Genomic DNA, 238,678 nt, shown 5'->3' on the forward strand with positions numbered 1-238,678 from the left:
TGTGTAAGCCTAGATACTGTAAATTGGAAATGATCTAATGATCTATATAAATAGCAGGGTAGGCATAGGAAACCTAGTGTTAAGATATTCTCTTCTCTGGAGTTTCTGGAGGCATCGCGTGTTGAGTGGCGGCAGTCAACGCCGGGCTTTGTCTCGACGTAAGAGGGAAGAAATAAAATTTTAGTTGAGTAGTCATATGGACCAGAATTATATTTTTGGTTTTACCCTATTTTTTATAAGAAAGAACAAGAAGACCCTCTGTTTAAACCATATACCTACAGTAAAACACTGTCATGAGTAAACAATTGATTCCATTATATGATGCAAATGTGGTAAAAAATGTTTGCCGAAATCATTCTACAGGTAGAAGTTAGCATTTTGCTAATATATGGTGATATATAACGTTTATTTGCATATATTTCATTTGTGCTTATGAAAAGTATTTATTTTAAAGTAATATTCTTTCGTTTCTTACTATACGTTGTCGGTTTTACTCTCAAAGTTAACATTTGACTGTAAACTTTCAAAAGAAGAAATATTTTTAGTGAGTGTACTCAGAAAAGAAAATTATTAAGAAACGCATTAAAGTTTAAACCATAGCGGGGGCTCGAATTCATATCTCTGTCCAAGAAACCCGACCATTTTTTTAACTTCTCGCTGTATTGAACGCTATACGAAGTGTCTTAACCTTAGGTTCCCAGGGCGGGAACCTAAGATTAACTATTATATTAAGTTTTTCACATAAATAAATTATTCTGTAGCCGAAGCCGATTGAGATTGTGGGTTGAGGTCACGTAAAGCCGCCCACACTGACTTACAACATTAAAAATATACGCCTTAGAGAGTTAATTGAAGAATAAGAACTATAATCGTGAGTTGTGAGTTCAAAGCCCATGGGGACAAACCCACGTTTACATGCAGTATAGCGAATTCACCGAACTACATAATACGACATAATCTTGTTAAAAAAAACAAGAATAATTAAAGAGAGTTCTTAATGAGGAACAGAGTGTTTTAACACTAGGTTTACCATGTTCCCCCTACCTCCCCTGCTATGTGAGTAATACAAAATAAATAAATCAGCTTCACGCTGTATCCCCCACACAGCAGGGTAGGCAGAGGGAACTTAGTGTTAATACACTCCGTTCCCCATTTTCTGCCGAATTCTGGAGGCATTGCGTGTTGAGTGGCAGAACTCAGCGCCGCGCTTTCCCTCGACACCAGAGCGAAGAAATGGAAATATAAACGTAAATAAATATTTCACTTCCTCGAGTGGGAATCGAACCCACAACCGTTGCGTTACAGTCACACCCTTGTGCCGCTGCACCACGACGGCCTCGATGTAAGTAATATCTAAAAATATATCATTCTCTCGAAGGAGAATCGAACTTGCAACCATTACGTACTTATTAGGGCCAACCCCACGGGACAGGCCAAGTAAAATATATGTCATTACTTATTATTTGAATACAGCAGTACGAGTATGTAAATATTTGAATAATGTATAGCGCACGTCACGTAAATTGAGAATGAGTGGCGAGCACGCCCGTGCGTGACCATATTAAAAGTATCAAGATATTTATTCTTATTTAGCTACATTTGTACAAAGTGATTTTGATTAAGATTTTCAAATATATAGTCAGTTAGGTATAGTGTCCAGTTACGGCGCTGAGGCACTATGTGTGACTGTAAATGCGACTGGTTGTAGGTTCGATTCCCACTTGAACTATGAAATACATTATATAAATTTATATTTTCATTTCTTTGCCCCAGTGTTGAGGTAAAGGGCGGCATTGAGTTCCAACACTCAGCACACAGTGCCTCCAGAATTCGTTAGAAAGTGGGGAACGGAGTGACTTAACACTAGGTTGCCTTTGCCTACCCTACTGTGTGTGGGATACCCTTAAGTAGGAAGTATATACCTCTAAAGAGGACGAGGAGAAAAAGGAGGTCCGAATTTGTAATACTCGTAAAAAATATGTACAATTTTGAATTTCCCTAACTTTTATTAAAGTTATCATCTATACTAATATGATATTGTGGAAAATTTGTTTAATAGAACGTGCTATATATAGTATTAAGAACTAATGTTTCGAATTGAAAATTTCTTCTCGTATTGGGCAATCTATTTATAGGGACGGGAAGCTACTGACACATCACGTTAATTGTTTCAATGTAATTGAATCTATTAGCGGTCAAAGTTATTTTGGGCATACAACTTCTATTCTATTTGAACACACCGCAGGCGAAACCGCACGTAAAAGCTAATATAATGTATAATGAATAAATGAGTTATTGACTAGGGAACTTTTTAGTTTCGAACTGATCTTTTTGTGAAAAGGTTTTTTATAAGTTTTTCAGTTAATTATCTTGTTAGTAATAATTCTGGGGTGGGTACCAGACCATTCTGGGACACGGTCCACCTGGCCTCCCTTACGCATGTGCTTAAAATGTATCTCTACATCAACACCATGACGGCTCAGCTATGAAGGTTCTGACTGTGTACCTAAAAGGATTCTATTTATAAAAATTGGTAAAATGTTAAAAGAACATTTATGTTTTAAATATATAAATTTATCCAATGTAAAATTCTTTAATGATTTCTTTATATAATTTCCAACCGCCATTCCATGGACGTAAGAAAGAAATAAGTAGATATAATCCATGAACCACCAATTCCAATTTTCTTTCCTATCTTGCACTATTACGGAAGTAACATGAAGGTAAAAAAAATAGCTGTATCGTTTTTAATTAAACAATTAAGACGACAGTAGACTAGACGCCAGAGGCGAATTTTCATTAAATCTGAATATATTAACACTTCGTTAGCACATTTACTTACTTATGTGTTCAGAGGCCGTTATTAATTAGATAGTAGATTACAGCTTGTTTTTTGTCAAAACGAACTTGCGTCATTGGGTGCATCGAGGCTTATGGTTTTTTTTTGTTATAAATATATTGAAAAAGGCTTATGGAAAAATAGTTGATGATTTAAAAGTGAACTCCGTAAACTGCAAAATTAAAATAAAGATGTATTATATTATGTATAAAATAGTTTTTTGGTAGTACGATAACTATGGCAATAGGTTCCAATTCTGATTTTTTTTATACGTGTCTTCTAATTTAATGTAAATAAAAAAACAATAATATACGTGTGCAAACATATTTTGGTTCACGTAAAATAAAAGCTATTTGCCAAAAAATACGAAATAATATTCTTTCGGGGAAAACGTCCTCTATCATTACACTAAAACACTATGATATTGATACTCATGAGACAGTGATACTGGACAATTTATATAAACACCATCTATACTAAATATTAGACTGCAACGTGGCTGTTAGTTTCAAGCAGCGCCATCTCACGGAGGGTGGTGATATTGTAGTCTTTTTTTAAGTTAAAAGATGGCGCTCCTCTACTTATATTAGTTTCATGATAGATGTAGTAGTTTTCTATATAACAATTGTTATTTTATGTAAAAAAAAAATATAATTTTAATGTCATCAGAGTATATTTAGTATTAAGACATTTATTTATATGTATAAAGATTTTTTGAATAATAAACATCATCTTTATAATTTAACGTTTATTACCACATTGTCAGTAGGTACACTATGTAAATAAGAACAGTAAATAGCAGGTATTTCTACAGGTATTATTAAAAAGCAGCGTTACTCTTTTTCCATGTAACAAGGTAGGCAGTGGAGAGAGAGAGATTCCTAGTTTCTGCTCGATTGTGAATTGGGTTTCACCGCTCAACTCATTTTCGCTGGAACACAACGCCGTTGTTTGCCAGAGGAGGGAATTAAAAGAATTAAATTGATAATTTTTTCAGAAACCAGAATTCAAAAGTTTTAATTTAACTATTTATTGTATTGAAGTACATTCTATAGAAACTTTAATATGTAAGTAGGTAATACGATGCCTTCACTCGGACAGGATTTTATTATATTTTTGCCAAGCTTTATGTTCTGATCTTATTACAGTACAACATCGGTTGATACTTTGTGGTTTTTACTATTACATTGTTTATAGAGTGCACTAAAGATAACTATGTTTCTTGTATGACTTTCAATAAAGGCATTAAATTTGATATGTCTTCAACTTATTATTTTGGAAATAATAACTTGTAATTGCAGAAACAAACTAACTGTCCCTAGAATACGATACATATACCTAGATGCAATTACTTTATTAGAAAAAAACCCTGTCTATATTTCAAACGCATTACTTTAGAGTTAATCAAAATTTTCAATTGCAAAAATAAAAAAATAAATAAAACTTCTAGTTTTGATATCTATTAATTAGGTTAAAAAAAATGTGCGTTATTCTTATCATTTCAATTATAGCTACTATATACTTGAAGGAACTCTACATCTCCATACATTTTACTAATAGAGCTTTCTAATAAGTTTTATTTTATTAAACCATTGCACACTAAGTGGTAGAACATCGCGTGGCATTTGGGTTAACCGAATAGAGTAAATATTTACCCTATAAATATTCCCATAAGCGGATTTGAATCTACAACTTTAGCGTTTATATACGAACCAAATGCGCTTTGGAAGTTAATTATATAGTAAATTAAATATATTGTCTAAAGTTTTTTGTTTTAAGCACAACGGCTGTTTTGAAACGAGACGGTTGTTGGTTCAATTCTTACTCGGGGGAAAATATTATTATTATTTTCCGCCCTAGTATTAAGACAAAGGTAGTAAAATTTGATATTTTGATACTAACTTCATTTATTTAGATACATTATAATTTTTCGATATATACCGCACGTAGCAGCCAGTCAGAAGGAACCTAGAAACCCAGTGTTAAGAGACACTCCGTTCCCATTAAGCTACTTCCGTTAGAGGTAGAGTTATTCAATGTTGCGCTTTCGCCTCTTACCAGAGCGAAAAAATGAAAAAAAATATATTTCATTTCCTCAAATGGGAATCGAACCTACAACTGTTATGATATACTACTTATACTTAGGTCTAGATATTTAAAAGCATATAACAATGTGTAGATAAAACTAAACAAGTTACCGCGATTGCTGCAGCCGTGTAGGAAGTGCACTCGGTGGCTTCATTGTTTTTACACTCTCGCGAGCTACCCTCGGCCATGTGAACTTGATTATGATAATTTCTATGCAGCTATTGCGTTTTTATCTAAATAATTGCATGTAAATTGCACATATATATATATTATATACGTTGCAATTTTATAGTTTTTATGTGTTTTTTTTTATTTTTGTAATATAAAATATTTCAAATTACTGACAAGCTATTGTAATATAATGTTCTACTGTTTTATGCTTTCAAGTTTCTAACTTCTAATGTACCTATAGCTACATACATACATAGCTTCACGCATTATCCCTAGCGGGGTAATCAGAGAGCACGGAGCGCCAAAGGCTACGGTCTCTACATACCTCTTTCACCTCGTCCACTGTCATCAACCACTTCATACATGCCCTCCGGGGGGTGCTCATGCTTTTTACGTGACCTTCCTCCAGTTTCTTTAATACTGTGTTTTCGAAGGTAAACTGAGGTTTCCCCCTACCTCTTTTACCGCTCACTTTTCCATCATAGATCTTTTTTGCCATTCGTTCGACGTGCCCAATCCAGTTGAGCGCGTTCTTCTTCATTCTCACTGTGACATCCTCGCTAGTACCTGCCATTCTTTGTATCTCTTCATTGCGGATTTGATAAGCTAAGCTGATTCCGTATATCTTTCGAAGAGATATTATAGCTATTTATCGATTTATATTTATTTTCTTTACACCCACCATACTATTAACAAGATATATAATAAAACTGACAGTAATTCAGTCAAAAGGCCATTATTTGACCACGTCCTGCATCAATGACAATAAACTCCGTTTAATGTCAACACATGACTGACTCTATGCATTAAATTACTATAGTAGCATAGTATGTTATCATAGTATAAATGTAGATATGGTTTAACTATGGAAATTTTTATATGCAATTAAACCTTTAAATGCATTTTCTTATGTTTATTTAAATTATCCGGGTTATAGCTATTGGTCTTGTATTAAGAAGCTTATAATTTTTTTAACTGCCTTTAGAATTGTCATACAAATTTCATTCTGGATCAAAATAAGCAAGAAGGGCTGTACGGAGATTGGTTAAATTCACTCTACCTACTAATATTGTAAATGTATTTACAGATAAAAAAGACAAACAAATAAAATGTCGCCTTTATAACCGCAAATATTGGTTATAGATTCACTTCACTTTTTGAGAATGTTTACTTTTAAGGAAATAATTCACTTTACATTTCTTTCACGTTGAAAGTTTGTAGTATTTTTTTAAACAAGATGTAGGGGTCTACTATACTTAGTAGTTAATATTAAGTTTGGTCCAATAAGGAAGTAGGTACGATTGTCCGGATATAAATTTGTGAAAAAAGATCGCCTGTAATAGAAAGAAATATAAGAATAGAACTTTTTTTTAGTTTCACGCTGTATTCCGTAGGGACGTAGTGTTATGACACTTAAATTAAGTAGCGACGCGAGTTTTGCCCAGATACCTGAGCGAAAATATGGAAACATCATATATCTCATTACGTCGAGTATTTAATAATCGAACCTACAACCTGTTGCATTTTGTGCTCCTGCACCATGACTGGTCTCTCTCGACTGGTCTTTATATAATTTACTTTGGATATATCAACAAAAATTATCTTAACCAAATTGCTATCCATGCATATCCTACTCATTTATACATAGTTGAGAAAAAAAAACACAAAAAACCGTATCGCGCAAAATGTACAAAACTCATTAAAAGGAAACCAAAAAAAAAAAACAAAAAAAAAATACGTTAAAGCGCGTTAAAACGAACAATTCGATTTTTGAAACAAAGAACATCAAAAGAACCGCGACACCAAAACGTGAAAAGCACTCCATTGGCTGAAAACGGTCCGCGCTCACGTGCTATTGGTCAAAGATAATGTTTGTGGACTATCACTTTGCGGGGAGATAAACCAAAACTTAACCGCAAATGTTGACAGAAACGAACCCACTACCGTTCGGGGCAAAAACAGCCCTTTCACCACCAAAATACGTCATATATCCCCTTATTCGTGATAAATATCGTCGGCCAAAACAAAGCGAGATGGAGAATCAATTGAATTTTTAATAGGTGCGAGAGAGGCAAAGGGTTGCGTTTTATAAGTAAATGTTATGTTAATTTTTGCATATATTAAGCCTACGTTGTCTTTTTGATGAATATTCATTTTCTTAATAAAAGTGTCTGGTAATAAGATAGTATTTTTAAAACTTTTAAAGTTTTGTGTCAGTCGATCAATTTGGAAGCTTTTTTATTTTATTTTAATTTAAGTGGCCAGATTCAAATAAATTACTAAATAATTGAGAAAATATTAAATAAGAACCTCAAATACGACAGACGAATTTAATGAAAACTGAAACTACCCAACATAAATCTATATAACGCTATCGAGGCACTTTAAAATCGTCAAATGAAACACGTCATTACCAAAACCAACTCCTTATTTTGCGAAATAATTTTATTACAATAGATAATTTAAAACTGTCCAACTTGCCCCACCACTGGGGGATAAAAGCGATGGGCGGCGCCACAATTAGGACCGACAAAAACATATACGTCTCTTTCCTGCAAATGAGCAGTCGTAAGTACAGTAAGCGGGTTACAATGGGAGTTGACGAGAGCTGCTCTCTCTTTCTCGTCAGACTCTACCGCCATAGAGCTATCTCTACAGCCCTTCGCCGCTATAAATGTATAGCAGTACAGTCAGTTCCACGTGAGATTGTATTTTGTAATCAGTGAAGTGGCGCCTTTATTCTGAAGCGCACAATGTTCGCGCGTTTGACAATTTGACATTTCGTTTGGCGGGAACGGTTTTATGTTATCAGATAGGCAAAGGTCTGAATCTGTACTGCCAAGTGAAAATATATTATTATAAAGTTTCAGTGATGTTTACAAGTTGAAGATAGTTGTGGTTATTGCAACGCAATAACTTGGATTCTTATTTCTTTTAAGGCAACATAAGGTGAGATATTGATGTAAATTAAAATTTAAGTTAGATTATGATGTTACATATATTGTTAACTTCCCATAAAAACTAGTGGTCTCTGGAACAAAAAGTTATTATCAGATTATAATTATTAAATAAAAAAATATTTAAGTAGGTAAACGAACCGATTGTCAGCTAAATACTCCTTATGTATAATAAATACAATATATTGATCATTTTCAATGTGAAGAATATCTTATTCGAATACTTACACTAAGTGTAGTTCTTTTAAATTTGGTTGATTCTAAAGTAGATTTAGACGTAAATTTTGTTGTTTTCCTTCTTCTCGGTCCTTCTCTTTTACTTACATTGGTTGTGTGAATCGAAGGTTTTTGTGTAGAAATTGTATTATTTATTTCTAGTAAACTTTCGGGCCTTTCTGAAATTTCTAATAATTTCGTAGATTTTTCGTTTTCTTTTACGTTTTTCTCATTTTCTGTACTTAAAGGTAAACTTAATTTTGTAGGTACTATTGTAGTTACACTGAAATGTTTTTTACTTGCTACTTCTACTGATGGTTGAAAAGAATTTTGTGTTAAATTTATACTCTCTGGTATAGTCGTATTAGTGGATATAATTTCTTTGGTTGCCAATTCAATATTGTCAATATTAACTTTAGCTATTGGTGCTGTTTTTGTACTAAGATTATTATTAAGAAAATTATTTGTATTATCTATTAGAGTTGTAAGAGTTGTTGTAGAAGTGCTTTTTGGTAATACATTATTTTTTGTAATATTTGTATTGGATATTGTTTCTCTTTGGTATAGCCCTCTCTTGGTTAGGACGTTTCTGAACTCTTCTATACTTAGAAATGCATTCGGAATCTTCGACTCTACCGGATTATTTATATAAATGAGTGGACTACCTTTTCTGAGATTTTCTTTAACTATAAGATTATGTTTTTTAAAGCCATTAACTTCCTTCAACTTCTTAACATGCACTTCGTATTCCTTGTTATCTTTCAAGAAACGCCGTGAGGAAATGTTGCTAGTATCTGTTAAGGAAAAATAATTTTCTTAGAATTCAATTAGGTATAATTTAAGTGTTTAATTAATTGGGATAGGCATCATTTTCCTGAACTAAATAAAATATTTCCTTAAATTATTCAATTTATTATTTAATCATTGTATAAAATTTAAAATAGATATTATAAAAAATTATAACAAACCATCATTGGCTGCTTCTTTATACTTCAAGTACAATTCATCTAAAATGTCGTCTGTGACACTTGCGTCAACTTCTATAAATTCAAATGAGATTAAATAAATAAAAAATAGAACTAGTAATTGAATTTTAATTGTGAAGTGCATGTTTAGTTTTCCTCCACATTGTAGTTAATGTGCAACAAACAGTAATGCCACTTTGCACTTGAATGCATCTGTGAATTTAATCAATTCACTGTACACTTTGCTTACATTACATATTATACTAAAGTTCTTCAATATTTCTAATCAATTTTTTTTAGGGATAATTTATTACTTAGTAAATTGTTTCAGCTAGTTTTTCTTTTTCTTTTTATTTAGTAATATGTTTGCCTATTAATAGTTTATCTAATAAAAAAACCTTTTTTTGACGCTGTTACAAAAAATTTAATCATACCGTAGTGTATTAAACCTGTAGTATTAAAATTGAAAATAAAATATATATAGGATAGATGCAGTAATTTTTTGATATTTTAATTTATATATCTTATCTGTACTGTCGTACCGATTCCGATTCGTATAAGAGTTCCGAATGAAAATCTCATTCGAGTAATTCAAATGGGACAATTTCACCAAGACAGTTAGATATATTGACTGAAGAAGATAATTAATATATTTATAACAAAACTAGCGACCCTCTTGCGGCTTCGCCCGCTTTTACTACTGGATTATTCATATAATGTATGTTTGCAAAGCACTTAACATAATGTGAAAATTAATTAAACCCTAATGCAACCCGCATTTTCGTAGTTTCAATAAGGATTTTCCAATTGTTTTACACAGCAAGGATTTTTTAGTAGGTACCGTAATTTTAAATCTGTGCTACTAATCTTTTCAAGTACTTATTAAAATATATTTAAATTATTATATTTAGATAGTTAAATGACCATTTTTAAACGGAAGAAATTATAAACAAAAACCTACCTACTAATAACTACTACAAAAAATATGAAACCAAATATATCGCGCTGAAATAATACATACAACTCCAATTATCCAATACGTGCAAACGCATCTAAATCTTCGTTGCTATAAAGGCAGGCGGGTTTTTTTTTTCGAGCTTGTGGTTTATGCTGAAGAGGGCACTTAAATTATTTAATAAATAAATCAGCTTCACGCTGTATCCTGCACGAAACACGGAGTAGAAAAAAAAGTATTCCTTCTTGGAATAATCTCTTATGATAGTATTAACAATCAAAACGTCAACCACATAAATAGTAACCACATTCCGTAGAAATTCAAGTGACCTCCTTTTCGTCAACCTTGCACTTCTCCATTGCCGCAGCCGTCGTAACGCAATTGAAACATTTATAAGATTGCAAAAAAGAACCTTCACGCAGAGAGACCTAGTGTTAAAACATTCCGGTTCACACTTACCGCCCAATTTTCACAACATTGTGTGTTGAATGTCGGAACTTAACGCCGCGCATTGTCTTGCTACCACACCGACGACATGAAAATAGAATTACACAACAAAACTTACATTTTTAAATGCTTATTATTATATTTAACGCTTATTTATAGTCCTTCATTTGAGAAACTTACAGAGCAAAACAAATAAATAAAAATCATTGAACCCTAATAATAGGATAACTTGTTGATAAGCTTCATTGGTCACTAGGAACTCGCTCCCTAACTTTCACTACCAAATGTCTAATATGTCTAATAACCATGTCTAATAAACAGTTGCAAGTATTCTTCTAAAATATAAATCCATTTATTACAAAGTAAAACAGTAAAAATATGTGCCTGTATATAAAATATATAAAAAAAATATTTATAGTTATGAAAAAACATGCCTGTTTCTTTAGATTTGTACAGCCTATGTATAATTGATTTTAAAGAATAGCACACCTGTGACACAAGCGTGTGGCATAAGCGGGCGACGGTTGTGGCTTCGATTCCCGCTCGGGGAAATAAGTTATTTAATATTTTAATGTTCTCTTTTTGGTAAGAAGGTAAAGCGTGGCGTTGAGCTCCGGCAATCAATACTCACAGATAAAAATGGCAATGCTTTGAGATTTTGACGGAAAGTGAGGAGAGATCTTAGCAGTAGGTCTCCTCTGCCTTCCCTGCTGTATGCTTGAAGCTGAAAAAAAAATACCACCTTATCGAAATTATCGATCGTCTTGTTCGGCGTTATCGACAATTTTCTTTAACAGATAAAAATTAAAATTATAAAAATTATATAATTTTGGGCAACCACTAGTTTTCTATAAATTTGGTAACCGATTTCTTTTTCAAAAAAGAGGAGGTTCTATATTTGTTTGCAATTATTTTTATGTGTAGGATAAGTCGATTTCTCCGTCCTTTGATTTAAAGATAACAGATTTTAAATAATAAGTAGGTATGAGTTACTTATTATTTTTCAATTTTCTTTATTATAAAGTAATTAAAATTTAATTTATATAATTAAGTTCTTATTAAAGTTTGTGCGTTTAAGTATAGTGTTGAAATCGGTTTTAATTTTTTTAAATTAATTATAATGTTTGTTTTTATTAACAAAAAAACATCTATTTATTGTAAATTACGGTAAGAGAGGTAGCTTCCCTACCTCTCTTGCCTCTCTTACCTCGGTTGACCTTCGAAAACACAATATTAAAAATACTGGACGAAAAGAACATGAGGACCCCCCGGAGGGCATGCATAAAGACGTTGGTGAGAGTGGACGAGGCGAAAGAGGCATGTAGAGACCGTAGCGTTTGGCGCTCCGTTCTCTCTGACTACCCCGCTACGTATAAAGCGTGAAGTTAAAATCTTGTGCAGTGTAAAATGATTTATATTATTTATATTTAAGTAAAATAAAAAATAGGTCTATTAAGGCATAGTAGGATATCATCTGACTATAATCGTTATGGTTCTGGGTTCTCTTTACACTCGGGCGAATGATTGTATTTATTCTATTTCCAATACCCCGCTCTAGTAAATTAAACGCGGCGTTGAGTTTACTCACTTAACACGCTGTGATCTGAGAGTGTTTCAACACTGTATTCCCTCTCGCTACGCTGTCATGTAGAAAAAAAAAGCTACGTTGGATTTTTTTTTACTAATTAAACTGAACTAGTTAAATGTAGAATGAAGAGAGCTAATATCGTATTAAAAGCGTAAGTTATAATAATAAATATGTATTTTTTTATAATTCCAAATATATTATTTTTAATAATATTAAAGTTGCTATTCGCTACATTTTTATATACACACCTATAGCTTTTCTTTCAAATATAAGAATAGAAAATAGAATTTAAAAATTTACTATACTTATCAGATTCAAACACTATACAAATAATTAAAGTGGATAGAAACACATAAATCTTATTTTTTTTTGTATTCATCTATGATCCCCCCAAAATATGCAAAAATAATTTTGAAATTGTAAGTATTTAGCATGAACAGGTTTTTACAATTATATTACTAAGAAAAAACTAATAATGATTACAAAATATTTACCAATAGGTCTTAAGTTTTTTAGCTGAGTTTTTTAGCTGAGCTGCCGCATATAGCAGAATAGACAGTGTGATGCTAAATACTCAGTTTATTATATTCCGCTCAATTTTTGAGACTATGTGTGTTGATAAGCGTAACTCAACGCAGCGCTTTTTCTTGTTACCAGTTAAGAAATAACAATATTTTATTCCCCAAGTCAATCAAAACTAAAACCGCCGCGCTAGCAACGCGACGGTCTTAAATTGATAACTGCAGAATTCGTATCAGGAAAGTCCAAAAAAACTAGTCCTTAATGTGACAACTTAATTTCTTTTAAAAAATATTCATTGTGCCATAAATAGGAAATATTATTTCGATATATACACAAAAATTTCGATAATTGTGAGTTCAATTTTCATTCAATAAGAAATTTACTAAAGATATTCTTTTAAATAATTGATGAAAAATAGAAACGTTCTATCAATAGATTCTTTGGGATACAACGTGAAGTAAATTTAGTTTTTTTTATGTTTAAACCAGGTCATCACAATAGAAGAATACGGGGTATACACGATGCTGCCGGCGCAGCAGCTCGCGCCCATCAGCCCCTGGCCGCCCGACGGCATGCTGGACCGGATGGACGACCTCGCGCACAAAGGTAAAGGTAATGGTGACCACCATTTAACTATACACTAGCGGCCCACGCGGCTTCACTAATATATATTATTTAGTTAAATGTAGAGCAACTACCGGAACTAAGCAAACTATAAGAAATTAAATCTTCAAGTCTTCTGTTGTGTAAAGAAGTATATTTATTACTACTAGTAATCAAACCTCTTTGCCTGCACCGAATGTAACTGGCTGGTTTTAATACCATTAAATGTGACATTCTGAAGATGCAATAAATAAAAAATAGCGAGAAAATATCTAAATAAAAACAAGTCAACATCACAAAAAAATAAAAGAAAAAAAAGCAGAAAAGGGCACGGCACCAATGTTTGTAGTATGTTTTAATTGATTATAAAAATATATATTGTTATGCTATTACTAAATTATAGAAAATCTTAATTGGTGTTAATGTTTGTCTATGCTATACCTATTCTAAATTCGTTTACTAGATTATACGTAAAAAAGGAATAAACAAACTTCGCTAATTTAATTCTTCGCTATTTAATATGTAAATATTTTTTCACCTTTACGGAGTACCCTGCATATAGCAGAGTAGGCAGATGGAATCTAGTGCTAACACACTCCGTTCCCCACTTTTTGTCGAATTATTCGAGGCATTGCCTATTCAGTGGGGGAACTCAACACTGCGCTTTTTGCCTTGGTACCAGAGCGAATAAAATGAAAATATTAATGAATAATCATTACTAAACAAAAAGTAATAAATAAAAAAATAATATTCAAATTTTAATTTACCATATTTCCTATATATCGTACTTATGTAAACTTGTGCTATTCAACAAGCTTTCACCACAAGCTACTTGTGTACAAAACCCCTATCGATATCAAAAGTCGCTTCACCCGCTATAACAACTTATGCAGAGGGAACCTAGTGTCAAAACACTCCGTTCCCTCTCAACCCAGTGACAAGACAGTACCAGTACCAGTACCATACCAACAAGTACATGTAAACGTGATTAATTGGAGTAAGCAGGCCTGTGGTGAACAGGGCACAGCGGTGTTAACCAGCTCGGCGGCGTGTTTGTAGGGGGCCGCCCGCTGCCCGACTCGACCAGGCAGAAGATAGTGGAGCTGGCGCACTCGGGGGCGCGGCCCTGCGACATCAGCCGCATACTGCAGGTGTCCAACGGCTGCGTGTCCAAGATACTTGGCAGGTCGGTATACAGAACAATATTTGTAAAAAGCTTGTATGATAATCAACTTAGAATACCTACATGATTGGGATAAATATTTATGCGTGTTGTAAAAATGGGTACCTACTTTGCTTCTCAAGGTAGTTAACTAAAGGTGCAAAGTTACTAGCTGATCATTACAATGAATAGATAAGATAATTAAAATAGATAGAAAATGTTAATTATTGTAATAAATAATAGAAGTTACTTTAAAGATATTTTTTATGTAATATTATAATGAGGTCATTCTTTGACGCTTAACTCATTAGAGTTAACATAGCCTTAAAAAAATCTACACGCATGTACAAATTTTACATATCTTTTTTAAATAAAAGACATACATTAGATATCCATTGTATATTACTTCTCTACTATGAAAAAAAACTCGAAAAGAACTTACTTTTAATAGAGATATAAAACATACGACAATATTAATAAGAAAGTCTAAAGAAAATTAACTTATCATATAAAGTACTTATGAAAATATAATGTGACTTAGATACTAGGTATTCCATATTCTTTCTTATGCCGCCAACACATTGTCAGACGCGCCAATAATGTCGGAGTTATGCTAAAATTATTCTGTGAAAGAAAATCGAGGTCTTATTTTGTGATAAATATATATTTTTGTCCGCCCAAAGAATAATACTTAATATATATCCACAAACTTAGATATTATTTAGAAGTAGAATATATGTTGTTTAAGATTTTTTTAGTTTAAGTTTTTTAGTAATGTTGCCATATGAAAAAAATCTTTAAAAGTCAATAAGAAACACCTTATGAAATATAATATTAGCATACTTTTAAAAAATCAAAATATGATTCATCACTCAAAAGCGTCGTAGATGAAGCTACAACCGCAATTGTCATAATACGTAACCAACAAACGGCGTTAGGTTACACGAAACCATCCCAAAAATGTCGTTGAAACCAATACCGCATCTAACTGGCTGTAACCACAGAAATGTACTTGCAACCACACCTAGACAACACTACCAAATTAAAAAGATATACCGTCCCAATAGAAGTAGCCAAGTTGATAGACACTTCGTAACTTAGTACCAAGGTAAAACGAAGGTTGCTATGTAATTCGAGTATCTATTTAACGTGCGTTCAATGTTAATATTATTTTGTGGTTGATTTACTCGTTAGAAATATTATTATAACATTTTAGGACTTAAAAGAGAACTTTCTAGACTATAAACTTTCTAGAATATAGAATATTCTAGAATATTACATAAAACTTGCTTTAATATGAAGTTGAGTATAATAAAATAAGACATGTGAAGTTAAGCGATTAGTGTTAGATAAAATTACTAAGTTATTAGGTAAAAGTAGTGTAGAATGGCCGTCAGCTGGTCAGCAAGGCGAATAAAAGTACAAGCCGGGTATCGAACCCGATACCCATGGAATTTGACACCGCAGTTCCCCAGCCCGATGGTGTCAGTACACGGTGACAGTTTGTCGTGCAGTTTTATGGTTCAACGTTTTATTTGTATACTAATTAAATGGCTTTCTAGTATAAATTATTTTTTAATTAATTATCTTTTTTAATTACTAAATTATTGTAAACAACTCAAGATTTTTTTTTAATATCTAATTTAATTTAATGAACACTACTGTATTATAGAAGACGTATATGCTCGTATTATGTAGGTACTTTTCTTTTACCTTCACATTGCACCTCGCACATAGCAGGGTAGGCAGAGAAAACTTAGGAACCTAGTGTGAAGACACTCCATTCCATTTAAGACACTTCCGTTCTCCATTTTCCGTCGAATTGTGGAGGCATTGCATGTTGAGTAGCAGAACTCAACGATACTCTTTACCAGACAGTAAAATATTATATATTTCGTTCCCTCGAATGGAAATCGAACTCACGACCTGTCATGTTTACAGTCACACGCTTCTGCCCCTGTTTCACGACTGGTCTCTACATAAGATATTTACTTATTTTATATATTTTTTTAATTTTAAACAATTCAATTCAATATCATCCAGGTACTACGAAACAGGGTCCATAAGACCTCGGGCGATAGGTGGTTCAAAGCCGCGGGTGGCCACAGCGGAAGTGGTCAGCAAGATAGCGCAGTACAAACGCGAGTGTCCTTCGATATTCGCGTGGGAGATACGGGACCGCCTGCTCAGCGAGGGAGTTTGTACTTCTGATAATATACCCAGTGTGAGTATTATTTGATTTTTTTTTTTAGTTAATAGAGAAAACCGTTGTTGCCCAGTGGTTTGTTTTATTGTAAGCGCAATAGTTGCGAATACGTTTTCAGATTGGAGAAATTATTACATTTAAGTTATTTTCATTTTACCAGTGTATTGATTTTGGTGTAAAATATAATAAGAAAAGAATATCTCGTCATTAGGTTTTCTCTGCTATATGTTGTGTGAAGATAAAAAAAATTAAAAGTGTAAAATTACTTTGTTTTCCTTTTGTAATAAGTTAGTTGAAGTGAAATAGCGATGTTCAGCACCGCAGTTAATACTTTGTACAACCAGGATGGGAAAATACTTTAATTTGATTGATTATAAGCCAAATACTTGAAGATACCCAATGAAAACAACTAGTCAATAAATCCCAGCTATCCTAAAACATAGAATATCAGAATCCACAAAAAATCTCCAAAAAAAAAACATGTCATTCAAAAAATTTTAACTACCCACCTTTATCTCGACATTTACCATAAAATTTCATACTTACCGATCTCCTTCCTATAAATACGATCCGAATATTTAACGTCTACGGCAACGGCAACGCCTTTCTCGAGTACTAAAAACGAAAGGCATCAAAAAACACAATGGTATAAGGGTAGCTATAGTTCGATTATATACAGAACGCCTTATCTACCCCGCACTATACAACCCCTCGTCGCCCCCACAGGCAAAACAATATGACGTTATAGCTTTTTCTTCGTCTTTCCATTTTTTTTTTTTTGAACGGGGACTCTCCCTTCTGGGACGTCTTTAGCCGATACGATACTGTTTTTGAATATGTTTGAAATATGAATTTTGTATGGCTGTGTGTTTATTTGAAGCTTTTATTTGATGGAAAAAGGTGTTCTTATCATTTTTGTTAAATAAGTTGTGGATATAAAATGGACTTGCAGTTCAATTTTATATAATTTTAAAGATGATTATACTTTTCCATCTTTATTCTACTCGTTTGTTATTGATTGAATGCTCAATAATAAGCATTCTTTATTACAGAACTGTGCTTGACAAAACTTTGAAAAAAATCACCATTTTATTATATTAAAAAAGTTACTACCCACTCAGTTATAATGTAAATTTAAACTCTTAAAAGTATATGATATTCAAAGTCATGTTTCATCTTCGCTCACCCGTTAAAAGTACATTTGCTCCAAAGATTGTCTTTGCCTCTAATATTTTTATACCTCGTAGTATGAGGACCATAATCTTCATAGCTCAACTCTTTACGTAAAGCGTGACGGAGCGAAAAAACTCCCAAAAAAAAAACGCCCCGAATACGAAAATAACATTGTGATAACGTTCTATTTTACGATGGAAAAATTCTTAAACATCCTTTACGACAAAAATTCGGGTGATTAGCATAAATTAATTAACGAATCCGCGCCATCACCCTGTTGCTGACGACTCAGAAAAAGAAGCGACTTATATCAAACCTTTAAGATCGGGAAAAGTGTAGGTATTATGGCGATAGAGACAGAAATACACGTTTAAATGAGTGCGAAAGAGTTGGCTATCTCTTTTTTCAACGTCTGAGAGGGAGAAATTTTGACGCGGCATGAATAAAGAAAATATGAAGGCTTTGTTGCCGTAAAAATTCCAGTACAGGGGATAAAGTCTTTAAGTTATCAAGGGGACCGTTAAGGGGGACTTTATCTAGACAGGTGGAGGAAACAAAAGATGTAGGTATCTTACCCCATCGTTTTTACACGTCTTCTATAATTTTATAGTTTATTTTTGCAAGACTATCGTACTTAAATTAACTTTTGTAATAATTTGGAATTCATATAGACTTTTTAATTATTCAAAAAATACTTTTAAAATAATATCAACAATTATAATTATAGTAATTTATGGTCATATCGACGAATTTTCCAAGTTTAATACCTATCTTATGAAAGTCACTTTCGTTTTCACATAAATCTATTCTTCACACAAAACGTCAAACATACTTACCTGTACGTATATAAAACAAGTAATGGGGTGTTTACATACACTTGAGGGTTGCTTCGAGGTTGAATATATTAATGTTAGTATCGATCCCTTCTATGAGGGTTTACGTCAAATTTGCTTTAGTTAAATGAATATTGATATCTGTTTAGAATTCTTAATAATGCTCTACGATATAATAATATGAGATTTTTGTTTTTGATTGAATCCATATATAACTTATGATTTCAATGTTTTTCATACAAAATTTATGTTATTATGTTTTTTATGTTTCGCAATAGGATGTGAAGTTTCTTGAATTTTATTAGGGTTTCGTACCTCTTAAGGAAAAAAGAACCGTCCGTCAAGCTCAACTCGCGCTTTTGCAGTTTTTTTTTAATATTGCTGTTCAAATATTTGACGATTTTCATTGGTTTAAAAAATGGATAGAAGGGCAGAATTCTATCTGTCTATTGGTTTTTTACAAAATATTATGACATTTATATCCATTTTTTAAGTAACTTACACATGTACATAGTTAGAACAGGATACAGGATATATTTATGTTTAATTCTAGTATATGTACTGATATTTTAAATAATACTAACACGTCGCGTCGTTGCGTTTTACAACCAAAAAAAATACTTAAATTTAAAGTATCTTTGCCTCGCCAAATGTAAAACATGTGAAAATATAGAAAAAAATTAAAAATACAGTCGTCCAAGTGTATGTTCAACAAGCTATCGTAATAGCAGCAGAAGCTAATCCGTCACTTGTATTTCTTCCATTAAATTAAGTGCCCAATAAAATCATCGATGACCGGTCAGTTCCACTGAACAATCATTTTAAATCAGTTAGACATCATTATGCTTATAGAAAAATAGTGATTACAACATGCAATTAAGACACTCCGTTCTCCGTTCAATAGAAATCGTCACATTGCGGAGCTTAACGCAGCGTTTCTTCTTTACGAAATTTTCATATATATTAACATATGTATAACCATAAAAAAATATTATTCTACTGTTAGAAACAAGGATTTTTTCCCATCCCTTCTAGCTCTAGGTGATACTTGCGTGTGACATCCCAACAAACAAACATGACGAGACAACTGTAGCAATACATATTTATTTGTTCATGTCATTACGCACTCAACTCCACTATAAGCTTTAAATCCAACGATTGTGGTATTAATTTCCCTCCGACACTTCTTAGTTTTAACTAACTTTGCCGAAAAAATACTATTGACGCAAATTATACCTTAATATACGGTAATAAATCATATTTTCTATAAATCATTTTTGATCGCAGCAAAGATAAAAATGTTAATGGAAATTCTATCTTATCACTACCAAATAGAGTTAATTTTAGATCTAGTTTTAATTTCATAGGGTTAGGTCCATGCATGGGACGTAAGGCGGACGCGTGCTGGCCACGTGCCACTTTCGATAATCTCCTTTTCTAAGGCCTTTGTTACAATTTGTAGCGATATAGGCCTGCGAGATCTCAGATACGCTCTAATGATATTTTAAATCAGCTCGGACTGTGTTCATTGGACCGATGATTGCCAATAATACTCGTATAGGGATTACAGTTATGGGGTTCATATTTTTCATGTGATATGGTAGGTAACGGCTTCGTGTTTTACTTGTAGCTAATATAAATAACTAATATGTTGTTAAATTGCCAATTTTTTGGTGACTTTTAAAATATTTTTTGTATCTATCAACCGTTTGTTTATTATATTTTTGTGAAAAATGAATAGATAGTGCATAGAGATGAATCACTTTTTCCCATTTGTTTTTAGCGTAGCGTGCATTCTTGGTTTAGGCCTTTTTAGTTTAAGTACTCCTAAATACAAATAAAATTTGTTTATTATTTCAACAATTGTATGACATTTTTTATTATATTTAGTAAATACTGCTAAAATAAAAAAATATCTATGAAATTGAAACGGCAAATTTTTTTTTCCTTTTAATTAATCTATAAATTTTAGATTAAATATTTTAAAAAAATATTTAATCTATATCCGTTAATAATCTGTAAAAGTGAATTTGAAAACAGAACACAAATCATTTGTACCAAATCGTCACTATCATAAACTATGACTCTACAACTAACAACCTTTAGAAAAAGTGACGCTAAAGTGACAGGGAGATATCGCGATATAATAAAATAAAGTTGTCATCCCCATGCCCGGAGCGTGCTAAACGCATTAATTTGGCCTGCATTTAGTGGCTCGGAAGTGATTTGCAACGGGAACACGGGAACATGAAGAGGGAACCTAAAGAATGCCATGTGATAACCCTAGTTTTATCTAAACATAATTAAATTTATACTTTATTATGTTGTGTATTAGTTATAGTTTTGTTTAAAACTATTTGAAGTAATATTCAGCCAAATTAAATAGAAGTTTATTATGGGATCAAGTTATCAGATTTTTTTTTTTCGCTCTATGGCATGGACGGTAAAAGCTTATGTCGTCTTGTTTAAATTGTACTGTAAATATTGTTAATTTGGATTTATTTGATATTAAAATGTTTGATAAAATCTCTTGGATAAAATAATCAGAGTTTTAATTTGGGTTCTTTGTCGAAATAAAGTAAAAAAAAATTACAAGTTCTTCACAAAAACTTGATAATAGTAGGTAGACACACTCATTTCTTAATAATCTTATAAAGAACTAGCTGTCCGCCCGCTGACCAGACCCGCATGCGTGTTCTTCGGCCGGAAGATATTTTTTTTGTGATAAAAAAGTAACCTACAATCACCAAAATTCTATAAACACTATCGTTTTACTAACTCGCCTACTTAAGCTTGTCGTTATATTGCAGCCAAATTATACAAATATATTTAGATAGATGCTATGCTATGTATTGTTTTAATAAATATTACTGTACCATGTCATTTAATTCCGTTCAGTAGTTTTTGCATTAAAGTGGAACAAACATCCACAAACTTTTACATTTATGATATTAGAAGGACAGAAAATATACTCTTTTTTACAATTACCAATCGATATTTTCGATATTAAAATTATTAAAAACGAAAATTCTCCATATCAAGTTGGTAATTCTTACCTGATTGCCGTAAGCCTAGATGGGGTCGGGTCTGGGTAACCGGCGATCTGCGGTTTCACCTTAACAAATAATCTGTGACCACTTGCGGACAACCCCATGTACGCCATTCATTAAGTACGATTCACTTTTAAATCCACTTTATATTTTAAATGTAGAGTATTGAAAATATTCATGTATTGTCCAACGTATTTGCATTATACTTTCTGTATTAATTTACAAAAAATCTTTTTTATTGTAATTATATGTATTATGTTTTCTATATTATTTAATAAGAAAACTAAATTTACTTAAATTGAACTTGGAAAAGTGTATTATAATATCAATACATAACGGAGATATAATGTTTTGTCATAGATTCGTTTGTATAGAAATTAATCAATTAATTAATTAAGGTAATAATATTTCTTTAGCTACGATATTATAACTATGTTGAAAAACACAAGCAAGCGGCGTTGAATTCCGCCACTCAACACACAATGACTCCAGCGGGATTCTAGGTTCACACATTTAAAAATTAAAAAGGAACACGAGAGAAATAAAATGCAAAATACTATTTTTTTTATTATAACTAGTAATTATTAAAAATATAATTTTAATCCGAGAAGAATGAGTTAATTACAAGGTATACTCGTACAACACATAGGGAGCGACACGTGGGCCGCTCCGCCTACTTAAGTTATTGCCTATAGATAGACTGTAGTAAAATCATAGGGTAGTATTACAATATTTTAATATTTCTTAAATAGATGTACAATATGATGGTTTTTTTTAAAGAAATTAGTTGAATTAACCAATATAGGGAAGATTTTATTTGAAATATGATGAGATTTTCAAATAAATAAACCATAAATTCCACCAAAACCTTATAATAAAATACATTTAAAGGTACGTACAATTATATGTTTAAATATCATTAGTCTGGTATTTTGCTAAGTAAAAAAAATAATTTATTATTTATAATTTATAATTACTTTCCTTTTCCTACAAGTACAACTTATTTGTATGATGAAATTTGTGTGAGATTCCTTACAATACAGCCATTTTCTTACTCTACATTACTCATTAAGTAAAGACATTTGTTTACTTAGCTTTAAAACTGTTTATGGTTATATCATTGTATGTAGAATAAAATAAAATACGCATTAAAAACAATAATATCTTTATTCAGGAATTCTTCTTCTTCCTCCTGGCATTAATCCCGGCTATTGCCAGGGTCTGCCTTTCTACTCAGCCTACTCCACTTTGCACGGTCTTTTACGTCTTTATTCAGGAATATAAAAATAAAAAAAATATTTTAAACATATTGAAGTTTTTCGGACACTTTGGTTTGCACTATATACTCTTCGATTAATTATATAACATTATTAATAGTACCTGTTTTACTGAGCCATTGATAATAGCGTAAATGTATCACAAAAATAAGCTTTCTATACACACACACACATACCAACATACACACAAGAAAAAAAGTATCTTTATTTTAGAAGTCATGAAAAATGAAAAAGGATTTTTTTTTAAATAAAAAAAGATAATATAGGTCTTTTCATTATAAATATAAGAGTGAAAATACAATTGAGATAGGATGATCGAGCGAGGGGGGTGAAGCGATGCGAAATAAGTATGGCAGTGGCACGTGCGACACGGAACATGCAATTTTTTTGTATCCTACCCCCTTATTATTATTGACTTTAACATGTTTTTAACGTTTTCTCAAGTGTTTTATTGGGATTTTGAAGCGTTTTTGCATTCAATATTGTAGATGCGTGATGAGAATATTTTATTTCTTATTTGTGATAGTGTTACTTATTTTAATAATTATTGTATAATATTTTTACTAGAAAAATATATAGACAGTATATTATTTTTATCGAGAAAGTTATGGCTCAGTAGTAGAGCATCTGACTGTAAATACGGAGGTTGTGGGTGGGATTCTCACTAGAGAGAAGGATTTATTTTTTTTATTTACTCGCTCTGGTGATAAGACAATAAATTAAAAAAATCGTAATTATAATCATTCCTCCCGGTGGAAATCGAACCCATAATCACAGCTTACTCACAACACGAATACCAGTACGATATATGTATGTATTATTAAATACTATTGATATCTTAGTTATATGGATTTTTATATTACTCTCTGTTTGCGAACGGATTACGTTTATTAGTTGAATCCCGCCGCTCTGCCCACTACACTTAAATAATGCGGCTCGTTGATGTACAGTCAGCAACAAACATAGTATTTTTAAATTTGACGATTTTTTAATTTTTTGTATAGACAGAGAAACCTTAGTACCTAATTCCTTTTTGTCTTTATTTTATGTAAATTTTTAGACACATTGAACAAGAAAGAAGGAAATAGAACATATTTAATGAATAAAACATACCTTTCAAACAAAAATTAACAAAACAATTTAAAAACGTTTATAATTGTGTGCTCATTGTTCATTTTCCTCATCAAAAAAATATTTTAGAATTTTAATAACATATCAAAAACTAGTACTAATAAAGTTTATTATCATAGCTAAATATAGAAATTATATGGACATTTTATACTTAAGCATATTTAAATAAAAGATCGATATATTTTGTCAACGGTACAGTAACAAGTGTTTCGTAATACAGCATCAACAGACACTTGATAAGATAAAATACGCGATCACAATCTACACAACATATTGGGGCACACGAAATTAAACGGATTTATTTAAGGGTTGTTTCATGTTTCTAATAACGTGCACGAATCGAATTATATTAAAGTAATTACTTTTGAGGAAACTTTTAATATAAACGTTTAACATTTTAACTTACTTTTTTATTTTTATTATTTCAGTATTATATTAGATAATTATTTTCAATGTTTATCGAGTTTTTTTTTATGTCTATAACACTATTTCTATTAGTAATAGAAGGAGAGAATAAATTGATAGGTTGTGCTTTCAAAATTCAAAATTATTTTTAATTATACTGTAACTTCACCAAAAATAAATAATCAAGTAAAGTACACTAGTTTTCATGTATAGTCATATTAAAATTTAATTAAAAATATAAAACAACAATAAAAAAAAACTATTTTCTTTTATTAACTTTAACTTATCAGTAACAAGTTGTAACAAGTACAAGAGTATATATCTCAAAACGTTCTCAAACCGCTCCTCATCCACCTATCTAAATAATTTAACGTTACGACAAGACAAATTAAATTCCCTTAAAGACGCTAATGTTGTTTATCAAAGAAAGCCTAAACGCCTGATTATGACTGGAGTTTGATCGTTTGATGTGCAGCCAGCCGCGAGGGCCCTGAGAATGCCTCGGGGGTCCCAGGACTGTCTTCAACTGCTTTAAACAAATGTATAACGTGGTATGCTTATGATCTGTATAGCCGTTACTGTAACCAAATAGAACCTTTTAAATAAATAATATAAATGATATTTTACAATTATGTATAAATATTTAAATCTAAATCTTTACGCTGTATCCCACACACAATAGAGGCAAAGGGAACCTAGTGTTTAAACAGTCTGTTCCCTATTTTCCAGTGATCTCTGGAGGCAATGCAAAAAAAAAAAACAATCGAATTAATAACCTCCTTTTCTTACAGAAGTCGGTTAAAAATATTTAAATGAAAATTAAAACTTAATAGCTTTTTACTAAAAACTTACTTTACATAACCTATTATCCTATACACGGGTACAGTCAGACGCATGTAACACAGCACGTCTATTCCAATCAAGTAAGATTTACAATCAACTAGAATCTCAAATAAGCGTTTACACGATTATCGATCTTAGTTTATATTTGTTTTTTTTAAATAAAATCCTATTTAGCGCTAGCTGATAGGGTGCGTCCCTCGGCGCGGCGCGACGTTCAAATCAGCATATGCTGCGAGTTTTACGCGCGTCTCGTTTTAATCTCGCACATTACTAAATATGGCAATATTTTTATGGAGAAATTAATATGTATGTTGATATGTAAAATTATGCTATAGGTTGTATTTTGTTTATTTTTTTACGAAATTAGTTTTGTGAAATCGCTCTGATCAGTTTTTTTTTGTTTTCTTACATAATGCTTACCGATTACCCGAAAACAATAAGAAGTAATAAATTATTTTATCTATTGCTATATTATATTATCGATTACTATATAATCATCTGAAGATTTTACATAAATCATAAAAAATATTTAATATTATCTTAATTGACACCGTAGCGCAGCGCACAGTGTTTGATTATAAACACGTTTGTGTGACAGTTGTGGGTTTTCCGCTCAAGGATTGGGCGTAGAGAAAGCGTAGAGAATGGAGTGCCTAAACACTAGGATCTACATGTGCGGCATACTGCGTTAAAAAAAATAAAATATAACAAACGCTACGTCACAAGTACGTGTACGTCCGTGTGGACGTATTCGGTTCACAACAACAATTTCCATAGAGAACGCAATCAAAAACCAAACGAGCCAAATTAATTCCGAAAACTGTTAAGCCTTTTGTAGTTATGTATCAAAGCGATATTGGCTGTGTGTGACTAATACTAGCTCAGAGCTACGCCATTCATTAGCCAATTTGGTATTAGCGTTCCATGGATTCCATTCAATGGGCATTACGTTTGTTTAACTCCAATAACAGATTAAATCGATACACGTACGGTCATTTAGATATGATAAACGGTTTATCTAATACTGTAAACTGTAATAGTTAATTGTGATGAATAATTATTTGTAATTTAATTTTGGAAATACCGAAATAAACAATTTTTCCTTAATTACTATTACTTTTATATTAAAGAATTGGAGAAGTAGTTATTTTATAAATTATCGAAAATCTGTGAAAGGAAACGGTTGAGATCTAAATAAACGAAAAATGCTACGCCGTAGCTGAGTGCTACGAGCTGCTGTAGACAAATTAAAAATATATGTATACAAATACATTTGTTTATAACAAAATTTTATAGTTAAATTACTTTAAATGTTTACAGAAAAAATTAAATTAACATTTTATCTAACTAAATAACGGCCTTTCTACATAATTTACAAGTTCGCGTGACGGGGCCTCAACAATTTTGTTAAATTGAAGTCATTTTACAATAATTTCACAGATGACACTGCACCCCAGGGGTATCGAACTTATCGACAATGGCTTTCTATTCTTTCCAAATCAAAGTTCACAGCTTCACACTCATCAGCGCGGGGGTACCCTCGTTTGAACATGAGTTATGACGTATTACCGCAGTACCCCAAACCGAGTGCCCCCTGTCCAAATGACATGTCAGTGTATTGTCACCTTGTAAATTTACGTGTAAGTAGGGTCATCAATTCTACTGTATAATTCTTTTTTTTCATACAAAATTATATTATAGCAAATACTTGGAAGAACTGAAAAGAAATTATATAAAAATACGTAAAAAATAATTATAAATGCTTTATTTGAAAATCGCTAAGACTATTAAAAATAATAATAAATTAAAAATTTGTTGCAAATCTTGTAATTTTTTGAATAACTTATATTAACAACAACCCTATATAATACAAGGGATGACCAATGTTGCCATCTACCGCTCGTAGGACGATGTTGCCGTTCTACGAGTATCTATATTTATTATAATTTTATGCGGCTGCGATGCACCACCATTGTGCTTAATCGATGTCCTCGCGGGGTTTTTGTTGTTCAAGAGGGGTATTAAATGTAATAACACTATACTATAACTGCTGAATATTTATGAGGATTTTTTCGCGAGATTTAATTCGGTGATTATGGAGTGTCAGTTGTCCGTAATTATAGGAGATTATAGATAAGTGTTATGTGGTTTTCTAGTGTCATTTTGAAGTATTAATTATAGAATATTCCTAATATTTTTGTGTACATTTTACTTGTATATAATATTATAGCAATTATTATAAATAGATATTTACGTCTATAATATTGTACTTGCTACTTCAAACCAGCACGCTCACAACATTTTCAAATAAATCACTTAATATATAAATGCAATACAAATCGAACTACCAATAATTCACAGATTACAAATAAAAAAAATACCTGTTTTACTCCTTACTCGTATTTCCTCTCGATTTTCCGCTCGACGCGCGAAGTTTTGTCAGAATAATAAAATCCTGAACAAAATACACGGACGGGCTGGCGGAAAATTGATTATTGATTTGTTTTATATTATTTTATGACACGGATAAGGACAGGGATAAGGGTCTTTGGGAGGATGCGTGACGAAATAATTGTTCCGGATACCGATGTCGTCGAGCGTGGTTAACTTGGTTTGATGGTCATTAGTATTGATGGCTGACATTAACGGAGATGTAGGCAGAATTGACTTTACAATCAATTCTTGTCGCTTAATTCGTATTTTATTTTTTATATAGGTATATATAGGTGTGCCCGCGTACAGAAAATATGCGAGAATTCCTTGAATTTTTTGCGGGCTCAGAAAAAAAATAGATTTTATAGTTCACGGAAAAGAAGTGACGTCCACTAGTTGCGGACATACGATGAATCAATGTAATGTAAAATTATTTTACAATTGAACAATAGTTAAAAGATAAAAGTAATGCATAAATGAAATTTTACATTCAAAATTTCACTTACAGTGTAGAGTCAAATATAATTATTGTTTAATACTTGTTTTTCGTTTTTATTTTTTTTATATTTCAGGAATGACATGATATAATTTTATTGTAATATAAAATATCTATGATTAATGAAATATTATTGCTTACTATTACTTTGCAAAATTATAAAATACTGATCTTGGTATTCTGTCTATCAATTTATCAATAAATTATGCTAGCAAACATTTATAAACTTATATAAAATTAAAATTCTCAGAATTCAGAATAAAAAAATAGAATAGAAAACAGAATCTCAGAATTAAAAAAATATATAACTTCAGCGTAATAATAATAGCTCGAACAAGCTCACATTTATTTACGTAAACGTTTTATTATTTTCAAAAATTCCATAATGAAGTGTACTTTGAAGGGTCAACACAATTAAATACCTTCGTCTTTGAGAACCATCCGAATGGCAAAAGTCGATTGTGCTTATTTCGCGAACCGGCATCTATAAATGATTTTATTTTAATGACAATAATAACACTACTATTAATAATAATACTTTATATAATAGTACACTACGCTGTGGGGATGAACGCTCGAATGATTCGCAATGATATAATATTTTGGACCCGTTTTGTATTCGTTAAAATATTCGTTACTTTTGTTTAAGAAAAAAAATGTCGTTTTCACGCAGCGCGTGCTTTACTTGCTTGTGCTTGAAACTTTTGTTATAGCTTTACTACAACAGTAAAAGTTATTAAGAATTAATTAAACGTTATTCTTTTCTCCACATTCCGCCTTCACGAAGATGCCTACTTAGTATTCATTATTATGATTTAATCTGTTTAACATAAGACATTTGTCATACTAAAATATTTTGTTATTTTTACAATTAATCGTATTTTTTTAAATCTTTAATTATGTTATAAAACTATGAATTACAAAATAACTTATAAAATGATTCTCCAATTTCAATTTTCAATTTTCTCGTCATTTTCTTTAAGTCTGCATTAAATGGCAATTTGAAATTGATTCCTCTTCAGTCTTCAGAAGTTATATGAAATATATTCTTGACAGTTAAGCATCACAGATAAAAGCTGAAATTAATTACTCCTTAATATCCTTCTTATTCTATTTCCTCCAAGATAACGTAAATACCTAAGCATATAGAGAAAAAAAATTAACATAAATAATAATTTTTATAATAAATTTCAAGCACACGGCGTCTTAAATATTGAAATAAATTATAATATATAACGTGCACCTACCGTCAAACGGTACAGTAAAAAGTATGAAAGGTGCCCCTAAATACCGGGTGAGGTGGAGCGCGAAAATTATCTTATATTTGCTCAGACGCCGTGAACGTGGGGCGCGAATACTTTTCAATAAGCTTAGAGATTTTTTTTTCTACCCATCTTGTAAAGAACGTTTTGTAACGTAAATAGAGGGAACCTTATTGGTCGAATCGATTTTTTTTCTAGTTAAGCAGTAATTAACGTTTTAATTTATTTGTAGTGTTTCGAAGGAATTCTATTGAATATAGAATTCCTTCGAATGTCTACCATTGCTCGTAGATTAAAACTATTTCTTTTTTATTTTTCTTAATATTTTAAGTTGCGTTACCATTTAATTAATTTATCACTTTAATATTTTTTTACAAGTAGTATTTATTATGCATATCAGTATCCAGTAGTATATATTATGCACATCAAGGAAAAGGTATAAAGATTGGTGAAAATTTATTTCAAATTGTTTCTTAAAAACAAAGTCTTTACTATATAGACAAGTATTTTGTTATAATTACATAGCCATTGTGATTCACATCTCGTGGTATGATAGATTTGGAACTGACGACGTTATAGGTTCAATTACGCAAAATCTGAATAGGCGTAAAGAGGAAAGGTAGAAAAATATCACAAGTTAAGAAAGGTAGTAATATTATAAGAGGCCATTGTGGCTTATTGGCACGAGCACACAAGACTGTAGGCGCGACTGTTGCGGGTTTGATTCCTATAAGGAGATATTTAGTAAAGCTAATGGAGTTGAATTTTGTAACTCGACACACTATGTGTCAAAAATTCAACGGAAAATGAGGAAAAAACGGAGTGTCATAACTCTTAACAGTAAATTCCCTCTACCTACTCTACTATATGCTAAAAAATATTATAGAAAATATATTTGCAATTTTAAATAAATTCTATATTTATAATATGCCCTCAAACAGTTGACGCATTTTTTTCTCATACGCTGCAGAAAACCCCTACAAAAAATCTCCGGCTATATATAAAATCTATTAAATCACTAACGTTTCTGTACTATATACAATGCTGACTTACTTCATACAGTATTATGATACGAGTAAAATAAAAATGCAGTGCATTACCGCCATCGCTGACAGCAGGGGCACCAACAATGGACTACCTGCTGCGTATTGTGCGCCAAGTCGGCACTTTGCGAGTCAATATTTTGGGTGACTTTTACTCTCTTCAGATGTTTTCAACCTTTGCATCGTAAGCGAACAACTGCTCACCTCTCCTCGCTCTTTGCATTTCATTGATTACGCTTTTGTTTTGTTTTTTTTTTATTTAGAACTTTCAATTCAATCGCGAAATTGAAGCGCCGTATGTTTTTCGTTGTTAGTTTTTTTTTTTTTTAATTTAGCTGGAAACAAAGAGTATATTGAATGGCGCTTATGATCACTTTTTGTTAGAATGATTAAAATAAATAAATGAAATGTTTATGATTTTTTCATATACGTCAATTAAATTAATTAAGTAATATAAAACATATTACAAACTATGTATTAGGACAAAAAATATGTGTGTGACGTACAAAAATTATGAAATTAAATCTTAATTAACTTGTGTTTATAATTTTAAAAAATCTTTTGTTTTACTCTATAAAATAAGTATATCATAAATATTTAATTTCTTAAGAACAATTTTAGGGGCGACACATTCAATTGTAATATAAAACACATCATGCATTAATAAAATTATTTATTCCTTATAAAATCAAATTTCATTTATTACACCATAAATTATTTCCCATAGACAAAATAAAACTACAATACAGAAAAAAAATCTTAATAAATGGAATAATAGCCACCGCACACCGCCCCATGTCACTACGCCTCCCAAAAAAAAAGAAATAACTTTCCCGCCCAATCTTAAGACAGCGCGAGTCAACACTTAATTCGTGTTATTCCCACGATATGAAATTTAAATTTAATTGTTCAATACAATTAAATAAATGGGTCAATACAAGCTTATAAAAGTATTGTTATATCGAGAGTTATAGGCAGTTTGTCAATAGTGGGGCCGCGGGGTGCGTTATTGTAATATATCGACGTCTAAGGTGTTTGGGGCAATACAATAGTATTCAGAGTTGCTTGAGTGAAATGATATTCAACCGTTTATTAGGTGCTTTCTCATGGATGTTGTATGGATTCCTCTCCTAACATTAATTAAATTTCGCCTCTTTAATGTGCTAATCTGGTAAGCGTTTTATATTAAATTAAGGATTAACTTTTGACTAATATAGATACTAATAATTGCTGGTAATTAATAATTGTTTGATTGATAATTTATATTTTTGTTTTTTTTAATTTCATAGCTTATATATACGTTAGAATATGAATATTAGTAACACAGCTCTTATCGTTGCGAAAATTCGTATTGCCATTGACCAAAGAGTTCATTCAGAAGTTCATTCTTATCGCTTTTATAATAATCCAATTAAATATTACATATTTGACTAAAGTGTCTGATAAAATTATACGGCTTACGTTATAATGACCCCAAGACGAAAATTTCAATTATATATTATCTAACTTAAAGATTTCTATTTTTTGTAATTGAAAGAGGCTTTTATAACTTATTGTTAACCTACAGATTATAAAAACTAGCTTCTGATTTTAAATGTCGAATTAAACTTAAGCCGCAGTAAAGCAGCATTCTGTTCGAGTGCAACCACGTAAGAAACGATTGTTAAAACGAAACCACGTTTACATATAAATAAATTAAAGGGTTATTTAGTAATTGGTGAATTAAGCGAGTACAATCAGGGAAACGAGTCAATGGGCGTATAAATCGAATTAGGACCGTTTACAGTTCTGTGTGGACTTTTTTCAACACACACGTTTTTTACACATGGTCACACTGCACGGCTGGCTTGCTGTGCTGGCTGCTTGTGTGGTGAAAGCCTTGTTTACAAAACAATTATTCATTATTTTGCATTGCCAATATGATTTTGTTTTTACATATTTTAATGTAGTTTGTATTGTTTCGATTATTTACTTGATTAAGCCAGTAATGGTGGGGTCGATTTTATTTGGGTATTGTTTACGTACATAACTTAGGTTTTCTGTGAATATTAGATAATTATTTTAATTTAATATTTTTTTAATGAAAATTTAATTATAATAAATTTTTATGTGTAACGATACAGTTACAAATCGTTAAAGCTATTGTAGAAAATATCGATATTAATTAACATTTTTATTCCGATTTTATTTATCATTTGAGTTGTCCAATTAGTCAAGTGTCATTGTAGATTAACAAGAGTTAAAGATAATAATTGCAAAACATTTAATTATCGCGAACCATTGACTGTTAACTCTAGTGTCGCACAGTAGCTTGTTAAAAATTTCCATTTCATTTTGTTTTCAAACTGGCAACATCGCAACCCTTCCAGGGTATCATTTTTCTAGCTGAATAAAACTTAGATCGAAGAGTTTTAATTAGCTCGTTATAATTTTCTCATTGAACAATTTTATCGTTTATTAGTTTGCTGGACGCTTTCTGATTTATTTATATTACAATTTTGATGAAAGTTTTTTATATAATATTTCATACATTTAAAAAAAAATCCTACTATCACCTTAGATATTTTATTTTTTTTTTAAATTAACTTTTACTTAAATGATAATGCTTATAACCAAACAGCCACAAAAAAAAATCGTCTCATTTAAAAATGGAAATACAAATTGTATATCCAAATTGTTTAAGCGTTAAGATATAACCGACACGATAACAGTACATTTAAACTAAGACCAAACCTAACTAGCATAATAATTAAAAAAGAAACACAACAATACTGTCATCGTCTTAGAATATCATAGAAAAAATGATAAATAACGTCCGAGCGTGCCGCGCTTTCGCGGTCCATCGGGCTTCACGACATCTGCCAGTCAGCGCGTAGCTGGGACCACACCGGCGGGTGTCGGGTTCCCGTCTATCGTCTTACTTCGCCTTCCTGCCCGTATCTAAGTTACGCGCAACGTCCGTTTGACAGTTGGTTGGTAGACATTTTTTGGTTTTCGTCGGCGCTGGGTGGCCCTATCGGTTAACACTCAATCCTAAATTCTTGTAATTAATATATTGGATTACAGTTTGATTTATAGTCCGATTACATTTTTTTTGTAATTATAATAAAAATGTACCTATATGAAATAAGTGACAGTTAAGAGGTAGGTACTTTTAATACACTGTGTTTCTGTTTTTTTTTTATTATATTACTGCGTTATAATAGGTAAATAAATATGTATAATTTTTTCCCGTTCACCATAGATAATAAAAATATTATGTTCTTACTTTTATGCATTCATTTTTATAAAAAAAAATTAAATATATATTTTTTAATATTGAATAGTATGAATCATTGAGACGCAGATGGAAATTGAAAAGCCTACATATTTAACTATATGATAGATAATAATAAAATAATATTATAACTAAATCAAATATCATAACCTAAGACTACAACATGTTAAGCATATTTTTTTCAATAAATAAATATATTTCCAAACAAAAATGTTTATAAATTATAAGCTTTGATACATTCAAAGATTGATGATCTTTAAAGCGTAGTTATCAATCCGTTGCACGCCTCTCTGGTCGCATATCGTCACCGACTTCGAGCACTCTTTATCGAACATCGATATTGCATACCATTTTTATTTTTAAATATAATAAACCTGCACTCGATAAAAATCGTGTGAAATTTTCTGAACGTATTTCAAATAAAATTTTAGAGGATGATAAGCGAAATAATTTAATGATAACATTATATTTATAGTAAGAAACTAGATGTTACTATTGTATAATTGATATTAATTTATATAAACTTTAATAAATATCACCAAATACAAACTATACAAACTATTATAGAAAAATCAATTTACTCAACTCAATTCAATTATAACTCAATTTGTGTAACAATGACGTATATGCGCGTTTTGAAGTATTGGTAGAGACTATAATAAAAATTTGTAAATGGTTGGTACAGTTAATGTACACTTTTAAAAAAAGTAAAGTTTTTTTAGCTTAACGCTATATCCCGAACATTGCAAGGCAGGCAGAGAGGCCCTGGGAACCTAGAGTTAAGTAACTCAGTTCTCATTAACATCCGTTCCCTCCAGTTGAATGGATGGTTTTTTTCTGTTGACCTTAGGAAATAATCAGTATTATAAAATCATGTTTTACCAAATGACTTGATAATTACAAATCATTTATGCGAATAAATATTAATACAATATTATTTACAATGTTGTTTCTATAACTTAAATTAAATACAGAAACTTTGCTATAAAACGCCAATACATATCATATTCAAATTTCCTCAACAGGTATCATCAATAAACCGAGTGCTCCGTAATTTGGCAGCACAAAAGGAGAAGTCCAGCAATCAGCAAACTGACTGTACAACTCCTGTTTACGAGAGGCTAAGGTTACTTGGTACTCCTAGTTCAGCACCCACATGGCCGCGGACGCCCTGGCCTTCACAGATAGATACGAGGACGCCTCCATACCAGCTACACAGCTTAAGTCCTGGACCGCAAGCGATAGGGTGTAATGGCACGGAGTTACCGGTGTTAAAAAAAGGTAAGTGAATTGTAAATTACTACAAGGATTTTATGTATTTTTTTAGCTTAACCCTATTCCTAAAATAGCAGGATAAGCAGAGGGGACGTATTATTAATAGACTCTTTTTCTACTTTCCGCCGAATTTTCGAGACATAGCGTGATGAATGGTGGAATTTGATGGTGCGCTGTTTTGTTACTAGAGCGAGGAAATGAAAATATGCAATAAAAAAATCTTTATCGCTTTTATAGCTTTTTTTAGTTTATAACTCTAATTTTGCCTGCCGTGCAATTACACATTAATATATTATATTATAAGTAAGTATTAAAAATTAAAATAAAAATCATTTCGAATCGGCCTGACCTCTGAGTACCATAAACGAGTAACAACGCTGCATTGAAATTATATTAAAACTTTTGCCCTCGTTGTCTTCAACAGCTATGAAATAAATATAGAAATATTTCCTTGTTCTGTTTTAAACGTGATAATATTGTATCTCAATTATAATTAATGTTCTGCATTAAGCTAGTACAAATGTATTTATCTTATGTAGGTACTATTGTATTTATAATAAGACTTTAATATACATATATGGACCTCATTTTTCTGGAGGTCATCTTTGAGTTTTGAATACCATACTTTATAAGTATTTATTTATTTCATTCAAGATATTGTCGCTATAATCAATTTAAACAGTTATATTACAACACCGTCTTTTTATATAAAAAACGTGACATTTTAAAAGCAGACCTCCACATTTTTATGTACACGTACAGAACAGAACGCATCGCAAAAAAACTTTATGGAAACTCATAACCACTGACCGCAGACGCGAATAATTAAAAAAAAACCGACAAAAAGGGCAGAGCAACCAACGCAACGGTCACACAGCCACAGTGTGGAAACAACTTTTTTCCCGGCCGGCATTTTGATAGTCGATTTGCGGCACCCCCGGGGAGCCTGGTTGGAGGAAGGGGGGGTGGCCTCCGGTACCGTCACAAACATTACTCTGTTCATCCGCTTGGAAGATTTAATTTTCATTTTTATCTCAAACATCCCCTTTGTAGTGGTCTGTAGTCTGTATCCAATTAGGTGGCTTTGAACATTTTTCTGGGACTCCCCGAACGCTTGGAGTTATGGAATTTTTAATTTCGATACTCATTTTTAACGTTACTTCTTAAGTTTACAAGTTGCCAGATTGGGTTATAAGGTTTTGTAACAAGAACGCACGCTACTATAAATAATATACATATAACATACAGTTCCGTTACTAAACTTGGATGCTTTTGGAACGGAGTGTCCTGACACTAGAATTCACGTCTGCCTGCCCTGTTATACGAGTATATCGCACTCCCTGATAAATATATTCATAACTACACCTACACAATTTATTTAATCAGAACATGGAAACGTTCATATTATAAATACATGTTAGCAGTTAAAGTTAAAAATAGCTGCCTACAAAGTACACAAATAAATAATAATACAGTATTTTAAAAGTTCAAATATTATTATGTTACTTCAAAAATACACTTAAGTTTTTAAATTTATTCCTGAAATAGAAATTTGGGAACCTAGTGCGAATACACTCCTGAATCCATTAAGACGCCTCCATTCCGCACGCCGCTGCTCAATCCTTGAGGAATTGTGTGACTATGCGAGATTATTTTCTAGGAATTTGCAATTTTTTTAACATTGACCCAGGTTTGCACTCCATTACCAAATTACATTCAAAAGAAAGTTCTCTGTACATTATATATAAAAAAATCAAAAATCAAATAACAATTTATAATAACAAATAAGTATAACATAAATATACATAGAAATATATTACATTCGTATCAAACATAAACTATCAATAGTAATATAAGAACAACCACACAACCTGTCACGAAGCGAACCGTGAAAGTAACCGGCAAAGTGGTAACGCGATATCGCTCGTCGACGACTTGCACCTAACCTACTCATGTTATTTCTACTAGAAATTTATTAATTCTTATATAATCTATATATGTATAAAATATATAATCTATATATGTATAAAAAGTAAATATAATCATTCTATGAGTGCATCGTCGTACAGTAGTTGCATCCTATGCAGTCTGGCTGTAAACACAGTTGGGTGTCGCTTTGATTCCCATTCAGGCGTATGATTATGTTTAATTATTTATTTCACATTTAGATTTTACAGGCACAAGGGTGTGACTGTAACGCGACGGTTGTGAGTTCGATCCCCACTCGAGGAAGTGAAATATTTATTTACGTTTATATTTACATTTCTTCGCTCTGGTATCGAGGCAAAGCGTGACGTTGAGTTCTGCCACTCAACACGCAATGCCTCCAGAATTCGGCAGAAAGTGGGAAGAGTGTCTTAACACTAGGTTTCCTCTGCCTATCCTGCTGTGTGCGGGATACAGCGTGAAGCTGGTTTATTTATTTTATTTATGAGAGAGAAAAATATGTATATCATTTAATTATTTTAAAAATAAAGAAAACACTTTTAATAAAAAAAAATTAACATATATTTTTTCCTTGGTATGACACAAATATCCAATAAAAAGTCGAATCCCTGACCTTCTTACCCATAAGTGTTAATGAGAAGAGTAACCTACATTTTATATGGTTATTTTTATTATATATTTATAGATATTTTTTAGCTAAGTTTTTTATTCGTCTCGTATAACCCACAGATACAAATAAAAAGTTTGTGAGGCGATCCATTATTTGATCTTCTGTGAAGTTTTATTTTTAAATAAAAATTATAATAGATACCTTTATTTAAATTAAGTTTATAATATATTTAATCCAAAATTTAGTTATTTACGCGAAAATTTTAGCTGTTGAGAAGATAACCAATTTATATATTATTTGAAAATATAGAAAAATAACATATTAATAAAGTATTCTATTATAGTCTAAAACCTGAAAGTAACATTCACTAACTACCCTCAAGTTTACTACTGAATACGAGATGCATATTTAATGATCACCCCACACCACAACCGGTTGGAACTTCTTGCTGGTAACTTTCACTCTCATTCTTGACAGACCAATGACATGGGTTACCTTGAAAGCAAGAGGATTTTTGAGTGTACGTTTTGAGTCAAAATATACTTACTTTAATTTTACTAAGTATGTTAGTTACTCTCTGAGTTAATTTTCTATAGCAAGTATTCTTATTTAAAGCTAGTAAAAATATTTTTAAATGGCACAGGGGCATAAGCGTGTAAGCGCGACTGGTTGTGGATTCGATTCCCACTTGGAAAATGGATTAAGTATTATTTATAACGCGAAACTGAAAAAAAAATGTATAGAAAATTAAATAAAATGTATAGCTATTCGTTTAAATGCGTAGGAGGTCAAATCAATACAATTAACAGATTCGCCAAACAAAAAGACAAGGTCAAAGAACGGCACTTCAGTATAAATCCATTAAGGCACTAAATAAAACGTACTGTATAAAAGGGAAGCTGCGTTGAGATAAATGCTGAGTAACAGAGACAAGCGTATCCAAAGCGTGAAACGAGAGAACGGGATGGAAAATTGTCTGGTTCCTTAAGATAAGGCGAAGAAAAATGTCACTAGATATTTATTCGGGTAGATAAATGGTTATTATGGGGTTCCGTAGTAGTAAATTAGTGAGATATATTGTTTGTTGAATATGTATCGCGGTTGACCGCTGGGGGCGTGCTAAATGGACCAGCTGGTGCTGGTGGCAATAGAGCTAAATTTCAAGTTGCAGGTGTCAGAAATTGATATACTGCTTAAAGTGGTAACCACGATCTTAGTTACTACTGTAATTTCTTAATAGAGTGCATAGAACTGTATATTGTTTGAAATATATAAATATTATTACTTATTAGGTGCATTCTTCATGAAATAAGAATAGAAGAAGAGTAAAAATTGTCAAAATAGATAAGACACTTTGGAATATCTAATTTCTTAGTAATAAAAATTCAAGCTTAAAAAGCTGAAAACTAGAGTTAAAACTCAAAATATTTTGAACTATAGCAAAATATAATAACACACTTAACTAATATATTTCCTTTATATCCTAAAATATAGAAAAGATAAAGTAAAGCTTAAATGAATCTCCACCGAATACGAGTACATATCTCACGTATAAAATATTATTCAACTTTAGATACGAGGACTCGTAGCCGTAGCAAGGAAAAACAAATGCCATCGAATTTCCATATCGACACGTTGGCAGCGACAAACTGACAGCCGTATATTTTATTTATATATGTCTACTGCGTAACTCATGTCCAACACCCAGTTGCATATAAAGTGTCGCATAATATACAGATAATATATGGTTTTTCTTATATCTCTTTGAGAATAAGTAAAAGTTGCCAAAAATCGGTAGGTATTCACTGTAAGGCAAAATTATATTATTCATTCATTATAGAAGCCAGTCATGGCGCAAGGCAGAAACGTGTGACTGTAAACGCGACAGGTTTTGGGTTCGATTGCTATTCGAGGAAATATTTTATATTTTCATTTTTCGCTCTGGTGTCGAATATTTCCGCTACTCAACCCGCAACACCTCCACAATTCGACTAAAAGTGGGAACAGAAGTATCTTAATTAGAAAGGAGTGCCTTAACTAGATTCCAAGTTTCCCTCTACCTTCCTTATGAGATATACAGTGTGAAGGTAAGAAAACACAGAAATTTGAACTCACAACCATTACGCATAATGAAAAATCTACAATTAAGCATTTCACCATAAATACCTCAATTAACATAAATACACAAACACATAATAAATAGACACAACACATTTACAAACAAAATGCAGATACATAACGCTATGTGAACATAAGGCTGAATCCCACATACTACATACGTCGGCGAGCTCAAAGTGCGGCAAGCGGCTCTAACCCTTTGATCTGCTGCTCGTACTCATCTATACCTATATAGACATATAGAGCCCTTCTATTTCGGTATACCATCTTAGCTATATTTGTTTCAAGGTATGTTATAAAAGGTAGGTAGGTAGGTAGGTAGGTAGGCAAGGTATGTTTCAAATATGAATGGTTTTTATAAGATTAAAGTCTATGTTGCTGGTTAAAGCTTAGTAAGCTGTTCAGGGTCGGCTATTTGAGAGATTTGTAAAGCGGGTTCATATTTGGTATATTTATAGTGAAAGGTTTTTTTTTTAATTTTAGGTGGGATTTTTGTGTTCTGGTGGATTCTGTTTTTTATTTCGTAGTTAATTGATTAAGATTTTATTTTTTATAACAGTTCTTATAAGGGCCAAATATATGATAATTAATTTATGTTTTAAAATTTGGTATTTCAAATTGTTGTCTGAAATATTTGTTCTGATTAATTAAGATTTGGATTGAGGAGCGGAGTGTCTTATCACTAGGCTCCCTCTGCCATTCTTGTTATATGCAGGATAATAAAGCTATTATTTAATTAATAATACTTCATTTTTAAAAAAATCATAAAGAAAACATTCTAATCTACTAAACAAAAATATAATATAACACTTCCTCTTGGAAAATGAATAAAATTTTCAATTAACATACAATATAATACGGTAAAACACAAACCGAAGTAACAAAAGGCCGGATAGGTAGATCTGTTACGGTATGGGAGCCCCATACAAATCTGTACACGCAAAATAGCAATTAAATCCGCCTTCATTACCCACTCGTACAAGCACCACCCTTTCAGGAATGTACATTCAACGAATTACTGTGCGTGATTTAATATGATTCGATTGAAATATTTAATAGGTATATATATATATATAATTAGTTATTTAAAAACAACAAACTGAAGTTATTTACGAAATCGAAAATCGCGATGAGATACTTCTTAATATAAAAATAAAGAGATTCCCTTTTAACATAGGTACGTACTTTTTTAGATTCCAGAATAATATTTTCACTATAATCATAAAAGTCGTATGGAGGATGTAGGGAAATGTTTATTATGTCTATTCCTGTATGCTGTTCAGTTAAAGAAGCAAGCTGAAAACCATTTTTAACCAAACAATTTAAATATGAAAATTGCACTGTATTTACGTTTTGTTAAAAGTCTCTAAGAACATTGGAGAAATTAATTAATCGAAGAAAAAAATAAAATATTTTTTTTACTTAAATCTAGTCTTTAATTAAAATTCTACTTTTTGCACGATTAAATTGTTTTAGTCCAATCATAAAAAGAAAATAAACATACCCACTTTCATGTAACTTAAAAATAAATAACTATATATAAAAATACTATACTAGTAAATCATAGTAAGTTATAAATATTAAATATGTGTTGATATAATGTATATATCAATCAGAGTTAGGCACAAGTGTAACGAGATTGAAACATTATAAAAAAGGTCATAGGGAGTTACGAGACATCGTCTATAGAATGGCGGAACTGAACGCCGCCCTTTAAATGAAATAATAAAAAAATATTAAAATATATATATATATATTTATCTATATATATTTTTAAGCTATTTGTAATTTAATAGGTAAATACTACATATTCAGTATTCACATTAGAAACAAGATAAACCCTGGACAATTACAAAAGCACTCATTCGAATGGTCAAACTAAAGCGCACAGTGGTTCCGCGAACGACACAAAGCGTTTGAAGGCCAATAACGCATGAAACAGGATTAAAACATGAAAATGTTCGTTAAAGGGCTGCTCCAACCCTCCCTCCGCTTACGTGTAATTATAGCTGTTAATTTGCGAGTTAGCGTCTATGGAAATACTTAAAAGAGATATTTATATACGTTTAGTACGTACTTATAATGGATATACTCGTATGTAATTATATAAAATATGTAAGGGCTATGGATATGTATGTTTAAAAGTTATATACTTAAATTGGGTAGAAGAAACCATGTTATTTTGAATTTTGTAAGTTTACTTTGGCTTCTTTAAACTTCTTTGAACAAATGATTAAAAAAAACTTAAATACACAACAGTAAACGAAATAAATATAGATAGATACTACTGCTGTTCCAAAGTGAGAGTTAATATAGATACTAAAATACTTAAAATTTATAAAAAATGCAATAAATTATGCATTTTGATAATACTTATCAACATAACTAAAATTCCTTTAATTGAATTTTACCATCTTGAGACAAGGTTTATTTTATATCTACAACTAATAGAAGCTACTTAAATGAAATTAGTTTCTTGCGACGTGATTTTTACAGCTGCATTACAGACGCTAGAGAGAGTGAATTAATTTAATGAATTAAAAAGAAAACTTTGAATTCAATTCAATAACCTTTAAGTAATATTATTACTTTAACTAAAATATTTATAGAGAAAGTCTTGTAATAATTACTATATTTTTAATATAGGTACCTACCTAAGTTCTGAAGGTCTAGAAAATAACGTATATCAAAATGCTAGTGCTTTTTGCTTTGCTATTAATTTAATTATTTTTATTTACATATAATTATATTAAAAATACAATATTTATTTGTGTACAGATAATAATTACAATATTTTAAAAATATATATACTTAAGTATACTTATTTTATTTAATTTCATTAAAAAATAAAAAAAATATTAATATTCATTATTACATGAACACTTCTCTAATTTAGGATTATTAGGATAGCACAAAGGGCCAATAAGCCATGAAATAGGATTACAACATGAAAATGTTTCGTATAGGGCGATTTGGAACCCCTTGTCTCGTTTACATGTAATTAAAGCTATGAATTCAGTAACCGTATGTACAAGTATATGAAATTTTTTTCACTCTGGTAAAATTAACTTGGGTCACATGAACACAAGGTTATCTCTGCCTATTTTTACTGCTATGCGGGAAAAGTTGGAAGAAAAACAGAATTGATGTTTTAAATTTTCTTAGATAAAGAAATAACCATTTTTCTTCATTATCCCCGTGACATTCCCGCTAGTGCACGTCGTTCTGTGTATCTCTTTTATCTCTTTATTGCATATTCGGTCAACTAAAGTGACTCCGTATATCCTACGAAGAGATCGCATCTCCATATCCAACTTTTTACATTCTTCTTCTGTAATACCCAAGTTTTGCTGCCGTATATAACAAAATCGGTACCAGAACTGCTCTTCTTTATAAAACATTCGACTTTAGACATTTTAATAAAACACCTAGCCTACATCAATTAATAAATAGCCCAATTCAATTAATTAAGCTTTTACTTCACATCATCGAGCTTTCAATTTACCATCAAATAAAGAAACCATACTACCCTCCACAAAAATAACACTAAAATTACAAATATACGATAATATCCATACATAAGTCCGACTCCAATATAAATGAATATTCCATCATCAATATGATAGAGCAAGGTTGCAAGGTAAAATAATGCGGTAAAAAGCGAGCGTGGGCGGGGCCGCGTTAGTGACGCCCCACTGCGCGCCGCGCGTAAACAACTCCTATAATTATACTACACCGAGACTGTACCGTGTACTACTAGGTACGTGGTATATGTGCTTACCGTACTTACCTATACTGCGGATATGTCTTATCTGTACGTGTAGTGCCTAAGAAACGAAGAATGGTAAAGCAATACTTTTGCTGTGGTTAGTGAAATTGAGATAATTTTTGAGTATATTTAATTCTAATTTAATAAATAAATCTATACCAAATATTACTTTATTTAGTTCTTATGTGCTTAACACATTTTATATCTATTATTTTTTTTAAATAAAAACAATATGACTGCTGAAGGTCGTGTTTTCGACCTCTATAGATGCAACAGATATTTCTATTATTCATCTAGATAAGTAGATATATTTCATTATTAATATCAACCTATTATCGTATTGGGCATCGCAAAACAAATTGTTTAAAGTTATTTTTAAGCCTTTTTAATGAATATGTTTAAAAAATCAGCTCTTAAGATTAAGTCCCTATTAAGTAGAGACATTATACTGTTAAGCTCAACTCTTTCTAGATTCACCCATACATCCATTAGAAATCAAATAGTCAAAGAGAACTTTTTTAAAGCTATACCCTCATAACTTTCCACCAATTAATAAATAAATCGTTTCAAATTTGAAGCCACTACCACCGTTCACTGCCAAGCAAAAGCTCTGTGTCTATTATGTCTATTTACTTAACAATATAAAATAAAGAATAGTTTATATAAAAATATATATATAATTCATTCAGAAATATTCGTATAATATGAAATAAATTCGCAATGCTCGTCGCGTCCTATCGGTTACAAAACACCTGCGCGCTCGAGCGCTCTTTTCCCGCCGTTTGCACAAAATGGCCGACGCGTGACTTCAATGCTAATGCTGGATTCATACTTATTGCCTGATAAATGATAACTGTTAACCCATTCAATTGTTTTTTTTTTAATTGTAATATTATTTCCATACAAATTAATTTATTAATATTAATTGACGCAATCGTTGATCTTGGTGAATAGATGGTTGTGTGTAAGAGTCCCAAATAAAGGAATGTGATTACATATATTCTAGTGTAGACTACGATATCTCCCATCGATTATGCAATATATGTCTCTTAGTATATGGAAAATTAAGAAAATGATTGTTAATAGTGCCTTTTCAAAAAAAAGCATGAAAGTAGAAGAAAATAGAAATAGGTAATTGTCATTTGTAGTATTTTCAAGTTTAGTGAATTCTGCCTTTACAATGTTGATATCTTTTGAAAAGAAAATTCTTATCAGAAATAATTTTATTGCACTAGCCAAATAAAAATGGTTCTATACAGTAAATCAGAAGGATGATAAAACTAAATATTTACGTGCATATTCTTATATGAAAAACTATAATAGGTATAACTATATAAATACTTAAATAAATAAGTAGCTACAAATTTCGATAGATACACCCCCAAACTTATCCCAGATATTGACGTTTCATAAATACAGATAGATAGATATAATAGAACAAAACACACCTTCCCGAATGCGCGGGGGAATAGCTGAACATCAGTATGACATTTTTGCGATAAGGTTCCACCGTTTTGTTTATTACTTACCCGATATCTTTGCTCACTGGTGGGAATTAATATGAAAAGCGGTACGTATTTTCGTTACTTATATGGTTCGATCTTGAATTTGATGATTTGGAGTTAAATTTAGTTTATGTTTTCAATGAATGATATATGCTTTACGATGAGTATTACCTGCATTTTGTGATATAGGTTATAATTATGTAATGATAAAATGAAAAATAATATCAATCTTTTTTAGTTTGGTTGGTTTCTATGGTATGTTGGGGGTTGAAACCGAATGTCACATTTTCCCCTCTCCTTTATTTAAAATGTAGAGTCTGTGCCATAATTAAACATCATCCTTTACTATTGAAATTGATATTTTATTTCATATCATATTTGTATGTTACAATTGACTCGAATTCAAAAATTATTTACGTTTTTACTTAAGATAATTGTGCATATATCTATAGTGAAAAGGTGATGTTTTCCTTAAATATATTATCATTTATTGGAGATAATTAGATATATTTAACCTGCATACCCACGTCGAAACATGTAAAGAGATATAAATATATTAAAAAAAAATATTTCACAACCATTAATGCGACATATCCACCCTGTCCCGACTAATTTTGAGTGCCGTCAAATAGACACATCTATTATCTGATACGGATCTACTTCATGAAACATTAATGTTTTCCCGCGACTGACAGATGGCCTTCTGATACACCGAATGACATTTCGCCACCGGTATATTAAACGCCAGAGGAATGACGCCTCTATACCCTGGACGTGACGGTGGAAATATAAATAAGTCATCTGTAAACAGGATTGTGTTTCGAGGTGTCATATTCGCGATGAGAAGTGGGTGGGCTTATAATTAAGAAATGTACCTATGTCATCCCGTTACACTGATAAAAAGTTAACATTGGACGTAGATACGGTCTTGAATTTATGTTGAATTAATCTTTATATATTATATTAAGTATTAATATTATTTATTTCTATCGATATCATCCACCTCTTAGGGTAAAATGAATTTATAGTGGATGTGGTTCACCGTGGCGTTAGGTTTTCCGTTTTCAATAATTTTAAATGAGCATAACGTTTAAATATATTCCTTTTTATCTGAAGAGATATGTAAGACATTAAGAAAAATAGTAATTTTTTTAAAATTTCTTTTTAATATTTAATTATAAATTCGAGGCATTGTGGCGCAGCGGCACAAGGGTGTGACTGTAACGCGACAGTTGTGAGTTCAATCCCCATTCGAGAAAGTGAAATATTTATTTACGTTTGTATTTCTATTTCTTCGCTCTGTTGTCGAGGCAAAGCGCGGCGTTGAGTTCTGCCATTCAACACGCAATGCCTCCAGAATTCGGCAAAAAGTGAGGAAAGGAGTGTCTTAACATTAGGTTTCCTCTGCCTCTACCTTGCTGTGTGTGTTTGATTCTAATAAATTGATTGATTCAAAAAACATTAAAGTCTTCAAAGTAAATAAATTTACCTATAAATAGAATCAAGCTATACCTACCTACTCTTAAAAATATGAAATGTCATAGTGCTTCAGTAAAGCAAACTCTCTAGCTCTCGCTATCGGAGCATTGTGAAAACACTCCAGCCAGCGCCGAGAGCGCTACCACTGGAACTCTATTACGAACTATATAAAAATACATTTTTTTACAAGATTTTATAGAGCCTATGTTTAAATAATATACTATTGATATTATTTAAACATAGGGTATTATTTAAAAAGTGCACTTAATTGATATTTTTTTTTTAAGTATACTGGCTTACTAGACAAAAATATTGAATATGTTTGTGTGTAATTTCTAAAAAAAACATAAAATAGATTAAAATATCGATTTTCAAGTGCTTTTTTCTTCTTTCCTTGCTTTTTTTTTGTTAAACGAAGAACCAAAAAGACAGTAAAGTTAAATTACAACCAAGACTTGGGACATTACAATATCATTGGACACACATTTTTGATAACGCTATCGTGGGGTTACGTGGTAGGCCCGCCTTATCGCGCTGTTCCGCATGGACGCCCACGTTACGGACCCCCTCTCCCCACCCGGCCCGGTGCGCGACAAGTCTTGACACTTGAATTTAATTTATTTGCTAGTTTAGTCTAGTTTGAATTTTGTTTGTTAAATCAATTTATGTGTATGTTATTATAATTAAGTATATTACCATGTAAATAAAAAATAAATCAGCTTCACGCTGTATTACGCACACAGCGGCACAGGCAGAGGGAACCTAGTGTTAAGACACTCCGTTCTCCATTTTCCGTTAAATTTTGGAGGCATTGCGTGTTGAGTGGCGGGACTCAGCGCCGCATTTTTCCTCGACACCAGAGCGAAGAAATGAAAATATAAATTTAAATAAATATTTCAATTCCTCGAGTGGGTATCGAACCCACGACGGTCGTGTTACAGTCACACCCTCATGTCACTGCGCTACGACGGCCTCATATCACCACGTTTTTTTGTAATAGTCATAGTCAAATAGAGCCTTAAGTTAGTACAAAACTTATTACTTACGTCATTATCATTTTAATTTTTTAAAAGTTTTTATAATGTTTATTAATAAACACTAATTATCATTTTTTAAGTTGTTGCAAATTATATATTTTATCAAACAGATCAAAATTATTTAGTACACTGCATGCAGGATCTAAGAATAATAGACCTTAGAGGATTTCCAAAGATTACTAGCTGTGAAAGCCTCCGTAAATATAATGCTCTTACTGAACGTGTATATTTAGGAAAAAAAAACTCATTAATTTATAAAACGCAGAGCAAATTGATTTACAAGAGATATATATGTTTTAAAATAGAGACCTGCAATTTAATTAAATAATCATTTTCAATATTTTTCTACATGTATTAGTTTTATGTTGTCCAATAAATGTTTTTACGTTTATAATTAAAGTTGGCTTATTCAGTTTAGTATCAAAATTACTTTAGCTTAGGATTTATAAATATTAAGTATATAAAATATTATAATTTAAAAGACCCATAATTAATTAAAATATTTTATCATAAAGTTACATTATTATATTTCCAATTACCAAGACCGCTCGCGCGCGCTGCACACCCCCCGAGACTGGCGGATTACGAAAGCGGACACGCCGCAGAATAACTCTTAAATAAAATTCACATTTTCCTCTATTTTTAGCTTTAAGGAGCGCAATTAAATTTATAAAATTAATTATTTTAATAAACGCCAGTCGTGACGCAGTGGTATTGTAGTCGTAGGATCGATTTCCACTAGAGGAAATTAATTATTTTTACTTTCGTTCTCTGACAAGACGAACCCGGCGTTAAGTTGCGCCAGTCAAATAAGTAGTTATATATTATAGTTATAGGTATAATTACTGTTACAGGTAGACCGACAAATTGAATACGACAGGTGTTTGCAGTTATATCTATTAATTATATCGCAACTATTTGTATTGAATATTAAATGGTTCTTTTAAAGTATTTATTTATGATGGTTTAAATCCACAACTATCGCGTTTATAATGGGATGCTTTCCCACTACACACCCCTTAAAATGTCTGATTATGAAATATTCATACAATAGTTTGACATTAATTAATATAAATCATAATTTAATAAAAATTACTAAGTTTTATCCCGTTGTATGTGTATTCCGCACACAGCAGGGTAGGCAGACGGAACCCCAATGTTCAGAAACACCATTCCCATTTTCAGCAGAATTCTGAACGCGTTGCGTGTTGAGTGGCGGAATTCAACGCCACGCTTTGCCTCAACACAAGAGCGAAGAAATGAAAATATTAAATTTCATTCCTCGAGTGGGCATCGAACCTACAACCTGTCACGTTTGTGCTCCTGTGACACAACCGATCTTAAGTTTATAATTAAAATTGTTACAACCGAAAAGCTTTAAGCTCAAATATTTCAAATGCATATAACGTCAATAGGTATGGCGTGAATAGAACAGACAGGCATTACGTAGAGCCGCCATTTCGCCGCATTTAACTACGTATTATGTAAAATAGGGGATAAATCACGAACACGGATAGGAGATTAAAATCGCAACTCGAATAAATCCACCGTTATCGAGGTTGTTTGGGGAATTAATTATTACTTGTTCAGTTCGCGGCCGCCAAGTTTTGGAGATTGTTTCGGAATTCTTAGAGACGAAGAAGATAAACCGCAGAAATTGGCTCGTGGTTCTGGTGGTTTAGTAAAATTATTCTTTATATATAGGTAGGTATCTGTCTATGTAGCAATGGTGCTGCGTTAATTTAATGTTACATAAGTTAAAGTTTGAATTATGTGACTTGTACGAATTTCAGCTTTGAACATTATTAGAGATAAATTAATTTTACGCGTGGAAATGTATGTTTTTTTAGATTTTTTGTATGAAGTATGTCGGAATATCTATAAGGATAATAAATTTATGGCTGTAAGACAGTAGCTACACGCTTTAGTTGTATGTCTATTCTCATTGTTAAATATGTAAATGATACAAACTTAGCGGAAAATAGAGAAGGCATACCAGGTTTTCCCGGCCTACCCATTCAGCAAAAAAATAGTATATTACGTTAATCCTTCAAATAAACATATAGAACTGTTAACATACAAGATGGAAATCTTGATATTCTTTACAGACTTCGGAAATATAACTTTTTTTAATATTTCTTTTTTCCCTTTAAATGTGTAATATTCCTTAAAAATAACATAATAATTGCAACAAAATGACTGACATGTACAGGTGAAGAACAACTAGAAGGTCTGGAAGGCCTGCATTCAGACGAGACAGGTTCTGGCGACAACTCGAACGCGGGCTCCAGCGGCGCGGACGAGGACGCGGCGCGGCTGCGTCTCAAGCGCAAGCTGCAGCGCAACCGCACCAGCTTTACCAACGAACAGATTGACAGTCTTGAAAGAGGTGATTATATAGATATTTCAGAATATAAGTTATGAATACTTGTTTTTATGTGGATATGATGTAGATACCTTTATTGTTTTTGACGTCACTTCTTTTATTCCACAAATGTTTAATAACCGTACATATTAAAAACTATATTTTTTAAATAAATAATAATTTAAATTGAGCTTATTATAGGTATTATAAAGTATCCAATATTTTAAAACACCAGTTTATAAGACCAATACGCAAAGAAAAGTAATTTTATGTGTCTTCTCTTACAGAATTCGAGCGAACCCACTACCCTGACGTGTTCGCAAGGGAGCGGCTCGCTGCGAAGATAGGGCTGCCCGAGGCTAGGATACAAGTAAGCTGACATATCTGTTGCTTTTTGAAATTTTTCTTTCAAATATTTCTTTCCGTATAAGTTTTTAAATTAATCAAATTATTCTATGATACAATTATATAATTAACAATAAATGGATAAATTAAAATTGGTGCGTTCTCTATGTTCCGCTGAATTTTTCGAGTCATCGCGTGTTGAGTGGCAAACTCAACTCCGACCAAGATCTTGTTACCAGAGTAAAAAATGAATATAATAAATAGTTAATTCTCTAGAATGGGAATTGAATCCACTACCGTCGCAATAACAGCCACACGCTGTGCCACTGTACCACGACGGCTTCTAAAACCTAAATATGTTGAACATCATAAAACAATAAAAAATGGTAGGGCTCTGTAGCCGAAACGCGCGAAACGCGCTGTTAACACGACCCGACATTAAGGTATGGTTCTCGAATCGGCGCGCGAAGTGGCGCCGGGAGGAGAAGATCCGCAGCCAGCGCCGCAGCCCCGACTGCTACGGGCACAACCAGCCTCACGCGCCCGCGCCCGCGCCTCACGCGCCTCACGCGCCTCATGCGGCCCACGCGGCCCACGCACCCCATGCGCCTCACGCGCCGCACGCGCAGCACGCCTACCAGCCACAGATCAATGTCGACTATAGGTGAGATTGATCGGTCTTTTTTCAGCTTCGCGATTTATCTCATATTTCGCTGTCGGTACGGTAGGCAGAGGGAACCTAGTAATTGTGAACCGTTCTCTCATCCCACATTTTCCGTTATCCAGAATCCTCTGGAGGCATTACGTGTTGAGTGGGGGAACTCAACAAAGTGAAAAACTGAAAATATTAACAAATATTTCATTTCCTCGAGTGAAGAACGAACCTTCAATCGGTGGCACTTACAATCATACACTTGTTCCCCTACGCCACGAGTAAAATTTATTTTTTACTGGGTACACCTAGATTAATAGATATATATACTTACTTACGAGAATATATTGTTCATCTGGATCAAATAAGAACTACAAAATAATAAACTATATTACTTGTTTAGCCCGCTGACCCCAATGGGCTACAGCGGCATGTCGGGCGCGGTAGGCGTGGGCGTGGGGAGCGCAGGGGAGGCGTGCGAGGGCGAGGAGTTGTGCAAGGGCGGCGGGTTCCTGGGCTATCCGCGCTACGAGCTTCCGGCCGCCTACCGCCCGCACTACGCGCACGGCTACCAGCACGATGCCGCCTCGCCGCCGCCCGGTACGTGCTGACACTGTTTGTCAATAGCTAATTTCTTTAGCGGTTTTTTTATAAAACTTATGTTGTCTACTTTCACTATCTCTACCTCTATCTCTTTACAATATATTAAAATTTCAATCTACTAACATAAGAAAAACTAAACACTAAGAAATACACTTCGTTTCACCCACTGTTCGTCCAGCTTTTAAGGTGTCACCTTACTAATAATGTTTGCCCCACAGAGCTGGGCGGGCTGCTGGGCGCGGGCGTGTCGGTGCCGCTGGCCGTGCCCGCGCAGGACCAGTACTGGCCGCGCCTCCAATGACCGACCTGCACACGCTACTAACTTACTGGATGCCAGCTGTCAACTCCCCATACACATATAGTTACACATGTACCTACCTACCTATTATAATATTCAGTTTTTTATATTTAAAAAACTTTTTTATTTTCATGTGTAGCTATAGCTTATTTCATTTAGTACAAAAGTCTTTCGTAATGCACGAAAGAAACCGTAATTACTTTATTACAGCTCTGATAGAATCAAGCGTGTTTGCTTTGTACGATTGTTTAAACTACATTGAATAATTAATACAAAAAAAAAAAACAATTTTATCTTATTTTTGTATAACAAACTAATTCATTTTTAAAATCTTCATATGACTATATAACGTCAACTTTATTAACAAAAAATAATAGAATATAATCTATGCTGTCGGTATCGATATTTGTAAAAAAAATAAATAATAAATAAACAAAATTCATTAATCCGTTAATATTACTCACCGTAACTGACGACAAACAGTAACACTGTACGATAAAATCTGTTTTATAAGAAATCCACAATAACTTACCTAATTTGAGTAAAATTGAGAATTTATTTTTATCAAATGAATCATAGCAAGGGTTACATGTTAAAACGGAATATCAATTAAATATACCTACAATAGAATAAGTTCATCTCCAATATAGCACAACGGATTCGCACAAACCCGATATAAATATTTTAAATACCATAAGTAAATATACAGTACGGTCAACAAGTCAATGCGCAAAAGTTCATAAATGCTGACTTCAGAGCGGCCACGACTTGTTGACCGTACTGTTCTGTAATATAAAGAATGGACATATCCGAAGCAGCAGCGAGCACAAAATAAGGCTCAAATGTAACGTTAGAATATTTCATTTAAATGGCACGCATAATATACATAGATAAGTGTTAAATTAACATTAAATGTATTTAAATGAATTAACTATTTATATTGTGAAATAACCATCATCCTTTATACCTTCTTTAATTATTTATAAATAATTCACATTTTGTATTCTGTACTTACTCTGTGTGTATTATCTGTGTACATTAAGTAAATATAGGAATAATGGCCAACTCTGCAAAATTGTAAATAAAATATATTAGTATCTACTTTTCATTACATTTTCTCTATAATAAATAATACCGACGGAATTTAGTACAAAAATGCAATTATCAGATTTTTTTTTTAGTTTTTCAGTGTGGCCGAAGAATTTTAAAACAATGACATGGATTGAATTTAATGAAATAATTAAATATTATCGTATATACATTTAAGTGTTAAAATTATTTTATAACCTATTCGTTTAGTGTTAGATAAGTTAGTTATAAGACGATGTGTATATTTGATGTAAATGTTTACAAAAATGTAAAGCGCCAATGCTTAGTAGCCATTTTAGAAGACCTTTTTGTCTCAAAAAAATGTTTAATGGAGTCCACTCATTTTACCTGAATGCGGTGGTTCTACTTAAAACAATATTAATAATAATGATTTTCAAGTTCCGTTTATCTTTGACGTACAGTTAATATTTGGCACAGTGCGGCCGACAAGTCATGGGCACCCTAAAGTTAGCTATAGACGACTGCGTAGATTTTTCTTACTTTAGAATATTTTCTTCCTTAGTGTAGGTACAATGCGCATAAATTCAGTAAGCTCAGCTTCAGTACGGCCACGACTTGTTGACCGTACTGTATATTTATATAAAAACAAAAAATAATCAAATTTATAGAACGAAATTATTACGTTTTTAAATATCACCACCATACTATCTTTTAGAACCTAAATAGACCGGAATGGAAGAAGTGGAGAGAGGTCTTTGCCCAACAATGGGATGGTGTAGGCTAGGGGAAAAAAATAGTATCTTTTAGCAATCGGCTTTTTTATGAAAAGGGCTCCTTAAACTGTGTGTAAATAAAGTTCTTAGGTGTTTTAATATTAATTGTGATTCCTTTACCGATAGTTTATAAAGGTTTGTAACATTCCATTTCTCTATATATACTTAATTGCAAGTCCACTACACTTAAGAACATATTAGTGAAGCTAAATTTCAATTATTTAGGGTATTCGTTTCGAATTTATTAATATTAGTTGTAAACTGTATAGGAATTATAAATTGTGAATAACTGTGTGATGTCGATGCGTTTTAATGATTGGATTGTAATTATAATATAAATACATTTTTGGATTAAAAACATTAAATTTATTTCTTTTTTGTTGTGTTCTTATGAAATTATTTTTCCTTCCGTTTAAACACCTACTTGTGAAAATATAGCGTGCGTAAATTAAAATTTTACCTATCACCTTCACGGTGTATTTCGCTTATAGCAGGTTAGGCAGAAAGAACTTAGGCCCGCGAGCGAAGCCACTCTCAAGCCTGAGATCTTGAGATGCCGTTTTCAGTCATAAATTATACCTATACCTATGAATGAAAACGGCACAACAAGATCGATCTCTGAATTAAGACCGATTTATAAATATGGGTTTCAGTGTCAAGACACTCTATCCTGCCCGAATTCGACACATTGCTTGTTGAATGGCAGAACTCATCGCTGGCGCCGCGCCCCAGAACAAGCAAATGAAAATAATTAATTCTACAGTTGGGATCGAATCACCGTTGATGGATGACTCTAAAAATCAATCAATATAATAAAACACAACTCTCTCTATTCAAAATTATTATAATTAAAGCTCTGAATATTTCTTTGCATTTATTATAATTATATTCACATTCAATAATCTCCAACAGAACTACGTCACAAAATGAAACGAAATCTTACTTCTAACTTACAATATTAAATTATTAATCATACCACACGGTACAAAGCCGAACTCAGAAACGTTAATTAATAATTAACTGAAATTAAATATATACAAATACGTCACAATGTGTAAAGATATAAAAAAATAGTTGAGCTCTGCCAACTAGCAATGAAATATAGAGTAAGTGAAAAGTTATCTCGTACGAGACTGATAAAGAAGTGAACAGTGTACGTAATTAAGTCTATTCAAATGTATTATACAGATTGTATTGATAACGTTACCAACATGCTACGTTGAGGAAATACTAAATAAAGTATTGCTATGCTTAAAAAATATAACAAAAAAATATTTTAATGATACATTATCAGATAAAAACAAACACTACAAATTTTAAGTCACTTGGGCTAATTATAAAATAAATGTAAGCATTTCCAAAATTATTAATAATCGTTATCTATTTGAATAAAAAATGACAAAACAAATTATTTTGTATCTATTTATACTCGAAAAAATAAAGTATGGAGTAGAAATTAACTACTTTAGTCGCCAATAATACAATTTTATTTAACTAGACACATTTTCCATATCTCTGTCTATCGTGCTGAATACAGCGTGAAGCTTAAAAAATATAATGTTTACTATATATATCATACCTATTGTCCTACTTCAACTCAAAACTATATCTACATATATATTGAATATACAAACCAAAAATCATCATATTATTGCTTTAGAAAACAAACCAATATTTAAGTATTATAAAAAAAATATTATAATTGAACGAAAAAAATATGCTTATCTAAGGAAATAACTCCTAAAAATAGTTGCTAAAACATAACTACTCACAAAAAACGTATTGCAAAGAGACTTGTGCATTCGAAGGCAGTACCTACACGACACAACGCTGATTATCAAAAGAATAATCTCCAAATAACTTTACGTATAAATTTATCATAAGAACGATTCTATCGTCTCTACTTTCGTTTGTACTTTGAATCAGCTAGCAATCTATTGTGATTAAAACTAGAAAAATACTAACCTTATAAAATCTTACAAACTATAAAACAGTATGAATCATAACTCTTCATTTAAAAAGGCATCTATGTCATTGAGCAGTTCTTTATCGTCTTTATTCTTCTTTTGGCAGCTGGCGACGACGTCGGGAACGTTTTTGACCAAGTCTAGATCTGAAGCAGATAACTCCTCTTGCTCCTCGCAAAGGTCTACTATATCTACAGGGTCACCCAACTTCGTCGTCTCTAAATCTATAACATCGTCATCTATTTTAGAAATGTCAGATTCTAATTCTATACTAACGAATTGCACTTCGTTGTCCGAGTCGTTATCATTTTTCTTGACATTTTCATCGTCTTTGCTCTCGCTTATCGATTTTGTGGCACTTCTGTTTCTAACAAGCCTGGGTTTGGGGATTTCGGCAATTTTGATTCTTTTGAATTCATAACAATTATCAACGAGCTCGTCTTCGTGGATATCGTATATGATATCACATTGCTCAGACAAAGTTCGCTTCCTCCTAACATCCTCCGCACGCTTTTGCTCCGTTTTAGTCTGATTAGTTTGCGCGGGCGCGTTCTTGTCCAACTTTTTGTACACTATGGAGTTGCTTCGAACCACTTTAATTATTTTGTTCCCGGAAGTGGTGAGCGTCTCGTGCGTGGACAATTTTCTTTTTCTATTCAAATTGAGAGTGATGGGTGTCGTTTGTATAATTGTTTCGGAAACTTTCTTCCTCGCCCTGATTTCATCCAGGGACAACACTTTGAAGTCTAGGGATTTCTTCGCTTCGGGTTTGCCAACGAGGTCGTCTCTGGTCTGAGGCGGCGGCAGGGGTGGCAGGGGGGTGTCGTAGGCGTAGAGCGCTGCAGCCTCTGCCTGGATACGCGCGAGCAGGGCCAACTCGTCGCACTCGCGGGGGGGCACCTTGGTGGGTGTGGAAGAGGGCGCGCTCTCGTTGTCCGACTCTGTAAGAACACACCGCTCGGGTCACTCCCTCGACTCGGTCCTGGAGGTCGGAGTCGATGATTTTCGTAATTAGTTTTGACGACCGCGGTCACTACCGGTGTGTTCTGAACAGAGTCGTATCTGAAAGCGTCCCGGGGTGGGTCAAAAATAATTACAAAAATCATATTATGAAACGTATTTATTTTGCTCGTTGATAAATAACACAATTCGTTTTAAAACAAAGCCCAAACTACAATCTTTTACCGATCGGTTCCTATGTGGGATTAGGAGTTAATTAGCTTAGTGAACCGTCTTGGACACACTCAGTTCTACTATTAAACAAAGTTTTGAAAATCTTAACTTATCTAATATTAACGTAACAACAACCCCGTATGCAAACAAGAGTCCCGCGGTACCAGCACGTCTTCTACATGAACAATAAACAATTTTTCATTGGAATTATTGTTAAATACGTGCTCATAATACGCAAGATCATCATATAATGTAATATATACGTTACGGCACTCTTTTATATTTATTGAACGTAACCAAATTAGAGATGGGCGATTACGAATTACACTAGAAACAAAAATATAATTGAAAATATTTATTTTCTTTTAACATTGATTCTAACCAAGCCAACACTAGGACTTAACATCTGAGCATATTTTAAAATAATAAAATTAACTCTTTTAGCATTGAACCAACGGCTACCAAAGTCAATAATCGCCCACATCTAAAAACAAAATATTAATATACACATATAAAAGTGTTCAAAACTACATTCTACGTCAATTCAGTACATAACATCAATCCAATCATCACTAAGGGCCTGGTCTTCGAGCCCTTCGTCTGTCAGAAACTCCTTCAACAAACACCCTAACACATAATACACTAAGTTTCAACTAAAACAACACTTGCGAATAAAAAAATAAATGGTGTATAATAATGCCTATATGAAATTATACTTCTTACGATTAAAGGAGTGAGATTAATAAACTGCAAGTAATTTCGAGCTCATTCTTTATGAAACGAATTATATTTAACTTTTTCATAACAAAATAACTAGCAATCTATGAATCTCACCCATCATTGAAAAAAAAAAAACAAAGACAATTATCCTCTAAAACAAAATTATAAACGCGTATCAATATAACAAATTACATCCCTCTCTAGAACTAAAGGATAAATATATTTTTTTAATTAAATGAAGAATTAACCTAGGATTAGAACCTGTAATATACACAAACAAATAACAGGTACGAGCGAAACCAATGTAAAAATAAAAGCAACCATGTTTTTTGTACTAACAATTTTCTCTATACTTCATATTGAGTTAATTTAATATCAGATTTATGTAACTAGTGATGTACGTTAGCGAAATGAGAATCAAGTCGAGTTTCGAGTATAATGGCTATCGATTTTAAACATATCATTATATATGTTTTTAAGTAATTTAAATTAAATTTACCATTCCAAAAGTTACCCATTTTTTTTATTGGGATATATTTTATGATTATTTAATGTGCAAGACATGATGTCATAATTCATGTTGTAAACTACATCATAAAAAAATGATAAAATATTACTATAACAAACATTTTGACTGAGTTTTAAGGTACTTATTATATATACAGACTTTAAAAACTACGCTTCAATTTACGAAAAAAATTAACTCCTCTTTCTAACCGCCACAAAAATCGCACATCACTAGCATTACAATTGAATTTTATTTCAGCTAACAACAATAATAGTAAAAAAAACATATCTTAATCTACATAATACCCCACCAATTGATAGTAATCGTTCAGTATAATATTCACTTCCGTACATATAATGACTAGGCGTACCGTGGACATTAAACAAATAGCCCCATACAATATACATACAGTTGTATTGCATTTGCGACAAAATTGAGCCAATTTAATTGCAATTAACAATTAAATATTAACAGGTGACCATTTCTTTCGTACGGAATTCACAATCAAAATAGTAAATTTGTTATGTTAAATTATTTATTTTTGATTGAATGAATTATTAATTAATTGGTATTTGTTGCACAACAATTAACAATAAATCATTATTATTTGTGACAGAGAAATGATCATTTGTTTAAAATTTAAATTGTTAATTGTAATTAATATTTACCCAACTCTGATTTGCATTTCATTAGGAACATTTGCCCTCAGTGCAAAATATATTTTAAAAAATGTCAGATATAACACTAGTCTGTATTGAGGTGCTATTTATTTATTTATTTTCATATGGTATATGGAAGCGTTATCAGACCATGAACCGCTAAGCTATCAGGTTTATTATTAATTCTCCTAAATTGTTAATACAATCTTAAGCATTAAATATATTTTTTTATACTGTACAGTTTGCAATGTGTCACATTATTTTTAACTGTTTCTATCCAACCCTATGCAATTAATATTCATTCTTTAACTGTACCATGCTTTAACCTGCATCTTGTCATAAAACATAAATCCAATTTTGCAAAGTTAATGTTTTTTCTTATTTATTTTAGTACAATAAAGAATATTATACAATATGAAACAGTAGTCAGAAATATCTAATATAATTAACTTGATCTACTGTTACATTATTATATAATTAACATATTGAAGCATATTGCACTAACTACTCTGTGATAATTTTCTACCACTTAATTTACAATTATTTTATTGTAAGACACGCTGCAAACTGCACAGATAAATCTAAACTTTTTTTTTTTATTTTATCGTATCTATCTAATCACGGTGCGAAATGTATATAGGAGGGTTTCCCTAAAAACCCCCACTAACAATCAATTTAAAGGCATAAAGCTTTTTTTTTTCTTTTTTTTCATCTTACAATAATGAGTTTATAATAATTGTGTATATATATTTTTATTTGTATTTTTATCCTACTTATATGTACTTCACTATCGAAGAAGGATTATATCAACATCTATTAAAAAGTTTACCGCCATACACATTACTCCACATAGTATAGTAATAGTAAATCTAATAATGAAAAACGAAAAAGCTTCAGACGACAATTAAATCTAATTAGCTAAGATATGAAAGTGACATTATAATTTATTGCACATATAAAAAAATATCAACTTTCCTCGCGACTTCATAAACAATTTACATCAGTCAATACTAACTAAATCCAGTGATTGAGCTGACTTCATGAAAATAACAAACAAAAACCAACAAACAAACTGGACATATAGAAAAGAAAAAATGTAAATCCTCTTACAAATACATAATAAAACTCCACTCTAGTCCTTTACTCAACATGTTTAAATAAAACTTACGCGAGTAAACAATAAATAATATTTCTAAGACATTGTGAGATGACTTGTGACTTAGATAAGCGCACAAGTGTACACAAAACTAACAACTACCGTATAATATAATGTTGTTTACATTTGAGTTAATGGCATTGGCACGCTACAATATAATTATAAATTCTGTTATTACAATATGTGGGAGAGTCCACTGGAGCTAAATTAGTGCCAATTTATAGTCTAAAGCAGTGTCAGTTAAAGTGAGCTCGAACTTTTAAATATATCTTAATACTAGCTCACTCTGTTTGAAAGAGTCCCCAACAATACATTTATATGCATATTAAATTATTTATTAAGTCTAGCATTTTATAATATTAAAAATGTTACGGTGTGTGCTGGCTATCTCAACTATTACCGAAATTTATATAATTTACCAGAAATTATAATGAATTTTTCATTTTACAATAGTAAGTGAAATGAGATGAGCCCACACATTATAAGAATCAAATTCTATTACTTGGCATAGCTACCATTTACAAAATTTATTTAGAAAAAATAAAAAAATACATATAAATGTTCATTTCCGCTGTTTTAACTAAATGAAATCAAACTATTTACGTTTATTTACCAATTCCTTACAATTCTCTTACAAAAATGACAATCTTCTATAATTAACCATTTTCTAAGTGTCAACTCTGCTATGTAAAATATTTTAATAGTAAAATCATACGTAAATATATATAGTTTTTTTTAGTTATATATAGTTTTTTCTTTTCTTTTATAATATATTTAACATTAAACCATTTATTTATAATAATATCACCAAAATTCATACAGCTTTTGTTTCTAACACATTTAAGCGCGGCGTTGAGTTCTGCCACTGCACAAGTTTCCAGAATTCGGCAGAAAGTGGGAAACGGAGTGTCTTAAAACTAGGTTTCCTCTGCCCACTCTGCTGTTTGCGGGATATAGCGTGAAGCTTTTGTATGAAAGTCTTAAGATTGGCAGTTAAGGTGTGATTACAACAGTGTACTTATTTTCGTGGTATAAGGCCATAATTTTATTGCTATTATTCACAACACATCAATTAAATACGCAATTCAAAATTACCTTAACCTTTTGGACATACTGTCAAAATATTCCTAATATCATATAAATAAATGATTTAATGAGGCAAATTTTAAAGTTGTTTTAGTGCCATTTCATTGTACCAGACAATATTAGACATATCATGCATTTCTTATTTAGCAAAAACAAAGTATGCTTTATTTTTTTTTGTTATAAGAAATATATGTTTATAATTTAGAGATTACCAAAATCATATTTTAAGACCACGAAAACGATAAAATATCATTGAAAAATAATCAATACATCAAACATACTAGCACTAAAACACCTTGGCTATCACCCACACGCCACAGCTTATAAACTTCAGTACAATTACAAATCAAATATAAATAAATATATTAATATTTAAAAAAGAATTTGATATTTTAGTGCTATAGTGTTACTCGATCCAAACGAAAATATCTAATATTTCACTTATATAAAATACATAAAATATCTCTTAGCAAATAACAAATGTTGCTTTTTTAATATTACATCAAACTTTAAAAAAGAATGAAATTTTAATCATCATAGATCTTTAAAAACAAGATAGCACTAAAACACGACACAAACACAGCCTAGCCAACACAACAGCATACCTTTCTCAAGTTGACATAACCTACCCTACATTGACCACCAGCAGACCACTGGTAGTAGGTACGGTACATACAAGTGCACATGGATTAAATATAAATAAATGGTTTAATATTTAAATTTTAAAAGATGCTTTAGTGCTATAATATTATATAATCCAGACAAAAACATCAAATATTTCAATTACATCTTAAGTTAGCAATATAAAAAATGTTGCTTCATTAATACTAAACCATAATTTTTATCACCATAGCACTAAAACACTCCATGACCTCAGCTTATCAACCTCAGTACAATCGCATACCTTCCTCAAAGTTGACAACCAGCAGACCGCTGGTAATAGGTATAGTTCATATAAGTGCTTGTGGATTAAATATAAACAAATGGTTTAATATTTAAAATTATAAAGATGCTTTAGTGCTATATTGTTATTTAATCCAAATAAGAAAATCAATATTATATTAGCAATATAACAAACATTGCTTCTTTTACATAACAACAAAACAGAAAAATATTAACCACCATAGCACTAAAACACCCAATGACCACAGCCTAACAGTTTCAGTACAATCGCATACCTTCCTCAAAGTTGACCACCAATGGATCAACTGGTAGCGGATATGGCTCATGTGGGTGCGCGTGTGGATGTGCGTGCGCGTGCGCGTGTGTATGCGCGTGCGGGTGTGTGTGCGTGACCACGCGGCGCGGCAGGAGGTCGTTGGTGGGTAGGACGCCAAGAATCGCCGAGTCGAGGACTACTGGAATTAAGATGTTGTAAATGTTTTACAAAAATGTACCTGTAAGCTTTTTCACATATAGTAGAATAATCAGAAAGAACCTAGTCAGTTCTGCACTTTCTGGTAGAATTCAACATGCTGCTTAAATGGCAAAACCAGAACAACATATTTAATGGCAGACACTATCCCACTGCATTAATAACATTAATTATTTTTTAGTATGGACTAAATAAGAAACACCAGAGTTCACAGAAGATTCAATGATTCAGACATTGAATAAATATCTATACATTGTATTTAAGCAAATTTGGAATGGTACTAAGCAAAGAAATGGAAATTTGGAACCTTTTATTCAAGTAGCCCTTTTTTAAGCTTTACATTGTGCTTATATCACAGGGTAGGCAGGAGGAACCTAGTGTTTTTTTTATTTGCTTTGTGTGTGCTGAGATGCTATCATGCTGCTGCAGCCTAATAGATTTTTACCATTATGTGTTCTTTCAGGCAAGGCACTCCATTCTCACTTTCTTCCTAATTCTCTAGACATTGAGTATTGAATGGCGGAACTGCATAACAAGAACAAATTTTTATTACTTTATGTCCTAAAATTAAATTATACAAACCTTGTTGTCGTTGCTGTTGCCATAGCAAAGGTACCGGTGCAGGAGCAGGTGCAGGCACTGCAGGCACTGGCACTGCTGGATTCATTGCTCCTACCTCCACTTCTGGTAAGGTGGCTTGAGCCTAGAATATTAAGTTTTCTATCAATATTATAAAAAAATATAATAACACTAATGAGCACAGCAGACATTATTCTGTCCGAAAGAGCCATCTCAATAAATATATATATATAAAATATAATAAATATAATAAGAAGCCATGTTTGTACAAACATGGCTTCTTATTATTTAGTTGATTTATAACAATAGTCAACATTTTAACCAAGTCCAATTATATTTCTTTACCATCCGAGAATTTATTAAAATATCCACACAAAAATTTGCTCACATTGGTCCAGCCATTTCAGAGACACCTCCATAGGAAACTTTTGCAGTGGTATTAAATTATTAAATTTGGCACAACATATAGGATTTCTAATATCACACATATTCCAATATCATCGATACCAATATTCTCTTAAAAATTAAATTAAAATGTCAACTAAATTATATTAAAATATAAAACGAAAATAAAATGTATATATAACTTACACTAACAATAGGTGCTGGCTGACTGGGAGCAATGCCATCAGTGCGTGCATCAGGATTCTTATGCATGAAAGGACAGTGCTTCTTGCGACAACCTCCTGGCTGATTCTCCCAGTAACATGGTATTTGCTTACGATTTTTCTACAATTGGACATAATATATATAATTTTTTTAATTTATTAAAAGTATCATTTATAATTTATTAAAATATTCAATAATTTACACATATTATTTATAAATTTATTTAACTAATGTTCTAAACTAGATTATAGTTAATTAAGAGTAAAGAATATTAGCAAATTGCTGTCATTAATGTTAATCTTTGATATGATATTAAAAATGAATCTTTATCAGCTATAGGGAATTTCCATATATTATAAACTTAAATGAAATTTAACATAACCTAATACTGTCATTACAATGCTTTATGATTATATTTCTATATTTATTATAACTATACAAATAATTTCTAAATTATCTGACAGGTTCTTAAGTTTGGAGTATAAAAGACAATCTATATAGCAATACATACCCTAAGTTCCATATGGCGCAATTTGCAACATTTGTCAAGGCATTTGCCCTGTTGCCAAGCAGTGCACATAGTTTCACATCCAAGGGCTGAGGGTTCATGACGAAATATACAATTATCCCCCTGGAGTACATATTTCATTTCTTAATATATTTTTTAACAAATAAAAATGTAAAGAAAGCTTTAAATGTAAACTAAGAATTGAAATATAATAATACCAAGAAATTAGATTTAAATAGATTTGTTATCGACGAGGGTTGTTACACAATAGTAAAGCCATTAAAACATAAACAAAAAATTAAATTATGTGCAGTCTATTTAATAGCATTTTTATTGCGACCACTGCGATGTTATCAGTATAAAACACACAAACGTACCTTAGTGCATGTGGAATAATAATAGAAATAGCAATCGTTAAATTTTCTCGGCGACTCCATCGTTTACTTCGCTGCCCGGGTTCTGCGAATTAATTAGTTATACACTTACAAGGCTTATCACGATATAATTGTAAAAAACATATTAGCGATAAGGCAACGTTTCTAGGTGATATTTTAATTAACTGCTAAACTAGTAAAAGGCACCCACAAAACGAATTTTCATTTTGACAGTCCATGAAGCATGTCGCGGTTTAAAAATTCTATTGTAATTTATTAATTGATGATAATTATATTTATTTTTACTCACCGTATAATAGATAAACTAAAAATTAATTAAAATAACAACAAATATCTACACAACACCGCTAACTATAAGAAAATAAATCAAATGTCACTGTTAGAAAGAAAATGTAGTAGATATGGCGGACATGTGGCGGAAGGCGAACTTTCATTTCATTTCACTCAAGAGTGTACGACATTGGTCGTTGTCTATGCCTCGATGACTATAGTCGATAGTGAAATTGTGAGATGAATATAATAGTAATTGAATAAAAACATTAGACAAGTAAAGATACCTTCACTTGAAATATAATTTAAACTCTAAATTAATTTATTTTATTTTAATTGTAGATTTTTTTGGCTTAAAATAAAATATATAAAAATAAACTTCACACTGTATTCCGAGCAGTGTAGCCAGAGAGACCAACCAAATATGTAATATTTTTTCTATGATCATCGTCATCATCATCATCAGCCTGTCCTCGTCCACTGCTGGATATAGGCCTCTCTAATGGTACGCCACTGAGCTCGATCTTCAGTTCTTCGCATCCAGCCGTTGCCAGTCACTGCGAATATCGTCACCGGTCACCCCATCTATTTGGAGGATGTACTACATCCACTGCCACAGAACACATTTACTCACTCTACTCACTCTAGAACGAACTCCACTGCACTCTAGAACGAAGTGGCAATGGGCTGGTCACATTTGCTGCAGAACCAATGACCGTTGGGGTAAGCGTTCTAGAGTGGAGACCACGCCTCGGCAAGGGTAATGTTTTCTATGATATATGTAAATTCAAATTCAAATTCAAAATATTCTTTATTCAAATAAACTTATAATAAGCACTTTTGAATCGTCGAATGAACATATGAACAAAAAGCTACCACCTGTTCGGAAGGCAGTTCTGCTGAGAAGAGCCGGCAAGAAACTCAACAGTTGCTCTTTTCAAAATCAATGGTACAATCTATTACATTAGTTGGCAGCTATCCTGCATTACATTCAAAAGACATTAATTCCATACATGTTTGTCCTCTAAGTATTCTTGAACAGTGTAATAAGCTTTACTTGTTAGAATTTATTTACTGATATTTTAAATTTTGGAAGTGGCAAATCTAGAATACACTGTGGAATTTTATTATATACACGTATGCTCAGACCCATAAAAGATTTATTAACTTTTTGGTGGCGAAAAACCTAAATAAAATATCTAAATAAAATAAATCTCCATTTTTCGGATTTTCTCCTTTGCAATTTTTCACATCTTGTCAAATTTCATAATTCCAAGTAAGTCCACGGGGAATGTTCTGTAGTTTTTGAGCAATTTTGTATCTATTGATTGCATTGACATTAGGGTTCCGTATTTTCTATTGAGATGTGGAACACTAAAATTGAATTACTATTCGTTAATCTTTTAATCGTAATGGATCGGTGTCTATACGTGGAAGATAAATAAGAAAAAATGTTATTGGAGGTCTTTATTAATGTAATAGAATCCAAAACAAAGATTTTTTTATTTTTTTCATTCTATCTCAGAAACAGCTTAACCGATATAAATGCAATTTTCACTATTGGATTCACTTAACATTTAGTGTTTGTTTTATTTCAATCGGTTCACATATAAAGAAATTATGTCAATTAAAGAATTGCATGTAACAATATTCCTACAAAATAATGTTTTATCGCATTCGCTAACATATGGATATTTTTTAAAATCATATTGTTATTATATCATGAAAGTTATTGAGATGGGAATGTAATAATTATGTTATAAAAGCGGGCGCAACCACGAGGGGTCTACTAAAAAAATACAGCTACGCTGTATTCCGCAAACGGCAGGGTAGACGGAGGGAACCTAGTGTCAAGTCACTCCATTCTCCACTTTTCCGTAAGTAGTGGAACTCAACGCCGCGCTTTGCCTTGACACCAGAGCCAAGAAATGGAAATATGAATTTAAGTAAATATCTCACTTCCTGAAGTGGGAATCGACCTTACAACCAATCACATTTACAGTCGCACTTTGTCACTTATATGGTAATAAAAATAGTAAGAAAATTTAAACATCATTACATTTATTCTTAAAAGAAAAAACAACTAATTGACAGTGTTGTATGAACTTTATTTATTAATATTACATCATGATTTAATACATTAATTTAAAATAAATAAATGCTCAAGTTAAAAGTCAAGTTTCATAAAAAGCAATACTAAAGAGAATATTCACAATTATTATGGTTACTTAACAATAAAGTTATCGAGACCGAAAAATTTATGTTATTTTAAATGTAAATACTTAACAAAAAATTAAATATAACAGATCAAGAATATAATATATATTTTCAAACTCTTTGTTTTAGTCAATAGTACATTTTAACATGTTAGTGTTTTGAAAATTAATGTCATTAACAATTTATAACAATGAATAGATAATTTCAACAGGAAGTTCTATACAGTAATTAAACACAAAACTTAAAAGTGGATACAACACTCCTATTAGGACAAATTTAATTTATTGGTTGAACCAAAAATCAGTCAAGTTTTTAATGGACTCATATACACACATAGTAAATAATATATTTTTACTTCTTTTAAAGCTGCCAACGACTTTAATATCAATTAGTATTGATGATTGTAGAGGTCCTCTGCCCCACCTAGGGAACACAGGACAATTATTCAAGTATTGATGACAATAATAATTTATCTATACATAAGTCCAATATTAAAAATAATGTAACTGGTCAAAAATTAAGAAAAAATTTAAAAAAATGTACATATTTTCGGGAATGTCCAGTATCGTCACTCGTTAGTAACGTGTTCATATGATGGTTATATAATGATATAAAATAATGGCCTCATCGCAGCTATAAAAGTTTTCTACAAACCTACTGGATGACTGAACCAAACAAATTATTATAATAAAACGCACTTGAGTATTACCTCCCGCTCGATCCAACAGTCTTAGAATTCAATAAAACAAACTGATGCAAATTAAATTAAAACATGCACTAAAATTTCTAACTTCGTCCAATTCCAACATTTTTCATGGGTAATAGACATACGCCCAATGTTAATAATGTATCTCCTATCTCCAGTTAACGACAATCTTGTATTGTCCGACATGTCTATCCAATCACTAACCTGCATGCCTACCTCCATCTCTGTCTATTTCAATCTATGGTTGCAATTTATGGATTAGGATTGATTATTAACATTGGGCGTAAATTACATATTCTAGTGCTTGTTTACAATTTCCATATTGGCGAATCATTTAGATAAAAATATAAAATTCAATATTATACTCGAAGATATTTTAAGTTATTAGTGTTCGCCTAAAACACAATGGAAGTAACATAACAAATTGCAAATCAATCATAGTTTTCAATTATAATGAAGACTACATTGACGAGAAGAATGAGAATCATTTACTACATGTCTATTTAAAATTTTTTACAGTTTTTCATTGATTAATTTATTATTTTTTTAAGAAATGTATTTACTAGGATACACAGCTTATTAAAATATGGTTTTTTTTTATATTATCACCTCTGGCTGAATATTTAGAGTATAGCTAGATTGAGAACGTTTCAACTGACAACATAAGTATAAAAAAATGGGTTTAACAATATCTACAACTAATGGGGCAATCCAATTGTAAAACAATCGCCACGCATGCAATCTATTTCAAATCGTACGAATGCATAACACGCTTTAAGACACAAATGTTATTTCTAACAATAAGAGATTTTGTTTTTCAAACATGTAAATGGCAAGACCTTGTTATACATTCCCATAACATCGGCCCCTCACTAAGTCACTGTTACTTTACCCTGCTTAATGATACTGCTAAATTATTCGCCTGGAAGTAAGTAATTACTAATTAGAACCGATTATTAGATAAAGTGAATTATTATATTATTTAGTCCTCTATATCGCTGGTAAAACTTAATTTTAAAAGTGAAAAAAAATGGTGTAAGTCAAGCTGTATCTCAATCAGTTACTCCTCCCAGTATATATTGTCATGTTTAATGTGCAAAGCAAGGGACCTGGGACGCTATATCTCACAAAAGGTAAAACAGTGAACTAGTACTATAACTTACTAGTATAAATACTTCTAGAAACTAAATGAACTGTGAAAAGAGATGAAATGAGATTTTGCAGACATGTCTAGTAACCCCCTAGAAGTAGGGGATTATTATCACAAGGGTACTATGGTTTACGAGATTGTAAACAATGAAAATATATTGAAATTAAAAATAATCAAATTACATTTCAATTAGTATAAAGCATAAAAAATGTTTATTTTACAATGTCTTGAATTTAGTTTTCTATCTATTTTTAGTTAATCTAAGTTAATATAAGCGATTGTAACAAAAATAGCGTATTATTTTAATGCAAATCATTTTTGTTGTTTTCATACTTTATACAAATTGAGTGATCTGTAATCGCGTAAACCAAATGTCATGAGTGAATGAGAGCGACGTATTCAATATCCGCGAGCACGAGAGAGACGGCCTATCTCTTGGAGGAGCTCTTGATTTGTTGCAATTTGAGACGTAAAGCGTCCACTGCCGCTTCGTTCTTCTGAGATACTTGTTGTGGTGCGTGGAACTGAAACAAATTATTTTTAGATAGGTAAGATAGTACGGTCGGCGAGTAGCTGCGCAGATTTTATTTTTTTCCCCGAGTGCACGATGTTCGAAACCGTTCTCGTTAAAACACCGTCATACCACTCTAGAGGCATGAAGGAACTCAACGCCGCACTTTGCGTAGTTACCAAATGGAGGAAATGAACATATTCAATATTTCATTTCCTCGAGCGAGAATAGAACGCACAATCTGTCGCGTAACAGTTGCACGCTTGTGCCCCTACGCGTACGCTACGACTGACCTTAATTTCATATAAATAATAATTGCAAAAATAACATCACTATCGCATTCTTATATATAGGTAGAGAAACCCTAATGTAGACACTCCTTTTTTCCATCCGAATTCAAAACACTACGTAATGAGTAGAGTGACTCAACACCGCACACAAATACAGTACAAAATTTAAAAAAATACCTCTAACTGTGGATCAATGCTGTGCGTACGTGGGAGTGTATTTTCGTTGATGGAATCCACAAGTGCACGGTTGTCACCGACCGGTGTACGTGGTTGTGATGAGGGATTTGATTCCATTTTTAAGCGGGCTTTAGCCTAAATACAAAAAATATATATTAGTACAATTACGGTGGGTTGCAAGTTGATGCAATTATTTAGTATTTAAATGATGGAACTATACCTGCAATGCTCTAAGCCTTTCTAAGAAAATAACATGTGATTTTTCATCGTTTTCGTTGCTTATGTCTGTAAAAAATACACACTTTAAGTTTTACTTTATTGCAAATGTTGTTACTATGATTAAAAAAGATATATATTATTAATTATAAATTTTAAACAAGATAATATTAATTAATTAATATTAGTGGTAATGAGGCGATCGCTGTGGGTTCGATTTCCAATTGGGGAGGATTTCAGCACAATTCACTCAACGTCCCGAAAATTTGTCGTAAAGTGGGAAAACTAAAAAATATTCAAACATTACCGATATTCTCAGCCTTGTAATCACTTTTGTACATGGAGACGGATGCCATTTCCCTCTGCTCGGCGACCTCGCGTAGACCTCTCTCTACGTAATTACGAAAGTAGAATGACGACCCTTGCATAAACGTCCAAATGTCCACTTCCGGGTGTCGTTCCTATAGATCAATTATTTATTTTAATTCGTTTTTAAGATTTTAATGATTGATTGGAGTTAACAGACAGTACATAAGAGACACACGAGTATATATTTTATGAGTACTCTAAAATAATATTGATTATATTACATTTTCTAATATAATTAGTAGAACTCATGTTAATTCTAATATGGCATTGGACATTATAAATGTATATGTAACACAACATTTTATGAGAGGCATATAAATATATAATGGTTATGGTATAGTCTTTATGGTCATTAGTGTGGCAACATTTATAGTAATACAGTCATAGCTCAGTTAAAATAATTCCGACTGAATACAATAATTGTAAATTCCAATATCTCATCTTACTGAGTAACGGAGTGTATTGCCACCCTCCCTCTGCATATCATGCTAAGTGCGGGTTAAAAATGAAACCACACGGAAAAAAAAGAATTATCCAAATCGGTTCACCCGATCAAAAGTTCTGAGGTAAGAAACATTAAAAAATACAGTCGAATTGATAACCTCCTCCTTGTACAGAAAGTTAAAAAAATATAAATTTTACTTACTCTCAAATCATACAACTGTGACAATGCATCTCTATTATGTTCTTTGGAACCAATACGTTTGAGTATAAGAGCAAGTTCCTCGTGAACGCCGCGCGGTAATCGTCCGGCGTTTAGCGCCGTATTGGTGACTGTTGACACTGCACTTGGTAGGCCGCCATTGATTTCAGATTGGTCTTTACGTTCGTCCAGTTTTAATTGCTGCGGATTAAATGTTGAATTTACTTATGTATTATGTATGTTATTGATTTTTCTTATATTTTATAAAACAATTAGATCTTTCAGAACAGCAGCAGAAAAAAATTGGTCACTATTTCATTTTACTAATAAACAATTACCTTAAGAACTTTATGCAAATAAGGAAAAAGATCGGATTCGTTAACATCGGGTATTTGCGTTAAATGATTCGTGATCGACGCTCCTTTTATTTTGACTAGCGTGTGTACTAATGTTTTCACGGTTCTGTAAATAGAATTATAAAAAGAATATTATAAATGAAAAGTTATTTATTAATTATTTATTTTGATACATGCCAACATCCTATACATAATAAAAATATTTTCATTTAACTTCAATATTGAATGATGGGTAAGGAAAAATGTAATATTTTCATTTCTTCGATTTGGTAACAAGGCAAAACGCGGTGTTGAGTTCCGCAACTCGGCACACAATGCCTGGAGCGGCGAAGTAAGGAACGAAGTGTTTTGACACTAGACTGTCTCTGCCTAGTTTGCTATACGCGGGATACAGCATACAACTGAAAACAAAAGGAATTAAAGGAATATCCTGGTTTTTTACCTATATGGTGTGTCACTAATTTCAGGATTTTTCTTCCAATAGCTATTAGGGTAGGCCTTATAAAAGAGATGTATTTTGTATAGTATGGCATCATAATCAATGGAATTCACATCCCATGTTGATATCATCTTGAGAGTTTTCCAGAAACATTTTAATAAGAGATCTTGATAACGCGGGTAAGCTGGATCTGACTCTACGATTGAGTCGTGGAGGAGAGATACTATTGCACTATAAAAATAAATTTAATATTATTAATATGTGTTATGTTAATGTTAATGTCATGTTAATGAGTGTTTGGTGACACACAAAGCAGAATCAAAATAGGCCTAACTATAAAGAAGACCTATTTTTGTAAATTATCTTGTATGTTATGTTGCAATTACTGTGCATTTAAATGAGACTAGTGTATGCTTATTTGTTAAAGATAAAAAAAACTCTAGATTGTTATTGCATAGATTAACCAAGTTTTTATAAATTTTACAATGATTACTAAAGATTTATCTAAACAAATTTAGGTAATTATAATAAGTTCAACTAATTTCAAAAATATAAAATGATCAAACAATGAAATCTAAATGTACAAAACATAATATTTGCCCACTTACCACAACAAAGCAGTCCGCGGTGAATGTTCCAGTATACACACACATACATTGTTCAATATGCGCACCAGCCGATCCCGTTCTGACGTGGGGTGTGGCGTGGCGGGCGCCGCTCCCAACACTAGTAGCAGTTCCCCTAGAAGTGATCTTAATGCGCTTTCTCCTACTTGCTTACCGCAGCCTACCGTGTCGTAGAACTAAAATATATCAGACTATTGTTGAAACTGAACACAACTATTTCTATTTTATTTATTTATTTACTATCAAATATATGTTACAGTTATATATTAATAGTAACTAGACCCTACAATTATACATACATAGAAATATAATATTAAAATTGAAGAAATTTCATTATGTAATTTGATATGAAATACTATACTTTGAATACATTTATAGTAGTTTGTTAGACAATGACACTGTAAAAATTAATATATTGTTAACTTACCGTAGTCAAAACCCCAGCTAAATATTTATAAGTCGGTAAAGTCTGTTGTGCCGACGTCGCGCTGGGTGTTGCGGTGCGCAGCCGCTTTAGCTGCGCCGCTACTGCGCACATCAGGCGCGCCTCGTGCGCGGCCAGCGCGGGCCCCTTGCCCGACACAAGGAGTCCGGATATCAGTGATAGAGCTCGGATAGCAGCCTGGAAAGCGCAAGATACTTTGTATTTATATATATCGCTCTTAGAAATAATAAAGTAGGAAGTTTTATGAATAAACATTGGTTATTACTAATGTTCATTAATAAATAGGTAGATTGATGAAATTATTTATACATAAAACAAATTTATTCAAAAAAAAAAACAATGCCCGAAAATAGTATATAACTGTACGGTACTATACTCAGGAATATAGTATACAACTGTAACACGCAATGGCGACTAACAGCATAATACATATCTAACATATCATATCTTTAATAATATTATAAAGCTGGTTTGTTTCATTTAACACACTAATATCAGGAAGTACTAGTTCAAATACCAAAATTATTTCTGTGTTGCCAGTTTATTTAGAATGCTACATTACAAGAGGGATATAATGTGGCCCATTGTACTTGCGGTCAGTTACCTTTGCTAATATGTACTAAATAATAAAATAATATTAAAAGAATTTACATTAAGGTCAGGGCTTGATATAGAATGTATAGTATCTGCAACGTGCGAATCATCTATGGCAGGTTTGTGTGCAGACTGCGGTACTAGAGCGTGTGGGTTCACGTGACGCGGTGGACTGGCTATCGCTACCATACTGGAAAAATAATATAACTGTTAATTTTTAGCTCAGAATTTAGTGTTAAGAACCTTTTCCCTTCATTCCGCCACATTTCTTTTCTTTCGAGACATTGCGTGTTGCGTGGCGAAACTAATTTCCTTTGTCTTGTTACCAGAGCATGGAGAAATGAAAATATCCAATATTAATGTATATAACAGATGTTTATTTTTTATATTTAATTAATTATTATATAATTTATTTGAATTCATTCTTATAATTCATTTATTTCATTTTTCCGCTCTGGTATACAAGCAAGGTGTCGAGATCTGCCATTCACAACGCAATGTCTCAAAAATTTGATGGAGTGTGTGGGACACAGAGTGTCTTAACACTAGTTTCCCTCTGCCTACCTTGCTATACGGTACTTATAGAAACTTAGAACTGTTTACAAAATAATTAAGAAAAATACCATGGTACTAATTAACAAAATATAACTCACCTCGGCCTAACGGGTGCACTAACATTTCTGACCGTGGAGGCCGGTATGGGCTCGTCTAGGAATTTCAGATCAAGTTCAGCTATATCTGGATTGCGTGTAACTGGCCTTCCCGCATCTAATTTGGCTATTAGATCTGGATCTAGGCCGAACGGACCAGTTACAACTTTGGGCTCTGGTATTACACTGTAAAGTCAAATATAATGTTTTATAAAAAGTATATATATATAAATGTTTGTTGTCTGGAAATAGCCAATATTTGTTAGGAATTATCTATATATATAAAAGGACATGTTCTCATTGACTAAGGTAAGACGCATGCACATCCGTAACTGCTGTGCGTAGAAACGTGAAATTTGGACAAATGTTTATTTTCGTAATCTGGACACCCATTCAAGAAGGGATTTTGAAAAATTGTAAAAATCACTAAAGGAATGAAATAGCGGTTGAAAGTTTGTAAAGATTTTTTTTAAAATCGGCACTGATTTTTATAAAATTTAAAATTCAGACTCTTAAAAATATTTTATGGAACACGTGTTTCAGGGTTTTTTAGAATTCACTCCCTAAGAGTGAAAATAAGGGATTGAAAGTTTGTATGGAAAAATCTTTAAATCGCGACCGATTTTTATAAAAAGTTTAATTCAGACTCTTGAAAATATGTCATTGAACACGTGTTCGTGGTTTTTTAGAATTCACCCCTGAGCAGGCGAAGCTGCGCGCGTCAGCTAGTCTTTGTATAATTTGTAAAACATTATGGTGGTAGCTATGTGAATTTGACGATTCAAAAGTGCTAATAATAGTCTATTTGAAAAAAAAAATGATTTTGAATTAAATTTTTTTTTTTTTAATATTGTTATTCTATATGCCACATGCTATAATGCAATCAAACAATAAAAACATTATTCTTCTTATATTTTTAAGCTAAATTGGTACTGGTTCAAATTTAAAAAAAACTTTCTTTGATGCATAGTTCATTTATCTAGAAAGCATATGGCTACACGACAACACGTTTATCACTTAGATGTGTCCCAACTGTTTCATTGTAAAGAAGCTATTAGAATTTGTTTTTAAGTTGGAATAATTTATTAACAAATAATAAATACAAAATATCAACACACGGCTGTGGGGGCGGAGGTGCCTGCTCCTCGATTTCCTCTTCTTCATATTCCTCAGGTGCTTCTTCCTCTGGGATTGCTCGATCATCCTGCTATATTGTAATAAATATATATTACATAGTTTTATCATAGTATACAATATTTAGAACTCTTCGGTGGTGACTTACGCCACGTAGAATGCTTAAATTTAGAGTATAGGTTCCTTGAGGAGAATAGGAGACCGATATTGCTCGAAATTATTACGACAATGGAAAAAAAACGAAAATTGACTTTTTTTAGTCCACGGAAATAGAGTTGTGGGCTAATTTTTGAAAAAAGTTTCTTTTTTTTACTCCTAACTCATTTCTCTTTGTTTAACGATATTGATTAACGATTAGGAGGTACTGCAAAATTTTGGGCTTAAATAATTTTGATTTTAATACATACATACTAAAGCATTACAATATTAAAGTATAAATTAGTACTAACCTCAGGCACTTGCAAAATAGGCCTACCAGAGGCCGATAGTGGCACAACCATCGATCGTCTTTCTTCCGCACTTCGGCTTTTACCAGCTCGTTTTATACGTTCTTCCAATAGAGAAAAATCCTTGTCTGATATCTGAAAGCACATATTGATTGTTATATGAAATCGAATCTAGTATAGGTTAGAATTGAATTGATAGTTTTAGGTTAAAGCATTTTTTTATTTAATAACTTAACAGAAATTAATTCCGATTTCTTCTAATAATACTATTACTTTGTCACTATCAATATAATATGATAAATATTTATTTAGGTACATGTAATATTTTTATCAGTTACGTTATTGATAGGCCGATATGAATTACACATTACATAATGGCGTAATTGTGAGCAGGTGGTGTTTAAGTGATAATACAAATATAAAATTAGGATACTAATCGACAATGTTATATTAATGTAAAATTGGTTTAGATCTCTTAAATTTATGCCTAAAACCTTCAAATCCGCATTTTTTTTATCGTAATAAAAAAAAATTAAAACTCTACCGTTTTAAAATTCAAATCTTTTGTAATAAATAAGTAATTATAATATATTTTAAAGCACTGCACAACACTGTGGTAAATGGTGTTGGTGTTACATTTATATTTTATATATTTTGTTATGATGTGATTTTATTTACATGCATGTGCAGTGATTGTACACCAATAAATCAAAAAAATTGCATTTGTAAATAATTAATAATTATTTACAAATGCAATTTAAATTGTCGTATTATTATATTTTATTTATTTATAAAATATATAATGATTATATATGTGTTATGGTTCTTTTATACGGCAGCGAATGTTGGCCAGCACTATCTCGGCACACCCAGGAACTTCGCGTCACGTAAATGAAGATGCTGAGGTGGATGTGCGGCATAACGCGGCCTGACCGCATACTCAACGCATTCGAGGTATTCTTGGTGTCCGTGACGTAGCGGATGCCATAACTACGAACTATGCAAGTGCCTTGCTATACCAGTTCCTGGTGCGAGACCTTTCGGACGCCCAAGGAAGCGCTGGTTGGATGTCGTGATGCAGGACAAGAGAGCCAATGGTCTAACCACCGAGAACGCAAAAGACCGTGCAAAGTGGAGTAGGTTGAGTAGGGAGTCAGACCCTGGTAATAGCTGCGATTAATGCCAGGAAGAAGAAATGTGTGAGTTACAAATGTGTGGACATTAGAATACATGTCCACTAAATAAAAAAAAATCCACCTGGCCAATCATCTTGTACACCCGCTCCCCATCTAGGAAGTAGGCAGTGGCCACGCAGTTGAGGGCGGCGGAGCGCACCGCGTTGTCCCGGTCGCCGATGTGGCGGGCCAGCTCGCGCAGCGCCGCGCCCCCCGCGCCCCCGCCACCACCTCCCGCACCACCGCCACCGCCCGTCATTACGGTCGATCCGTACGACTCGAGGAGATGGTTGATGCATTCTAAACATTCTGCGAGCAATACAAAATATACAGTCAGTCACATTTTTAGAAACTATCCAATTGGACGGATTCCAAGAGACCTAGCTTAATGTTCATTTTTATACAGGTTTTCTAAAAAGTAATTAACTGGGAAAAGTATCGAACACAAGTATACATTTTCACGTAATTTTTTGTCTAGAATTGATCTATCTATTGATGAATGCAATGTTAGTTAGTTAAAATTGGCGTGCTTTCGTGGGAAATAATTTATTTTCTATTATGTAATAATTACCTGCTCTTTGTCTGGCATTCTTTGATTTCAATCCCTCCATTAAATATCCAAACAGCTTGGTAACAGAATAAACCATGCCTATTTGCTTGAACAGAGCCTTGACACCATTTCTTACTGTATCTTTGGGATCTCCCACCTAAAAATAATGTACAATAAAATCTAACAAAACCTAACCTTAACCTTACCTTACCTTATAACCTTCTTTGATTACAAAAAAGTATTAAAAGATAAATTTTAGATATCACACTGCAAAATATCATGACAAATTAAATAATTATAAACAATTAATTACAATAGCAAAACCGAATAAACACCAACCTTCAACACAAGATACGGAATAAAACAATTCGCTTCATACTCCGCCATGGTATAATCACTGTCAATCAAATACTGGAAAACCAGGGTTAAGTATTCCATACCCTTTAATATAACTGAGGGGTTTGTGTCAAAGAAACGTAATGTCAACCATTTCAGAACGAGGTCCAGGTTCGACATTAAAGCTGATCCGTTTTCATGTAGATCTTCTGATAACGCTTCTATTGCTTTCAAGTGGTATCTAAAGGTATTCATTATTTGTTAGTTCGATTTGTAAACAATGTTAGACTTTTTTTAATAAAAATTAACATATTAACATATTTGTGAAAATTACATTAACATGTATTTGTTACAGCTACTTTTTTTTGTATGTACTTATGTAAACATTAGCGGATCAATAGGTAAATAAATAAATATTTTCTAATATATTAAGTATATAGTAAATATTAAGTATATAGTATATAGTAAATATTAAGTAATATAGTTAATATTAAGAAATTTATAATAATATATAAGGTATAATATTAAATAAGTATAATAATAAATAAGTATAGTCACCGGAAATCAGCGTGGAACATGTTGGCGATAAGCTGTTTATTTAAACCAGCACTATTCATCTGTTCTTTAAGCAACTCAAAGAATTCCTCGCGTGGTGTTGTAAAATTCCATTTTAAAACTGAAAATTATAAACATTAAAATTTCTCAATTTAAAGTAAAAATTGAAGCCATAGAAGAACATTGTGCCATTGCCATTGCCAAGTGAAGATTGTGAGCAAATTGAACATACAATGTCTTAAAAACCGGGCGGAAGGTTAGCCATGCAGTGTCTTAACACTAAGTTTCCTCTGCTTGCAATGCTATAAGCGAGCATATCGTTACGCTTAAAAATACATAAAGACTGACGTTAATATTGCATAATTCCTAAGCAATAGTGTTGTGGTTCACTCTGAAACCAATAAAAAGTGAAACTCTTACTAGGTATTATACATAAAGATGAATAAAAAATACCTTTTAATTTTTGATCATCGATGATACGCTGATTCTTAGCGTTATTATTTGGTAGTAATGGTGTGCAGTCTTCATCCTCTTTCTTGCCACGAGTAGAAGCGGAAGATGGTTTCACAACCTTTGTTGCAAAAAAACGAAAAAATAAATAAATCTGACAATAAATATATTCTGAATAGAAATCGTTATAACATGGGGGGAACTTAATACTAACTGTGATTTACTATTAAAGACTCATCCAACTATTTAAAACCAGACTGTTGGATCATTGCAATGTTCAGATTATTATATTAAATAAAGCATTTCTTTGTTTTTTTATTTTTAAGCTTCACGCTGTTTCCGAACATAGCAGAGTGGTCCGAAAGAACCTGGGATCCTCGAGTTACAATTACAATCTATTCTCCATTCAAGCACTTCCGTTTCCCACTTCACGCCGAATCCTTGGATGTCGGATGTCACGATGAGAATGAAGAAGAACGTGCTCAGCTGGTTTGGGCATGTCTAACAAATGAGTGATGAAAGAATAGCAAAAAAGATTTATGATGTAAAAATGAATGGTAAGAGAGGTAGGGGGGAGACCTCAGTTGACCTTTGAAAACACAGTATCAAAGATACTGGAGGAAGGTCACGAAAAAAGCATGAGGACCCCCCAGAGGGCATGTATGAAGAGGTTAATGACAGTGGCAAGAGGTATGTAGAGACGGTAGTGTTTGGCACTACTCTCTAATTACCCCGCTAGGGATAAAGCATGAAGTTAAGTTAAATATTTCATTCCCTGAGTGGAAATCGAACCCACAACCGTCGCGGCTCTGCTCCCCGACGGCCTTCAAGCATAAAAAAAGTTTTTCAACGTTTACAAAGTTTTACAATAATCATTATGCTTTAGTATATTGCTATGCAAAAACATTTGTTATTTTTATATACTTCATCAATATACCTTGTTTTAAAATATTTTCTCATATTTTTTAAATGATGACATTCTATGAATCAAGTCTTTTTTAATATACATTGTGTGATGTACATTTACCTTCGATTTACCAGATGGTCCTTTCTTTTCTGCCTCCTTTTTTAGAGCTCCAGCTGACTTGACACCCTTAGGTTCATCTTTCTTAGCTTTTGACGGTAATGGCTGCACCGGTAGATTGGGTCTGGCTTTATCTAAGGCTAATTGAACAACTGATTTGGATCCAGGCTGTAGATAAATGTTATACAAAACGTTACAAATATTAAAATAATACGTGAATAATGTGATAAATGTGTGAAAGTTAGAGAGAGAGAGAGAGTGCCTTTAAATAAAGTTATCTGTGCCGTTCCATTAAATATGAAAGACAAGTGAAGATATATAAAAAAATCTATTAATATATTTGGATGCATTTATTTATAAAAACATTTTTTATTGTGTTGAACACTTGTACAAAGTCATAAATAATTTTCGTTTGAATATTTAAAACATATTATAAAGTGTTATTCTATAAAATAAGGATAAGAATATTTTCAAAAAACAAAAAAAAATAAAGTAACAAACTCGAACCAGCACGTCTTAGATGGTTTCCTAGTAGTGCGGGTTCGAATTCCACTTACATAAAAGTTACAGAGTTAAATCCTTAAAAAGAATATTATTTCATCAAAAGCAACAAATAGCATATGACGCAAACAAAATTTTACTTAACATTTAAAACCCTGCATTCCCAAAAGTATAAATATATATCGCAGAGTATGAATACTGTGGCATAAGAGTCAGATGAATATATGTACATTTTCTAAAAATAATCAATGGAGATAAAAAAATACTGTGAATAATCAATCACCACCTCAAACTTTACCGACTTATTAATAGAGGTAGTATATTATACTTCCTCTACTATTGATAGAGGTAGTATAATAGTTCCTGTAAAATTTTGAAAATGTAGATACATCTATGTGACTCTTACACCGCGATATGAAACGTCAAGTTGTTTGACTTGGGTGTATTCAGAGGACGGCAACACTCAGTTGTCAATGTTAATTATCAGCTTTTAGAGAAATGGGGTGAATGACGCGTCGTTATTAAATAGCAACAAGCGATGCGGACTTCGCTTCTCCTTCGAGTGGCATACTGAACAGTTGTACTAAGACGCCATTAGACATCACCGCGTTCCGATTATAGACGAAGACCTAACGTGTCAAGACTGCCCACGCGCACCCGCCTCGTTACATATAAGTTTATAAATATTATATTTTAATTATTTTCATTATGTTCATTACCCTAACAAACAAATTGGACTCCACAGAGGGGAACGACAGTGTCTTAGCACTAGGTTCACTCTCTCTACCGTGACATTTGAAAAAAAAACTGAAATTGTTTATACCTTTAATTTATCCATCTGTTTGTGCATAGGTTCATATCCGAGGTGCAACATGAATGGTAAAACACATTCTGCCGATGCCTTCCTCACATCTGCCGCTCTGTCTTCCAAACACGCGAACAGTATTGGTACACACACTGATAGCTCTTCTCGCGGAATAGATTTTGGTGGCACTGTTATAGAAAACGTAATAAATAAATAAAATTAATGCAGGAAGAAAAAAAATGTTTGTTTTTATTTAATTATACGCAAAAAAAAATAACAATAACTATTTAAACATCATTTTAAAATAATATTATTTATAGTCATAGTTGGCTTCTACATATTCATTTCTTTTATTAAGTTGTGTAAATGAAATCTACAACCAGTATAGCTATAGATTAAATTTAAACTGTAGGGGACGTGGCCTACACTATTTAGCTGGAGATTAGCGGCTCGATAATAAAAAATAATATTTTAATTAAAAGTTGCTTTATTGCTTGCTATATGAAAATGATCAATGAATACGCTAATGAATGCTACCGGTCCGCGGTCCGAGTATGCACTGCCTTATAACAACTTTACACACTTTTTAGAACAATAACAAACAATAGTAAAATAAACAAAAGTAATAATAAATATAATTAGTTGAATAGAGAAAACTGTCGGCACGCACCCGCCTGCAGGCGGTCGGCGAGCCACTGCCACAGCGAGGCGCGCAGCACGGGCGAGCCCGCCTTGAGTGCGTCGTGCACCATATCGGCCTCGAAGGCCACGTGAGCGCCCGCCTCGCGGCACCACGCTTCCACGCATGCGACCGCGGCCGTGCGGATCCACGCCTTGCTGTCGCCGAATGCTGGAACCAAACGTACGAGTTGCTGAGTTGTTGTTGAGTTGCTGTGTTCAACTTAAGAACTAAATAATAAAAACCAAGTAAATGTTAAATCAACTTTAGGGAGGCCACGACTTGTCGACCTTACTGTATAGGTTCTATTGAAATATACATACACATTTAAATATGTTGATTACATCAAGACACTCCAGAGATTTAAGATTCTGCAAAATCTAAATATGCATAAGAAGAAATGACAAATGGCTTCACGCCATCATAAAAATCAAAAGATATACTAATTATATAAAATATTATTTTTGACTGTTTTATTAATAACAGTGAATCTTTATCTTAATAAATAAAATCACATTTTTTTAAATTTCAACTGATAAGTAAGAAGCCGATACAAGTGCACGAATGTGAAAGATGAAAAATAGTAAATAACACGTGAGTTGTTTCTACTTTTCGCCAAATTTTCAAAACGTTTACCGTCTGAAATTCTCACACTGTCTCGACGCTAGGACAGAAATAATATTTTTTTTTCATTTATCTTGTTTTTAAAGAAAACGCGCCTCGCGTTATATTTCAGTATAAAAAGTAGATTAATTAAGGTACAATTTCCGTTAACACTAGTTTCCTCTGCCTACCTTCATATGGGGCAAAGGTTAATCTTTTGCTAAAAAAATAATATAATAAAAAAAAATACCTTGGAAAAATGCCGGGAAGAATGTCCTCACATGTTGTTTACACCGTGACCCCATAGATGTCGCTAATAGTTCACATATTTGCAATGCACTTTGAGCTAGTTTCGAGTTCGAATCCAAAAGCCTCGCTTGTAAAGCGGCGGGTAGCTCACCGAGTGTAGCCTTTATTGGCGATGAATTTGTTATTATTGCTTTCACTTTGTCTAGTCCCTCGTTACGAACCTAAAATGATAATTTCATTAGTGCAAAAAACAATATAAACTAAATGAAATCTGTTTCACGCTATCCCGGATACAGCAGGCTAAGCAAAGGGTGAACCTAGTGTTAAGACACTAGTGTCTTCCCTCTACTTCCCTCCGAATTGTGGAGGCAGTGCGTGTTGATTGGTGCTCAACACCGCAACAAAAGTAATTTGATTTATTAAATATAATAAATTTTAATATGATTAAATAACCTTTATATCTTTAAAGTTTGCTATGAATAATAGGGTGAATTTTAGTATTTATTAATAATACAGCATTTCAGTCTTAAAATTATTATTATTTAACGGTTCATATCCGAGGTGCAACACGGATTTATTATTAAATAATTATTAATCAACGGTAGTCTATTGGTACAGGACCTATCCATTTCACCCCATGAATGTTCAGCGATTTTCATTGGTTTAGCAGATATTAGAGAATTTGCGATTTTTGTCAACCGCGTTACACCTGTATATAGCCGTAAATCTTATTCTGAATTAGTATTGAATTTACTTATACTCGTTGCACTCTTAAAATTAGCTTGGCTTGGCTTGGCGGCTTGATAACTGGCTTCCCGGAAAGTGGCAGATTTAAATAAAATAGTTAACATTTTAAACTGTTATAAAGTAAAATAATAATGACAGATAACTGATATGCTCTACTAGGATCGGTCTATTATTACTGACTCGGTCTACTAGCACTGATATAGTACTAGTAGACCGAGTGGCGTGCCGCGCAGTGATTGTTGACGTTACTATCCCACATGATGACAATCTCGTGAAGGCCGAAAAAGATAAACAATCTAAATATTTGGACCTAGCCCATGAGATTACCGCCATGTGGGATGTCAATGCGACTATCATTGTGCCGATAGTGGTTTCGGTTAACGGTTTAATAGCGAAAATTGTCCCTTGTCCCGCCCTCGGAAGAGTGGTTTTTTTATATTTTTAAATGTATCTTTTTTATAATAATTTATATTTAAAAATGTAAAATTGATTAACTAATTTAATAAAAGTATATTCTAACAGATAAAAATGGTACAGATCAAATGTCTGTAATGTAATCAGGTTTTAAAATAAATTCTTATTCTACTAACCTTCCAGTTTTTATCATTTATTTCAGCAACTAGCGAATCGGTGATAAGAGGCGCTATATCAGTCCTCGGCCGAGTGTCCTCTACCATTGCGGGCTCATCATCTCCACCTTCGTCGTTTTCCTCTATATCGTCACCCATTGAGGCTTTACTTGCGGACTATAAAAGTGAACATATATTCGATTGAAAAATAGAGCATTACATTAACGCCCAATAATAATAATGTATCTCCTATCTCCAGTTAACGTCTATCTCGTACTGTCCGACATATCTATCCAATCACTAACCTGCATGCCTACCTCCATCTCTGTCTATTTCAATCTATGGTTGCAATTTTTGGATTAGGATTGGTTATTAACATTGGGCGTAAGTCATTAACTATGAAAAAGAAAATCTTAGTATAGTACTGTTGACAATTTAAGTTAATTTAAGTTAACAGTAGATGGGCGCGCAGATTTGATTTTAAGAATTTCCTTACTTTTGACTATTTTCTATCCGAGTGAACAACGCGCAAAAGTTCAGAAACTCTACCCTCTGCTCACCCTGCTTTATGTGGGATACAGTTTGATTATTATCTATCTATACATGTAATAAAAAAGTAAAAATGGCGCGTCTGTACATTGAATATATTTACAAAATAATAATTGACAGGGGTTTAATAGGGGTTAGGGGTTTAGTTAGAACAGTAAAAGAGCTCAAATCCACAACAAACAAAATTGTCTGGTTATTTGTCTGTTTGAACACGCTAATTTCTGGAACTACTGGACGGATTTGAATGAAACTTTTTTGTTTTATAGCTATTAAGTCTAGGGAACATCTAGGCTATAGTTTATTTTGAAAATCTGGATATCTGATGTGGAACCTTAACAGCCTGTTTAAACTATAATAGATATAAATATACTGCCTTGCGGAAAATTTAACAACATGACAAACAACTTCCACCCACATAACAAAAATGAAGGTCTGGAGTACTTGACGTGGAACCCTATCAGCCCATCTAATCTCAAGAGATATAAATACAGCGTCTTAGTAAAAGTTGATCAACATAACAAGCATTTTCTGTCCATATAATAAAAATGGAGCAGCCCAGCTAAACCTTAAGAGATATGGCTTAATAGCTTCGGAACAGTTGTACTATGTGGTCAGTGTTAAATGAATTGAGGTTATTATTCTGACCTAATAATTTAAAATAACATAAGCTAGGAGTACCTCCGCGCGGTGCAGACGGTGAAAGTTGAGGTATATTTTATAATGATAGGTTTTATAATGATATCATTGAAGACTTTGCATCACCCTTGAAGAATAAGTACGATCTTTGATGGACGCTCTTGCATCCCCTGATTAACAAAATTTTATAGTCTTTTTCACATAGATATCTACCCTCTTTTACACGAGTTCGCTAACAGCATTATAATAATAAATAATGCTCTAATATATAATAATGTATAGAAATTACGATAACGTCGTAAAAAACATATTAGAAGTCATTATAATTGTCAGTCAATTCTGTGTATTAACTTAATAATCATATAGTTCAAGCGGGCAAAGCCGCGGCGGGCCTCTAGTAATTAATAAAAATGATAATCTTACCTTACTAACTTTGCCCAATTGTCGTGTAGGAGACGGAGGAGCACTATTTGCATATTTATCCATTTCTAAACTAATCAGCTGTTTAGTTGCTGGTTTCTCACTATCAAAGTGGTTTAGTAGAGACGGTCCCACATACATAGATAATATACCTAAGAAATTGACTGTAGATGTTCTTACATTTGGATTGGTAGCTGAAAGTGCCTTTTTGGCGTGCACCACAATTGATTTTACGTTCATTCTGTAAACATAAAATGCGTGAATATGAAGAATTGTCGATAAAGAGTTTCTATAGAATAATAGATGTAAAAAAGATATCTTAAAATAGAAGTAAAAAAATATAACAAACATTAGAAAGAAAAGGCATTCTAGCAATTATATAGATATACAGACACAAACAAAAGATAAAAACCGTACAAAAGGTAAAATGCATATTCCATATACTTACGAAAAACCAAAATCCTTAATGGCATTGGACATCCAATTAAACATTTCGGCTTGTACTTTGGGGTTCTTCTGCGAGTCCATTGCAAATGTCAAACCTTCGTTTAAAACGTGCTCTAAGCCGCAACTGTCTGCTAAAGACGTAAGGCAGTCGGCAGAAAGTGACGTACAAGCTGTTTCACCAAGCTTAGTTACTACGTCTTGGAGGACGAAATCTGCTGCTGTACTGTAAGCAAGTATATTTTAGTTTTAGTTATGTCCATTGTGACCTAGCAGTGTTGAATTTCCAAACACACAATTTGTCGAAAATTTGTTTATCTAAAATTAGTTAAAAACTCTATTGTTTATTTATTTATATATCTCGAAAATATACAAATACTTACGTAGAAACCGGAAAGTTCTCTGTAATATATTTACAAGCTTCCAACCTCGCCTTCAGTACTTGTACATTAGTGTCTTTGAGACCTGGTTTTTTATTTAATATTCTATAGAGAACTTGTGATGTTGTGTCAACTGGAGTCAAACCTTGGACTGTTGAGTGGAAGGACTGGACTGCTGCTAAGCGACTGTTCCAGTTGCTGTCTACTAGACCTAAAAAAATAATAATTTACTTCTTATAGCACCAAAATATAACAATAATTTATTACTACTCTTAGTATATAAAATAAATAGTGTTAAAGACAATTGGTGGAAATATCTGAAGAACTAAAAATTGCAGCAATCATTGAGAAATGACTCATTAAATTTATTCGGCAATCAATTTTTGTTATGTAAAATTCCCAAACAGTATATTGTTTCATATAAATTATATGAAAACAAAAAACCGAACAAAGAATCATATAATTTTTGAATACCCTATAACATGAGGTAAAAATTATACGATTCCAATAGTGCTCATCTATATCTATACTTATAATAAAATCGGGTGTGTTACCTCATTACCTCTGTCTGCCCGGCTATGTTTGTGTTAAAACATGAAATAAAAAAAAATATATAAGTACAAAACATACCACTTAAAACATCAGAAGGTAAAAATTGTTCAGCTCTTGCATCAATCTCTTCTGGAGACAACTCTTGCTCCCGAGGCGGAGTTGGTTGACTTCTTGTTGGTGCTTTCTTGGTAGCAGTTGGTTTTTTTGCTATATTTAATATAGAAATAGTATAATTTAACATATTTAATTTAACATAGGATATTTATTTATAATATTAATGTTATTATTCTATATGTTATATTTTTTTTTAATGAGTTGTATTACACCCCAGATTTTAAGTTTGTACTGTTGGTATTTATATAAAACTAGCGGACCCGGACGCGGCTACGCCTGCTTGAAATATAAGAATATAATTTCTATAGAAATATAATTTCAATCTAGATGAAATGCTAAAAGTGACTATTATATTTATTTTCATAAGGATGAATATCAAAATGACGCGGTAACGAACGCGGTCGCGTAGCGACGACGGTTGTTATTAACATGGCAGAATAAACTGCATGTCAAATTAGAAAGTATTTTAATTTATTAGTATATATGTGTAATATAATATTATATAGCCTATAGCACTTCTGAAGAATGCAGCTTTCATACAAAACAAAAACAAAGTAAATCGATCCAGTAGATCAAGAGATCTTAGCGTTCAAACAAACAAATAAAGAAACAAACAAACAAACTCTTCCGCTTTATTATATTACTAGCGGACCCGGACGCGGCTACGCCTGCTTGAAATATAAGAATATAATTTCTATAGAAATATAATTTCAATCTAGATGAAATGCTAAAAGTGACTATTATATTTATTTTCATAAGGATCAATATCAAAATGACGCGGTAACTAACGCGGTCGCGTAGCGACGACGGTTGTTATTAACATGGCAAAATAAATTGCATGTCAAATTAGAAAGTATTTTAATATATTAGTATATATGTGTAATGTAATATTATATAGCCTATAGCACTTCTGAAGAATGCAGCTTTCATACAAAACAAAAACAAAGTAAATCGGACCAGTAGATCCAGAGATCTTAGCGTTCAAACAAACAAACAAACAAACAAACAAACTCTTCCGCTTTATTATATTAGTATAGATTTATATAAAATAAAATAAAAGTCAGAAAATCTAAATTTTTTCGTCATATATAACAAATTTATGCTTTTGAAAACACACATAAAAATCTATATGCGAGATAAAGCGTGAGGCTTTAAAAAAAATATGGCTAAGCAATAACATTATTTGAAGTTTTCTTATTATTAATATAATATTTACCAGAAGCAGGTCGCTTCACAGGTTTAGGTTGTGCCGAGCCAGCGGAGGGCTTGGAGTCTCCTTTGGCGGCAGTGGCGGGGGCCTTTGGTTTGACATCTTTTTTAGGTGCCGACAGTTTTACTTTGATTTCCGCCTGTTTTGACGTTAATGAGGGATTTCTTAATATGTTCAAAAAAGTGAATTTGTAAGAAAATTGTCCGAAATCTGACAATTACAAAATTTCGAATGATCTCGATCGTTATTCGAAGGAATCATCTCAATCGTCATTCGGAGGAATGATTATATTTACATTATTTTCATTTCTCCAATCTGGTTCTGTGGACAAAGCGCGGCGTTGAATTGCGCCAATTAACACGTAATGCTCCGAAAATATGACGGTGTGAAGTATTTTAGGTTAGGTAAGTCCCCTCTGCCTACTCTATTGAGCATTATGTACTAGTGTTCTAAGTTATTCTAGTCTTCCTAGCAAAGACATTTTAATAAATTAATTTATTGTCATCTGATTTAAATTGGTGTGCAATTTGCATAGTTAGATGAATAGGACATCATTGCATGTTAGTTATTGTCACATTTTGTCTAGTTTAGTATTTAAACGACGAAACATCGCATTCTATCAGACACATCACAATTAAAGACATTCTAAATTTAAGACAAAAATAACTTTTTTATTACATAAGTTTAAAATTAAACAAAATTACCTTATCAGCAAATTCCTTAATCTTTTGCTCCTTTAAATTGTCCAATTTCCCAATATGGGGTGCGATGTTTTTCTCGCCAACTAATTTAGTAGCCGTCCCTAAGGCTTCTGCTGCTGCGTCACGTACTACTGGATCTATAGAGCATAAATGGAAATGCAAAGTTTAAATTCTAAACGTATATATTGGAAAATCTTAAGGCCTATTTTAGAGCTCTCATAGAATATTAAATTTATATTTAATAATTATACATAGAATATTAAATTTATATTATTAATTCTTTGTCAATTCTGTAATTTTATTATAGTGTGAAATAGTATTTATGTAACGTTATTTCATTATAATTTGGTGCCGTCTAACCATAACACTAGGTGTCCTCTCCCTGTCCTGCTATAGACGGGATACAACGTGAAGTTAACAATGAAAAAAAAGCTTACCTGCACTCTCAATCAATTTCAATAATCCTGCCACATAAGCTTTAATCATTTTTTTATTGAAAGCCGCGGGTTGTGTGTGACATAATGCGCGGGCTAGGAAAATGGCGCTCTCTGCTTTAATCGACGGGTTCTTATTGTCGAATGCTGCTAGCATATCTTCCATGATGGCTTCTAGGTTTGTCTGTTAAAATATATTTAAAATTCAGTGGAATGTTATATAATCACGTAAAATATAATATTATTCTCTGAAGTTGAATTAAAGATTAATTATTTTGTGATAAATAAACAAATTTGTGAATATAATAATTGCAGATCTTATGTAAGAATTTTATTTCACCCTTTTAAATATACAGTTATTACACAAAATTCAACAGAATCCTTTTTTATATAAAATATTTTAAAAATAAAATATAAATTCAAGATTAGAGAAAAAAAATTAAAGATATTTTCTAAGTAAGTATTATCAATACTAAATAGAACTAATTTAGATTCATAAATTACAAATAAGTATTCATATTTATAGATACGCAGCGCTTTGCCTCCACTTTCCTAATGCGAACGAGCGGCTAAGGAGTGGAACCCCCTGCCTGCTGAACTGTTCCCCGACAAGTATAACCTGGCACTCTTTAAAGAACGAGTGAATAGGCACTACCTAGGTAAGCATGCTCCACCATCGTTCGCATCGTCACTTACCACCAGATGAGATAGCGGACGAATGCTTGCCTAGCTACAATAAAAAAATAAAAAAAACATTGCTACAACAATGTATTTATTTAATAAGAATTTGTTTCATTACCAGCATGCTGCATGCTATTTCATACTTAAATTATTGTAATCAATGCTATTCTAAATGTAGGATGAATAGAATCACGCAATTTCTTTGTTCTCACTAAACTGAAATCTAATGCGAGAAATTGAATCATTTTATGTGTCGTAATAATTACATGACGCAAACGCCTAGAAAATATATTTTATTATTATTTATTGTATACTATTAATGTACGAATACAGATAATGTTTTTGAAAATATTTCTTATATGTTTTATGAAGTGTTAAAAAAGTACATGTTCAATAAAATATGCGTTAATTAAAAATGGCATGTTTCTTGAAATCTAGATTTTTTAAAAGATTATTTGGTATCAAAAGTACTTTAAAATTAGTTTTAAAAGATTTATAATACTACTTATTATAATATTGATATTTACGATTTATAATATAGTTTTAAATATCTTAACGCATTTCGGTTGGGTGTGCATAATAGCCTGAAATGAGCAACAGTTCTTCGAATCTGGCAAAACTATTGAACGGATTTAGATGAAACCAAATCAAAATAAAACATATGCTAACACAGCCACGTATGGGTCGCTAAGAATAATAATAATTTTGTAAGAACATTACGGGTGTTTCAGTTCACTTGTATGGGGTAATGCCATGCCACCCGTGTAATGGGATTCTAATCGCTAATGGGATGAGTCGGAAAACACTGTAGATCTAATGTTTTAAATCTTGTTTTCATAATTGATGCAAAATGTTCTATGGTAATCTCGTTGTTGTAATGATATTACATGCTTTGCTTAATTCTGTGAGAGTTATTTAACCATATGCAAGTAGATGGCAGCTTTAGATTTTTTTTTTAGTTTTAACCATTTAGCCAGCCGTGGCGCAGTGGCATCGAGTGTGATTCTAAACGCGACTGTTTGAGGGTTCGAACCCCCCTCGAGGAAATGAAATATTTATTTAATAGTACATTTCCCTTTTTTTCACATGGTAAGTAAACTCCGTCGCTCAGGACCCCGTGTAATAACAGAGCAGCTACAGGTGCGTTGCCGGCCTTTAAGATGGAGGTAGACGTACATATATTTTTTGATGCCTTTAGCAAACGCAAGGCATATCAAATCTCAGCCCAGACATTTTTTGCTAAGGATTCAAAGGTGAAAGCCTCAAAGAGTAAGTAACTTTAAGTGGCAAATTGCCAGAGCAAGGTGCGATCATATACAGCATACAACAAGCATACAAGAGAGTTCAAGAGACATTCGAACTGTTGTGGACCCAATGATCTTTGAAAGGCACTTTGGCTTTGCATAGAGACGTCTCCTCGATGTGCGTTCTCTACCGTATTTATCATGGGGAGTGTTCTGGGGAACTATTTGACCCGTTACGTGCTGCCGAAATCTCTTCCTTCCGACTTCCTTCCACGCAGTGTTTCCAAGTCGATACGACCTGGGCACCTTCAAAAAGCGCGTGTTTTTCCACCTTAAAGGTCGGCAACGCACCTATAGTTCCTCTGGTGTTACACGGGGTCGTGGGTGGCGGTTATCACTTACCATAAGGTGACCCATACGCTCGTTTGCCTTGTCTTGATTATTTCTTATTATTTTAAATAAAATCATAAACGATATGTTATCTCATAAACTTTATGTAAGCTGTACTGTTATTATAATAGTAAATTGCACAAGAACTATAATACTATATATGATTACATAAAATATAAACATAGAATGTAGATTTGTATGGATTTAAGTGGTTTCCTTTTATTATTTTTAGATAACTTAGTAAGACTACTAGCATTACATAATTTACCTTAGTTAATTTTTTTCCTATTTAAAAAAACGGGGTTAGCTATTTAATATGATTGTATTTGATTTGGAATTGAATAATATTCGAGAACTTTGATCTATTTGGGCTTCTAAGTATGTGTGCAATTATATGTTATTATGTTTATTAACAAATTTCTCTTAAACTAAAAGTTACATAGAGAGAATAACTATTATCTCAATGAGTATACTCACACAAGGATATATAGCATCAATGGCTTCTCGCATAGCAGCTACAACATTGGTTTTTTTCTCTTTAAACTTGTCCAGTATAGCTTGTATACACGCTACAGCATAAGGGGAAAACTTGTTACGAAGTCCACTCGCCACAGCCCCCAATAGACGACCACCTAAGGCCACTAGCATTACATTTGTGTCTTTTGATATCACCTGGAGATTAAACATAATTTGTAAAAAAAGTTTTTTTATCTTTACACATGCATATGCATACAAAGCTGAGAAGGCAGAAAGAGTTAAGATACTGCGTTATTTACGCACCACTCTTTTTAGCCGACTTCTAAAAAAGGAGGTTATGATATTTGATATATATATATATATATATATGTATATAACATTCTTGAAATTGAATATTTGGCTATTTAGGCTTCCAAGCATGTATGTTTAATTTGGTAAGTGTATTTTTGTTAAATTTCTTTAAAACTTAAAGTCATTTTAAGTTAGATATACTTGCTTAGGGAACAGTATAAGTTTAACTATTAAAACACTTCAGTAATTTCAGAGATATGAGAAAATTAAGAAAACGTAGGTTGATATTAGAATCTGTATTTTTTTCCCTTTGAGTTCACTGGCTGTTTTGTTTTATATATAAAATAGGTTATTTTTTAATAACATTAATATCACTCACACTTATATTTTGAATTAACTACACGCATTATTTTATTACCAAAGGGAATGACACTAAATAACTTAACCGAATGGGAATCGAATCCACAAAACGCGTTTACGGTCGGACGTTGTACCGTTGCGTTACGGCGTTTATAATAAAAGATAATTTGGGTGAATGGAATAATTTTGTATAAATTCTGATACTGTTATAACAAAATATGAATATTAAGAAAAAAATAAATTTAGTAACTGGCATATACATATTATGTCTATACTTGTTATATGGTTAATCAGCTTCACGCTGTATCGCGCACAGCAGGGTAGGCAGAGGGAACCTAGTGTTAAGCCACTCCATTCCCAAAACCCAGAGCATTGCGTGTTCAGTGGCGGAACTCAACGCCCCGCTTTGCCTCGACACCAGAGCGAAGAAATTGAAAACTGTTAAATGGTTTACCCGTAAAAATAAACGAATAGTCCAAAAACAGAAGTAATTCATAAAACATTTTAAGAAGAGTATCTTTACTTTAAGAGCATATTTAATAGTAAGATAATGGCATATTGATTGACGCTTCATTATGTATGCGGCGTAGCACCGGCGATTCAAGGCTGGCAGAACTATTGTTTAAATTGAATTTCAATGTGATTGTTTTCTTAATTTGTGGGCTTAGATTTGAATACAATATAAAAATAAGAAATTTTAAACTATTTTTTTATAAATAGCTATATATCAACCCTAACTACGTGTAACAATAAAAAAGTTTTTGCTATTGTACTACACTTAAAAAACTACTCACATTGCTATATAAAATAAAGAATCCTAAAAATCACTTTCACATATTTAGCACTTTATGTAATAGAAAGGTATCGACGGTTTTGAGTTCGATTCTACTCAGGAATTTTTTTCGTTTGCTTGCTCTGGTAGCAAGAACAACTACGCCATTGAATTCCGCCATTAACGCAATGTTCCCAGAATTGGTCAGTAAGTGGAGAACAATAACACACTGTTAGCACTAAGTGTTAAAAAGTCTTCTTACCTTGCTAGGTGTGAAAAAATGTAAATACTTTTAAACAATTATTTACCTTCTTCAAAGCTCTGACCAAATCAGCATAGTCTCCAGGTTCCAATTTAGGTGCAGTCTTCAACAGATTATCCAATGAGTCCAGAGCTTCTTTCCTTTCAGTCCACTTTTTAGCTTCAAGCTTCTCATAGAAATCTTTGGGCAACTTGGACAGTATTTCTACAGGATCTAGAAGGTCATATGGATCTACATCCGCTGAATCACCACAACCAGTTTCTGCATCTTCATCATCAGCCCCACCTTTGAAAATGGAAGAGTTAATATATTTAATAATAATAAAAATAATTTTAAAGGTGTTATTTTACAGATAGGAAAGAAAAATACTTATTTAGAAAACAAATAAAAAATTGTGGGATTTTAACCCAAACCAAGAGGGAAGCGTCCAAGTTAGCCAGGTTCCAAGAGCAGCAGATTTAAAATTCATACTATGTTCAAAGATTTACACATTCTAGAAAAGGAATTGAAAATCTACCACCAATGCATTAAAGTATAACCTTAAAGATTGATTATAATTTTTTAATTTTACTATCATAGGTTTTTTTCCTTTATGATAGGCAAAGTAAACCTAGTGTTTAATAATAATTTCAAACAAATACCATCAACAGAATCAACCGCAGGCGTAGCTCGCACTCTATTCTGCTGGGACCTCAAATATCTTATGGGAGTGGCTCCACCGCTACCGAATGAGTCTCTGAGTTCCTGCTGTACCACTGCTTGAAGGGACGCTATGTGGGGCTCGATCGCTGCTCCAATCCATCTGATCGAGGTTTAAGAGTGTAAAAAAGCGTGGTTATGTGTTAAACTACAATTTACGAATTTTTATATTCTTTTTTTGGATTCACACTTTATTCCTCATAGTAGGGTAGCAAGGAAACGTCTTTAACGCTTTCTAGGTTTCCCACCAAAATTCGATATTAGGATGCCGCAGTTTGTCTACCAGAATGGAAAAATGAAAATCATTTAAATATTATAACTTTCTTGTATGGGTATTTCAGTAGCTTGAACTGTCTTGTCTTTTTGATTGTACTACATCAATTTTCATAAACTGGTAAAAATTAAAACTTTTTCTATAATATAAAATTAGACATGTTCTGATGTAATTTAAATAAGCTAAAGTGTTTATTACACTTATTTATTAATTTTCTATTCTAACTTTTCAATAGTCAGCTTTTGAATATTTATTATAACATTATATTGTTAATCTTTAAAACAAGAATCTGTTTGCACAATTTGTTTTGATAATCCACACTTAGTTGTTTGATTATTTAGCTTCACACAAATGGACATAAAGACCCTAGTCTTAGGACACCTCCGTTCCTAGGTTTCCCAATTTTGGAGACATTATATATTAAATGGCGAAAATAGCACTGCGCTTTAATTTGATACCATTGAATGGAGAAATTAAAATAACTCATTCCCCTGAGTTGCAATTGAACCCACCAGTTCATCCCAGTTTGCAGTGAGACATTGTGCCACTGGACCACAACAGCCTAATTATTTATCAAGATAGAAATATATAAAGAAATAAAACAATTACACCACACACCTATGCATCTCAATGACTAAAGATTTCATCTCATCTCTTACGCCTTTGTCTCGATCGGCAAGTAGTATAGGTATTTTCTTTACCATAGGTTTAATAGCCATTACTTTATTGCCATATTGTTTCAGTGCAGTGTTTAACGCCGCAATACAAGCTGCTACTACTTTGGGATTCTTTTGCTCCATGCCTTTGAGAAGTTCTTCTTCGACAACCTCATGCTTTTCAATCTCCACGTACATTAGAGTTATCTGTAAATACAACAGAGTAGTATTTTTTTTTATATTTATACTTTACAAATTTTGGAATGTATCAAAAAATTGTCGCACTTAACACTCAAACACTTGCTACACAATGCTTTAACAAAAATTAACAAATTAATTAGGATTACAAGAATATCAAACTTTAACATAAATATTTTAAAAAGTAAGTACATAGTATAATAAATAACGATTATATTTAAATTTTGCTAAATACAGTAAACTTGTTCTCAAGTACTGTAAACTTGTTCTCAAACTACTCAATATCAAATTCAGACCAAGTTAAAGCCAGCCATTATAAATGCGGCGGGTGCTTTGATTCCTGCTCGGGAATTAATTTTCATTTCCTCACTCTAGAAACAAGGCAAAGTGTGGTATTGAATTCTGTCTCTCAAAACAAATCTCAAATTAGTCCAAACCTAGACTAGTGTACAGAGTATCTTAACACAATATTCTCTCTGCCTAGCCTGCTTTATACAGGGATACAATAAGAAACTAAAAAAAAGTTATCTTAAGAAAAAAAATCAGCATTACCTGCAATGCAAGATCTTTTGTCTTTGTTTTAGGTGCCGCAATACATTTGGCTACAATGCCAGACATAACTTCGCCAGTAGTTTTACCGGCATGACCACAGTTCTCGGCGAAAACCAATGCTGCCTCCAAACCTAATAATAAAATACATAAATAAAGCAAAATAGTTGTATACTTGAAAATAAATCTGTAAAACATTTTTTTTAAAAGGATGGAACTGTTAAACTAAATTTTAGGTCAAATTGTATGACTTCATTTAATTTGCTTATTACTTTCAAGAAATAATACATTAATCACACATGTTATACCTATTTAGGTTATCAATCATAATTATTAATAAATTGTTCTGTGGATGGCCATATCCTGCCCATTGTATGATTAAGGAAGTTTATTGAGGTCCAGACATAAAATTTTAAATTACCATGAAAAGTAAGTAGGTATGGATTTATTTTCTTTGACTACTTTATATAAAGTTATCAGTACCGTTAAATAATAAAGTCAGTATAGGTCTTTAAAGCAAATCCTTAAAAACACTAAAACAATCCTAAATAATCATATCAACACATTCACTATTCCTATTTCCAATAACATTAAATGCGGGTTGGTGTAACATAAAAATAACTTCAATACAATAATATAATCTCTAATACATGCAATTTTGGTGCAGTCAGATAGTATCTGTATATATTAGGTTTGAGGTGCAGTCCCATGTGAGGAAACCTGTTATTTTATTTCTGCCACTTCTACTACTCAACAGGCAGTCTGGAGTTCAAACTGACAATAAGGAATAGTGTTTCAATAAGTTTATATCTAGTACAAAGCTGGAAAAAAAGCTCTAATGCATTTATTTAAACCTTTTAAGAAACCCACACAAATAAACAAACCTTTTTCTTGGGCTACAGCATTGCTGTCTGTTACAAATTTCTTAATAAGGCCCAAAAATTTGTTCCATTCAGGGGATTTTTCATCATCTATCTGGTTAAATAATTTTATGGCTTCTTCATATCCAGCAACTCTTGCTTTCCATAGTTTGTGCACACATTTTTCCTCTGTTGGTAATTTCTTATATTCATTTTCATCCTCCATTTTTATGTTTCTGCAGGTTTAATAATAATTTTAGAAACATTACAAAAATATTTTGTGCCTAATATAATAATAAGCAATATTATCTTTTTATTAAACAATAAAACATATTATTTATTAATCCTAAATATTATGTTACTTTTTTAACAACAGCTGGTGACAGTGTGGGGCTAATTAAATATTTTTTATATAATAACAAATATGGAAATTATTTCCTTTAAAGGTCTTAAGCTTTAGCTTTAAAGGTAATGTTACCTTAATCTTTTATGTTTGAACAATATGGATTCTAGTTAGCCATGAAAACAATTTGTATAATATGTATGCACCAAATATGCACAAACCTGACCTTTCTTGTTTATCCCTTACAAGGTCAAGGATTGCAGGTATTCACTGCAGTATGCATGCTTAAAACATTCACATTAAAAAGTACTACAATAATAGATTTATTAAATTGCGGACGTAAAAGATATATTTGGATGTTAATCAAATATTTAAAATTATTGTAATCAAACCGTTGTAAGTGTTGGAAAAGGTACCTTCATAACTCTTAAAAAAAATTCTGAAGGCAAATAAAAGCTAATAAATTATTGTGTTTCAGTAAGCGAATTAAGAATCAAGAAATTATTAAAGGAAAGAGAATTTAAATAGATAGGAAATGATGATTCAACTGTCCAACGGTCCGTAATATGACAATGGCTACCTGGTAAATTTCGCTCAACAATTCACTGTCGTGAGCCGGTTCATTAATAACCGTGTCGGATATTAACCGAGATGTGAAACTGGATCACATATATACAGCAGGCAACCGCCCGACAACGGACACTTTCTACAACACAAACAAAATATCTCAAATGTAGTCAAACTTACCGTTATGCAGATGTTTCTTATTATTCAAGGATTCCGAAAGAGGTTAAATAAAAATGAATTACATCAATAATAAATACTTCACATTATCTAGGTAGAGCTAATCTTTTAACCGACAAAAAGAAATTCTATTTCGACGTCGTTTTTTTTTGAGTTTGCAAATTGATAGAAAATGGACGTATATACAGTGTTGCCATTAAAAAAAATGTCTATCTCTATATATCCTATTAGCTGTCAAATCTCTTTTTCAATATTAGTTTATTTTATTTTGTTGCATTTTGCAAGGCCATCTGCACAATTAAATATATGTCAATATATTTTTATAGATATAAGTCATATAACAGTAGCATTTCCTCGTAAAACCATTATCATTCATTTCATTCGTTTTTAGTCTATGGTCTCTTGAAACACCGGCATGTTTGTTTTTGTAAGTCATTCGAATGCTTTTGACGGCAGCGCTACAGAGAGCAAGAACGGGAGTTCATTCATTCAAACATTTAGATGGTTTTGAGAGCGTCTGAGAACGAGACGTGTGTCGCGTTATTGTCGTGACTACTGTGCGTTCGCAGTTCTTACAGCCAAAGATTTATAATTTTATTAAAAGTTACGTTTTCTTTTTGAAATTGTGCATATAAATTTTATGTATTGATTTTAGAAGTTGTACAAAAGTGAAAAAGACAAAATAAACAAACGGTTATGCTGTGTTTTCGTTTGGCATCGGGGCGAGATTACGTTACAACTAGCTGCAAAGGGAAATTTTAACAGCTGTTCGTGCATAGTATGCTTCATATTGTAAGTAGATTCCAATATTTTTTATTGTCACGAATCACATTTTTTTACGAAACCACTAAATGTGACCTTATGAAAAAACCGCCTTGAGAGCGGGTAATTTAAGTGAATAGATACAAAGTAATTTTCTTGATATATAAATAAGAACACACTGATGCAGCATCAGTGGAAATTCATATAATGCACTGTTATAAGGTAGTCGTAAAAGGCAGGAGTACACACTCGATCCTTCGCGCTGATCCATAAATACTATCAATAAATAATCTATCTTATAATTACTAACCTATCGTACGTAATACTATTTAATGTGTCAGTAAGAAAACAATAAATTGGAAATTTGTCACGTAAATAAAATTTATAAATTTTTATTTAATTCAGATTAATAAATGTACTCAGAGACGTGAAATCGCTATTATAACATTAAATAATAATTAAATCAAAGCGGACATCTCTTTTATAATATCTCATTTATTTCTTGTTTAAGGTTGCAAAAAATATAAAATACTGCCAACCCACATGTATAACTTAATTTGTAATACCTTACTTTATTCTAGTCCTCTAAATGAAAAAGATCATGGATCATATTAGACAGTAGAATTCTATACAACTCAAGTTGGATCTAATAGAATACATTTCTTCGCTCTGGTGACCAGGAAAAGCGTAGTGTTGAGTTCCGCAACTCAACATGCAGTTCATCCAGAATTCGATGCGAATGGAAGTGTTCCCAGGTATCCTCTGCTATGTATATCTCCTGCAGCTTAAAGATGAAAGAAATCTCACATTATATTTTGACATCAAATTACAAAGTTCTTATATGTATAGTACATGTAAAAGTTTTATTCTTATCTCGTCAGTTTTACGATAAAAAAAATTACCTCTTTAAATTTAATTTGTAACTCAAAGCATTTATCGCTGAAATAATAGTTATATATTATATTGAGTTGTTGATTGAGTTTATAGTGAGGAAAGATTGTTTTCATCAATTTTGAAGCAGCATCATTGCACTTTGACCAAAACAAAAATCTATGTATTTATATTATAAAAATAGTTCCCACGAGTGTAGTTTTATAATTTGAAACCATTACATTCCCGCAGTCTAACTTATCATTTATCAAAACTGCAAATGTGCAAAATGCCAGCTTCTAATAAAATCATCTTGTCATCACAATTTTCTGCATGATTGAAACAGTAGTAGTAGTAATATGTGAATCTTTATATATGTATGGTATTTTTGTATATGTATGGTAGTGGTTAGGTAGTTATAATACTGACATATTATTGTTTGATTTTAACATAAACCAGTCGAGTTTATAAAAGAAAAAATAGAAATGAAAATTTTGAAAGTGTTTTAAGAAATTGAATTTAATGTTTCTTCAAAGAACACCACAGATTTATTTCGTATAAAAATAATTTTTAACAAAAAGTTTCAATTTCAACCGGATCCCATAATCAGAACCTATCAAAACTTTTGCCAGATTTTCCTTCCCAATAAAAAATCGTCGAACTCGGTTGGCGTGATATTGAGTTATTCGTCCATTTGTCACGCACATACTTAATGCAAATTTAAGACTTATGTTTCTTATGGATACCATTGTTAGAAATGAAGCAAATTAAAATGGGACCACACGGGAAGCCACTAACTTTTAAATAAAAAAGAATCATCAAAGTTCACCCAGTCAATAGTTCTGAGGTACCAAACATAAAAAATACAGGCGTATGATAACCACCTTTCCTCACAGAAGTCAGTTAATAAATATATTTACATTAAACAAATTTACAAAATATAGTGTGACATAAAGGTGGCACGGTGGCAGGTGGAACGACCAAACGAATCGTCATTAGGTTCTCTTCGCCTACACTTCAAATGCATAATCTAAAAAAAGCAATTATAGCATCTATGTATGTAATGTTCATGTACTCGTACATTCTTTAAAAAATATATATTGTTTTAAAATACAATCTGTTTTTTGTTTCTTATTTGATAAGCTTATATAAAAACCTCGCTTAACATATTTTAAGAAATATAAATAGCACATTAGATTTTATAAAATTAATAAATTTAGATAAAATTATAAGTATACATATTATAAATGTATTAGTTTTAGGAAAACTGTCGTGAATAATTAGCCAATTAACAAGGCATTAGATGTTAAAATTATTCAGTGGAAGTTCTGAATGCATTGAGTAGCACATTCAACTTTATAACTGTATTTCTAGTTTCGTAAATTTCGAAAAAATCCTCCATTCGTTTGCATGCGATAAAAAACTGATAAATATTAATTTTCAACGGAATTAGATGTTGCTGTTTTGATTCTTATTTTTATGACTTTTAGGCGTGTAATCCTTAACAAAGTACCTACTTCTTATAAGATATATTTTAAGATTATGGTTTGCTAATTCATTTTTAAAAAAGTGGTTTTCAAAACAAATACCACCTTTTTTATACCTAGATACCCATATATCAATACATTTATTATAAAAACGAGACAAGTATATTTTATAGTTTACATGAACTCCTGCTATTAATAAAAAAAATATTACAATAGTTTTTTCAAAATAACATTTAATATATTTATTTAATAACTTAGTTAAAATACAAATAACATTGCAAAAATGTCGTGCAACTCGTCACGTAGCGATATATGGGTGCAATCCCGGCAGCCATTCTGCGCCGCCATGTTTGGTGAATCATGCGCAAACCACTACCGATGCCGGTCCGCTTTATAATAAAATTTCTTTTATTTTATATTTAATGTGTATGTTGAATCATTGCTACTATTTCAGAATATTTATTTTATATTGAGTTTATAACGTGAGTAAAATATAACATTATTTTTATAAAACAAACTTAAAGCCCGGTTTTCGTCGCTTTTTTTAGAAACTGCGTTAAACTCGCAAGAGTAAACTGCATACTTGCATTTCCATTTATAAATAGTCGGACGGAAAGGACTGAGCGAGCAGGAAGAGTTGAAATGAACTCGCCCAGTCCTAGGAACTGAGCGAAATAAAAAATATAAGCTTTGTTAGTGGAAATGTAAACCTATTTTATTTAAGGTCCGTTCCGCTTAAGCATTACCCCCTTTCTCTTTCTCAGTGGAAACCGGGCTTAAGTGTTCTTAAGCTTAATTTACGACATCGTACCATTTATTCAAATTATATCCCTTATAAAATTGTAAATTAAATATATAAATTAGTAGGTACATCCTTTTTATCATAATAATATTTAAAAATGGAGTGTGAAACAGGTATAGTATCAACTCACTAGAGATAGACTTGTTAATTTACATAATGCCTTATTCTAATTTGTAATGTAAATTATCGTTTGTCTCATTGATTTCTAGTGAGTCGAAGGACGCTTACGCTAGTGCAAACAGAATACACGTGAAATGGACAGAAGTATAATTTATTTTATATACCTATTGAACGTTAACTTACATAATTGACACGTGAGTCCACTTGTTTTCACGTGAGGGGGACTTGTTTTTACAATAAATTTTTCTATATTATTTTTAATAATTATATTATTTTTATAAAGTTTTTATAAATCTGGAAAAGAAATGTAGTCACGTCACTATATTTTTTATTTTCCACGTATTTAGGAAACAAGTATCTGAAACCACAACTCTTTGTAGGACTTTTTTATTGCATATTACTAGGTAATAAACATTCAACATATTTTAAAAATTCTGTAATAATAAGTTTTCTAAGAAGAAATAATTGTTTCTAATAAGAAAAAAAATAAATTTATCATTTTGGCCTTTGTGAAGTATTAATTAAGTATACCAAACATAGTTTGAGTAAAATATAGCTTTAAGAACTAACAGTGTAATAAAAAAATAGCCAATTAACTCCTCTGGAACAAAATATATTAAAAAATGTTATACTTAGGTGACTTAAGTTTTTACGAGGAAAGAGTAGTGTTGACCTTTATATCTGCGACATAACAGTGTGGCAGAGTTCATAAGTCATGAAACCTAAGAAACAGTATTTTAAAGTGTTATTAATAGCTTTTACGGTAATTAGATTGTCAGCTTCGACATGTGAGCTAGCACTACATGGGTTTCCAACTTTGATTCAATTATTCCACATTCACATGTTTTACACGAATGGACGTAATGGTTTATATTGTTTGTCGAAAGTTGATGACTAAACTGTTAATTAAGCCATTGTATATGTATGACGTAGTGTTTTTTTTTTGTAAATCTCTGCATCATGCAGGGTAGGCAGAGAAAAGAATAATAAGTTGTCTATATTTTATATCAAGATTAATTTCTAATAAGAAATTAAATTATAAGTACCTTACATATACATGAATTTTAAAAAACTATGTTACAAAAAAAATTAATTTATTTTTGTGACTAGCCATAAATATTAATGTAAATTTATATAAATTAAACAAATATCGCGTTATATAGTGTATCTAATTGGAAATTTCACAGACAGTATAACAACAATTTCCTTATGCTTTATAGTTGTGCAAGCTTAATGCATTAGTTTCTTTTAAAATAGGTTGAAACGTTCTTAGACCGTAAATAACTTGCCATTGGCAATACTATCGGTGCAGCTTCCTGTTTGGACCATCATCATCTCGATGTCGAAATCTAAATGTATCCTTTCCATATTTAATATTCTCATTGTGCTATTTTCCGTATTTATGTTTATATAAATACTTTCATATTATTTTTACGAATTTCATGCATATTTATTTATTTTAAATTTTCATACACATTTTATTTTTCAAAAATGTTTATAATAATATTTATGTACATAATTGGAAATATTTTTTTTATACCTTTAGTGGTTTTCCAAGGTATTTTTGTCATAAATGCTATTTATAAAATATATTTTATATTAAATTATAATCAAAACGTAAAACTGGACATATGTATATATATTGTAGGTGTTATCGACGCATCTTAATTGGGTCAATACACACGGTTCCTCGTAATGCCAACAAAGTTGAGTGGTGGATAACATAACTATATTAAGCCCATTTCTCGTTTTATCTCTCACAGGTCATTGGTTTCTGTTTATTCGGTTAATGACTTCGTTAAAATATCAGCTCGACGAACTTCTTACTTGAACTGTTCGATTTAATATATTTATAGTTTAATGTTATTTTATCATATAAGAAAGTAATAAAAAGTTCCGTGACTATTTTTTTATCCTCACGATGGATCCTTACGCGGTAGGTATAGGGAACCTAGTGTTGAGACACTCCGTTCCACACATTCTGCCGCATTTTCGAGATATTGCGTTGCGGTTCCGTCTTGTTACCAGAACGATAAAATAAAAATATTATATAATTCATTTTCCGAGCGGGAATCAAACCCGCAACCGAGCGTATGCATGTAGCAATGGCACAATATTTTTTGCTGTAAACAGTCATACAGCAAATCTTGCAGCTTCTCTGGTGTTGCATGGGGTCTCGGGGGGGCTGTGGTCACTTACTATCGGGTGACCCGAACGCTCGTTTGCCTTGTCCTTTTCCATAAAAAAAAAGCAAAACGTTGTTCTACAGCGCCCCAACGGCCTTTGTTAGCGCTGATTATTAATTAATAAATGGTGTCTTTAAGCGGAAACTGGAGAATGGTTTTGCATCATTTCCGTAATAAATTTGCGACACATTTTAAGAGCACTATTTAAATATTTAAATAATTTACATATACTTACCTAACGCAACGCAAAACCTGACTAACAAAGAGAACAACGCCACTGAAAACATGACTGGACTTATTATGATAAGATTTAATCAAATATTCTGGTAGCGAAATAACGTTACGTGGCCTAAGGCTTTGTTTAAGATTTGTTTTGTGTGCACAATGTTTTCCGCGTAACTAACCCTGTATGAAAAAGAACAAAGGCAGCTTATAACGGAAAAATATTGAAATTACGTTAGATATTACAATTTCTTGGTATGAGCTTATTTCGCTGATATTGTTAAGGAAATTTACCTATATGAGATTCAACGAAAAATTATCTCATTGTTTATTTATATACTGGCGTTGTACATTATACTTATAGTATTCCACTTACATATGTACATTCTTTTTTTAAAATAAATTTATTTATTAAGATATAAAAATATAAAGTTCGTTTTAAATAAAAATGTTTTTTATATAATATATAAAATAAGTTTTTTTTTTTATCGCCAACCAACAGACATACGCTGTGAAGAAAGTGTACAGATAATGATCTTAACTTGACAGCATCCCATATATCATACGATTTTACTTTCTACGAACGCATTTTGTAATTGTATTGGACAATGGTGGCCGCACAAATAAAAATTTCACTTTATTTCACTTTTAGTGTGCTGTTAACTTAAATAAGATATTCGTTGATAGTTTTTTTATAAATGTCGCTATGATTAAGATTAAATTTATTATTTTTGCTATCATTTTACTTTATCCAGAATCGTTTTACTTATTGTACTTATAAAATTAAAAAAGAAAAGACCTATCCAATAATTACATTATAGAGTCTATATCTTATATGTAACCGTATAGTTATTCTGATAGCAAATATTTGCTATATTAATGTTTGAAGAAAGTTACATTATTCCACAAAACAATCTAAGGTTTATTTATTTGGACTTCTGAAAAGATTTCCCTAGAGATGTATAGCATAATAGTACTACAAAAAAGTACTACGAAAATGATAAATTAACAGTAATTTTAACGCCACAACGTCTTAGAAAACAGAGAATGGAATGTCTTGACACAAGGATCTCTCTGCCTTCTATAACATGTGGTATGTATACAGCGTGAAGATAGAGGCTAAATAAATAAATGAACTATTCCTAAGAGCTTTCATAAAGGCGCGTCCTAATTGTCTACTAATAAGATATTTCCCACAAATGACAACGCTGCACCATGTATAATAGGTTTACTGGTCTAATTAATATCTATTTCGAGCTGATAATCCAATATAGGTATAACTAGAAGAAGCTTGGCAAGTCCATACTTATCGTTATTTTACTTATATAAAACTTGAGATAAATATATGAGAAGTATTTTTTTTTTCATTATTATTAATTCTAAGAAACAAACTAATCTATTGGGTACAAAGTTTGACTGTAAAACCGACTGGTTGAACCCCTCTCGAGGATATGAAATATTTATTTAAATTTGTATTTCTATTTCTTCGCTTTTGTATGGAGGCAAAGCGCTCCAATTATGCGGAAAGTGGGAAACGGAGTATGTTAACACTAGGATCACTGGTTCTACCTTGCTGTGCGGGGGTGAAGCTGATTTAAAGTAACCGATCGATTTATCTCATTTAGTTTTTAAACAAGTATTACATTTTGTATATGACATATATTTGTTACAAAAGATTTTTATTATACCTGTACTAGATCAAAGTAATAAATAATAATAATATTTTTTAACTTCATAATAATAATAATATTGCATAGATAACTGGGTTATATCATCGTACCGAGAATGCGTCAGGTGGCTGGGAACTAGATCAAAGAAGTTTCTATAATCAAACGTACCTATACCTAAAAGGGACATCCCCTTTTAGTTTTAATAAAAAACCGGATAAATAATCTACCACCTACCATACTTTTCTAAATGAAGGACTAGTGGATAGTGGAGAATTATTATTAAAATTATTTATTAGGTCAGTTATAAAAAAAATTCAAATGCACGGGCATGGCATCTAAATAGTACACTAAGGGAAAATAAAGTTAGAACGTCCATTCAATCACCCAGACTATCCGCTTTGAGCAGTTCAATCACTTAACAAGTAATGTCTTGAGTGGGAGGTGGAGAACATTTCTAATACTATGTTCCCTCTGCCTCCTGCTGCTGCGTGAAGGTTTACAGAATTTATGTATGTGAACTCGCTCGCAGCATCATTGTTTTTGTTCCTATTACGTTATTAAATGCTTAAAAGATTTTTTCTTTTATATCTTCTACATACAGACTGATCCATTACGATTTTATTATAAGTATAAATTTATATTAACGTCCTTTGCATGTGGTAGGTACACATGTAGCAGGGTTCAATCGTAATACACGCGTACTAAATTTTTTTAAGTCAGTCACCATGTGGGCGATACAAGTATAAATAACATTTGGCCCCCGGTGATAACATATTTATACTATCAAAAATATTTTTATTTACAGCACTAGCGCCCCGCTTGCGGCTTCGCCCGTTGAACTACACAATTATTGATTTTATTTCGTGTTCTAATAACATTATCATTTTAAAGATAAAATCTACACATTGAAAACTTGTATGATAAACACTGGCTAAAAGTGTCTATTTATGTTAAAGTGTCTATTAATGTGCGAAATAGCCGATCCTGATACAATAATTTCACATTAGATGCATATTATTCTAAATCAAAATTAGAAATGTATATTCCACTTAAAAATTCCACTTTTTTCTCATAATTTACAATAAATAAAATGTGTTTTGAATTTCTAAACGATTTTCATTATTTGCAAGAAATAACATTATTAAAATCGTATAAGTTTTAAGTAAAATTTTCTAAATTATATTTGTTTAAATTGGATGATTTCGTACAAATCTTTTCAACAGCCAACCTTGACTAGCAATAAACATATTTTACAAACTTCATTGTTATTATTCAACGGCCCCGCTACTTGTTATTTTTTATAAAACTCACGTGGTCCTTAAGCACGTGATTGAATTATTCAGATATTACCTAAAGTTTATTGAATTAGTCCATAATTTTTTTAGAAACGTAACTGAATCTGCGTTATTGCAATAATTGAATGAGCAAGGCCTTTAGGTTTCAAGAAATAAGTAGAAATCGAGGACACCATTAGAGTTGCGGTGAAAGATTCTAGTGAAACCTCTGCATGTAACGAAAATCTAGATCGACTTTACAAAGTAGTTAGTTTATGTTAATCTGCAAGTTTTACATATTTATAGCTTCAGACTAGCAGAGGGTACCTAGGAACCTAATTTTAAGACACTTCCACGCAGTTCTTTCCGCCATATTTGGAGGTTGCGACAAGTCAGACGACAACCTCTCTGTACAAATCAACTAACATTTTAAAATACTCAAACATAAATATTAATTAAAATCCCATTTTAAAGCAAAAATAACATCAACTAAGTAGGAGCGGTCTCTAATTACCAGCTAAGTTATAGTTAAGTTATTCTATAATTTCCATTTACTTTTGACTCAATTAACCAGGCAGAAGACAGGGCGTCATTAACGTTCGTCCGTGTTTAGAATACCTTACCCATTAAAACAAGTAGGTAGCTATTTGCTTACGAAAAAGGAAGTGTTTAGTCACTTGGCGTGCGCTGCGTAATGGCTGGCTTGCTATCGTTATACTCGTATCTATTGTTTTTTACATATAACTAATGTTGTTGCGTAACTAGAACATGTCTAACATACTCGTAGCAATGCATAATATAGTATAGTGTTTGGAAATTTTATGTTATGGCTATTGATGTTTAAGTAAAAAATTCGCTTCGCCTGCCTGAATTACTTAATTATTATTTCTGTCTCCATGAGTACCTACGTCCTATAAGTGACGTCTATGCAAAATTTGGAACTTCTAGCATTTGTAGTAACGAAGTTTCATATAAACTATCAACCCCAAAAACAACCCCTTAGGCGTCGAATATTGCAAATTCCCGTCTTAGCGAGCACCTACGCCCTATAAATAAGTCCCATGCAAAATTTGAGGCACTTGTAGTTTCTGAGATTTGAGTGAGTGACCTTTCGATTTTATATATATAGATAAATAAAAAAGAATAAAAGTATTTTATATTTTGTTATTTTTCAACTAGGTGCATTGCACTGCAGTTTCTTCATGACCTATATCGAAGTAAATTGTTTAAAAGATAAGATAAGATTTTGACCCTAATATTATCTATATATATAAAAGGACTTGTCCTCACTGACTGAGGTAAGACGCACGCACAGCCTTAACCGCTGAAGGTAGAAACGTGAAATTTGGACAGACGTTTACTTTCGTAATCTGGACATCCACTAAGAAGGGATTTTGAAAAATTTTAACCCTAAAGGGGTGAAATAGGGGTTGAAAGTTTGTATAGAAAAAATATTAAATCAGCACGGATATTTATAAAATTTGAAATTTAGATTTTTAAAAGAATTTAATTGAATACGTGTTTCATAGTTTTCTAGAATTCTTCTCCTAAGGGTGCAAATAAGGGGTTGAAAGTTTGTATGGAAAAATCTTTAAAACGCCACCGATTATTATAAAATTTGAAATTTAGACTCTTAAAAATATTTAATTGAACATGTATTTCATGGTTTTCTAGAATTCACCCCCTAAGGGTGCAAATAAGGGGTTAAAAGTTTGTATGGAAAAATTTTTAAATCGCCACCGATTTTTATAAAATTTGAAATTTAGACTCTTAAAAATATTTCATTGAACACATGTTCCGTGGTTTCTTAGAATTCACCCCTAAATAAGTAAGCGAAGCTGCGCGCGTCCGCTAGTTCTGTATAAAATTTCAAAAGGATTTTTTAATAGTTTTTAACTGTGTTTTAAATTTTGCCATATGCAATCTTACATTCTCTGAATGCAAGTCGGGCGTTTTAGTATTGGTGTTCAATGCCACGAATACTAAGATACAATAAACACTTACATGTAAGTTGTAACAGATTGCACAAACCTATTAAAGAGTCCGGTCAAAAACCTTGGAAACATGTCTGATGCAAAGTTGATTCTTAATCTAGTGATTATTTAAAAGATCAAATTATAAAAGTCAAAATCAGATGCCCGCTGTATCCTGCACACAGCAGGGTAGGCAGAGGGAAACTAGTGTTATCACACTCTGTTCCCCACTTTCTACAGGACTCAACAATTTTTGTGCTTACATTTTAGATGTTCAACGAGCTTAATTTCTAAAATTAAATTGAAATTTAACGATTAAAAAATTAATAGTATTTGTTAAATATGACAGTGTGAAATTATATATGATATTGAATATGTGAATAGATCTAATAAGTATTTATTTTAGAAGGCTTGAGTAATTTAAAATTTTTAGTTTAGAACCTTTGCGTCCATTTCTTCTCGAATAGTAGTAAAATTATTTTACTTTAGCAATGGAACACGTAAATAAATAATGATAATAAATAAAAACAATATTCTAGTTGTCCATGACGTGACACACACCTTCACATCAGACTTGTCAACATACCTACCTGTTTGCACAGCTTGCTTAGCTACAAAGAAAACGTATACCAATTCCGCAATAAATTAGAAAGCTTATATTAATTACTATTTTTTTCATAAAAAAAAAATGTTATGAACGTGCGTACAAATATTTTATATAATATTTCATGTTTACTTATTTTACGGATATTGCTGAAATTTATATATTAATTAGTTTTGCGCTTTCTGTTCATTTTAAAATATAGCGTTCATTTTCTTCAATTAGACTGCGGAAACTGCCTATATTTTTTAAATATATATAAGATCGACAAGTGATTGCTAATTAGGGTAATTGTATAAGATAGTATTTTGTAAATACGTGTGTTAATATACCTATGTAATAACATAGATTGAATGAGTTAGTTGTAAATACTTCTAAAACTGTCTTTGGGCTGAAATTGACATTTCGTACAATACAAGAAAATATTTCTAGCTTTTGTTTTTATTTACTTCTATACATATCTCACACTTTGCAAGATATCTCATTTATATGAAGAAAAATTATAAACGCCTTCACTCTTCTCTCTATTTCTCATTTTGCGCCGAGTTCTGGAAGTTGGTTAGAGTTTGTTTTTTACCAGAGTGAAGAAATGAAAATATTCAATATTTCAAGTTCCCAAGTGGGAATCGAACCCAACACCGATCGCGCTTGTCTCACGATTATTCTTCATTCCGAAATATTATTTTATATTTTTTTTTAATTTTCTAAATGTGGTGCATACAAAGTGTATGTAATATTATTTTCTTATGAAACGTTAACATTGTAACTTTACAACTATCTTTATGGTTCTTTTTATTTTAACATTGTTTTCCATAATTGATGTAGGCTATAATATATTATAGATGTCGTAACTATAATTTTGGTTTCGGTTTGAAATAATCTGTTTACGTCACTTAATCTCGCTTTTATCACATAAGCTGTTAAGCTTTAGTATCTTAATTAAGATAATGTCGTACTAATGTTGGTACACTTGGCCCGATTTCTTTTATTACTATTGTCTTGATAAATATTGTGCTCTACTGCTCTAATATACAAAATTTAATTTTTAAAACGACTCGAGATAATCTAATCATAGAGCGTTGAAATATTAAAATATAACGATAAAATATAATATTAATGATTTTACAGATATTTGCGTGTAGTTTTGTACATAAACAATATCGTCTATAGAAACAAATAGACATATTATAAGTTTCTAAATTTTTATAGGATTATAATTAGTTGTAACTAATATTTTTACGATATTATTTATTTAGCAGACAGATTATAGTAAGCTATACCGCAAATGGCTGTGCTCGATTGCCTTAACGGCACTTCATTCCCTTGTGCCAATTATTGTTGGCACATCACAACGGTTGATGTTTCTTTGAAATCATCCGTCTCATAAGTAGGTAAATGAGAAAATCTCACCAATTAAGAATTCATATATGGCACCTACCATCTGATTTTATTCAACTCAGCTTCATTAATAACATATAATCATAGACTGTCGAAATAGGTTTTTCATTGTTTAAACTAATTTGTAAATACTTATTATTATAGAGTAATCATTAAATTAAGTATAAATATTTGCCCGAGTGGAGATCGAACCTACATCCATTGTGTGGACAGTCAGGCGCTTCGAAGTTAGTTCGTCATTTGTAGGTTGTATGTGTTTAGTTTTACTTGTAAAGGTGTATAAGTGCATGATAAAACATATTCATATTATGTGCATACAAAGACTTTTAACCTTTGTCATATAGATATGCAAACATAGTCTCATCTATGTCATATAATGTATTAGTAGTTATACTTGAGTTTCTTGCCGGCTCTTTTCAGCAGAATTGCCTTCCGAACCGGTAGTAGCTTTTTGTCTGTATGTTCATTCGACGATTCAAAAGTCAATTTAAATCAAGAATATTTTGAATTTGAATTTATACTATGACATGTCAGGTAACGTACTTAAGTAAGAAATTAGTAATTACATTTTATATATATTTTTCATAAACTTTAAAAAAATGCTATTTCCTGTTTGTAACAGAGTTTAGTAACATTTACATATAAATTAATATAAAAAATTATTTAACATAATTATTATTTTATTTAATCCTTTATTAATGCCTAATATCTAATTTCCTTATAAAACATACTAATTATATTATTATTTATATATATTATACGTAAGAAAATACTATTTTTATCTTTACATTATTTTTATAATGTTTTACTTAGAACTAAGATACCTAAGCTTTTTAACATTACAAAATAACATATTCTAGTATTATTTACATATTTTTATTGCTAACAACATTACAAAACCGGCAGAGCACTGCAGCTAATGAGATTTATTTCTGTTATCATATAAATGCCACTAACCTGGCCAGTGACGCAGACGTGACGCACTGTCACGCTCGCTGTATGCACCATGGATTAGATACAAAAGTATTGTTATCAATTATCACTAGTATTGGAATATATGTTATTGAATATACTTTGTATGAACTTAAAACGAACGCTTATCTTTGATAGAGATCTAGATTAGATATATCTCAATTTCATATGTTTGTTACAGAAAAAATATGTTAGTCTTAGTGGACGAATTGTCTTCAAATATTCTGAATTAATTCTTATTTTTAGTTAACCAAAATTTGTATAATGATAAATATATAAATGGAGCCTCTTTCAAATTATAAAACTTAAGAGCATGTTTAAATTAACTACAACTTTCTGCAAAAATATTACTTCCTTCCACGCGCCACGCAACTGTGGAATGGGCTACCTGCGGCAGTGTTTCCAGGTCAATACGACCTGGATACCTTCAAAAAGCGCGTCTATCTCCACCAATGGCCGGCAACGTACCAGTAGCTGCTCAGGTGATGCACGGGGTCATTGGCGTTGGTGTCCTTTCCATAAAAAAATAGGAGTGATGAACGGTATTGAACTATATTATCTTGATAAAAGTTTATACAAAGGGTCAACATCTTCCTTATGGCCTCGTGTGGACGATCATGGACATTTCCAGATGGAAAGGCAAGGTTGGGCACAATGGACAAAACAATGGCCATACGATTAAATTGTTTATTGTATGCAGAAATAAGAGTTCAATGCAGGATGCGATTTGCCTATATTCTTTAAATACGTTCGTTGTTTATATTGAAATTCCAAACTTATCGCTGTGTGTCTATAAATAATTTTGTTTTGTTGTCATTTAAAAAATAATAATTGCTAATTGAGCACGCATGTTATGTTGATAAGGTAGCAGTTCAGAGAAATATGTGCTTTCCCACTATATGGAAAGTTAGATATCAGGTTATTAATTAAGTTATTTGCAATTTATTTTTACATTCAAAATTAAGATCATCGTGTGACTTTAACAGGTTGTGGGTTCAATCTCCATTGGAGGAAATGAAATATTTCATGATTTCATTTCGTCGATCTGGTGTCGATGCAAAGTGCGGCGTTAATTTTCGCTAGTCAACACGCGGAGTGATTTAACACTAGGCTCCCCTAAACTGCGGAATATAGTGTGAACCTAAAAAAATATATAATATATATTTAACCATTATTAAATAAACGTATATAATTAAATCTATTTAAAATTAACGACATTAGATATGACTCTTATCTGGCTTACATTTTATGGCCCTAGTATTATTTTGTAATCGTTATATACAGTGTTAGAATAAATGAATGTTTATCGCTTTAATGACGTCTTTTAGTCGCTTGGTTGAATTGATAATTGAAAAAAATTACGGGTGCGAAAATTTTAACTTCTCTACTTTGTCGATCTTGGGGGGGACCTCCAAACTTGTCATTGTCAAATTGCTATTACCTTAGCCCACTACAAATATAAACCGCAAATGAGTACGTGATTCTATTTACACTTAAAAGTGTTATATAATAATAACTATTTGCTTGCTGTATTATATAATGCATAATTGTTTACGGCCTTGCGTTTGGTGAACTTGTGCAAGGTTGCAAAAACAAAACACCTAAGGTCAGTAGCAGTACTAATAGAACGATAAATTTTGTTAATTGAAACAATTTTCAAAAGCATTTAGTTGCGAGATTCAATTATAAAGGTTCTATACGACTACTACAGTACGGTCAATTAGTCGTGGCCGCTCTAAAGTTAGGTTTTCTGAACTATTTATTGCGCATTGGTTACTCGGTACGAAAATAATCAGCAATAAGAAAAATACTAAACGATGTTTTGACTGTACTGTACACCTATTAAAAACCCAAACTTGATTTACCTTTCCCTATAATAAATGGAAATGTACAAAATAAACAAAACAAATTCTTCAACTATAACTTTTATAATTATGCAATATTTCTGTGATGATAAGCGGATATTTAATTAAAAACTTTGCTTATTAATTATACGGGTGCGGTATTTTCCTCACCTAGCACAATATATATATTAATTGAAGACTACATGAAATTACAGTCTTGAAATTTGGTCAAGGTTTGTTTTTTTATTATTTTAATCTTATTTTCCATATAGATCTCCTTTACTATAAGCATATCCAACATAAATTAAGCTTTTATAAAGGAAACTAGCAGAGAAAGCTTCGACTGTCGTTCGACTAACATTATAATAGAAAGTTTAAAATCAATACAATATTCAATATTTTAAAGACATTGAATGAGGCCGTCGCATTGTGGCGCAGCGGCACAAGGTGTAACTGCAACGATAGTGGGTTCGATCCCCACTTGAGGAAGGGAAATATTACCATATATTACCATTTCTTCGCTCTGGTGTTGAAGCAAAGCGCGGCGTTGAATTCTGCCACTCAACACGCAATCCTTCCAGAATTCGGCAGAAAGATGGGAACCGAGTGTCTTAACACTACGTTCCCTCTGCCTACCCTGCTGTGTGCGGGATACAGTGTGAAGCTGATTTTATTTTTTTAAAGATATTTTGTAATGGTTGTAACAAGAAATGTAAATGTCAGTATGTTTATTTAAACTATTCAATGTCATCATTACAAAACGATGACGGCCCTAACTAATATTCATATTACGCAAGTCTCGGTAACTCCGTTGTAACGAACAAAGGATTACCTATCTTAGTTTGACGAGTAAAAATAACCTATATATATATTTCTTATGTAGTTAGTAATGCGTCTAATGGATATGTTTGCTTTAGACATATTCTCATGTATATTTCGTATTATATTGGAATAGTAATCATAGGATTTTTTGTAAATTCTATTTTATTTTTGTATTTTATTTGAATTCTAGACAATATACATATAATATATTGAGGCCAGTCGAGGCGCAGAGGGACGTGTTAATTTGTAAACGCAACGCGGCGTTGAGTGCCACCACAAAACGTCCAGAATCGTCCAGAATTCAGCGGAAAGTTTCTTAGCACTACATTTCCAAGTTCCCTCTGCGGAACCCTGCAATGTGCAAGATACAGCAACAGCGTGAAGCTATAATAAAATACTCAATTGTTACTTAACACGTCCTAACTACGCTATAAAATAGTATATTTTATTATATTTAACCATATTTCAGTGGCATAAATAACCACATATCTTCACAAAATAAAATAAAAAAGCTAATCTGCCAGACCTACTTCTGAGATGCTTTTAAAACAGTTCGTGACCTAAACCAGCATGGTAACGAAGTCACGTTCCTATCGTTGTTTATTTGCTTGACCTATGACCGTTGTAACACTATCCGCTTGATAGCAGTTGTAATAATATTTTCTACTAAACAATTATACATTATATGTAATTTCTCTCTCTCTCTCCTGTGCATTATTAGTCCCATTTGATGGTGGTGTCTGCTTTCCTCGTGTTTTCTCTCCTCTTTGCTCGACTAGACGCATCGTGAGCGGAAACGTTGCCGACGATCATGTCTCTCTTAATGCCCATCTCATCTTCGGTCTTCCTCTTCTTCTGGAGCCAGACGTGTTCAGGTTCATTGTGACATTTCCGATAAATTCGTGTGGTCTTTTCTTTACGTTTCCGTACCATCTGAGCCGCCTCTATTGTAGCTTGTCGGGTAAGTCGCGTACTCTGAGGCTACCGCGAAAATACTCGTTGCGTATCTCATCGCGTCTCGTAACTCTTTCATCCCCCCTCGTTACATCTTCATTTAGGGTACCTGGACATTATGGACAAAGCTTTGTGTCATAACCCATGTTTACATACATTATAAGCCATCATGATTGCTAAATTGAAAGTCTTAATTAATTAATTTACTTATGTAAATTGTTATACGCAATTTGTTTACCTTCCGGTCAATCAATGTTTACCTAAGTCAATAAAAATATTGCTCAATACAATTACATACAGTGTATGGTATTACTTAATTATTTTTCCTTCCTTCTTGCATGTAATTTTCTCATTATCACAATAGAGTTGATAAATTATTTTATTATGAAAAAATATAAAAATAGGTTAATATTAATATTTTTCAATAATAATTCATACAAACGCCTGTCATCGTAAATTACAACACAGAATTACAAGTTGTTAATGATCGTCGAGTAACTTCTAATCTATTCTGAGTCATACTGCACACAAACTTTGTAAAGTTATACATATGCTTATCATATATATGGACCGTTTATTTTGAGAGTGGTGTAAGTCCATTTTCTTTTGTTTCGAGAAAATTAAAGGTTAGTATGTCGATGATTATGCAATTTCATATATCGACCGATTTTCAGTTGTTCAAAAAATGGGGTTTTTTTGAGAAATTAAACACGGACTAGTTATATATAAAAACATTACATTAAATTAAACATGAATTACGTGATATCTCATTTTTCTCAAAAATGGACTTACACCACTTTCAAAATAAACGGTCCATATATTAAATATTTTATAATTATATATAGGTACCTAGTGTTTTTCGCTGTAAACATCTATATATTAATCTTAATAAAATAAAGCTAAAAAGACCACTCGTGGCGCAGGAGCTCTAGCGTGTGACTGTGAAGGCAACAGGTCGTAGGTTTAATTGCCGACTCGAAGAAATGGAATAAATAATATTTCCATATCTTCATTCTGGTATAGATGGAAAGCACGGTGTTGAGTTTCGCCACTTACGACACGATGCCGCAAGAATTTGGCGGAAAATGGGGAATGGAAGTCTGCTTATCCTGCTTTACACGGGACGCAAAAAAATTTCTTAGTATTCAACGAATTTATTCATAATAATTTTACTAATATATTATTTCTACTGTTTTGACACATGCCCTTGCGAATATTCCTTTTGCGATGCAGTTCAACGGACAACATGTCATACACTTCCTTATCGTCAAGGCCCTTCCTGGGTAAATGTTTACGTAAACATTATATTTTACCATTGTGAAGATAAAGGGTCGATGACTATAGACTTATAAGCGGGGAATCGTTATTTTATACAATAATAATATATATTATATACCTACGTTCTTTATTGCTTAACATAATTAAGCATTTACTCGTATATTTTTAAATACTATTTTTCGGGAGAAAAAATGTTAAGATCGTTTAAAATATTGTTTTTCGTGCCCTGGAATCTTCTCCTAACATTCACTAACCTACATAATTTTTATTAAGTTAAGTTTGAAATTCAGAAGTTAAAATCAATTCCAAGTTGAAATGTAGAAAAATATAAAATTATTTATATTTTTACTAGTGGGCCCGGAAGCGGCTACGCCCGCGAAAATATAAGCCTAAATAATTAAAATAAGTTAAAAATTATAATAAGTGGAGATTTATTATTAGAAAAAATATCTGAGTAACCGAAATGAACAAACAAAAGAAGTAAAAGTAACTAAAGGAAATTCTTAATATTAGAAAAAGTACCTAAAGTATGCCGTGCGCGCGTACTATACATTTTTCTATATTAAATAATTATTAATTTTTGCGAACAATATTAAATAAAATCCCAAATTATTAAAATTACGATATTTTAAGTGTATAACATCGGTATAGATAACCGAACTGAGATAAATTAATTATAAGCAGCAAATAATTACATAAAAAATAATAGTAATTCGAAAATCTATAAAAATTTACAAAATCATCAAAGTCATCCGCCCGTTCGCGTCGGTCATACTCATATTATGCCGCCCGAAGGCTAGGTCATTTGGAATCAGTCACATCTTAATTATTTATTAGAATGTTATACAGTAAATTATAATTTCTATCTAGATGAAATGCTAAAAGTGACTATTATATTTATTTTCATAAGGATGAATATCAAATTATAGAAATCATCTAATTTTTGTTAATGTATACAAATCTATATCGGCGCGCACCATGTATGCATTAAGCAAACTCACTTTGGGTGACGTTTTCTTAAAAATAAGCAAGCAACAGCTTGCAAACTTTGCAAGCTGTTGCTTAGCAACGCGTAGCGACGATTGTTATTAACATGGCGGAATAAATTCCTTGTCAAATTAATTATTTTAATATATTGGTATATAACGAAAATATTACAAATATGAGAAAAAAAAAGTATCCTATGTTCATCCCGGGACCCTCAAGTATCTCTATATGAGTATTTTATCACAAATAAATTAGCGGTTTGGCCCTGATTGCGGAAAAGACAGACAGACAGACAGACAGACAGACAGACAGACAGACAGACAGACAGACAGACAGACAGACAGACAGACAGACAGACAGAGTTACTTTCGAATTTATAATATAGGTATGGATGACAACAAATAAATTATGAAAGACTTTTTCTGTATAATTTTGTTATTTACGTAGAGTATTATTACTGAAACGAAATTAATTCAATATGATAGCTTCGTTTGCTCTACAAACAAAAATTTACGTAAACGAATATTCAATGAACACAAATTAAGCGATAAGATTATTTTGTTTCATCGGTACCTCAGCTTAAATTGGTAATGTTCATGTTCAGGATGAATGTCTGATGAGTGTTCCAACCTTTTCATATATACCTTTTTATTAGGTATTGAATTATATAAAATGTTAGAAATTTTAATAAAATATCTTCACACAATTTGCTATACAGAAGCTAGCTACAAGTCGCTTTTTATTCCACACTGGAATAACTAATATGAAGACGCTCCATTCTCTTCTTTTGCTCCCGAATTAAAGGTTGAGAAATTAATATGATTAAACTGATCGGGCGATGCCTAAATTAAATGTTATATAGGAAAATTGCAAATTATTATTATTTCTAAATAAGTAGGTATATGATTACTTAACTTTAAAATATTATAAAGCACCTAGGTACCTACGACAAATGTGCTTATCGCCATTTTAACTATTAGCGATAGGAATATGTGTAACAATTCAAGTTATTTTTTGCATATCATCACAAAGTAAAAACCATTTACATTTCAATAACAAGACGGGGTCAGAGCCGTGGCCTGAAATAGTATGAATTAGTTACCCACCTTTCAGTGACTCACCGTGTTTGTTAATAATACACAAGTTATGTTAATTTAGGTATAAGTAATCGAATATTTATTACTTATTTGAATATTCGATGTGAACTTTCATTCTAAACAAAGGGAAAAGTGAAATTGTACCTATGTGTTTCTTGAAATACCTAATTACGAAACCTACCTAAGAAAAAACATAAATATTAAAATTTTTAATTTTAGTTTAAATTATTCCATTAAAGAGCAATATAAATTCTCATGTTAAGAGACTTTGCATAAAAACAATATAAATTCTCATAATGTGGGTGCGATGAAAAACGATTTATTTTTTATGTCTCCAGTATACTATGACAACGTGCGCTGTTGTGTTCCAGCTCTTTCTGCACAATATCTTGAAAGCAGCTGGAAAACGTGGATTTGATAAGGGTTATCTCTATCTAGTTGAACGAAGAAAGACCTACGAGTTTAAATAAAACGTAACTTGATTTTCCAATATTACTTGAACCTATTACTAAGTGCAGGTAGACCACGGCGTTTTGTTAAAACGACATCAATTAATTGATGTTTTTTTTTTTTCAAATATAAAAAAGGTTCCCTGGTTATCGACCTTCACAACACCATTGTTATTGGCTTGCAATCGGAAATGATTACATATATATGTAAATTTTTATAGCGTAGGTAGGTACTGTAAGACGCTTCCTTATAAAATATAATTATTTTTTTTAATATACTTATTTATATTAACACCATACACGGAACTTTTATGTGCCTACGTACTTTAGAATGGGAAAACATTCATATATGTATGTATGTCTTTAATTAACTTAGTTATATAGAACAAAGTTTATAGGGCAGTAATTGAAACAACCTTAATAAACTTAATAGTTGTTTAGTTAGGTTTATATGTACAATGGCAAATTGCTAACGGTAATTTTCTATTTTTTTTAGTTTCGCAGTGTATCCCATACACAGTAGCATAAGCAGATGGGACTTAGTGTTAAAACACTCCGTTCCCCATTTTCCGAATTCTGAAGGCATCGCGTGTTGAGTGACTCGAGTGAGAATCGTTCCTACAACCTGTCACACTTTGTGTCCTTATGCCACGGATACTTACTTACTTCTATATATAATATTTTAATAACTCCCGCTAAAACTTTAATATAAGGCTAATATCCCCATTTTGTAGTAAATCTGTGATAAATAAGTACATCAAAGGCTTTCTTCTCTATTATATGAAATAAAATGTAATATAATGTAAAACGGGCACAAAGGACAAAGAGTGACAGACATTGTTTGAAACTTTATCCTTAGCTTTCTCGCTACACGCTTTCTTTGAAAAACTTTGTAGGTACCTACTGGTAACTAAATACCGCTGATAATACAAGTAACTGACAATGCCTTTTAGTACTAGTGATGTAATATAAGGTTCTATATGTTCTAATTATATGACTTCTAATTCCACTATTTTTAATTAAATCGTTAGAAGGGTTCTGAAAATCGTCAGCGAATAGGATTTTTTTTTCAGTTTCATCCTGGAACTGAAACTGGCAGAGGGAACCTAGTGTTAAAACACGTTGTTCTCCTTGTTCTGCCGAATACTGGAAACGCGGAAAAATGAAAATATTAAATATTTCATTTTCCCGAGTGGGGATCGAACCCACAGCACACACATGGGCCCTGACTGTGCGCTAAGCAGGCTTCCTTAATCCATAACTATATTATAAATTCGAAAGTAACTCTGTCTGTCTGTCTGTGTTTTACGCAATCAGGGCTATAGAGATACTTGAGGATCTCGGGATGAACATAGGATACTTTTTTTACTCATATTTGTAATATTATCGATATATTTCAATATATTAAAATACTTATTAATTTGACATGCAATTTATTCCGCCATGTTTATAACAACCGCCGTTGCTAAGCAACGATTTGCAAAGTTTGCAGTTGGAAAACGTCACCCAAAATGAGCTTGCTTAATGCATCTCTCTATTGAAAACTGAAAAAAAATTCATAAATATATTTAATAAATATTCGTATAGTTCAAGCGGGCGTAGCCGCGTTCGGGTCCACTAGTTATTCTATAATTAACAAATATAAATCTTAGCCCTTGCCGCTAGACTAGAATTGTATTATTAAATAAAATAATACAACTATTAATCAACACATAGTTCAAATGCACAGATAATAAAATACCCTTATTATTTATTTATATAAGCCTATCCGTGCAGTAATTACCAAGCAACATAAGCTATACTTACTAATGTGCCATAAGTTATTCTTGTATCTAGCAACACTTGCAGCCACTTTAATATTTCAAAGGAAAGTGAATATTGTAATGTTGAGACTTGATCACGTTATTTAGTATTCATTTTGCATTATAATTAACATGGATGCTATTTTAATTTTAATTATTTTGCTACAAGAATAACAGAGTGATTAGTCACTTTAGATTTCTGTGGGTAACGATATTTCTAAGCGTAAATAAGGAGATATTGAATTTTCTATAATCTATACTTATGTCTATCTGCACATGAAAGATATGCAACAAAAAATGTTAGTGCTGGCATTTAATAACTAAGTGACATTAGGCCATATCACTACTCTCTCTCTACATTTCTTATGATATGAGGAAAAAATCATCATATATTTTTAAAACAAATATAAAAGCAATAAGTCAAATAAACTATATAAAATGTAGATATTTCAATACTACTGTATGAACTAAACCAAAGCAACGCCATGTAATTGCAGGTTCATTGTATCGGCAGAGTATTACGACACTATCCTTGAAAATATGCTTACTTCCTGTATTAAGAAACTAAAGCGATCATTTACTCACAATAGATGTTGACGCAAAAAAATGTTGATATGAAGACAACGGGATTGCTTAAGAATGTAATTTAAAATTGATTAAAGTCATCAGATAACAATGAAAGTACTTATTTACTTCATACAATCTATTCGTAATATTATAATCTATACTAATATTATAAAGCTGGAAAGTTAGTTTAATTTAAGACGTTAGTCTTAGAAATTCCTGATTAAGTCTTGGCGCAGGGGCACAAAATGGGGACTGTAAAAGCGACTGGATGTTGGTTCGATCCCCACTCGAGGAAATTAAATATTTATGTAAATTTTTATTTCCATTTCTTTACTGTGGTATCGAGACAAAGCGCGGCGTTGACTTACGCAATTTCTCCAGAATATGCGGAAAGTGGGCTTTGATTGGAGATACTGTACCTGCACACGGTCAGGTCTACATATGGTCTGAATTGCCTCCAATACTAAATATGTCATGTATCATACACACACTAATTTCAATTTGACAACGCGGACGAAGTCAAAGCTAAAAGCTTATACGTAATATCTATATGAAAAAAATAATTTTTATATGTTTATTTAATACTTGTATTATATACTACTAAAATATGATGAACGTGATGCCACACTTAAATACAAAGCTACCCACTCCTTACTAAAATTATCAGTATTTTAAGCACAGGAAATGATTACCGCTGGCTCCCATATCCGTCACCTGTTGCATTATTCTTTTGTACCTCCAGGTATATCCTTTCATTCAATAACTAATTTGTATTTTGTACTTAATCCTACACTCAACTTCTTTATTGTATACAGCGAGCTTTGAATACTGATTTAGTCAGCTACAATACGTGAATTTTATAGTACCTACCAACTAATAAAAAATATTATTTGATACAGATATAAAGTTACATTGTTATAGTTAATTAAAATCTTACAATCTGTCTCTTCTATTAAACAAATCACTTTTTAAGTGAAGCAAATAGTCATTTAAATATTTAATAATTATGGAGGTATGGCGTGTTGAGTGGCAAAACTCTACTCGATACCAGAGCGAAGAAAAGAAAATATTTAATATTACACTTCCTCGAGTTTGAAATTGAGGGTTCACCCTCAACCTGTCGCGTTACAGTCACCCCGTTTGTGCCCCTGCACTACATTGGCTCCTATTACATTGTCATATAATCCATACCTATATTATAAATTCGAAAGTAACTCTGTCTGTCTGTCTGTCTGTCTGTCTGTCTTTTACGCAATCAGGGCCAAACCGCTAATTTAATTGTGATAAAATACTCATATAGGGATACTTTAGGGTCTCGGGATGAACATAGGATACTTTTTTTTCTCATATTTGTAATATTTTCGATATATACTAATATATTAAAATATTTATTAATTTGACATGAAATTTATTCCGCCATGTTAATAACAACTGTCTACTGCTATGCGACCGTTGCTAAGCAACGACTTGCAAAGTTTGTTGTTAGAAAACGTCACCCAAAATGAGCTTCCTTAACGCATCTCTCTATTGAAAACTGCTAAATAATTTCATAAATATATTTAATAAATATTCGTATAGTTCAAGCGGGCGTAGCCGCGGTCGGGTCCACTAGTGTATAATATAAATTTATTTAATATTTATAATTATACTAGCGGACGCGCGCAGCTTCGCTTGCGTATTTAGGGGAAGAATTCTAGAAAACCATGAAACATGTGTTCAATGAAATACTTTTAAGAGTCTGAATTTCAAATTTTATAAGAATTGGTGTCGATTTAATTTTTTTTCCATACAAACTTTCAACCCCTTATTTGTACCATTAGAGGTAAAATTCTTGAAAACGTTGAAACACGTATTCAATTAAATACTTTTAAAAATCTAAATTTCAAATTTTATAAGAATTGGTGTCGATTTAATTTTTTTTTCATACAAACTTTCAACCCCTATATCACCCCTTTAGAGTTAAAATTTTTCTAAATCCCTTCTTAGTGGATGTCCAGATTACGAAAGTAAACATCTGTCCAAATTTCACGTTTCTACCATTAGCGGTTACGGCTGTGCGTGCGTCTTACCTCAGTCAGTGAGGACAAGTCCTTTTATATATATAGATTATTAGAGGTGAAACGTCAATGCTTGATAGATCACGTTTACTTTATAGACTTTATTATATAGAGTATATTATAAACAATTGAATATGATTGACCATCTGTCAGTTTATGGACATGGCATGTCAGTCAGCGTTGTGTGTGGTGGCATCTACTATAAAGATACAATTTAGACATTAGGTAATACTTAAACTGTCGCCTCGTACCTACCTTCTTCCCTGTCGTAACACTCTTGTCAGAGCGGTCGTGGTCATCACAATGAGATGTTACACGTCTTACAAGCCTGGTACACTTATGTAAGGGTCCCCCTACTGCAGCTTTAATTTGGTCGGTCCAACGCATGGGAGATCTTCCTCGCCCTCTAGTGCCTTCCACTCTGCCCTGCACGACTAGGCGGTCGATGGAGCCACTTCCCCTTCGGGAGTCCAAAGAACGTACCTACCTACTTATAGTCAAAATATTTTTAATTTTTCATTTTTTGTACCTATAGACGAACAACCTTCACACCTCGTTTATGTGCTATGAATGTCAAAATGACGCGTAAAATTTTACAAAACAAGAACAGCCAAAATGTTTGTAATGTATGCAATAATATGTTTTAGATTTAAATTTCATATTATTTTAGGTAACTAAGAAATGTTTCCGTTTCTTTTCAAATCGCTTTGAAATCTTTTCGAAAATCACTTAACTATAATTTATATTAATTACCTTGATTCTTTATTTAGATTGTCTTTTATTTACAATCCAAATAGGGATGTAAATAAATAACAATACTAAAATAGAAAATTCCAGATTACACAAACCTTGTTCATGCCATGCTAAATTACAGATTACACGAACTAAAACAAATAACTCCCTGGTTTTTAATTATCTGTCTTGTTATATAAGACGTCCCAATACATTTGAAAACTATATTTCTTTACATTTTTTACTGCAGTATGTATTGCATAAGTATATAGTTTTTCTGTTACGATTATTACGATTATTCTTTTGTAATGTCTTTCATTACGTCACTAACGTATGCAGATAACATACACCATTATTTTTATGAGTAAAAAATAGCGTTTTGCTAATCGTTTAGGTAATAGTGCTTTAGAAAGACGTAACAATTGTTATGTATATATTGATTCCTTGCCAATATATAAATAAAATCCTCATCTTAAGCTGCATTAGTTTTATTTCGATCGATCGACGCTGTTTTGGCTCAGCTCGTTATTTATCTGGTTAAACGCAGTAATTATGGGTTTAAATTATAATATTTATTTTAAATTATCGGAGTAGTATGACTAGATTTTCTTTATTCGACGTGGGAAGGTAAGGTTTGAATAGAGAAAATATAATATAAAAAATTAATAATTACCAAAAAGCACATATAAGGCAGCATGTAATTTTTACATTCTGGTTAAAGGACATAGAGTTCTGTCACTAAACACGCAATGTCTCTTATTTACCAAGCAGAGAATGGATGGTTTTGATACTAGGTTCTTGCCTATTCAGCTATATTACGCACAAAAAGTAAAGCTTTCTAAAATAACGCTACCAAGTTCATGACATTTGGTCTCTAATTATACCTATACATAAAGGTAAATAGAAAACAAAGAAGTAATAAATTGCTTGAATGCATGTGTTAATTACTTTGTTTTTATTGTAAAATTGATAATTGTTATCACCTCACGCTTATTGCAGTGGCCAATTAGATTTAATAGCTTTTATTGGTTTATTTTTGTAATTAAAACATAGTATAAGATGTTTACAGAAAATCAATAATAATTGAAATTGCATTTGGTATAAAGAACATGTCTAATTCAGATAGAAAATGTGTAAATCTATGTACCTATATATTTATAAATTTTTTTGGAGTAGTGTTGGGATTATGTGAGTACTGCATAGCTTGGTAATAGGTACATTTAACATGGAATCAAACTTGCTTAATTCCAATATACTTAAAATTTATATTTAACAAGAATTCCAAAAATCATATTTTAATCTTCTATTACTTGTATTAAGTCTCCCTGAAGTGTTTTTTTTTTAGTTTATATTCAATTTACAGATTTTACCCCCTTTACAGTTTTATTATATATATATATATATATATATATATATATATATATATCTTTTTTATTAACTTTTTTATCTGCTTAATTACCTACATAAGTAGCATCAGCTATTTAAAATTCATATAAACAATTCATCAATGAAAGCGAAGATGACATTGTTATTTTTTTATTAGACTTTTTTCCATCGGAAGTTGTTTTGTGATTGCAGACGACAAAAAGTCGTCAATTAAAAGAGACGCGCTCCATTTCATTGGCTGATTGGCGAAGGGAAAAAACCAGGAAGCGTCGTTCTGAGTCACTGATGGTGGAAATTATGGGAAAATTGATAATTTTATAATCCAAATTAAATTTACATAATATGTTTAAAAAGCGTTTTTAAATGAAATTAAACATAGTGTAAAGTGTGATTTTGAAATATTTTAACAAAAGTTTTGGCGTATTTAATGAAGTATATAGGTATATATTAAAATAATTACCTACTCGAGTTCTAATCTAATTCCACAAACGAAGTTGTTTAACTTGTTACATAGATTATAAAAAAAAACACTTTGTTCCATTTCCGCTTACGCACAACATAAATGAAGAAAACCATGAGAAGAAAAAATTGTGAACTGATACTCTAGATGCGAGGTTTAAAATAAAAAAACGGTTCTTAACTTAATTAACTTTTATCAGACATACATCATAAAGCTTAATCACGCGGCCATTTTGTTGACTGAAATGCCTATTCACTGTCAATGACATTAGTAAAGCTCCAAGTTCGTAACCTTCAGGTAATAAAGTTACCTTCGCCTGAAGTTCACGATACAGTCACGCGACGGGAGACGCCTAAAGACCCTCTTTCCACCCAGTGTTGTTACATACAAAAATAGTTTTATAAATTAGCGAGGTTATTTTATTTCCGTGTTGCCATTAAAATTGATAAGTCCAAGTTTACAACATCTTAAAACTGGTATTGCAAGTTTAAGAACTACGTAATTATATTGATAAACGAATATCACCTTCGAAAATGCATTTATTATACGCTTGACTACAGCTAGTGTATAAAATATATTTTTATTGTTTAATGTTAAGAATTGTATTTATAAAGTTTAAGGTTGTTTAAGGTTTAAGGTTCGATTACCATCCGATGAAAAGAAATATTTGATATTTCCTTAATTTTGATATATAAATATATGATATTTTGATATGCCTCCAGAATTAGACGTAGAGCGGAGTGTCTTCTTACTAGGCTCCCTTTCCCTAACTTACTATATGCGGGAAGCTGAAAACCAAATATTTGAGGCGCAGTGGCACGAATATGTGATTGTAAACGAGATAGATAGTGGTGGATTCTCATTTCTTCACTGTGGCAACAAAGCAAAGTGCGGTATTGAGTTCCGCCGCGCTCTCACTCAACACGCACTTACGCGTAGATATAATTAAGATATGCCACAAAATAAGTGTAAATGTTAAGAAAAAACGTGTTTGTGTATATCGATTGACAAGACGCTAACATCACTAGGAGCACGAGTATGAAAGAGCTGTTTCATTAAAGCCCACGAAGGACAGACCTTGCTCAGTCACGGCCGTGGAACAGCCTTCACTGAAGGAAATAAATATAAATTATTTCCTCCCTTTATATACGGTTATGTTTGATTGTGAAAGCATATACTTTGAGTCGATATTTACTTACTTAAATTAAATAAATTAAGTGATCTTTTAGTTATTAGTGACCAAATTTAGTGACACGTACAGCTCTTCGCTATATATCGCGTATAAGGTAGACTTAGTGGTCAGATATTCCGTTTCCGCATTTTCCACTGAATTCTTTCTTTGCTTTGTTTTCTAGAAAAACTTAAATATTTATTAATTTAACTTTATATGTCACTGTGTCATATAAGTCCTCAGAGTGGAGAGAATAGTGAAAATAATGTTTTTCCACTACCATCCACTTAAGTTCATAATATTTAACAAATTACATTAACAAATAATAATAGATATTTGATAAGAAATAATGTATATAATCTTTACGCCTCGAGTAATTAGAATTATCTAATAGATAAACTCGTTGTGGTTAACATGTGTCTATTTAATAGTTACTTGTTTTTAATAGTATGTATCTATACATTAGATCTAACTTCCATATTACTTTAATATTTATGTGATTGCAAAGACAAAAATTTGCATTTTTAATTTTAATTTCTCAAGATATTATAATAAAAGTTAAATATTTATCACAATAATGCCTTTTTATTATGTTTTTCTATAATAAACTTACATAAAGTTATGTAAATAAAAGTTTAAAAAACATTATCACATATAAACCATGTTATGAGGGCAACCAGCGGTATTTTATCTTATTTTACTTTATAAATCCCTTGCAAATAAGGAATGCAGATAAAGAAATAGATCATTATTTAGGATTCCACAATACTTGCTAAAATATGTTATTTACCGCCTTTTTTGACACTTATATTTATATAAAAAATTGTATGTCATATAATACATACAATTTTTTTATACGTTTTTTTAAACACTCGCCGTATCTCGCACTATGCTGGGTAGGCAGAGAGAAGCTGGGAACCTAGTGCTTACGCACTCCGTTCCCATTAAGCTACTTCTGTTCCCCATTTGAGTACACAAACAAATGTCATATAAATAAATATATAAATAATATATATTACACTGATACATCATGCTTACAACACCGGGAGTTAAAAAAAATCATTTTTTGATATATGTAAAAAAAACATTTCATAAAGAACCCTTTGTTTTTATTCATATCAAATATAAGTTGCTATCTTATCAATTATACAATCCTTACATATCGATGTTAGCGCGGAAGTGTGACGGCGACATTGCAAATGAATTAATTTTGTAATCACCACACCAGGAATTGGAACTAGTTCCGAGGGTATTATTTGGATGCTGATAATAAACAAAAATGGCTATATAATCACTAACTGTCATACTTACGTGTAGATAGTGACCGTGTTCTACTCGTTTAAGAACAGTGAGTATCGTTTAAATTTTCGTCAGCTTCACCCAGTATACCGTTCACAGCAGGGTAGGCAGAGGGAACCTAATCTTAAGACACTCTGTTCCCCAATTTCCGCTGAATTCTGGAGGCATTGCGTGTTGAGTGGCGGAGCTCAACGCAGCGCTTTGCCTCGACACCAGAGCGGAGAAATGGAAATATAAATAAATATCTATATATACTATTACTTTACATTGTCTATGAACTCTGTGTGAATCATATTGAATCATTATTTGCATTCTTTGATTGTAACTTTTGGATGTAGGTACTAGCAAAGATTATTTCGCTAATTTCACTTTGTAAGGCGAACACCTATTATTCATTATGAAGTCATGTTTTTCTGTTGTCATTATTTATCATTATCCAAGTTTTTAAGATAAATCAGTTTTAGTCATCAATTAGTTGACGTGCAATATTTTTTCTTTTCATTATTTATGTAGTTTTAGCTTTCATTAAATTAAATTTTCATTGAGTTTCGCATATTTAATTCGCAATAAACTGTATATTCCACATTTCCTATAATTTACGCAAAAAAGATATAAGCATATATTTATTTATATATTATTTTTGTAATAATTTTACAACGTGAAAATAATAGATTTGTATATGAGTAATATCAGCACGTTCTTACATGTATATGTAAGTTGTGCTTTATCGGAATGAATATCAAGTATCAACTGGCCATGTTAATTTGTTACGATAAGCAATGCTAATAAGTTAGCTGCACATATAACAATACAGGGGTTTTATTGATAATTTACAATAAAAGGTTTTGTATAATGTTAAGGTGCTATTCTCATATCTTTGATTACTTAAAATATATTTAATTTATTTTCTACATAACCATAAACATATATGTAATTACGTTAATTTTGTTCGTCGGTTATTTTATTAAGTTGGGGAACGGAAATGACTTAACGGGAACGGAGTCTAAACACTACGTTTCCAGGTTCCCTTTTCCTACCCTGCTACGTGTAGGCTACAGCGTATACAGATATGATCTTAAATTACGCTATTCATTTATTAAATAAATCGTGACATTCCGTCAATTGTAACGAGCTCGTGATGTTCAACATTTTTACAATTATGTTTAAGCAATATAGTTGCGACAGACTTACACACGCAACTGATATCTTTATATGTAACTATTATTATTTTGTAATACATATTATATATGTAATACATTAATCATAATTTATTACGCGTCTTATCAATCGTTATTTATTTCTACTGCTTCTTCAAGGACCCAATCGTTGTTTGGGAATCTTTTAAACTTAGTATAATTGTAGAGTTCTAGTTAATGTTTTTAAGTTAAATTGTCTATATGTTTTCAAATCAATTGATCGATCGAATATAATAAATATTTAATATTATATTTTCCATTTGTTTTAATAATATTTAATATATTAATATTTAGACATATAAAGAACATTGTACTTAAGTATTAAAAAAAATACATCTGCTTAATGTTTACTCGGTTACGCACATACAACACGGTCATAGCAAATATTTGTTCGTCAAATTCTACCTTTAACGGTTACATGGCAAAACAGTATAAAAAAAAAATTATTGAATAAGTTTTTCAAAACTTCTAACTGGTTTCAACAAGGCTGACTGTAGTATGCTATGTAGGCATAGAATCCATGATTACGTTTCCAACTAAATAGAAAATCCTTCGAATATGCAATTGAGTTCTTTCTTATCATTTCCTTGTAATAGAAACTTTATCATAATGTACGAATCACACTATTATTGAGAATTTTATACTAGCCCGGTCAACGATCTGGGGTCAACGACCTCTAGTTATTTAGGAATATATAAATATGTATATAAGTAATGACCTAGTTTCTTGATATTCGTATATATATTTGAGCGTGGAGGTTGTGTTTATTTTTAATATTTGATGTTATTCAAACGTGGAGTGTGTTTAAAGTGGCGAAGAAATAAAAAATAAACATAAAAAACGACATTCGAGGGTCATACATAATTTTCATTTCAACACTCCGGTGAGACAAAATTCTGCGTTAAGCTCCGCGACGTAACATCTCTCATCGATTTTCAATTACGAATTAATGATCATGAAAATTTTATGTCCATATTTACTTTTTATATATATTTTTATCCAGAGGATCCATTGTACCGTAATGTTAAATTTCAATGTATGTTTATTCATACCTAATATATTACTTAGCTTAGAAGTAGGGTACCAGAATATTTATGAGAAAATTGAGTCACATTATTTGTCATTGTACTAAAATTTCTTCGAAATTCTCTAAAATGAGGAAAAAAGTAATAATTTTATATTTATTAACAATTATTGTCAACTCTAGCTGTTGCACCATGAATGATGCAATTAGCAAAATTCTACTTAATATATTTAAGATTAGACATAAGTAGGAAGCGGAGTGTCTTAACACTAGGCTCATTCTACCTACCCTGACGCATACGACATACAACGTAAAGCTGTACAAGTTAGCAATTAGATATAATGTTTTTATCGCTTTAAAACAAAGCAGTTTCGATAAAAATTCTATGACGCACATAATAATTGACGTTATTCATTGTTTCAGTTGCCGGCAGCAGCAAAGTTCCTGGCGGGGTATGGAGCAGCGGTCGACTTCTCAGATGATCTGATATCCTCGTAGACCACCAGCAGTGGACCACCAGCGGGAGGCTGCGTTATAATGTTATGACGACAACCCTCGCTTGAACAGAACAGACTGGAGTCATCAAAATAATATTTTTCTTGCAAGCCAGTATTGTTCCAATCGCTAGTGATAACGATAGTGTCGCGTTCTTAACTAAATCCGTTACGTGTGTTTTCGTTAGCCGATAGCGATATCACACAGTGTGAGATCGCGGTAGAGCCACGACGTGTAGCTGCCACTACGTGAAGTGTTATATATATATTAATTGCCGATATATTGGATGTGTGTTTATAACAAAAATGCGCCCAGATCTTTGGTCTCGTGTGGCGACGATCGGATTGGTGGTCAGCATTGTCGGGTGTCACGCTCCCAGCAGTGACCTGGAGTCCGTGCGCTACGGACCCTCTGAGGACAGGTTCGGAGGCGACACCTACACCGTCGCCAATATTAATATAACGTATGAGGACGAACATGGGGAGCTGTATACTGAGACTTCTGAGGTAAGACCTTAAATCGTGTATTATATCTTATTCTAAATTTAATTCTTATTGCTCTATAGTATATAGAATAGTGTATATAGAAGTCATATGTATCCTACAAATTACTGAACACCGATTTGAAATAATATGGTAATTCATATATGATATATAAAAACAAGTATATATATGTTGAACTGAGAGGGTATTATTGGTGATATTCTTTTAATTATTTATCTAGAAAGACCGTGTTCTCAAAAAAAAAACTATATTATCTATTTAGTTCAATTAATTGGTCTTTAAATAAAATTTTGATAAAATCGCCTTGAACGCTTATCACATCCTGTTTTACAGTCACATTGTTCACTACGTCATTTGGGACCATAAGCATGACTAAGAACCTGAAATTTCTCCTCCAATATACATATATAATGTTTATGAATAAATTAAAATAAATTATTTAAAATTTCGGAAGTAGTTATATTGCCTCAATTGATTACATTTAAATGACTGTATAATGTTTACATTTGTGCATATCACATTTATACCTACTTATACTTAGTCCCACAGTCCATATTATAAGACTTGGCTGTAAATCAATAAGTGATTAGAAAAACATACATATCGATTACCTTTTTAAAAATATGTATCCCACGTCTAGTCGTGTAGTTCACTTTATACAAAAAGAGTGCACACCCCCGCAAATTAAGTTTTTTTTAACATTCTTACTACCCAATCCCCCACTGTATTGATTCAAATTCAAGTTTTTCAACTTTTATAAATGGTACTTCCCGTTGATTGGCAAGTCCAACTCGCAATTGACTGGGTTTTTATAATTATATATAATTATGCTTAAAATAGACTTAAGCCTATTATTTAACTTCATGAGAAAATCCAATAAAAAAATCTATGGTTTTCAATAATCCCAACAAACAGGCTTTCCCACGTACGTAAAACACTCGTACAAAAGTCTTATAACATAATCACTTAATTAATGGTAATTTGTTTGTGTCGTTTACGATTTTAATTAAATGAAAATTAAACGTTGGTTCTACTCAAACGCGGCTTCGCCCGCTTAAACTTATTTTTATATTATAGCCAAACATTTCTTCAACATTTCTTATAAATATTTTTTTAATAAAAAGTATCCTGTCCTTTCTTTAATACTTCTAAGAATATGTGTACAAAGTTCCATGATAATCGGTTGAGTAGTTTTGGCGTGTTTAATATATTTTTTTAGTGTATTGCTATTATAAATGAAATTTTGAGTCTTATTTAATATATTCTATTAGATAGGTATTACAAAAGATTTCTTTTTGGCGTCAAAGTTAAAAGAAATGATACCTCGCTACAGCCTCTGGCTATGCGGCGAACGGTTTAAAAGCGAAAGCTTTCTGGAACAGAAGCAATTCTGTAAAATTAATTAAAATATTTGTAAAGGTACAATTTAATCAAATTGCCAAATTTTTCAATATGAAAATAGATTTACATTGTAGATTTGATATGACAGTTTGTTTACACATTTTGGTTAGCGTTTAGATAATATTTTTATTTCCATCCACCACCAAGTCCAACCCGTCAAAACCTTTGAGTTTCACCACTCAACACACAATGCCTCCAGAATACAGCGATAGTGAAAGTGTTCCCATTAAGAAATACCCTGCTACGTACGGGATACAAAATACAAATCTTACACAAACTCAGGTCGCTTGTAACATTAACCTAAAGGCTTACTTCGAAACTAGTTCTTTGGCCTCCCTAATTTTATTTGTGAGTCTCCGTTTATCCAGGTTACATACATATATAATAAGATACCAAATACGAAATATACCTTATTTTTTACAACAAATTGAATTTAAAACGGTAAAAGCTTGATATTTGTATGAGATATCTTATAAACATAAATTAGGGACATAACTGTTTCATTTCTCCAGACTTTAGTTATTTAAATATTCAAAACAAACCAAGAAGTAAATAGTGTTTACTTTATACATTTAGTGTGACTTAAATATTTTATATGAATCATTATGAAATCATCGGATTATAATGTTTATCTTTAAAATATATGTTAACATTTATTATGCGATAATAATGTATTTGTATGTTAATGTACTTATATTAATAAACAAAAAAAAATACTTTGTTAATTCATAATATTAATTACCTACTCATAGTTTAGGCACAACGGGTCAGTATATGCTTGTAAAAGAGATGAGTTCCGTTACGAAGACACAAACGTATGACTGTAACGCGACGGTTGTGGGTTCTATTCCCAATATTAATTATTATTTATTTATATTTTCATTTCTTCCCTCTGCAATGTGCCTAGAATTAGGCGGAGTGTCCTAACAAAAAACCTCATATTTTCATTTATGAAAAACATTAGACAAAAGGTACTTTTTATTTAATTCGTATCAAAATATTATATGGTTAGTTAAATAGTATAGTAGTAATAGTTTTTTTTTATGGAAAAATCGAACTCCCAGTCGGGTAAAATAGACCAGGGCCAGGGTGTTGTATAGTATTGAAAATAGGAGTTTTACATTATACGATTATTACTTTACTTATTGGAACAACGTAAAGCTGAATAAATGTAAGAAATTGTTTACCAAAGCTTAAATACCCCAGTCGACGTTTCTCGTGTGCGACTTTGGCGAGCATCCAGCAGAACGTATGCCCACAAACTATCCACTCATACATAACAATAAAAGTGAAATTAAACAACAAATATTATCTTTTACTTTATTTATATTTTTACCGCGTATTTATACTTGTAATAGGAAATTGTTTTTGCCATTAAAGAGGAATAAGTTATGTAGTCTAACACACTCACACTCAACACTATGATTCCAGTAGAGAACCACGCAGTGCTTGAGTCGTATTCGCACTTAACCATTTCAATTAGAATGACCAAGTTTAAAGTTTTTACAGTACTACGTATAAAAACATTAATTGGAACATTTGTAATCCTTACCCACTAAATATAAAATATATAGACCGTAGATGTTATCTGCGGGAATACCCACCGTGATTTTATATCGCATTATCTAAAATCGATAATAATCATACAATAATTAATATGTTGGTCAATGCATATGAATGTATGAAGAATATATTCAGATCAATTAAAAAAAAACAGAAACAGTAGATACTTTTCATTTGCACTATTATAATAAAACAAAGAATGCCTATCACTCATTCATTCTTCATTCATGAAGGGTTTACTATTGTTTTTCTTTCTTTCTACAGCTTCACGCTGTACCCCGCATTTAGTAGGGTATCCAAATTAAACCTAGTGTTAAGACATTCCGTCGTCCCACTTTCCTCCGTTCGAAGCATTCTCTGCGCTACGACGGCCTCGTAGCTAATTATTTTTCATTTTCGTATCATTTGATAACTATTGATATAAAGTGATATATTTTATTTGGTTTTTGATAGTCGATGAAACTATACTAAAGCAATTTAATTGTTTTTTGTTAAGCTGCTATACAGTTATTAAAAACTTTCTAATGAGATTCCTTTAACTTAAAGTTAACTCAAAATTCTATATTAAAAAGAAAAATTTATATATTATTAAATTTAAATATAAAAAATAATAAATTCACAGATGTAAAGTGAAAGAAAAACCTGTAAAGTTGTAAACTTGTAACGTTGACGTAAAGTTGACAGATCGCATGATGGATGAGCCAGCTATTATTTGTTTTTTGTTGAATACGTTAAGTATTGATAATGGTATAAACACGTGATTCTATTTATTTATAGGATATCAACTTAATAATAATGGGAAAAAATCTCAACAACCGGATTTTATTGATATTTTATGTTATAAAAACAATTTCTGTTTTGAATATAGTAGTAGGTATACTATTTTTAACCAACTGGAATGTTTCTTTTTATATAATGTTATTTTTGTTTGTTAGTAACTCCTGCCTTCTAATTAAACAATATATATATATACATAAAAATATATATAAACATTTCTTAAAATCATAAATGTCGGAAAGGCAATCTAAAAAGAATATTGTAAAATGTGGAAAAAGGTTTTTTTTAAGGTCAAATAGCTCACGCGCAGTTCTTCTTTATTTACGCAGTTCTTAGTTATTTATGTCATATACTCGTACTTATGTACATACTATGGTGCTAGTTTATTATCTTTGTTATACGTTGACCATATTTTTAAATCGATTTATTCGTAAAGCGATTATTAATATTGAATATAATATTAAGAGGCCAGTCGTGGAACGCGACGGTGGTGAGTTTCATTTCCACTCCACGAATGAAACCTACAATAGTCTCTGTATTTAATATTTTCATTTCTTGGCTCTGTTGTCAAGGCGAAGTGCGGCGGTGAGTTCTGTCCCCTCAATCTCTAGCCTCCAGAATTCGGAGAAAGTGGGAGCGGAGTATTACCACAAGGCTTCCTCTGGTTATTCTGTTACATGCGGTATAGATAGAGCGTGAACCTGAAAAAAAGTATTTGAAGCAAAGAAACAAGTACGTGTCACACACAAGGGTTACCTTACTTAGTCATCGAATACTGCATACAATTACAGAAATTATTGAATAATTATTTCTTAACAATTACTCATTGTTTTAAAGAGTCGATTGTTACCGAACTTTGAAAATTAAACAATCATTTTCGCAGTAACAGTATATACAATGTTTTTTTACACAGAGATTACACATGCTATTATGCTTCTTGCATTAAAAAGTCGTGGAAAAGAGGCATAAGCGTGCGACTGTAAACGCATCAGGTTCGATTCTCACTCGAAGAAATAAATAATTTACTTATATATTTTACATAAGAAATGATCTAGTATATCTAACCTTAGGTGTAAGTAACACAATTTTGAATACTACTCGATTTTAATCAAACGAAAGTGATTAACATTCAGGTCATATAAATTCTATATGGATGTTGTGGTTCTATTGCATAAAATATGACGTTCTTTTTCAAGGTACCTACTGTACAAACTCAAGAATTATTTCTCCTTATAATAAAAAAAAATTAAGCTATCAACTTAAATATTATAAAGTTTCTTCTAAAATTTAAAAGTTTTAATCTCACAGTTACAAATTCTCTAATATAAAACCCATGCATCAAAATGAAACCACCAAAGGGTAACGTATCAAAACTTGATTTTAGTGGGTTAAGATTGCGCAATATCAGTGAAAGGAAACATGTGAAATCTTAGATTGCCCTTCGAACTGCGTTACTGGTAAACCGCCACACTTTATTAAGAATTAGGTAAATAATCATTTAAAAAACCGTCATTTCACAACTAAAACACGTCCTCGGCTATATATTTACGATTGAAATATAAGGTTAATATGGATAAAGAATCCATTACATTAGTACATTCTTGTTGTACGTATATTAAATAAATAAATAATTCAATTTCACGCTGTATCCCGCACCCAGCAGGCAGAGGGAACCTAGATACTCCGTTCCCCACTTCCCGCTGAATTTCGCTTTTACTTCCACTCCAGAGCGAAGAAATGAGAATATGAATTAAAATTTCAATAAATCAAAATTAAATCGATTTTATAAACAAAATAAAGTATAAAATCGTTAATCGGGTCGTCTTTGTATAAATATAAACGTTTGTAACAACAGGATGTGAGTAAATTTTAAATGTGTTAAGCAGCAATTCGTTTGAGTGAGCAACCAGCTGCCGGCGCCGATACTAATTTAAGATCAAGAGCGATTTTGAACTGTACTTTTAATTAACTGGATTGGTCATCGGTTAACCGACGCAGTTTGCCACTAACGGTCTTAAATAAACCTAAGAAGTACAAAAATAACCGAGGCCATTCCCTTCTAAATTTTTACGTTACTCTAGTTATTTTAAATATATATTTGAGTGCGATAAATATATTAGAGTGCGTCGGCCTTATAAAATCGATTTTGGCTTGACGCCATTTTGTGCTAAAAAATGATAACATATAGTGTCAGTGGGTAGTTTTCAAAGGTGGTGTCCGGCAGTCTAAATGACTTTAGTGATTCATAGCAATTGGCTAAAACTAGATGTAATAAAAGCATATTAATAACTTACTTCATTTATATAATCAATTCCTGGTAGCTAATATACGAGTATGTATGTATGTCATGAGAACAGCTGGCCTTAAATTTAAATTGTGCTGTCAAAATAGCGATTTTCTTTGTTTATTTCAAATTCGAATTCGAAAACCAGTAACAAAATAGATCTTTTTTTTATTTAATCTACTTTTATTTTTGAATTGGGCAACAAAGTGCAATATTTAGTACTAACTTCATCGAACTATTATGTTTTTAAATAACTAAATAACAAAGCTACATATCAATGAATATTCTACGTCTACAAGAAAGAGACAGAGGAAAAAAATATAATATTTAAATTAATTTCATCGTAAAATTTAAATATTTAAATGAAACCGTCTTTGTCATTCTATATTTAGTAACGTGCACCTAACGCTTCAGTATAGCTTGAAAGCGAACTTTAATTCAAAACACATGTTGAATACAGTAAATTATATGAGCAACACTAATTTTTAACAACGTAATATTGTTCCATTTTATTGTTCAGCCTTATACTGGGAACGGAGTGTAAAGGCACTTCCAACTTTCCACTGAATTTTCGAGGCATTGCGTGTTGAGTGGCAGAACTCAACGCCGCGCTTTTGCCTTGGTACCAGAGCGAAGAAAGAAATGAAATTCATTCGCATACATACTTAGTTTAACGTTCATCAAAAAGCTCTTGCTTATTTTTACCTGTTTTTCGTAAATATTAAGTATAATGGAACTGAAGATCTCGTGTCAGACGGGAAGTGACCCTGCATTTTTAATGGCTGTCGTTAGAGCGTTTTCGTCTCTAATTTTTGCAAGATTCCATAATCATTATAAATATTGTATACTTTAAAAATATCTCGAGAGGTGATGTTGCGAATCTATGTAGACAGATTATTTAATTTATTTAGTAAGGAAATATTTAATATCTTAATATGTATAATTGTATATACATACATATGTATTATATATATTTAATTTTCAATACTAGTAAGTTCATCATACTAATCAATGCTAATATATTTATTTATTTATATAAATAAAACATAAAGAAACAATATCTTTGCCTGGCGTTCAGCTACTATAATCTTTATTGTAAATGTATAGCGTATTGTTTTAATATCGAGAAACGAAGGGCTGAAGTAACAAATTATCGTCCCCTGCCGTTTTAATTGAATTGTTTGCATTCACAATAACATAATGTCTTACGACGGCGCCTATAAAGTTGTTTTTCTGCTTCACGCTGTATCCCGCACACAGCAGGATAGGCATTGGGAACCTAGTGTTAAGACACTCCGTTCTTCACTTTCCACTGAATTCAGGAGGTGGCAGGAGGAGGCGAAGAAATGAAAATATAAATTAAAATAAATATTTCATTTCCTCGAATGGGGATTGAACCCACAACCAGTCGCGTTTACAAGCACATTTTGTGCCCCTGCGCCACAACTGGCCCCAATTGTATAATAAGTTACTAAGGAAAGAATAGTAAATTCAACTATAAAACCACGTAATAGTGCTTGTACTGGCTTGAAATAATTACTTCACGTTACCGTTGCGTGACATTAGATGCTCTATACCAGGGGTTCCCAACATTTTCTTGCTCAAGGATCACTTTTATATCAATCTTGCTAGCAGGGACCACTCTGTCAGTATAATCAACATAAATTGTGATAATGAAACACAAATTGTAATTTGGGGTCGTCGTGGCGCTGCTACACATGCGTGTGACTCTAAAGCGACGGTTGTGGATTCGATCCCCACTCGAGGACCTGCCTCACCGCACTTAAATTTAAATTGTTTGTGGACCATTTCCAGGCTTCTGCGGACCATTGGTTGGGAACCACTGCTCTATACATTTTACACTGCGTATCGGCTCGTCATCCTCCATTTTGTTGGCTGTGAAATTGGCACTAAAATTTACGCGATAGCGTGTTTTTACAGTGGAAGTGTTAACGAATTTCTCACCAATATTTATACACAGCTATTTGACGGTAGCGTGGATTGGCAGTGACCCAGAATGAGGTAGACTTTGATGCTTCAGCGTCTAATAAAAGTTTTTTTAGGTGAAATAATTTAGAGATGATAACTTTATTTGTCACTAGTTTTAAATTTAATAAAAAAAACATTGATATATATATATAATTTTATATATCGTGCAAATATTAGACGTCCTCGTTAGTTGGTACATAAATGTTATACTATATAGTATATATTATATGGGCTATCTGTCACTTAGCTATAGATAATAACAGACAAAAAAAACATTTAAAAAAAATTATATAAAATATCTACATTGTAACAGCTATAAAGAGATACAGCTATAAAGTCACACCATCCGTTTACATGTCAAAGTTCAATACGCATGGATGACATGGCGATGGCGTCTCTTCAAAATATTACGTTTCACTGATCACCCATTTTACATACATACATTTTGCATTATATTTAATTCTAAAATAAAATATTTTAGAATTAAATATAATGCACGCTTTATCCCTAGCGGGGTAGTCAGAGGGAACGGAGCGCCAAACGCTACGGTGTCTACATACTTCTCTCACCTCGTCCACTGTCATCAACCTCTTCATACATGTCCTTCGGGGGGTCCTCATACTTTTTCAATCAATCAATCAATCAAACATACTTTTTACGTAATCTTCCTCGAGTATCTTCGATACTGTGTTTTCGAAGGTTAACCGAGGTCTCCACCTACCTCTCTTACCACTCACTTTTCTAAAGTGTAAATTTATTTGTAGCTCCGTCCAAATAAATTATTTTGTAACATATTAAAGTGTAAATCGAAGATATAAAAACAAATTTTCGAAATTTTATTTACATTTTTTGTTGCTACGAATTTCTTAAATAAATATCATTACTTAAAATTTAATGTGATTGAACTTTACTGTCTTTAAGACAGTAACAGCTGTTTAAGTATTCATGAGTTATCGTCATTATCATAATATTATGTCACTAAACTTTATATACTGTTGACTAAATGTTTAATACACCCAGTTTTTCATTCGAATTATTATTAAATAAAGATAGAATTTTAAGATAGATAAAAATATGAAGATAGATATTTTATGGCAATTAATTATTTTTTAGAAGAGGCAGGTAGAAACCTAATGTCAAAACACTCCATTTTGGAGACAATTTGCGTCGAGGGGCAGAACTGAACGCCAGAGTTTGTCTTACAAGAGCGAAGAAATTGTACTAATTAATTTTCCTGCCAAGTAATCAAATCCACAACCAACTCGTTTACCGTCATACGGCGTACCTTACACCACTAGGCACTCATGGCTTATTTATGAAACTCAACCTTTTCGTGGGATGGGATAATCCATAAAGTACAAATCTTCATACCTAAAGTACGTACGTACCCAGATATAGGTACATCACCGTATAATATATTTCTCATACAATTTAATTTAAAATAGTTTGAATTATATTATGTTGGCACATACCTAATGTCTGGCACCAGTAGTGTCACTACGTAGCGTATTACATTTTGCATACATAAATATATTGGTTTTCTCTTTTATCATTTTAATTATAAAGAAAATAAGTACTAAGAAGATTTTGCCTTAAAGAAATTGAGTATTTCTTCTTAGATTTTTTGTTTGAAACCACATTGAAGCAAGTATCGAGGCTTTGTAACAAGGAAGCGGAAGCTCACTGTCGATTAGTATGGCGCACGGCGAACTCGACTGTGATGCTAATTGTAAGGCTTAGGCTACATAACCTCTGCAGTGTATCTAAGAAAATATTAAAAAAGAACTGTATCCTTTTTCTTTTAAACCTAAATATTATAAACTAAATCTGAACTAAGTTATAATTAATTTATGTATATATACTTTAAAATTGTATATTCAAGCAAAAACATTTACTTAGTAAATATGAGTTCAAATAACATAACTATCGTTATTATAACTGGTGTTCAGTACAAGATCATAAACAACATATTAGATAGATAAATTAAATTAGAATTGCATACATTATTGTTTAATGCAATAATAACTTTAAATTGAATGATAAGATAGTAATAATTATTTATGTATTACAAGACTTGATTGATTAATATTTACGATATGCTAATCACGTGCGAAATAATTTTATCTCTATGTTATATTACTTGCTCTGGTAACTAGACTAGCGGCGTTTAGTTTCGCCACTCAACGTGGAACGGAGTGTTTTGACACTAGTTTATGTTTTCCTATCCCGCCATATGCGGACTGTAGCGTGAACCTAAAAAAATATATTAAATATTTGCAGCTTGTGTATACTACTTCCTATAATAACAGGTTTAGCGATTACGCGGTTTCCATTGTAATGAACCAAAACAAACGATAGTCGCTCTAGGCCTGTTCTGTTACCAACTAAACATGATGCGGTTATTGTCGATATTACTTAATATTGTGAATGCATATATTATGTATACAGAATATAAATATAGATACGAAATTAATATTACAGATGAAAAAACGTAAAAAATATATATCTAATAAAAATAAAAATTCACACCTTCAAATTTTAATCTATTGATGTTTTTTGTGCTTCCATAGATTTTGTATACTATGATAACCAAAGCGTTTAACAAAATATTTAGTAGTAAGATGGTTGAAGTAAGGAGTAACTTAAGCACATATTATAATTTTAATAATAAATAATCTTTATCGTAAGCCATATATGGCAGATCCTGATCCGATATCACATGTTAAATATAGAATAGATATTCCAAGGCTACGTACGTGATCGTTTGTTACTTTTAAATATAAATATTTGACCTTTTTTTTAAAGTAAGACTTTACCTTATACGAATATGTTTTGATTCCTCCTTCTTATGTAGGAAATGATTCGTAGGTCTAGACTTAATTCTCGAAATGTAAAACATATAATTTTCAACGATAAAAATTGTGTTATTCTATAACAATTATATATTTAATTATCTATTAGTAACTATCTATATATAATAAATATATTTATCTTTGTTACAGTCCGGTAAATACGGCGAGGGCTACGTCGGCTCGTCCCGCGGCATGGCGGTGCACGTGCGGGCGAAGGGCCCGGACGGCGAGCGCGACCACACCGGCTGCACCTGGCCGCTGCTTTCCGTAGCGGCGCCCAGCGAGCCCCTGCCCAGTGAGCCTTGGATCGCCGTCATAAGGCGTGGAAACTGCAACTTTGAGATTAAGGTACGGTAAGCTATGTTATATGACATGACAATAAAAAAGAGAAATAAATTATTAAGTTAATAATAATTATTACTTATACTAGGCGCGGTAGCTGTAAAAAAGCACATTGACATATTAATTTGTTTCCTTATTTTGTTCTGAATTACATATACATTTTTCCTGTTAATGTTTAACCTACTTAACAAAATCGAATGCGTATCGTAAATATTTTTTATATAATTTCTTAAAGATGTTTTTAATTAATTCAAACAAAAGTCGGCGGAAAATAAAGACGGAAGTGTCTTAATGGGACAGGAGTGTCTTAACACTAGGTTCCCAGGTTCCCTCAGCTATGTGCGAGATACAGCGGGAAGCGAAAAAAATATTACATGCATTTGTTAAATTTATTCTTGTTAATGTTAATAACTATAGAACAAATAATTTCAACAAAGTTAATACATATGAATATTAATTCACAGTATTAGCTTGGAATAGTTTCCATTACCAAGTCATTTAGCAAACTTAGATACGAATGCAATCTATTTAGTTCCCTTAGATTCCCAGAATATCTTGTATTCAAACTGGGAATGCGATTTCCCGTAGAGAAATTTCATTACGTTGAGATAAATGTACTACCCGGATGCACGTCAAATGCAGCTTATATTCTAAATTAATAGCAGGAAAAGTTCTGTTCAAGCAAAGGTGAAAGGTTGAATATAAATAAGAAGATAGATATATTATGCCGCGTGCTATTAATATTAAGTGATAGTTGATTAGAAAATTTAAATATTTTGTTATATCATTCTTTGGCTTATAGAAAGCAGGTTCGATTAATGGTTGTAATTAAAAAAAAAGAGAGTTACAATCGAGGCCCTCGTGGCACAGGACTACAGCGTGTGACAGTTAACGTGACGTTTGTGTGTTCAATTTGAATGCGGGGGAATTATATATTTTATATTTTAATTTAGCTCTCTATTAACCTTTTGCACTCCGTTGTCGCCGTATTTGCGACATTATAAAGCTAACAGCAAAAGGCTCGAATGCAAAGGGTTAACGAGGTAAAGTGCGGTGTTGAGTTCCGTCACTCAACACGCAATGATTTGAAAATTCAGCGGAAAGTGGGGAACGCAAGTAATCTTAATGGGGAACGGAGTGTTAAGAACACTAAGTTCCCAGGCTCCTTCTAGTTCTCTGGGTGCAGCTAAAAAAAGAAAGTTACGAATATACATGTTACTCTAACTAACATGTTACTCTTTGTGTAGGGACCTTATTTGTAATCATCGGAGGCCATCGTGGGGCAGAGGGACAGAGTTTGACTGTAAGCGCGATGGACGTAAGTGCGGCGTTGAGTTCTGCCACTCAACACGCAACGTATCGAACAACAACATCCAAAAAGCTAAAATTTAAGTGTCTTATATGTGGGATAAAATGTAAAGCTTAAAACCGGGATAAATCACTGTCTGTTTATCATTAACTAGCGGACCCGGACGCGGCTACGCCTGCTTGAAATATAAGAATATAATTTGTATAGAAATATAATTTCAATCTAGATGAAATGCTAAAAGTGACTATTATATTTATTTTCATAAGGATGAATATCAAAATGACGCGGTAACGAACGCGGTCGCGTAGCGACGACGGTTGTTATTAACATGGCAGAATAAATTGCATGTCAAATTAGAAAGTATTTTAATGTATTAGTATATATGTGTAATGTAATATTATATAGCCTATAGCACTTCTGAAGAATGCAGCTTTCATACAAAACAAAAACAAAGTAAATCGATCCAGTAGATCCAGAGATCTTAGCGTTCAAACAAACAAACAAACTCTTCCGCTTTATTATATTAGTATAGATTGACATTTCGTGATATGGCGGACTCTTGTCATTTGTTTTTATTGTATTTAAGCTTAGTATTCATCGGATGATGGCTAAATTTAAAAAATCTACGTAAACTATTCTATAGATATACCTAGTGCCAACTGTAAATAGTATTTAATATAACACACAAACAATATTCAATTATCTCCCATATCATAATAGTTATCTATTATATTTGCTAACTAAAGCCTACTAATACAGTGATATTACCAAACTGTAATATGTGACCAATATTAATCAATAATACAGTGATAGTGGACACAATACGTATGCAATATAATGACGAAAATAATAATGTTGCCAATATATTGTAATATTGATGGGGTGAATAGAAAACGAACTTTTGCTAAAGGTCTGTTTCTATTTTAATATTTCTGTATTTATTTATGCATAAACCTAAAAATTAAGTATCGTTATTGAAAATGTGTGGAAATATGTACCCTGCTATATGTAACGGGAAAATTATAGAAGGGGTAGAAATGTATAATAAATTTTAAAAAAATATTTTTATAATATCGTGGATTAATCGCGTATATTTAGTATTTTTGGAAAACTTTGCAGTTAGTCCGTGGTACACTACCCGTGTATCTACATAAAAAACAGCTATACATTACTTTTTCAATACAATAATTTAAATATTATTTAGATATACATTTCACATAATATATACATTATGTTGAAATCTTTGCGTTTCATTGTAATATTTGTATTCGATTCGCCCAGGTGTTAAAAGATTAGGGATTGAATTTATTTTATTTTGATAACGAAGATTGATAGCCCTTTATCTTTTTTTTGAACGTACAAGTATTAATAGCATTTTCTAATGCGCCTGTCTGTATTTTCATTTACATTTTTATTTTAATTCATAATTTTGTATACGTTAAAAAGAATTCTGGAAAAATGAAGCTAGACGTATGTATTAAAAGGTTGAGCACGCACTGTGGAATGGAAATGCGGTTTTTAAAATCACATCAGTGGAAAATCCTTATCGGAGGGTGCAGGGTGGTTTTACAAAGCATCATATAAGTATATTTATAATTTATGATTTAGTTATCCCGACTATTTTAACTGAAGGACGTAATGTGCGTTACGGCGACGTCACTTTAATTAAACCTTATTTCTCTAATGTTATTTTCACGTTTATTTTGCATCATGCAGGAAAATCCAGTCATAAGTAGTTCCGTTTTTAGCTAACTAAATACTTGTTGTGGTCTAACCAGCGTGGAAAAATGAAAATATATATTTGAAATATGTGTACCTACCTATTTATATTCGAAGTCATTTGTGGACTTATGGCACAGGAGCACAAAGGTGTGACGGTAAACGTGACACGCTTGAGGGTTCGATTCCCACTCGACGAATTGAAATACCTTGCTACATGCGGGAAGCTGAAAAAAAATAATTATAATATAGTAAAATTAGTTTATCTGTTCTTATTTTAGGTTCAGAATGCGTGGCGATCAAATGCCTCCGCCGTGCTTATCTACAACGACCGAGATACCACCATGCTAGAGAAGATGAAGCTTTCCACTGACAGCGGACGTAAGTACCAATAAGTATATTATATAAAAATTTTTCGAAAAAAAAAATATTAACTAACTTTTTCAATTTTTTACCTATTGTAAAACGTGGAAATAAGGAACTCCCCACGGTAGTTCCGCCCGTGGTGGAGGCCGGGCTTTAGAATCCACTCCTGTTTTGAACCAAAGTTGTCAGACTATCATAAAATTTTATGATAATAAGAGCGATACATTATAGTTAACCTTTACAATACAAAATTTACATAATCATCTTTCTCAGAAACAAAGTACTTTGACGGGTAAATATGAAATAAACAATGACATCTGGTTTCGTTAAAATTGGAACAAACGGACTGACACATAACGTATATAATATAATATGGACTATTATATGACTAGGGAAGTGTTAATGTTGCCTTTGTGTATATTTACATAGATACTTGGCAGTAAAAATATATTTCTAAAATATTATGAATATATTAAGAAAAAAATGAAAGTCATAATGACTTTAATTTTTTTCTAATTTTTTTATAACAAAAAATCTGAATCCAATAAAGTCTACTTCTCACTATTATTTCGTAACAATTTTGTTGTAATTTTAAATGTAACTTAGTGCCCAGAGAGGCGTGGTCCACTCGCGGTCAAGTTGTACTAAATTTTGATAAGCTTTCTAACACAACCTCTAACAAGTTACATCAGAGCTTTACCGTATATAAATTTGACTCGATTATCATATTTTATTATTCATTATAAAGATGTCAGCTTATGTGTGTATCAAAATATATGTATGTTATTGTAGATAAATTCATAAATAGATTTTTTTTATTAAATAGCATTTCCCCACATACATTCTAACAACAATACAACGTATTAAAAAACGACGTATAATTTAAGTAGCTGGATAAGAAGTGAGGATGGACTGATGGAAGGTTTCCAAGAGGCACAGGTTCGATTCCTGCTTATTTTCCCTTGTGTAGCTGTCATCTATATAGATACACTGTATGGCTTAAAATATATTAATTTAACACTACTATTATTCTCGGTACAATATAATAAATAAAACCTTTATAATAATACTAGTGGACCCGGACGCGGCTACGCCTGCTTCAACTATAAGAATATTTATTAAATATATTCATGAAATTATTTTCAATTCTCAATAGAATTAGTAAGAAAATATAAGCTCAAATAATCAAAAAGAATAATAAGTTAACACATTATTAGAAAAAATTATCTGAGTTATTGAAATGAACTAACAAAAGGATTAAAAGTAACTAAAGGATAGGTATTCTTAATATTAGAAAAAGTACCTAAATTTTTCCGTACGTGCGTACATAGATATCGACTCTACGAAATAACTAAACATTTCTCTCTATTAAGTAGGATAATTTTAGCGGGCAATATCAAATAAAATAAGAAGAGAATCAAAGTGTATTTTAAATTAATTATAAACAGCAAATAAAGTTCGAAAATGTATGAAAAATTATAAAACCGTCAACGTCATCTGCCCGTTCGCGTCGGTCATACTGTGCCGCCCGCTAGGTGGCTAGGTCATTTCGAATCAGTGACATCTCCTTAATTATTTATTAGAATGTTATACAGTAAACTATAATTTCAATCTAGATAAAATGTTAATAGTGACTATTATATTTATTTTCATAAGGATGAATATCAAAATGTCGCGGTAACGGTTGCGTAGCGACGCGACGGTTGTTATTAACATGGCAGACTAAATTGCATGTCAAATTAGAAAGTACTTTAAAATATATTAGTATATATGTGTAATGTAATGTTATATAGCCTATAGCACTTCTGAAGAATGCAGCTTTCATACAAAACAAAAACAATGAAAATCGGACCAGTAGATCCAGAGATCTTAGCGTTCAAACAAACAAACAAACAAACAAACAAACAAACAAACTAACTCTTCCGCTTTATTATATTAGTATAGATATAGAAGTATAGATATTGTCGTTACTCAATTTTACTAAAAAAACTCGACGAACTTAAGTCGCTATATCTAGCCAAATATGAACGAATACTTTATTTTTAAACAATTAACATTCTCCGAATGAAATGTGAAATCATAAACGTTACGTGCAGTCGAGCACGTTCAGAATGTATCACAATTTTATATACTACGAAATATTATAAAAAAACCTGATCTATTAAATGGAAAATAAGAAAACCCATTAATATTAACATTTGTAAGCGATATTTTTTTTATCCTACTTAATTATTCTATTATAGCTATTTATATATTGCCATAATCAAACCCGGATGTAAGAGATCAAAAGAACATACGAGTATTTTACCTTTGAAGGACTAGAATCCTTTTACTCTATCATAACAGGTTATAAGATTAAAACTAGCGTGCAGAGATACGAAGTCGTTGTATAAAATAATAGAAATACGAGTAGGGGAGAGCGGGGCCAAAAGTTCCGATTTTTTTTTAATCTCAAATATTGCTACGAATACTTGATTTCAGTATTTATACAATGTAATCAAATTCAACTTACATATCTAGACTTGCAATTAAAACAGTAATTTGGAGTATTCTTTGTAAGACTTTTTTATTATGATTTTTTTTGTGACTGAAGTCGGAAAGTAACAACTTACCCCGATTTGGGGCAAGTTGTTAACAGACCGGGGTAAATTGTTACCATATTTTTTAAAGCTATTATTTGCACAATAAAAAACAATAAATAATCGAACAAAGCCAGTTTATTTAAGGAATAATCAACAGTATCATAATAATCACCAGGCGCAAAAGCAAATCTTTTTTAACCGACTTCTGTAAGAAAAGAAGATTATCAATTCGACTGTTTTTTTTGTGTAAGTATGTTACTTCATAACTTTTGATTAGGTGAACCGATTTTGATGTTTTTTTTTATTTGAAAGGTAGTGCTTCCCATGTGGGAACCAATTTTTTTTAATTCTATTTTTGACTATGTTATCTATGAGAAAATCACATAAGTATTAAATTTGTATTGGTACGTGTGCGACAAAATGACGAATAACTCAATATCACGCCAACCGATTCCAATGATTTTTTTCTTATTTAAAAGGATACACTTCAAGGATAGTTTGATGAAAGTTTGGTTAGGTTCCTATTATAAAATTTGGTCAAAATTGAGAAAATTTGTTTTTATTTTGCTAAATTTTAATTATACTGGAATAGTAATACAAGGGAAAACTTTGTTAAAATTATTGTCAGAAGTAAGATTCCCCATCGTTGCATTTCTTTTCAACCAACCTCAAAAAATATGTTTTCATTTTCAACCAACTTCAAAAAAGGGAAAGAATATTTTTTTATGTATTTTCTTGTCAATATACCAAAATGTTAGTTTCCACAAAAATAATACCTACCTAATTGAGTCAAGTTTTACATATCACAACAGATGTCACTCGTTATCAACCACTACCACCACAACCAACACTCTTTTAAAAAGTATCATTTTAAGGTTACTTATCACTTAAAATCGTAAAAAGAATTAATTTTGAACAAAAAAAAACTGAAGCGGAAAACAACGAACTAAAAAGTAAAAGATAATTTTATATAAAATAAAACTTATTTTGATTTTGTTAAACCAAAATAATAAACAAAGATTTTATAGCTTTATCTTTTCGCGCTCAATATGTATATGGAATTCTTTGGTAATAGTTTTTATCTTATTACTGCAATCTTTGAAAACTACATCCGCTGCTTTTTGCATCAACTCATATAACCTCATAACCTCGAGTTGATTTTCGAGCATAAGTCCGCATGTTACTAAATTACAATACTTTTTAGTATGAAAAATTACAATATTTTCATCCCATTATTGGTACAAATGAATTAGCGAAAGTTTTTCCGAGGTCACAACATGCCCCAAAAAAAGGGAACATCTAGCCCAAAAACACGTGTTATAAAAAAATTTAATATAAATAAGATTAGGAAAAACACAAATAATTTACAAATAGTGTTCCGAAATAGTAGATAATATATGTAAAAGAAACATTAAAATACTCGTGGCTAATCGTTACAATTTGTGAGACAGACCAAAAATATCAAATGCGAAAATATTTACAAACGTGCACCAGCGACACACGTGTGCTATTCCATTGGTTTCGGGTGCCACTGGATTGTTCAATATGATAGCCATGGGTGCGCTATCACATTGCATTTCACTATATGTTTACTAAATATTCCTATCACTTTTCCCCGCGAAATTATTTCCATCGGAACAACTTACCTCGGTAACTTTTAGCCCCGCTCTCCCCTATATATTTTAGTAGTAGTTGGTAGTTAAAGTAAAAACAAGAATTGTGACATATTATTTCTCTATTTAGAAAATTATGCGTATTAGGTGGCGGAGCACAACGCTGCGCTATGTTTAAACAGTTCGAGAGAATGACAACATAGCATAAATATTTTTATTTATTGATTTTATTATATTATGCTGATTAGAGAATCAAACCATACTACCCTCTATAACAACACATAGCAGCATAATGGCATCAAGCATTGTAAAATAAATATGGAGGAATAAATTAACTAATATAAGCGAGTCTTTCAAATATAATCTTTAAAATAATTAATATTCAAATATAAACTGGTCTGTTCGGTTATTCAACATTATGTAATGAATCGTTTATTTACCGCTCAAAACAAATTTATAGATAACGTGAAAACGATTTAGTATGGTTACGTAGTTAGTTGTCAAACCTGTTAGTGCATTATTGAACGCGCCTCTAGCTTTATACCGGCTGGCGCTCTAGCTATTAAACCACGAAAATTTGAAATATTTGAAATTTCTCTTACTCTTTAATAATGCTTTTGATTATAATTTATAAATCAGTTATAAAAAAATATAGATTTTTCATTCGCGTATTTTAAAAATAACCAAGAAAATACTCTTCTTTTCCGGCCTAGACCCAGATGCAAATTGGAATAAACTAAACTACACAATATGATTAATGACAGCTATTTAAATAAGGCTAAAGTGAATTATTATCTCTCTGTGTTACTATTAATTATTTTTTAAAAACCTATTTGAAAATTTATTTATTTTTTTAAATGAATAACTAATTATGCTAGAGATATTATTTAAAAAAAAGCTAGATAAGTGCGAACCGGACCCGCTCACTGAGGATTCCGTACCAATTTCAAGGTTATAGGCCAACGGGAGTTACAACTTATAAAATAATATTGACAAATTTAAATATGCGGGCGTGCGCACTAGTTTGAAATGAACTACAATTAAGTCTATAATAAATTTTAATTTCATTCTTTCAATTTCTTTAATTCTATTAAGGGAAAGTTGCAAGTTTTCACTTGTCAAATTTCCTAATAGTAGGTCTACGAGAAATAACCTATAGAATGAAAAGAAATTTCTAAGAATTTCTGACAACAATTTCAATTTGATACCTCCAAGCAATCTCGAGATAATTGGTATTGACAGACGGACAACAAAATTTCTAGGGTAAAGCAGAATAATGAAATGACTTTAAAATGCCCGCGCCACCGCTCAGAATGCATCTGCATTTACTTTTATCAGATAAACAAAAAGATAAAAAAATCGAGGACATTGTTTTTTTTTCTATTAATGGATTTCTTTTGTGTCATAAAATAAACATGGAAATTATGTGTTTCGCATTTTATTTTTCAATATTCATTTATTTGCTTTGTTTTGAAGTTCATTTCATATTATTTATGTTTTATGCACAAAACGACCCATAAACTTCTCAAGAGTAGCTAACGTAAGTAAATAAGCACTAGGACTTTCATAACTAAATAGCTCAATATATGTATTTCATCGGCTTTTTACCATTAAAATTGGACTTCATATCAATGCTTAACACATATTTTACTCTTTTACACTACTGTGCACGTAAAAAAAGTTAAAATAAATTTTCCAAGACTCAAAAACAAACAAAATACTGTAGTATAAGTGCACTGCGCAGTACTTTTAATAAATACCTACATCGGTGCCTGGAAGCTCTAAATGGCGAAAGCTTATGGACTTGAAGGTCAGCCGGATGGTTGTACCGCCGCAACGTACGAGCTGGTAAAAAGTAGTTGCAAAGATAATTATAGTGTTATTGTTCAACTTGCTTATACTATAATAAGATGAGGGATGACTAAAGGTTTTAAAATAACTAAGTTAGTAGAACTCAAAATGTTTTTAGGTTTAACTTTCATATAGCTAAAGTACTTAATTAAGTAATTTTGGTTATAGAATTTAAAAAAAGAGTGTGAAAATGGTTTATTTACTTTTCGTTATGTGGCGTGAAAATTTTATATGGGTCAGCAAAAATTTGACTTTGAATCAGAAAATGGCGTGAAAAATTATTTCATGAGCAAATTATTCGTTACTTTGGTGATATATAACAACAAATGTACAGATACAAAATAATTGAAAAAAGATAACAAAAAAAATAAGTAGGTAATTAGTATAACACAGTAGTGTTTTATTGACCAAGAAATGTTAATATCGCAATATATTTAACATTATACATGTATGTATTTCCCTATATTAAATGTTTAATTTTTAATACATTACTCACCACTCCATTATCCTACTTCTTGCTAATTTTTGAAACATTTATGTCTAACCAAACTATGGCTATATTTTAAATATGAATATTCGCCCTTGTAGCTAAATTACACCATTTGGGTCGCGACATATTAATAAAAATATTTAAATTTTCATATAACTATTTTAAAATTTTCAAAACAATAAGTAAATTGATGTCAATATTATATTCGTAGGTAGTTATATATTGTATGAGGCAAATATTGAATACATTCTTTAATAGTGACTCTGTCCCAGTTTTCTCTTATCAACGCTTTTAGGTTGAGTATTACTTTGTTTTTAATGTCTGTAAAATTGCGGTTGCCGCACTTTACAATTGCAATACTAAATTTACATTCACGACTTGAAACATGGTGTGTTTACGACTTAAAACTCTTAAAAATAGTAAACTCTAACTTGTTTTGATGAAGTTTCTAGTTCTAATCCATAGATCTTTTTATGTTGTCTATGGATTATTTATTGTATCTATACTAATATAATAAAGCGGAAGAGTTTGTTTGTTTGTTTGTTTGTTTGTTTGTTTGTTTGAACGCTAAGATCTCTGGATCTACTGGTCCGATTTACTATGTTTTTGTTTTGTATGAAAGCTGCATTCTTCAGAAGTGCTATAGGCTATATAATATTACATTACACATATGTACAAATAAATTAAAATACTTTCTAATTTGACATGCAATTTATTCTGCCATGTTAATAACAACCGTCGTTGCTAAGCACCGGTTTGCAAAGTTTCTTTGTTGTTTTAAGAAAACGTCACCCAAAATTAACTTATATTTTGATATTCATCCTTATAAAAATAAATATTTAATAAATATTCTTATAATTCAAGCAGGCGTAGCCGGGTCCACTAGTACTAGTATATTTATGAAATATATTAATATAAAATATAATATAAAATATTAATATATTTCATAAAGAATTAAACACTGCGGTATTCGGATACTAAACCTGACATTGTTTCCAGAAATATCCACATACATTTACTTATAACATTCTTAAAAGTGTAAGTCATTGAATATATAACGTATATTTTTACACAAAGAAGAAAAATGGAGTCACGTTGACATTCATGATATAAAAACCTTTGTTATGGGGAACAAACAATGGTTTAATGCAAATAGTTGCCTTGACAGTGAGCGGGTCGGCAGGTCGCGAGCGCATTAGATATCACGCACGTTCAAAGAGCTAACTAAATGCAATATATTTATTATATTTTATCAAGAATAAAGGCAAAAGTTGATTTAACTTTATTGTCAATACTGCAAGTGGCTATAATATAGGTTTAAAGATATTTATTTCTCAAAAAACTTATGTTAACTAGACGCTGTAATAACGATACTTTTCAACTAATTTTGGTTGTGAGTTCAATTATTGTAGAATAATTATTTTCTTAATTTTCTGTATTAATAAAAGCTAAAGTCCGAAAATTTCACTTTTATTAAAAAAAAATTAATAATTATTATTGTAACTTTCCTAATGACCAGTCTAAACTAAACCGTAGTACGATTATTTACAATATTAAAATATAGTCTGTGCAATATTACAATAAATATTTAACAATCTGTATAAATAAGTGTATCTGTAATCTGTGACAATATCGTTCGGATCCACAGTCACTTTGCCGCGCACCACACGTATACTACGCTATAAATAAAACATAAATATTATAATCTATTCGATATATTCTAGAAGGTAGACGAGACCTGAGACGATAACAACATTATTTAATATTTTAAATATTTTTACCTTGGTCTCTATAGAAATTGATTAAAATTGGTAAATTATTATAGTTTAAAATAATTCATTGTACATACTAAATTTAATTTCAAAACTTATTGTAATAGAATCGTTATATTACAATACATACTGAAAACAACATTTAGTTTTCTTACAATTAATTTCTTACCTTTTTATGGTAAGAAATCATCAAGATGGAATATATAGGCTATACATATTTTGTTCGTTTAGTATGGAGAACCATAGTGGTCGATCACTCAGATTTTTACTTCCCTTACATTTAGTGCTGAATGACAGAATCGAAATTCATAGATAAATAGGTAATAAATATATTTTTTCTATTACAGGAGATACTTTTTAGGAACTGTCGTTCAGGCAGATATGTACGTTGTAACTAAAGTACGACGTAATCTCCTTTTTTAATTAACATTTATTAGCTTTATTGACTTTTTATATTTTTTATTTGTATAATCATATAAATAAAGTAAATACCCAAAATTTATTGTCAAACAGTTATCTGTATAGTTATCTAAGGAAATTCAGTATCACTATGCGATATGTAGATAACGTGCAACTCTATAATCACGTACCTACACAATTCTTAGACACTCGTTGTTAAAACCTCAAAAATGTTGTTAAAAATAGTTGAAATCTAAACGTGATTTCGATAAAGATCTATAATTGAAGATAATAAATGTAATTTACATATATAATTGAATAAACATTTTTCCTGAATGTCCTTATAAACAAGCGAATGATAATTTAAGATATCTTTTTATTATAAAAATGAATGTAATGAAATACTACATAACTATATTTTGTCATTTGTTATCACTAATATGTAATTAATTTCATCCAACACTCATGTGGTCTTGGTTGGAGATATCCACTTAGGAGAATGTTTTATATATATAAAATATTTTCATACCATCTGTGTGGTTGTGAAGTGCAAAGTTGTGTTAACAGAGGCCAGAAAATGTTAAAATGTGCACCTATAAGTAAAGTTCGCTTTGACTGTTGTTTCTATATAAGGAAGATGCGAGAATATATAAAAAGAAGTTTCCTTTTTGTATTTTTATGTTCTCAACACTGCGGTCTACGTCTATATTGTACATGCCACCTTTTTGCTTGTTATCTCTTACAAAATCCCATTAATTCATATTCATAGTAAGCTAATAGTTCTCAGGTGTTTTAATAAAAACTTATTAATTTTCTTATGGGTTAAATAAACAAAAAATATTTTTAAGTATCTATAATTTGAGCGGTGCAGCGACAGACAGATCGATTACCTTTTCCTATTACGTATATTATCTTCATTGCTTGAATTTTAAATGACTGTGTAAGTAACTATTAAAATTAATGTAAAGTGTTCTAGCAAACTACTTAAAATATTTATTATATTTCCTTTTAGTCAATGCACAAACAAATGGGTGAATAACCGTATGAGAACATTTAAAAATAAATACAAAATTAAATTCTTTTTATTTCATAAAGAAATAAAAATAATTTAAACAGGTGTTACAAAATACATTATATAATACTTAGCTCATTATGTTAGCGTGAAAGAATAGATGAACCGTATCTTTTCGCAGTACACATACTTTTCTGACATCTTTATACAAAAATCGTTTAAAAAAATTCGTTTGTTTTAAGTATAAATATATCAAAATGACATAATATTGTTATAAAAATATATAAATTTTCATATTTAACATATTAATTAATTGGACATTTAAAGTATTATTTAAAAAGCATTTTAAAATAACGTTTAAATTCAGAAGACTCTATTTTGTCTCGTCTTATTATATCTTAGCTATTAGACATTGGCCAGTAAAAAAATCTAACTAAAACAGAAGACCAAAAACTACATTCTTAATGTTTCTTGGCATTGTGAGACAGCGTCAGACCATTAACAGACCATTGGGGGTTCTCCCCTCATTCGAGGAAATTATATTTACTTAAATTTATATTTTCATTTCTTTGCTCTGGTGTCGATGCAAAGTGCGGTGTTCAGCTCCGCCACTCAACACGCAATGCCTCCAGGATTCGGCGAACTGTCGGGAACGGAGTGTCTTATCACAAGGTTCCCTCTGCCTGCCCTGTCGTATGGTTGGATACATAGTGAAGCTGATTGCTGAATATACTTTTATTAAATACATTTTACATTTTTAAATATAAATTATTATAAAAAAGATACATTTAAAAATATAAAAAAAATCACTCTTCCGAGGGCGGGACAAGGGTCCAAGCCATCGGTGGCTAGGGCTCCAGAGAGAGGAACCGCCGCACAATACGTGCCGTCTCAAGTAACACTGCCTTCTGTATCCGGTTCTTGATCCAACAGCTAAGCGATAGCCTCTTAAGGTGTTGGTCGAGGCTTTTCGCTATTAGACCGTTAACCGAAACCACTATCGGCACAATGATAGTCGCATTGACATCCCACATGGCGGTAATCTCATGGGCTAGGTCCAAATATTCAGATTGTTTTTCTTTTTCGGCCTTCACGAGATTGTCATCATGTGGGATAGTAACGTCAACAATCACTGCGCGGCGCGCCACTCGGTCTACTAATACTATATCAGGTCTATTGGCAACAATATACCTGTCAGTAATAATAGACCGATCCCAGTAGAGCAAAGCACAGCTATTTTCAAGAACAGACATGGGATTGTACCTGTAGTAAGGCACCTCCAATTCTACAAGGCCATATTGAAGAGCAAGTTGCTGGTGTATTATCTTGGCTACTTGATTGTGTCTATGCAAATACTCACCATTAGCAAGATGAGAACAACCAGAGACAATATGTTTGAGGGACTCCCCAGGTCGATGACACGCCCGGCAGATGTCGATAGTGCCATCTTTCATAATATGTCTCTGGTAGTTGCGTGTCTTGATAACTTCGTCCATAATTGCACAGACAAAACCTTCAGTTTCTCCGAAAAGATCCCCGAACTGTAACCAAGATAATGATGAAACAGTATCCACGTCCTGGCCCATTAGGGCTCTATGGAATCTACCATGCAGCTCCTTGCTCTTCCATACAGCCATGCGATCAGAAGTAGTAAGTACTACAGGCCGACGCCAGTTCTCTTTGCCCAAGGAAAGAGGAGTAAGGCCTTTGTCAACTGTTACCAAGCTGATTTATTATTATGTTCTGCATTCAGTTATATATTTTTTTAGTCATAATAAATAAAAAAATATATTTTACAGGTAACATTAGTGCCGTTTTCACGTACAAGTGGAAAGGTGAAGAGATCACTCGCCTGGTGGACAACGGGACCAGGGTCACCATCGCTATCATCAAGGGACGCACTATAACTCACATAAACAGCAATATTAACAAGTAGGTTCGAAATTTTATTCATATGTAAATTCTGATTTTTATACATTATATTATAAGCATGTGTTATTTAATTCTTTCACAAAATCTTTTATGAAACCATTTTTTAAGATTTTTTTTTTAACATTTTTGTACATAATATGTATGGCGAGGCTATCAGTGCAAAAAGAGGTCTAAATATTATACAATTAATGATAAGTTAGTAGCAGTAAATATTTTCTACACTTATCTCAGACATAATGTATTTTAATATAATTATACTTAAATGTCTCTATAATAATCCTTGCATTTTTTCAAGAAATCCCTGTGTTAGTTCACTTTTCCGCTGACAGCCTCTTTAGTGGAACCCCGTACCAGTTACCATTTTTATAATTATATTCATAACTATCTTAACATTGTTTCTCAAGTAAAGCCTTCAAGTGACCATTTTATCCTTATACTTTATTGTTTTTTAATTCGCACCACTTTGCCGAGGCAGCGAGAGCGAGACGGGTACTATATACTCGTACGTACAGTATTTGTTACGAGAAAAGTTACGTAGACAAATATTATTTTATTCTTATCGTTGTATCGCTAAAGTTTATTTATTTTTTTTGGTTTCATACATCGTTCATGTCAAGCAATTCATAGATAAGAAAATCAGGATAAGAATTTGTATTCACTTTAAATAAATTTTCCTTGGAAATACTGAAATATATTTTGTTGTTGGCGAAAGAAGCATAGTAAGGGCCTTACTACGTACGTATTTATAAACCGCTCTCAAATCTGAGATCGATCTTGAGGTGCCGTTTTCAGTCATAAATTACATATATATGTGTGAAAGAAAACAGCATCTCAAGATCGATGTCAGACTTGAGAGCGATTTATAAATGTGGGCCTAAATTGACTACGTACTATGAATTATTACCATAATTTCTTCATAGTTTTCAAATTACATAGACATACAGCCAGTATTATTTTTATTATCATTACCACTTATAGTTGATATCTAAATTAACATTATCACGAATATTTCGCTATATTATCACTAAATTCAATAGAATTAATTAATAAGAATTATTATCGTAATTGTTTTTATAAGCCTTGCTAAGGTTGTAAAAAGGTACTAAGGGGAAATTGTATTGTTTTTAGGTTTTGATATTTGTCAAAAACATTCCTAATGTATCAACAACTAAATTGAACTTAATATTTAGTTTTAATTATTAAATTTATTAAACGAATTTTTTTTGGTATTAATTAATTAGTCATTATGTAATAAATACACGTTAAAAGCATGTGAGGTGAAAAAGGAGAGTTAAAACATAACTATGAACATTTCTAGGCATAAACAAATGTAAAGTTGGAATTTTAGAGATATTGTTATAGCTAATAATATTTCAATAATAAAACCTTACGTTCCAGGACATCAGTGCTGTTTGTGTCGATATCGTTTATAGTGCTGATGGTGATCTCGCTGGCGTGGCTCGTCTTCTACTACATACAGCGCTTCCGTTATATACACGCTAAAGACCGACTTTCGGTACGTTATACAAATTATTCTAATAGTATTTTTATAATACTTATGATATACATAAATATTGTAAGAAGAAAAAATTGCTTTCTCTGGTTAAGAAGTGTCGAAATAGTATAAATAAAAATATTTTCAGTTAAGCCACACTAACTAAGTATTTTTTTTTTACAGAAACGATTGTGCTGTGCTGCTAAAAAAGCGCTGTCCAAAATACCTGTGAAAAGTTTGAAAACTGATGACAGGGTAAGTTTTCCTTTAACCCACAAATTACTAATATAAAAGTCTTAATTTCTTAATTATTCATAAAATTTAATATTTAATTACTTAATTTTTCAATATTGAAAATTGAAATCCTTCGAAAGTAAAAAGTTGTCATCATTCAAACCATACGATTCCGCTTGTCAAAACATAATCACTATCATGTGACTTCGAGATGTTAAGAAAAAAAAAACATAGATATTCTGCTGGTCATTGGCAGATATCAGCTGATTTGCAACAAACAAATAGCTTTAAAACTTATAAATCACTGAACTTAGTACTTTTGACGCCACTGCCAAAGCTAACATTTTTAATCTATACCTATAGGTATATATGTAGAAATTGTCTTAAAACTGAATATTCTTAAATATTCTATATAATTATTCTAAAACATTTATTTGTAAAAACAATAACGCACGCGTTATAGATTCGTTGCTTCGTTGAATCAATATCATCAAAGATATTCAAATTATTTATTATAATATTGTACATAAATTATTTATTTTGGGATTATGATTAGATAAACATGTTGTCTTTACATCATGTAGGTATCTACTAACAATGAGATCGTAGAACACATACAAAGTCAATAAACGATAAAAGAAATATGGGTCGTCTGTAGTTAGAATTGCAAAATGAATACTGGCCTTATGAAATACTCAGTTTTTTGTAATAGCGTAACTATTTTAAATAAATTAAAGTGATATTTGTTCATATACTAAATAACTAAGTTCAAGCACGCTTTATCCACTACCGATATTAAAAAAGAGTAGTAATACTTAGTTTATAAGTTATTCTTCATCAAAATAGTTAGTAGAGTACTAAAAAGAGCAATTTTGCAGGGTTGTCAGGAAGTGTTGGTGGTTAGTGGTTGGTGGTAGATTTTCGCCACTCTATTTTTACTTTCCACCAAATTTTTGAGGCACTGCGTGATAAGCGGCGGAATTCAACGCCGCGCTTTGCCTCTTTAGCAGAGAGACATAATATTTCAGTGGAAATCGAAGCCACAACCTTCGCGTTTAGAACGACTAACCTGAATATTGTTATTTATATATAATTTATTTGACAGGAGGTGCAAGGCGACGGCGAATGCTGTGCTATCTGCATCGAACCATATAAAGTCTCGGAGACACTGCGCTCTTTGCCATGCAGGTAAGAATGCTAAATGATTATCACTAATTTTCTACAGTAAACTTATATTTATTTATTTCGTTTTTTAAAATTTATTTTATTGTTATAATTTTTTTGTTCTACTTCCAGACACGATTTTCATAAAAACTGCATCGATCCGTGGTTATTAGAGCACCGAACATGTCCCATGTGTAAGATGGACATACTCAAATATTACGGTTTTGTGGTGAGTGTAGTATTTGACGTAATTAATGAATATTAACTTCAATATATCTATAATAGTATTGTTCAAGAATTGATTAAAATATTTTTTGATCTCTTGGATCATACTTTATTTGAAACAGTGTCACCATAAATGTATAGTCTTAGTAGTCTTAGGTCATATTAATCTTTCTTTGTTTGCTTATTTTTGAAAATTAATCAACCCGAACTTTAGTGCATGTTTATATTTAAATTACTATAATTTCACCATGCTAGTAACGTAACGTAGTGTCTTAACATTAGTTTCTCTCTACTATTCAATGTGCAAAAAAAGTTTAAATATTAAAATACATCCATAACAGTTCACGGGCAGCCAAGAGAGTATCTTGCAGCTGGAGGCGGAGGAGACGCGTGGCGCGCTCAGCCCCGCCGCCAACCGACACCCGCTCACACTGGTACGTATGCCGTATTTTGTGGACAAAGTGCGGCGTTGTGTTCCGCCACCCAATAAGCAGTCGGAAAAAGCCTTTTAAGCTCCAAAACATTTCTGACAAAAAACATTAAACAAATAAGTAATAAACACAAGAAAAAATAAAAAGAATGGAAAAAATGAAAATTCTCTAAAACTCTCTGTCAGTCTTGCGTCCTCCATCCGTTAGGTTCCGCCACTAAACACGCATTTTCTGTATAATTTGGCGGAAAGTGGGGACCGGCGTATCTTAGCGGGATACATACAGCGTGAAGCTGCAAACCTAACGTGCATCTATAAATATCAATAGTTTTGTGATGTCGCTCTTTGCCTGCCTAAATGCTATAAAGACGTTGCTTGTTAAAACATAAATATTTCAATAAAATCCCTTAATTGATAAGCAATGAGCTAATAAAAGTTGATCCGCACTACCCTAAGTGTTATCAAAAGTAATATACCGTAAATTTATAAATAACAATATTTCCTAAATGATTTATTTGTTATATAAAGACTAATTATTTAAATTTTGTAAATATTGTCTATTAATATTATAATATTATGATTTAATCTATACTAATATAATAAAGCGGAAGAGTTTTTTTGTTTGTTTGTTTGTTTGAACGCTAAGATCTCTGGATCTACTGGTCCGATTTACTTTGTTTTTGTTTTGTATGAAAGCTGCATTCTTCAGAAGTGCTATAGGCTATATAACATTACATTACACATATAAACTAATATATTTTAAAGTACTTTCTAATTTGACATGCAATTTATTCTGCCATGTTAATAACAATCGTCGCGTCGCTACGCAACCGTTCCCGCGACATTTTGATATTCATTCTTATGAAAATAAATATTATAGTCACTTTTAGCATTTTATCTAGATTGAAATTATATTATACTACTAAATAATTAAGCCTACGGGCGGCACAGTATGATCGACGCAAAAATATTCTTATAGTTCAAGCAGGCGTAGCCGCGTCCGGGTCCACTAGTGCATTATACATGTGTTAAGGATGACGCCGGCCTGACGCGTCCCAAGCATACCTATTGGTATTTAATTGCGCTGCATAATTAAAGTAATTAAATTGTGATAAACTCGGTTTTATTTTCATATTCGAGTGTACTCGGAAGTGTATACGATTTGTAACAAAAACAAAACAAATCACGATTTTTTCTGTACAACATTTTTTATGAGTTCTGTCACTCAACACGCAATGCCTCCAGAAGAAAAGAGGTTCCCTCTGCCTTCCCTGCTGTGGGCGAGATACAACGTGAAGCTGATTTGTTATTTATTGTTGCAGTTGAACGGCGACCCCTCGTACTCGGAGGCGGGCAGCGAGCGCAGCAGCCGCGCCGCCTCGCCCGACCGCCTCGTGCCCGCGCCCAACGAGAGGTGAAAATATGATATTTTGTTATATTTTATATGTAAATAAAATATAAGATAAAAAAATAATGTAGCGAGACTTAAAATGCGTTTGATATTTTTAAATGTTACTGTTAACAATTAAAGGCTTAAAGGTCAGAACGCTTTTGAACAAACGCGAATGCGAGACCTACGATCTTTGGCTATATTCAGTTTTTTATGTCATTATGTCCTAAAATATGTTTCGACATAACGATTGCGGGTTAACACGGTGTTGAGCTTGAGTACCGGTGTTGATACTCGAAAACTCAACAGAAAGTGGGAACTTAATACTAGGTTCCTTCTGGTTGCCCTCCGTGTTATATGCGGCATATGTTTTGAAGATATCGAAAATACAGTACGGTTAACAAATCGTAGCCGCTTTGTAGTTAGCTGTAGTTGGGTGCGCAGTTTTTTCGAATATTTCTAACTTTCCATTATTTTCTTCGCGAGTGAGCAATGAGCAAAAGTCTCAGGCTGCAACGACTCGCCGACCGCACTGTATTTGTACCTATATTTATTATAATATTTCGTTTCAGCAGTTCGTGTGTTGGTTCGTGCAGCGGCTCCCCCGCGCACGCGCACGACGCCGCCTCGAGCTCCCACTAATAAGAGCCCTATAGTGTTCACTATCATTAATACTCAAAAACAAAACAAAAACAACAAAAAAAAACATAAACAAAACAAACTTCCAGTGATTCTTGTGACAAGTGATATTTTATATGAACTAGTGTAACTCCGCCTAGTCACTCATTGTTACGTTTGTGCGCTTTATTAACTAACTTGTTGGAACAAGTTGTGACATGTCAAGGAACTTCATTTTATATATTATATGTATTTGTGTATGTACATATGTATATATAAATGTGTGACCAACTTATTTTTTAGACTATTGGAGCGATTATTGTATAAAATTTATTAGGTTTATTATTAGTGTATAGTAAAATTAATAATTGTCATATAAAACTTTGATACATGGATTTGCTGGATCCAAAAGTGATCGATATGCGTAATAGGTCGTGGTTTCGATTCCTGAGTTGTATAAATATGTATTGTAAAGATATTTGTATCGATCGACTTTATTTCTGTGGACCAATCTAAAATACAGGTTCCATTCATATCTGGAAATATCTACATGCATTTTAAATTAAATTCAGATTGTTTTATTTTAACGATTTATTGATGTCAACATTGTGCTGGTCTATAATGAACAGACAATTATTTTTCATGAAAATTATTCTAACATGTAATATTTTAATATTTTATAAAACAAAATTGTTAACAAAATAGCATTATTCATTTAGTTTCTTCAACAATATACCTAAAACTGTTTTGTTATATTAAAATTTTAATGAAAAATCTATTTTTTGTTTGTTTCAATTGACATTAGCGTTTTTATTTACTCAATTACAACTACTATATATCATGAAAAAGCTATATGTCTCCAAAAAAACCATGTATATTATTATAAAAATAATATGATATGTAGATGTTTCCATAAATATGAAAAAACAAAAAAATAAAAGAAAAATGAAACTTTTCTTAATGTAGAGTTTTAGTGTAAAATTATTATTAATATTATATAATAATAAAAAGCAAAGCGCATGAGTGTAACGCGCTGCACTTAAAGAAGTAAAATAAATAAAAAACTGCTTCTTTAAGTGCAGCTCCATCATTATAGTGTTAAGAGTTCATAAATTTATTATCTATAGCTCGATAAATACGTTTTCCTTTTACTCAAGTTATGTGTTAAGGAGAATAATTATAAACATATATTTTTATATATAAATATTTTGAATGACGCTAGAATTAGTTCAGCCATTTTTATATAACATAAAAAATAGGGAAAAACTAAAAAAAATGAATTTTCTCGCTAGTTCTAATAAGCCCCAATAATTTTATATGATTATTATAAAAAAATATGAAATAAATCGAGCTATAGTCTTATATTTTAGAACATTTTGACCGATCCATGTGTATGCCATTCACGAAGTGCGAGCCCTTGGAATTTTACTGAACGTCTTGGATGATCTCATTCTTCTTAAATGTCCTAAAACATGAGTTTGTATGGTTGTGGCCCTTCATCTACTAATAAATATATTTTTGCAGTGAAATTGTCCGTCCATTGTTGGTATTTTTTTCTTTAGACGTTTATTATAATAACCTATTGCGCTTATAATCGAATTAAAAATCGATAATCGGTTCAATCGTTTTAGTTACACTAAAATCGGACAAAAAGTAATATTTATTGGAAGCTTTATTTTCGCAATAATTTGCTTAGATTGATAACGATTCACGATGTTAACAGATTATAATCGCAATCTTGAAGAAAAACAAATATTTACTCGCTTTCCCTTAATAAAGAACTTAGTAACATTGCGCTAGGGCTTCAACTTTCGCTAGACAGTAGACTACTTCGTGGCTCTAATAATTATTGTAGTTAATAAAATCTAGTCTGAAATTTAACTACGGATATATCGCTTCTAAGTCCGGTCGAGGCGAAGCGATCGATTCGTTCTGCGTATGTATATTTAAGTTTCTAAGCATTTAAGTTATTACTTACGATACGTGTAAGGTACTTATAAAATCCATTAGATTGGATTTATTATTAACAAGGAGACTGGTATGTACTTTATGTAACTATATCATGTTAAAATATATTTACATTCCCTTTAAATGTTCTAAATCGTGTGTTGAAATAAAAAACCAATACAGTATTTGATATTTGCGTTTTATTATACAAACTATGACCCAAACAATACCTAGTTCACATTTTGTATGCTTATGCGTACATAACATTAGTTTTTCAGAGGCATACTTTTATGCAATGTAAACATTTTTCAAATGAAATCTTAATTTTTTGCTCCGAACATTTATAACGATTTCTACAAAAGAAAACGTTTTTATTATGTATGTGTTTTTTTTATAATTGTAAATCAATTTCGATATGGATTATACTCAATGGTATTTAAAACAAGAAAACCCCAAAATTTTCAATATTTTCATATTTATTATGCTATTCGCTTACATAAGTTTTAATATTTTTTTTTACACATTATTAAGCTAATTAATAGTTTTAGTAAAATTTAAACGTAGCGGAATTCTAATCCGCACCTTTGAGAAACCGTTCACCGTGCTTTCCCTACTCGGCCATACGCACTTAGCTACGTCAAAATTCTTATACGTGCGCTTATATCTTATTTATATTGTTGGCGTTGAGTCAGAGTGATTGGAAGGTTCCCAAGAGGTGCGGGTTCTAGTTTCGCTACGTTAAATTTCTTACATTTTCCAAAAAAAATAATCTATTCTTACAAGTTACAAACATCAAGCTAATTAACGTAAAATAGGATAGCATGTAGCTACAGACGTCAATATATACATGACAATTACACAAAACGCTTATATTATCACATAAGTTATAGTAATAATTATTACAGTAGATATAATAGTTATAGAAGTTAAAAAAGTGAAAAAATCATTTGAAATTAGTATTTGACGAGAATGATACTCATTTAATATATTTATTTTAATTAAGGAAAGGCAGAGGGAGCCTAGTGTTAAGACCAGTTCCCAAATTGCCTCCCATATTTTCAAGATCTTTTGTGTTGAGTCGACTCAACGCCACGCATTGTTTTCTTACCAAAGAACTCAAAATTGTCGCCTTGACAGTCAGAGACTGTGGCTAGGCCACAGTGGTCTTAATCATCTTTTTATTCCTCAAATATAATTTTTCGAAAAATTTTAATTATATATGGAAAATCACAATTTACAAAGCAATAAAGCTAATTTTCTTATTTTACACGAAGTAACGTTTAAGTATTACTTAATGTAGTTTTTGAAAGAAGTCATAATTGTAATTACTATCATTTTTATTAAAACATGACGGCTTAGAAATTTCCCATAAAATCAAAAAGATTTTTACTGCAAGTTTCTTGTTACAATAAAAGAAAAACATTTTTACAGTGCAGTCGACGAGCCGTGGCCGCCCCAAACTTTGCTGTAGATGGCTACGTAACGACCCCTAAAATATAGCGCCCTTTTTTAATGTTTCTTTTAAAGTTCTTTAAAACGATTCTTGTTCAAGTGATAAGGGCGCAAATCTCCTTGAGAAAGAAATCGTCAAAGTTAAACTCCGATCATTTATCCCACAGACCGTTCTCCTTCATTTTCGCTTGGAAATATTTCTCCAATGTGTTTGCGCATCTGAAATTTAAGAAATTGTTTGTTACTTTAAAACAAGAAAAAAAAGGCTTCTTATATTATATACATTCAAAAATTTCATTTCTTTTTGTCATATATTTAAATAAAAGTTACGTTAGGTTACGATTCTTCTGTGTAACAATTAACGACTAAATAAAAAAAAACATAAATTATTAAATAAAAAACAAATTCAATTCTAGCATAAATAAAAATATTATACATTTTATTATTGTTTAAAAATATATCACCTATAATAATCAGTGTCAGGTGAATTATAAAGTCTGCAATTGGAGAATATCCGTGCCATGTCCGCGGAGAAGAGACGCTTCGATATGTAGTAGCGCGCCTTTAGACGCTCGCCCATTGTGCGTAGATCTGTGATATTAGATATATTTAATGTAAAGAAACAATAAAGTTTATCGGAGGTCCTAGCAAATGAAAGAATTATACATATAGAACTACACAGTAAAATGTTATGTGAGCTTAAACATTAAGAGTTCTTACCCATAGGATATTTAATGTGGTCGTAATAGTCCGGAACTTCAGTTTTATCCACGGGCTTTAAAAATGGCCACGCTGCTGCGTGGTTTTTGACCTGCATAATATACAAAAAAAAGTTTAAATTGATTTGAAATTTAACACACGATTAATAATTTTAAAGTGTGAGATCACAGTGAGAGAGTGCGAGTATATGTGCACGTGCACGTGCGTGTGAATTTGTGAGTAATTATATGTGAATGTGTGCGTGCATGTTTACAATGTGCTGTTGTGCATATGTACTCACGGCGTTAAGCACAGAGCGCAGTACGGCGGGGTCGGGGTCGGGCTCCGGAGCCGCGCGCGCTGCACGCGCCTCGCGCCACCCCGCCTCGCGCACGCCCGGGATGCACTCTATGGGGATACTGCGGACCTGTACATGGAAATGTTATATTATAATTCATTGTAATTGTAAGTTTTCTCTGTCTTTTTATATTCTTCAACACACTTTATCAAATACAATTTTGTATAAAATTTATATTAAACTATGATTACATGAAAAAGTAAAAAGCTCTTAATAAAAATAAAAACTAAAATATCGAATACGAACTTCAAATTAGTACATTATTCATTAATGCCTATTTTTGCTCTTCAAATCCATCAAAATAAAAAAAAAAAACAATTATTTAAAAATTCTAATGTCAAATTTCATATGTAAAAGAAAATTCGTTGTTTAATACTGTGTATATTAACGTTAAAAATATATAAATATTTTAAAATTCAAAAATATCGATGAGCACACTTACACCTTCTTTAAAACAGGTCAAACCAGGGTGAATTTTTCTTACTTCCTTTTGTCGCATGTCAATCAACTTTTTCACTATCTATAAATAAGAAACTTATGAATAAATATATATATATATATTTAAATACAATTTCGTTCATTTATGTACGACACAAGAAAAAATTCAGAAAACATCAGACGCTATCATACATATATAGAAACCTTTCTATGGGCAAACGTGCAATAATAAAGAAAAGTGTGCGATATATGTAGATACCTTATTTCTAAAACAGATGTCTATCGGAATGTAGATTTTAAAAGAAACGATTCCTGGATTCGATTGTTCCATTAAGAAAAGACACAAAAACAAAACAAACCTCCTTCTGTCGTCGTATAACCGAAGTGAATTTGGTATAGACGATGCGAGGGTTGAGCTCGCAGTGCATGAGAGTAGCGCCCTCGTAGTCCTTGATGTAGCCCGCGAACATGGCGCGCGGCAGCTTTATGTCCTTGCTGAAGCCTTGCTTCTTGAAGTAACCTACAATTGAAAATAAAAAAGTAAAATACTGTTATGAGGCTATAACAGTGTTTATATGCTATAACAGTTTGAATAAGTATAGAATACTGAATATTGAATAATTTCATTATCCTGTTTTATGCCCTGAGTTCCGCCATTCAGTGCGTAATGCCTCCAGATTTGGTCAATACGAGGCGTTAATGTCCGCCACTTATCCCGATATTTGTTCAAAATGTATTCCCAATTAAAAACATGCAATTAATTTAGTTGATACGCATCGGGAAGCGCAGCAAATTGCACCATCATTGGCTGTACTTCAGCACTATAATCAGTATAGCACCTAAATGGCTGCATGGTCCATAATAACATTTTGTGAAGATCGTCTATTTATATATACTATTAGTTGTTTTAAGACTAAAAATAAAAAAAAACAGTTCAATAATTACTTACCGATAGCGAATTCATCAGCAAATGTCAAAAAATGTAGAATATTATTCCTAATGTGGTAATCCTTGAGATGATTCATGAGGTGTGTTCCATAACCTTTTACCTGTTCATTTGACGTCACAGCACAAAAAACTATTTCACTGAAACCCTGAAAGAAAACTATTATTAAACTTTAATTTCCATTTCCCACCTAAAGTTTATGGAAATTAATTATTTTCATTTGTGCTTCTTAACACTAGGTTTTGCCTGCATACCCTGCTGTATGCGGAGACGCATTAAAATCAAAATTAGATTAAGTTTGTAGGATTTTTAAAACTTATAATAAAAAAACTACAAACTAAATAACATATATTATTAACTGCCTCAGGTTTTCTATAATTATTTAGAAAATTTTAATATTATTTTTGTACATTATTTTATAATATTTACAAAACAGTTAGAAGGCAACATATGAATACTAAAATACCTGTGATTTAAAAGTCCTGAAACAAATTCCTCCTATAGGTCTCCCTTCCTTGATCAGAGCTAATGTTTTGTGTTTTCTGCAAAAGGTAAACAATTTTCAACTTTCCATAATATAGTTCATTTAATAATTGTCCATGTTAATATAGTCTATTTAATAATTTAGGATATAATCTTTGATTAATTGATTAACATGTAGAAAACCGAAAAGTCAAGCGAGCGAAGCCGTGAGCGGTACACTAGTTAATGTGTAAACAAGTATTTCTACTTACGGATCAAACACTAGTTGTGATATGTATTCTTTGGTCATTTCCGGTAATTGGTGTGAGAACACGTTATGGAGACCTAAAAAAAAGTATTAAAATTAATAAGTTTCAATATTAAATAATGTAAAAAAAATATTAACTAATGAATTAGAATATATTATAACTCCACTTTGTCTTACGTCGTTCGAGTGGAGAAATAAGTGATTTATTTCTCTAATTAAGAATCGAGTTCAAAATAATCACGTCTACTTATTAATAACTTTGGATGTCTATATTCAAAATTCAGTAAAAAATAACATCTAAAAACTAACCAATAAGCCACAACATAGTTTGTTTATTAACGGCGCCCGTTAAAGAATTCCCTATGACGTGGAACTCGATGAGCTTGCGCTGCTCCTCGAGCTTGGCGGCCTCGTCGCGGGGCGCTTGCATTTGAAATAATGCCTGCAATTTATTATTTTTTATATAATTTTCTTTTAAATATACAGGATTATAGATAATTTGATCAATTCTCGTATATTCATAAAATTCTATAATATACACCTTAACAGAATTGTATCTGTCCTAAGGATCTTCAATTTTTAGTTTTAACTTTACGCTTTTTACGCTTAAATATTTAAAATATTAAAATTATTTTTATCGCAGTCGGTATCAGTATATATGAATTATTTTTTTAAAAAACTTATAATTTACTACTTACGTTAATATTTACAACATGCACGAGATCTCGATAATAAGTGAACTATAAAGCAATCTGAAGAGATTCACGGCAAGATAAATTTAGTCCGATAGATAAGATTACCCATATAATGATATTAGTTTCTACAGAAAACGATGACCATGCACGTAAAAGTAGAATTTTTATAGGTAATTTACTATAGGTACGATTCTGAGTGATGTTAATAGTATGCTAGTTTTATTAATTCATTTATTATACTCTTCTAAGAAAATCTTTCTGATTTTTATGGCTTATGTTATTGTACAATGAACATATAAAATATAATATTTATTGAGTCAACAATGTTAATTATTATTGTTTTTAACAATTTTACTTTTCTACTTCATTTGTTCTTTTCTCTAAGTAAAGAAATAACTTATAATATTTTTATATTCTTCTAAGTAATTAATACACATAATATTAAAAAAATACAAATGTCATATAACATTAAAAAATCGTATACAATATTTCAATAAACAAATAATCAAAAACATACTTACATCTGGCCCACACATATAATTAGGATCTGATATAGTAGCCACAATATCAGCTACAGTGCGCTCGCTGACGTCATCGACATTGTCTTCCACGCGTCGCCGTTTAGCTTCGCTTCGATCACTGCGATCCCCACTACGCTTTACACCCTCTTGTTTTACAGAACCTGTGTTATAAAAAATATATGAATATAGATAACGTCGTATAGTTGGAATTTTTTGGACAACTATTTAGTTGTGGAATTGGTTTTGATTTATAAAAATGTTAACAAGAGGGACGAAATATAATAGTACACTTTGTTTAACTATAATGGGAATATCTATATTCTTATAATTAAAATATAGATAATATCCGGAGTGAATTTTAAGCCCACGACCATAGCAGAAAAGGCAATTTCCGGTGCAATTTGCACTATTAAAATTTAAAAATTATAACACATAATATCAATGCCATATCACAGTGTAAACTAACATATTTTTTTTATCTTTATATTCATATTACAGAAGTAGAAAGAAGTAGTTACATAAAAAAAATCGATAAAGGGATGATGGGAAAATCTGGAATGTGACCCATTACCATTTTTTTATGTTTTATGATTAAATTATGATTTTTTTGTTAATGAATGTAAAGAAACATACTTCCACCATATTATGTATATGATTAATGCAACGATGAACAAATAAAAAAAGCATTGTATTTAATGAAAAATCTAAAAGGAATGGTTCACTTTGTCCGTTAAAACAAGAGTCGTTGAATAATTAATCACTTTTAAAATTTAAGGCACTTATTTAAAGTATTTCTAAAATCACCATATTTTTATTACTTCGTTTGTAATTCATCCAAACATATAGCAGGGTAGAAATAAGGGTGCTTTTCTCAAACACGAACGAGGAACTGAAAATAGTTAATTTTGAGTGGTATTCTAACCCACAACTCTCACGTTTACAGTCAGATGCTGCTGCGTCATGACGGATCATTATATAATTTGCTATCATTATACATTATTACTAATTACCAGATGACAAAGAAACAGTTGTGAATCCATCTTTGCTTTCCCCGGTCGCCGTGACGCGCTCGAACTCGCCACGTCTACCCGCTTCAAAGGAAATTAAATAAAACTTATAATGCAACTAAAAATTAAAATGTTACAATAAAAATGAAAAAAAAAAAATAATATGAATTTTAAATGACATGACAATAAAATGATAATGAAAAGCTTTGGAAATTTCGAATAACATAAAAACAACATACTAGCAATACAATGATTGGTAAAAAAATTAATAAACATGAAAACTATTTAAAAAAAAAACAATTAAGCCAAAATATTATAATGAAACGACAAAAAAATATATGATAAGAAAGCCTTGTTCACATTGAATTCCCTGTTCCATGTAAACAAGAAGTAACTCACGTGTTTTGTTATCAATAATAGACTGTAAATGAACTGGCGGTATCTGCTTAAACTCGGGGTCCCATATCGGCGAATTCGCACTGAAAATCTCTTCTTCAAGTAAGCCCAGAAAACGTGGGAAGTGGTTGAGCACTAGAACCTGAAAAAAGAAATAATTTCACTGATATTGCGTGTTAAGAGTCGTCTTTGTCTACCAGAGTGGGAAATTTAAATAAATTCAAATTCAAAATATTCTTTATTCAAATAAACTTTACAAGCACTTTTGAATCGTCGAATGTACATGTCAACAAAAAGCTACCACCGGTTCGGAAGGCAGTTCTGCTGAGAACAGCCGGCAAGAAACTCAACAGTTGCTCTTTTTAAAGTCAATGGTATATTTTACTATTACATTAGCTGGCAGCTATCCTGCCCGACATTCAATAGACATTAATTCCATACATCTTTATCCTCTAAATATTCTTGAACAGTGTAATAAGCTTTACTTGTTAGAATTTTTTTTACAGATATTTTAAATTTTGGTAGTGGCAAATTAAGACTACACTGCGGAATTTTATTATATACACGTATACTCAGACCCATAAAGGATTTATTAACTTTTTGGAGGCGAAAACTTGGTGTAACAAGCTTATCTTTATTTCTCGTTTCTATCGTATGACTATCGCTATTTTTTCTATGACAATGTATATTTTGTCGGACAAAGAGAATATTATAGTATAGAAATTGGGAAGCAACTGTAATAATACCTGCATCTTTGAAAACATCTCGCAGAGAATCTCGAGCTCTTAGATTATAAATATATCTTACGGCTCTTTTTTTATTATAATATATTTAAATACAATCATTTATACCAGTGAGAATCGAATCCAGAACGTGTAAACGCAATGGGCGGACTGGGTCGTAAATCAAGTGTAGTAGACATATCTTTTTATTATATAAAAATGTTTTTGCAAGTGATTGTAAAAAAGAAAGAGTAAATCAAGAATATATATTGTAAAAGAAAAAAAAATTTTTTTTTGTATTTTCAATTCTGTTTTGAGGTAGACATTTTCTAGTTTTTCACAATAATTTGTTAAAAAGGACGTAGGAAGAGATGTCTTTTTATACTGTAATGAACAATATTATTAAAATACAAAACAATATTAAACAATATTATTAAAAAAAATTAAACTCACCCTCTTTTCCGGTGGCATTCTATCTCTTTCCGAGTGACACTTATCCATTAACTGTCTGCAAACTGACTTAAACACCGCGCGTAACAGAGTTCTGCCAAACACTACTGATGTTTCATAGTGAGGTAGGGAGTCACAGAACGCTGGAACGTGACAGAATACTAGCCATCTGGAATTTAAATTATTATATATTTTTTTAACTTCACTTGTAACATATGCACATGCACATGCATAGTAGGATATGCACATAGACGGAACCCCATATTTGATATTTATATTACCTTGTGTAGTTAATTTGATAAGCCGATATATCCTCTGGGGAAGATACCTGTTGATAATATGATCATATACTTATAGATACATATATAACATTAAGTATAAGAATTTTTTAGTTAATTAATTAATAAACATCATAAAAGATTTTACGATTATCATTAGTTTTTTTTAAACTTTGAAATCAATATAAAAGAAAAATTAGAAACACTTACCAATTTCCGAACACTAGGTGTTTCAAAATTCCAATGATTGAAACAGTGCAAAAACATTTTGGCTAGATCATACATGGTCTGCCATTCCCTTTGTGGTAGGGAGTTGAATTTGTATAAAACAAAATTAGTTATAGCTTTTGCTATCGACGGTCTCTCAAATGGAGGTTTACCAAGAGGCCCCTCTATACTTGGTGAGGAACGTGTTAGTATACATTTTCTTAGTAGCTGAAACAATATATTTGTTTAGATTTTATTCGCTAAGATATGTAAATTTGAATAGTAATTTATTTTTTTATTGAAAAGGATCATTTAGTTACAGGTAACTAAAAAAAGGATGATAATGAATTTTATAATAATTTAGAATAGCACTATAAATGATCTCATATATTTAAACACTCTTTTCTCTTTAACTGTCTGTCAAAATTTAAGACTAACATCTTGTTTCTTGGTGGATGTGGCGCTTAATGCCATATTTTGTGTAGCCAGAGTAGGAAATAGAAATAATTAATTTCACTGAATTCAGATCAAACCAGCAATCATTACAGTCGAACTCAGTATCTCTGCATCAAAATTGTCTCAATGTGTACTTTTTTGGAACAATGGAATTGAGAACTGACCACAACCATAGCATTTACAATCGCACATTTATATCCCTGCACCTCTTTAATTTAAAAAATAACAATAAATTATTAAAAGAAGCCACTTACTTTGAACAAATAATAATATACGCGTTTTGTGTCATGGTCGTCCTCTCTATGCATTGACATGAATATATTTTCCACATCCACTACTGCACCTAATAACTTGTTAATTTCAGATGTTGGCAGACCTTCTAACTGGGTAACATGTTTCTCTGTAATAAAATTGGTATATTTACTATATATTAGTATATTACTATATATATCTACTGTATATTAGTATATTTATTATATATATCTTCTTTATCATTGTAGAGAATTAAAGATTTTGGAAATGAATATAATTCATTCTTCCACTTCCAAATAGAATGACAATACACTGTAGAGACGCTGTCCCACTGTGTCACAATGGTTTGGTTTTTTCTTTTAAAAAATGTTTTTATGTTGTACTTACCTAATATATGATTACAATTTCTGCATGGATCAGTAAAATTGGCTAAGGGTTGGCTATCACTTCGTGCTAATTTGCCTGCTTGTTGGGGTACTGGGGTTTTCCATCCATTGCATGTACAATCTGGAGTCTGAAATTAAATTAAATTTACACATCAAATGAAATAACAGCCATTTAGGCACAGCATCTGGGTGGAAACAAGAGCATTGTAGATTTGGTTCCGACTTGTAGGATCAAGACAATGAGTAGAGTTCCTACTAAACATGTAATGTCTCGAAATTTGGGCAGTGTGTAGGGAACAGATTATCTTAACATTAGGTTCCCTTTGCCTATCCTACTGTGTGCAAGATTCAATGTCTATTATTATACCTAATCATTACAGACAAATAGGCCATTTCTTTTTAATTTTTTTCTAAATTATGAATTGTATATATATTTTCTTATTTGCTACTTAAACTAGGATTAGAATTAGACATAATTTAATTCAATTAATAACTGGGGATTGTTATTAATATTCTAAGAGGTTTCAGATGTTTCGATTGCCTTTACCAATATAATTAACTTAATGTTATTTTAATGATGATATTAAAATACAATTACCGTTATAATATATTAAAAAAATATTTCTTCAATACCTGACAAGCAGAATAAATAGCTAATTTCAATAATTTCTTAGCATGAGGCCAGCTATAAACTTGTTGTTTACGTTGTTGTATCCTTTGTAAGTTTGACTGGCGAGATGCCTGTCCCTCTGTGCTTGCAGGAGTTGTTACATTACTTGATGATCCATCGTCTGTACTCGTGGTACCTGCTATTAGAAAGAAATCCTGCTATTAGAAAGAATGCCATGAATACATTAAATTTGGGAAGCTTCTACATTCTTTAACACAGCAATAACAAAATTTAATTATTATAGTAGCAATTATGTATAGTAATATTTTTTATAATAACATTATTTATAAAATATTTTAATCGTAAATGTATTTTGTTATTTGGGTTTCATTCTACACTTATCTTGTTTATTTACCTTCGTAAGCTAGAGAGGTATCAGCTTCGACTCTGGGCGGCATTGCTATGTCACCTATATCTTCTGGCAGTGGCGTAGACATGCTATTATCACTTTTAGCCTTATTTTAAATTTAAACTACTAACAATACATCTTTTTTTGGCGTATAATGTGTAAAATTTGCGAAAAGCAATCCCAAAAGGACGCAGACTTGACAGTTCAATTAATGACACATGAGAGCATTCGGCGCCAAGTGTCAATGTCAAATGTCAAAAAACGGATAGTTATCTATATATATAAAAGGACTTGTCCTCACTGACTGAGGTAAGACGCACGCACAGCCGTAACCGCTGTGCGTAGAAACGTTAAATTTTGGACAAAAGTTTACTTTCGTAATCTGGACATCCACTAAGAAGGGATTTTGAAAAATTTTAACCCTAAAGGGGTGAAATAGGGGTTCAAAGTTTGTATGGAAAAAAAATTTAATCGGCACCGATTTTTATAAAATTTGAAATTTAGATTTTTAAAAGTATTTAATTGAACACGTGTTTCATCTTTTTATAGAATTCTCCCCCTAAGGGGGCAAATAAGGGGTTGAAAGTTTGTATAGATTTTTTTTTAAATCGGCACCAATTTTTATAAAATTTGAAATTCAGACTCTTAAAAGTATTTAATTGAACACATGTTTCATGGTTTTCTAGAATTCTTCCCTTAAGGGTGCAAACAAGGGGTTGAAAGTTTATATGGAAAAATCTTTAAAACGCCACCGATTATTATAACATTTTTAATTTAGACTCTTAAAAATATTTAATTGAACATGTGTTTCATGCTTTTCTGGAATTCACCCCCTAAGGGTGCAAATAAGGCGTTGAAAGTTTGTATGGAAAAATCTTTAAATCACCACCGATTTTTATAAAACTTGAAATTTAGACTCTTAATAATATTTCATTGAGCACATATTTCGTGGTTTATTAGAATTCACCCCTAATTACGCAAGCGAAGCTGCGCGCGTCCGCTAGTAACTTATAAGTACAGTTACCAATTCAAATTGAAAAACATCGTAATGCTGTATTATTTTATATTACGCAAATTGATAAAAAGTACACGTGTGGTTAATTCATGGGCGTAATGAGGTACGGGCAGCGCCAGGGCAAATCATCCATTTTCACTCTCAACAAACATTCATTTATTTATATTAAAAATGAATAAATTAAATTAGCATCTCGCACACAGCAGGGTCGGCAGAGAAAACCCAGTGTTAAGACACTCCATTCCCCACTTTCTGCCAAATTCTGGAGGCATTGCGTGTTGAGTGGCAGAACTCAAAGCCGCGCTTTGCCTCGACATCAGAGCGAAGAAATGGAAATATAAACTTAAATAAATATTTCATTTCCTCGAGTGGGGATCGAACCCACAACCATTGCGTTACAGTCCCACCCTTGTGCCGCTACGTCACAACGGCCTCAATTTATATTATTCAACATTATATATTTATACATGTTAATTACTTTTTATAAAAGAGTTTATTTGTAACAGTTTGGGACAGAAATAAAAATTAATACACTCATGGAAAAACTTTATTTACAACAGGTATAAATCTTTTTTTTGAAGACATATTACGAGGATTTAAATATCAAATACTTATTAAATAGTTTACACATGTAAAACTTACTGTATAGTAAAAAAATAAATTAATAAAGAGCTTTAAATGACGAGATCAACATGTGTATTCGCACAATATACCTGTATATATTGTGCAAATACTCACTAATTACAAAAATAGTTTGTGCTATATCGAGTATTTGTTCGTAATTCCCAAAAAAATCTAGTGATTGATAGAATCACTAATTAATTAGTAATATAATAATCCTAAAGTAAGCCTTCTAAATCAATAAAAATCTTATTAGTAAAGACTTATTACCTACAGACTAGCTTCAACACATATCTATTTCTACCTAAAATTTAAAAAATTTGAAAAGGTTGTTTAAAAAATGTGAAATGTTATTTACAATAGGTACATTTTTTTTCAAAAATAAAATATTGTTCAATGTCTATGTTATTGTTCAATTGTCTTTCGGTTTCCTACATTTTTTTATTACACAACAATTATAGCAATTAAAGTATACCTACTTATAAATTAAGATTATTATCTATTACGCATTTGCCACTTTTCATACAAAATGAGTATCACGCGCTCAGCTCAGACTTCGGAATAAGTCATGCTTTCAGACGTCGCTGTAGTAAAAGATAGAAAAATATTTTTATATTCTTAGGAAACGGATGAACCAATTTTGGAGGATTTACTCGACGACAAGAAAAGATCTCTATGTAATTGCGTTACACAACTTTGCCCTTGAAACATTTTAGTTATAAATAAATAGATCGTTTTATGACATTTAGTTGCCAACCAAATCTCTCTGTAATACAATAAAATACATACATAAAAAAATAATGTTTGTGCGCGCACATCTTTAAAATGAATTTAAAAAAAACTAGCCTATTGTATACTAATGGCCGCTCCCTAATTTCGTTTGCTTGAATATTATGACCTTTGCTAAATTAATACCTACAATTATAGTCAAGAGCCCACAGAGCCTACTAGACATCTTAAATTTGCAAAGTTTTTAATTGTCAATCAAAATCGCCCGCCTACCTTACTATACAACTTTTGCTAAGGCGGCATTTTATTACTTTATACAATTTAGGTGGAATATTATAGTTCTACATCAGACAGAGATCTTTGAGGGATCTTTAAGTTTTATATGTCAATGAAAAATGTCTACCACGATGAACATCTTTTTACTAAGGCGGCATTTCATTATTTCTTCTAATTAAGCTGGACTGTTATGGTTATTCATCAAATGCAGAAGTTCTGATGAACATCATTCTCATACTCATCAACTCTTGTTAAGTGTTGGAATATAATAAACATAAATATATAAAAATTGCAACATGCAACACTATGTTAAGTAAGATAATTATATTATCTGTGGATCTTGTGATGTATTAATGCACATTAAAGACTAAATAAAAGAACATTATAGGTACTTTGTTTTACATGCGCTTAACATTCACAACCAACATTAAGGAGGAATATCATAGGGTATAATTGTTTTTGAAGACTTGTACATCTGTTGAGAACTATAACAATATATTTAAGCCATAATAATTTAACTTATATATAAACATTGTTTTATGGCATTCAGTTGCCATTTTCTGTTGTGTGGTTTTCCAAATAATTGCTATTATCCCCATTAGGGAAATAGAAAATAGTGTTTTCATCAATTTTAGTTTCAATGCAGTATGGCGTTCCGTCTTTAACGAAGTCTACTTTGCGTGGTGGTATCACCGTTTCCTTGCAGGAGCTGGAGCGTGCTCTGACGTACGTGGACATGGTGGTTTCACGTCGAGTATCAAAGCGGTTGCGATCTGCATGCCTGCATAAAAGAGTTTCGTGGAACGCCATTCTGTACCTGTAACAAAAATATATTGATTAAAAGAAATATAAAATATAACTCTCTCTAAAACTTCTGACTATTAACGTGATGATCGCGGATTGAACCCTGAGGGAAATAAATTATTTTCATAGTTCAGCTCTATGAAAAGAGTGCCGTGTTGAGTTCCTCCATTAAACACGTAGTGTCCTGGAATGTCTCGAGGAAAGCGTAAAACGAAGTGTGTTAAGTAGACTGCCCTGCCCACCCTGCTATACGTTAGAAAAAGCGTTGAGCTTAAAAAAATGCCGCCAACAATGCCACCTTCTTCTCGCAACACGTAATGGCTCCAAAATTAGGAGGAGAATGGAAACGGAAGTACTTTAACCCAGGTTCACTCTACCTACTCCGCTAACGTAAAAGGTCAATGTAATATGTCAAATATCTAAAACATACATTAAAATTCTTAAATTAATTATTTCCCTTTAATATATTTAAAGTCAACTTGTCTGGTATTTACGAATAACAAAAATACATACTAACAAACTATTAATAATATATAATAAAAAGATGTCATAAATAAATTGAATAGAACAAGTATGGAAAGCTACTAAGAACTTTGAAGCCACTTGGAAGTAGAGGTAGGTGAGCTGCCAGGCTTTTGACTGTCAGAACTTTAACAGGATAAACAATTTATGGTATCGGGAATCCCTAAGAGATAATATCTATATTGTATACTAACGAAGCAATTTAAAACTTGCCGCGTATTTGAAGCTTCGAAGTTAGAAGCTCGAAGTTTGTTTGTTGTTTTGGGAAGGGAATTGAACCCAGTGTTGAGACACTCTGTTCCCATTAAGACACTTCCATTCCCCGTTTTCCACCGAGTTCTCGAGGCAATGCGTTCGCTTGTAATTCATCCATAACACCACTAATGTTAAAATAAATTAGTATATTGAAAACATTTAAAAAATTCGAAATAAGGGACTATTTAAATACAAAGAATAAAAAAAAGATGAGTAAACAATCTTTTTTCCTTCCTCCAAGTTATAGTTGCCAATTTTACAATTTTCCGAAAAACAAAATGAATCGTAAGTCAAGCAAAGCAATCTGATTTACGTTTCAATAATCATTTTCACTTAGGCGAATTGATTTTTTAATATTCCTCTCATTCATTTATTTTGTATGAGTAAGAATTTTATTACTCCTGAAATAACGGTAAACATTCACTTTCAGCACCATATTGAATTCAATATCGCTTCTAATAATTCAAACCGGGAGTTTTATAACGCATTGATAATTATTTATCGAGTGGTATGGTGAAACGAAATACCTATTTAAATTTGTATTTATCAGCTTCACGCTGTATCCCGCACATTAAGTAGGGTACGCAGAGGGAACCTAGTGTCAAGATACTCCGTTTCCCATTTTCCATATAATTCTGGAAGCACTGCGTGTTGAGTGATGAAACTCAATGTAACGCATTGCTTCGACACCAGAGTGAAGATTTCTTCGCGCTGGTTTTGGGTTCGATCCCCAAATCTGTTTCAAACGAAAATATTAAATATTTTATTTCCTCACGTAGAGATCGAACCCGCCACCAGTCGCGTTTACAGTCACACACTCGTGGCCTCATTTCAGTTAGTTCAACAATTTTCATTTTACTTTCATCAAAACTACTTGTTATTTATTTGTTACCTAAAATAAAAAATATTACCCTAGTTCATCATTGTATGTAAGTTTGGCTGAAGTTTGTTTAAGTAGGCGATATTATGTAGACAGTAAGAGGAAGGTAATGTAGCGGATGTAAGTTTGGAACGTTGTTTTATTACAAAGAATATCAAAAGATATTTCAGGGAGGCAACTTCGTTGATCCCTTTCCTTAGTTTTCCTATTACTAATGATATTTCGTACAAATTAAATATATATTTTAAAAATAAGTAGGTAAGTCATTGTACTGACTATTGTCGTCTAATATGGTTAAAATAAGAAGTTTTTGTTGTTGCCTATTAAAATGGGATATTTATTGCCTATTCAAATATATATTTTCAACATTTTCATATTTGACTAAACGGTATTTAAGAAAAATGAATTCAAATCAGTCTAGTTAATTCTATTTATTTTGAATATGTTTTAGACAGTAGACGTATTTGGCGGCACTTAACGATGAATTTGAATGAATGAATGAATGAATGAATTTTTTTTTCATTTTGGTTACTATCAAAACAATAAAAACAAATTCGATTCTATTGATTGTATTAACCACAACAGTTAAAATATTACTAAATAGACAAACAGACATTATAAAAAAGCATCTATCAATAATAAAAAAAAATTAAATATCCATCAATCCCATATTAGCGATCGTTTGAGTTGGGAATCAAATATAAATAGAAATCACACACCACAATCGAATCAGGCACGGGTCGGGAACGCTGACTGAATCGGGTCAAACAGAACTTCCGGCGATTTCAAACGGCTTTTTCCGCTTTGGCTTTAGTTCTAATTCTATTTATGGATTTTTAATAATGCAACGAAAATAGATTTAGTTTTTTTTGTTCTCTGCTTTATCCTGCACGTAGTAGACACGCATCAATAAAAATAATTCATTTTCCCAAGTTAGAGTCGAATCCATGACTGTCGCCCTTATTTGTCAGGTGTTTTCCCATTGCTCCACGACAGCCAGGGTTCAACGATTGAAATTGGAATAAAATATTGATGTAATATACCTACATAAATGTCACCAACAAAAATCAGTACCTAAAATCTAACATTTGATATTTTATTTCCTCGGAAGTAAACGTGACTTACCTAGCGCTCATTACGTTGTAAAGTATTGGATTCACCGTCGCCGACACGTAGTATAGAGCACCAGCCACATTGAAGAGGTGTTCGTTTATGACGTGGAAATGTGGGTGGTCGTAGCCGTATATGAAGAACAGGCGTTGCACGTGGAACGGTGTCCAGCACACGAAGAATGCTATCACCACTGCAACTGTCAATTGAATAATTCATTTAAATATTTCCATTTTATAATACTTTAGAGATTTACAGGTCGCTATTTTCTAAGACAGGTCGTTATTTGCTTATATACACATAGATCTAAAAGCTTATAGGTCTCTATTACGGAATTTGAAGAAATAAAATATATGTACTTATATACGAGTATACATTTTATAAGAATAATCGGTAAATTTTTAATAAAAATATAGGTTTGAAATTCAATTCGAATATTAGTTTAAAACCGGGGAATCTCTTTCAAATGCAATATTTTAATATCATACTTCTTTCTTTCCATAAAACCTTGCTTACTATTCCACACCAATACGGAAGTTTTAATGAAATCTTGGGAATGCAAAGAAAAATATTTATGAGATTACATCTTACATATATGAATTTACATTTATGGATGTTTCATTAATATATAATTTAATTTGTTTTACAGATACAAAAGGCAGTTTTACTTGAGACGGCGCGTATTGTGAGAAGGTTCCTCTCTGGAGCCGTAGCCACCGATGGTTTGGACCTTTGTCCTGTCCTCGGAAGAGTATTTTTAAATATTTTTAAATGTATTTTTATAACAATTTATATTTAAAAATGTAAAGTATATGAAATAATGTACTATCTCCTAACATAAAGTTCTGTTCATTAAAGTCTAAGCTATTAGGTACTAAATTTTGAATTAACTAAGTTTTGTAAAGGACGGAAAGGCCGCTGTTTGAACAGACAGTTCTCAATGCACACTAAGTGAAATACGTCTTAACAGTTTAAAGGGAACCACAAGCCTAAATCTAATGGTTAAGTTGAAATGGTAAAAGTTGTGAACTTTATTTTGTACATAGAGGGAAAGAGAGAGAGAGTTTGGTAAATAGTGAGTCGAGATCATTATTAAAGAAAGTAATTAACAGAAAATAAAATTGTATTATATTATATTTTTGATAGATTACTTTAATACGTTATATTTGTATATCTTAATCATTTCCCTAAAAACAATGCTATAAAAGATTGAGTTTCGCCACTCAACACGCAATGCCTGCAGAATTCTGCAGAAAGTGAGGACCTGGTGTCTTAATAGGTGCAGAGTACCTTTACACTAGGCTCTCAGATTCTCTCTGCTTACCCTGCTATGTGCATAATATATAGTGAAGATAAAAAGAGTGAGTAAATATCATATTATGAATATGAAATTTCATTAATGTCCTAACATTTACATGTAGTGTTACCACTAATGTAGAGACCATATCAAATTAAAACTTTTATTCCAAAAGTTTAAAGCGAACAAACATGTCGAGACGAATCAAGCAAGTGACTTTACGAGTCTATGATTTGTAAAAAACACTCGACTTCATTTGTAACTTCATTTGTGACTTCATTTGTACTTGCTTGTGACTTTAAAGTCAATGTTTTGATTAAAACTTTGTATAGATTTATTTGTATAAATGAATTAAGGCGACACAAACTGAAAGAGAATCTTGATTAATTTTGATAGCTGTAGGATTTTGAAAGTGTTATTTTATTAGTTATTAGCTATACAGAACGACGCTACTGTGATTTGAGACGCAGTTATTAAGATATGTCTGTATATGAGGTGGTTTGGGGTTTGAAATCTCGCCAAGTTCAAATCCTAAAGCCATCGACCAGCCAACAGGAAACATCTCAAAAATGGACGGAGTGAATTCATATACGTAGTGTCTAGTGTCTTTATCGTGGAAGCCAAACGAAAAAAACACAAAGAAATAATACAATTTTTATAAAATAAGCAAATAAATACAGAAAATGGCCTATTGTTTGACTTTTATCACCCGCCCCAAACCACTAACTCAAGGACAGAAATTAGAAATTTCCAGAGGTTGTTTGTTTTGCTTTGAAAGCGTCGTTTATATATAGGTACAGCGATTTCGCGTAAAAATTATTATTATAGTATAGCATTTCATTTTACTTAAGTAAACACTTTTACCCGTATCTACAGTTAATCTATCGTTAACGTTATAAAGCAGAAGTATTTGTTTGTTTAATCGCGCTAATCTTAGCAACTAGTGATTCAAATGTTTTTTTTTAATTTGGGTAGTCCATTTATAAAATAGGTTATTGGCATACTCTGTAACATCACATTAATCGTTTCGATAAATACATACTAAGTCAGATCGTAAGTAAACATTTTGTATTTAGTTGTTGTAATTATAAAGTAAGTAAATAAATTATTGTAGAGATATTTATTTCCACAAATATATGGAGTGGTATGGAAGTGCGGGTTCTCCTTACACAAGTACTAGTTAGTGGTTTACTAATAACCTAAGTTTTACTACTAACTTACAAGTCGATCTCATTAGTTTATTTATAGTTAAAGAAAATGTGAAACTGACGTAAATTTGTAGTTTTGTGTAAATCCTCCCTTAGTTATTTCCATTTGACTAAAAGGGTGAAGTTGCAAATAATATAATTATAAATTTCAGAAATATGAAAATTTATAGAACAATTTAAACTAAATGAACGTTATTTTCTAATAAACGTTACATAAAACAATTATAAATAAGAAACTATCATCAACGGCACAAAGATAAACATTTTCAAAATATTATTTAAAATTATCTCACCTAATAGAGGCATTTAGAAATGTCAATTAGCATTTAACTGATATTAAAACGGTAGAAATAGGTTCAAGCGTTAATTAAGCGTTATTCAACGTCTGTGCGCGGCTACTAACGATTCTCGTAAATTTGATTGAGGCAATTTAAAGCTGTAAGCACATCTTGAAACTATGAATGGTAACTGTTTTAAATACGATGATTTTCAAATGATAGATAGAAATATAAATAGCGGAACTCAACGCTGCGCTTTTGCCTAGTCACCAGAGTTTCCCTGAGTGGGGATTGAACCCACAACCGTCGCGTTACATTCACATCCTTGTGCCGCTGTGCTACGAAGGCTTCAGCCTTCAAGCCGTCTTCTAGGTATTATTTCTTTATAAAAATAAATCTCATTAAGCATTACAAACGCAGCGACCTGTGTTCGTCGAAGGACTCATTATCTCTACAGCGTCGATGGTTGCAATACAAACGGAGAAAAGCTTTGTATAAAAGAAATTAAATTAAGGTGTTGTGAAAAACTTTTCAGGAAATTACATTCTAATTTCATTTAAAAATTTCATTTAATTCATCCTTATCTATTAGGGGTTGTTAGAAAAAAGGGAAATGTAAAGCATATTTATATTGTATATACAGAATTTTAAAAACAAGGAATATGTGGGTTTTGACTTGAAGTAAAGTAGACCATTTCAACAGGTTTCTATATACATATGTATATTATAGGTTATAGAAAAATTAGGAAATAAATAATGATATACAAACAACTTACAGTAAAAATGGATATTACCTAACATTCGTATAACAGCTTTCCTTGACTTTGCCTGTCTTGATTCTCCGTGTACGTGGTCTTTAAATAGTCCTTGTTTAGATTTGGCGCTTACTCGAGTAGACCTGAGGATAATAGTATTTATTAAATAAATAATAATATTTGAAATTTTAATAATTTTGCTGTCTTTGGTATCACTACAAGAAGCTGTCGTAGCATAGTGGAACCGCCTGTTGCTATAAATGGGACGGTTGTGGGTTGGATTCCTTTTTAGGGAAATGAATTTATACCATTTTCTCCCTGGTAAGAACATATAGTTTGAACAATTGTCCGGAAAGTGGAGAGCGGAGTATCTTAACCCTATTTTCCCTCTGCCTATCCAATCGCATGCGGGAAGGATCGTAGATCTGCTTGCTTTATTTTTACATTACAAACAATAATCTTCGATAATTCGACATATTGAAAAAAATAAAAGTTAAAATATTTGTTTAAAGAAAAAAAGTTACCTTATATGTATTCCCATAGTAACATATAAGCACAGTATGAGAACAGCCGGGACGAAGAAAAAGAATATACTGCTAATTTCCAGCAGGGGCGAGGATGCTGTGAGCGTGCAGAATGCAGAGTCCAAAGATATGTTACCAGAATCTGTAACAGAAGTTCATTTTAGTAGTTGAATTTTTTTTATCAACTATTTATATATAGTTTTATAGTTGATCGAAAGTTTTCCCTCTTAATCCTATGCTGTGATCATCCCAGAATCCTTACTAAAAAGAAGTTAATTATGAAACATTTAAAAAACACTTGTAAAGTTAAGCTCAAATATAAAATCAATCAATTTTCTAATTTTGAATTTAAAAAATAGATAAGTATGCAAATAAATCCACAACTCTGTGTATATAATATTATTTTTTTGTGCCAAATGGTATTTAAAACAATTAAATAGATAGAAACGAGGCTTTAAGAGGCGAGGATTACTAAAAAATTAAAAATATATCTTATAATTTGACAGCGCAAAATTAGATTTTATGTTCAGAATAAGTAATAATAATTATTTTTGTTGAACGAAATCTAGTTCGCTGTTTATTAATGTAATAATATGTAACAAAGAAAATTTCAGTAGTTCATAAACATAAATAACAAACATTCCTTTGAAGCTAGGTATTTATGGTATTAATAAAATTATAAAGATTACTAATAAGAAGAATGTTGAAATTAATATACCACATACATATGAAATATTTTGATCTAAAACAATATACATAATTTTCTAAGATGATAAGTTTCTATTATATATTTATATATATTCAAAAAACCTTTGTCCACGACTTCGCTAAATACCTAAATTTTACGTCGCAGCTTGCATAAACATTTAAAAACATTCCCTTGGCTTAAACAAATAAAAAGTCCCACACAACTTTACTTCTCGTTTAGATTCTGTTGGAAGCTTAAGTTAACTTCCTAGTTAAAGGTTTCTTGTCGCAGTTGGTTCAGATGCTTACTGATTAAGCACATTGACATTATAAAAGACTAGTATTCCGCTCGCGATATCGCCCGAAGGTTGAGAGCACCTCGAGAGTTCGAGGAGAAGGAGTTTCGTTATTTCCTGCGCGGTAGTTACGCGTACGATCTACGACGGCACTCTATTAATGTTTTATATTTTCGCCTAAATATAATATCGTCATCATTTTGTACTTATGAACATTCCTCTCGAATAAGTCTGTCTATTACTGAAAACCGCATTAAAATCCACTGACATTTTATTTTTATTATTTATGACTTTTTAAAATTATTTTTTACTATATAATGACAAAAAAAATTATATATGCATTATGAGTACTTGTATAATTTGCTTCATTATTCAACACTAAATTAATTGAAATCGATGACAGCAGACAGATAGAAAGCCATATAATTCATATTCATTTTAAAGAACGCGCCCCTAACACCTTTTCAATCAAATGCTTTACAATATTACCATAAATTGGTTACGAGCTTTGACAATGTAAAAAGCTTTTTTATTTTTTCAAAGACCGCGTCGTTTTTTATTACAATATTCTTCACTTTGGTTTACCATTTTAATTTCAACTTGTACAGAAAAAGTAATATTTTTATAATTTTTTTACACGCGTTGGCTGTGATTTCATGTGTAAAGATTTTTCGGGACTAGAGAATAGTTACAAACGTTATGTTTTACGGTAAATCAAAATAATAATAAATGAACAATAGTTTAAAAAATCGAACTCAAATGAAACGTATGAAGACTATAAATTGCCATTAAGAAAATTGGTTTTTAAATAAAAAATCAAAACAGTACTTCAAAGTCTTCAATATTTGTTTGTCATTTTTTTGTTATGATTGTTAGGCTTAGCGCGCACTGGTAACTTTTGTCACGGTGTGACAATAATTTTTTTGTCACTGACATGTCATCATACTTTTCGCCACTGCGCGCACCTGCGATGACAGTGACGAAATTTTTTACATTTGATAAAATGGATCTCGAAGAGATGGTTGTCTGTGCACTTATATTAAGAAATAGAAAAAAAAGCAAACGTAGAAAATATTGGTTATCAAATTACTATTTGAATAAACCTTTACGGATTTGTCATAGAGAGTCAATTTCGTCAATCAGTATTGTCATTGTCTATTTCATCTTCATGAAAACACACGTTTTGCCTTGGTGATGAACTTGACGTCATTCTTGAAATAAAAATTCGGTGCTTCAATGCAACACGCTGCTGTTTCATGTTTATGCGGAAGACTTCTAGTATGGAAACCGCAAGGGGGAGGTGACATTTAGTTGCTAATGCGCGCACGGGCATACAAATCTATGGACGCGGTGACAGTTGCGTCACCGGCGTGTTGCCGTCCTCCGCGGACAAAAAGTCACCCACACGTATCCAAATGCGCGCACCTTCATTAAGTGTAATGTACACGGTGACAGTGACGCAACAGTCACGATGACAAAAATCACTAGTGCGCGCTATACCTTATTTTGTAATTAAAATATAAGCGTCTGTATTTTTTTGGCTACTGTTATATGAGAAATGCTTATACAAAAAAAATATTATATTTAAAAATTTACGTATAATCTAAAACATGATTCATTATCTACACCTTACCTGGTCTTTGAACCTTTTGATTGATCATGAAAATATAAACCTAAATAATTAAAATAAGTTAAAAAATAATAATAAGTGGAGATTTATTATTAGAAAAAATATCTGAGTAACTGAAATGAACAAACAAAAGAAATAAAAGTAACTAAAGGAAATTCTTAATATTAGAAAAAGTACCTAAAGTTTGCCGTGCGCGCGTACTAAACATTTTTCTATATTAAATAATTATTAATTTTTGCGAACATTATTAAATAAAATCTCAAATGATTAAAATTACGATATTTTAAGTGTATAACATCGGTATAGATAACCGAACTGAGATAAATTAATTATAAGCAGCAAATAATTACATAAAAAATAATAGTAATTCGAAAATATATAAAAATTTACAAAATCATCAAAGTCATCTGCCCGTTCGCGTCGGTCATACTATACCACTCGTAGGCTAGGTCAATCCGAATCAATGACATCTTAATTATTTATTAGAATGTTATACAGTAAACTATAATTTCCATCTACATGAAATGCTAAAAGTGATTATTATATTTATTTTCATAAGGATGAATATCAAATTATAGAAATCATCTATTTTTTGTTAATGTATACAAATCTATATCGGCGCGCGCCATGTATGCGTTAAGCAAACTCACTTTGGGTGACGTTTTCTTAAAACAACAAACTTTGCAAGCCGTTGCTTAGCAACGCGTAGCGACGATTGTTATTAACATGGCGGAATAAATTGCTTGTCAAATTAAAATGTATTTTAATATACTACTATATATCGACAATATTACAAATATAAGAAAAAAAAGTATCGTATGTTCATCCCGAGACCCTCAAGTATCTCTATATGTGTATTTTATCACAATAGAATTAGCGGTTTGGGCCTGATTGCGTAAAAGACAGACAGACAGAGTTACTTTCCAATTTATAATATAGGTATGGATGTACGTAATAAATACAGACTTAGGCCAGTGTTCATAAATCGTTCTCAATTCTGAGATCGATCTTGAGATGCCGTTTTCTATCATAAATATGTAATTTGTGCTAAACATCGCGCTTTTGCCTCGACAAACTTTGGCTGGCCTCATCCTAGAACATTACATTTATACTAAGGAAAAGTTAAAAAAGTAAGTTTAAAAACAAAAGTAGCAAAGTGCAAATTGTATATTCTGTGAGAGTTTGTTTTGCGGAAATAAAATTAACGCTATCACGACCAACATCGGCAGCTAGTAAGTACGAGTATATAAGCGGGTTTATTTATCAGCTGTAAGGATTCAGGACAGGACAGTCTTCATTGTGTAAGGGTTTGTGATCTGCTTAAATTCTCACAGAACCTGTGTTACGTTCGTTCTTTACTTTAATTGTGTGTAGAGTAGCGGAACTCAACGCCGAGCTTTACGTCATTACCATAACGATATAGAGAAAATATTAAATATTTTATTTCCTCGAGTGATTCGAATCCCGAATCCCTTGCTCTACGACAGACTCATATAAAAAAATATTAATTTATAGTATAAAGGTTACGAAACTATCTTATCCTATTAAGATCAATACTAAAGAAATTTGTCGTGCTCTATAGAAAGTTTGATATTATAGGCATAGAAGCTATCAATTAAGCAAATGGATAATCTTGCTATTCGTAAATTTAATCGTTGTCGCCCACGTGTCACGTCAATGGGATTGTCACTTGAGGGCGTGACAGCCAAGTTGTGACAGGATAGAGGAATGTACTCTGTCCTTTTTGGAGGACACTCGTTATAATTAGTTAATTAAAACGTACAAAGGGTAGACTCTATTTAGGCACAATAAGATAACTTATTCGTATATATACGTATATGCGTAATGGTTGCAGGTTTGATTTCCACTTGGCAGAATGTTTTTATATGCTTTTATTTAACTTGCCGTGTTAATTAGTGTTAGACTATGTGAAATCTTGCATTACGCCTTTCATTCTGATGACAATAAAGTGACATATAACCAGTAGTTGTTAATCCAAAATGGCCGCCGCAACAAAAGGGCAGATTACAAATTTTTACACATTGTGCTTTGAATTTGTAAAATAAAATGCAATATGAAATAAAAAAAAATATTTAGAAAATTTGTTTCTAAAAAGGTTGTTTAGTTACCATTTTATTACATACATTGTCAGTTATGTTCCTTGACAAAATGTCTCTTACGAGTGAAAAAAAAAATCTTAGCTCTGTCGTGAAAATAATTATAAATATTCTTTTAAATGAAATTTGAACGAAAATACATACGCAAGCGAGCAAAATGTATGTTCATATGATATTTGATTTGACGTGAATTTGCGGGAAACATGCTCTATTCAATTTGCATATAATATTTCACATACCTTTGAGCACAAATACACATTGATTCCATTTTTGCGGTGTAATACATATTACGTCTTTTGATGTGTTAGAAACACTGTATTCGATTTTTTTTGATGTTTTATTTTTAAAATTAATTATAATAACCTTCAGGATAATTATAATAAATTTGAGACCAGTCTCGGCGGGGCACAAAGTACCTATGTAAACGCGACAGGTTGTGCTGTTGTGAGATCGTTTACCTCTCGAGAAAATTAAATATTTAATATTTTAATTTTGTTCGCTCCGGTGTCGAGGCAAAACGCGGCATTGAATTCCGCCATGAGTGTCACCCAATGCCTCTAGAATTTGGCGGAAAATGGATAACGAAGTGTCTTAACACTTCCCACCACTCCCTGCCTACTCTGCTGTGTGCAGGATACGGCGTCGTTTTACATTGGCCTTAATAAAGAGATACATCTGCGTTCTTCATTCCTTGTTTATTTTAGAATAGGGATGGCAACTTATTAGATTTTTAGCTCATCCCGCCAAATCCGAATGTGAATGATGTAAGTAAAAGAAAGTCAGCATATACTTACTATATATTATATACGGATTTAGGCGTTATCCTACGCTTACAATTCTGAGCAGAGAAAACATAATATATTCTAGAACATATAAAGGCAAACTTGAATCGTTCAATTTCGACTTATATTGAATAGATGAGTAAGTCCATAATAATTCCATTGTACCTATATTCGTAGTCGATAAATAGGTATGTTTCATGTTTCTGCTAACATTGAACTAAAACATATCTTAGGCACCTTTGATGGAAGTTATGACATGCGAACTAAATTAATGACAGCAAATTCCAATACCAGAAACTTGCCAAGTTGCCAGAATTTCCAATATACATATTTCTCGGATTAGTATTGAATGTACTATTGTGATATGAAGTATTAGTTCGTACTAAGGAGAGTGCTTGTTACAGTTACAATTGGAAATATTTTGTTTTACCATTTAATATTTGGCATCTATTACAAACATATATTATAAATTCAAACGTGAGCAATATTATAATAGCTTACGTAGGTATTTATATAAACTTAAAATGTTTTAAAATTTTAAAATGTGTATGTGCAAAGGCACTAACATGTGACTGTAAATGCAACAGGTTGTGGGTTCGATTTCGGCTACTCTAAAAAAGATGAAATTTTCTCGAATGGCCGTTTCCATTCATATTTAATGTTTTCTAGATTTATACGATGTGGTGTCAATGCAAATGCGTGGCATTGAGTTACGCCATTCAATACGCAATGACTCCGAAAGCGGCGGAAAGTAATATCTTACATGCGGGATACAGCGTCAAGCTGATTTTCTTTTCCTTAAAAATGTTCTTATATTTTGAGAATAAATAAAATATATTGAAAAGTATTGTAAAAAGCCAACATAAGTAGAAAATAGAAAAATGACATTTGACTGATCTCATCCAAAAAAATCTCCAGGAAACTACAACTCGCCTTTTTACATTCAGTCAATAGCGCGAACGTGTTTCATTACTAAAATTGGTGATCCTGACGAATACAGAGAACTCTGTAATTGGAAATCCATTTTCCATGTTTACATTGCCAATTCAGCCAACAAAGAAAAAACTACTCAATGTGAAAATATTCTCAAATACGTTAGAGAAATTAGTAATAAGGAAATTACGTAATGTTTTTCATAAAACAAAAATAAATAATAAAACCCAAATATCACCAATTATTGAATATATATATTTCATATGAATTGTGTTTTAAATTATTTATACGATACTCTACTAAACACAAACAAACGATTATGCGCTTCTGTTTGTTTAGATTAATCTCTAGAACAGCTGAATTGGTGTTTGGGGGAAGATAGAGAATCTTTGATTAAAGGTACTGAAACAACGTAGGTATAGGTTTTTATTCCAGAATTCCTGCAGAGCATTTAAAGTTAATGGTACCGCCTACACAGACATGAGATAACTAAACATTTTTCTTTGCGATACATGTATTTTTAGGATAAAGCAAAAAGCATAATACATAACTATATCTAAACAACCATCTAATCCGTTTTCTAATTCCTTAATCGCACTTACATAATATTAAATAATTAATAGGACAGTTCGAGCGGGCGAAGCCGCGGAGAGGCTTCTAGTCTTTTTAATATGAAACAAAAAAAATAACGATATATGACATAGTAAACAAATATTACCTACAAAAAGTATTTCTGTCTGAAATATAATTTTCTGCGCAATAAAGATTTGGAAGTTGCAAAATGACGTATCAACGTTGCGAAGATAGTTTAATGTTCGTACGTACCGTGACTCGTGAGTGGCACTTCATTTGTTAGGACATGACATTTACTATCAAGCTAAAATATTGTCTAAAGTACTCTTGAAATGTCTATATATAAAAACCGGTTAAGTGCGAGTTGGATTCACCCACCGGGGGTTCCGTATCAACTTCAGAATTGTGGCCCATACGCTCATACGACAAGAGAGACGAGTGTCTTAGCAATATCCCTGTCTACTCTGTAAGATAGGAGATAAAGAGTTTAGAAAAAAATTAAATAAAGAATTTGTATTCGCGGGATACGGAACGTAAAGCATCTTTAATGTAGGATCCGAGATAAATGCGAAAAATGCCTTTGAGTACGAACTCGAATATTTTATTGATAGGGGCACAGTAATTTGCATGCACGAGCGGGGGCAACTGTTGTTTGTTCTTAGATCGATTTGTCCGAAACTTTTTTGTAAATTGTATGTTGTTGCTTAAATTTAATATATATTTTAATATGACCAACAGAAAAAAAAATATTACTATATTTCGCAGTCATGATAGCGATACCTACTGAAAATATATAGGGATACTATAGATATATTTAAAGATATATATATATAAAAATTATATATTAATTAAATACTCAGGTTTTCTTATAAAATAGTACTAAACTTAGACATCTTAAATAGATCTAAAAAGCGCAGAACTGTTTGTACAATTAAGAGTTAGTTTAAAGTTTCGCAAACAAACTTCACCTGCGGTTGTTTCGAAAACAAATAGAATAACTTTATAATACAAGTCTTATTTAAAACACTTAACACTTAGTTAAAATATTTTACTTAGTGATGTTAATTGAAAAGTTTTAGCAGAATGCTCTAATTGGGTTTAATTTGTTATTAATTTTTATTAAATAATGAAAAATGCAGGCAATAAAAGTAAAAATAAAAGACAATCGAGGCCAGTCGTGGCGCATGGTCACAAATTGTAACTGTAACCGCGACTGGTTGTGGGTTCGATCCCCACTCGAGGAAATGAAATAACTATTTAAATTTATGTATTCATTTCTTCGCTCTGGTGTCCTGGTAAAGCGCGGTATTGAGTTCCGCTACTCAGCACGCAATGCAGAATTCGAACGGACAACGGAGTATCTTAACACTAGGTTGCCTTCTGTGTACAGGATATAGCGTGAAGCTGATCAATTTTTATTCTTCTTGAAAACTCGCTCGTGAGCGCTGTCTAAATAAACATAGATTTTGTCATTATTTATTTGCAGAAAAAAAAGCCATTCTTTGATCTTTTAAAATACGCTACGGATTTTATTAAAGTTTTACTACAACAGTAATTCAGAATGATACAATAGGAAAGTTTATATGCACATTACTAGAGCAGATCCAAGAATATCAAAGATTTGTAATGTACCTAATAAAAGCTTTTGTTTATTAAATGAATAATCATGCAGTTCAAGCGGGCGAAGCCGCGGGCGGGTCGCTAGTTATTTATAAAAATGTTACAAAATACGATATTGTTTCATAAATTAAACTAATTAAATATTTGAAAAAAATCGGACAAGATGACGGTTGATATGAAAATGGCTTGAGGGAATGTGAATCAAATAAAGGCGTGCTTTCCTGAAACTTACTGACGTAGAAACTCGCCACAACACGGCCTAATTAGTACTATGGGTAAACATTAGTTGCAAAACGTAAAAATACTATGCATTTTTTATTCTTTTCATCTTCGTTCCATTCATCTTCATTTAAATTATCACAGGACCAGTGTATAAGACCCTGTGATGCCTCCTCTCGTTTTAAAAACACCTAAGCTTTACCTAAGCAATATTTAATAAATTCGAGCTTTCCCCAAAAGTTTAATCTAAGGCTGTATTTATCCGAGGTTACAGGGGTCTCCCACTACCTCTCTTATTCAACTCTCTAAGAAACTAATTACGCAATATACACACTCCCTCATGACACTGGCCATCATTCAGCATTGACATTGTAGAACACTAATTCGGATATTTACGTTGTAAATACTTGTTCGTTTACAAACATTGTCCTGTTTGTCCTCAGTCTATAGCAAAGCGAACGCTAAACTTTCGACACAAATTGAAGCCTGAAACGAGGTCACGCGACTGGACTGGCTGAAGTAATATCGGACGTGATATTGCCGTACATTTTAAAGGTTTGGATTGACTTTCAGATATGTGTTTGATCGTTTAGTCTGGAATATTTGTTGGAAAAACTAATACTACAATAGAATAAGTTTGTTACGTAAAAAGAATATCTATATATATAAAATCGAAAGGTCACTCACTCATCACGAAATCTCAGAAACTACATGTGCTGGGAATCTCAAATTTTGCATAGGAGTTACTTATAGGACGTAGGTGCTCGCTAAGACGGGAATTTGCAATATTCGACTTCTAAGGGGTTGTTTTTGGGGTCGAAAGTTTGTATGAAACTTCGTTACTACAAATGCTACGAGTCTCAAATTTTGCATAGACGTCACTAGGACGCAGTCATGGAGACAGAAATTAATAATAACATAGTTCACGCGGGTAAAACCGCGAGCGGGCCGCTAGTTAAGTAATAAATATTTAAATAGAGACTAATTGTGGTGCAGGGATATAGGCAGGGACTACAGATTGTGGGTTCGATTTCCACTCGAAGAAATAAAAGAACATTTTAATTTCCTCGCTTTGGTAACGAGGTAGTTCATCCACATGCAAGGCTATCAGAATACACCTGTAAGTGGGGAATGGAAGTTTCTTAACGGTAACGGTAAGCTGGGAATTACTTGGTAGTAATTGTTATGAAAACATATTTAAGCGAAAAGTAATTAAATATTCATTAAAGCTTCCCAGAAAACAAATAGAAAAAATCTTTAATTTAAGATATTATAAATTGACTATTTCCTTTGAGTCACCTAATTCGAATTTAATCTCACGGTAAATCTTATAGCTTTCAGAGACTTTGGTAATTTATTATCAGAACCAAATTGCTGATTAAACTTTGGTATATTTATGTTCTTAAAAATATATTAGAATATTTAATTCATACAGAAAATTATTTTAGTACCTACGTAAACGTAATAGGCATTCTCGCTGTTTGTTTTGTATTTTCGCTGCAGCTTCACGCTGTACCTCGCACATAACAGGGCCGCCTCTACCTAAGAGGGAATTTGAGAACCTAGTGTCAAGGCACTTTGTTTATTCCCCGCGGAATTTTGCACTGCTGACCTTTTTCGGTTTGATGTAAGCTAAACGTACAATAAATAGATTGGACCGATTGACCAAACAAGTTCCTATTTCAAATTTTCGATGTGGACTGCATGACTCTATCTATTATCTATATATATAAAATCGAAAGGTCACTCACTCATCACGAAATCTCAGAAACTACATATTCTAGGAATCTGAAATTTTACATAGGAGTTACTTATAGGACGTAGGTGCTCGCTAAGACGGTAATTTGTAATATTCAACTTCTAAGGGGTTGTTTTTGGGGTTGAAAGTTTGTATGAAACTTCGTTACTAATGACATTTGTCTTTGTCATTCGTTACTTAATGCTAGGAGTCTCAAATTTTGCATAGACGTCACTAGGACGTAGCCATGGAGACAGAAATTAATAATAACATAGTTCACGCGGGTGCAACCGCGAGCGGGCCGCTAGTTATTCATAAAAGTTAAAACCCATATTCAAGGATTTTTAAATATCATTAAATCATCCAAACGCAGATTTACTTACTTGGAGGATAATCCCTGTAGCTGATGTCACTGTATACGGCGAATGGCGATGCGCTGATGAAAGCAAGAAGCCACAGCACCACGATGATCCGCGACGCCCTCGTCAGCCCCGCCATGGCGTACAGGTGCAGAGGATGACATATGGCCAGGTAGCGCTCCAGTGAGAACGCTGATATTGTCAGTACTGATACGTACGTAGCTCTGGAACAAGGACGGAACAAGTTATTTTGGTTTTCAAAATTAAATAAATTAAATTTTTCAGCCTATAACATCCGCGCAAAGTTAACATATTGCAGTTATTATAATATTGTTTTTGATTTTTTTGTATCAATATCGAAGCTTAGTTTCACAAAGTATAATATAATATTTATAACAAAATAATGAGTGGCGGAACTCAATGCCGCATTTTCGCCTCAAGACGAGAGCGAAGAAATGAAAAAAATCACAAATAGTGATTATTTTTCCCGAGTGGGCATAGACACACTTGCGCTCCTGCATTATAATGGACTTTTCAAGCAAATATGTTAAAACTCCACAAGTTAAAAACGTTTTAACAGAATATAAGGCTACGATACAGCTAGCTAGCCTGCTATGGATAAAGTGCTAAAAAAGTACTATTCTTTGATATGTAAGACGAAACAACAAAAAAAGCTCTACACGATTATAAATTAGGTATGTACATATCCTTGTGGTCAACATTTTTTGTAAAAAAATATAATTGGGCAGAAATAAATGAGGTTTTTGGTGACATTCTACGCAAGGGCGACCTTTTCTGTATCATATTTATAAAATATTCTAATTTTATCTTTGTTCAGCAGTATGTTGTTTGGTGATGTTAATAATCTGTTTTTTTTTTTCAAGATCCAACTCACAAAGAAAACCATTACTATGATATTACAGCTTATTCGTGCATTTAATAAGTTTCTTAAATAAATTTTGTTACAACTTTATAAAAATACATTTTATAAAAATATATTGTTTCTTTTTCTGTTATATGTTATATTTGTGTTCAATAAAGTTTTTTCTATTCTATTCTATTCTAACTTTTAAGACGATGAATTTAATTAGTTAAAAGTAGCTAGAATTTTTTCTTATTAAAGCTGGAAAATTGGCTGTTCTAATATTGTAACGCACACATAAATGGACGAGTTTTCGAAACAGATTATAATATTGTGGAAAAAGTTTGAAAAAAAAAATTAAACAAAAGAAAAACCTCTCTGAAAAATATTTTGGTCCGCCGAACTTTATAAGAAATTTGAATTATTTATAAATAAAGCCTTAATAAAATCTCCGCATAAATGTAAATTAGATATTTATTCAAAGAATTACTGTTGAAAAAAGTATCCATATTGTTTCAAAGCAAAACCATTTCGTTACACAGAAATTCAAATTTACTTACATTCTTTGTAAAAACGACAAATTCGTAGTTCCCAAACATGTAATATTGAAAGTTACTATGTTACTAGAATATAAATATAACCGTCGAAATAATAGTCGTAGAACGAAAATAAAGCATTATTTTTTGTTCTTTTTTCAATTAGTGCTTTTTATTTTCTGTTTCATATATCTATTAATTTAATTTATGCAGAAACTAGAGAGAACCAAGACTCTCCGTTCATGATTTTAGGCAGTTTGACCGCATCAATCCTAATATGCTTTTTTTGAGCGATGATACGGTCAACGGTGATGAGCGATTTCGTCAGAATTCGCAACACTACGTGTTGAGTGGCGGAATTCAACACCTATGTAGCCAGAGCGGAGCAATCAATCATTTTTAGTTAAGAATAAAAAAATATTTCCTCGAGTGGTGAACGAGTGGTGAACCACCACTTTGATGAACTTATAGCTCACTGAGCCATGAGATCACTTTTGTTTCATATATTGTAATATATTAATATAAACATAAACATAGATACTTGTATGTGTAAATATTATATTATAATTTTAAAATTATTTGTGTTAAAAATTAAGGTTACTATAACAAAAGCAACAATTATAAATGATTGCTTATTAAATATTTAAACATGTTCTCCAACCCTCAGTACAGGTTAACCACGAACAGAGATTCCAACATCTCCCATACACATCCATTGTGGTAGCGAATTCGAGAGGATTTTATGTAAAAGTGCCTTATGAATAAACATTAGTTGATCCATTTGTTTGGCGTTTGTAAGAGGTTTAGAAAAGACCCTTAGGTAGATCCGATATCGCTTTTGTGTACTTTCTTATGAGAGACTTTCTAGAGGAGAGAGACAATAGATTTTTATCTAGATTTTTTGAGGCAGTTATTTTAAGATACCGCTTTCTCCAAGTCTGCTCCCGGGCTCTATTGGAAAATACTTGAGTTGAGTAGCGTCACTTTACAACATATATATAAATATAAATACATATATATAGTTCCTATTTGTTCTTCAATTTTAAAATATAGTATAAATATACACAAGTGTATTGCTTGTACTTAAGGCACAGATGTAACAGGTGTAGATTCGATTTCAACTCGAAGAGATGAATGTTTGCATTTAGTCACTTAAGATTAACGCAGTATCTTGTTATCTCTGCGTATGCTAGACATACGCTGTGTACAGAGCCAGCTTTATGTTTATTCATAAGCAGGAGCTTTTTTCAGAAAAAAGTGGGAAGTTGAAAGAAATATTATTTTTTATATTTTTTAATGAGGTAGGGATTAGGAAAAAATCTCGTGGTTGATTTTTATAGTTTCACTCCGTATCCCGCACTTAGCGGGATAGACAGAGGAAATCTAGGAACCTAGTGTTGACAACCCTTAAAAGAGTAAAGTCTTACATAAATATCATTTTCTAAGTAAGTATTTAAGAATAAACGCATGAAGGTGTTCTTTGACTATACGAGTATAGTAACAGCAATTGGAGATAAGTAATGCTTTCAACGACCGTAAGAGATAGCGAAAATTAAATCCATAAATAATACTAAAGTGGCAATGTTTATGAAATATGTCTGCCCTAATGGTAATATGATTATTTAACGTAACAAAGACGGCATATGTTTCTGTTAATATATGTATTGGATCGTCTTTTTCTTTGTATTTTGTAATATTTTATATATTTTATTTTCATATAAATTTTACAAGTATTTTTTATATATTCCTAATTATTTTTATACTATATTTACAGCGCGAAATAAACGATATAAAAATAGAGATATTCCCAAATATACTTAAATAAGAAAAACAATTTATATTTCTCATACATTCTTAGACTTCAAGATTTTAATAAAATATTTAAGGGAACCTCTAATACTTTAAATATTAATATATCTTTTCATGAAATATTCTATCTAATATAGAGTACTAGCGGACGCGCGCAGCTTCGCTTGCGTATTTAAGGGTGAATTCCAATAACCCATGAAATATGTGTTCAATGAAATATTTTTAAGAGTCTAAATTTCAAATTTTATAAAAATCGGTGGCGATTTAAAGATTTTTCCATACAAACTTTCAACCCCTTATTTGCACCCTTAGGGGGTGAATTCTAAAAAACCATGAAACATATGTTCAATGAAATATTTTTAAGAATCTAAATATCAAATTTTATAAAAATCGGTGGCGATTTAAGAATTTTCCCATACAAACTTTCAACCCCTTATTTGCACCCTTACGGGGAGAATTCTAGAAAACGATGAAACACGTGTTTAATTAAATACTTTTAAAAATCTAAATTTCAAAAATTTATAAAAATCGGTGCCGATTTAAATTTTTTTCCATACAAACTTTGAACCCCTATTTCACCCCTTTAGGGTTAAAATTTTTCAAAATCCCTTCTTAGTGGATGTCCAGATTACGAAAGTAAACTTTTGTCCAAATTTAACGTTTCTACGCACAGCGGTTACGGCTGTGCGTGCGTCTTACCTTACCGTCTATATATGTATACCTATAAACATTTTAAGAAGGATACAAGGTCAAAGACTTAGGATTACATACCTTACTCGAGTCCTACATAGAAACATATTTACAACCACTTGCCGTGGTTAAATCTATTTACATAATACCCTTATAAATGTACGTGATCCAGTCACGCAAAATGCCTCCGCCTTTTCTTCGTCAAACTTAACTTACTTTCTCCATGTTTTTTTATGGAATATTTTGTTGGTTCCAATACCAATAATATCAATAGAATTTTTCCTTAAAAGCTCCTTACATTTCTTTACCTTCTTGAAAGCGTAAGAGCAAATATAGTATACTAGCGGCCCGCTCGCGGTTTCACCCGCGTGAACTATGTTATTATTAATTTCTGTCTCCATGACTGCGTCCTAGTGACGTCTATGCAAAATTTGAGACTCCTAGCATTTGTAGTAACAAAGTTTCATACAAACATTCGACCCCAAAAACCACCCCTTAGAAGTCGAATAATGCAAATTCCAGTCGTAGCGAGCACCTACGTCTTATAAGTAACTCCTATGCAAAATTTGAGATTCCTAGCACAAGTAGTTTCTGAGATTTCGTGATGAGTGAGTGACCTTTCGATTTTATATATATAGATAAAAAACTTTTAGGTTTAAAAAACGTTTAGGCTGACAAAAAATAGTATAGAAAATTGAAATTTGGCATGTGAGCTTCTGGGAATGTAAACTGTACTAAAATAATATTTTCAGAAATTTGTTCGCTAGCAGGAAAAACTACATCAAAAAGACCGGGATTTTAAGATTTGGAATTAAAAAAAAATAAGGCCGGTTCATATGTTAATAAGTATATTTTTAAGGTTAATATAATAATTATATCCTACTAACACTTAAATATTCCATTAAACATTTATGTATGCAGGATTCCATTGCGTTACCTTTACAAACTAAATTATAAAGAACATCTGTAACTCTTAATTATGTATTTAAAAAGTTACTTCACAATTTAATTTCAGTAAAAGTTCATCGACGTCGACGTTATTAGAATATTAAGGTAGACTAAGTACAGAGCGAATGAATAAGAATATTTAAGAAAAATTAAATAGCTTTCTGGCAGTTTTTTTGTACAGATGCTTATTTTTTAAAGTGTGAAACAATATAAATTAATGTCATATTGGAATTTTCGACTTCAGCACTGTAAGCAAGCGATGAAAATTAAAAACAATCTTTGTTTATCTTAGTAGAAAATAACAGGAAGCTAGCTATAAATAAAATTTCCCAGCGCGGCGTGACTGTATCTGAGCGGTATAAGTTAATTATTTTGCGGTGATACTAAAAATAGCATAGAAAAATAGCAAAATAACATAGCTATATATTATGTTCTTTTTAAAAATGTAAAGTGTTAATCCACACTTAGAAAAGGAAAACACTTTAAGGAAAACATATAAAAGTTTTGAACTTAGCGGGAATTAAACTTGCGCCTCCTGGAAAAGGTTTTCTAAAAAGTAATATATAGGTAATACTAAATACTAAAAATATCAGGAAAATACTATGAATATCAGGTTACCAGATCCATAGTAACATTACACAAAGACAATATAAAATAATTTTCAAATATATATGTCATTTTTTATTCTTTTTTAAATATATATTTTTTTAATAATGATAAAGTATTCCCACTGGGGAGATCCTCGAAGCAGACAGTGGAGAACCGAGTGTCTTCTCCACTTATCAAAAACACGTAAATATTTGAAAATATATTTACCGTAATATATACTAGTACACTAAATTCATAAAAATTAAAAGACATTTTAAAATTAATAAAACATATTTATAAAACTTACGCTTCCGATATAAAGGCTCGAAGCTTGCAGAACACAAGGCCTAGACTGTACGGGTACTGATGCCAGTACACTGTTAAGTCATTTGGTAGACCTGTAAAAGAAAGTGAATAAGATTAAAATTAATTAATAATAAAGAAATTTATATTTTCAATATCTCGCTCTGGTAACATGGCATTGAGTTACGCCTCTCAAATCGTAATATAATAATAATAATCATAAATAATAGTTCTGAAGGCATAACGTGTTGAGTGGCGGAACTTAACGCCGCGCGTTGCTTCGACACCAGAGCGAAGAAATGGAAATAAAAACTTTCAATAAATATTTCACTTCCTCGAGTGTTCAATTTAATTTCCCATGGGTCAACTTGAGTAGTATTGCCATTACGATTGTATTGTTCTTATCATTATTGTACGAAAAAAAATTAATTAACAAAAAATATTAAATTTCGCTGTTTTACATATTTTAAATAAAATTTAACAGTCAGCAGTCTGTTGTTAATCATTTCAGTGGGACTTCGCTAGTGTATGTTTTGGGAGACATATTATTATCTACAAGTTGTGTTAGAAACTTGATTTGTTTTGTGCTCCAATATTTGATATTAATTTCAGCTTAATACATCCACACTCAAAATAAATGCTCCTGGCAAACGGACAGTCGGTCTAAAAAATGATCCTATAAAAGTTAGTTTTTTACCTTTACGAACCCTAAAAAGAAGAAAATGAGTACTTCAATATATAAAATAAACGTAAGTAAAATCTGTCTCCTACATACAAACTAAGTTACTCCCTTAACTACCTATATGGAAGTGACAAGAGATGAGAGATTCAAGACTTTAGTTCCTTGTTTTGTTTGTTTCTCAGATACGTCCAATGGTTTGATGACTATCTTAATAAATAAAGCTAGGTTATATATTTACAGCTGGGTCATATAGATAAAGTTAATCGGAAAACAAGTAAAGGAATTTCCTTTTACTGCCTATATTTAGTAGTTGTTGTACGTCTATCTCGAATTGTTTTAACAAGAAATGCCCGCGGCGTTTATCAAAAATTGGAAATAAACAGACAAAAAAATACATATTCTAATGTGTACTCAGGGACATCTTTAAAACACAAGACCAATAATGTATCGAAATTACAAGTACATTGCAATGTTCTATTTCATATATCAATAAAGAAAAATATCCAAAAATGTTACAAGAGAGAAAGGAAAATGTATAAAACTGTTTACTACATTAATACTTCCGATCTATAATAAAAGATCGAATGGGAAATGTTAGAACACCTGGCGTTATCGTTCAATTGGTGATTGGAAGAACACACCTTTATACATGTAGAGTTGAAGAGGAAAAATTATAACAATTTCACGCTATAGTACTATAGCAGGGTAGGCGGAGAGAACATAAACTGTTTCCGCAGAATTTTCTAGTTATTATTTTTTCCTCTTTTATCTTCACATTTATTTCTTACTAAATTTTGCAAGTTATTATTTTTCATTTTGATTTCAAAGTGGATTACTCTAATAAAGCATTAAAGGAATGGAGAAGAGAGTGTTCTCTTCAATTGTAATTTATCTCTGCTTTGTATGTAAAGCTAAACCAATATATTAATCTATTTATATAAAAGGACTTGTCCTCACTGACTGAGGTAAGACGCACGCACAGCCGTAACCGCTGTTGGTAGAAACATGAAATTTGGACAGATGTTTACTTTCGTATTCTGGACATCCACAAAGAGGGGATTTTAAAAAATTTTAGCCCTAAAAGGGTTAAATAGGAAAGTTTGTATGGAAAAAAAATTAAATCGGCACCGATTTTTATAAAATTTTAAATTTAGATTTTAAAAAGTATTTAATTGAACACGTGTTTTATCGTTTTCCAGAATTCTGCCCCTAACGGTGCAAATAAGGGGTTGAAAGTTTGTATAGATTTTTTTTAAATCGGCACCGATTCTTATAAAATTTGAAATTCAGACTCTTTAAAGTATTTAATTGAACACGTATTTCATGGTTTTCTAGAATTCTTTCCATAAGGGTGCAAATAAGGGGTTGAAAGTTTGTATGGAAAAATTCTTAAATCGCCACCTATTTTTATATAATTTGAAATTTAGACTCTTAAAAATATTTAATTGAACATGTTTTTCATGGTTTTCTAGAATTCATCCCCTAAGGGTGCAAATAAGGGGTTGAGAGTTTTTTTGGAAAAATCTTTAAATCGCCGCCGATTTTTATAAAATTTGAAATTTAGACTTTTAAAAATATTTCATTGAACACACGTTTCGTGGTTTCTTAGAATTCACCCTTAAATAAGCTAGCGAAGCTGCGCGCGTCCGCTAGTAATATATATTTTTGAAATTATTTGGTAATAACATTGAGTCTTCAGACAAACGCTAGCGAATTAATTTGTAAGGAGCGGATGTGTGTTCCGTGGCTTTCTGACAGTAATTGGGTTGCGACCCTAATTAGAATCTCTAGTATATACATATGTACATATTTATTTAACTTTATACAATATAATAATGTATATAGTATTTATTATTTTGATTGTGTAAATTAATTATTCTGTTGCTCATATATCATTCTTATTGTTTCTCAATATGTTTTGTCTAAGATAAGAAAAATAAAACGCTTAAAATTTTCACAGGAATTATGAAATAATACTGTTATAGTTACTTATATAGTTTTATTAAACTGTTTCTAAGCCCTTTTCATATATAAATATTAAAGTAAGTAATATGAAATAACTATTTGAAATCTATGATGAAAAAATATTTATGCCGCGTTATCAGAACAATTTTTGTAACGTTTTATAGAGGTAAGAACCCTTACACCATTTATAATGTAAATATTTCCTTAGTCGTCAAGTTTTATGTGACGAAAAATAACTTTTGATCATAAAGAGAGATACTTATTCAGGAAATATATGAAATTTTACACCTAAAATAAAATGTTTCATGTTGAGTAGCAGTAATCAACACCGCACTTTGCCGTACTAGAATAAAGAAATGAGAAAAAAGAAATGTTATTAAAAAAACAACAATTCCGACTGAACAAGCTAAATTAATAAATCCAGTGATACTCACGCCATCAAAGAGTATTTATTACTTATCAAAATCAATTCACTGGCTTAACAGTTACGAGGGAACAAAGGAACGAACATACATATGTACATCTATATAACTATGTAAACATTTATGTCCGTTTCTTACGCGTTAAAAACGTAATCCCCCTTTTCGCCGCAATCACAATATTTTTTTTCTCACTTCTTAATTTGAGTCGGAGCAAACTCATAATCAATTATGAATTAATTCAGGTATAAAACTGTACGACAAAAAAATCCTTCAAATCTGTCCGGAACTTCCGGAGATATGCGTGTACAAACAGACAGACAGTACAGACAGAAGTATAAAGACAATTTTTGACAGTTTTATCATACTACCTATAGATTATCTTGTATTTGTGTAGGATTTAATGACTTGAATGTATAGGACATAGTAGGTAAGTGTATTTTGTAATTTTCCAATGTCAATCAAATAAATGAATACGCTACTTTGGTTTAGTACCGAAGTGGAATAATGACTAAGCTGAAGTTATGCCGAATCACCGACCTTAATGGCATTTGGCTACCTTTTCAATATTAATAATGTAGCTGGTAGAGGCAAGAGGAGACCGCGGTTGACCTTTGAGAACACAGTATCAATGGTACTGAAGGAAGTTCACGTGAAAAGCATGATGGCCCTAAGAACGTGTATGATGAAGAGAAAAAAAAATAATTTATTTACACTGGAGATCACAAAAAATGTCTTAAGGTAACTCTAATATAGACACAGTAGAAAAGATCTTTGTAACTATTAAATCTTAAGCCAGAATTGCGAAAGTTTGTGTGAAACTTAGAATTTGTTTTAGACTTGTTAGGTTAATAATGTCTTTTGGCCTACATCGAGGCTTATAAGGGTCATAATCAGAAAAGTGGACATTTTCGAATTCGTAACGTAACTGATAAGTAACAACACTGATAATGTTTGTTACGAAACTGATGTCATAAGGCATTATACACAACAAAATAAAAATTTTATATGAATAAAACTATTGTTTCTTTTATTTAATGAGACACAAATTAAAATTTTAAAGATTCAATCGTTGAATTAACAGATTATAAATGTAAGAAAACATAAGAAAGTGACAATATTAACAATATAATAATGCTAATTCGTAACGTAATAAACTTATATTTCTAAAGATCACAAAGTTAATGATAAAATTAAATCCACTTTAAAATATATCAAAACTTGAGTCGTTATCACGGGAATTAAGTTTAATTCTTTGTAAATGTTTATTCCGCAAATCTTCATATTTCATAGGATTGGTCTGTTTAAGACGTTCTCTATATCTTTATTGTCTTTCAGCATTTGATATAGGAGCCATGACGCTTACTGAAAAAAAAAATGTATCAATAGGTATTTAATAATACTTCATGTTTATTGTTTAGATCTTTAACAACGCTAGTACAGAACGTATTTGTTTTTAAATAAAAGCCTCACCCGCTTGAGCTACATATTTATTAATTCACTATCTCCAGAGAAAAAAATAGTAATTACAAAATCACAACTAATTTCAGGAAGAATAAAAAAATGTTTTTTACTAAATCGGTTAAGCCGTTTCTGAGATAAGCGTGCACAAACACATTAGACAGGCAAAAAACTTAAAAATCATTATTTTTGGTTACTTTACGTTATCAAAAGTCACCAATTATTTTTTTCATATCCCAGCAATTTATTTTTTATATACATATCTTCCGATGGTAACGTAATTATGAACTAGGCTTCATATTCTCTCAGTTTCGTTACGTAACGAAATATAACGAAATTGAGAATGAAGTCTGAGAAATTCTAACCTTTTTAAATATTTGCTCATAAGCCACGTGTTGCATGTGCAAGCACTGAAGTTCTTTTTTGAGATTTTGTAAAAAGAAGCAAATAACATAAACAAGAAAACGAAATTTTAGAATACTTACCAAAATAAAAGCCGTTTATAACCCTGAGATGTAATTTTACGCATTCCCTTTAAAACATTTGAACCCCTCAACTGCTGCGAGAACGCTACTGGTTGTAGCTACGACAGCATTGACTTTTAGAATAATGGTGCCACAACAAAAAATTATATTAAATACCATCCAAAATAATTGCGTTCATATTATAATTGTACGTTACTAGCCCTGAGTAACAAAAAGGCAATATTTTGGGACAAATTTAGTTAATTAATATATATTATTTATTAAATAATGTATCAATAAAAGTAGTTCTATTTAATATTATGCATAAAGTAAAGTAATATAAACATATCTGAAATCAAATAAAACCATAAATATTCGTAACAAATCAATTTTTAAAAAGTAAAGTGGTGAATGGGACACGAAAAATTGTATGGAAGCATTTTGAAAAGTTTTTTGCAACTAACAAAAAATACTATTATTAGCCATAATACATTTAAAATATTACAAAAATCTTTAAGTTAATAAGTAAATTTATCGTAAATGGCAAAATATTTGAATTATCTTTAAAATTGTATTTTTAAAACGCATTCAAAGTAGCGGGACAAAAAAAGACACAAAATGTACACTTTTTCTGATTATGACCCATAAACGTTCACACTTTCAGCATAATTTTCTTGTCTTGGCTTATCTTAGTTTTTGGAATAAAAAATAAGAAAAATTTGACTAACTACATTCCCGACGTTTCCGGACGTTGTGTTCGATGACTTTCCATTACAATTTTTTCATCTTCCCGTATATAGCGGGTTAGATAGAGAGAATTAGTGTTAAGTTATTCAATTTTCCATTTTCCGTCTAATTTTAGACACATGTGAGTTAAATGGCGGAACACGTGGCCGAAATAATAAGGTATACCACAACTTTACTATGAGATAACATTTTTATAATTTTTAAAATCTTCCAAGACCACAACAAGTGTATAATAAGTTTTACGAATGACGTAGAAGATTCAGTAAACTATACTTCAAGCTATTTTATTAGATTGAAGCCAACTTCAGGAAATTAGGTCATATTTTATATCGATTTTCTTTTTCTATAGCCACTTTTTTCAAAGCACCTATTTTGAAGATACTTTCAAGCCTGATATTTTGAAGCTGATTTTTTTACTCTTCAAGTATCTACTAATAATGACTGCAATATAATACTGTGTTATATTTAGTTCCGAGGCTCAAACTACACAGTGATACCTACAGGTGGATCGTATCTGATTTAACGCGATGATCGATGTTGTAAATACTACTGCTTCATTGGTTGAAGCATAAATTATATTAATTAAACTATAGGAATTATCCAGTACTGCACGTAATGTTAATAGAATAACTAGAATAACTTCCTGTAAATTAAAGAAGCAAAAAAAAGCTTGATTTTTATGTGTTTCAGGAAATGAGGAACAGATTGCTAGAAGTGTTCCGCTTTTTCCTTTTGAACGGTACCCTAAAAGTGGTAAAAGATATTTACTTCTACCAAATCTTACTGCAACAATAGTAGGGTTACATAACTTACCACAGCAAATAGAATTGGTTAAAACATCTGTTGTTATTTCAGCTTTCCCCTAACTCCTTCAATCAACACGCCTCAGCGATCCCTATTATCGGAACACTGACCCGGTCAGAAGCTATTTCAAGCTTCAACAACAGAAAGCAATCTGTTATACATATATACATAGTAAAAACGTTTACAAAATTAACTACTAACTATCCCTTAATTATCCTAAGCAAATAAATTGCTTGGGTATCATTTATGCTATAAACTCAATGCCGCCCTTTGCCTAGACACCAGAGCGATTTCTTCTTACTTACTTACTTTCCAAATTTTTTTCTTTTTATTATGTAACAGTATACGTAGGTAGGTAAAAAGTTTAATATTCATTGTAGAGTTATAAGCAAAGCATGTCTTTACAAAAATGTAATATTTGTCACTCGTACTTTGAAGCTACGAGTATGTATATATGTTGTAGCACGATTTTTTGAAATGTTCCTTATTATATATGTGTAAATAGAAATGTTTATTAAATTTCAAATAAAATATCCGAAATAATTGTAAAATCATAAAAGTTGTTACTTATGTTTTATAGTGTGTTAATAAAGAAAAAAAAAGCGGAGTTGATTTATGCTAAACATTAAATAAAAAATATTAATTGGTTGCTAGTATAGATTAAAATTATCATCTATCCATATAGTGAGTAGAAGTCTATATATAATCAATAGCAGTATAAAATGTCATTTTTTAAAAAGTTCTTACATAACCTTGTCTATTATATGAAATTTACGGGACTTCAAAGGTTATATATAATAAGGCCAATTTATGGGCTATTATTAAAAAGTATATTTTCGACAATTCTAAGATAACGATCGACACCAAAAAAGAAAAAAAACATAAGACTAATACATTTATATTCTATGAACCTTTACGACGTTGCCTTATTAATGAATTGACCACCCGCTGTTATAATCGTCCAAAGGCACTTTTTATTGAGTCCTGAAAGTTTCCAAAGAGAAAAAAATAAGCTATTCTAGTCTGAAATAAGAAAAAAGATATCAGCACTATCTTTGGCGGCAGTATATGTTCCAAGCTTCTACATGAAAATATTTATTATCTTCAATTTATTATTATTTTTTAGAAGCTTAATATATATAAAAACTGGACATTTAGCTTGTTTAGGCTAGAAAATGTAGAGGAATAGAAAAAAACAGATTTTTAGTTTTACCACCTAAATTTTACGCAAAGTTGAGTTGAGCGAGTGACTATTAATGTAATCCTAAGTGGATTACTGATATACCCAGAATTACTGATATTATGACCTGAAAATGCTGATTTTCTTCTAACAATATGGCTAGTGCGGCTATAAATCGTATAATTTTGATATTCATGACGAGCCATCTGTAATTATTCCGGTCGTGCTCCTACGACCGTGTTCTAGGTATGTATATAAGAGGATATTTAAATCATTAAATTGGCGTTATTTGAAAGTTATTATCTTAATTGACTATTATTATTTACAAAAAAAAAAAAATTTTTTTGTAAAAATTATTTTTATCCTTAAAAAATAACATTAGGTGTTATAATAGAATATCAATATTGATTACTACTTTTACATATATACAAATCTCTATTCGTCTTCATCCTCATAAGAAGCAGTAGTGGCGCATCGGCACGAGCACCTGGTTGTGCGTGAACTGCAATTTTGAGGATTTCACATGAAACATGAAGCATTGTATCTACATATATCCATATGGAAAACCAAAGAAATATATATATTACCAATGGAATATTAATATGGATAAAAAAAGAAAAAAGTAGACTAGGTACAAACTATAGTTAATTTTATGAATAGCCTCATTTATATTATATTGGTACTTTCATCCGGTGGTTTGATCGAAGTTGACATCCGAATACGTAATATCTAGCTTATGCTTCCAGTCTTGTCCTCGTTTTCATGGTGTTCCGCATACCTAATACTGACTTACGATGTAGTTCGTGTATTTTATAGAGTCATTTTTAATTTAATATTATAATCTTTTTTTATATTCTGTATCTTTTTTTCCAGTTCCGCATATAGGAGAGTGGTAGGCAGAGAGAATCTAATGACAATACACTTCCGTCTTCCTTTTATTTCTAGATTTGGAGGGAAAAGAAAGAACAGAGTTCGATGCCTTGTGGGCGGAGTGGCAGATTACAGCGTTAGATTTTGTATTATTACGCAAAAATTTTATAAGAGATAAATGTTTTTTAATAATTTATTTTTCACTAGAGACTCAGAGGTGAGAGAGAGAGAGAGAGGGTTTTGTGAGTCGTGAGAAAGCGACACAAGCAAACCTACATTTACATTTATAATAATAGTAAAACATAGAATCTTGTTTATGGCACAATTAAATATACATTAACTTTAGGAGGTGCCCATCTCAACTTGTCATAAAATTCGGCCTCGATGTTAAAAAACTGTATTCAACGAGACTCAACCTAAAACGTTTCACTTTATGACATAGTAAAAGTATTACTACTGGAATACTTGATTTATTTCTATTTTATTAGAATAATTACAGATCGTTACATAAAGAGTTTGCGTAAAAACACTTCCGATTAAGTTCTCATTATCTCTATCATATCCTAGGAAATTACTCGAACCTAGAAAAATACTGTTTTCTATGTATTTGAGTACGAAAACTTAGTAAAATAAAAGCTAACATAAAAATCTATAGGTACACCTTACATCCTTATTGTTAGGTCAATTAGATAAAAACAAATAGTAATCATCAACTTGAATGTAACCAAAATGAAACTTATGTCAATATACTTTTCACACAAAAATAAATTTAACAAGGTCAATCTTGGGGCAAAAGCACAAGCGTCCGACAGGTTGTGGGTTCGATGCCCACTCGATATCGCGGCAAAGCGTGACATTGAGTTCCGCCACATCATCAGCATTCCCTCTGCCAACGCTTCTATATGTGGCATACAGCGTGGTGATGAAAAAAAATTGTAATCTCAATATTGACAACATCAACGGTTGACTTTCCTGGCTCTCCTAAGCAGTACCGCCTCCGAACCGGTAGTAGATTCATGTTAATTGGACGATTTAAAAGTAAAATGCAAAAGTTTTTTTGAATAACAAATATTTTGAATTTGAATCTATTTATATTAGCCTAATATCAGTTAACGCTATTTGAACACCGAGTTTAATCGCAATGGAAATTTATTCGCTTCGTAGTCATTGTTACTAAAAAAGGCCTTTGAACGGCTTACGAACAATATTACGATATTTACAAGGCAACAAAGTAGATGTGTTTAATATAAAAGGTGTGAGGCAGAGTTACGCCGCGAGGCGTAAGCATAGCTTTACATAATATATGTGCGAGTGATCACTAAAGGTGAGACCAAAAAAAAATTAAAAATTACATTTTATTAGTTACCTACCAGTAAAAAATTGAAAAATAAAAATATATCAATTCCTATACAATAGATTTACATATTTATTATTTTTACACTGGTCTGATATGTTATGTATTACGCGAATTATAATCCATTCTGAGTTCCCGAGATAGCTTCGACCGCAGGTACAATGGGTTACATCTAAAATTGCCAATAATTCCCGAGATCAGCGCGTTCAAACAAACAAACTCAGCTTTATAATATTAGTATAGATAATATATTACCTCCATTAAGTGCTCTACATCAAATTACATAACTAATGCATTTATCAAGTAAATGGAAGCAACACTGTGAATTTTGGTTAGACGCGATAGGGGCGCGGTGCTACTACCGTAGACTTGTTAAATGTTATTTCATTAAATTGACTGTTTTAATTTGCTACAAATATCTTAGAGAGTATTTGATTATAAGAGTATACGCGATGATTGTGGATTCTGCTCCCATTTAAAGGAATGTCAACAATATCCTCATTTACTTGTCTAGTTAGATCGCAGTGTTAGATTCCGCCACTAATTTAATGCAAAAAAAAACAAATTATAAATTAGAAATTGGCATAATATTCATATTTTATTATTTGATATTCTTTTTATTTGATGATTCTCATAACTTTTATAATTTCTATCACGCAAGTCAATCTATTGAACTTAAAGTAACAGCCCTTTAACCCATAGCTGTAACAACAAACTTCTAAATGGCTGAACCAATTTAATAGGATTATCGAGATTGGACAAGGATTTATTTATAACGATATTGCTGGTTATCAAAACTGTGAGGCGTCTCCATCAGCAAGCGTCTATCAAAGCGACAGTAATGGGTTCGATTCCTACTGGGTTTAATTGATTATTTAATATTTTTTATTTTCTCGTTCTGGTTACAGACGGCGTTGAGTAGGGAGACTGGGTGCGGTTAAAACAAAGGACGGTTGAAACAGGGCCAGTATCTAATATAGTAAACCCGAGAACTATAACAATACAGCCATATCGTAGCCAAAGCTTCACATCATTATCTTGATTTTCACTCATCATAATCATCATTTAGTTTATAGATATCAAAATTATAAATTTTAAAAACTAAATTGTTTCAACTGTACCCAGTCTACCTACCGCTGTAGTCTTCAATGTAGGCTTCGAACTAAACGAAAGAACTCTCCACATAAATACAACCCTTGTTTATACGTTGACCGTACATTGCACTAATTTATGTCGAAGCCGGAGAGTTCATTCGGAACAGCGGAGGTACATACATATATATTATGTTCGTATGTATGTTATTGTTCATACAGTTCGCAATACAAACGTCAATTTTTTCATATAAATCGATCTCTAGACACTGCTTAGGTACGCAAAAAGATGTTATACTATAATAATCTTAAATTATGATATTTGTATATATTTAAAGGAAATAGAAATAAAAGGAGAATATACATATATAGTTTCAGAGAAAAGAAAATTATATATACCACAAAATAATATTTATAAGACATTTAAAGCAATATAATTGTTTAAGACAAGTACAAAGACAAGAAGGGTGACGACGTTCAAAGCACTCGGAGTTATTGCGGTTTCCTCAACAAACGTGAAACGAAATGACGCTGATTGCTTGTTCATTATTAATTGATATTTTTATTCATATTAATGACTGAGAATATCAAATATGGGAATTGGGAAGTGTTGTATCACTGATTTCTTTTTGTCTACCCTGATGCCCGGACTACAACTTAAAGCTAAAAAAATAATAAATACGACGTACAATTATACAGTCAAAAAGGAAAATAGATTATGAAGGAATATGTAAAATATAGAAACGGATATAAAAAACGAGTTAGGATGTCATATTCTCTTTTTTATCCATAAAATGTGGTAGACATGTAAATAAATGACCTGACCTTCACAATCAACCACGTGCATGCAAGAAAACCCAACTTTTATTATAAATATTGGACACCACGTGTTCCATAACGTTCTTTTACAGTCAATAAAAGTAATCCTGAATCCAAAGACGAAGACGTCAACCACCGGCTACATAAATTGAAAAATTAATATTAAAATAGTTTAGGAACGGATGGCGCGCCAATAAAAGTGGTAACGACGTGACGTTAGATCATACATAGTCTTTATTGAAATTTACCCCTTTTTTAACCGACTGTAGGAAAAGGAGGTTATCAATCTCCATCCATCAATCTCCATATGTTTTTTTTCTTATATTTGTTGTACCTATTAGTACTTAGACATACTTGGACATTGACTTTATTGTTTTTATCGAAAAGTAGGTCCATACATTTGCCATTTAAAAATTAAAACATTATCAAAGGTCCTATTATCGTATTCGATATTTTAATATTGTAATTGAGATATCGTTGTTAATGAGTGACTTTTTGATTTAATAATTATAATAAATATGAACCAGTATATAGCTATTCATGTATAACATAAATAATAGAGGTTGTATAAGAGAACTAATATTTTAAATAATTGAATTATAACCGACGAAAAATTCAACGCGTATATTTTTTTAATGTTTAAACTTTTCTTTTTTAACAAGTTTACGCTGTATGCCGCAAGTAGCGTATAGGGCAGACAGAGGAAGCATAGTGTTAAGATACTCCGCTCCCCACATTCCGTTAAATTCTTGGAACGGCGTGTTGAGTGGTAGAACTTAACGCCGCGATTGCCTCGACACCAGTCGAGCTAAAGGGCGGTGAAGTCGAACGTCCAGTAGATCCAGAGACCTTAGCGTTTAAACAAACAAACGAACTTTTCCCCTTTATTATATTAGTATAGATAGTTTTTTACCTCTTAGAAAACACAACGGTAGAACTGAATACACATATTTAAGTAGTTTACCAAGCATGTTCGTATGAGTTGGGTATAGCGCACGCAACTACTCTCAACTTTTTAAAGTATACATTAAAACTTTAGAACAGAGCATTAAGCATATACATATGTATAAAATGTATGATGTTTTCCACTAATTTCTTTTCCTCTCTGGTTTTTCTAGTTGTTGTATATATAATATTCCTCACATATATGTATATATAGTATTGCTAAACTTTGCAATAACTCACAAGAAAAAGTTTACAGATCGTACTTTGGCGTTGAAAAATATAACAAAGTACGAAAAACGTAGTCATTTGCTAAGAGTGCGAGAAAGACTATTCTATTATACATTTTTTATCTTCACCTGTAGACCGCATATAGCAGGGTAGGCAAAAAAAATCTAATGTTTACACTAGTTTTCCTAATGTAAGCATTCGGTTTCCTCTGCCTTCTTGACAGGAGAAATTGAACTCAAATAATTGAGCATTAAAACATCTTCGGTCATTAAAAAAATATTTACCAATTTGTACGATTATTTATCAATCTAAAATGTATTGGTCTGGTGGTGATAATATTTTTTATACGTCTATTTGACAGTCCAAAACAGTTTTCACATATTTCTTTTACAATACAAGCTTTTTTATTCTTATTTTGTTCTTTTATTTGCATGATAAATATATTTTTGCCAAAAACTCAGGCAAGCTAGAGCAATAATTAAAAAACAACGACGTAGTAGAGTTATGAATAATAAACAGAAGAACGGAAAGGGAAATACTAAAACTGAAGTTATTTATTTGTCTACAGCAGCTACTGTATTAAAAACGTAAAAAAATATATATCATTAGATAATTTCCGAAAGGCGCGGATTCAAATCCGACTATGAATAAAAAAATGAACTGAAAAGAAAACCTGGTGATTTACCATAACTTTAAACTTACTTTCTTAAGAAAAAAATAAATAGTTTCTTAAAAGCTGCTGATTTTTTATTCCTTTTTCTTTTGTAAAAACTCTTATTGTTCAAATATTCGTCTGATTATACAACCTCATTATATATTATCTGACTTCCCTATTGAAAACCGCTAATGATATCTAAAAAAAGGATCTGCAAAATGAAATTTGTACGGGAAATTAAGGAATTTTAAGAAAGCTGCTTTTATCACTTACTCACTCCCGGCTTAGATAATATAACTTGCGGTAAGGTAAGTATTTTTGAGCACTTAAATGCTATTAATCGCAAATGTAAAACTAATATTAAGTCTATATATTCTTCGCTTTCCAAGACATTATGTGTTTAAAATTAAAAAATTAGAACAGCTTCACGCCGTATCCCGCACACAGCAGAGCAGCAAGCACAGGGAACCTAATGTTAAGATATCCGTTCCCCACTTTCCACCGAATCATATTGTGAGATATTGTGTATTGTTCGTTCGTATCGTTATTAAATACTTCGCTTTGTCTTGCCACAGCGAGTGGAGGTGGATGTATTTTATTCCAGTATTCTTGGATAGTCCGACAGAGAGAGTAGAGTAATTACACTAAAACTATATAAAGTTCGTGTTTCTACTGGAAGCGCATAGCGTCTCTAAAAGCACATAGTAAAATACGAATGAAAAGAGCAAACGACACTAGAAATTTCACAGCAATAGAAATTTTAATATTGCTGTACGTTAAAATTAAGAGTTTTGTATGTAAAGGTCAAATTTATATTTATCACTGAACCAGAGTTGACTTTATTCATGCCTTTAAAGTAGACAAACGAATGCGAAAATAAAACGTTTGTAAAGGGTATGTTCTTTTAGTCTTTACAGAACTGTCTCTTGCAATTAATATTTATGCTTATAGGTTTTTTAATTTCTGACAATTAAATTAAATTATTATACATTTTTATTAAAAAAAATATCTACTAATATACACATGTGTGTGATTGTAAGCGCGATAGGTGTGGGTTCAGTTCCCAGTCACAATAAGATCTTTGATTGACGGAGTCTCCTAACATTAGGTTCCCAGAATCCCTCTGACTATCCTGCTATTTACGGAATACAGCGTACAGCTAAAAAAAGAAAGAAAGCTTTATATAGATATAAATTTTGGTAACATTTTTTGATATAAAAGCTTTTCATTTCGTTGAGAAAATTATTGAAGGAACGTATTTTTAGGCTTCCAAAGGACTTACCCAATATGGACTTTTTAGATTTTTATATAACATCTAATCATGTCTAATATACTTTAACTTTTTATTATTTGTAATATGTAACATAGTATGACTGTAAGCGTGAGGAGGTTATGAGGTTGTAGGTCCGATTTCTACTCGAAGAAATGAAATATTTAATATTTTAATTGCCTCGCCTGGAAATCTGTGTTCCGTTCCGTTTCTTCGGTTTCCATAAAGACACTTCCTTTTCCATTTTCTACTGAATTCTGGAGGCATTACATGTTGAGTGGCGGAACTCAACGAAGCGCTTTGCCTCATTACTCAACATTGCAAGTCTCGTGTACTTAATATAAATTAATTACTCTTAATCAAGTAATTAATTATTCAATAATGAGAATTATTCTCTCTTGACCTAATAATTTTCGGTCTAGCATCAAGCCTAAGATATTTCAAGGTTCAGGTTTATTTAATAAATTGAGATAATAGATCTTCTGGCTAAGAATTGAGGTTAACACTTAATAAGTCCTAAAACCACTTGAAAGCAACATTTATTACTTTAAAAGTTATGAAACTTATTCAATTTAAATTTTATGTTCATATTTGTAATTTACCAATAGTTGTTTTCACTTTAAAGTAAGCTAACTCTATCTGCATTAGCTAAATACAAAGATGATAAGATAATATTATTCGATTTATTTTTTATCTTATTATATTATATTAGTAGAACTAATTTCGATTGATAAAACTAAAGAAATAACAGACACCATTCATCAGGAATTAATTATTTATTTATCTAAATTAACGTATAGTTTTTATTCATTCGTGGTTTGCATTTGTGGATCGCATACCTACTATATTTTTTCTTTTCTTATAAGTTAAAGAAAGTATGATAAATTCAAATTCAAATTCTGAGATTAGCGATAATAAACGCACAGACAAACAGACAAAAATATTAAAAATCATTGTTTTGGGTTCTGTTACGTTATTAAAGGTTCCCAATAATATATTTTTTAAATATCTTCCAAGTAGACACCGACCCTTTTACAATTTTATTTTTTTTTATTTTTATTTTTATTTTTTAAGTATAGATATCATTCATAGAAGAACGAACAACGAAGGTGACCTCAATAACAAACTAATATGTACACAAAACTGAAACTAGAGGTATACCACATTTTAATTTATCACCCATTATCTAATGGAAACCCTAATGTAGATTATCGTAGGCACTAAACTACACTACACTTTCATTTTCCACAAATCATTCGGCTATCTCGACTTACAGACATTAGTTTCATAGAAAACTGCAATCTTTGTAACGCAGGTTTCCATTTCCACCGTCTTTCTACCATAAATTTTAGCTTAGGTTCTGGTTCAGAAATTTTATGTTCTCGCCATTATCGATGGATGTATATTTTTGGTGATATACTGTTACGCATTTGGCACTCGAGACAAATATTAAATACAAACGCCTTATTTTTGTGTTATTTATATGTATGCCTGCGATCTATAGCGCTTCATTAATCAAGTGTGTCTTCATTAGTCAAAGCTTAGATATTTTTTTACCTTATCCACCTTTTGGAATGTAAATAATTTCCTAAAAACCGAATCTATTGGAAAATATTTACATTCCAAAAGGTGGATAAGGTAAAAAAATATCTAAGCTTTGACTAATGAAGACACACTTGATTAATGAAGCGCTATAGATCGCAGGCATACATATAAATAACACAAAAATAAGGCGTTTGTATTTAATATTTGTCTCGAGTGCCAAATGCGTAACAGTATATCACCAAAAATATACATCCATCGATAATGGCGAGAACATAAAATTTCTGAACCAGAACCTAAGCTAAAATTTATGGTAGAAAGACGGTGGAAATGGAAACCTGCGTTACAAAGATTGCAGTTTTCTATGAAACTAATGTCTGTAAGTCGAGATAGCCGAATGATTTGTGGAAAATGAAAGTGTAGTGTAGTTTAGTGCCTACGATAATCTACATTAGGGTTTCCATTAGATAATGGGTGATAAATTAAAATGTGGTATACCTCTAGTTTCAGTTTTGTGTACATATTAGTTTGTTATTGAGGTCACCTTCGTTGTTCGTTCTTCTATGAATGATATCTATACTTAAAAAATAAAAATAAAAATAAAAAAAAATAAAATTGTAAAAGGGTCGGTGTCTACTTGGAAGATATTTAAAAAATATATTATTGGGAACCTTTAATAACGTAACAGAACCCAAAACAATGATTTTTAATATTTTTGTCTGTTTGTCTGTGCGTTTATTATCGCTAATCTCAGAATTTGAATTTGAATTTATCATACTTTCTTTAACTTATAAGAAAAGAAAAAATATAGTAGGTATGCGATCCACAAATGCAAACCACGAATGAATAAAAACTATACGTTAATTTAGATAAATAAATAATTAATTCCTGATGAATGGTGTCTGTTATTTCTTTAGTTTTATCAATCGAAATTAGTTCTACTAATATAATATAATAAGATAAAAAATAAATCGAATAATATTATCTATTATATATTATTAGATATTTTTTTACCTTATCCACCTTTTGGAATGTAAATAATTTCCTAAAAACCGAATCTATTGGAAAATATGAGGGATGTATGTATCAGAACTTGTATATGATAGAGGAAATTTATGAAACAAGACATTAGAAATATATACCTACAAAAATAACGGCAGAAATTTATTATTTTATTGCTATAGAAATATAAGCGATCTTCTACATAGTACCTACTACAAATATTATAAATTAAATATAAAGTCAGGCTGGAATTTTATTAAAATAATACAATAAAAGTATATTGTCTTATAAATGTTTAATGTTTATACTTTTTCTTATGGATAAATGTTATTTTGCAAGAATATTTTATTATCATAACTTAAACGTAGTAGATTTTTTAATAAAAAATATCTGGAATATACATATCAAAGTTAGAATAAAACAATATGTGAAGAAATTGAAATGTTATTTAAAAAATAAATATTGTTTAATTTCATTCATATTTTTCCAATATTAACGACTGTTGGTATCTTATGTAGGGCAGAGGCCCATTTTATAGTCTTCAATATCCGCCCGTCCAGAGCCATAACGTGGTGGGTGGCTGGAACTAATGCTGTGTTTATTAGCAGGCCAGAAAAAATATCTATTTACATATAAAATTCTTTCGTTACTAAATATGTGTATGTGACTGTAACGCGACGGTTTTGTGTTCGATCCCCACTCGATGAAATTAAATATATATTTTTTTATATTTTCATTTCTTCGCTCTGACACTAAAGTAAAAGCCCGGCGTTGGATTCCACCACTCAACACGCAATGCCTCGAAAAATTTGGCGAAAAGTAGGAAACGGAGTGTCTTAACACTATGTTAGGTGTTAGGGATGCGGCGTGAAGCTGATAATAATATCAAAATGAATAAAAGTTTACACTTTTTCAGCATGGGTTCACTCTAATGCTGAAACTACTCTGCGTAGAAAGCTAAGATGTGGTAAGTTACAGTTACAGTTTGCGAATTCGATTCCCACTCGTGGAAATTATATATTTAATATTTTCATTTCCTCGCTCTGGAGGCATGAACTTGCCTTTACTTACATAGCCAGATAAATTACTTATATTTTTATTATAAGATAATTAAGAATATTAATACTCACCTACTGTATACACATGTAAGTTCCGGTTACATATTTCTTTACCAATACGTTATACGAAACAAAAGAGAATGTTGCCAATTATATTTTATTAATACATTATATTGTTATATTATACTTGGACGACTGGTTCTTTTGTTGTACCTACCCACTCGTGTATTAAAACTGTCAAATTAATTAGCAGAAATATGAGCGCGTGTGATATTTGATGATAACAAAGTTAATTATTATTATACATTATAATGAACTGTATTGTGAAAGTAATTATACACTTTCCATTCAATACATCTATCTAAATAGATATAAGATTTAATTTTTAAAGAACTAAGGCAAATGGTAGTCTAGGTAATTTTATACAATAGGAATGTTGTAATTCCATTTTCTACTAGACTAAACTTATTTATTTAAGCAGTGCCAAGCTAAAAAGTCAAAAAACTGCGTTCCCCATTTATTTATGTTGCAAAATCTATCTATCTATCTATGTAAATCTATCAGTTTAACAATATTTTATAGGAAATTGGTAGTGTAAATTTATCAGTTAACCATACATTAAAGGGCATTCGTGGTGCAGGATTTCAAGCGTTTCGCGTTTTTGACCTTGAATTTCCCTACTCAACACAGAATTCGGCGGAAGTGTTTTAATAAGGACGGAGTATCTTTATACTAGGCACCCAGGTTCCCTCTGCCTACCTTGCTGTGTGCGTGGGGTACAGCGTAAAGCTAAAAAATATATTAACGTAAAATAAAAATTATTTCTATAGCTTTGTTCTGGACAACAAATCGCGATGTTGAGATTGACCGTTGAAGCAAGTGTTAAAAACAGTGGGTCTTCCTTTGACCTACTCTGCTACGCGTAAAAGACATGCTGCTTTTTTAAAAATATATTGAAGTGTATTAAATAGATCTTTTAAAATTTCATATTTTGTTTTTGTTTCAAAAAACCTTGTAAAAGGATAAATAAGAAAATAAGCTATTTGCATTACGGACTTGGGCTATAAATTGTTTAAAAGTATTGGAAAATATAGCTTCAACAATAAACCCGTTGATACCAACGGCTTACTACTTTATTACACACACCTACGCTTAGATTCAATCATCAAGCTTTTTTTTTCAGTTTCACGCTCTATATCAGGGAAGGAGGAACCTAAGGTTAAGACGCTCCGACTCACTTTCCGCCGATTTTTCAAGGCAATTCGTGTTGAGTGGCGGAACTCAACGCCGTGGTTTGCCTTCTTACCAGAGCGAGTATAAATAAATAAAAATATTATGTATTTCATTCCCCAAGTGGAAATCGAACCTATCGCGTTGACACTCGCACGCTGTTTTGACTGTGCCACAACGGCCATTATCTTCCTCTTATAATATAATATTTCATTTTTATAAAATTAAAGTAGTAAGTTTGCATTGTGGCTAATATTTTCTACATTTTAAAAATTCTTTTTTTTTGTTAAAAATCAACTTCACGCTGTTTCCCCACTTTCAGCTGAAAAAAGGCATTGCGTGTTGAGCGGCGGAACTCAACGCCGCGCTTTGCCTCGACACCAGAGCGAAGAAATGTAAAAGTAATTTTTAGCTTCAAAATTTATTATTTACAATCTTTCAGCATAATAAAAATATAAATTCCAAAATCTTACCAAATAGAAGAAGCAACAAATCGCTAACAGCCAAGCTGAATAAGTAGTAATTGGTAGCTGTGTGAAGTCCAGGGTTCCTCACTATAACGACACAGACACACACGTTGCCTACGACTCCAGTCAAGAATATTATCAGAAGAACTACACTTATAGGTATTATCTCGTTCAGAGGCAGTCTACGAGATCCCATCAACCACCATAGCATTTCCTCCTCACTACAGTCAAAAGTCGTTAGATTATTGCAACGATTGTAAAAGTCCTCGTACGTCTCGTTTTCACGTAAAAATTCTTGAGATTCCATTGTTTTTTTTTATTTTTATAATATGATTTAGTTTTTTATTGAAATATGTAAATTAATTAGTTATAGCTAAGTATTATAATTTTAAGTATCGTATATGAGTTGCATATTTCCTATCTTTAATTTACTGTACAGTGTAATCCACATTGTTTTTAAGTATAATATTTTTCACGTTCCTTTTTCAAGCAATTTAGTTTTTAGATGAAAATAAAAATCGTATATATAAGTGGAATAAGTGAAATATTATATTTATTTATATTGTTTTTGTCATAAAATTAACTAAGTAGTTTTAACTTTAATTATTTACGTATATCCATTAAGTTTCCCGCCGATCGGAGACGTCCTGCTGGTGGGAATGACTCGCGGACACTGAAACTTGAAAGCTGAGCAGTGGAAAACGCGACAGTAAAAATACAATTTATTTTACATAAACAGTATATTTCAACTTTTTTTATTAACTTTTGTCTATAAAAATCACTGTCTCGATTTTATTATCCATCAAAGTGTAGACTTAGAGACTATGTTTATGTACCTGAATAAGTTCCTTCTTTTTTTATGCTTTTGTAATTCATTTTATAAAGCAAAAAAGTGAACCTGGCTTTCTCTATTTTCCGCCAATTTTAAGGTCGTTTTAGGGTTCTGGACCTGCAAATAAAAGTTTGTAAACTTTTGTAAGTTATGCTTTCCGTTGTCCTACAACCCTGAAAATAGTACGAATCCATCAGTGGGCGAGCCTCACTTCCACTTGACTGGTTCCTTTTTCCACTTTGTCAACTAATTTAAAATAATATTAACAAAATAAATATATAAACCTATTTGAATAGCCTATCTGGCTGGCACAGACATGCCTGAAAAGACGTGCTGATTTAAATTCGTTTTCCGATTATTTTGATATTTATACAATGTTTCACAACAATCGTCTTTACATTTCGCCAAGATCCCGGTCTAGCAACCTATAATAACATAATAGAAAATAAACTTACAAAATTTCATAACTTTGGGAAAAAATAACATTTAAAAAACCCTTTTCTTCTCCATCTATGAATAAGGGATTCATTCATGGGGCTCCTGAATGAAACTAAAAACCACCGTTTTGTTTTATCAGATACTTGTGCCAGCCCCTACTGCGCTACATTGACCTCAATTTCAGTCTTCGTTAATATTCAGCACATTTGTTCTCGAAAGTTCTTTATGTAAGAGGATTAACAGAATTTAAATAATGTATGTACACATATCTGGACAGTAAAAGAAAATGCCTCTAGAAAGCGTCTGTAAATATACTATAATTTAGTTCGTAAGTTCTAAATAAGTAAGTGAATAAATCATTTTAAATGGAATTTGAAAATTATTTTCTTTTTGACAGGTAATTTTTTTTGGTCCATGTCTGACAATGGTATCCATGAGAAAATCACATAAGTCTTAAATTTGCATTATGCATGTGCGCGACTAATAGCCAAATAACTCAATGTCGCGCCAACCGATTTTGATGATTCTTTTTTTATTTGAAAGGATACACTTCAAGGATAATTTGGTGAAAGTTTGGTTAGGTTTCGATTATGGAATCCGGAGAAAATTGAGAAAGTTTGTTTTTTTTGGTCAAAAATTAATTATACTGTAATAGTTACAAGCAAAAACTTTTTAAATTGATGTCAGAAGTGAGATTCCTGATCGTTGCATTTCTTTTCAACCAATCTCAAAAAAGAGGATGTTCTCATTTTCAACCAACTTCAAAAAAGGGAGATTCCGAATTCACCCGAATACTTTTTATGTTTGTTCTTGTCAATATACCAAAATGTAACTTTGCACAAAAATAATAGCTAATTAAATGAAGTTTTACATAGAACAATCACAACCACTCGTTGACAACCACTACCACCACCATCACCACTCGTTCAAGAAGCATCATTTTAAGATCTACCCATCACTAAAAATCGTAAAATAAATTAATTTTTAACAAAAACTAAAACCGACTTCTAACAACGAACTAAAAAGTGAAAAATAATTATATAAAGATTTTATAATTTTGAAGTCGGTGTCAAACTAATGCTACAACACCTTTACTACAATATCTAATTACTAAGCCTGTTTGTTTTACTTGGCACCGACTTGAAAATTATAAAATCTTTATATAATTATTTTTCACTTTTTAGTTCGTTGTTAGAAGTCGGTTTTTGTTTTTGTTAAAAATTAATTTATATATCTCTGCCATATTTTTATTATGGAACCTACGAACCTAGTATTAAGACATTCCGTTCCTATTAGACGTTTCCGTTCTTAAAAATATTAAATATTTTCCTCGTTACAAGAGGAAATGAAAACATATACCTCCAAGTTATAGCTGCACCAGACGGCCGCCCGGTTAATTTATTATTTTTAGCAAAAAGAGCAAACTAAATTGATTGATAATGTTATCAATCATTCTGTTCTTTCCGATTTAAACACATTGCAGACTGCATTTAGAAATCCATTTCATCATTTTCTTAGAAAATGAAATACTTATAAGAAATGTGGAACTAGTGTTATAATGTTTAGTTTTATATAAACGATTTACAAGTATGATCTTTCAGAAAGACACTTTCCAACTGCGCTAATGACGTCACTAGATATTTAAAAAGTAAAAACAATAAAGAAGCAATAGGAAAAATGATAGGGAAATGTGACGTCAAGTGGGTGGGTTTGTACAGTGTACCTGAGTGGTTTATTTTTGGAAAACAAACATTCTATATAGACCGTTTTTCAGGCATTGCTGTAGAATATTTTTTTTCAAAATGAAAGAACTACTAGTCTTTTGTTAAGGTAAACGTTGTGTATTGTTGTCCTAAACGAATTAAAAGCTACCAAGGTAAAATTAATAATATTTTATTTTATCTACAGTTTAATACTATAGCTTAAATATTATTTGGGACACAGAATTTGATAAAACAACTTTGTAAAACTGAGCTAAGAAATAGTTAACAACTTTCTAGGAATCCACAAGAGTCCTATCATAAAGAAATCATGTCTGAAAGGATAGAACATTTTGATAAAATGTTATTATATTAGTGAAAAACAAGGTTTAAGATCTAATCAAGATATATAAGAAATGTTAACAACAATTTGTGCTAATTACATTCGTGTTATTAATGTGTTCTATTTATTTTACGTAAAAATTTAGCTTTTTAGTGCAGTAAATAAAAGTGTGTACCTATTATCTATATCTTCATGAATATATCTATTTTTCATGGACATTTTTCAAAAAAAAATCATTGTATTAGCAGTTTTTATCAAAAACTGCTAACGTATCAGCGTCTTAAGACCCAAAATCAGTTGTGAAACCTTAGAGAGAAAAAAGTTCAAAATACTCGTAGGTCTGTATAATCATTAGAAAAAAAATACTTAACAATTTTCAACTAATTTCTCTAAAACATGTAACGAACGAGCAAATTTACGAACAAGTTATAACAAAGAAGCAAATGTAAATTACCCTTTTTGAGAGGGTGGTCTTAAATTAAACGTGATTACAGAGACAATAAACGTACGCACTTATGTTAATTGTAGCGATGTGTTTTTCTTTTGAATGTAAAAAGCAATGTTTCAAACGGTGAATGAGGTTTTTAATAATTTTAGTTTAGGCATCCATCAATTTATCCGCATTTTGAAAGGCAGCCTAATAATAAAAAATAATGTTACACAGTATGCTATTTCAAGCCAAAAGTTAGAACCTACATCCCTTAAATAGCCTATTATAAATCAACTATACTAAGAATATTTTTAAATTAAAACTACACGGCGAGGCAAACGAAAGTTGAAAGTTATAAGTTAGTGAAGACAGGAAAAGAGTGAGTTACAGTTTGAGTTTCGTGGCACATTTATGCTCTAATTTTTAGGTACAAAGCGGGGTTTTGAGTTCCAATACCCAATATGCAATATCTAGAACAACAACATGTTGCGTAAAATATAATAAATGATTTACAAGCAATTCGTTATCTATTACATATCGGTACGTAGCAGTACTGAAATCCGTATCGTCAAATATCGGATGATATCCATGAGAATATTAGACGTTTTTAGAGTTTTCTTTCTAAAAAAAAATCCCTTAAAGGCTCACTGTGTTGTCCGTCTGTCAAAACCATTTATGTCAAGATTTTGAGGTAAAAACTCTAAAAAAAGCTATCAAGTTTGTAATAGGCACATTTATAATGTAAAGTGTGTTCTTGAGTTTGTCCACACCTTGCAATATTAGCATTCTGTCTCCTTGGGTAAGGACTTAAGGAGGTATTAAAAGACTTTTCTACTTTTTTCTTTCTTTAGCTTCCCGCTGTATCTCGCATGTATAAGGGTAGGTAGAAAAAGGAAAAAGGACCTAATGTCAAAAGACCTCCCAGAGATTTGTTCACAACAAAAGTTTTAAGCGCATTGAAGTGTTGCTGTGATGGGATGTAAACTTTTATATGATTAGCCAGAACTCTTGGACAATATCCAAGAACTGCGGGTTCGTACTGAAAATTTTATATCAAACTTCCATTATGTAATTGCAGTTACCGCATTCTCAAATATTCTACTATCAAAGTGTGCATCTGTACTATCTTCAGAATGTGAATAAATCCTCGATTAACATCAGAATGCTTAAAAGCAATATAAATTATAGTCATTATTTATTTATTCATAGGATATGTGTTGTGTTTTCGATTCGATTCTCGGAGGAGTATTTTTTTTACATCTCACAGCTCTGGCCACTAAACGCTTAGTTCTCACAACTCCTTATTTACTTTTGATAGTATACGAAGAATAGTACAATACCTTTGTCTATTCTACGATAAGGTAAATAAAAGGTAAAGCTGGAGAAAAAGAAAAAAATCAAATAATGAGTTGAAATTATTTACATAAAAACCTTCACTCTCACCATCCCTTCTAAATAAAAACTATCAAAAATATAACCTAAAGAGCAAGTCTGGAAACTATAAGATTTTAGAAATATATTTAAATGAACCAAAATTCCTTAAATTGGAATCGAAGAAATGACCCCACATCGTACCGTGATACGATTATGGTCAGATACTGTTCCACTGCGCCACGAAGGCATAAATTATTACTTTATTTAAGCCAATATTTTACGATGAAGCACTTCAGCTTTTACTTACCTTAATATTTGTATATATTTTTCTCAGCTCATTTACATAATATATATAATGTTTGATGGATGATGTTCTACAAATAGTATGCTATGATGCATCATTCCGTAATAGAGCAGGAAATTAAATTTTCCATATGAATGAGAATAAGTCGAGCGTATTAAAAATCGCAGTAGAATGAACCATAAAATAGGAACGTATTTCAGAAAGAAATGTTTATTAATCTTATTAATACTTTTTAGACATATTATAATATTTGTATAATTTTGCTTTAAAAAAAAGATAAGAATTACTCCGAGTGTTTCCTCTTATTTACATATATCAGATGAATGAAAATATCTTTGTAAATTTCACTGTAGCTATATTATATTTACTTGTTGTTGTATATTGTGTAAATATGATAAATTTTAATACTCTAATAAAAAATTGAATGCTTATTAAAACCATAAACATCTTAATTATTTAATTTAAAAATAGAGTATATTTTGATCACTACATTATTTCGTACTAAAAAACCTGTCCTGGTGACCTGGTGAGACTAAAATAGTACAAAACAATACAATGTTTTATAATTTTTAGTTTCTTATATTTACGCGTCTACATAGTGAAAGATTAGAGCGTATAAATTAAATGCATTTTACAAATAATGGAAGTTTGCTCTAAAACTTCCAATATAAACTTGCAGTTCTTGGTTATTGTTCGAGCGCTGTGGTTAATTAACTTAACTTCACATCTCATCAGAGCGACACTTGGGTAAAGTTATTACAACTTTTGTTGAAGGTCCCAGTACGTAAATCTTGAAAGCTTCCATAATAAAGAATGCTAATTTTGAAAAGACGATGTCTTTACAGTTAGCGTATGCTACTCAATTTAGCATAAGTTTGTAATATTTCTAAAAAATAACTATAAATTTTCAACTAGCGGATTTTTTTTATTTGTGCTGTAAGTTCTCACCAAATTTCTTAAATATAGGTCAAAACGATGAAAATACGGCAAAAACGATGTACAAATGTTCGTACCCTTTGATTGAGTTAATTTAGACGTTTGATTTTATGTGCTCCAGGAGCCTAGATACCTAAATACTTGATATTAATTTCAATTGATACCTTTACGCGATCTCGAGATGAACGGTCTTGACAGATGGAGATCAAAGTGAAATCCTAAAAGTGTTCCATTTTCTTCCTTTTAAGGCAGGGAACCTTAAAAAGAAATTTGTACAGAGATTTCAATGAAAATATTATTTTTTTAATTAGACACATGTTTTTAATTAGACACATTTTTAATTAGACATGCGACTTATATGTAATGTGAGATATATAATACAGTAAACAAGTATGATATGTTTACTCTCTTACTGCTCGAGCTCTCCAAATACACAGCTATACGTATGTATAATGTAAATATTCATATACAAAGTTGTGAGCTATTGAAATGTGTACTGGACTTTATATTAGATAAGTTCTGTCATATATAACATGTATAAACTACATGCCTTCTCAAGAAATATTTGAGAATCAACTTATAAATTTGAAAAATGATTTCTATGAAACAAAGATGATTTCAATGTTTCCTAAATTGGCATACTTAGGAAACATCATTTGAATAAAAAAAAGGTCATGGTAATATGACGTTTAGTTTCTGAGAAATTTATGGACTAACATGTAAATATACAAAGAAATGCATATCCAATCGTTTAAAAATAATAACACTAGCTCCAGTGCTTTTTTTATTGTCTAAGAACTTATGTATGTTCTATAAGTTATCGATATATACATATATTTATCAGTTGATCATTAAATTAAGAGCTAGGGTCTTTGTAGTGGGTTCAAAGACTGTTATTATTTTAACAAAATAAATCTTTTTAAAATATATATTGAGAATAAAATTATATCCTTTCACGTCTACACAATATTGAAATGTAATTGTTATTTTACTTTCATTTTTCTCTGAGATCGTAAATTTTCTCGCTACATTAGTTATAGTAGTATCATTAAAATTTATAACACCTTGTAGTTGAGACTTGGATTAAGATACCAGACTTGGATTAAGATATTTCTTATAAGGGTTTTTTTGGGTCAAGGATTTTTGTATAATTATTGCCATTCATTAGTTTTGTTTTTTTTTTAACTTGGAGCTTTCTCTTGCTGATAGCAGTAGGCGGAAGGAATCTAGTGCCAAAATGCTCCCTTCTTCACTTTCCTCTAGAGTTCACTTCTTCAATAGACTTCAGCATTGCCAAATTAGTATTTATATAGATTTTACATACTACTAAATTTCAATTCAAGAAAATATTAAACGATTGGTACTCGGGATAGTAAATTATTTTTAATTTCATTTCCTCGTTCTGAAAACAAGACAAAACGCGGTATTGAGTTCCGCCACTCAATATGCAATATCTCGAGAATTGGGTGGAAAGTGGGGAACAGAGTATTTTAACACTACGTACCCACTATGTTCTAAACATGTACGGAATATAATGTGACTCTAAAAAATAACGAAAGACATAATCAATAACTCCACACCTTCTTATACATTACAATAACGTTATCTACATTAGCTAATAAGAAACATATTTTTCTACCGATTTTATCACATTATTTTATTATTCACTTCGCATGTAACGCGTTATGAACGTCACAGTACTTCTAGAATATAAATGTTCTACAGGCTTTTATAATACTTACTTAGTTTCGAAAAAATGAAAAATGTATCTGAATAAGAGCCAGTAAATCTTTTGGGAGAGATGACAAATTGCGACTTTAGAAACGTAATTTGCTAAGTATATCAAATAAAATTCAATCGTGACATGTAAAAATATTTTTATTAAGACATAGCGCGGCGTTGGGTTCCGCTACACAATCCGCCATATCACGATATTGAACGGTTTTAGCATGTCTCTTAGCACTATGTCTTATTTGCCTACCCTGTTATATTCCCGTAAATACTTCGCTTTAGATACTATAATATTGTAAAAGTGTATTTCAACCAAAATAAATGAAGAGACATGTGAATACATCTCCAAAAATAGATTTTCTATATTATTTTGAACTTGTTCATATTTTTTGTGAGGACTAATTAATATATTTTCTTTAAAACAGAAACACTCAAATCATAGGACTTTTTTGTCAATAGTAAATTGAATTTAAAATGAAATTTATAGAAATGTTGGTGTCTATTTCCAACGTAATATAATATATTACGTTGGAAATAGACACCAACATTTACTCTATTAGAGTCAAAGTATTTCAGTCAATATATTCAGTGATGAATGGCAAAGCTTTCAATATCAAAGTTTCTAGGAAAATTGAGAACAGAAAATATTCTAATATTCTTGTTGTCTATTAATATGTTACTTTTAGCAGTACTTATTTCTATTCACTCGTTTACTATAATAACTAAATGATATGTACATCTCAATATCATTGAATTAACTTTATTACAAAATGTTTATTTATGTACCTATACAAATGTGTATATATTATTATAATATAAAGCAGAATATTTATAAAAAAATGATTATTTCTTCAGTTCAAGTAGAATTTTTAAGAATCTTGCAAAATATCTCGATATAAGTGGGTACATACACGAGTCAACGTGACAGAAACAACTTTAATTCTAATTTGGAAATTAAATTTTCTATATTATTTTCCAAGTGAATATTTATCATACGAAAAGTTTAATAAGCAGAATAAAACAAACGATCGCTGAATACATTTACAATTAGACTACTTTATTGTATATAAATCAGATTTAGTGCCATATATGTATTTGTAAAATAAATCTCTACCTAGCCTAAAGCAAGACTAACTGGGTGGACGTATAAACGACCCAATTGGAACGGGGCAGTATACATTTAATAATATGATGATTACAGTGACAAAATATGTAAAACCTTCGTAATGAGAATCCTAATCTAAACAGATTTGGAATAAAATACATAATTTTGAATTTTGTAATGAAAAGAATAAGATATAGTAACAAGGCTCTTTGTTCTTTCTGTCTGTGCACTCATCTAAAGGCATTGTGCTCTAACCAACAGAAACCAACGCTAAAATCTTTTTAGTTGCAGGTGAAATTCAATGAAACATCAATGAAATTATGGAATTTCTATTTTCAGTGTTTCACTTTGCCTTACTGAATTAGGAAAGTTATATTATAGACCTGAAAATAGTTCAATAAATAAGAATATAACATTTTTTATGACTGTGAAAAGTCATAATCTAAACATCAAAACACCACGTAGACGACAAAAACGAGATTCGTTTTCCTTTTCCTAATCAACTATATTACACATATATAAACTATTATGTTAGCATAATAAGCCTACACATAACATAAAGAAAAAGGCATTTGAGAAAAAGCTTAATTTTATTTACAGACAAGTGTATTGTCTAAGAAAAAATAAAGTTATTATCATATTACCTTTCTGTTAGATAGTCTACTTAGACTGTAGTATTTCTAAAGAGTTCACCCAAGCATTTCAATGAACATGGCTCAAAGACCTCGTCTTAGACCTCTTTTATATATGTATACAAAACTAATCCTTTTCGCAAATTATAAAGAACATTTCTAAAACAAGTCAACTTCGCATAGTCACTTACAGTCAGAACTCAAATACTACAGACAGACTAAAATAATGCTACGCAAATAAACATAAAGTAAAATAATATTTTCAATGGATGTTTTAACCAAAATTTCTTTGAAGCTAACAAATGAATGCCTGGCGTATTAAAGTTAAATTTTACTAAGAAATATGAATATTAGTAGCAGAATAAGCTGTATTTAAAATTATAATTTAATATTTATCTGTACTTTACAAAGGTAAAATCGCTATTGAGATATAGTACAGGTATACCTTATACCTTAGTTGTTTATTTTGATGATAGTTTTAAAAAAGTTACATAACACGTGGTAGTGGACATTTCTAAAGAAAAATTTACTCTTTAATTAATTTTGTCTCTAAAATACTTCCTAAATCCTTTCTGCGTATTTATTACAGGTGTTTAAGCTTAAACGTGTTTTATATTTCAGTTCAGTTTTCATTTTTTCCAACGCCATTATTTGAAGAACGTGTCGATGCAGGGATTAGGGCACGCGCAGTGGGCTTTAAATTAAATATTCTGTCCACATGGAAATACAAATGAAAAGTAATTTATTTTATATATTGTAATAAAATCCATCGGATTGTATTGTATTGTATTTATCGGATGGGCCCGGAAAGCTGAGGATCGAGGGTCGTGGCGAAAATTCGGGAAGGCCTATGTCCAGCAGTGGACAAAAGATGGCCGTTGATGATAATGATGATGATGATTGTAATAATTATAATAATTATAATAATAGGTTATCGTGGCGCAGTGGCGAGCTACTGTAAACATGATGTTTGTGGGTTATTGTTTTCTTCTCCGGTAACACAAGCCCCGGTGTTCAGTTCTACTTAATACACAATGTCTTGAATTCGGTAGGATAGTTGAGAAGGTAGTGTATTGACACTAGGTTCTCTCTGCTTTATACACGATAAAACGTAAAGCTGTAAAAGAATTGTATTAGATATTTATGATAAGATTGACTATGGCTATGAATCTTTATATTATCTCTGCACGAACTCCAGAAATTAATAGAGATGTATGAAAATAAAAAATAATATTTCTTTAAGCAAAGATTACCTTTAAAAACGACCTCGCTTCTTTGTTCCCATTCATTTTGTTAAAAGCCAGGTGTAACTGGAATTCAGCGCTATTGAAGATTTCAATCATAGTAACTTCAGCTCAATTTGTCAAATTTTAGCGTAATTCTTTAACTCACAAACATTTAAGTGTTAATTAAAGGCTATTATTAAGTATACATATCTTATTATTGACGTTTCTTTTGTTATGCAAAATTTTTATGTATATGTATTTGTATGTATTATATTTGGCATTATAGGAACGGGAAATATCTAAATATTTTAATTATTTCTAGAGCGAATATCGAACCCACAAATATGAGATAGCTGATATCCTATATTTGTCACGAAATGATTATAAAGTCGTATTATAAAGTTTTTTTACTGAACCTATAGTAAAGAAATCCCCAGAAAAAGTTTCGTAGCCTATAGAAAACTAATAAAGTACTTAAATTGGAAACTGTCCCGGTCGGGTCTCAGAGCCGCCTATATCATTTGCATGATACTGATGAACTGTCAAATTAGGTTACCAGTTGGAGCACACGTTTCTTTTGCACATGTCAAATTAGATTTCATTGATTAAGTATTCAATTGAAAACTTTTTAAATGTAATTTACATACATTTTTCCCATTTTTCACACACCTACACTTTCTAACAAAAAGACATTGCTTGTTCAGAAGGCGGAATCCAAAACCGTGCTTTGTCTTGTTACTAGAGTCCTCGCTCTGGTAACTAGTTAATAATTTACTCCCGCAAGTGGAAATCGAACCTACAACCATCCGTTTACAATCCGATGCTATACCATTGCAGCACCACCGGCCTATTTTGATACGCTTTTGAACTCTTTAGAGATCATGTACGGTATATTCTATGGTTATTCTATTATTTTATTCACATCTAATTAAGATATATATACAAACTATGTTAACCTATTTTCCATTAACCTAAACTCGACAGTCAATTAATGCTAGTAAGTGGTTCCAGAGCATTCTATACTCGAGTGTATCCAATCAAGGCGCAACTTGAAGCTGAAGTTTCAAATACTTTGGACGTCCTCGATCAATTACCTGTATTTATTTATTTCTGAATGTCATGTGCAGTGAAATTGAATAATATTTGATAAACAAATATAATCTATTTAATCATTATATTTACCTTTACTCTGTATAACCGCATACAGCAGGGTAGGTAGGAGAAGGCTAGTGTTAGAGCACTCCGTCCCATACGTAAGGCCCAATTTTAGAGACATTGCTTGTTGTGTGTTTGTCTTGTTACCAGAGCGAGCAAATGAAAATAACTCGTATCTTGGAAACTCCGGGAATCGAACTTTCGACTGCCGCCGCTCGGCAGTCCATGTCTTAGTGACATGGACTGCCGTGCTGGTGGAAAGTGGAGAACCAACCTGACACTAGATACTCTCTGCTTATCCTGATATGTGAAATAATGGTGAATCAAAGTGTGAACCTGCAAAAGTGATTACCTACACTAAAATATTTTTTGCCTAATCCTGATGGGTACAGTTAATTCTGCTTATAATTAAGGGCCTCGTCAATGGGAGTATTAAATGATAAGTCACACAGGTTTTATGATCAAAAACAGATTTGTTAGAAATTCTTTAGGCAAATTGATGTTTTTTACCTTAGAAAATGGGCTAAATTAATTATTACATTATTTTGAGTAGTACAGGGGAATTACGGTTAAAACGTTATTATAAGGGGTTAGATTATTTTCTACAAACATCTTCCGCATTTTGTGGGTAAAATCTAAATCTAGTCACGTCACATCGTTTTATATTATTCACGCTTTAGACACATTGCGTGTTGACTGCCAAAACTATTCGTCTGAAAATTTATTTACATAACCAGAAAATATGTTTATTTTTCATATACAATTCCCGGTTCAATTCAACAGTAGAAGATACATAAAACTATTTTCTCTTTCTATAATAAATTAATATAATGCTATTTATCCAAGAGGCCAGTTGTGGCGCAGTGGCAAAAAGTGTGACTGTAAACGTGATGTTGTGGGTTGGATTCCCACTTAAGGAAATTAAATATTTAATATTTTCATTTGTTCACTTTAGTTTCGAGGCAAAGCCAGGGTTCCTCACTAGGGATCACTAGGTTCACTGTATCTAACCTGCTGTGTGCATGTCATATGATTTGAATTTTGATCTTACAATTTACAAATTTAACATTGTTAAAATATGAACATGAAAATGTATTTTACGTTCGTTTCTCACTAATAAATTTAATATGGAGCTGAACAAGCTTTTGTGTTTGTCTGTTCAACAAAGTTGGCAAGTTTCTACACGCTTCATTGGTCCTGAATCGTCCTCCGCCATCGCATTATGTTAATTTAACTTGCGATGAAAGAAAATTTGGTACATTGTTTCCATTTGTAAACAAGCATCTACTGACCATATGAAAGTTAAAGTGGTACATTTTTCATTTGAAAGAATACACTTCAAGGATGGTTTGTTGAAAGTTTGGTTAGGTTCCGATTATGGGATCCAGTTGAAATTGAACAATATTTTTTTTTGGCAAAAAATAGAATTGTACTGTAATAGTTACAAGGAAAAACATTGTTAAATGTGATGTAAGAAGTGAGATTCCTAATCGTTGCATTTCTTTTCAACGTTTTCACGCTGCAGGCTGTTTATTCTTTGCCTTGTAAAAAAATTCTTTGAAATCGTTTTTGGTCTTAAAGACTACTTATAGTAAAAATCACAACACTAGCATTTTTGTTGTATTTCTAAACCAGCTTAAAAAACACCTATACAAATATATGTGTATTTTTTAACAAGGGTATACTCGTATAATATTATATAATGATGTAATACTAAAAATAAATATTTTTATATGAGATTTTTCTTTTCAAAGTAAGATGTTACTATAACACAAACCACCAGTCACGTTACAGTCGGAAGTG

The 238,678-nt window shown here is 31.6% G+C and overlaps 6 protein-coding genes across 20 annotated transcripts; 2 read left to right on the forward strand and 4 right to left on the reverse strand.

The window, feature by feature from the left end:
* The first annotated feature begins 7,778 nt into the window (after window positions 1-7,778).
* Window positions 7,779-54,147, forward strand: LOC146533134 (paired box protein Pax-6-like). 4 transcript variants are annotated; one of them, XM_085195885.1, is made up of 10 exons: window positions 7,779-8,047; window positions 13,237-13,354; window positions 14,372-14,537; window positions 16,557-16,737; window positions 34,968-35,223; window positions 49,895-50,071; window positions 50,335-50,417; window positions 50,863-51,056; window positions 51,448-51,644; window positions 51,866-54,147. In XM_085195885.1, exons 2-10 carry the CDS (start codon window positions 13,270-13,272, stop codon window positions 51,946-51,948), a joined length of 1,422 nt encoding a protein of 473 aa, XP_085052011.1. In that variant the 5' UTR covers window positions 7,779-8,047; window positions 13,237-13,269; the 3' UTR covers window positions 51,949-54,147. The 4 variants fall into 4 exon arrangements, with proteins under 4 accessions (XP_085052011.1, XP_085052012.1, XP_085052010.1 ...); XM_085195886.1 differs by having other exon boundaries at window positions 7,780-8,047; window positions 13,237-13,360; window positions 14,411-14,537; window positions 50,836-51,056; XM_085195884.1 differs by having other exon boundaries at window positions 7,780-8,047; window positions 50,836-51,056.
* A 1,483-nt stretch (window positions 54,148-55,630) lies between these two features.
* On the reverse strand, window positions 55,631-64,934 carry LOC146533135 (uncharacterized). 2 transcript variants are annotated; one of them, XM_085195889.1, is made up of 7 exons: window positions 64,793-64,934; window positions 64,486-64,567; window positions 64,112-64,231; window positions 63,583-63,720; window positions 62,995-63,115; window positions 62,216-62,392; window positions 55,631-56,676 (listed from the first exon to the last, which is right to left on the reverse strand). In XM_085195889.1, exons 2-7 carry the CDS (start codon window positions 64,543-64,545, stop codon window positions 55,769-55,771), a joined length of 1,524 nt encoding a protein of 507 aa, XP_085052015.1. In that variant the 5' UTR covers window positions 64,546-64,567; window positions 64,793-64,934; the 3' UTR covers window positions 55,631-55,768. The 2 variants fall into 2 exon arrangements, with proteins under 2 accessions (XP_085052015.1, XP_085052014.1); XM_085195888.1 differs by having other exon boundaries at window positions 62,216-62,395.
* Window positions 64,935-66,860: 1,926 nt separating this feature from the next.
* Window positions 66,861-98,431, reverse strand: msps (msps cytoskeleton-associated protein 5). Of its 4 annotated transcripts, none has more exons than XM_085195891.1 (38): window positions 98,229-98,392; window positions 97,703-97,765; window positions 97,163-97,374; window positions 96,282-96,412; window positions 95,494-95,738; window positions 94,544-94,704; window positions 93,949-94,187; window positions 92,218-92,412; window positions 89,429-89,609; window positions 88,995-89,128; window positions 88,297-88,429; window positions 87,045-87,173; window positions 86,418-86,625; window positions 86,039-86,260; window positions 85,594-85,831; window positions 84,007-84,162; window positions 82,671-82,890; window positions 81,809-81,988; window positions 81,157-81,326; window positions 79,836-80,000; window positions 78,812-78,929; window positions 78,362-78,479; window positions 77,807-78,044; window positions 77,489-77,624; window positions 77,000-77,226; window positions 75,746-75,877; window positions 75,281-75,369; window positions 74,166-74,348; window positions 73,570-73,702; window positions 72,901-73,095; window positions 72,456-72,649; window positions 71,851-72,078; window positions 71,391-71,514; window positions 71,056-71,253; window positions 70,348-70,501; window positions 70,045-70,109; window positions 69,825-69,959; window positions 66,861-69,370 (listed from the first exon to the last, which is right to left on the reverse strand). In XM_085195891.1, the coding sequence occupies exons 3-38, from the start codon at window positions 97,362-97,364 to the stop codon at window positions 69,275-69,277; spliced, it is 6,072 nt and encodes a 2,023-aa protein (XP_085052017.1). In that variant the 5' UTR covers window positions 97,365-97,374; window positions 97,703-97,765; window positions 98,229-98,392; the 3' UTR covers window positions 66,861-69,274. The 4 variants fall into 4 exon arrangements, with proteins under 4 accessions (XP_085052017.1, XP_085052018.1, XP_085052020.1 ...); XM_085195892.1 differs by lacking the exon at window positions 97,703-97,765 and adding an exon at window positions 98,062-98,187 and having other exon boundaries at window positions 98,291-98,375; XM_085195894.1 differs by lacking the exon at window positions 97,703-97,765 and having other exon boundaries at window positions 75,281-75,366; window positions 98,229-98,431.
* A 251-nt stretch (window positions 98,432-98,682) lies between these two features.
* On the forward strand, window positions 98,683-166,631 carry gol (ring finger protein goliath). 6 transcript variants are annotated; one of them, XM_085195897.1, is made up of 13 exons: window positions 98,683-99,017; window positions 132,111-132,688; window positions 143,702-143,899; window positions 147,203-147,302; window positions 158,806-158,938; window positions 159,414-159,467; window positions 160,337-160,454; window positions 160,617-160,688; window positions 161,773-161,855; window positions 161,964-162,060; window positions 162,398-162,490; window positions 163,809-163,900; window positions 164,449-166,631. In XM_085195897.1, exons 2-13 carry the CDS (start codon window positions 132,488-132,490, stop codon window positions 164,516-164,518), a joined length of 1,311 nt encoding a protein of 436 aa, XP_085052023.1. In that variant the 5' UTR covers window positions 98,683-99,017; window positions 132,111-132,487; the 3' UTR covers window positions 164,519-166,631. The 6 variants fall into 6 exon arrangements, with proteins under 6 accessions (XP_085052023.1, XP_085052024.1, XP_085052025.1 ...); XM_085195898.1 differs by having other exon boundaries at window positions 164,452-166,631; XM_085195899.1 differs by having other exon boundaries at window positions 159,414-159,440.
* On the reverse strand, window positions 166,622-177,687 carry Gcn5 (Gcn5 acetyltransferase). 2 transcript variants are annotated; one of them, XM_085195895.1, is made up of 20 exons: window positions 177,460-177,687; window positions 177,068-177,243; window positions 176,436-176,562; window positions 176,051-176,196; window positions 175,344-175,568; window positions 175,137-175,183; window positions 174,859-175,024; window positions 173,687-173,825; window positions 173,291-173,371; window positions 172,281-172,441; window positions 171,374-171,506; window positions 171,069-171,141; window positions 170,801-170,876; window positions 170,338-170,482; window positions 169,748-169,908; window positions 169,393-169,470; window positions 168,894-169,019; window positions 168,614-168,704; window positions 168,358-168,484; window positions 166,622-168,112 (listed from the first exon to the last, which is right to left on the reverse strand). In XM_085195895.1, the coding sequence occupies exons 1-20, from the start codon at window positions 177,539-177,541 to the stop codon at window positions 168,046-168,048; spliced, it is 2,427 nt and encodes an 808-aa protein (XP_085052021.1). In that variant the 5' UTR covers window positions 177,542-177,687; the 3' UTR covers window positions 166,622-168,045. The 2 variants fall into 2 exon arrangements, with proteins under 2 accessions (XP_085052021.1, XP_085052022.1); XM_085195896.1 differs by lacking the exon at window positions 173,291-173,371.
* Window positions 177,688-179,002: 1,315 nt separating this feature from the next.
* On the reverse strand, window positions 179,003-225,676 carry LOC146533139 (neuropeptides capa receptor-like). Of its 2 annotated transcripts, XM_085195903.1 has the most exons (7): window positions 224,676-225,674; window positions 204,421-204,511; window positions 198,705-198,904; window positions 187,727-187,868; window positions 187,242-187,345; window positions 183,681-183,864; window positions 179,003-180,911 (listed from the first exon to the last, which is right to left on the reverse strand). In XM_085195903.1, exons 1-7 carry the CDS (start codon window positions 224,974-224,976, stop codon window positions 180,641-180,643), a joined length of 1,293 nt encoding a protein of 430 aa, XP_085052029.1. In that variant the 5' UTR covers window positions 224,977-225,674; the 3' UTR covers window positions 179,003-180,640. The 2 variants fall into 2 exon arrangements, with proteins under 2 accessions (XP_085052029.1, XP_085052030.1); XM_085195904.1 differs by lacking the exon at window positions 179,003-180,911 and having other exon boundaries at window positions 183,677-183,864; window positions 224,676-225,676.
* Window positions 225,677-238,678: the final 13,002 nt, after the last annotated feature.

The sequence above is a fragment of the Heliconius melpomene genome, chromosome 13 (assembly GCF_056956725.1).
Source record: "Heliconius melpomene rosina isolate 202511_hmr_F chromosome 13, ASM5695672v1, whole genome shotgun sequence".
Lineage (NCBI taxonomy): Eukaryota > Metazoa > Arthropoda > Insecta > Lepidoptera > Nymphalidae > Heliconius > Heliconius melpomene.

Bases quoted from the DNA above. Each gene is read 5' to 3' on its own strand.
- LOC146533134 (XM_085195884.1), top strand. From the start codon at position 13,270: ATGCTGCCGGCGCAGCAGCTCGCGCCCATCAGCCCCTGGCCGCCCGAC. The intron at 16,738-34,967 runs GTGAGTATTATT...TTTCCTCAACAG, and splicing joins CTTCTGATAATATACCCAGT to GTATCATCAATAAACCGAGT. The intron at 35,224-49,894 runs GTAAGTGAATTG...TGACATGTACAG, and splicing joins GTTACCGGTGTTAAAAAAAG to GTGAAGAACAACTAGAAGGT.
- LOC146533135 (XM_085195888.1), bottom strand. From the start codon at position 64,545: ATGGAGTCGCCGAGAAAATTTAACGATTGCTATTTCTATTATTATTCC. The intron at 64,232-64,485 runs GTACGTTTGTGT...TATGTACTCCAG, and splicing joins ATTATTCCACATGCACTAAG to GGGGATAATTGTATATTTCG. The intron at 63,116-63,582 runs GTAAGTTATATA...TTAATATTCTAG, and splicing joins AGCCAGCACCTATTGTTAGT to GCTCAAGCCACCTTACCAGA.
- msps (XM_085195890.1), bottom strand. From the start codon at position 97,364: ATGGAGGATGAAAATGAATATAAGAAATTACCAACAGAGGAAAAATGT. The intron at 89,129-89,428 runs GTAAGCTTTTTT...TATGCTCTATAG, and splicing joins GAAATTGATTGAGAGTGCAG to ATCCAGTAGTACGTGACGCA. The intron at 80,001-81,156 runs GTATAAACAATT...ATTTATCTACAG, and splicing joins AACAGATGGATAAATTAAAG to CCTGGATCCAAATCAGTTGT.
- gol (XM_085195897.1), top strand. From the start codon at position 132,488: ATGCGCCCAGATCTTTGGTCTCGTGTGGCGACGATCGGATTGGTGGTC. The intron at 160,689-161,772 runs GTAAGTTTTCCT...TTTATTTGACAG, and splicing joins GTTTGAAAACTGATGACAGG to GAGGTGCAAGGCGACGGCGA. The intron at 162,491-163,808 runs GTACGTATGCCG...TTATTGTTGCAG, and splicing joins ACCGACACCCGCTCACACTG to TTGAACGGCGACCCCTCGTA.
- Gcn5 (XM_085195895.1), bottom strand. From the start codon at position 177,541: ATGTCTACGCCACTGCCAGAAGATATAGGTGACATAGCAATGCCGCCC. The intron at 176,197-176,435 runs GTAAGTACAACA...ATTTTATTACAG, and splicing joins AAATTGTAATCATATATTAG to AGAAACATGTTACCCAGTTA. The intron at 169,020-169,392 runs GTAAGTGTGCTC...TTCCATGTACAG, and splicing joins TGACCTGTTTTAAAGAAGGT to GTCCGCAGTATCCCCATAGA.
- LOC146533139 (XM_085195903.1), bottom strand. From the start codon at position 224,976: ATGGAATCTCAAGAATTTTTACGTGAAAACGAGACGTACGAGGACTTT. The intron at 183,865-187,241 runs GTAATATCCATT...TTCAATTGACAG, and splicing joins AGCTGTTATACGAATGTTAG to TTGCAGTGGTGATAGCATTC. The intron at 180,912-183,680 runs GTAAGTCACGTT...TTTTTGTTACAG, and splicing joins TACAACGTAATGAGCGCTAG to GTACAGAATGGCGTTCCACG.